At 42.6% G+C, this 288358-nt stretch overlaps 2 protein-coding genes across 3 annotated transcripts; both read right to left on the bottom strand.

Moving 5' to 3' along the window:
* Positions 1 to 22940: 22940 nt before the first annotated feature.
* SCGN (secretagogin, EF-hand calcium binding protein) lies at positions 22941 to 55548 on the bottom strand (the record flags this gene model as incomplete). The annotated part of the gene is made up of 11 exons (XM_082015503.1): positions 54875 to 55548; positions 54104 to 54174; positions 41479 to 41571; positions 41111 to 41200; positions 40344 to 40400; positions 37217 to 37294; positions 27152 to 27207; positions 25600 to 25645; positions 25423 to 25482; positions 24445 to 24513; positions 22941 to 23069 (listed from the first exon to the last, which is right to left on the bottom strand). Exons 1-11 carry the CDS (start codon positions 54945 to 54947, stop codon positions 22941 to 22943), a joined length of 822 nt encoding a protein of 273 aa, XP_081871629.1. The 5' UTR covers positions 54948 to 55548.
* An 11533-nt stretch (positions 55549 to 67081) lies between these two features.
* CARMIL1 (capping protein regulator and myosin 1 linker 1) lies at positions 67082 to 262428 on the bottom strand (the record flags this gene model as incomplete). Of its 2 annotated transcripts, XM_082015322.1 has the most annotated exons (38): positions 67082 to 67538; positions 70712 to 70858; positions 73515 to 73649; positions 76346 to 76579; positions 79346 to 79424; positions 84475 to 84907; positions 87694 to 87800; positions 91794 to 91990; positions 92305 to 92371; positions 111002 to 111151; positions 114102 to 114189; positions 116248 to 116423; positions 121665 to 121796; positions 122061 to 122189; positions 124654 to 124752; positions 126576 to 126669; positions 131060 to 131128; positions 133458 to 133630; positions 139200 to 139254; positions 139342 to 139441; positions 140798 to 140879; positions 145127 to 145196; positions 150383 to 150487; positions 151408 to 151484; positions 151602 to 151679; positions 153530 to 153633; positions 157342 to 157428; positions 161212 to 161306; positions 165945 to 166033; positions 168648 to 168723; positions 173853 to 173926; positions 174049 to 174119; positions 174465 to 174562; positions 176773 to 176894; positions 179176 to 179235; positions 183597 to 183647; positions 258420 to 258517; positions 262389 to 262428. In XM_082015322.1, 38 exons carry the CDS (start codon positions 262426 to 262428, stop codon positions 67402 to 67404), a joined length of 4278 nt encoding a protein of 1425 aa, XP_081871448.1. In that variant the 3' UTR covers positions 67082 to 67401. The 2 variants fall into 2 exon arrangements, with proteins under 2 accessions (XP_081871448.1, XP_081871449.1); XM_082015323.1 differs by lacking the exon at positions 70712 to 70858.
* Positions 262429 to 288358: the final 25930 nt, after the last annotated feature.

Genomic DNA, 288358 nt, shown 5'->3' with positions numbered 1-288358 from the left:
TGGTCGACAGCCTCAGTGTGTTTCTATTTCCCCCCACTTGTATCAACACGGCCTGTAACCGTGTCAGGTGTTTTCTGACTAAATTCCTGTTATATCAGACAAACGATGCCAGAAACAACCATTTCCGTGGCCTTTGCCTCCCTGTTATGCTGCAGGCAATGAGCTCGGGAGCCTTCCCTCCAAGAGCCAAAGGCTTTGACCTTCTCCCATCGGCAGCCGACGTGAAAGGGTTTGTCTCTCAGCAGCGGTTGTGCACCAGAAGGAAAGAAGAAATTAAAACCTCCCATGACCAAGCTGGCTTGTGCCTCTTTGCTGAGTGATTTAATCTTTCTGACACAAATCCGCTGCCTTGCAAAGAAAACTTTTGCTTTTTTAAATAACTCTAGCTACCCTGTTAAAAGTAGCATTTGAAAGCAGAGGCTGTCAATGTACAGTTGGACTTCTCTTTAATTGTTCAGAGCTTATTCCATGGATCATCTATGCTTGGACAGTCTTCTGCCTTCACAGGCACTCTGGAGAGCCAGGACCGATAGAAAAAACAAGGGCAAAAGTTAGTATTGCTACAGTGCACGTGAATTCTTCATTTTCCCTGTCCGAACAGCTCTCCCGACGTCAATGGGATGAGGAACCAGACCACAGTTAAATACAAACTTAAATGTTTGCAGGACTTAGCCCTTAAGCAAGCAATGGGTTGTTCCACCTAGAAGGAATCATTTGTATTAGTCTTTCAGGGAAGGGAGGCAGAATTGAGCAATGGTTCAATAAAAGATAAAGTTTTTGTGCAGTGAGACACAAGCCATTATCAGCACAGAATTAACTGGGAAAGTGATAAAGATCACAGTGTTTTTTTAGAATCAGGATTGACTACATTTCTACTCCCCTTGCACAGCAAGCCTTTTGACAGGTTAGTGTGAAGTTGTCTGCGTGAACACAAGAATATCGATAAAATGAAGACATTCTCCATCCAAGAAGTGGAATGGAATTAATTCTTTCCCTTTTGGATAATTTTCCTCTCTCTCAGGTGCAGAGGCCTCCGTGCATGGGTCTTGTTGGTCCTTTTATTGTAATCTAGGTTTATTTTGCCCTCCAGATTCTCCTCTTCCACTGCCTACTTATCTCCCAGTCTCTGCAGGGGGTACAGCATATGAGGCTAGAAAGAATTCCCACCAGCACTGGTTCATCAAAATGCTTTTCCAATATAAACAACCTAAAAGAAGGACCATGGGGAAACTCATAGGGTGTGTGTGTGGGGAAATACTCACTTTCCACGGGGATACTTCCACTGTTTGGAGTTTGTCAGATTGGCAAAGACTCTGGTGCAAACACAGTTTCTGCAACTAGTGCTATATGCTACAACTATAGCTTCTTCACCCAGGAACTTTTCTGCTCTAGAACTGTGGCCTAATGCTTCCATTAAATTACTTATTACGTGGTGTAGAGGAAGTACAAAAGAGGATAGAAGCATATAATGTGTGATATAAAACTCCTTTCTTTCAATTACCTCTCTATTTACTCAATATATTTACTATTTACTCAATTAGATGGTCCCAGATAGTTTTCTGTAAGAAGGATGGCTTAACAAAGGAGATACAGAGCTAAGGAAAGGGAAAAGGTCCCCCACAAAATTCTTTCTCCCAGCCCTGCAATGAACACATCTAGCACTAAGGAGATAATACCAGATAATAAAGAGTAACTCTGCAAAAAGACACCCCAGGGAAACAGACGACATGACTTCCAGCTATTCAGTGCCATCACCAAACCCTGAGAAAATGGTAAAGACATAATTTTTTTTTTTTTCCACAAAACAGTAGAACAGGGTCACTTTTGCTTTAACCTATGAGAATTGTTGCTCTGCTGATAACAATAAATCAAGAATAAGATAAAGAAAAGAATAATCAGAAGGGGCATTCCTGCAAGCTTTGCCATGTCATCAACACTTCAAGCAAAGATCACCACCATTGCCCCAAATTTTTCATGTGATATAGCTGAGGACACCTGATGGCTTCCTGCTTCTTTGAGGTCATCAGCCTTTAATCATCAGCAGCTGCATCTAGACCAGCTCTGATGGCTAATCTCCTAACGCCTTGAGAGGTCCATGTTGTTCAGTTGACCCATTTTGAACTTCATCCCTTGTAGGCCAGTAGAAGCCCTGCTTTTGTAGAAAAAGCTGTTATCTATAACCATTCTTTCTCTTCATGGACAGTTTTCCTGTCCCTCAGGTGCAGAGGCCCCTGTGCATGCTTCCTGCTAGCCCTTTGTTATAGTCTGGATTTATTCTGCTCTCCAAATGCTCCTGTTGCACGGCATATTTTTCAGCTCTTTTCTGGTAGCAACTGTATTTTCTCATTTACATCAGGTGTGCTTTGCGGTGCGAAATGCCTTGTTTTCAGTGTACACAACATGAGAATCAAATAGTAGAAATACAACTTTGTCAGCAGGTAGACTACAGCAATCAAATGTGATTAAGGGATAGCCCTAGGCTAAGATACTGGTTGGCAAAGGCTGAGTTCAGTCAACCTCAGTCTTATGTACTAAGCAAAACTGCACTGTCTGTGTGCCACTGGAAGCTTAATTATGCGTCTCCTATGCCTTTGTCATGGCAGGAACCTTATCTCTCGGTCACAGGCAAGAAATCAAACAAAGAGGTTTAGTAACGTCTAGGCCAGCAATGTTGAACCGACGTCCCTGCAGGGTGTTCGCAGCCTCCCGAGGGGCTCCTTGGGAAGCGGCCACACTCCAGGCTGCTCCCCTTCCCAGGAGCGCCTCGAGACTGGGCTGCCTTTCCCAGCACTTGTCCTGGCCGTGACTATGACAAGTCGGTTGAGCAAGCCTCGACTGTTACTGCCTCTCCTGCTCATATCTGGTTTAAAATCTTTGTCTTTAAAGGGATACTGGTAGTTTCTTCACCCAGCTGTCACCAGTTAATTACACTTGAGTGAGCTAGTTCAACATTCGCATCGGCGTTATGTTAGCAACAACATTAACATCTCCTTATTTATCGGTGTGCCTCATTAGAAGTAAGCAAATAATTATTTCCCAGAGCGTATTGCAGTCATTTACATACAAGCTGCGTTAACGCTACCAGGAACGCTGATACGGACCAGAGACGGGAGTCGTCTAGAAGCCACACTGAGCGCGAGGAGAGTAACTAGGTTACGTAGCAAGCCCACGCTCATCAACGAGGATGCATTTGCTTCTGCTCAGGTGCCAGGTCGAACGGCCCCGGGAAAGCAAAGGCCTCCCACGCATCTGCCTCATTTGCTGCAATGAGCTTTCTTCCTTTGCTAAGTGGGTTTTGCCATGTGTATGCTGTTCTTGATGGCTGCCCAGCAGAGAAGCATCTAAATAGTTCTGAAGGCAAATTGCGCCCTTTAAATGTCATTCTGATTGCTCTGCCTGGAGAGGACTCAGCTAACTGAACCAGCACGTAAAGTCCGTGACGCTGCCGCTCAGACGTTTGGCCTGAGCAGCTGGTCGCTGTGGTGGAGTTTATAGTTAGAAAAGCAGTGCTGGCTTGGGTAGCCTTTTCCGTGAATTCATCGCTAGGCAAACGTACGGGGCCCAGGGAACAGGTTCTCTGCCCTGCAGGACTCCACATGCAACTATGCACTCTAGGAGCGAAGCTACGGACAAGTACGGAGACCTTCTATTGCAGGTTTCCACCCTATTGGGACATCAACTTCTTGCTACCAACACTGTAGGTATCCTTGGCCTGGCAGTTTGAGAGCAGACGTCGGAGCAGCCAGTCGCTCCCCTGGCTTTAGGTGTCAGAGCCGGGCATCAGGGCGAGGCGCTTCTTGCAGAAGAGCCGGATGCAGTCCTACATGTGAAAGGCAATGGCCAACGACTTTGAAAGAGCCTGGATTTCCTCATATGCCTTCACCCCTACTTTTGTACTTCTAAAGAAGTTACTGATGGCAGGGCAGCTTTACAGCGTAGATTAACCCGGAGAGGCGAGTAGCCGAAACCTGAGATGATCCTGGCTTCTCAGCTAATACCACACAGCACCAAGAGCACCTCAGCTTCCCTGAAAATGTAGAAAAGGTACATTCGTGAATCCCAAAATTAATTAAAAGTAACAGAATGGAAATGAGTAATGAATTATTTTACAGCATGACCACAACCTGGGATTTAAGATAGGATACCAATATTATAAAACATTATAAAAGACTAGCTCACAGTGTCTAAAAGTCTGGCTTGGGACCAGTGAGCACTGTTAACTGGAAAAATTGTAATTGCTGTTAACATCTGACACGTGTTTGAGCTTTCTGCTCAGTGCAGCTTTTTTGAAGGGATAAAACAAATTTTGTTAACTAAACTTTGGCCCTTCAGGACCACTTACTCACCTGCTATGGAGTAGCTTGACCTGGGGCATCCTTTTGGGGGCCATTCTGATTTAGAACGATTTCTTCTGCCCAGCTGCCTCCTTCCCAATGTAGTCCCTGCAGGAGAAGGAGCGTCGTGGCCGCTTCTCCAGGCATCCCTCTGCAGGGATTTAACCTCACAGCTGTGTGTGACCAGTGAGGAGGTCCCCCCACCATTACCCTGTAAAGATTACTAGCAGCCAAAGGATATCCAACGTCAGTGGTGACGGGCTCACAGTGGTGAGTCTGTGGCCGGTGGGAACCTCTTAGCGTAGGGAGGGCGCAGGGGAAGTGAGAGAGATTTCACATGCTGGCTTTTGTATGCTGCAATGAGTATATCTGAGAAAGGTCATCACAGTGCGAGGTGAAGGAAGCAGGTCAACTTGTTTCCACCAGCCCTATCGCCAGTAACAGATAATAAACCAGTCTGTGGATGCTGTCAGAATAATGCCTGCCTACGTCCTCTTGCCAATTCAGGAATAACAGTCTTCCGTAATACTGTGGAAAAGGATCTTGGCGCATTAGCGTGTTTGCTAGCGTGAAGTAGAGCAGTGTAAGAAAAAAGTAAAAAAAGGCGTTTGCTCAGGGGAGGCGAGTGCTCTGTGGTTAGAGGGACAGAGGATGCTTCCACTGGCCGAGTGAATTCCCCCTTTACGTTTTAAGGGAGCAGTTGCATCATAACAGATTGCATTTCAGGCGCTGTGGCGGAAGCCGCCGCACGGCGCTGCCACAGCTCAGGCGTGTCACCCTGGGACCCCCTCCTCACCCCTGCAGGCAGGGCCCTCCGCGGCGCTTCAGACACGCTCTTTAGCTGCGCCCTTGAAATACGCTTACTTGATCCGCCTGGATGCAGCTCTGGTCAGGCTGAGGTTGAATGTTTAAAGCAACGTGCGATGAGCCGTACGTGGCTCCAAGGGAGTTTCTACCTCCTCACAGCTGCATGTGGTTTTTCCCCCACTGTGGTCAGCCAGATGCTGACGGTACCTACCACAGTCATCACCCGTCTTCAACAAGCATCTGGAGGTCTGGTAGGAAGAGGTTAAGAGAAAAAGAGTCCGAGATCCTCCTAGCCAAGCAGCTATCCCTGCACACGTACAGCGCCTGGCACGGCAGTGACCCTGGTCTAATTTGGCATCCCCGGGGCAATACCTTTTAAATGCCATTACTTTGACAATAATGATGTTGATATTTAATGGGCAAACGATCCCAGGCAAAATAACAGTACCTTTAATGAACAAAAACAAAGCTTTAAGGGAACAAGCTGCACATGAGTGTTTCTTCAGAGCAGAGGGTAAGTGGATTTTGCGACCACGCAGGCCTGCAAAATGACCTCACAGTGACATATTTCCAGGATTCACACCGGGATGCCATGTGTCTGGTTTGCTTCTGCTCAGGCGGGTTTTCACAACCTGCCAACAAACACACACCTCAAGAGGATTTGCCTTTTCATGATCTTCACTTGAATGCAGGACTCGGAAGAGAAGGAGATCCTGATCCTGAAAGGAGATCCTGATCCTGGCTCTGCAAAGGGCCAGCAGTGCAGGAACCTAAGTAGCATGTGGACCACTCCAGCCCCCCAGAATGAAACCTAACTGGGGTTACCTCCCTCAGGCTGACCTTCCGAGTCCTTACATGTCCCACGCTAAGCCATCACACGAGACGGTTTAGCCCCTCTCAGCCTGTCAGTAGTCCTTAATGATAGCCTGAGAAAAAGCTGCTGCCCGTCCTGGTGGTGGTTAGGATACTTTTTTGCCTTAAAAATTTTAGTGGTGATTTCTGCGATGAGAACACGTATTCAGGCAGAGGTGGATTGAAATCCTTTTCTTGTTTTACACTGTACGCTGCAATGATTACATGAAGGTAACTTTGAACAAGCAGTGCCCTGGGACCATGGCGCTGTGTAATCCAAACCCTGTCCTTAATCCACCCCGCGACGGCACAGAAACAATTCCAATCAGGCCGAACGCAGTAAAAGGATGCTTTTCATCTATATGTCATCACCTAGCCTCGCTGTATTTTGCAGTTATTCAATGCTTTACACACTTTCTTTCAAAACCTTGGACATGCTTATCCCTCTGCAGGGACGATAATGCAGGCTGGCTCAGCAGTCTGCTGGTTGCAGGAAGAAAGCAGCAGCCCGGAGCTGAGATGAAATTGTTCATGTCAGGTTGCTTTGGGAACCCCTGGGTGATTATAAGTCTGTTATAAGGTGGGATGCTCTCCCAAAATTTGTTTTTCGCAAGGCTTTTTGCAAACTTCCCTCCCACCAGCTCACCTTTGTGAGTCACGGTACCCAGCGTCTGAGGGGCACGTGGGATTTGCAAGTGCTTATTACGGAATTTCCCCTGAAGTACAAAGCTCGAAATGTATTTTGTGTTTTTCTGGCCACACCCTGGGAGCAGTTGCTGGACCAGGCGGTAAGAACACAGGGCAGGGACGTCTTTCCTCCGGTGTACTGATTCAGGAGCTGGGACAACAAGGTTTTCAAGCCTAGTTTAATAATTACTTACTACTATTAATTACCACCTGTGCGCTAATAAGTGCACAGGGTAGCTTTAACGATCAGTCAGTCCGAAAGGTGCTGCTAATGCCAGGCACGCTGTTTACGCAGGGATGCTGCGGGGCTCCCCGGCCACGTGGCCAGTGAGTGCGTGCTGCCTCGTCCTGCAGCTGGGGAGGAGGGATGTCAAAGCCTTCGTCCCCTGCCAACAGCAGAAATTGGCTGCTGGAGCGGGCTGGACCAGACTCGGTGGCAGCCAGCTATTCCCAGCACTGCAGTAGATCTGCAGTTCCAAACCATCGAAATTAAATGTCGGTTGGTCTGAGTTGCTTACACCAGAAATGCTAAATTACAGTGTAAAACAAACCTCCAGGAGACTCAAACTGCTTAGAGGGTAATTTTACTGTGTCTCCGGCATCCTGCACGTGCTTCCATAATGGTTCTCCCAATAAGACATCCCTGTTGTTTTTTGCTTGATTCAAGAGTACACACATCCTCAAAATAAAATGAATATGCACATGCTTAGATACTATACAGAACCTCCGGCATTTAATTTGTGTACGTGTGTTAATATATTTGCATATACACAGCCACTATATGTAGCAACGTGTGACTCATGTAAGTTGCCCCCAGAAATTTGGTTGTCTAGTTCAAGTTGTACCCGGATTTTGAATTCCTGCCCATGTAGCCCTGGTGCACACTCCAGGGGTTACCGGCACTAATGCCTCCTTGGTACCCAGGGCTTCAAAAGTCAGAGCCAGGCACTCTCAGCCCCAAACTGCATCCACTGGAAAGTGTTCCTGAGCCAGGAAAGTCTGGCAAGCCTGCAGGTTGTGGCTGCATCCTCATACAGATGTAAGCAGACATATTAATCTGTTTTAACAAAATGGGCTAAGTAAAATAGATAAGAACCAGCAAAAGTTCTGGAACACATGATTTATTTTGATGTCAGGGTAGGAGTAAAGCATATCTCATTCCTGTTAACCACTAGCCTTTAAGAACCTCTGTCCTGACTTTTCCACATATGCTCCTAGACTACAAATTAGGAGCTCACTTACAGTGATGCTCGAAATTTGTCTGTAAAATACTTACTCTGAGTTTATCAGTTGTGAGCAACTGGAAGGAGGTACTAACATGGTATTTGTACCATTAACCGAACAACTCTAGCCCCAGTCCTTAAAGCTCATGCCACTGAGCTGCGATCTCTGGCCAGCAAGATAAAAAATGGTTTTTACTTCAGTTGTGCCAAACAGCAGCTGAGCAGCCTCTGAGCTGGGGATGCAGCACCAAGGCTGCCGCTGTGCCTGGTTGCTTCCCCGCCGCCTGCGAGCCTCCGCACATCTCCCTTCCCCGCCGGGCAAGGGGAGAGCACCCTGGAGAAGAGCTCTGTGGAGAGCAGGGGCAGCGGGTGAAATGCCTGGATACACCAGGCAGATAATACTAATTCTGCACGAGCTCTTCTGCCGGTTCAGCACCGGCTCCCGGTGTTCCTATAAGGTGGGACAAGAGCAACGAAAGCCTCATGATTCAGAGCCAGTTCCTCACCCGCTCTAATTACGTGAACTACTCTCCTGCCCTTCACGGCTCCGTCTTCTCCAGTTATGAAAAAAGCAGCCCCTCATTATGGCTGCTCAGCAGAGCTGCTGTAAATGCAACTTTATCATCCTTCAGCGTCATTTTACGGATGGGAAACAAAGGAAACAAACTGCCTGTTCCTAAAAGAGGGAACTACACAATAAAACGGAGAGGGATGTGAAGGGACCGGTTGCAGGCTGGGGAGTTAAGCTGAGGATGGTGGGGGCGATTCCTGCACTGGTGGGAGACTGGCATGTTAGACTGACGTGAGGGAAGAGCCTGGCTTGGCACAGGCTGGGCACTGTGAGATGCCACCCTTGCACTACCACCGAGTCCGGCTGGGAGACGTTCAGCCACGTGCCGTGGGGTGGAGGTGCAAAGTGGCAGCTTGTACTGTGGTCAAAATCACACAAACATCACCCCTGGCTCTGCTGTGTCGGGGATGCCTAGGCTGCTATTAGCAAACAAGGGCATAGCTTGTGAAATAAAGGCTAAGACAAGCTTAAGCTGATACTTTAAAAAGTGTTACCGGCCATATCCCCCCGGGGAAAGCTGCACTCCCATCGACGCAGCTCTCGCTGCCCCAGCGCAGCATGATAAGACTGCCTGTCTGTGTTCAAAGAGAAACCCAGAGAAAGTCCTTGCAAAGCTACCAAAAGCTCTATCAATCAGCCCCACAGGCCGGCGCAGAAACCCGACTATGGCACACGGTGATTTAAATATACAGCGTTTAACTGCAATTGCAGATCATAAAGGGATGGCTGTGCAGCCCACTGCAGGTACAGCAATATATTCCATCCGGGAGAAAATGTCCCACAATCTGTCCCCACCAGCCTGGGTACTGCAAGCACACAGCGCGTGTTCTGCAGGTGGCATTTTCAGTACACCTTCCCTCCGTGCTGCTCCGTGTGTTCGCCTTTGCAAAACCTCTAATTTGTGCATGAAATGGCCATTTCCATGAATGCCATGAGACAATCGCATCTAATTTTCTACTCTGTGGTTTCAAATGCTTGTTTGCATGAGGGCTTGTGTCTGTGGGCAAGGGGGCTTGACCATGCAAGCAGAGACCGCTCCGCATCCGGACACTGGGATTTAAGGAGAACTGGCAAAATAACAAACCTCACAAAGAGGCTTAAAAAAATAGCGTGACCTTTAAGTGGCACCATTACCGATAGAAAACATAAAGGGAAGGAAATGGGGAGTCATTTAATTTGAGTTGATTCTCAAATATAATGTAGTTCATTTAAACTTAATTTCATTTAATGTTAATTTTAATTAGCTCACATCTGTTGCAGAGATCCACAGGACCAATTTAACCCGTGAACTTTGGCTGCTTTTCCTGGCAGTCCTTTATATCAGCCTCAAAATCCCACCATATTGAAATGCTACACATCTAATTGCTCTCCTGGGAAAGGAGCAGGGAGACAACGAGCTATGCAGGACAGGCACTCGTTGCATTGCTTAATGTACAGCTGCAAGACGTATAGATTCTGTGCTGACAAGAAGGAAACAGCTCCAACATACACAAGACAGAGCCTACCCAGAGCTATAATTCGTCTTAATATTGGCTCATGTGCAATTTTCTGTAGAAATAAAGATATGAAAATACTTCCATGAGTACTGGCTGAAATTTTAAAGAGCTTTGACCACTGGTCTCAGTTCTTTCTTTTCTTGTATGCTCATGACTGGCTGAAATCTGTTTTTCACACTTGCTTGCGGTAAGTGAATTTTAAGACTGTGAAATAGTCCGCACTGGAAAGTTGCACTGGGGACTCAGATAAGACAGACGAAGATGATTTTTCGAAGCCAGATTAGATTTTTCAAAGCTGATGTTATGCATTGTTATGACTTTAAACGGATGTAGTATTGCAGTTTACGGGAGTGTTAGCAGAGTTGAGATCTGGATGCTCTGAGTACCCTTAACAGAACTCTCAAATGAAATGTACAGCAATTTAAGCTAATCAATCACTAATTTCCTTCTCTTTCAAAGAACTCTCTTTACTGTAATAAGACTTCATAAAAAGGCATGTACACTTGCCTACTTATTTGGTGACTGGGCCTAAAAGTCTCAAACAGGACCATTAAACTATGGTTTAAAGTAAACGAGAACAAATATGTGATGCAGTTGTAGCCATGGTGGACTTTGTTATCTCTGCACCTAAGCACTGTGTTTTATAGCGCACTCATTTTTCGAAGGGAAGTACCTATGGCAGGCTTACATGACCCTTAAAGGGAAGGCTTTGACATTTAAACAAATTTCCATTTCTTCCTAGACTGAAATCTAAGCCTGACAGACTCAAGGGCTAAATTAATTCCTTAAGCCCTTTGCCCAATGATAAACCTTATCTGAAGCAGAAAATGGAAATGTATAGCGTGCTTTATAAAGCCGATCAAAGATTCCCTGGAAAGTGCTGAAGCAATCAGAATGAATGATCTGGATAGGAAAAGTGGATATTTAATTATTCACCACCAATTATTTGTGAGAAGTCTTTTATGTCTGGGAGATTGAGAGGCCTATCCATGTCTCTTAAAATAAGCTGAGTTTCCCAGTATTTTATTATTTTATTATGTCTGTGGACACCAAGTTATCTGTGGTGATGTTTCAAATACAGAGATGGAAGAGCCTTCCGAAGCTTGGAGCTGATAGCTGCTGTGTGGATCCTTCCCTACTAAAACGCGGAAGACATTAACAGTGTGGTAGGAAACTGCTCCTTACTGAGCTGGCCTTTAAAAAAGGGAAAACCAGACAATCTCCTGAAGAAGACAATCATGTACTGCATTTTAACACATTAATATGTTATTATCCAGCAGAAGATATCACACACACAGAGGATGCTAACACAAGCCATTTCTTTTTGTTATTCTTCCAGTAGCGTGTGCAACCTCTTTGTCACCAACTAATCCATCACTCTTCTCGCATCTCTTTCCACCCACATACGATGTGGTTTTGGGGACTTCTGCTTTCCTGTGTTTTTGTCAAACCGTTCATCGCTGCTGAGGAAGAGCAGTGCCCACCTGGTTAATGGGAAGGGGGCTCGTCCCTCCTCAGTGCTTCTCCACCCTGTGGGGATCCCTTGCTCGGCAAAGGCTTTGGGCACCTCAAGGCCAGATGTAGCACTTACTCTGCTGGCTGGCTTTAAAAAGCTCAGCAGGAGAGTTCATAGCCCAGGCTATTGCATTTAGAATCATAGAATCATTTATGTTGGAAAAGACCCTTAAGATCATCAAGTTCAACCAAACTGTGGTGCCCCTTACAGCTATGAGGTTGGATTTCTTCTCAGTTAACATTAATGGGCTTGCAAGAGTTGACACGAGGACAGAATTTGACCAGGGAAACATCCGACTGCATCGCCCGAAAGGGTGAATGTGGGTGTCAATAAATCAGCCTGCTCGCTCACACCGTTGGCCATAGATGCACCTGAGATATTTCTGTGACATCTGGGAATGACGGCTGCTCTTCCCAGCAGGATTGTCCATGGCATTTCCTACGGAGCAGATATGTGCAGTATATCCTGCTTTGTGAAACAGCCTGTACAGACCCAGCATGTCTAGAAACAGCAAGATGTCCTCTTCCCAAGCTGTTTCCTGAACCAGCCTGTATTTTCTACGATGCTGCTGTCGGCCAGCTGTGGTTGGCACGAGCATCAGTTAGCACATGTAACCCATGGCTGAACCCCAAACTCTGGAGACAGTAGTTGCCACGGAGTGATTTAAGACTCCTTAAGCAGAACAGTAAGAGATCAGAAAAGTGGAGGAAAGTCTGTCCTGGTATCAGCTGGATTAGAGTTAATTTTCTTCACAGAAGCTAGTGTGAGGCTGTGTTTTGGATTTGGGATTAGAAAACGTTGATAATGTGCTGATGTTTTGGGTTGTCGCTAAGCAGTCAAGGACTGTCCAGCTTCTTGTGCTGGGCTGCCAGCGAACAGGCTGGGGGTGCACGGGGAGCTGGGAGGGGACACAGGCAGGACAGCTGACCCAGGCTGACCAAAGGGATATTCCATACCATACAATGTCATGCCTAGTATATAAAGCTGGGGGAAGAAGGAGGAAGGGAGGGCATTCAGAGTGATGGCATTTGTCTTCCCCAGTAACCGTTATGCGTGATGGAGCCCTGCTTCCCTGGAGATGGCTGAACACCTGCCTGCCCATGGGGAGTGGTGAATGAATTCCCTGTTTTGCTTTGCTTGCGTGCGCGGCTTTTGCTTTACCTGTTAAACTGTCTTTATCTCAAACCACGAGTTTCCCCACATTTACTCTTCTGATTCTCTCCCCCGTCCCACCGTGGGGGAGTGAGCGAGCGGCTGCGTGGGGCTTAGTTGCCAGCTGGGGCTAAACCACGACAAATCTATTTGCAAAGCTAAGGAAAGGCATCGTATAGGTGGGCCAGGAAGAACAGCAGATGAGAGGTAACTATAGGCATTGCCAGACACATGCACAGAACTAGTACAGTGATAACGTCTCCTGAGAACAGAGGACCTCCAAATCTGCAAACACTCTGGGGCTTGTGACTGCTTAGACACAAAGGTGTCAGCCCTGCCAGGTGGCCTTGACCAAAGGATGTCCCACCAACACAGTGGGATGATCTGGGGAGAGGGACTACATATCACAGCGCTGCCTCGCTGATGGCTGTAGTCACTAAAGCTTCTCTATAAGGTTATTTGATAGGTTCCTATGCTGAAGTGATACACATTTCTGTGTGTTTATTATGGCATTAGAGTTGAATTTTAGTGCCGAGCCATCGGTCAAGCACTGCTGGTGCTCCTCCGTGAAGCACTTGACAGAAAATGTATTAGGGAAAAGCTGTGTGGCAGCCGCTTTTGGGATCCCCAGCTACCTGCTCCCACTGTGGCCGCAGCACCTCTCCGGGCAGTTCTGGGGAGCTCCATGCTTGGGGAAGAGGCATTTCACAGCTTCCTTTCCCAATTCCCTCCAGCTGAGAGACAACGCCCTCGCCGCTCTTGGGGCACTTCCCCTGGGTTGCTTTGAAATGCCAGAGGTACAAGGAATTTCCTCAGCTCCCCGGCTGCAGCCCCTCGCACACAGCTTCTGGGGGTCCTGGGTGGTCAGGAACAGCCTCAGCAATGTGGTTTCCCCTGCTCGAGCCCAAGCAGTGGCTCTCTCTCCCTCCAAAAACCCAGCAGGATCATAAGGACTCTTAAAAACTAGGAGCGTGGCCAACAAAATCTGTGTTCAAGGTTGTGGCAGAGGATACCCCCAGCACCAGAAACCTCAGAGGCAGTGGAGAGCAGAAGTCGAGGGGAAAGCCTCAGACATCCCTCAGGGCCGTGCCCTTGGCCATCCCCCACGGCCGCTCTCCGTGCGGGCTGAGAAGCCGTAAACCTCCCCGCTCCGCTGAGCGCGAGCTCTGGCGGGAGCCTGCTGAGATTTTCACCAGCACCCCAGAGGCACCTCCGAGCGCAGGGGAAGGAGAGCTGCACCTCTGGCAGAGCCGAGAGAGGTGCCTAAAGGCGTGGATTTAGGCAAGGGTGCCTGCTCGGTGGTGGCATGGTGCATGCCGCTGCCGTCTGGCAGCAGGCGGGCGAGTGCGGCCTCCGTCGTCCCTTCTCGCCACTTCCTCGTCAGGCTGACGGTGCGGGGAATCGCCCCGGAGCCTGAAACGGGGGTACTGAAGGGGACTCTCAGCTTTCCAGAAAACCAGCAGCAGTAATAAGCAGAGCTAGTGCTTTGCATTGCAGAGCGAAGCTTGCAGGTGTGGCAGCCTAGAGGCTTCAGGCCCAGAAGGCACAGAAGAAAGAGTCCCATGGGTTCCTTTAAAGAGGAAAAGAGAGGCCAAGATGGTGGGAGGCAGGGAGAGGAGAGGGAAAGAACAGAGATTTCACAGGTTTTAAAGCCAGCTGCTTGATCCTGTGTGGCCTGATTCATTGCGGCTACGTGCCAGGCGTTGGCAGTAGCGCTTTGGGATCCCACCAGCAGGAGAGTGGAAGTGGTGGCCGGGGAAAGCGCATGCTAAATTTCATAGTCAGCAAGCAGGGAGGAGGCAAAACATGTGCTATAATTTCTTGGAACCTAAAAATAACACCTACAAAAGACTTTTAAAATTAGGCAATTTCTAGCTCTTAAAAATTAAAACACAGCTATCTGAATGTCATTAGTGGCAAGCCCATAGGATCTTCCATTCTTTAGATGTAAAAAGAAATCCTTGCTGAAAAGATACCATCTCTGCCTTATACAGAGATTGTTAAAGAAATTCTAGAATGAGTCTCTAAATGCCATCCTGTCACTCTATCAATCACTTAAGGTCCTTGTAATATGCCATGCTTACTAATATTTTATGCCTTGCGATAAAAATAGATATATCTATTGATTTGTTTATGACCTTCTACATAGCCCAAACCCAAGCAGATCACTCTCAGCCTAATGACCAGGAAACGTTCCGGACTCATGCCCATGCTCCTCCCGTGCGCATTTACTCATCAGGAAGGAGGAAATTGTTGCCTTTGATGATCTCATTAATTAGGTCTTAGGCAAACAATCAAGTTATTGTGGCGCCTTGGCAAGCACCGTGTGTCATCTGAGCCGTCGCGTGCATGCTCTCCGCTTGCAGGAAGACATAAAAAAAATGGATTGGCCTGAACTTCATGTGCATCCATGGGTTTTTCCCAATGATCCGGTTAGTGTGTCTGAAGAAGTTACTGCCCTTCCCCTGAGCTGCAACAACCGGCCACCCTCGCTCACCTACACCGCAGGCACTATGTCCCTCCCGGCTCTGCCGCCCAGCTCCTGCCTAGATCCTTGTCTAAAACAAGATTTCTCCAGGCACATCCTCACCCCAGCTGGCATGGAAAGCCCCAGCATTCTGCTGCCTCCTAGTTTTCATCCGCTGGAAACATGAACCAATTTCCTAAGGATTAACAACAGTAAATAAAAACTGTGTTTGGCCGCACCATCAAAGTTAGAGACACGCTAGCCAAAGTGACAGATGACAGCAATCTGTTCAAACAGCCACCCAAACGGGATTTCTGAGTGCATCTCCCTTCTCCATCTCCCTCTCTATGAGGCATTGGGAGTGATGTCTTGCATGAGAATTTGCAGGGAATCAAAAAATCAGAACATGTTCTCCTTAGCTCTGCCAACTTCAAGAAACCCCTTGACAGCTGCATTACAGCCCTTTATCCGTGTAAAGCAGACACAGCCCGACTAACAGCCTCCCTCAGAGCTAGAGGCATTCGGCTGTGGTGTCAACCGGAGCGAGCCTTCATGCTGCCACTTTATAGCACTGGCACTACTTCACTTAGAAACCCACAGCTTTAAAAGCTTTAAAATATGTTTGGTAATGGAGCCACGGACACATGTCCTGCCGTCCTGAGCTGACCCAGCTCCATCGGGGCAAAGGGGGCTCTGCCGACCGGCAGCAGCTTGAGGGCAGAGGACTCAGCCTCGCGGCTGCCTTGTGCAGCTTCTGTCCATGCAGCAGCATTAAAACCCACCTCCTACTGAATGGAGACATGCAGGAAGGGTGTTTTCTTCAGACCCCATCAGCAGTGACCCATTTCTCTCTATGCTCTGGTGTTGATTTCTTTACAAAGCAGAACCCATGGAGAGTTGGTACAAACATTACTGTACAGGGATAGAATCATAAAATCACAGAATCATTAAGGTTGCAAAGGACCTCTAAGATCATCAAGTCCAATTGTCAACCCAACACCACCATGCCCACTAAACCATGTCCTGAAGTGCCACGTCTACATGTTTTTTGAACACCTCCAGTGATGGTGCCTCCACCACCTCCCTGGGCAGCCTGTTCTAATGCCTGACCACTCTTTCAGTAGAGAAATTTTTCATAATATCCAATCCAAACCTCCCCTGGCGCAACTTGAGGCCATTTCTTCTTCTCCTATCACTTGTTACTTGGGAGAAGAGGGCAATAAGCACCTCGCTACAACCTCCTTTCGGGTAGTTGTAGAGAGCGATAAGGTCTCCCCTCAGCCTCCTCTTCTCCAGACTAAACAACCCCAGTTCCCTCAGCTGTTCCCCATAAGACTTGTGCTCTAGACCCTTCACCAGCTTCATTGCCCTTCTCTGGACACGCTCGAGCACCTCAACATCCTTCTTGTAGTGAGGGGCCCAAAACTGAACACAGTATTCGAGGTGCGGCCTCACCAGTGCCAAGTCCAGGGGCACGATCACTTCCCTACTCCTGCTGGCCACACTATTTCTGATACAGGCCACAATGCTGTTGGCCTTCTTGGCCACACTGCTGGCTCATATTCAGACGGCTGTCAACCAACACCTCCAGGTCCTTTTCTTCCAGGCTGCTCTCCAGCCACTCCTCCCCAAGCCTGTAGTGTTGCAGGGGGTTGTTGTGACCAAAGTGCAGGACTTACTAAATCTCATACGGTTGGCCTTGGACCATCGATCCAGCCTGCCAAGATCCCTCTGCAGAGCCTTCCTACCCTCAAGCAGATCAACACTTCTGCCCAATTTGACATCATCTGCATCTGTCATTAGGATGCTGGCTACAGCTGGATTTAAAATTAATTCAGGGCTTAAATTCCCTGTATTCCCCCATAACACCTGGAGTTCCTTGCCTGGGCTTTGTTACCAGGGTCTGGTGCAGGAGGACCTCAAAGGTGTGACCAGGTTCACCTTGAAGTGCAGCCTGTCCAGTCCCTCACACCGCATGCAGGCACTGGCACATTTAGCTCTCCTTTGTTTGGACGCAGGATGGCCGTTATTGTTAATGTATCCCTTGAAAGCACACTTCCAAACCAAGATGGCTAATTTCAACATGTGGTTATGTGCTCTCATCATCCACAACAGAAACCTTCCCCTGGCAAGACTGAGCAAGTTGAAAGCATTTGAGCTTCACAACCACGATGGTGGGACCCAAACCAGGTCGCTCCAAGCCTGGGGCAGATGCCCATTCTCCAGCCACGTTGCTTCATAATAACAGCTCTCGTGGGCTGTGGTGACTTCATCAAATCCAATCAAATTCATTTTTTCCTGAAAAAGATCATCTAAAGAGATGCCAGATGATGCCAGAGATGCAGCCTGAGCATTTGTCAGCACTGTGCGTGCCATCGTGCCAGCCACTTTTCCTGGGCAGAGACATCTGCTCCAGGTCTCCTATCACCCATGTAAAGTTTCCAGCACAGCAGGAGGGTGTTTTTTATGGCGAGCAGCAAATCACAGAATCACAGAATCATTAAGATTGGAAAAGACCTTTAAGATCATCAAGATCAAGACCTTGGACTTAAGCCCAACCATCAGCCCAACACCACCATGCCCACTAAACCATGTCCCGAAGTGCCACGTTCATATGTTTTTTGACTACTTCCAGTGATGGTGCCTCCATCACCTCCCTGGGCAGCCTGTTCCGATGCTTGACCACTCCCTCAGGAAAGAAATTTTTCCTAATATCTATGTGAAGGAACAAATCCAAGAGGAAGGGCAATGCCTGAAGCCAGAATAAAGTCTGAGCATACAGCAGGTGGACAGCAGGACGTGTCAGTGTGGGACAAGCTTGTGAAAATTGGTCGTTCTCACCTAAGCGAGAGAGGGCAGGGAAATGGTTTTACCTCTGGGACACAGTGGGAGCTCCCTGTAGATGTCTCTTGGCATTAGGCAAATGGTTCCCTTATTTTCTCTCATGATGGTCGTAACTGGCGCTCTTTTCTCACCCTTTTCCCATGCGCAAATGTTCCTTAAAATGAGACACAGTTCTTCGTGTAATTACTGAAAATGCAGGTGCCAGAAAATGAGAGCTTTTCATTAGAAGTCAGTGTAGCCCTCATACAAAAGTTACTTTCATAGTTACTTTACCCCATGTAATTACACAGCAAAGCCTCATTTAACATCTCACTACATAACGGCAACTTTCTATTTCACATCAGATTAATGTAAGAGTTACCCAGCCTTTTTAAGAGATAATAGCTGTAATTAAGGTGTTTCTCATGATGGGTTCCTATTATAATGTGGCAGATGATTCTCTGATAGTCTTATTAGCTGCATTAGTCACAACTGTTTTCATTAATATTGTCACTATTCTTTTGCCACACAAACAGAAAAGCAGATTAATCAAAATATTGTGCTGGTTTCCTATGCTCTGAGCCCTTCTTTGGGGCTGATGCTCAATTCTCAGCTTTCAGTAGGAATAAAAAGCAGTTTTCATAAGATGTGCAGGCCGATTCACCCGTGTGGTTTAAAGCAGTTTTGGGAGGATGAATGGAGAGAAGTCTTTTACTGAAAATACAGCACCAGTGAAACTTAAATGTTACTCTTTGTGAACATCTCATCCGGTTCCAGTTTGAGTGTCAGTGGCATGAGACTGCTGGAGTGTATTCAGACTGGGGAATGAGGTGGGCATGTGTATTTGGGTTCATTATTCTGGGGAAAAAGCTGCACAGACCAAGGCACAAGCTGCCCCATGAGCAATTTGGGATTGTGATGCTGGCTCAGGAAATTGGGGGTCTCCAGTGGCAGATCTTCATAGTGATGGCTCAGGATGAGAAAGCAGCTTGTTGGGGTTCAAAATGATGGTAGGAAAGATTGTGTCTCTGTACCATCATTTCCAATGAAGCCAAGTTAAATGAGGGATGAATTTGAGTTAAAAAGCCCTATAAATGTTCATTTTTCATGGTAACCCATTCTACACAGCCAACTGGAGCTGTCAGAGGCAGTTTCTCCTGAACAAAGTTGTCATGGCAAGCCACCAGAAAAAAAACTATGTCAAGTGCTAAAAATGAGACGAGCAGGGAGCATGACAGGGGTGCAGGGCGTGATCTCATATAACTCACAGCAAAAAGGGAGGCAAAGGAAAAGCTTTGCTTTGAGGAAATTCAAACATTGATTGCCAGATCCAGCAGTTTGCTAATTAAACAAGCCAAGGAAGAAAACCAACCATAAAATTACACATTTGGAAACACTGTGCATATTGACCTCTACACTTGGGGTAGCTTCTGGAAAAAACACCTGTTAAATATGATGATAAAGTCAGCTACAATTGATTTCAGTAAATTTGCATACTATGAAGAAATAGAAAACTGTGAATCCCTTATTCCCAGTTTTCTAGAGAAAAACATGAAAAATATCTCGGCAAGCATATTAATTCACTTTCTGCATTTAAATTCTAGTTACCAAGATGCAGGCTCCTAAATAATGTGATATCCACAGAATTTTGTTGGCAGAAGAGGCATTGATCAAACAGATCCAAACCTTCCTTGCATATCTTCAATATATTTACAGCACAGACGGCATCATGGTGTATAAATGTTTTTGGTTTCATAGACAAGATATTTTCATATAGTTAATGCAAACCAGGTATTTTCATGTAAACATTCAAATGTGAAATAGCATCTCATGTTTTGGTACATAAAAGACTCCACACTGAACAGTAAAGTACGCTTCAAATTTGCAAAATGGCCAATAGCTATGTTTCATCAAAATATATTGCCTATCTATATTTCTATAGCAGCTTAAAGGGATGAAATCACCAGAGCCTGAGACCAAAGTGCCTTATGGAACATTCATTATTGAAGTTAAAATAATAATTAAAAAAAAAAAATCTCTGCAAGCAAGGAACACATCTTCTCCACAGGAAGTCTCAAAATGCCTGCCTCCTGCAATAACATTGACTTTTAGAGGCTAGAGGGTTACAAGACCATGGCTCATTAATAATTGCCTTGCTGACCTTTGTAACGGGGGCTCGAATCCCACTGCATCTCCTGACATTTTGTTTTGCTTATAGGGGACCTGAAGCTCACTTGGGCTGGAGTCCCACTGGGATATGGCTCTCCCCTATGATCTCTGCAAACGAGACAGTGCGCATGCCTGTTTTCCTGCTCTCTAGTCTCTGCTCTGGGAATGCAAAACTAAATACAGTTTTAAAAATCATTTAAAAAACCCTTTTCTGAGTTCTGTATATAAACTTTTAATCTATGATCCCCAATTACTTTTTGCTAATGTTTTATAAAATGCTCTTTTAAATTCCCTTACCAAAGGCTATGCACTCATTTTTTTAAAGCAAATAAAACTATTTTTGTGAACTTGCAGAGAGGAAGGCTTCAGCAAATTCAGTATTGAAAAAATGCCAGATGGGTACAAAAGAAGCAAAATACATTGTGACACCAGCATACAAAATTCATTACTGCTCAGTGTCTGTTGACTAAAAACTATTGGCTATAGAGGATATAAAAAGCATAAGGTTTCAATAAAGATGAACTGTTGTATAATTCTTGAAATGAAAGCTGTGGTTGTATACAGTCTTTAAAAGATTATTTTCATTTTAGGTTAAAAGTTGCTGTATTTCTGGTGAGGCAAGGCAGGTTATTCTTGAATTTATACTTTAATAAATGAGGAGAAGTTCTGCTGATATCAATAGAATTAAACAGGTGTAAAACGGAATGGATCTGTTATAACTGAAAAATACAAATAACATAAAGATCATACATCTATGAGTGGAAATATATTGTAGGGGATGGTACAGAAATTGCTCCCATGTCCAAAGTAATAGAAACCATAGTTTAAGAAAATAATAACAACAATGAGAATGATATAAAGACTGAAAGAAGAGAGAGAAGCAGAAGAATATACTTAGAAGCATAATTATTTTGGCTGATAAGTCATGTCCTATTGGAGGTACAATGAACAGATGGTTGGTGATGCACTTAGCACTTGTTCTGTATGTGATCTTAGCATCAATGTAAATAGGAAATGAGCACATCTGTAATGTTGTTTATGTACTTAAGAAGTGCTTTATTGACTCAGCATCTCCATCTCTATTCGTGTTGACTGAAGGCAATTTCAGATTAATTTTTACAAAACTGAGTATGAAGGAGTGTTTCATTGTACTGCCTTGTGCAAAGACCATAACCAGAACGACACCTGGAGTGTCAAATCTGGGTGTCTCATCTGTAGTAGACACATGCTGAAATGTCCGGGAATTTTGCTAACAACTCTTCCTCTGCAGTTTTCTTTTTGGAAATGAAGAAAGGATTATTTGGGCATGATAGTGTAGGTGTGGGTCTTTCTGAGGATACAGTCAAGGCCTTTGGAATAAGGAAATATGTGGCACCAATGATGCTGCTGCCATTAGGCTCCAGGAATACACTCACGGCCCAGGAGCAGTCATAGAATCATAGAATCATTGGGTTGAAGGGGACCGTTAAAGGTCATCTAAGCCAACCCCCCTGCAATGAGCAGAGACATCTTCAACTAGATTAGGTTGCTCAGAGCCCCATCCAACCTGACCTTGAATGTTGCCAGGGATGGGGCATCTACCACCTCTCTGGGCAACCTGCGCCAGTGCTTCACCACCCTCAATGTGAAAATTTCTTCTTTATGTCTAGTCTAAATCTACGGTCTTTTAGTTTAAAACCATTACCCCTTGTCCTATCGCAACAGGCCGGCCCTGCTAAAAATTCTGTCCCCATCTTTCTTAGAAGCACCCTTCAAGTACTGGAAGGCTGCAATCAGGTCTCCCCAGAGCCTTCTCTTCTCCAGGCTGAACAACCCCAGCTCTCTCAACCTGACCTCACAGGAGAGGTGCTCCATCCCGCTGATCATTTTGGTGGCCCTCCTCTGGACCATCTCCAACAGGTCCATGTCTTTCATGTGCTGAGGGCTCCAGAGCTGGATGCAGGACTCCAGGTGGGGTCTCACCAGAGTGGAGTAGAGAGGCAGAATCACCTCCCTCAACCTGTGGGCCATGCTGCTTTGGATGCAGCCCAGGATACAGTGATGGGAAGCTTTAAGATCAATGAAGGTTACAAGTATTTATTAAGTCTTACAGATTTAAAAAATTAAGCATGTGCTTAAGAAAGAGCTTTGCTCTAATTAGGCTTCTGTCCTTCCAGTTTTAACGTTTATGGAGACCTTGTATATTATTTGAGTTTGAGTTGGAAGAAAAGCTGATAGGCATCGCAAAACCTCTTGTCATTTGATGTGTTTTATGTAAGATGGATACAAATGTATGGTCTGCCAGTCTGCGGCAGACAGCTTTCCGTATATAACACATAAACTCCGATCTTACTGAATTTCTGTAACTGCCATTTTTTATTTCTGCACAAATACACCGTCATCCATCCAATACTTTAAAAGCACAAACAAAGCGCGATGCTCACCAAGGTAATGAGTTCACACATAAAGCGACCATCAGAAACACCTAGTAGCTGCACTCTGAGAGCACTGACGGGACTGTTTTTAAGGAGGTGCTTGTCCCTGTCCTAGGGGACGGGGAGGGCAGCATTTCGCAGGAGCAGAAGAACAGCAACCCTTTTTCTGAGTTGCTGGTGTGCTGGTGGGCAGAGACATTGCTGAGGGGACCCGCATGCGGCGGCAGCGAGCGAACACCACAAAAGGGGTGGGGGAGCAGGGAGTCCCTCCATGCGAATCCCACCGTCCCACCTCTTCATGCAGCGGCTCTCCAGCCCGGCAGCATGGTGCCCCTGCTCCCCACCACTCGCCCAGCAGCACGCACACACTTCTACGAGGAGCAGCAGGCAAATCTCACGAGGGAAACACAACCATGAGCACTCTCCCAGCTACGGGTTCATTTTAAGCCCGAGACACAAGGCCAGTTCAGACTTCTGAATTTTCCCATCCTTGTTCACGTCGCAGTGGTTGAGCAGGATCTGGCGGAACTTGTCCAGGTCCACCCCGCTAATGCTGGGCTGCAGGCAGAAGAGGAAAAGAGTGCTGAGAGAGAAAACAGCTCTGGATTTCCCTAGCCCTGCAAAGCAGCAGGTCCTGCAGCGGCAGGGAAATCCACCCAAGGAGGAGCGACCAAAAAGCCTGGCCCCCCGTCAGCCCGTATGAGGTGGGGAAGCAAACAGAGGAATGGGAAGGGGCACCCTGCAAAAACAGAAGGGGTATGGTTAGATGTATGGGACTGCGAGTAAATGTGAGGAAATGTTACATGATTTTTGTGCCTAGTCTAGGCCACCAGTGTCTGATCTGTATCAAACAAAAGTCTGCAGAAGGTTGTGCCGTGTGGATCGCGGCACTATTGGACCTGTGCTTTCATCTGGTTCCCTCTCTCAAACCTACTACACAAGGAGCGATGTGGCATCTCTGTCGGCAGGCTGTTACAGAACCTGTTTTACAGGTTAGCCAGCAACACAAAAATACCTTTAGTGGATCAAATGAGTGCTAAAGGCGTACTTTACAGGTGATGCTGTCTCTGTATGCTTCTAACGCTGTACTGCTTCTGCTTCCCACTTCCTCAGGAGGCGATCAGGTTCACACAAACAGCTTGCGGTGCCCAAGGACGATGCTGATGAAGGCCCTTAGTGAGGGTACAACCTTTGCTCCTTTGGACACACCTGCACAGATCGCAAATCCAGCCTCCTGCCTGTCCTCACACTCTTCCCTACACACCACATGGCTGTCACGTACATACACATGCAGCCTCTGCTCCGCTCTAAACGGCCATGGGAATGCAGGCATCCCCTGCATCGGGTCATGTCGTGTGGAAATCCTACAGTTCAGGCTCGGAGGGAGCCAAAGAAATGACTATATTTGGATCAAAAACTGTATCTTGGACTGCATCTGGAAACTCAAGGTAATCCAATGCAGAAGGACTGCAGAAGAATCTGGTGACATGCTGGGCATGGTATTCTTGATTAGAGGTAGAGTGCAAGTAATTTTCAAGTGTAGTCCTCTGATGAGCTAATGAACCATGAGGTCATGCTAGTGAGGACCATATTCACAGTGAAAACAGAAGAAAGAACTTCTGATGACTGATCCATGTAGACCAGTTTGTGATACTGTAACATCTGCCTAACTCAGAGTATGAGCTAGAATGGACCTTTCTTAAATACAGTTGCTGAGTGAAGGTGTATTAATTTGTCAGGAAGAATTTCTGTGATATGATGAAATGCTCGACAGTGTTTATGCTAAGATCATGACATTCTTTTCTGCTGCTCATGAAAGTGAAGTTTGACTCTACCTTCTCAGTAACCTTTCTATTTACAGGACTTTACCAAAACAATCAGTTTCCTCTTGGAAACATAAGATATTAATAAATAGAAAGAGCCATGAAGCTACCTTGACCAGTTCCATCATGTCTTTGACAAACCCATCCACTTCAGGGCCTTCAAGCGCTCCCGTTTTACTCTGAAAGATGGAGGAAACATCAAAATGCTCCAGTAAGTCAAAACCAAAATAATATTTACGGGTCAGTAGGTCCACCCTATCACTGAGCTTTACAGCATATATATCATAGAATCTAGAGTGGTTTGGGTTGGAAGGAATCTTAAAGATCATCTAGTACCTCCCCCCCCTGCCATGGGCAGGGACACAAGACCTTCCACTAGACCGGGTTGTTCAAAGCCCAATCCAAGCTGGCCTTGAAAACTCCCAGGAAGGGGGCATACACAACTTCTCTGGGCAACCTGTTCCAGTGCCTCCCCACCCTCACAGTGAAGAATTTCTTCCTTATATCTAATATCTAAGATTCCTTCCTTTTCCCAAACCATCTCTTCCCCTAAAACAGGAACAACGTCTCCCACCATTTTGTGAGGCTTGCTGGCCACCACCCTGAGGGAGTTGTGTGACTGTCAGAAGTGGCACTGAATTGCTGATTTCTAACAGGCAGTTAGGTGGTCATGTCTGCCCTGGGCCAGACTCTCTAAATAACCCTTGGTTCAGTACTGGATGGGGTTTTATTTTTCAAGGGGTGGTGATGCAGGTCCCAAACTGCCAGAGATTGCGAGAGCTAAAGCCACCACCTCCTCTACATCCCTTGCGACTACTGCAGGGAGATACTGCTAATGCAGCAGTGCTGGCTATTGCGATGGAGAAAGTCAAAATGGGTCCTTTGCCATGAGGTCTCTGAGCATCACTCCCCCCTATCCCCACCTTACCCCCTAGCCTGGCACCTGGGCCCCTCTGGCCCATGGGTTCAAGCACAGCTGCAGCTCATGGGTGACCCCCACAGCACCCACCAGGAGGAAGAATTCTGAGCAACGTATGTTAAATCTGTGTCATTTAAAAGACCACAAGGGAGCAGCCTCTGGGACTCACAACATCATAGTGTGCAAAGATCTTTTCAAAATCTCTCCTCCTTTCTTCTGTGCTGCAAGCCTATATGTGGAGAAGATAAGCAAATGAAAAAGAAAAAATAAAAAGATTCAAGTTTGGGCCTAGGTTATTTTAGCTGACAGAGATGGGATCAATGCATCAAAAAATAGAGCTACTTACATCCATTTTAAATTGAAGAAGGAAGTTTTCCTGGAGCGCCAGAATCCTGAATGGAGAGATTTAAATTATGATCTTTCCACTTTATCATCTACACACAAACTATTCCAAACTCTTCTGGTTCATAAAGCAGAGAGATTTTAGATTATAGGCCTTTAAAAAACAAAATCGCCTGCAGGGTTATTTGCGGAGGGCTGTTAGATGAACACATGCCTCCCTCCCTGTCTGATGGGGAATGGTAGGTGCCCTTTGGCTCGCTGCGGACATGTTTCTTTGCACCACTGCTTCTCCCAGAGCATTTCTGGTGGTCCAGTGCGACGGAGGTGGTTAGCCTCTGAAGCGAGAGCTACCAGGCAATCATTCCTTGTAACTGGATTGCTGCGCCGCATTTAAGGAAAGAGTAATTTATCGCTCTCTGTTGGAGGGAGAATTGGTGGTTGTAAAAGTAAAGGACAAATACTGGCCTCAGCACCGAAACTGGCCAAATTCCTCTCCTTTCCCCTCCTCCCTCCCAAAGCCCCTCACAGCACTGATAAGAGCTTTGGTGTCTCCAGCTGTTCTGCTAACTTGAGGGTTTTTAGAGCCCGTGACGCCGGGTGTGCTGAGCTATGTCTGTGCACTGAAGGCTTTGGGGTGTGAGAAATATGCTCAGAGCAGCGGGGAGCCTCAGCTGGCATGGCGCAGTAGGGGAACTGCATTTAAGAGGAGAATGCAACAGCAACCCCCTTTAGATATTCTCCATTCTGCCTCTGTTTCTCTTCGTATATTGAGTGGTCAAAGTGAACTGCCACATGCACTGCAGTTATTTGTGCTGGCGTTCGTCATGATCCCAAGCAGAAAGTAACAGTGGCAAACCAGCACCTCTCTCCTCTCATCCCCCAAACCAGTGTTTTAAGACTGTACCTGCATGTTTAAAGTCCCATCCAGTCATTGCACATACGTTTACAGACAGAGGCATACTCTCTATCTGTGAAATATTAGTGAATAGCAGTGAAAATCATATAAAAGTCTCTGAGGTACCAAGGATACAAAAGAGACAGAGGCCAGTGACTGCATCCCCAGCTTCATTCATAAGCATCTTCACCTTGTCCCTCCAAATCCTTTTTTACTGCCATTGGCAAGTTCCTTTGCAGTGGCACCTTTACTACTCAAACAAGCAGCAAAAAATATTTGCAATCCCTGCTGCACATGACGATGTGAAATAAATGCACATCTATGATCCTGCTGAAGGGGATTGCCATCCTTCTTTTGAAGAAATGGTGCCACTGGTTGCTTCATCATCTCCTGAGGAGCTTCACAGAGGTAGCATGGATCATGCCAGAGTGTGTTGGTGATGCACATAGGGGTCCTGGCGTTGCTCAGTGCCACCAGCTCTAGGTTCTTGCACCATTGAGATGGGGATCATGCATTAGAGACCTGGGATACCTACATCAGACTACCTGATATAATTTGAAAGGAGGTAGGATTCAAATGCATGTCCCCAGAGGGAGATCATCACCTTGCCTGGATCTGCCATTGCACGCTGAAAAGCCCCTTCAATATTATTAAAACCTACCTTGCCAGGTCATTCAGGTCCAGCCGTCCATCTTTGTTTTTGTCAAAGATTTTCATCTAAAGATCAAGAAGAGACAGATAAAATAGATAGGCCGTGAGGAGCACACACATACAAAAAAGACAATATACATTTTGCTCTGCTGCATGCCCTCACCTCTGCCTGCTGGGGTCCTTGCCCAAGCCCCGGGCAGCACGGCATCCTCTGCTAGCACCCAGAGCAAGCGTGGCACAAAAGCATAGCAAAACCCTCCTGCTTTCTGACAGCGACAACCCAAGTGATCAAATACCAGCACCGCTCCCTTCCCGCCTTACGCAGGGATAAAGACAGGTATCCAGCAAACACCTTAAAAAACTAAATACTGGCCTTGTGGTGGCCCCTCAAAAAAATGCCAAAAAAGGGGGAACTTCTAAACCCTTCCAGCCAGACTCCATCCTTATTTTTGTCTGTTGCTGTGGCTACGGAGCAGCTGAGGTGCAAATGTCACCTTCTGATAGACACTCAGGTCAGGTTTTTACGCTGCTAAAGCCAGTGGGCTTTGCTTGGCTCAAAGCCGCCATCAGAAACTGTTAAGTCTGGGAAAAAGATTCAGGCTACCAACATCAAGAGGTTAATCTGTGTGAATACAAAACTTATGCTTTCCTTAATATTATCTTTTCCTTAATACGACCTTTTCGATGAGTCACCACCAGAGTTTATTTATTTATTGTATTTGGTACTGTGTTTCTCTGCAAGGCACAAATAAAGGTCTGTAACAGGGAAAGAGGGGAAGATGTTTAATTGGTTGCAAACCTGAATAACTCATGGCTCAAAGTGCTAGAAAAAATGTATTCCCCGTTGTGTGTGTGGGAAGATTAATATTTTACTAAGATGGGTTGCCATTCTTTGTCAGATACTCAGTAGTGGAATATGCTTTAATCTTACATTCATGAATCTCATTTGCTTATTCAATGGTTATGAGTAACCAGGTCACTACAAACCTTTGGTAATTGCACACCTGCTGGAGAAGACCCATACCAGTCCCCATCTCAGGAGGCTTAGAGGGAGAGGACCATCCTCTGTGACACAGCTTGACCCTGCAGGAGCTCTGAGGAGAGCCAGCGGCAGGTCCTGAGCACTTCCCAGCACTGAAACCGGGGCAGAGCCTGACACGTGCATGAGAACAGGTATCGTCTGGAGAGCTGCCTTTCTCAGGGAGCCCTGGCATAAGTACGATGCCTGTTCTGTCAGCACTGCCTCCGCCCTGCCCCTTGCTCGAGGGCAGGCATCTACACTAAGCACGGTGAGCCTATGGTAACCCTTTATCGCACTGGGTTTTGGTAAACAACATATTTTATTCCGTTAATTATTCTGCATGATTTACACCACTGAGGTTTGGACAGGGTTTTTGAAGAGCACTCAATATGGGCTCAATTTTCCTCCCACTGAAAGACAGTATTAAAGCCCCTATGAACGATTGAAGACCGATACTGAGATCTTCAGAAAAACCACATCCTGAGAGCCATATGGGTGTTCAGTGGCACAAGGAAAGCTGCTTTCCTCTTTCACTGGCCTCTTGCAAGCCTGCGCTCTGTGCAGAGCTGCTAAATGACAGAAGACAGACCTCTGAATCTTCCTTTGCCCTAGAGCTGGAGAGATGAATAAAGCTGCCGAGCCATCCTGAGAGCTCTTCTCGTACTGTGTCAGTCCAGGTTGTCCCTCTCCAGCTTATCTAACTTCTTCCATCCTGCCTCCTGCCCCATCAGTTATCCCACCACAATATGGGACTGTTCCCCAGTTTCTGCGAGGGCCAGGCTGGAGGCAGGGGTGGGAGCGGGAGCTGCCTTGATGCCACCCAGAAGAGAAATGTCCTTGCAACAACAGCTTCGCACTGCCATCAGAGAGAAAATCCTGAGCTTCCAGTTCCTGGCTAACAAAGGAGTTATTCTGCAGGCAACAGAAAATGGTCAACGTTCCTTCCAGAAATAAATCATCCCAGATGATAAGATTTTAAAAACCCCTCTCCAAATGGGACATCAGTTTTTGGTTTTGTTTGGTGTGTGAGGAAAGAGAGAGATACCCTTACTGGCTCACTTTTGCAGACTCTCCATCACAGGTGGCTTTGCAACATCCAGCTTATGCTACTACTACTCTGAAAAATACCCTGTAAAGGAAACTTATAGAGACAACCCCTATTTAGCCAGCTAGGGAAAGTACCAATATTTGGGTCATGGGAATACCATAGTCCCTAGGCTTTACAGTAACTTAAGCGCTTTTGAAAATGTCACTCTAAATCCCTCCGTTGAGGCCACCAAGGAGCATTAGTGATCCACACTGTCTGTAAGCAGTCACCATGAAGCGGCACACCTGGCATGGTGGGAGAGGACAGGATTTGGTGGGAAGCACAGGATGAAGGAGGGGCAGGGCAGCTCTGGCTGAAGGCACTGCACTAGTCTTTTTTTCACGCAAAGATACCACATCCTTACCAAAACTCACTAAACCTTACTGTTTTTAGCACTCTTTGAACTTCACTCAGATGCTCCTACACATTCCTGAGTTCCTGAAAGTGTTTTTTATTTTCTCCCATTCTCTGTGCTTCTCAGCATTACTCGCTTGAGACTAAAAGCCAATGTTTCAGCCTAGAGTTTGGATTCAGATACTTTTTTCCCTCTGTGATGCTTCAGGAAAGCAAACACACAGACCTTTTGGGAGAAGTTCAGCTCCATGACCACAAGGTCCTGACCTCTGTACAGGCTCGCTGGTAAACATCTTTAAATGCTGACTGTGGTGGCAGCCTCTGGGACCAGGACAGACCTTGTGGTTCCCAACCCAAGACGCAGACTTTAGGGCCCATTTTTCATTTCACTTAGGCCTGTCTGAGACAAGAGTCTCTTTTTCAGTGAAACATCTCAAGTCTCATTTCCTTTTCCAAACAGAATAAAAAAATAAACAGCATAGCTGTTGTTGTCTTGGGAGTTTGAGTGTCCTGCCTGCCCTGCATCTGCTCTACTTTGTGAGTGCAGCATGTTTTCACAGTTTCAGAAGTCACAAATTAGCCAGGAGGTTGAACGGCTTTGTGCCCCCTTAATGAAACAGGCTAGATTAGAGATGGTGGTTTAGATGTGAAAGTCTCTCTACTTGGTTATCAATTTTCTGAGCTGGTGGTTTGCAAGTCTACCCATTTCTGAACACTTTACAGTATTCCAGCAGTAGCACAGACCCCATTAAAACACATTTAACTGCAGAGATAATACTTTCCTTAGTGTTATGCTTAGCGAAAAGTAACATCCCCGGCCAATTTGCTTCGTTTGCACCCTATCTTTGAGCTTAACATTAAACTTTCAGTGGTTGATTACTTACAGCTAACCAGCTCCCGTCTCTGACCTCCTTCACTCAGCTCTGTTTTTGCAATACCGAGAGAGAATCTTTGTGTTTTCAAACTGTTTTGCCTTTTTCTGCAACAAATATCCTGAGTAAAATTTTCCAATATATGCAATATTTTGATTGCTCCTACCAGTCAAGAGAAGAAAAAGTCTATCTGGAAGAGCTAGGCCAAGCTAATTCATCATAGTGACTTCCACATGAAAGATGGAAAACATGTAGGGAAGATGTTCAGGTACCACAGCTAATAAGATAGACTTAATCCTATTATTTAGACAACTGGAGCTCATGCATACCCACTACATGGCAATCTTGGGCTGCATTACTCAGGAAAAGCCTGAGGAAATGTTTATTAATTAAACTTTCAAATTTCAAGCATTGATCTGATCTGCTAATTGTGTACATAAGTACACAAAGGATGACAGAGGGTACCCACACCATACGACAAAGCATACATCATGGGAGAAGTAGATATTTAGAGTCATTATGAGATTGTTTCTAATTTAAACTTTTGCCTTTGCACACCATCTTGATACGTTAAACTTGATGGATTTTCAGTTTACACTCTTGAAAGGTATATTTATGCTGTCAGGCTGACATGAAACATCTCAATGTGGTTAAGGATAAGGTCTGGCACATTTAAATAGCACTTAGTTTTACTAAAAGCTTTGTTGCATCCAGCATTATGCTTTATAAAATGATGCATTTATTTTACTGTCAAGCTACCCCATGTTTTAAAGTGTTTGCACAAATTAATTCAATGACATTTTAATGGCAGTGCACCAGGGAAATCTTAGTTCTGTTTGTTTGAATGCAGTCCATGCATTCTGAGGCAGACAGAACATAACTAAGAGCTGTGTTTGCAAAATAAGAGTTGTTACCTCTCATATTTTTAAGTGCAGAATCAAAACTGCCATTGGCTTTGAATTCAGCAAAAGAAATATCTTTGCTTTCCCAGTCCAGTGTTGTGAAGAAGGCCACTCAAACACCAGGATATGACAAACAAAAACATGCTTTGAAGAGCAATGTAATATTATAAATCTGAATTATTTTCCATGATAGAGATAAGGAGAGAAGTAAACAACATAAAAAAAAAATAGTTCTATGATCAGTCGAGTCACTAAAGCCTGCTTTTAAACCTTCTCTGGTTCTGGTTCTCTGTGTGTAATAAAGTGTTTTATTCCTCAGGTGGGACACAGAAAGAGTTGGCTCTTGCCTGACCTCCTACCCTCACATATATATATACATCGGGGACATCTATACCTGACAGCTGTAACTAACATTGGCCAGTGAGTACAAAAGTTGTTGAGGGTGTATAAAGACAGGCATGTGCCTGAGCTGCAGGACTGCCTATGACTTCTCTGCTTTGGGAGGGACAGGGACTGAAGGCTTTTGCAGAGCCACAGGAGGGCCCTGTGGCCAGCAAGTTACCCTCGGGACAAAAGCCCAGTGCCCTGCCCAGACCAGAAGGCCTGTGTAATCTAGACAAGACGTTTAGTGCAGGATTTCTAAGAGTGTTTTGCTTCCTAAAAGACTGGGTGTTATCTGCTGGGGTTTTCAAAAGCCTGCACGCTCCTGAGTTCTGTTGATTTTGATCTTCAGAAATTAAGTTTGGGTTTAAATGGGATTTTTCTTCTTCCTGCTACAGCAAGCATGGCGCAAAACTGGAGGTGACAGCATTGCTGGGATTAAGATATGGGAGGCAGATTTCCCTCCATTGTGTTCATCAGCGGTGTGGGTCCTCTCTTTATCACACACAGCAAAGCAACGAGAGGAATTGCACCCACCAAAAGCCCTCTGGGGATGGGGGACCTCCCATAGTGGTGCCTGGGGGTAGGAGATGTGATGGTTGCAGTGTCAGTGCATCACTGAAGATGCAGTCTCTTGAGGGTCACAGCATCCTTTCGGGGCTGCCTGGGAGGGAAGCCAGCATGGACCACTACCAGAAGGGATGTACAAAGACTCCTCCTTTAGGCAACCAGTCCTTTAGGCTATACTCCACTCCTATCATGTTTCTAGGGCTTTGGGAAATTTGCTCAGTGTGTTAACAACAAACATAACGAATTCTGTTCAGGCTTTTGTTAATACAACAAAGATTTGTCTTTCCATTATTACACCATTTCTTTGGTGTTCATAAGAGACTTCATTAACACAGATAGGCTAGTGTGGCCAGTAAGGTAAGGGGCTAAATCACCTGGATTTTCTGTGCTCTGACTTCTATTTCCCAGTGTACTTATTTTTATATAGTGTACACTATATAAATAGTGTACATTATTTTCCAGTGTACTTATAAATGTGAGTACACTGGCATTGTCACTGAGCACAGACAGACAGACAGACAAGCTTTGACAGCTAAAGAAGTGAGAACGCTGAGCTTCTAGCACTGTCCTCGCAGAGGGGACAGGCAGCAGCCACAAAAGCATCAGAAACGCCCCCAACGTACAATAAAGGTAGTCCACAATGCATACTCATGGACACAGACCGTCTTCAGGGAGAAATCCAGCTTTTACCCTCTGCACCGAGAAGATGAGGAGCCCTCAGCTAGTCAGCTGCAGGCTCACATGCTCGGGGTATGTAGCTCCGTCCCCAGGACAGCCTTTGCAGGTAAGCACAGCAAAACCCTGGCATCATTACAGCTGGGAGGATATCTGTACTGACTTATCTGGAGCTAAGAGTTCATCTTCAGCCATCTCCATCTACTAACTTTAAAATGCTGTAGTTCATGACCAACGCTTGTTGAATTGTTAGTCACTACACTTACATTATTGCCGCTCTAGAATTTTAGCTTGTGGTGGGCAAAGATGGTGTGCTGGCTTGTGGGGGAGGGGGTTATCCTTTACATTTTTCTAAAATATAATAATGCTCAAATCAAAGGACATTTTTATGCTTGGTCTGAAATTATCGACATAAGATAACGCAAAAAGTGAATGTCAGCGTTGCGTGTGAAAGATACCTTCTTTTGCTGAAGTTTGCCTCAGTAACGAGCTTGGCTTGCAGACATTGGGATTACAAACTAGAGGTAGCATGCTGCTATCTGGGAAGTTATGAACCATCAGTGTTTCTAGGAACAAGGTAATAACATATGCCAAGATGGAAAAGCTGAGTGAGAATTTTGTTCTTACAGAAGAAAAAAGGACAAAACTATGTCTTAAATCTGATTCATATTCCTTTACAATATTTTGCTTAGGTACCCAGCTATGCGCGTGCACAGGTATGGAAGTTGTCAGTCATGATAAATGTTGTCAAATGCATGCGTGAGTGCGGTGTTCATGGGTTGAAACTTCCCCAGGACCCAGAAGCTTGATAACAGCTGGGCTCTGTGGGCCAAGGGGAGGTGGGGAAGGATTAGGAAAGGTTGTTGGTTCTGCTGTTGTCCTCCACAGTCTCCTTCTCATCATGAAGCAGCAAGGGGGCAAGCTTTCATTTCTCCAGCTTATTATTTCAGGAAGGCAGAATATTCTCACCATGCTCTTGAAAACCTCCATTTTCAGCTATGCCCACCCTGCCTCCTGGAGCACACATTGCAGGATCCCTGGGGCATCTTCTCGTGGCCCAGAGAGGCTCAGAGCAATACAAAGCTTTGCTTCTGCCTCCGAGCACCCACTCCCTGCCAACAGCTCTTGGTCTATGCCCACGGGAAGATGACAAACCCACAGACTGTTTTCAAGGGTTCAGAACTGCACATATATCTTCTCATGCAAGTAGGTGCATGTAAATAAATATAAATACACACTTAATGACCATTAATACAAACATATATATATACCTAGGCACAAAAACTAACAAGAAATCTGCCTGCAAAGGGGCTTCCTCAGCACAGGGCTGCTACTTTAATTCCCTTATGAAGAGTCTTGAGAATTCAAATGTTCTTCTTTCGTGACTTTCCCCAGTGGCGTTAGTGCTCTTTAAGATTTGATTTAGCAGAGTCATGAGGCTTGTGCAATGCCAATGCATTCACTACCTGTTTTCTTTCCAAAGGTTCATCATTTGTTCATCAAATCCCTGATCTATATCAGTTCTCTGAAGAGAGAATGTCAAGATCACAAGGAAACAGAATAGCCTCTTAAGAAATGGCTTCTAAGCAACCTGATAAAGTGATGTTCCTTTCTAGAGACAACAAATCTCTTCCAAAAGAAATACTTTCTCCCTCTTCCCAGGCTTTTTTAATGTGGTGTAAGAACATTCATAGCAGCATAAATAAGTGGCAAGTATTTAGCATGCCCTGGTCAGTATGATATCTGCTCATACCTCTCACAAGCTAAAGCCTCAAATAGCCAGCACAGAATCATAAATTGCTTTTTTTCTTTTTTTTTTTTTCTCATGCCTGGGATAGCTTCTTTAAAATGATAGCTTCTATCTTTGCTCCTTTATCCCTATCTCCAGACGGCTCTAGGATCCACTCAGCATATCAGTAGCTACTTAAGATGTGTGCAGCCAGCTGTGGATGTACAGAAGAGAGGGCAGAGATCTGTGGAGATGGATGGGTTTACAGCTCCTTGGGACACAGCTTATTTCAACTGAATGTTATTACAGTGGCACTTGAAAGCCCTGAGTAGGATAGATGGGCCACCCTGAGAGATGCTGTAGCTGTGTGCAGCAGAAACAGGTCCTTGTCCCAAAGACCTTGTGCTCTAAACAGAGAAAAAGATGGGAACAAAGTAATAGGGGAGAGAAATATAAGTATTCCCACTCTGCAGTAAAGGGATTGGTGCTCCTGGTTGCTAACAATACAACGGAAAGTCTGTGAAAAACTCAGGAATGTAATATAAGGGCTACTGTCCCCCTGTTTTCCCAGACAGTGATGATGGTGGCAGACTCTCATCAGGACTCTGCACTTCAGCATCTCCCCACTCACGTGGAAAGCAGAGAGAGAAAACAGAGAGCTCTCATAGCCCTGGGCCTTGACATCATACCTTTGCTCTTGGCTGCTTGAATCACTTCTCCCTTTTTAATCCAGCACTGCAAATGTAAGACTAAATCTTTCTTCCTTCCTTGTAATTTTGCCCTCCTACTTCAGATAAGTTCTCATGTAATCACATCGTGCAGCGTATCTGCTACTGTAGAGATGCTGTCCATGTAGATGCTTTGCCGTGATGTACAGAATTCATATCCTCTATTTTACTACAGGGTAAGATTACGCGTGCTGTAATTTCACGCCCTGCCTTAGTTCTTGGGATCCAGTGTGTTTGTAAACATCCTTGATATTCAGTTTCTAGCAAAGAATTGCAAGGGGGAAAAAATCATCTGCATATCCTCATTTTCTAATAACCACTAACATCCCTGATTCTTTTGGCATTGAGGATTTGGCAACTTTTGTCCTCACGAGCCAGATTTGCATTTCAGATCATAGATTTCCACAGTTGTACAAAGCATTCATTTTCCCAGATCAAATCTTACCCTCTAGTGTAGAGACTAAATTGCCTCTCCAAAGATACAAAGCCAATCGATAAAAACCCATGAGACTAGAAACCAGAACTGGCTGCCAGCCCCGGGCTACATTGCTATCTAGCTGCATTGGGGCAGCAGAAGTCGCAGATCTTTCTTGGGAAATAATTGCAAGGGGAAAGAAATTGGAGGAAATTAACTGCCCAGTGTCTACAAGCTTCAGATCACCTATTCCCCAGCACCTCATCAGAGATTAGCCACTGGGGATGGAAGCCTTTAATGGAGCAGCATAAAAGCTCTTTGCTACCTACAAGCTCTACCAGGAAGGTTTTTGTTAGAGCTGTAGTTTATGGGGGTTTATTGTATTCAAGCTCTGCCAGCTGGAAAATAATTTCTGTAGCTTGCATTACTCTCCCTTCACTGTCCTATAAATATGAAAAAAAATCTACACTCTTCCGTAATGGTACAGTTTTTGACTTTGCTCTAGAGAGTCACATTTCTAGGCACAGATGCATCATGCATATATAACATGGTATTGCGAAATATGTGGGCAGCGCCTTGTTTGCTTGCATACCAAGCTGTTCTTTAGGTACAAACACAGGCTATGCCAAGAATCAAAGCAGTCTTATCTGAAAATCATTTAGAATATTGCAATGGTAGATGTCTGCTAGTGGAACTCAGATGATGTCCTTGAGAATGACATCAGAAATGAGGTTTTTTTTTTCTTTTCTTGTTTTCAGATAGTTAGATATAACAAGTTGCTCTGAAATCCAGATGACTGATGCTAAACTTACACCAAATATTATGTTGCTGACTGCAGGATAAAAGCTATATTGTGATAAGGCAGGGGAAGAGTTGAAGCTTTCAACCTCCCAGCCTTTCAAGGAAGCAGCAGGGAGCCAGCAAGGCTTGCTGGGCCTTGCAGAGCAGGAGCTGGACACCTGCCTGTCTTGGGAGCAAAAGGATTTGATAGGAGGGAGGGACTGAGCTGGAGATCTGTCTGAGGCTAAACCTACTCTGAAGAAGGATGGACCTCAACTACTTCTCAACTACTTTTTTTAAAATGGGTTTAGGGCTCAGTTTGCTTTGGCATAAAGTCAAACTATTTTCTCGTAATAAACAGTTCAACTCCAAGCAAAAACATATGAAATGCTGTTCGCAGCCAACGTCCAGTGCAGTGCAAAGAAACAGCAGAAGCATGTGCTAACTTTCCACAGGGATCTCTTGGAGAAGATATACCTTTTAAGAGGGCATTTATGGCCCTAGAGACATTGACCCTGACAGTACTATAATCTATACAATATTAACACTATCTTTTCTTACCATGGTATCAGTATATTCTTCCAGTTTTACTTCTGCAACCATCTTGTTATGCTGCAAAAAGAGATCTCGCAGGAAATCCTGTAGTAAGAAAAGAGGCAAAGTTTACTCTTTAGAGTAAATTAAAGAAATAACAGTAAGAAATTTGATCCAAATTCAGCAGGGTTACATGAATCTAATTTCACATTCCTGATTAGTATTAGTGTCTTCAATTTCACATAAAGGTCACATTTTCTTAGTTGAAACATATTATTTCAAATAAATTAGAAAATAACTAAATTTCCCCAGAGCGGGCATACTGGAATAAGTCATAATTAACCCCAAAAATAAGTAAAAGGTAACATCAGTCCTGCAATATTTGGTAACTGATCTCAAATCAAAATATTTGCCATTCAGCAAAACACTTAAGCATCCACTCATGTCTCTGGTAGGGCTCTGGCTGGCTGAGAGGTCAGCACAGGGCCTGCAGCCCAGGGATGGACTTCTGTTCCTGGCCAGTTTCTGAACAGACTTCTGCCTCAATAGCCTGAGCTTTAATAAGAAATCAGTGTTCAGAAAATCTGCAGTCTTGGAAGAGATTAGGAAGAAATCCCATTAATAAAACAAAATGGCTTTACCTGTTTAGCTGGGAGAGGCACAGGTGCAAAGCCAAGGTGAGGCATGCTTGGGGAGTTCCTCAGGTGCTTGGGGGGCACTGAGACAAGTGGGTTCATGCGTCAAGGGAAGGGGGAAGTGGGGCAGCAAGGACAACAGCAGAACATACTGTCTGATTTGAAAAGGAAAAGGGATAAAACCAGTCTTGCTAGAGATGAACCTGGGTGCAGCACGCCAATGTTTGAAGGATAGTGTGCTAGCGAGGTCCTTCAGCCTGCCATCTCTGTGGAGGTAGGGAATGGAGGTCCGGCAGCAAAGACGCAAGGGTTATTGATGTGTTAGAAACCACTGAAGTGCCTGAGGACAGTCATGTAGGAATTAGGGCTTCTCCCCCCAAAAAAGTGGCAGGATCAATAGCCCCAGTGAAGTGCACCTACACCAATGCACGCAGCATGGGCAACAAACAGAAAGAGCTGGAAGCCATTGTGCAGCTGGAAAAGTATGACAGAGTTGCCATCACAGAAACATGGTGGGATGACTTGCACAACGGGAGGGCTGCAGTGGATGGCTACAAGCTCTTCAGAAGGGATAGGCAAGGAAGCGCAGGCGGTGGGTAGCTCTGTACGTTCGGGAGGGTTTTGATTGTCTAGAGCTTAGTGATTGTGACAATGGGGTTGAGTGTTTATGTGTAAGAATCAGGGGGGAAGGTCAACAAGGCAGATATCATGGTGGGAGTCTGTTACGGACCACTGAACCAGGAAAGAGAGACAGATGAAATATTCTATAAGCAACTGGGAGAAGTCTTGCAATCACTAGCCTTTGTTCTCCTGGGGGACTTGAAGTTCCCAGATGCCTACTGGAAATACAGCACAGCAGAGAGGAAACAGTCCAGGACGTTCCTGGGGTGTGTGACAGATAACTTCCTGACACAGATGTTGAGGGAGCCAGCTAGGGAAGGTGCCTCACTGGACCTGTTGTTTGTGAACAGAGAAGGAGTTCTGGGTGATGTGATGGTTGGAGGCCATCTTGGGCGTAGCGATCATGAAATTACAATTTTCAATTCAGCAGAACTGAATCATTCTACCTTGGACTTACTGAGGGCAAACTCGGGCTTGTTTAGAGGCCTGGTTGACATAGTCCCTTGGGAGACAGTCCTGAAGGGTGAAGGAGTCCAGGAAGGTTGGACATTCTTCAAGAAGGAAATCTTAAAGGCACAGGAGCAAGCCATCCCCATATGCCAAAAGACGAGGTGGTGGGGAAGAAGACCGGCCTGGCTGAACAGAGAGCTTTGCCTGGAACTCAGGAAAAAAACTGAGAGTTTATGACCCTTGGCAGAAGGGGTAAGCAACTCAGGAGGACCACAGGGGTGTCAGGAGGTTATGCAGGGAGAAAATTAGAAGGACCAATGCCCAACTAGAACTTTATCTGGCTACTGCCATAAGAGACAATAAAAAATGTTTCTATAAGTACATTAGCAACAAAAGGAGGGCTAAGGAGAATCTCCATCCTTTATTGGATGTGGAGGGAAACATAGTGATAAAGGCTGAGGAAAAGACCGAGGTGCTTAATGCCGCCTTTGCCTCAGTCTTTAATAGTAAGACCAGTTGTTCCTTGGGTACCCAGCCCCCTGAGCTGGAAGACAGGAATGGGCAGCAGAACGAAGCCCTGTAACACTTGGGGAAGAGTGGCTGGAAAACTGCCCAGTGGACAAGGACCTGGATGTGCTGGTCAACAGTAGACTGAGTATGAGCCAGCAGCCTGCCCATGTGGCCAAGAAGGCCAGTAGCATTCTGGCTTGTATCAGCAATAGTGTGGCCAGCAGGAGTAGGGAAGTGATCGTGCCCCTGTACTCAGCACTGGTAAGGTTTTGGGCCCCTCACTACAAGAAGGACATTGAGGTGCTGGAGCAATGAAGGGCAACGAAGCTGTTGAAAGGTTTAGAGCACAAGTCATCTGAGGAGTGGCTGAGGGAACTGGGGTTTGTTTAGTCTGGAGAAGAGGAGGCTGAGGGGAGACCTTATGGCTCTCTCCAACTACCTGGAAGGAGGTTGTAGTGAGGTGGTTGTCAGTCTTTTCTCCCAAGTAGCAAGTGATAGAACAAGAGGAAATGGCCTCAAATTGTGCCAGGGGAGGTTTAGATTGGGTATTATGAAAAATTTCTTCACCAAAAAGGTTGTCAAGCATTGGAACAGGCTGCCCAGGGAGGTGGTTGAGTCACCATCCCTGGAGGTATGTAAAAGACATGTAGATGTGGTGCTTAGGGGCATGGTTTAGTGGTAGACTTAGCAGTGCTAGGTTTATGGTTGGACCTGATGATCTTAAAGGTCTTTTCCAACCTAAATGATTCTATTTTGCTATGATTCTATACCTCCCAGCAGGGTCCCTGCAACTGTGCCAGAACTCTCCGGGAACAACGTAAAAACATCATTGGTAAACCACACAAAAAGGCAGTAAATTGGTAAAGCTGATGGAAAGGCTCCTGTTGACATCAGTGAGATGTAGATCAAGCCCAAACAGACTTGTTAGAATAACTTACTTTGAGCTCGCCAGCTGAAATAAATCCACTGCTATCAGCATCGTAACTGCGCCAGATCTGAATGGAGACAGATTGATATGACCACATAAATATTGCAGTTAATCATCTGCTGGGGTGATAGATCGTAAAGATTCAAATAATGATTTCCATAATGAGCAAGCTGTTGCATTATCCAATATTTAATTAATTGTAGACAAAATAAAATAAACTTTCCACACAATAGCTTTTATTCGCATTTGGATGCTGTACATGTGACATGCTGCTGTCACATATTTAATGCAGACACACTGCCTATAAAAGGAAGCAAAGACTAAGAAACTGCTTCATGTTTCTTACCTAATTTGTACATGCAGCTTCTCTTATTGCCCTGAGTAAAAGTCAAGGCCATACATAACTGGCCATTGATATGCAGAAGTCCCCCAGTTTGGGTGTGAAATAAAACTAACTGTAAGCAGTCTTGCAAAAAATGAAATTCTGTGCTGGGATGCTTAGGGGCAGAGAGTGGAGGGATATTGGGCATGGTTAAGGAAAACTTATGGGTTTGTGTTCCTCAGTTGGCCCAGCTTATGGACATTTCCACCCCGTACCCCACCAGGATAATTCATCAGGGTAAAATGGTATAACCTTCCCTACCTGAACAGGCCTGAACATGTTTTGCTTCCACAATAACCACATATTTCCCATACTATGTTCTATGGAGGGTGGAAGTGTAAGTATTGAAGAAGCTGTTGATGTGCAAGGGGAAGAGACAATGTGGAGCTACAGACCCGCATGAATTCCACACTGTTGTCCAAGGGAGTTTCCCTTCGGAAAAGCAGCAGAAAGTTCTCATCATCTGGCAACATCATATTTGCAAGCTGGAAAAAAAAAAGCATAAAAAATCCCCAAACTAAACCCAAACCATGAAAGTAAAGATACGAAAAAACTTGTACAGCTCCTGACTCAGTATGGGAAATACAAGCTGGTCATGTTGTTGCCTTGGAAATAAACCCCAAACCATGAGATCCAGCTAATATAGTAGTCCATGACTCACCTCCTCCCCACCCAGACTCTATCTATCTCCTACATCTCCCAAGTCTGCTCTAGGTCCCTTCTTCTGTAAAAGAAATCCTGGTCTGGGGCTGGGGAGAGGTACCTCTTGGATTTGCAAGCGTCCATCTGTGGTAACATCATAGGCAGACATGAACTGCTCCTTCATCCTCTGAACTTTTTCTTCTGTGATGGTGTTCTGTCATGGGGAAAACAACATGTGCATGAAATATCTCGTCACTCACAGATAACCACCAGGATCATTGTATCCTTACAGTCTGAGGCCAATACTTATAAAAGCCCACAAGCACACCACCTTGGATGAATTTTTGGAAATCAGTGCGATGCACAGCTTTGTAGCAACTAAGTTTTCAGTTGGAAGACCAGTGTTTGGGGACCTCAAAATATTTCAGTGATACCCGCTTCTTTAGCCAGCTGTTCCCACTATATCACTGGGATTTGGTTTTGCAGTGGTTTCCATGCTGCTCATTTTCATCTTGTTCTGTTCAGAAAGATGTCCTTACCCTTGAACTACATCCCTGTAGTCCATTGTATCATCAGCCTTGAAATGTGTCAGTGGAGCTAGGTTGTTGCTTATTATTGCCTGTCAACTGGTTCAAGATCTGTCAGTGTTTCTGGGTTAATACATGGGATTTCACGCAATTCACATTCCCTTTGCATCTGCTCAATCCCATAATCAATTTATACATAGTGATGAGTTTTGAGGTCTTGTCAGGTTTTATGTTTTGACAGACATTGCTGTGACAGGTGAAATACAATGCTTAGGTTCATCAGGTATGATTTCTTTTTCTTAGCAGTTACATCTAGGGTACCCTGTTACATGTACTACAGGTACAGATACAAGTTTGGTTTTGGGCTACACAAAATAAAATTTCTCCACCCTGGGGACAGGCTCCTGGTCAGATGAGCTTTATGGCTTGGCTGAGAAGCTCACCTAGTTAATCTCTGCCAAGCAATAGTGAAATCCAACGTTACTTTCTGCACCCACACTGAGCAGGTCCTGGCTCCTCTCCCAGTCCCTCTCTGGGAGGGGAGGGAGGAGGATAAATCAGGCTGGCTCTTGGCATATTTTTGTAGCATTTTTTGCAAGAGAATAAATTAAGTTCTTCCCTACTCCTGAAGAAAAATGCTTCAAAGCTTTTATCATCGCTATGTCCAGGTGGAGTTAGGACCATAGCTCTGTCTTCCTGGGTCTTCTAACCCAGTTTCTCACCCTTTCAGCTACTGTTGCAGGCTCATGAGATTGTACAAGCCCTTTCTTAACACTGTGACACAAGACCATGAGTGACTTTCTCCAAGTTACTCAGTGCATACATCAATGCAGCCTGCCTGGCTGTTCAGAAGCTAAGCAAGTATAGATCTCTTAGGAAGGATTTTGGAAAGGAAAGGAGATTGTTGCCCTGTCCTGGCAGAGTGCACAGCGGCTGTGCACGCTCTGATGATGCCCTGGATGTAGCATGTTCAGGCCTCAGATTATTCACTGCCTTTTGTGCTCCTTTAGGCCCCGATTCTGCAAAGCCTGAACTGGAACAGCAATTGTGCCGCTCTGCAAAAAGTTGCATGGGGTGGAAGGAGATCTTTCTGTAACGTTTGTCACCTCTGAGCAAAGTAACATGGCTGGGCTGCACACACAGCAGCTGCAGCTCTTGTTCTCACTTGGGATAGGTGTTTGAAACCACCATGCTGGAAACTGAACATGCCTCACACCCCAAAACTTCCTTGGCCATACCCAGGTTCACCAGTGGCCAGGTGACGACAGCGATTTCCAGCTGCTCTCAAGCGGTACTGCTGCACAGCCTTTGCTCAGCAGCCGCTGCCACAGGCAGTGACAGAGCTGTAGAGACACAGTAGGGTGTCACAGATGAGGTAATCAAAAAGAGGATGAAGTTTCTTCCACTTAGGCTCGTTAAGCTAAGGTCTGTCTTTGCACCCACTTTGGCACCAGCTTTCCCCACATGTTTAGATGTGACTGGCGTTTGCAGCCTTAATTTACTGCTAGTAATAACAGAAAAAAGATATCCATAGGTAGATGGATACGCAGATAGTACGACTGGTCATTTATGACATAATTTAATTTTCCTTCACCTTACTTCAGAGCAGACTTAGAGCTCATGAGCACTTGCCTGCACAAAGCCACTATGGACTTACACAGAAATCTTTAATAGCACTGTCAGTGCAGAGGTTCCTACACTGAAATCAGGGGGGAAAGAGTTAATTTGCTTTGGATCATAAATGTTACATCAAAATAACCAAGAAGAAGCTCTACTTAAGAAGAAGTGAAAATCCTTCACCAAGAGTAATACAGGACCAGGATGTGCCAGCTGAAGGAAAATTTGGGAATCTGGGAGTGGGAATGAGCAGATCAGGGTAGCTGTGTGGCCCATTGCAGGGCAGGTGGGGTGCATCCCCCAGTGGCATCCCTGGGGCACGGCACTGAGGGCTGGCAACTCCTGGCTGAGAGGCAAGATCACTGTCCCAGCAGTGATCTTGCAGGGACATGCGCGATGTGGCGGTCCCCCTCCTGGGACCTGCCTGGTGGTGGCCCTGGGTAGGTCCCAGGGCACGGCTGCAGGATGCTCCAGCCCCATGGTGGTGGCCGACGAGCCCTGTGGGTTGCGTGGCCACGCGCCTGCGCCCCTGCCCCGGGTGGTGCTCGCTGCCGGCCCCCCTGCGTGTGTGCATCAGGGGGACAGCACACCGTTGACAACACACATAGAGTTTTCTTTCCCCTCGCCATTATAACTAGCCCTCACGCTATTTAAATTGCCTTCTGGTGGCACCTTGATGCTTTGAGACACCTCCCCGGCATTAGGCAAGCCTATCCGTTGCCAACTCCAATAGGCTTGCAAAGTACTCTGAAATTATCCTCCCCCATGCCCAGTAGGATGTTATTTCTGAAACGATAATCATAGGTGATATTTGAAAAGCACGCTGTGGAGTTCAGATTAGCTATTTGTTAAGAAAGCTTATTGCTCAACTTTCTGTCAGCTATTAACCAACACTCATTGAGCTTTGTGTGGCAGGGACATTGTTATCTGCATAAAAAGAGGACTGCCTCCTTTTTTTTTTTATCATTAACTGATTTAAACTATGGGATACATCAAGTAAATACCCAAAATACAATATCTACATAGCTCCAACAGCTTTTAGCCCAAGGAGTTACACTACAGGGGATTTTTCAAATTGGACAATCTCTCTTTGTTCATAAATATTCTACTCATGAAACACAAGTGGTAATGGATCTACTGAAACCCAACCTTTACTCCCAAAGAATAAAGTAGAAGATACTGCACAAGCTGGCTTTCCTCAAAGCAAAATTATTTGTATGTTACAAGTTTTTACACTGAGAATGATACATCTTGGTTTATGACCATTAGGTTTCAAAGGCGACCTTTACTTTTACCAAAAAACACCCCAACCCCAGAAGATAAAAAAGGTCAAATAAGCCATGACACTTCCAAACAGAAACCAAGGTTAGGAGACCTGATCTCCAAGATCGACCTACTGCAGACCACTAGCTTGCTCTGATTGCCATTCCATTCCAAGAACATTTAAAAGGTTGGAAAAAACCTTGCATGTAACCTGCACGGTTTGTTCCCCTTGTCCAAGTAAGGCCGTGAACTGCAGGCTCCTGCTGGATTTGCTCCCTCTGTAATCTGATTTTGGAGGTCTGCAGCCTGTGGCGGGGCAGCCTGGAGAGGCTGCAGGGCAGAGCCAGGACAGTGGGGCAGGTGGCTGGAGCTGCCAATCCCTCACTGAAGTTTTAGGGAGCAAGTTTAACCCTCCAGCTTGTTTAGATTTTGTTCGTGTACGGTTTTGCCTCCAAACCAGGGCTGTGGCGTTGCTACCGTGAGGCAGCGACAACTGGGAAACTTGTGAGTGGTTCAGCTGGAGCCTCGCGCCTAGACAAGGGTGTGCTCCAGAAACAGAGGGAGAAAAGTATTTGGTCAAAAGTATTGTCTAGGTAACGTTCCAGGGTTTATGGAGCCGAGGTAGGGTTTTACTAACCAAACATGTTGCCCTTGGTCTTAGTCGTATTGGTGCAAAGTCCTGGGAGCCCTGGAGGGGCTTCAGGAGGAGGCACCCCAGTTGGGACTCCAAGCTCTGCTCAGAAGAAAGGAGATGGACAGAGACAAATAGCCTGTAAAGCCAGTCAGCAGGGAAATAGAGAGAGACAACACGGGGACTATTACTAAAATTTTTTAAAGCCTTGTCAATATAGTGACCAACTGGAGTCATGTAAGCATATTAAGCAGATTTTTTTTTCAGCACTATCAGTGGTTTGCACAGACGAGATTCAGGCATCCCTAAAAGGGACAACATAACTATTCACCGGTAAGAAGCGACGGTCGAGGCAGTTCCTGCGGGCACAGCCTGGGCGGGGATCCAGCCGGCGGCGTGGGAGGCATCTCTCACCCCGCACTGGGGCCGGGGCGGCGAGGGGCTGCACAGGGCCGCCGGCCGGGCCGGGGGGCTACAAGGGCCCCCTCGCTGCCTCGGCCGCCCTGGACGAGGTTGCTGAGGGGAGGCCGAAGGTAAAACCTTGGCAGCTTGCTGGTCAAGAGGCCGGCTTTTTTATTCTCTGCCTTTGGGCTCCTACAAATATTTCCTTGCCTCCCGGGTCGGGGCAAGGCCTATGATGGAGAGAGAAAGATCCGGAGCAGGAGAGCAAGCAGGCACACGTGGGGACATGTGGCATTTACAGAGAAACACGGGTGTTGCGCCGAGTGCTACGGCCACCGGCTTCCCCAGGAAGTTTGTTTTTCCTCCCTTCCCTTTAATTATTAACTGTTCAACTACAGACGGCAACAAGCCGGAAAGCCTAAAAGCCAAACACGCTCTGCTTTCAGATGCCTCAGGCTCACGCTCCATTTATTCGAGCGCTACGAATTACAGGGGAAGTAATACAAAAAAATAAAAAGATTACACCCCCTTTCTGCTCTGGAAAGCAACTGCACAAATAGCACGATGCGAATTCGTGCCTCTTGTCTCTGTGAGCTGGGATGGGGGGAAATGTCTTCGCAGCAAGAAAACAGCTGTAGTTGACCACAGCTTTCTTCACCAGGGCTAGTGCTGCCTGTTGCCCATCTCAACAGGCAGCAGTTTCAAAGGTTTGCAAAGTTTTCTCAGGTGTTCATTGCTTCGCCTCATGTTTTGCAGACTTTTTGGCAGCTAGATAAGAGTTCCCTTTTGTGAAAGTTTAAGCAAACGCTGTTGCACCCTTTCAGATAGCTGTCTGTGTGGGGAGGCCTTTCTCGTCATGCCTTATTTTCCCTGCTGCATGCACTTCCGTGGGCTTCCGGAGGAGAATTTAATCAGGAGGCAATAGCCCTAACTGACAGAGGAGCACAATTTCCCCTGAATTGCTGCCTACTTAAGGCAGAAACAGCAGAGATGCTCACGTTTAGCATTAATCAACACTGTAATGAAGAGGGTTCCCTGCCACAGCCAGGAAGATATACCTGAACCCCGGTTCAGCCTGCCTCCAATTTTGCTCAGAGTTGGGCTGAGGAAGTGCATGGATGCTGGGAGAGCAAGCGCTTGGCAAGAAAAGGTCCTGCAGTGGAAGTCAACCCCAAGCAATGTCTTCCTGATGCTCATTTAAGGGGAAAAAAACCCCGATCCTCTGCTAATTTCCATTAAATATATTCTTCATTGGACTACAATGATGATGGGAGCTAGTCTGGAAGAGGGAAATGCTTTAACCCCTTTTCAGGTTGCTTCACAGCAGTTAAAGCTTCAGCTGCCCTGGTCCTTCACAGATGGGATGCTGCATGGTTTCCAAGAGCCACTGCATGTTCTCACTCTCTAGTCACAAGGAATAAATACTTACCACGTACCATGAGGAGGAGGCCATGCCATTTTTGTCCTCAGAAAAGCACAATTCAAAATATTGTTGTGGCTTTGTTCATATATTTCTCAGGGTTAAGGATTAAATTTCTTACTATGGCTGCTTTTCCACAGTTTTGCAGAGAAAAGCTTCTCTACTTCATGTCACCATAACAAATGAATTTTCTGCTTTCTCCTTTCCATGTCCAGTCTTCGTCTTCCATTTTGTGAAAACCCTTTTCGAGGTATTTAGCAACGCAAAAGTAATCTGGTTTATAATACTGTTTGTAATAATGGAAATAACATGCTCATATTTTTTTTTTTAATCTGCACAGCATTGAATTTCTTTGTTGTGTTGTCGTTACAACTGTTCAGAAACCTGGCTGTAATCTGTCGTCTTTGTTAACCCATTCCTTTTATATTGTCATACTCTTGCCCAGTGCTTTCTATAATTAAATTTTTGCTCCTTAAGGGGTCTGTGTGCTTGGCAGCAGCTTGCCTTGATGAAAACACAACTGTGAGTCATTTGTTTTGGGGGAGAAAAAAGCAAATGTGTGGGCCAGTGTGGAGACTTGATGAAAGGGGAGGCCTCATTTAATTCATGCTGATCAAGACAGTCTTGTCATAAATTGATTTTTTTTTTTCCTTCTTGACATGATTTTTGGAAGCAAGCCACTATATTGATAAGGGTATAAAAAGCAAGAAGAAACTAAATGTAAGTGACTATTAGAGCCTATTTCTTGAAAAAAATTAGGTTTATCTGAAAATGCTGGCTTGAGCACATGTTTCTCCTAACAACATTTCAGCCAAATTTGATAGAAGGGCAAAAGGTCCCAGAGATATCAAGTTCCTACAAGATCTATGAAAATAAATTATGTCTGCCAAGAATGCTAGTTGGAAAACAAACTCAACAACTATTACCATGCCAAAAGCCACACAGTACAGACAGGAGGCCAGCAAAGACCAGATGAGACATCAGTAACATATGCTTTGACCTTAGAAGAGCAACCTTTTTTTGGCCAAACATTTCTTCTTTAAATCCCATAATCTTAAAAAAAGAATCACATGACTTCATTTTGTCCATGCAGTTGTACGTTGGATTGCCTGCATTAGCATGGGATTTCACCCTGCACCTCCTGGGCCAACTTCTGATTTGGGCTAATCTTGCTTACTTAACTGCAGTGCTATCACTTGAGAATTTGGCCATGTATTTTGGTTAGGATTTACTATAATCCTGCATGCTACAATAGATGACCTCTTATCCTGTCATCCTGTGTTGTGTTTCGGTTCTTTTTTTTAGCTCTCATCAGCACATATGTGGGAAATATTTTTTCACGTACAAGGCACCAGCATCCAACAAAGGCTCTTACAGCCTTCCCTGTGCTGTCAGAGTTTTGTGGTTAGGCTTTGGACAGGTTCTTTGTTCTGCCCTTTCTGCTAGGCTGAAAGTTTTTTGACATGCCTTTGGGCAGTGAAAACACATTGTGTCTCTTTTTCCCATAGTCATGTTGAGTTTGCATTTAGAGATACTTCCAAGCGCTTGCAGTGTCCTGACTTAATGTGCAGGGAACTGGAATAGGAATTGGTCAGGCTAATCAAGGCTGACAAAAGCCACACCTAAAGAAATAACTGTATTTGGCAATAATCAGAATCATAGAATGGTCTGGGTTGGAAGGGACCTTAAAGATCACCTAGCTCCAACCGCCCTGCCAGGGGCAGGGACACCTTCCACTAGACCAGGTGTCTCAAAGCCCTATCCAAGCTGGCCTTGAGCACTTCCAGGGATGGGGCATCCAGAGATTCTCTGGGCAACCTGTTCCAGTGTCTCACCACTCACACAGTGAAGAATTTCTTCCTTATATGTAAATAATCACAATCTACTCAGGGTTTAGATTTCTGAATCACTCTCGAGGAGGATGCAAGACAAATGCTTTCTGCTAAGGGTCTTCTTGGTCTTGACCTGCTGGTCATCACAGACCTAGTCTGTGACCCTGGGTCTTTTGGGGTGATAAAACATAAAGGAAATATGCTTTGGATGTCTTTGAGGCTGGCTGATATTTTGGTCATTAAACTTTGTTTGAATGACTAGCTGCTGCATTCCTGACCATACTAAGTTAAACACATAATTTAGATACACAACACATTGTGCAAGGCAAGGATGAAGTGCAAGAGGCTGCTCATCTTCTTTGGAAGTAAAAAGCAAAGACAAATCTTTTATGGCTGTCCAGGGTGAGCTCCTGAAGATTAACTTCAGTCCCTTCTAGTCATAACTATCCATCTAGTTTGGAGGTAGGGGGATTATAACAAGGCTAATACCTGTCTTGCCTGATCAAATTTACACTTCAAAAATTATTATATGTCATCTCCTACACCCTTACAGTTAGGTGAGGGCAAAAAACTTTGATCTGAAATTTTCTGTCTTATTTTAGTATAATTTAAGAAAAGTGAAATACCTTTTTGTGAGCATAATGGTAATGTGCATGTCCTTCTGTATCTGCCCAGGTATCACGGGTTTTATGGAAACTTTCAGTTAAAGACCAACTCAAAATTTATAGTCATTCATCTATAAAACTCTTCTTGTCTAATTATTATGAGAATATACATAGAGCTTCATTAAAACTATAATAAGGAGCAAGCAAGGAAGATCCTAAATGATCTCTATATAGAAAGAAAGATGTACAGCAATATAAGAGAGAAAGGCAGGGGCTCTAGTTCCTGTTCCAATAAAATTACTTCTTCAGTGATGAAAGAAACTGTCCTTTTCACCAAGTTTTCATGTCAGTATAAAAACTTTTAGAAAATCATAGAATCTTTGGGTTGGAAGGGACCTGCATGGAAAATGCATGGAAAGGTGTCCGTAATGTAGAAGAAAGAGGTTTATGAGTGAGCAGAAGAGAGCACAGCAGCAGCAGGTTGGAAGCTGGAGGCTCAAATGGTTAGAGAGACATCACAGGAGTCGTATCGGCAGCAGATGGATAATGCCAGCAGTTCACAAACCTGTATTGGTGTTTGGCTGAATTATCCTCGATTCTGCCTCATATCCCCCAAACCAAAACAAACCACTTCATAGAAGTGCCTGCAGCTGATGGAGAATTTATATAAACTTCAGTCCATCAGTGTCATAAATCCCCCACATTTCACTGAAGCCTTATGTGTATGTAACACACACCTGGAAATCGAAGGCATTTTCTTAGAAATAGAATAGAATAGAATAGAACAGAACAGAACAGAACAGAACAGAACAGAACAGAACAGAATAGAATAGAATAGAATAGAATAGAATAGAATAGAATATTTCAGTTGGAAGGGACCTACAATGATCATCCAGTCCAACTGCCCGACCACTTCAGGGCTGACCAAAAGCTAAATCCTATTATTAAAGGCATTGTCGAAATGCCACCAGCAATCACGCATTGCTGGAGGAGGAGATAGAAAATGGGACCTGCGATTTGGGTTGGCTTATTGTAGGTCCACCTTTGTTGCAAAGTTCCCCCTGCCAAAAAAAAAAAAAAATTACTGATGGTTCAATAAAAGATGATGAATTATCCTCCCTGACTGGATGGTATTTCAAGTTTCTTTCCTCTCTCAGAGCCATCAGGAAGAGCTGTGCCCCTCAGCTTCCCGACAGGCTCCCTTTTGCATTGTTTTCCCAGCTGCTCCCATCCCCTGGCATTTAGCGTCAGCTGGGGATGCTGCAGAGTAGCTGGGAAGAAAAACAGAGCTGAAGCACTACAGTGGTCATTAAGAAAAATAACAGCTTAGAGAGTGCAGGCTGAAAAAATATAATTATGAAGCCATTCGCTATTCAAGCAGAGACAACTTCCAGTGCTGATAACATTATTTATCACTTGTATGGCACTTCAGACACAGTCACTAATTAATCCTTGAGACACATCTGGAAGTTATGCCAGTACGTATTACTGTGTCCCCCTTTCACCGCGCAAGCAAGCAGAGATGTTAAGAGCCTAAAGAAGAAGTAAAGGTCAAAATGAGCACTAAAACATAGAGATGCTCAACCCCAGCTCTCTCCTTGTGCCACAAACACCACTTGCTTTCTGTAGGATGGTGAAAACCCGTGCAAAGGGGATCCTTTACCCCTCTCACTATAACCACAAGCCTGTACAAAATAAAGCATGTGAAAAAGAGAAAAATGGCTCAGCGATGTTACACAAATTGGTTGTAGAAAGGTAGTAGAGACCTTTGTTTAATCCAGTGCTACAGACCATCCCCATACCTAGGGGAGGGGGGCAGGGGGCTGCTCGCGGTCCCCCAGGCCAAAGCTCCCCTTGGGTTTTCTGCCACCGAGGCACACTGCTCTGCCTGCGGGACAGGACACCGTTTCGTCCTGTGAAAATGGAAAGCGGGCTGCTGGCAAAGGGGAACAAGGCAACACGTCATCTTATCACTCAGGGTAATGCTGCTTGAGAGGAAAATACTGCCAAAAATAAGAAAGAAAACCAGGGAAGAAACCCAGAAACACTTAAGAGCCTGTTTGAGCCCCCCAGCAGTTAGTGAGCACTGTCTTACAGAATTAGCCTATTTCTTCTACTTAATAGGGAGAGACGGATTTGGTTCTTTCTTCATTCAGTTTGTGTTAAGATTTTTCTTTTAATGGCAACACCCAGACAGCAGAAACAAAGGAGATGCAAGCTAGATGCGGGTGCTGGTTTAAGCTGGAGTGATCTGAGCAGTGACTTTTGGCAATCAGTGAAACTGGTCTTGATTTCTCGGAGCAGAATAGTTCCTTGCTAGAACACCCTCATTTTGCTTGTTCTGTGTGCTGATACCTAACACTGTATGACAGGGTTCTCATCGACGTCAGCAAGACCATAACTGCTGTAACACCCAGCGTTTGCAACCCAGCCCGTGCGATGCTGTCCCCAAAATCTCATGCAAGGGATGTGCAAGGGCAGCTATGGGCTGGCATGGGGCTGGAACTTTCCTCTCATCCTCTCATCACTAGGAAGCTGCCTGCAGTGTGAGATCCCTGGCTAAACCTCGGTTTTATCACCAGCTACCACTCGCTCTAGAGAGCCCCACTCAGAGGTCTCTTCCTTCAGCGACCCACTGCAGTGTTGAGCTCTGCAGCCTCATTTTAAGCCTCTCCTTCAACATCTCACATTTGCTGCCACAGGGTTGGTTTGAGCATGCTTTGCATTTGTGTTTCAATACCCCAGGATTAGCAGCTCCCAATCTCACCTTTTCTTCCTGGGTAAACGATCATGAGCTTTTCAATTTCTCTTCAAATCAGTTTTTCTGTGTCCCTAGTGATTCGTAGAACTTATTATTTAATCTTTTTTTTATTTGCTTTAAAGTCTTTTTACATGCATATCTGTTCATCTAACCATCCATGCTCTAGAAAAGCATTTCTGCAGATAGGGCCATTCAATCCAAATTTACTTGCAAGTTCAACAAAAACTTGCTTGAAAAATTATTCGCAACATCTTTCTGTTGTTGTTGTTGTTGTTGTTGTTGTTGTTGTTGTTGTTGTTGTTGTTGTTGTTATTGTCACCCCCAAGATCCAAGGATCCTAACTGCCTGATTTTACACTAGATGTTCATGAATTTATGCCTTTTGTTAGCTAGTGCCTTTTCATTAATCACTTTTTGCTTAAAGGAATTGTTTCATCTCTAGTTTTGGCACACCCTCTCCTTCCATTTGGAAGATGATTATTCCTTATCTCTTCCTAGTTGACCATGCGCTGTAGTGAAAAAAAATTAAGCCCATTATCAGAATATATTCTTTATGTACTTTTGAACAGCTGACCCAAGTGGCAGGATTTCTCCTTCACTGACAGCAACAGTCAAAGGTAATGTATGACCTCGAGCTGAGGAAACCAGCCCCTGTAAATTGTCATGCAACTTCTGGGAGAGCTGAGATGCAGAGAGTGAGAGAGGGGAAATGCTGCCAAAAATATGAAAGAAAACTAAGGGGCAAAACCAGAAACACTTGAGAGCCAGGTCTTGAACTCAAGTGCAACAGAATTGACTCTTGTTTAGCTTTTAGCTATCTTCAGCAATATAGAGGTACATCTTCTTCCTAAGCACCCTTTAAAATTAATGACCATATATTTGTTAAAAATTGACCTTGGAAACAAACCTATCATATTAACAAACTAACTGTTAACAAAAAAAATCAGCACTCACTTGAATAAACCATCACCATTGTCCTCCCCCTCGCTCTGCCAGACTGTGTGCCAGTGCTTTTTCATTTGCTTCTATTTAACAGCAGTAAATGACTTTCTCTCCATGCTTCCAACCAGCCCCTTCAGCTGCAATCTCACTGTGACAGCAGCTGCTGGACTCAAAAAACAACTGACCAAACCTCTCAGGTGATCACACCTGTTGTCATAGCTGCTTAAATGCCACCCTGTTGCCAAGAGAAAAGGTCTTTAGCTCAGGGATTGCTAAGGAAGCCAGCAATCAGAGAAAAACAAATAGAAATCATCTCTCAGCATAACAGAAGAGAAGGCTCCAGGGAGACCTTCTTGCGGCCCTTCAGTACTTAACAGGGGCTTATAAGAAAGATGGGGACAGACTTTTTAGCAGAGCCTGTTGCGATAGGACAAGGGGTAATGGTTTTAAACTAAAAGAGGGTGGATTTAGACCAGACATAAGGAAGAAATTTTTCACAATGAGGATGGTGAAACACTGGCACAGGTTGCCCAGAGAGGTGGTCATGCCCCATCCCTGGAAACATTCAAGGTCAGGTTGGACGGGGCTCTGAGCACCCTGGTCTAGTGGAAGATGTCCCTGCTAATTGCAGCGGGATTGGACTAGGTGACCTTTAAAGGTTCCTTCCAGCCAAAACCATTCTATGATTCTATGATAACGACCTTTTTACTTGTACACAATGCACAACTAATGCGGCGCAGTACTTACTTCTGGTCTCAGTTTCTCCAGGAGATGATGAAAAAAATTGTCAAGCTCCTTCCCTTCTATGTAACCATTGTCTAAATAAAAGTCAAATATATTAATCATCAGGTGGCACTGCCTGAGCTCTGGGAACCACACTGTGTGTGGCATGCAGGGGGCTCAAGGCTGCATGGTAGGGGTCTCAGCTGGGGCCCTGCCTGCCCACTCAGGGGGTTTCCTATTCAATTTTAGCAGTTCATGTGGGTGCTGAGCACAGCATTGTGGGGTTCCCTGAGGAGTTTTCCTTACAGAAAAATTTTTGGGGCTCCCCTAGGAGTTTTCAGAAAAAATTTTCATGAGTTTTTCAGAAAATTTTTTGGGAAAAAAAACCCCAAAACACAAACTGGGACCACAAGAGGGAATAGCAGAAGGAATGGGGAGGGGAAAAAAAGACAAAAACTTTGGGGAGAAAAGGGGGATTTTCAGACCTGATATTAGGGCATGAGGAGGAGGAAGAGGGGGGCTCTGAAACACCTGCAGGACCCCTTGGGGATGAGGCTCGGACATGCTGGCAGGCACCCACTTGTGCAGGCACACGTGCAATAGCCCAGGCACCCCACACCGCACCCACCTGCATGCGCACCCAGACGGGCACCCACCCAGATGGTCGCTTCACGTAGGACCCACCCGCGTGGGCACCTTCTCAGCGGCACCCTCCCAGGCTGGCACCCACCCGCCCAGCAGACACCCCCGCGTGGGTGCCCCCCACGCGTGCCCCCCCGCCCCGGCCCCACTTGCCGTCGGCGTCGAAGCGGCGCCAGGCGCCGAGGAAGGCGGTGGCGTCGAGGCGCCCCGCGGCGCCGCTCTCCATGGTGCTGCCGCCGGCGCCCGCCCCGCGCAGCCCCGCGCAATCCCCGCGCAGCCCCGCGCAGACTCTGCCCGCGGCCAGCCGGCGGCCCCGGCTTTGAGGGCGGCGGCCCCGCCCCGGGGGCGGCCCCGCGGGGGGGCACGGGGAGGGGGGGAAGGCGCCCCCACGCGTGAGGCACTGCCCCGCAGGTCCCGTCCCACCAGAGCCGCCTCCTTGCCCGGCTTCCACTCGTTGCGGGTGCCTGGGGCAGCCACGGAGCCAGGCCCGTGCCTAAACCAGGGTGTGCTTGGGCCCAGGCTTTGGCAGGACACGGATCTCGGCCTCCCCAGGGAGGGAGGATGGGAACATCTGTGGGACGGTTTCGAAGCCACCGCTTCGAAAGGGGCGTGAGCCACATTCACAGGCAACATTTACAGTTTCAAAACTCCCCGAAGGAAGGCAGAAGTGCTTGAGAGAAACGTGAGACTGTGGAGAAAAAGTGGTGCTTAGGGGGAAAGAAAAAATAAAAAGAAAGAAGAAGTTGGCTAAAACTTGTAACCCGCCTCCTCGGTTTATAAAAACGAAGCAGCAGCCAGCAGGGATCTCTCACCTTCCCACACCTCGTCAGGAGGGATTCCCTCGTGGGCATGAAGAGCCACAGAATGAAAGTGGATGGAAACCTACGCCTCTTCCTCCTGTAATGCTCATCAAAAAAGAAACCCTGAGGTTAGAGGTCTCAGGCCTTATAGCAAAAGGCTGATATTTATGTTCATGGTGGTCCTGCTTGGGACTACATGAGATTTAAATGTCACCTATATATTTCTCTGCAGTGATTTCAAGTACCTGGGACTGGGCTGTGTCTTCCTGTGTGCTCCCAGAATCATTTCTAGCAACTTTATTATCTCCTTTGATATCTCTTACCAATAGTTTTTTCCAGAGTGCTTTTGATTTGAGTGATATTTATATATATTTCCATTTTATGCAAATACTGATTGCTTTCAAGAGGCTCTCAGAAGCAGAGCAAAAAAGGCTTTTAAAAAGTATTTTAGTTTGCCCTGAGCAGGCTCCTATTTGATTTGAGAAAAAAAAACAAACACCACCACCAACTGAAAAACAAAAAGTTGCATTTTACTCCAAGAATATCAGGTCTGCAAATTACATTCGTTCAGAGAGATCCCAACGGCGATGCCCAGCTTTTCCAGTGTGCAAAGGAAAAGGAGATGCCACGGAGCTGACACCTTTAAGCAGCCGTGTGCCCACAGCCTAGTACCAGGGTTCGCTGGCCAGCAGCACAGGGTCACCTTCAGCCTCCAGAAACATGATCATCAAGATATTAACGCAATGGCAAGGCTAACAACAGCCCCTGGGTTTCACGAGCGCACTCTGACCGGGGACCCCAGTACGGGGGAGAAGTATATGCTCCATAGATAAGGACACATGGAGAAGTCTAAACTTTTAGGGGACACCAGCAAAAGTCCCTTGCTGGCATGACCAGCTGTTCCACAGGTTTCTCTTTGACCTGTCCTTGCCTCACTGTCAAAAGGCATTTCTGGCCCCCAAAAGGCTGACAGCTCCCCCATGGACATTCTCCTAGAGCCTCTTTTCCCCAGTGCTTCCCATCATGGCTCCCTGGTGGCAGTGGCCTCCTGTGTCCCATGGGAACTGCCTGAGCTCCTGTGTGGGATGAGGTCACCTGGTGCTGCTCCATGGCATGGTGGGGCATGAAAAGGGTGGGCCCCTTTTTGGCCCCATCTCTCTTCTCAGGACCCATCTGCCCCAGACAGGGAGTATCCTGATCCAGGATTTTAGCAAAGACCCACCCATCAGTTTCTAGCAAGGTTTGTAGCCTGGTTTTGGAAAGCATCACCATGGCTGATACCAACAAGGGTCCTTGCTAGTATGATCATGGCAACTAGTTTCTTACTAAAAATGTTCTTAACAAAACTGACTTAAGAGGAATTACTACACATGTTTTGAAATACTTGCAAGGGGAAGCACGCTGCCATTCAACTGGGACAGAGACAGCGAGGTTTTACGGGAACTGATGGAAAACTCAGGACATTGAGAAGAGCTTGTCACAGCTGGTTCTCCCCCATGCCCTCACAGGAGGAAGAGCAGGCAAGAAGAATCACCTTATTTAAACTGCCAATATTTATTCAGGATCTCACACAACCCCAGTGAAAACAGGTTCAGGTTGGAGATAAAAAGGACCTTAAATCTTAATGAGCTCTCACAAAAACTCATTGTTACTTGTGCATGAGGGTGTGGATGACACGTGTCCATCCGTCTGAGCATCCCTGTCCTCCCAAGCACCCTCAGTGCCGGCTGTCTGCCCCAGCAGCGAGAGGTTTTGCTTTCACACAGCAGCAGAGCACGCTTGCAAAGGGGAAGAGAAGGGAGCAGAGATGATGGCCTCTTCTTCTCTTTGCACCAGCTAGGCCTTTGCTCTCCCCCAAAACCCTCCACCCACATACCCCATAAATATAGGGGCCACCCCATAGACACACAGCTTAACTGCTCTGTCCCCCATGTATCGCACAGGATGGATTTAGGGGTTTAGGGGTGTAACTGCAGAAATTTAGCTCAAAGTGGCGGGAACCAGGTAAGCTGAAAGAACCCCCAGCCTGCGTTGAGGATCTGGCCGCCCTGCTGCACAGCTAAAATGGGGTTTGGCTTCTTCAGTTGCTTTAGGTGACTCAGTAAAGCGTGAATGATTAAAAAAAACAACAGCTCAAAGCAACTTTCACTGTTTCAGCAGGGCTTTCTGCAGGGTGCCATAAATTTGAAGAGCATATTGAACTGCTGCTCTATTGCCATTAGTATTAAGGCAACAAACTCAAGAGAGCTGCTGGGTGTGCAGCTCACGTACCAAACTCAGCAACCGCTCTGCCTTGGCTTATTTCCTTAAAGGAATAAATAAGAATTAAAGGTAGGCAGTATTTTAGAAAGTAGGGAATCCTTTGATTAAGGTCTTCTCCTTTGGCTCCTGCTTTGCACTGTGCAGGAACGCTCAAGGTAGAAGATCTCAAATCCGTGTTTTGAAAAGCTGAAAAAAAAAAAAAGGCAATTGAATTCTTTTGCTTCAGAGCACTATAGATTTTTAAAGATACATATTTTTAAAAACACATCACTGTCCCATTATTTTTTTCTTAAGTTCAGAAATGGCTTTAATGTAATAATACTTGACAGGATGATTTTTTCCTTTAAGGCTTTGTGATGGCAGATCATTAGTTCAGATGTTTCTTTTATTGGTTTATTTTCAGATTATGACAATTAGACATCAAAGAATAAAAAATGTCCCCCTTTTTTTTTTTAATGTGAATCTGGGTGTGTAAAATAGCTTTGAAAAAGTACAAAAATAGATATTTTTCTAGAAAACTTGTTTTCTCTGTGATCTGCAAAGCTCCTGAAAAATGCAACCAAAAATCTGGGATCTAGTAAGTAAGACTCACTAGGAAGTGGAAAGGAACAACTTCTTCCAGGTAACTCTTCCCTCCTTTCAGCTCAGGGGGTCTCGTGTTGGCCTTTGCTCTCCTGCTCATGGAGCCTCCAACCCAACCTCTGCTCCTTCCCCGGCTCCCCGACAGGTGCTTCTCTTCCACAGCACCCCTCACCCTTCCCAAAATCCTGCCTTGAGGAGTCGAACAAAGACGTTCCCGTCTGCAAAAAGGAGAAAATACCCGGGTTGTGCCCTGACTTCGGAGGTGTTTGGCTCTTAAATGAATGTGCTTCAGCAGGTGCCTTGATGCTGGAAGCACTTGCATGACCGTTAGGCGGCCCCGCCGTGGGTCGGGGAGCCCTCCAGCTGGGGGACACCAGCAACACCTTATTATTTAGCTGATGCTGATAATAAATGAAGAAATGGCAATTTTTCCAAAGTAAGGAACAAAGTAAGGAACATGTGGCCAAACCCCAGGCTGGGCTAGCTTTGTAGGAAGCCCTAATCAAGCAAATGTAAATGGGAAAACATGCAGATTGCTGATTTGGAAACAGAAAAAGGGGCAGCTGAATAATGCCTCGTTCTTTGGGCCAGACTCAAAGTATTGATATCACACATTTGGGTTTCCATGACCAGAACAGGGAACGAGAAAAAATCAGCACCTGGATTTGTGGCGGTCCTTCATCCCTCACCTTTTCAGAAGATAATTCCCAATAGAGGCAGACACGGATTTATAAATGGAAATGAGTTCCCTCATCGGATGCCTTCAGCTCCCCTCACCTTCGCACTGACCGGAGACACCGAGGGAGCCACCGCCGGCACCTACCAGCGTTTCCTCCTGCGCTGAGCTTGTGTTTTGCAGGCAGCTTGGGTCCTGCAGGAAGTCCAAGCCCGGATCCTCGGCACGACCCGTTTCCCCCAGCGCCTGACTTGCCTCAGCGCGGCGGGAGGCGAGCGCGCCAGATGTGCTGCTGTGCGCAGCTGGGGCTAAGGAGGGTGGGGACGCCGACCTGCCACCCAGCAAGGGATCTGGGAGCGTCCCAGCGAAGGAAGATGCTGGAGACGCAGATGAAAGACAAACCAAAAGGGAAATGAAGTAGAACTAACAGAGGCAGTGAGTGCCCCTACCATTTGCATGGAAATCAAGTCAGAGATAAAGCTGCCTACTGCAGAAAAGAAATAGACCCTTCTTTTTTCCAACCCCACCCTCAGATGGGTACAAGCCATTTATTAGCAGCAGACCCCAACCTCCGGCTTCCAAGGCAGATGCCTTCCTCCCTCCCCCTGCCCAGTGAATCCCGCATCCCAGCAAATCCCACATCCCTGTGCCGGGCTGGATGCCGGCTCCATCCTTCCTGGCTCAGCGGCTGCAGAAGGCATGGGGTATGGGGGTACGTGGAGGTGCACAGCCACTTCAGGTCCCTCTGCTGATGGGTGTGGTGTGACATGGGGACAACCATCCCACAGACGTTGCCATCCACAGATTCCCACCAAGACCAGGTTTTTCCAGCCTTCCCCATGTAGCCGCCCAAGCTGAGAGGCATCGGTCCTCTGTCCTCTTCTCCATTTTGGGCCAGCAATGGGGATCCCATGAGTGTTATGGGAGGAGCAGCCACCCCCTTTCCACCTGGATGCTGCTGGTAAGGAGGGGTCAGGACTCAGGCCATCAGATGGGATCTAAGAAGAGATTTCCCGAAGGAAAAGCCAATGTTTCCCCCAGCCACATGCTGCTCAATGCTACCCAGCCAGGGGTTGCAGTCTCACAGTTAATGGCTTTCATTATCTCAGTCTTTTGCCAGAATTTAATGTAATCTGAATAAAGTGGGAGCTGTACACCCTCAACCACGCTCTCCTCTATCCACCACTGGGTCTTACCCCCCTAAGCAAGCGGGAAGGGAAGGAGGCACCCCCGGAGCGATGCTGAGCAGAGATTACAGGGTTAACTTTACTCTTCCATTCAGTTAAACCAAATTGGATTTGCTGATTTGCAGCCCCTCTCCTGCCTTCTCTGGCTGGTATCAATCTAATTAAAATGCTTGTTCTCCCACGCAGCTTTTCTTCTCCTCGATTCAACTTACTGGAAAAGCAGAAAAAAACAGGCTCTGAAGGGCCGGGGCTGGGGTCGGCCGGCAGAGCCCGGCGCAAACCGCCGAAGCAGCAGCAGCAGCGCAGGAGCACCAGAGCGAGGAGCCCGCCGCGGGGCCGGGAGGGACGGCGGCAGCCCCTCCGCTTTCCCACGCAGGCTTCTGGAACGCGGGCGCTTGAAACCCGTGTCTAATAAAGCCGCGGGACTGCTGATGTAGCGGTGCCAAAGGCAGAGCGGCTTTCATGTCTTCTCCGATCGGCAGGCACCTCCTCTTCAGTCAGGATATGGCGTAAGAAATTAAGTTTTGACATAGCACAACCCTTGCAAAGACACCTCTGAAAAAAAATGCATTTCCCCCTTCATCTGCTGCACAGACGCACACTTTATTTTTTGTCTTTTTGAAAACGCAGGGTCTCACTGTTCAGCTCCTCGGTGCCGACGAGCATCGTCGCTCTTACAGAGATTTCTCTGCGGTACTTGGCACCGGGGGAATTTGCAGCCCCAAGGCAGCGGCAGCCCCTGCCCCTGCCCCTGCCCCTGCGGGGTCTCGCTGAAGCAGAACCGTGGGTGGGATGTCCCAGGGAGGGAGTGAGCCGGCAACCCCAGGTACGGCAGGGCAAAGGGACTTGCCACAGGCTGCCCAGGGCAGGCCAAGGACAGTGGTCCTGGTTGCCATCCGGGCAAGGACCTCGTCCCAAGGACCAGCCTGTCCCTGGCTGCCTGCTGATGGTGAGCCCACAGCTCTGTCCCAAACACAGAGGAAAACAGGTTTTTAAGGATTTAATTTAAGCTGGCAGAGAGAGAGAAGCCAACACCCTGCCTCTTTTTTCTTCTTCCAAGCCTCACACAAGGGGCACAACCTCTGCCACTGCTCCGCATCGGCCGGTCAGGGCCACACATGCCTCTTGCCACCAGCTCTAGTTTCCCCTCCCCTCCCTTCCTGTGACACTGGGGCCTCCAGGATGTCTCACGTCCCCCAGGAACACTTGGACATGGCTCCCCATGCCATTTTCTAGGGAATTGCCATCAGCTTTTACACCCCTCAACTTGTTTCATTGCCCTGCAGCTCACCGTGAGACCTCACTTTAGCCTGACTTCACCCGGTTCAGCTGCCTGTTCCTAGCTCCCAGGTTCATCAAGGCCAAGTGCAGGGTCCTGCACCTGGGTTGTGGCAACCCCCGCTATCAGTACAGGCTGGGGGATGAAGGGATCGAGAGCAGCTCAGCTGAGAGGGAATTGCAGGTACTGGTGGATGAAAAGCTGGACATGAGCCGGCAATGTGCACTCACAGCCCAGAAGGCCAACCATCTCCTGGGCTGCATCCAAAGCAGCGTGGCCAGCAGGTCGAGGGAGGGGATTCTGCCCCTCTACTGTGCTCTGGTGAGACCCCACCTGGAGTCCTGCATCCAGCTCTGGAGCTGTCAGCACATGAAAGACATGGACCTGTTGGAGAGGTCCAGAGGAGGCCACCAAAATGATCCGAGGGATGGAACACCTCTCCTATGAGGACAGGCTGAGAGAGTTGGGCTTGTTCAGCCTGAGAAGAGGCTTCCTCTCTCCCTCTGGGGAGTCTCTGGGGAGACTTGATTGCAGCCTTCCAGTACTTAAAGGGGCTTCTGAGAAAGAAAGCAGGGCCTGTTGCGATAGGACAAGGGGTAATAGTTTTAAACTGAAAGAGTTAAACTAGAAGTGTATTTAGACTAGGTATAAGGAAGAAATTTTTTACGATGAAGGTGGTGAAACACCAGCACAGGTTGCCCAGAGAGGTGGTAGATGCCCCATCCCTGGAAACATTCAAGGTCACATTGGATGGGGCTCTGAGCAACCTGGTCTAGTTGAAGATGTCCCTGCTCATTGCAAGAGGGTTGGACTAGATGACCTTTAAAGGTTCCTTCCAGCCCAAACTATTCTATGATTCTATGATTCTACCACTGGGTTTCAGCGCAGAAGTCCCTGCTGAAGCTGGCATCATTTAGCTCCCACTCTCAGAGCCTCAGAAGGACAATCCAGGAGCGTTTAGCCTTTCAGTACTTGTCAAAATAACACTGAATAAATACATAAAGAGCAAAATAAATTACTAAAACAAATCAATGCCACCAAGATTGGTGTCATTGCCTTTGACACCCCATGGCTCTTCTGCTCTTGTTACAGGCTGGCCCCGTGCCCAGATGAGGGGCAAGCCCACAGTCCCAGCACCTTCAGCCAAGGTGCTCCAGACAGTTTTCCACCCACTTCCATGTCTCAAGGGATCAGGATGGGGTCCTGCCGTGCCTGTGGTCACGATGGCATTGGAAACTGGTGGAGGCTCTGGGGAGAGGCACTTGCTGTGGCCTTGGTGAGACACTCATGTTGTGAAGAGGCAAGAGGGACTGCAGGAAGAGGGGTGCAGGGACGAGGAGTGAAAGCCGGGAAGGTGCCTGGCAGACCTTCCTGTGGTCTCTTACACCCAGGACGGGGAGGTGGAAGCCAACCCAAGGCAGCATTCTCCTCTCTTGAGTAGGACACAAGCTAATGTTTATGCGACAGACTGAAAGCATTTTAATTACCCAGTGAGCAGTTTGTAACCTTTGAGAGACTCGCTGGCAAGGCCACTGGAACGGAGTTAGGAGGGTTTCGGCTGGGCGTGGGCAGGGCAGCGAGGCCGTGGGCACCCGGCTCGCCGGCTGCCTGCCCCAAGCTACGGGAGGGGCTCACGGGGAGGGGGCAAGGGCTGACGGCACTCGGAGGGAACGAGTCAGCTGGGTTTTGTCACCTCCTCCGTTTGAAGGAAAGAGAAGGTTGTCAACCTGCGTTTAGGTGGCAATTTTCATCCTCCCCATTTACAGACTTCCTTGGGACGGGGAAAAGACCGTTCTGCTTTCCAGGCCTGATCAGCAGCACTCTGGCACTGAGTGATAACCGCTGGTACTCACCTGCGCTGTGTTTGCTAGCGATCCGCTGGGCCACAGCTCCAGGAGCAGTGAAGGACAGTGTCACCACCTGAAGCCTCCCCCCAGCCTCAGCACAAGCAGAAGATAATCCCGAGAGGTGGGATTCGGGCACAGCCCACCCCAGCAGCAGCATCCCTGGGAGCGGGGACAGCAGCACGGCTACTCTGGTGACCACAAAAAAACAGCGTTTCAAACAGGAGCGGAGCTTTTCTGGTATTTTCCTAGAAAACATTCCTCAGTAGCTTTTTTTTCTATGCAACAGGAGAGAGAAATCATCTCCACATTAATCAATTAACAAGCAGCGACAGCAAGAGCTCGCGCTCTCCGCTAAGTGCGGTGCGTCGCGCAGATTTGTGACTAATGGGCCACATTAATTCCCAGATCATCTCGGCCCGGCTGGATGGCTCTGGTGGAGGGGGCGATTTAAGAGGATTGCTGCTTCCATCTTAGGAAGCAGCTATTAACCGTCGTTACTGCACATCGGGGAACACTTTAAAACGCCCACAATCTACCAGCCAGATTTTAACCTCCTTTAGTAGGGTGTGGGAAATTGGTCCTGAAGGTATGGCGTGGAGCTGTCTGAGCTCAGGCTGGAGCCGGGCCGTCAGCCACCGCCCTTCTCCAGCGTGGCTCAGATGGGGAGGTGCTCCCGCTACCTACATCACGGGTGAAATTCGTCAGCGGCAAAACCTGAAATCCAGATTTAGGTTCAGAAAAGGGCAAGGCAGCTCCCTCCGAGAGGCTTCTCGCCTCTTTCTCCCCAAGGCCGGATGCGGTAGGTGTGGGTCTGACGAGACGCTGGCGCTGGGACCCCTTGCAGGGCAGCACTGCTAACCGCTGACCAGGGCTGCCGGGTCCCTCGCGCCGATTTAGTTGTGCAGCACACGTGCTTGCGTGCATGGAGGAATTCAGAGGCCTTCTCGCTTGCTGTCACCTCAGATGCTACCGCCCGCTCACCGTCACCTCCAAAACCAGGGTATGTAACAAGCAGCCGCTGTCTTGCCCGAGACCAGCCACGGTCCAGGGACCAAACGGTCGCGTCGTACGTAACCCCGGCCGGACGCCCCGAGTCTTTTCTGAGCAGCGTTGCGCAGATGCCCTTGGCTGCGAGGAAGGCCGGCGTTGCTCCTGGGAGCAAGCCACCTCTCCTCCCGCACCCAGCTCTGCGCCCGCTGCCACCGGCAGGGCAGGAGCGGCTCAGGCAGCTGGTACTCGCTCTATGGATGCCCTGGGAGAACAAGTAACAGCACTTACTCTTCTTCAGCGGTACCACAGCCGACCTCTCTGGTCAGCCTCCTAGGAGCTCCAGGGATCTCTGCCATTGGCATCCCACCGCAGCAGCTGAACGTGACATCTGGGCTCTGCCCCTCTCGCCCTCGCAGGGCAGCGCACGGCCTGGGACAGGCAGGGAGCACGGGGGACCGACCGCAGAGCATCCGCAGGGCAGCTCAGGCTGCAGGGGGGCAACAAGAGAAACGAGGAGGGTTCCCCCAGCTGCTTTGGAAGGCCCACAGCTCATGGAAAGGCAGTGCCACCCTTGCCCCACAGAGCTGTGACCCCCCCAAACCTCCCAGCTGGCTTGGCACCAGGGCACGGTGGTTGCTGCCTCCCTGGAACACACTGGCACTACCCTGAGCCCTCCAGGGGCTCAAGACACTGAAAACAAAACTCACTCTATCTTAAATGTAGAAGAGGTACAACGGGGTGCTCCGGATGCAAATTCTTGGCAATCGGGCTGACAGTGCTGGGCTTGCCAGGCAGAAAGATAGCGAAGACATGAAAATTGTCGCTCCTGCCCGCACCCAAAACCACACGCGGAGAGAAAAACAAACCCCAGGTCTCCAAGAGCTCACAGGAGCGCTCCCCTAAAGCCATTTCTCCACCACTCAGCCTGCCCACACCACACCGATGGCTGAATAAGGACTGGAAAGGCTTTCCGTAACTAAGATGGAAAAACATTGCTGTCTAATGAAATCTTTATACTCCAGCAGACAACTATTACAGCACTATAGCTTTTCTTCACGTGTTTATCAGCACAAACACATACTTTCTTCTACAGCGTTTCAGATGTCCCTGTCTTTGGTTTACTGATACCAGGGTGATGGGCACACACAGCATTGCCGTGACTTCTCACAGCGGGAGGAGTACAAAATCTCAGGTGACTGGCGAGGACATCAAGCACAAGTAAGATAAATTCTCAACAGCTGGAAGTTAGGGGCTATTTTTTTTTTTAATTAATATCACAAACATTGCTGTTAATTTTCTTAAATTCACAAAACCCATCAGGCAACCCTTCTTGCATACTTAAGACTTCAAGACAGCTGTCTTTTCCATGTCCTATGGGAATAAAAATTGCAGTTTATTTTTGACTGGATTATTTTTCCTTTCTAATGCAAGCATCTCAAGTTTTCCTTTGCCATTTGTCTTTTGTTCACACTGATGCCCAATAAATCAAGAAGATATGTAGGTGAAAATGAAGAATTTTCTCTTAAATGATTTTAGACGAGTGCAAAATTTCAAGACGGTGCCAGCCCCAGGTATCAACCCCCAGCCTTCAGGAACTCTTTTCCACAGCCTTGTAGCCTACTTTTGAGATGTAAACCTCTGCAAAGTGTTTCTAAGATGCTCTGGTATAAAAGGCTACTGGTTTGACTTAGCAGCCCTTCGTACTGCGATAGAAGTGGCAATAGCGGGTACCTGCACAGGCATCAGACAGAAGGCGATTTGACAGTCAGGGATCTGAGCATTTTTATCCAGGCAAGAAGCCACAGCAGGGCCAGGGCAATTGCCTCTTGGGAGAGAGTTACCAAAACAATTTTATTCTGTCCTATGGAACCAAAATAGAGAATTTCGATAGCAGGTGTTTCTGGCTCATGTGAAGGCTGCTTTGCTGAAGATCCCAAGGGAAGAGATTAGCAAAGAGATCCTCTTTCAGCAGTTTTACAAAGGTGATGTGCATGTGTCCCTTTCAGCAGGAGCAGACATTTTACTAGAAGCAGAAAAAGATTATATGGGTTTTGTCTTAACTGCACACTTTGTCTACTTGACACAATGTCATCATTCAAAGAGCAGAGACTGTCAGACCACAAATAGTGCTGTAACAACGACTAGTATTTCAGCTGTAAAATCATTTTTTATTGTTACAAATATACATATGAATAAAATCCCTTCAACCTGTAATCTAAGCGGGTAGCTGTGAAATTTGCACCCCCCCCTCAAAAGCGGAAATGTTTTTACAGATGTTGAACTATTTTTCCCATAGAATTACACATTGAAAGGAAGCTAATATGCAGACAGAACTGAGGAAGGCCTCTAGAAAACACCAATATTAATAAAATTTCAATTGCCCTCATTCCAATCAACTATTTACATTAACATATGAATGTGGAAGCATACCATGATTATACATCATCCAAATCCTTCTCTGTTGTGCTTTTTGACGGTACACAAATGTAAGCGTTGGAGCCTTATGTACAGTACGAGAACAGGAAGAAAGAAGCTCCCTATGGGGGAATGTAAAAACCATACCCAAGCATTTAATATATATAATCTATACAAATTATTTTATTAGTGTGCTCTTTTAATATAATTACAATGTGCAATTGCATACCGCAAGAATATATTTATAGGTAAGTCACGTGCAGATTTGACACATTTACATTCAGCAGTACAACACATTACCTGCTGTACAGTGTATTAGTGTAAGACAGTGTCCAGTTAATTTGCTTTGCTTTCTAAATGCCCCAATGCAGGGCACTCTCTGTAGCTGCTTCAGAGAAATTCAAGTAGAATACATGAAAGATTGCTGGCTTTACCAAAGGCATGGGAAGGAGTGCCTGCATTGCACAGAAGAGAAATTAAGGACCAAATCAATGCCAAGTGAGTGTACTGGAAATTGGAAGATCGTGTTTTCTGCATCGAAATGTACCTGTGGTGAAAGAGCAGCTGGCTAGAAGGGCTGTTGATTGCTGTACCCTGATTGTTATAAAAAGCTCTTGCGCTACGAAGCACTTGTACTGATTACTAAACAAAAATAAAATCTTTATCTGCTTCTTCGCCAGAGTCACTGGACTTGCTTCCCTGATGGCTGTCTTTATTCAAGGATCTCTGCTTCAGTTCCTGGAACTCATGAGACTGCTGCCCAGGGCTTCTTTTCACAGCTGTATAAAACAGAAATAGGTCTTACTAATTGTAGAAGAGAGAGGAAGAAAAATAATATAAAAAAAAAAATTAATTCATGCACACAGAACCTGCTCCTGCTCCCACTGAATTAACTTGCACCAGTGGGAGTAGCATAGGTCCATTAATTCTTCAACCCAGTAAAAAGTGAGAGAGAAGAGAGTTTGAGCAACTTTATTGCACTGTTGGTTGGCAAGCAGGCAAACTTGAAATATGAAACTCAGTACTTCACCGTGACATGGGTAAACATTACAGTCGGTCTGGAGACTTTCTCCTCATCACACCACTTCACCACCAGAACTGCATTCTTTTTTTCCAGCTGGGCTGGATCTCAGATGATGCACTCCTGACTGCTGAGGTGGATATCCTCACGGGGCGCCCCTCAGACCAGTGGCACATGTCCCAGGCAGGCCTGTCTCCCAAGCACAGCACATCTATATTCTCCCTTTTGACTCAGCAGTCTTAATCAGGACAGACGTTCACCTTGGCATCCAACTTACCCAAACTGCTGCTCCCTGCCCCACCAGCACTGCCACGTCCCGATGCTCTCCCTGTTCCCTGGTGGGGGGACACCCATGGCTCTGAGCCCAACCTGCATCTCTTCCAGCTGGGACCACAGGCCCTGCAACCTCGCTGTGCTCAGCAGTGGAGACAGCAGGAGGGCTTACCCACCTCCCGTGATCTAAATGCAAGCAGTACCCATCTTGTTCGCCAGCACTCTAAAACCTTGCTAAGGCCAGGGTTTTCCCCAAACCTATTAGCTTTGAAATAAATTGGAAAGAAGGTTGGAAAACCTTGTTAAGATTTCTGATCTAATCAGTGGTCTACAATTGCTATGGTAACAAGAGAGTGATTACACACATCGATGGGGGTGACGTTATGCAAGGATTGATAGCTTTAGAAATCTAATACTTCTAATTAAAATGAACCTTTAAATACACAGAGGCCCTTAAACTTGACTTCGTTGCAAGTCATCTCCCTTCACCCCCACCAAATGAAATGTTACGAGACCTTCTTTGCTCCACCATTTCAGAGAAGGGTGTCCAGCTTTGGTTCCCACTGATCCTTCTGCTTGCTCAGATTTGTGCACGTCTCTCTTAACAAGGCACCAGCAGCCGCGGTGGCCATCGAGCACCACCTCTCCTTCCCCATGTACCGCTCACCCATAGCCCCACCGCCGGGAGGGACAGCCTGCCCTGTCAGCGGCGTGCAGCTCCAGCACAAGCAGCAGGCTGTCGCTGACGCCATCTCTGGGGCCGTTCCAAATTGTGCCAAGGCTGCATTAGGGTCTGCCAGGAATGGGGAAGATGCAGAGAAGAACTCCGAGGGATCTGATGCTGCCAGGCTGCTGGGGCAGCCTCAGCAGGGATGCTCCCTGCATCCCTGGGCTGCCAGCAGGACTCCCCAGGCAGCGCTGGTGCGTGCCGACAGCCGTGAAACCCGGGACAGAAAGCTCTGGCCCGTTTTCATTTGGCACAGGCATTGTCCAGTTCTGGGTCTCTGCCGTGCTGAAAGCAGAACGGACACATCCAGCGCATGTCTTGCGGAGACCCACCTCCACGCACAGGGCACCTTTGCTACCCAAATAGTTCTCTTGAGTCCAAAATAGCTGTTTCCTTATTTGTGCTAGCCAAAATACAGGAAGAACCAAGAGCCAGCAGCTACATGCTCGCTGCATTCTTATCCCAGCTTTGCAAGTTGGGAAAGAAGAAGAAAGGATTTTGAGAAGGTTTTTATAAGCTATTTAATGGAATTGGAGAGTATTAAGATACTTACATTCTGTAAAAAAAAAAAAAAAAGATTAGGCATTTCCACCTTCGCAAACACCACTGCTTTTCAAAGAAATAGGTGTCTGGAAATTTTTGAGTCATTCTCAATACTTGTACCTCCTACTAATTACACAGCCTTTGTTTGAGCCTCCACTCACTCCTCAAACAAAACTCAGAACACATCCTGCGGCAGCCATTTTAGTTTATGGTCTCATAACTCAAGACAGGTAGTTTGCACCCAAAATACCTGAAAAATATATCAAGCATTTAAGTCCACATACTGCAAAGCAGGCTTCTGCCACAAGAGCCCTTGCCCCGATGAAACCGTACGCAGGTGAACTATGTAGACCTGCTGTAGCATCTCAGATTTGAAACTTACTTTATCAGAGAGGTATTTTAGAATAAACTAAAATATAGTAATTTAATTACAATGGGGAAGACAGATTCCAAGTTTGGATGGGCTAACTTTGATTCTGCAATATGAAAAGGAAACCAGTTTATCCATTTTGGGCTGAGGATGTTACAAAAGGGATACAGGATGTCTTATAAATAGGAAAACTGTGGGTAAATGTAATTGCATAAGATGTTCAAATATCTCATTAAAATACTCCAGAAAAAAAACCATATTTTTTAATCACTGTTTAAACAAAACAGTTAAGAGGTATAGAGAAGCATGTAAACACGTACCATTTGAGAACAGGCGCTTTTATATTTTACAAACACATAGATCAACCAAACATTTTTATAGCCTACTGAACAAGTTCACTATAAGTCAAAGCTGCTTTTCAGGAAGCACAGCTTAAGCGTGCAGCACAGTGCCGGGTTTGGATTCTTCTGGGCATTTTTTTTGTTCATTTATGCAGTTGAAAAATCAAAGTACTATGTCAAAATAATCTGATTTACCCAGTTCTCAAACGGTTTTATGAGTGATGTACTGAAACTGGCACTAACAATATTCAGACTGAAATGTATTTAGCAATACTTTAGTGCACGCATCTTAAAAAGGAACGGTATGTAAGCACACAAAGCAGCGGACGGCCTACCTGCAGCGTGCTTACACGGCAGCGTGCCAGCGCCACTGCAACGAGCAATCACGGTTTGTAATGAGCCCTCTTCTGCAGAGGGGCTGCAGGTGCTATATGGTACTGGCCACTGGTATTGCCAGGAAGGAAAAATGCACACACATTTCTTATCTGGAAATTTCTTCATGCCATGCAGTTCCCATGGGGACAGAAAGATGATTAGCATCCCATGAGATTTTTGCCTTTCTCATAATCCAGTGACAAACCCACACCCTTTTGTGGCTTCTTAGCTATTACAGTTTCTTAATGGTTGTTAGTGCCAGTTATCAAGAACCGTCTCGATGAAAAATGAAAACTTCTAACCAGAAGTGGGCTCTGCCTTCCTCTGCCCAAGCACATTTGCTTCCTCTTCTGCACTGGTAGAATACTGCCCCAAAGTGGTTTTCACGCTGCCAGATGGCTTGGCACAGTCATGAGCTGTATCTCTTTTTTGACAATCTCCTGTTTGCTCTAGCAGGGAAAAGGATTCAATTTATACCCCTAAGCTGTTCTGTATGCCCACATACGGAAAGTAATAGAAATAATTTCACTTATCCATCCCATTTAATTGTTAAAAGAGTAGTAATCAATATGCCAGATGCTTGCTTAAATTTAGTCCAGATATTTGCGTATGTTGGTAAATGCAGCCCAACCTTGCAGGTACGCTGTGTGAAGAGGTGTATTTTGAGATTGTCCCACAAAGTACAGTTAAACTCATTAGCATAAAACAATTTTATAATCAAGTATCATCTAATTTGCATCTTTCTTTTGCAGGAGATATAATTTTGTTTACTAAGGCAGATTTGCAGTGATTTACCAGTTGTGGAAATAAACTGAGCAGGCTAGCCTGAAAGCAGAGGCAGAAAGCAAGGACAGAGGAATGACTGAATGAGGAAGTAGAACAGTAATAAAGAAAAAGGAAAATCTGAAAAAGAATAAAAAAATAAAAGAAACAGAATTTACTCCTTCCCAAACAAATTCATGCAAAGCATAGCAGCTCTGTGAGGACCTGGAAAGCCAATTTTAGCCATTCTAAACTGCTATTGATAAAATTCGTACAATGCAATGTAGTGACAACTAGAAAACCCTGTGTTCGGCCAAGTTGTCTGTGGAGGTCTAAGGGAGCAAGGAGTGAGGAAAGCACAGTGTCTGACTCCTTTTGTGTAAGGATTTGCAAACAGCAAGCACATTTTAAAAATAAAGCAACTGTCCCTCCACTCATGTCACAACTTCAAACCCTTGTCAAATCTCTGCCGTGTTAGAGACTGCTGTAACACAAAAGGATCGTAGTTACGATCCCATATTCCCTGCTTCTCCAATATGTCCCTTCTCATGACAAGGAGATGGAGAAGGCACATAGCACAGAAATGGTGAAGTTAACCTCAGGTTAAAATATACCTGAAACAAACCCCATTACATTGTCTTTCTCTAGTTATGTAGTAACAGGTTCTCTCTCACAGTCTGGTGAAAAGCTGGTGAGAACACAAGGACTGTAGCATATGCAGTTACCAGACAGCACCTGAGAGATTCTGTTGTGGCAAAAGCCGTTGACTGCAACCATTCTCAACATGATGGCACCAGTGTAGCAAGTCTGACCCCTAAGCTGTAGCCCAGTTCACCTGTCTCAACACAGGCTCTGATGGGAGCAAAGGCAGGGGAAAAAAACCAACCTCTGTTCTGCCTTGCAGCCCTCCTAACGCCATCGGGAGGCATCTCAGACACCCTGGCCTCTTTTCTGGACCCTATGCCACAAACTGCTGCAGCTTTTGGCAACATGGACCATTTGAACCCTCATCCCTTTCCAAGAACAGGAGACGTCCTTGGGTGTGCCATGTCCTACTAGCTTTACGTAACTCAGTGAGACTGTGGTGGTTCTTCTGGGCTACTTTTACAGCACAAGAACAGCCCAAGAGCATCATACAGATGGCTGAAGCAAGAGCCACAATCTGTAGACAGATATCCCACATGTGCTGACACATTGTCACCAAATGGTAGCCGTCACAGCAACCATTTTCCAAGCAGAGCAAAACCCAGACTGCGAGATAAGGTGTTTCATAAAGGAAATGGTAGTTTTAGGAGAGAAAGGGAGAAACTTCTGAAAATACACCTCTGGTCTACCCCGCTTTGGGGATGGCTTTGCCCCTCCTCTCATCTAGAGTGTAATGGTGGGCTTTGTGGGCAGCACAACTGCTCAGTCTTCTCAAGCCAGTGTTATGTACCTGCCTTGACTCATCTGCCCCCATCCCACACTCCGAGTGTATCTCAGCCAGACCCAATACTCTGAAGAACTGGAGTGTGAAAGGGCACCCCTTTGTCTCACAGCTTGGGATGGAATTCCCCCTGGGAATTACCTTGGGGTGGAAGCGGGGCTCACCGTCTTTATTGAGCAGTGTCCCAGGAAGGAAGAGGTCTCACCCTCAGATGTCAAACCTTATCATTTGTGCCAGCTAACACCACGTTGAGCAATATTACTGTGGCTACTTCTCCACATACCCTACGCTATCAGAGGAAGCCTTAGCTCTTCTAAGAGCCAACTGTGGACAAGCAAACATATTGGCAAAAGTAGAGATCCAGAGTGCACACATGAAAAGCAGCAAAGAGAAGGCAGCAGCCTACTGTTGTGCGTAGAATGCACCAAGCCCTGCCGTGGCATACAGAGACATGTTGCCCGAGGAAATAAGCTCAGCCACATGCAGCAACCCCACAGAAAGGAGGAGTACAAACAGAGCAACAGGCTGCCTGCAAGGAACAACGTCATGGCTGCTCCCCTGGAAATGTGCTGAACCACAGAACTGCATTATTGTGTGTGACCAACATCAATCAGCATCTCAATTCAGACCAGACTAAACCATAACATACACAACACAACAGTCCCTTAATTGTTCAGCTACATTATTAATACTGAGGGAGTCATCTTTCACTTGGTTTGATCAAAGGAAGAAAATATAGAGCACCAACTTGTGGAGGAGATGGTGAACAGGTGACCAGATACACTTGCCTTGCTCTTTTTTCCTCCAAATGAATAACCCTCTCCCCTTCCAAGTGAAAACAAATCAGGGGACAATGACACATGGAATTCTAGTAGAAGACAAGCATGCTGAAACAGAAGTTATACCAACACTCCTACCTTCTTGAGAAAATGATCTGACTGTGGGGCTGCTCTGACCATCCTTTTCTTTATCAGAAGGAACTTTCTTCAGCAGAGGTGGAAGCAGGGCAACTTTTGGGGAACTGGGGCCAGAGGGAGACTCCGGAGCATCCTCTGTGGAGTACCATGAACAAAAGTGTGAGAAGTTTTATTTGCACTGTAGCTCACAGAAATGGTGCTGTTATGGTGGGCCAAACCTCAACACAATACATGAACAAGAAACAGCTAGAATTTGTGTCAGAAAAAGGAGGATTCAGGAGTTTACATTACAACAAGAGAACACATGATGGCCCTCAGTCCAGGTGAAAAAATTTTAATAGCCAAAGCAAAGATCTCAATTTCAGCATTTTTAAAATGAACTGCTATTGTAGCACAAACAGAAATCTGATGGGACCAATTGAATTTCCTGCAAGGCATAAGTATGCAATTTGTAAAGAACAGCTGAAAATTATCTTGGGTGGATTTTTGGAAATATTTTGTCTATTTATATTTTTTTTGTCCTGAAACATAATGAAGTGATCAATTTAGATGTCCTGTTTCACAGTTATAAGGCATAAAAGTGAAGCAGTGAAACAAATTTCATAAATAGCTTACAGAACTCTCTACTTCCAGGAATAAATTGCCAGTACATAGCACGACAGCATCTGCAAAGATTTTCTAAATAGAACAAATACTTCGTTCTCTAGACTGTGAGGAAATTGGGAATTTAATTTCAAATCCATAGTTTAAACCATCTGGATATCTTGTTTCTCTGAAAGGCTGGATACGAGTTATGTATGGCAAATGGACTATTATCTTTACAGTCCTCACAGGAAGACCTTTTCAGTCTTACACTAGACAGCCTTTGTTTGGACAGCAGGGAACTACAGCTATAATGGATTAGTTAAAATGCTCGTATGTTTGCTTCCCAAGGAGTAAACAGTGGCATATGTACACAACAGAGGAACTAGGAAGATACATTGGTGTTGATAGAAGGAATGGGAACTCAGTATCAACTAACATGTATTGTGTATTTGTACCACGCATTAATTCAGTTGCATATTGAAAATGAATAGGGATTTATCTCACTGTTGAGAGTCCCCCACAAAGGAGTCAATCTTTTTACTTTCAGCAAAGGGAAGCAATGACCTTCCAAATGCAACTCAGTCTGGATGGATACACCAATTCTCATGACTTCTCCACGCTTTTGATGTGCCTGTGAGGCCAGTTGCTTTGGGAAGCTTGGTATCAACATATGTAAGAGCACAGTGCTTGGCAAACACAGCTATGTATTTCTGAACTAAAGCTGTTATGCGCTTTATTGAGGAACCACTTGCAGTCTTTGACACTCTGTGGACATCTGAGCTGTGCTCCTTTGCCCTCAGATTACTTAGCAAAAATTTGCTACCATTAGTTAGGCCACACTGCTGGAAACCACAGCAGGACCAAGAGCATAAACAGGATTATTGCTTGGTTTCTTCATCAGGTTGCTTGGGCATGCTTAGCCAGCAGGTTGCTTGAAGTACTAGGCTTTTGCTGCCACCCGAGGAGCTGGCCTATTATGAGTAAATATTAATTATTCTGTATTAAACCCACAGTATGCTCTCTCTGCAGGAAATAGGAGCTGGCAGAAACAGATAGCTCAGGTCTTTCTGATACCTAACATTTTGAGATAACACACTGCCTATTTTACAGATTAAGCATCACCAAATAAGCCATGCTTTCCTATTATATTCATCTTTGTGATCATCTTACCCGACACCTCTCACTTTTATGACCATTTCTAAACTGGTCAATAAAATAAATTTAAAGCCATCTGAAACCTGAAGGTCATTCTGTATTTGAACAACATTCTACCATTGGAGTGCAGAGACTAAGTAATGCTCAGGTTACACATCAAGGGGAGGGAGGAGGCTGTAATATCCCTCTGCCCCCTCATCCTCACCAGAAACGACATCTTTAGAAGTCAGCAATGAGTATGGGAAAAGCCAAGAGGTCTGCAAGCTCTTACAGATGGCTATGCTCACATTTTTCAGTCATTAGCAATTAATAAGCTGTATTTGCCATAGCTACTGGGGGAGTCAGTAACTAGCATTTAACTCCTCTCAACTGCAGTGGCTCTACTTTGGGAAGAGAGTGTTGTGACACTGGCCCATTAAATAGCAGACAGACAAACGTATGGCAGATTTGCTGAAAAATTTCATGCTATTGGAAGTCTTGAGATAGTATCCGGGCAGGAGGTTAGGACAGAGCAGAAGTTAATAGTCATTCAACTGGCAGTCTTGAAGGGTTATAAAAGCACAGTTACAATTATTTCCAGTCAAAAGCAATAAGGAAAGAAACAAAGGCAAAACAAGGAAAAAAGAGAGCGAGTCAGTTTGTGCAAGTTATTAAGAATAATTGGCATTTACTCAAAGGGGCCAAGACCAGCCTGACAGAAAAACCCAGGCACTTTAGTATTTACAGTCAGGTGTTTAGAGAAATACAGTTAATTTTGCCAGTGCTCCCACAAGAGAGATTTGGTGCTGAAGTAGCTCTCCATGTTCCCCTCTTCCATGAAAGCAGCCTAACTCTGCCACTGCTGCTATTGCTTCTCCTCAGGCTTTACTATTCCGGATCACAGATTAAACCATTTTAATAAGTTGATGTGAATGAGGGCAGAGGGAGGTGGAAAAGAAGGATGCATCTCAAGAGGAAGTGACTGAAGAACCTGTCCCTCTACATTTAACTTCTGTTCAGGATGTGGCCATGGGTTTCTCCTCCATAGCCCACACAAATGCCACTCAGAAGTACCCAGCTGGGTATAACGAACGCCCAGAAGAGCTCCTCACCAGTACGAGAGGCAGAGCGTGGTTTCTGTGGCACCGTGGGTCGTCCTGCCAGGCTGGGCTTTGTTGACTGAAGTGGGGGTTTTGGGCTTGTCGGTGTATTGGAAGAACTTCTTGCTTTTGCACCAGCTTCTGCCTTTGGTTCAGCTTTTGAATTTTTTTCTGATGATGCTGAGATAGAGTCACCTTTATTTGAGGCAAACCGACTCTCTGGAAGGGTCTGCTGGAGTTTAGGCACTAAAAAAAATAGACACATAAAATAAAATCTCTTGCAATACAGAAGGCTCTGTGCACAGGTACGCTTATGTGGAAAATATCATCACTAGCTCACATATCACGGCTGCACTGCAGTGCAAGAGTGTAAGAGGATCCCTAACATTTCATTCAAAATCACTGCAAGAAAAGCATCTAAAACCACTAATTTGTGCATGTGCTAAGTTCATAACTCAATTGCCTCAGAGGCAATAGCATCTCTCCCTTTTTAATATATTTGGGGTAATGGCTGACTGGACCTCATACTCCCTTCATATTTCTGGGAGCAGATGGTACAGCCTACCCGCTGAGAAAGCAGTGACGGATCAGTGGAAAAGGCAGCCTTTGGCTGTTTTGTGCCTCTACATGCAAAAGGTTGGCTATCCAAGATCAACAGAGAAAACCTGGCCCAGAAAATAAATCCCAAATGTGTGATCAGCAGGCTACATCTTGTTATTTGTTGCTTTTAGCAAGCTCTGGAGGAGATTTGGAAACTTAGACGAGATCAAAGTATTCTTTATTTTGATATATCTAATAACACTGTATACGGTTTATGGTTTCCACACATTAGCAAGTTTATCAACGTATTATTATATACCAAAACAAAGACCAAGATACTTACAGATAAAGCTATGCTGACTTCCAATCTAGCTGTGCAAGTTGTTAGAAAGGCTGCTGGACACTACGTTGCAAACAAGCAAAATGCCTGCCCCAGTTTTCTTCTTTGCAGCTTTGAGAAGGTTGAAGGCTTTTATGAAGCAGATATAATGATAATCTTGGAACCTGTATGCTAGCTTGGGACTTTCAACAACTGCCACATTCTTTATTCTCAGAAGAGAATTACAGACTAACTGAAATGCAGACGAGTGGCCTTGGTACCTGGCAAAGCCAAGTATGTGGCTCACAGATGCTGACTTGACCTACCTACCTGCTATTCCCATTCAGAAACCCTACTCATTACAAAAGTGCAGAACACAGACAGTTTAATGGCAGGGGGGAGGAGGGGAGTGTTGATACAATTTGTTGCAAACCAATCTCCAATATTTTTTTCCAGCTCATGTAGCTGTTTTTCAGCCCAGCTGGAGTTAAACTCTGGTGAAATATAGAGAGTTGTGTGGCGCATATATATTTGTGTGAGTGCGTGACAGGGAGAGTTCATGCCTGCATGCATGCAATAGACCTTCATGCTGCAAGCAAAAACAGGACACCTTCTCACACCTGTGTGTATGCATACAAAAAAGCAGGCAACATCCAGACATGAAGTAAGGAATAAAAAAATCTTATTCTCCTTCAGCGTCTATTTTCCATTAACCCTCTTTCTTGCCTTCCTAACCTCAGGCCTGCTAGTATTATTAGAACCCAGTAAGTTAAAATACATTAACCCAAAACAAAGAAAAACTGTAGTCGCAACAGCAGAGCAGCCTCGCGGAGCTCTCAAGCAGAAGTGGTAAAGAACTGACAGCTGGAGGCCAAAAGGAAGGGACGTGCATAGTGCAGTGAGGTGGGGGTGAAATGTGTCATATACAGAGACAAGGACTAGAGAAAAATTGGGCTCAGACACCCCCAGCTACTCTAATGTGACTGTTCTTGCTCCTCTGACTTCGGTTTGATGATATCAGGAGGCACATATAGTACACAAATTCCTCCTCAAAAGATAAGCAGGCTTTAAAAGCATTGATTTATAGAGTTCAGCATGATCGGGATATGCCGTCTTTTAAAACTAGCTTTAGGAAGGTATAAAACTGCAAAATCGATTGCTGAAGTGCTCAACCAAGATGGCCACATTTGGATTTTTATTTCAGCCTGTTTTTTCAGCCTTGCTTCTGTATGTTTTGGCAACCCTATGTGCTGTGCTTGCAGGATACCTACCACCACTGTTGAGAAATCAGACCTGGATGTCCTAATTCAGGCCACTCCTTTCAGTCCAGTGAATGTGGCACGCACAAACCACCAGGGCTGAATTCCTTTTGAATACTTCACTGGCCAGTCCCAAAAATATGCACAGAGACCAGAATTTCATCTTGTCCTGAGATAGCTGCATTGTAGGCACTGCCACATCGGGGCCCAGGACTGGAGGTTGACAAGGGCACAGCAGGACTAGGTGCAGAGAGAATCGGTGCTGTAAGCACTGCAAGGCTGGACTCCACTTTGTAGATGATGGACAATCATTTTGTGCATGTGTGCAGTGTCCAGGGGCCTCCACAGCTTTGCAGACAGCCCTGGCTTTGGTCAAGCCAGGCAAAGCCTGGGAAGAGCCAGCTGCCATTGCCTATGAAATGTCTACTCTAACGGCTGAAAACCAAGACTATTCAAGCTGGTGGGTGCAGAGACTACTATAAACCCTGCAAATTAGTCATATTTAGTTCACTGAATATATTCATGAGTTTCACTTCTTTGTGTGCAGACATTGTTGCTGGCTCCTGGGTTCAGCTTCAGCTTTGCTGATCCCATTACAAGTCAGCACCCTTTCAAAGGCGACCCAGGCACATGCACCAAGTACTTTCCCTTCTGTGCATTGTGGAACACAAGAGTAAAAGCTGAGCTGCCAACTCGGCCCTAGAGCTGACTTCATGAAAAGTGCAGTCCAACACAGTACAAAAAGTGAGCTGCTTGTAATCCTTTTCATGTAGTGTAAGCTCAGATTTTGCTTAAGTAACTGTAGGCACACAATCTGGAGAGGATAGTGAGATTTTTGAGGTTAGGCATTTTGCATCTTCTAGAATAGTTTACACCAGGAAATTCAAACTGTACCTGTACCACTTCCATCCAGTCGTTCTGAGCTCATCACCGTGTCAAAAGACTCTCTGGGAGTTGTGTCATTCCCAAGTTTCTGAAAGAGTAAGAAAAGCTTTCATATTAATAATATATCTGTAATTAATACAATTTAGTGGTTCTGTTAGGAAATAAAGCTCTAATTTGGAAGCCATAAGACAGAGAAAGCAGTGATAGTAACCAATGGTGGATTCTCTCTCCTTGTTTCTCTTTCAGGTCTTGAAGATCTAAGCAGGAAGAAAACTATGCTGATTTGTAACTAATACTGCCACATGCCTAGCAAAGCTGCAATGCCACCGTGCCTCCTAAGCGACAGGTCTCCCAATGTAGAGGAGTTGAAACTGAAGGTGCCCGTTGGAACCAGTCTTTTCTGCAAAGATAGCTCTGTATTTAAAAATTCCTTGTTTAGGTTTAAAATAAAAAGACTTTTTCTGAAGATTGAGATTTTCAACATGACTGCTGAATAGATCTTATGCTCTTCCACATACAAGAGTAACTCCTTATTTTAGATAAACCTGCAACTGCAGAATAGCAGCACTCACATATTTACAGGATTCCCCTAAAAATATAGGGCGTCACAAGTACTGCTGGATGCTCAGCATCTCTAAAGAAAGGGGGCTTCTTATTTATGTGCTGATATTCTGGCTAAGTCTTCTGTTCTCAAAAATAGCTTCCCTAACATCCTGGCCTCAAAAGAAAAGGTGCGAAGGCTTTTGTCATATCATAGCTCTAGCCTAAGTGAGCTTGAAACCTGTGTATTCACCAGGAGAAGCTTAGGTATGCAGCCAATGTGCCTGTAGAAGAACCAGCCTCTTTTTACTGTCTTACCTGCTACCAAAGCTTAAGCAGAGGGATAAATGGGAGGATACAAAAGGTGCACAGAAATAAGTCCAGGATATACTATGACAGAAAGTCTTATAAAGATAAGGCTAGGCAAAAAAGTGAGATGTTTTGAAACTAAAAAAGTGGGGATAGGCTTTTGCAGACTGCTTTAATCTTGATTTGCTATTTTAAGACAGTTAGTGTGGCAAATGACTTAAAGCAAATGATTTGTGCTGATGACCATTGCATTTGGTGGTACACCCAGGCGTAAGTCATGCTGTCCTGAACACAGGACACTGCTACGACTGCTCCAACACCAACTCTGCATGACTCGCGCTGGGATCTGGCTGTCCCATACTGTTCAGAAACCTCTACCACGTGCCATGCAGCGTACATCAGACATGATCACTGCCCTTTGGAGCTTCCACTCTGAAAGGCTGTTAGGTATAGCATGTAGATAAAAATTGGACAACAGGAAAGGTAGGAAGGAAGAAAATGGTTATAAGTAGCAGGAGCACATACTAATTATAAAAAAATTGATGGATTTAGAGTGAAAATAGTATTTTAAATATAAACATAAAGGAGTGATCTCTAAATATCCATGCTGGCCATGGGTCTTTCCCCTGTGGTGGTAATTCAACACAGGCATTTCAAGAGAAGCAGATTCTGGGGAGCGATGCGGAAAACAGTGTGGATGGCCTTACAGATTTACCAATGCCTCCATTTTGCTCATGTAATCTCACAGCTCCTAAAACAAAGCCTCTCTCCAATACAACAAAGAAAAGGATGGAGATGCTGAGTGCTGCCATTCCTGTATAAGACCTGGCAGGGTAATGCTACCTACCAACCTCTCCACTAAGCACAGGTGTGCACTTAAAATGGCACACTGCATTAAGGAGGATGCTTATTAGGATAGTCATTAAACTTCCTGTACCGTAAAACTACCCCGATACAGATATAACTATCTACTCTAAGGGATTATATTTCTACAGAAATAAAATCATCTGTATGTTAAAAAACACGCTTAAAACAAACAACAAAGTCTTCTGGTCAGAAGCACTCTAGAAATGCCATGACTTGTAGGGCCAGAATAGTAAGCTACGGTGCCCATACAAACAAAACAAAGTCCCCTCCAAAGCTAGCAGGAACATTATGCTTTCTACCACCATGTGAAAACTCAGTTTTTATTCCCATTTCTTGACTGTCATTGATATTTTGGCTAAATTCTCACCAGTTTCCAGTCCACCACCTGTTTCTTTGTAAGACTGTCTTGGCTATATATTTTTGAAGGGAATACCACTCTCCACTTAGTGGATTTTTCTTCCATAACTTGGAAAAATAACTTTTGAGAAATGAATTTACCAACAATTTCTTCATAAAATGTGAACACTCATTAATTTTCACCAAAATACTAATTTTCCTATGTAAATATTGAAGATACATGTATAAAACTTAGCTACAGTAAATTACTCAAGAGCGCTGTATGACAGTATGAAAAGTAATTTCACTATAGCTCCTTCCTCCCTAGTTATAGGACTACTGGAGAAATATGACCATGTACAGAGACAAGTGCAAAAACCAGTGCTGGCATCTATTCATGTAGTACTTAATAATGCAATTAGGATGTTAGCATGTTTGGCTACCTACGGTACACACGTCACAAACTGCTTATGGTCCCGAGACAACACTAAACACTTGCTGCAGAAAGTTTACTCTGAGAAGTTGTCAATTGTGTCAGACAAATGCAGGTGAATTTATCATGTAGATAAATAATGACCAGGCTCTACTTTTAATAGGAATTCATGCAACGTTGGGAAATACTGCAGAGTTGGGTGCCATCAAGAGTGAATAAACTGGTTACAGATGATCTTGAATGCTCATAGGTCCTGCTCAAGGTATTTAAAAATTCAGTCTGTAAACACCAGATGGAGCTAAAAGATCTTTTTATGCATGCTTAGAAGCAACACTAATCTGCAAATACTCAACTCTACCATTAAAGCCAATTCACACACTGTATTCTAAGCAAAAGAAAACAAAAAACATTTACCATCTTTCCATCTACTGTGCACCTGCTCATCACTTGTATCTGTAACAAGACTGCAGTAGGGTATGGATGAAATAGTAAATTCCTTCTGGCTTTGTTTTCAAGTAAAATAGCTCAGAATATAAGCAGCCATCTGTACCTTAAAGGAAAATAGAATTTTCTATCATACTGGAATTCTGATAAATTTGAAGATGTTAGGGAAGTTGATGTCATACCCATCCCAAACAACGTAACAGCAGTGGGATGCTGTCTTCTGTAGCTCAACCATCAGGATACTGTATGATTTTCACCTTCATGAATATCATGAATAAAAATGCAAACCTAAATTATTTGATACTGTGATCTAGGATGAAGTATGTGAAAAATTCTTTTAAACAGCAGTTCGATTTTGTGCGGTCTGGGCAACATTAAGAATGGATAACCCAGTGCCTCGCTGTGTACAGATTCCTGTTTCAATTAAGTTTTCTTGGTCACAATTAAAAAAAAAAAAAAAGAGCCCCTCTTTTGCATTCCATAAGTTTTTTTTTTACAAAATCTAACAAAAAAATAAGATCAATAACATTATTTTCTTGAAAATTAAACCTAAAAGAGCAAAGGGTGGGGACAAAGAAACAGGAAAAGGCAACAACTTTTCTTTTTGATAGATGAAATTCAAGTTTTCAATCAATGCTACGAAAGCTCTTAAAAAAATTACACATGCTGATATTCAACCTCAGTCACATCATTCCAGGTCTGACTAACTTCAGATGACAAGTGTTAAGATCTTGAAGAGCACCAAGCACACACAATTTGTGCAGTTGTAAAAATTCATATAATCTGGAGTAGCTTGGTATAAGTTACAGGCACAGCATAACACTCTTATTTAAAATCATATGGCATTTTACTTGAGAACTTGGTGTTTTAGAAATCAATGAGACTATTCATGGGCACTACTCAGTACCAATAAGAAAGGTGGGAATTAGTCATTTCTTTAGAACAGTTTTTTATGTTGAGGATGCTTTTAATGAACCATAGACTACTATGTCAATTTGAATCTGCTTATTACAAGATTCCAATGTCTGCAAGAATGGTTCAGACATCATGGCAAGCACTATAAGATCATGAAGAAAGGTAAAAAGGAACTTTGGGTGCCTTGCTTGGTCACAGCAAGACAATTCTGCAACGTGTTAAGGGAAGGAAAACACAGCAAAGCTTGCAGATGAGCTTTGTCTTAAGGTAACACCTTCTAAATTACAGGTGATAATGGTGGGGAATAGATATCAACCAGATGCCCTGCATGTTGAAGAGGAAGAGAGGAGTGAAAAAAAGACTGATCCTTTGGTAATTTAGAATATGCCAACTGCAGCTGGGAGGAAGCAGAGGATGATAATGGGGAAGTTCAATGAGAAATGGACATCGTGCAAAATAGGTCAGCACAAAACGCTTTGGAGCAACACAGGGATATTCTACTCTGCACATTTGCAAAGTGAAGCAAACTGGTTCCTGCCCAGCATCAGCACTTCACAGAGCAGAAAACTAGAGCAAAGGGAATCCAGACAGATAATTAGGAATAGATTAATTTTTTTTAAACATATGCTTATTTTCTTTGAGTGTTAGTATTTGAAAAACAGAAATCAAAGACATAAAAATAATTAGGTGTGGCACAAAAGGACATAAAAATAAAGTGCAACAAGGAAAGGATAAGATGAATAACTATTCAGTAAACAGTGTCTGGAAGCCAGATTTACTTCTCGGCATGGAATATATAATTTAAAATACAGTACATCTCTTCATCTTTCTACATCACCTTCCAAAAGAGAAGAACACTGATAGCTACCATTGTAGTTAACTCTGCCAAACACCTGAGGTACCGGTGTGCAGGGGACACACAGTAAGAAGTCTGTCCTAGCTTTACCTTTTGTAAAGCATGATTCCATTACACATGAACAAATCACACATCATATAGAGTGGAGACATCCAAGCTGTGCTTACTAGTCACCCCAAAATTACTCCATAATACATGCAAACAATTATGTGTCCTCTTCTGTGCTTGTGATGGCCTGACATCAAGTGCAAGAGCTGGTGTCACCTCCTCCACAAGAGGAGAGAAAGTGCAGGCTTAAGGGTGCAAAAGGGTGGAAAGCAGGACTGATGTGTCAAGCCCCAGTCACCAACCCTTATAGACCCAACCCACCTCCCCTGAAGACACTTAGCTCTTGCTCATTTTTTTTCAACAACTCAAGAGAAATCAAATTGCCTTCACCTTCTGAGCAGAGGCTGCTCTCTTCTCCTGCTTGGCTTTCATTTCTGCGAGAAGTCCACTGCCCATCACCTGCACGCCATACCTCCGGCCTCCTTGTGGGCTTCCTTTGCTGTCAGCCCTCTCAGCTTTTGCTGCATCGTCTGGCTGTGCCTCCTCCAATGAGTCTGGCGTCTTTAATTCCTCGGATCGCTCTGTACCACCGTTCTGCTCTGCAGGCTTTACCTCCTTCTTGCTTGTGTCCACAGCTGAACTTTTTGCAGCAACCTTGGGCGAGGAGGGCTCCTCTGCCACCAACACAGTCTGGGGTCGTTCAGATTTTGAGCCTCTTGATTTGATTAAGTTAAGGAAGCCACTCTTTCTTGAGTCCCTTTTCTTCTTCTCATCACCTGTTTCACTGGGCTCACTGCTGTCTGAACTTTTAGTTGATGGTCTCCTAATAAAGGACACAGGCATTTTAAACTCTTCTCCACTCCCTTCCTCCCTCTCTTTTAAATAGTACCAAATGAATTCTCCTGGGCAAAGCCAATCTTTTGTATGATGCATATGTTGCCCTAGGCCCAGTCATTAGCTGGTGTCTCTAAATTAAAAACTGGACAATTAACATCAACCATACTGTCATGAGAATTCCTGTGTTGGCCTTGTGTATGGTATAATGAAGAGAGGCAGCCATTTCACCTGTACAGGGCACCCAGCTGTTTCCACCACCACACAGCCTTGCCCAAGCTATTTACGCCTGTATGTACTGAGTTTGCATGACAAGGTTTTGGTAGCAGGGGGGCTACAGGGGTGGCTTCTGTGAGAAGCTGCCAGAAGCTTCCCCTGTGTCCGACAGAGCCAACACCAGCCGGCTCCAAGATGGACCCACCGCTGGCCAAGGCTGAGCCCATCAGCAACGGTGGCAGCGCCTCCGGGGTGACAGGGCTAAGAAGGTGGGTGGGGAAACCACCAAACTGCACAACGGCAACTGCAGCCGGAGAAGAGAGGAGTGAGGATACGGGGGAGGAACAGCCCTGCAGACCCCCCGGCCAGGGCAGCAGGAGGGGCTCCAGGCGCCGGAGCAGAGGTTCCCCGGCAGGCCCTGGAGAAGACCCTGGTGAGGCCGGCTGTGCCCCTGCAGCCATGGAGCTCCATGGGGGAGCAGATCTCCACCTGCACCCGGGGAGGGCCCCACGCCGCAGCAGGGGGATGCCCGAAGGAGGCTGTGACCCTGTGGGAAGCCCACGCTGGAGCAGGCTCCTGGCAGGACCCGTGGACCGAGGAGCCGAGGCTGGAGCAGCCTCTTCCTGAAGGATGGCATCCGTGGGGGGACCCAGGCTGGAGCAGTTCGTGAAGAACTGCAGCCCGTGGATAGGACTCATGCTGGAGCAGTTTGTGGAGGACTGTCTGCCGTGGGAGGGACCCCAGGCTGGAGCAGGGGCAGAGTGTGAGGAGTCCTCCCCTGAGGGGGAAGGAGCAGCAGGGACAGCGTGTGATGAACTGACCACAGCCCCCATTCCCCGTCCCCCTGCGCTGCTCGGGGGGAGGAGGGAGAGAAATCGGGAGTGAAGTTGAGCCCAGGAAGAAGTGAGGGGTGGGGGGAAGGTGTTTTAAGATTTGATTTTAGTTCTCATTCTCCTACTCTGATTTGATTGGTAATAAATTAAATTAATTTTTCCCCAAGTTGAGTCTGTTTTGCCTGTGATGCTAATTGCTGAGTGATCTCTCCCTGTCCTTATCCCGACCCATGAGCCTTTGTTACATCCTCTCTCCCCTGCCCCGCTGAGGAGGGCAGTGATGGAGCGGCTTTGGTGGGCACCCAGCATCCAGCCAGGGTCAACCCACTGCAGCATACAATTTCACTCTGCTCTGTTTCCACAGTGAGCTACCTCCAGTTTGCATCTGCCCATTAGTAAAAGGAGAACAACTGATCCAGGCACATGATTCACACAGCTTTTGGGAGATCTTGTCCTGTAAGGGCCCTGCTTGAAACAGGAACTAGTTGGCGCAGCCACCTTCTCTCAGTGAGGAACACAGAGAGGTCACCTTTATACTGCAGGTGCTCATCCTCAGGAAAAAAAAAAAAACCCCACACAAAACAAACCCCAAACCACCCACCTGTCAGTAAGATTTTCTACAGGCATCTTACAAGCAGAGTATTCACACTTGAGGGGAAAGCTGGGCACATAACACCTCTGCATAAGAGCACCCCAACTGGAGAGAGAGCCACCAGTGCAGCAAATGATTCTTAGCAATGGGCATGGCCAGGGACGGGCACGCAGGGATGGTGCAAGTTCATGGGGACATCTGAAATGAGCGGCTGGCCAAGGAAAGCACAGGAGGATACAGTAGTCTGTGAGCACCCTGAACTTAAGCTGATTAATCCATTTTTCAAAGCTACCATAATTTTACCACTACACATAGCATATCACATATGGCTTCACATGTCACCATAGGTATTTATAACTTACAGTGACTGTAAAATGCTTCCTGCCACAGCTACCTACCAGTAAACACCTAACATTTTCCTTAATGGATGTCACACAGAGCACAGAAGGGGCCATTCCAAGTTGTCCAGAAATTGCCCTTTCTCATTTATTTATGTAAGTATTTGTGCGCGTCTCTGTGTGTGTATGTACACGAACATGCATGAATGCAAGAACATCTAGATGCATGGTTCTGTAAATATACAACCAGCTACAAAGCGATTGTATAAGCTGTATAACCCTTATACAAAGCTGAGGGAGACATATCTTTCAGATCAATGTATTGCATAAATCTGGAATACTACAAATTTGTCAAACATGTCTTTAACATATTTCTAAAACAGCATGAATCTATTATCATCTATCAAAACACTGTGCCCAGAAGCAGTCCCTACTAGAGACACACCCACACCCAGTACTACTAGCACTGGAGAGGAGATCCTCAACCAATACACAACTCTTCTTCAGCTCTAATGAGCTCCACTGAGGGGTAAAATGAAGTCAACTGAATTATAAAAATACATACTAGTCAATAATGCCCCTCATGGTATACTAAGGCAATTTATTTCAAAGTAGTCATTTTCAAGGGACGGTAACTGAATTCACAATGCCTTGACTACTAAGGTATTTTCTGACTTTGACAACAGCAACCTTGGATATTGGGAACAGAAGTAAAACACAACTTAGAAGAGCTACTTGCCCAGCTATCAGGATGGAATTTTTAATTTAATTTTTTTTAAATTAAATTTTAACTTACTTTGAATCCATTTTTGTCACTTTCTTCGTGAAAAATTCATCCACGCCTTCATCCACTCTCCCCATGAGGCCATTCTGATCCCCTTCTGGAGGCACACCAGCAGACACCTGACAGAAGAAAAAAACCTCTCTGGTATATAATAATCTAAGCATATTTGTTTCATTGATAACAATAAAGAGTTAAGACATTATATAAGTTGCATGTGCGAACCAAACCTCAGTGCAGACAATGGAATCTCCACTGGAATTCCCCCTTTAGTCAGGTCACTTGACATGTTACATCAAACGCAAAGTACCCGAAAACACCAGTGACAAACTGGATACTGCAATGCATAAGGCCAGGAATAAATGCCTTGGGCTTGTGAGAATAGAGCACTAGTTCGTTAGAAAAGAAAAAAAAGCAGTTAAGGAAAAATTAAATCCTGATCAGGTGGTGACCTGAAGAGGAAGTATTTTCAACACCTAGTTGTTTCCTTGTTCAGAGAAAAACATATGTTCTGGATTTTGGATTTAGAGATTTAGAAACAGAGCTCCAGCAGGCTAACATAGCCTTTTATAATACATTCAGAGAGACTCTAAATACAGAATCGTGTATTTCACTTTAGGAACTAAACGCAGACTTTTGCTGAGTATCTGAAAATGGAAAACCTGTCTCCTTTCTTTGGTTTCAATGGCCACATTTTGAATGTGGGTGATTGTAGGCATCTAAACCAGGCTGACTTAGTAATACCTGCCAACCACAAAGGCCCTGTGGAGATTAGCTGGTGACTTGGCAGCATCCTGAAGATGAAACACACCGTCTCCTGGGAGGATTTCTCACGTGGTCTAGCTGCTGTACATGGCTTTGATGTGGAAAACCTCTATTACCAGTAGAGACTTCCTTCAATTTAAAAGCCATATGGAAACCTTTTCAGTGACTACAGACGACTCCACAAGACTCAACCCAGTCATATTCTTGGTAGTACTAATAACCAGGAATCAGTCTGCCACAAAATAGCAGGGTTTGTAATTTGAAGCCATTTAAATCAAGGAATCTCCTAGTTGCCACAATAACTCAGAGTAATCCCAGCTTCCTTCTTCAGCTGGAATACACACTCTTTCTACGACTCTAAAAAGAAAAATAAATACTCTTAAAAGCTGCTGTTATCATCAAACCCAGACTCATTAAGCCAGGAAAATGCACTGCATATGAACTAATGCTTTGACACATCATGAAACTTTTTACTTTCCATGGCTGAACTTGTTAGAAGCCTAGCATTTACTTTGTTATCGAAGGTAACAGTATTTTATTGATACCTGCTGCAGCAATGTAATACTGATTTGAAAAGAGCACACCTGGTAATGACTGCTTTGTTGCCAAACTGCATATTTTCTATAAAAAACAGTTTTATTGTAAGAAACACAATCACTTCTCAGACTTCTAGCTCTGCCAATTTGAGGGTTTTCTGTAGAGAACTTGTTTAGCTGGCACATCTGACCCTAGGCAGCAATGCATATGCTAACATCTGTGTTGGTCACACCAGTGCTCGTTGTCTCAATGTAACCATTTACCCTCTCAGTCAAAAAACAGTTGACATTGATGTTTCAACTGAAATACATGAACCAAAAGTGGCTGATGCATTTCAACAGAAATAAGAAACCATTTAATACTGACACTGGAGCCCTCCAGATAGTAGGAACAAACATGCAAGTATCAAAGGCAAGTGCATCTCCTGAAGGGGAAGTAACACAAGAATCCAATCATCTACAGCTAGTGAGAAGATCTACCTCAGAAACGAGAAGAGTTTGCATGTGAAAAAGCAGCAAGTTCCTAAAAATGTACTAAAGATGTCCACAAATGATGAGGGCCTAATAAGGACCTCAAGCCACAGGATTTTCTTATAGATGTTTATTGTAATGCTGTTCAGTGATCAGTGGTTAATGTAAAAGACTGAGCTCTGGTTTATTTTGTGTTTTATGTTCCTAATACTTTAAAAAAAAAGTTAAGTTTTCATTTGTCAATTGTATTTTTTTTCTTAGCCTAAGTTTAAAAGTGAGCCTTCTATGTTTCTTTAATAAGGAAATACTGGCTTGGAAGCAGCAATAAATAAGATGAATCACAATCTCTTTCATACATTAGTGATTCACCTCTTTGCTTTACTAAATCTTTACACATGATGGAAGAACATCACGTAAGATGATAAACAACTGTTTTCACCGTATTCCTTCAAAGCTACTTGGGGGTGGGTAGTGCTGAGGTCTTCTCTCCCCCTTTTTTTTCTCCCCCCTCTGAACACTCATTTCCATAAAAACTCTTGACGATTCTGCCTGCCCACCCCGCCAAGTTCAAAGTTTACATCTTCCTTTTTTCCTTCATTTTTCCCTTCTTTTCTGACATTTTTCAGCTTACAAAGAACAAATCTGTTTTACAGCAAAACCAGAGAAGTACAGCTATGATCATCTGAGACTCCTTAAATTACTAAATGGAAATAATGGGAACAGCAAACAACCTTGCTTTAAGCAGCAGCAAAGGTCAAGATTTTGCCTCTCGCATTTCAAGTGCTTTTCCTAACCACTGTTTTCTGTATTCTCAAAGTGGCAAAACCAGCAGCAAATAAATCTGCAGACAATGCCACAGTCCTCTCATGACTCTGGCCTTCAAAATTTGACCGTTTCATTTCCAGAAGCATGAAAGCAAACATCTTAAGTCTTTCAAAAATTTGTTTGGACTTGTTATGAGGTCAGAACCACTAAGGATTAAACGGTCCATAAAAATAGGACAGGGACAAATGAGTTTAAGCAAAAAAAGTTCCTTTCAATTTCTGCAACTAAATAAACTCCTAATTTCCTGATTAATTCAATGTGGATGAGCATTCCCACAACATGGCACTATCACAGGAAGTAACACTTCTCCTCTACAAGCAGTAAGCTTTTCACTTCTATTGAGCAAGATATCGTATGTCCTAGTTCCATGCCTGGTAGCAAAACACTTGCCCTCCCATGTCCCCACTGTGCGGATGGCATAGTATGCAACAAGTAAGTTTGGAATAGAGGCAACTTTAGCAACTAGGAAAACATGTGCGTTCTGCAGAACTGGAATTGGAATAAGTAAATACAGACGTGTTTTCACTACAATGGGGAGACCAGTCCTCCTGCTACCTCTATCCTTCCCTGTAAAAAGTGCAAGGGAATGGAAAGTTGGCTTGAAGGTTTCTCCATTTCCAAGTGGCACAAAAAGCACTCTACTGCCTGATACGATCTTTCCCAGCATTAGGGAAATTTCCAGGGGTCCTACCCGCCAACAATCCTCAGGGAGCAGAAGAGGCCACAGGCATGCATTACTAGGCAGCGTAACTCAGAGCAGCAATGGCTGCCCCTTGATAAGGGTTACTTACCATATCAGCTGTGCTCTCTTGCCCTGAGATAGCTCTGTAACTCCTCCAGATGTGTCCTTACCTACCCCAAGGACATACCATCACAGAAATAAATCTTTATTGATGTGGTATGCCAAGGAAATGGAACTGTGGGAACTCCACGCACATATACTTGGGTTCACATCAATGCCTTTCGTAGACAGACAGTGCTGTTCTGTTTTGCTTTTCTAAGGCAGGCTCCAGCATGAAAAGCAGATCTGTGACTATGCAGATTTGCTGGCCCAAACACCATCTTTAGTTAAGGAGCTGTGGGAAGCTGGGTGTCACAGAGTAGCTCCTCTGAGAGTTGATAGAAATAAGAATTTGTGCCAAGTTACCACATCTTAATGCAGGCAGAAAAAAGGATTAAGACTTAACAAACCCTTGCAATATAACTGTGAAGTCTCATGATATTTTGTGTGTTCCCTGTGAAAGCTCTAAGTACCTCCAGAAACTGCTCCCATGAAAAAAACAAAAGCAAATGAAAAAAAGGATAAAACACATCCTGGTTTCAGGCTGTATCAAACGAGACAAAAAGCTTGTAATTGGGATTGCACACTGAAAGACATGAATGCCAGAAGAAAAATTAAAGTAGTTGTTTATGGCTTTTAAAACTTTAACAGTTGTCCTCATTACATTGCTTTTTGCCATGAATCAGGTCTTGCAATCAAAAGAAGACATTGCCAGCAATATTTTAATGTAGACTCACTGCTGCTTGGCTGGGCTGCTGCTTTTTATTCCTTTTGGGCCTTAATTTTGTAAAGTGTTCCAGTTTTCTCCCTTCTTCTGATGGCAGCTCTGAAATGAATCCAGAACTTCGTTTGTCCGGCCTGCTGGAAGGAAATGGTGGGTCTTCTATATGGATAGGTACTTCTTCCAGTGCTTTATCTAGATCAAATTCCATTTCTAAGAGAAATCAAAACTTTCTAATTAGACTTAACATGCTATTTAAAACAAAAGACAATGCCATTCCTCTCTTTTGTGGTAAATAATTATAAATACATCTAGAGAATTCAGCCACAGTATGTTTGTGAGCAGACAGAGCACTGTGAGCAAATATTTACTACCAAATACACTAGTAGAGTCACAAAACAAGGCAACCAGTGTGGGCCTCAAACGCAATCCAGAGGGAGGGATAGTCACCTGTGCTTTTTAACCAATACCTAGAAGAATCTCAGACAAGCAAAGCAGCAAAAAGGTTTTAAGAAATTCTCACTTACCAAAAGCTCTGGACACTGGCCGGAGCATTCTACTGTGGATGCTTTTCCTTTTTGATTTAGGAGTCATCTATCAACATAAAACAAAATAAAAATTACTTTAGCGGACAGAAGAAATGACAAAGAACATCTTTTCCTTTCTATCCAACAAATCAGTTCTTCAAGCCTATGTATCATTCCAAGATCTGATTTGGTTTAACACCAGGAGGAGATGGATTTTTTTCCGCCCCTTCTCAAACATTCAGAACTTTTTCTAACTTGACATTTTGTTCAACTGACTTTGAACAGAACCAGGGAGGTAGGTTATTCTTCCATTAAAACTGCAGGTTGTACACAGGATGATTATTTGAACTGACAAAGCATCAACTCATTGATCCCCAACCGTAAAATAAGGGAACTACTAAAACCCCACCTCTGCATTTGCGATCATGAAGCACAGAAAACTTAATTACTGCATCCAGTACTACACAGTTAATGACAATATCAGGGATAGTCTCCCTGCTGTTCTGGCTTTATTTTTGATACAAAATACACCTTCCTCAGTTAGTGTATTTGTTAGCTTACATGCTGCTGGGAATGATTAAAATTCAGGTATCTATGCCTCTGGACACCACCACAGCTCACCAAACTTCCCTAGAAAAATGCAGTCTTGGGGCACACAGCCCTTCTTCAAAAAGCAAAAATACCATGTTAGTGTTAGCAGTATCTCCAGCAAACACATGACTTCCCTGGACTTTAGATACACTGAGAAGAAGTGGAAAGTTACCTTGGCATACATTCAACATAGTTACTGAAAGTTATGTGCTATTATTCTTCTCATCTTCACATTCCCAGAAAAAAGGAGTATGTTGCCTTAAGAGCACAAATACCCAGACTTAAGACCTGAGTTTGTTATTTTTGGAAGAAAATTGCCATTATTTTCTTCCCTGAACTCTCCTGAAAGTTTGCATGGCAAGACAGACAGTTTTGCTACAGGAAATGCATGCGTCACCAATTCCAGACCTCCTAACATCGCTCAGCATTGTAAGACCTTTAAAGAAAAAGTTGACCTGCAGGTTTTCTAAAGAGTTAATTTAAAATGACTCAGCATCTGCAAAGATGGGCTCCTTTTGTGGCAGTCATACATGCTGGCTTTAGTGACATCCATATACTTCCATTTACTTGCTGGTCTTGAAGCCTAATGGCTTCAAACCTGGAGTGTCAGTCAGGAAGCTGTTATGACTCACAACTCATTAACAGAATCATTAATCATGTTTAGTGGTATCAATTTTTGTGAGCCAGAAAAGACAGTTGACATTGACATTTCAAGCAAATCATGAATTAAGGTAAACATTTGCTAGTTTTTATGTATGTAAAGTTCAGTGCACAGACTTAACACGTATTGAATTCATATTGCCATCCAAAGTAGTCAGGAGGATTATTATGTCACTATTCACATGCTCAGGGTTATGACAGACTTTTGTTAACAGGAAAGTTATTATGCATCTTCTCAAGACCAGAAAAGGACTTGCAGAGTAGAGAGTGGGCAGTGATAGCATTATCTGGGCAGCAGAGCTCTCTTTTCCTTGCCATGCACATTGCTGGGAAAAAAGGTACCTTCAGCTGTTGCATGTTTCCACTTCCACATTTGACAAGCTCAGTAAATAATAAAATAATTTCAAGACCAGCCAGGAAATTGCTTGCCACCTGAGCAGACTTACCCTGAAACTAATGAGCAGGCAAAGCGTTACTGCATCAAAGGTCAGACATTACTTTCAGAGACACAAGTAAATTAAATGCAATGGGTTTGACGGCAAGTGGCTGGAGAGGTGCTGAACTTTTTGGAGTGGATTGTGCAATGGGTAGGCAGCTGGGCAGCCTCAGAACTGCGCACCTCGACAGCTGCTGATCCATCACCCAAACCTGAAACAACCAAAGGACTCCGCACCTCAGGTAAGGAAGAGTTGAAGCAGCTCGGCATTTGGGGGACAGCAATTAGGAGTCACTATCAGTAGTCCCCTGGCTTTATTTCCAGCCATAACCCATTTCTCATGTTAATGTATATTATTTGTATATATTAATTGTATATATTAATGCATGCATTTTGGTCTGCTTGCCACTTTTTTTGGTGGTGCGACTGGAAATTACATCTAGTAGGATAATGTAGCAACTAATGCTAAAGACGATCAGAAAGGAGGACAGAAAACAAGGCTGATGGGAGACCTCCGATCGCCGGTAACTTCACAGCCATGGCCAGTGTTCAGAGTGCTCCTGGATAAACATAGACAAGCAGAGAGCCGCGTCGGCCAGGTCACCAATGCAAAACAGCACAGGGCAAGTTTTGACGTTCCTGTGGAGGGACTTAAACATGGGATCCACCCAAGAGTACTGAGAGAGCTGGCAGAGGAGCTTGCCAAGCCACTCTCCATCGTTTATCAGCAGTCCTGGTTAACAGGGGAGGTCCCAGAAGACTGGAGGCTTGCCAATGTGACGCCCGTCTACAAGAAAGGCCGGAAGGAGGATCCTGGGAACTACAGGCCTGTCAGCCTGACCTCCGTTCCAGGGAAGATTATGGAGCGGTTGGTTTTGAGAGTGCTCACAGGGCATCTGCAGAACAGCCAAAGGCTCAGGCCCAGCCAGCATGGGTTCATGAAAGGCAGGTCCTGCTTGACCAACCTGATCTCCTTCTATGACCAGGTGACCCGCCTAGTGGATGAGGGAAAGGCAGTGGATGTTGTCTACCTGGACTTTAGTAAAGCCTTTGACAGCGTCTCCCACAGCATTCTCCTGGAGAAACTGGCGGCTCGTGGCTTAGACGGGTTTACTCTTCGCTGGGTGAGGAACTGGCTAGATGGCCGAGCCCAGAGAGTTGTGGTGAATGGCGTTAAATCCGGCTGGCGGCCGGTCACGAGTGGTGTTCCCCAGGGCTCGGTTCTGGGACCAGTCTTGTTCAATATCTTTATAGATGATCTGGATGAGGGAATTGAGTGCTCCCTCAGTAAGTTTGCAGATGACACCAAGCTGAGTGGGAGTGTTGATCTGCTGGAGGGTAGGAGGGCTCTGCAGAGGGATCTGGACAGGCTGGATAGATGGGCAGAGGCCAACTGTATGAGGTTTAATAAGGCCAAGTGCAGGGTCCTGCACTTTGGCCACAACAACCCCATGCAATGCTACAGGCTTGGGGAGGAGTGGCTGGAGAGCAGCCCGGCGGAAAGGGACCTGGGGGTGCTGGTTGACAGCCGGCTGAATATGAGCCGGCAGTGTGCCCAGGTGGCCAAGAAGGCCAACAGCGTCCTGGCCTGTATCAGGAATAGTGTGGCCAGCAGGAGTAGGGAAGTGATTGTGCCCCTGTACTCGGCACTGGTGAGGCCGCACCTTGAATACTGTGTTCAGTTTTGGGCCCCTCACTACAAGAAGGATGTTGAGGTGCTGGAGCGTGTCCAGAGAAGGGCAACGAAGCTGGTGAGGGGTCTGGAGCACAAGTCTTATGAGGAGCGGCTGAGGGAACTGGGGTTGTTTAGTCTGGAGAAGAGGAGGCTGAGGGGAGACCTTACCGCTCTCTACAACTACCTGAAAGGGGGTTGTGGCGACGAGGGTGTTGGTCTCTTCTCCCAAGTAACTAGTGATAGGACAAGAGGAAATGGCCTCAAGTTGCGCCAGGGGAGGTTTAGATTGGATATTAGGAAAAATTTCTTCACTGAGAGGGTGGTCAGGCATTGGAATAGGCTGCCCAGGGAGGTGGTGGAGTCGCCATCCCTGGAAGTGTTCAAAAAACGTGTGGATGTGGCGCTTCAGGACATGGTTTAGGGGGCATGGTGGTTCTGGATTAATGGTTGGACTTGATGATCTTAAAGGTCCTTTCCAACCTAGTGATTCTGTGATTCTGTGATTCCAAGACATCTCCGACAGCCAGGAACAGAATGATTTAATCTTCCTTCCCAGACAAAAAGATGACCCCAGACGACCCTGCAGAGCTTGTGCTGATGACCATAAGCCAGTCTCTGGATCACTGCTATAACTTGCTGTCAGCTTGGCATGATCCATCAGCAGCTTGGTTAAAGGCAGAGGGATAGAGATGCCTCCCATTTGTTTTAACAGCGTGAGTAACAGCTACACATACACTTTTACTTGAAAACCTTCTGTTTTCTAGCCTGTTTAGGAAGTGCACAGATGAGGGGCTTCTTGCCAAGTGAACTTTCTAGATCACACACAGAGCAAAATGGGTCAAAGCATTAATTTAAATAGGCCAGTGTGCTCTTTTTACAAAACATTTTTAGACTTAATCTCAGCTTAATATCTCAGCCACCATGCAATATGCTACAGCAGCAGAGCACATGTCATTACCAGAGGAGATACCTGAACTCCTAGGGAAAGATGTCCCCAGTCTGAGCCCCATTTCTGAGTTCATGGAAGCAGTTCAGGTTTGGCAGATGTGCACCTTCTGCCTTCCCACCACCTCTGGCCACACAAGTACAACACAGCTTTCCTGCCTTAACGTTTCACTCCTGGCCTTTACAGGGGAATAGTATCAACCTCCCCTCCTTTACTTCTTCCACATCTTCCAGGGACTCCCCATTCCAGCAGACCACCTCCTGAACTTCTTCCTCGTTTTGCCTACTTTTCCATGAGCACACTGTAGGCTGCCTGGCAGAACAAATAAAAAATTAACTGCATCTCTGGGTCTTGGGAAGCCCTGTTGGAAGTGTGCACCTATGCCACCGAGATCTCTGGAGATGGCTCCACAAGAAGATCCACAAGATGGCTCCACATCCTCTGCAGTAGATGGAAGCCAGCAAATCTCCACCATACTCCCAAATAAGGACACACTCTCATGTCACCAAGCTAACTTGAAACTCCCAGGATGTCTTCCCATGATCACCTTTCCAGATTCCTCCCTTCTGACTCCCTTCCTCAAAAAACTATCTGAGCTCTCTTGAGTTTTCCTAAATTGTATTACCAACAGTGGAAGAACACTAGTATCTTGGGAATTAAAAACAACTAAAATCACTTTATTTTGACTGCTAGAAAACAATGTGTTTTTAGCAACAGGGTCTCAGATACTCTACATTCCTTGATTATACAGATAATTGAAATTACTCTCAGTGCTGAGGGATACGCTCATTTCCAAGTTTTTCTCCTCCTCCTAAGTAATTGATATTCAATCCGATTAGATACAGTGATGCTCTGTGACCCTCCTGTCACTTCCCTTTAAGATTTCAAACTAATGAACAACTTCCCCCTCCTTCTTGAAATTCAGCTCCCCAACGCAGTCTCCCTTCAACCCTCCTTCCTGCAAAACAACATAGGGGTTTTCAGCTTCAAGAACATATTAAGGGCAACAGCACAAAAAGGTGAGAACAGCAGTCAAAAGCTCAAGGTGATTCAACCAGACAAAGAAAAATTGAGATAACCCCTGACATGTCTTCCACCCTAGAGGCAAGAAAGCCTGAGTTTATGCACATTTTTAAAACATTCTTTCATTAAGCTGGATGACGCTTAAATATAAAACCAAATCAAGAGGTTTTCTTTCTGAGCAGTAGCATTTGTGCTTATACCTCCTACGTCAACACTCTGCTTTGGTTTGGTCTTAAAGCCAAGGGATGCTTTAAATTCAGATACTGTGCTAGCTGTACCTTTTTGAAAAATCCAATCTCATCCCTGGACCGCTCCCTATTCCATTTGTAGGTGCAGATGGATGGCACTACAGTCTCCCAGGAGACTCACAAGGCAGTACAGAGGCAAATGGAGCACAAAAATGTAAACAAGTAGGCCAGAAACAGCAGAGCTAAAAAAATACTTACACTTGTACAGCAGAGAGTCTCCATGCAGCAAAAAAGAAAGAAAAAAGAATATGAATGGGGAAGACAAAGCAATAGCAGTTCTCAGGAAAGGAGGCAAAACCAGAAGTCACCAAAATAAAGAAAACTAAAGCCAAAACACTTAGAAGTCTTAGCAGGAAAGGTGACATGCAAGAATGAGGTAAAAAACCCTTGCATTTGGAAATGCTATACACTTCGTGTTTCCAGAGGATAACCACAGAAGGATGCGATCCCTCTTCTTTTATCTATACTGGGACAAATTCAGGTTTTCAGACATTTGCTTCCAATATATGGCACTCGCCAATGGTGCCAACCTACCACTTGCTGTCCCAATGTACTGTGTTTACTCATTTTGCTGGCAGCAGTAGTGAGAAAAAACGGTAATTCTATTATTTCCTAGTCTGAAGGAAGCTTCTGAATTAAAAATGGGCAGTTTGTTGTGGAAAGCAGGAGAGCAAGGAAAACAAAACAAAGCTTCTCTTGAAAGAGTGAAAAGGGATGCAAGTCTGTTCTCCTGAGGTTTAAATAAACCTAATGCAAAGCAACAGTATTTCTCTTTCCCATGAGCAGGTTTAGAGGTGCAGGCTTTCAAGCACTTTTGGCACGTTAGAAGAATGCTATTCCATTCATAAAGCACAACCTTTCCTCCCACCTTCAAAAAATTAAAAGAAAAAAAAGGAAGCAGCACAGCCACCATATGAAATGAAGCAATGCCATACCCAGTCTCTTGTGTGGTACATGACCAATCACACTCCTCCTTAGAGTTAGAAAAAACAATTATTAAAAGAGCTGTTTTCTTTTCAAGTTGAATGGGAACTGCTGCTATAACAATACTGTAGATATCAGCAGAGTGTTTATGGCAGAGGCCAATAGTTACGGTCTGGATTAAACTTCTCAGCAAGAAAGTGCTGCATTTTTAAATGGATATTGCACTGGCATTTAATTAACAGCAGTGAAACAATCTGCACATAACATGAAGTTCATCATTTAATTGCTGAAGGGATATTAAGGTCAGTTTTTCAAAGCTTTGACATTTTCAACAATAACGATCCAATTGTCACACTTCATACTTCTAAGCTTAACTGTAGCTAAAAGTTTTAAAGATACAATGGGCTATCTTTCAATAGCAAGAACGGTGTTCTTGCACACAGCTCCACTCCTTTATTTTCCTGCTGTCCTCAGGGTTTTTTTTTAATTTTTATTTTCTTTTACCTTCAGAAACTTTGGCTTTATGCAGGATCACGCAAACCTCATTACTCTCATTTTTGTATGGTATCCACACACATATACAGTCTTACACCATTTCCCTGCCTGAATCCATGTTCTCCCTTCTCTTGCCCATCTTGTATACTACCATTTACTAGGGCTTCTCTGAGATTTGCTGGAGAGACTGCAGAATACATTGAGAAACACCTCAAAAATTAAAACCATCTTAAAAGTAAATCTCCAGCACACTTCAAAAATCAATCTGCAACATGGTTTCTCTTTCCGACAGCATTCGTGGTAGTACTCCAGTGTGTTCTGTGTATTTAATGCATAGGAAAGCTATTTATATTACACAAGCAGCTGGAAATGTGGTTAGGACCAAAGAAGAGGAAGCAATCCCAGGATTTGGGGGAGTTTACAGTCTGAAGTCCTGATCCAGCAGGGGCTCATGGTAACTTGTACCTTCTACACTTCAGTGATCTCACCTAAGTGAGTGTGACTTCCGAGTTGCTTAAAAGTTAAAGGGTGCTAACAGCTTGTGGGTGGGTAGTAAAGAGGGAGAAGGAGGAGAGGGAGGCACACAGCAGGCAACAGGTTAGACAAGGAAGCACCATTAAGCAAAGCAAAGACTAAGGGACTTGCCTGAAGCCACCAAGGAATCTGGCTGCTCTGCAGGGAACCTAATGCCAGTCTTCAGACCCCTGAAGTACTACAGACCACGAGGCTATCCAACCCTTCCCTTCGTTTGCTCTCAGCATAATCACAAAATAAAGTGGTCTGCCTCCCAGCGTACACAGGCCATTGCTAAAGTCAAAATGCCAATCCACAACAAAAAATCCCAACCAAATTCAATCCAAACAAAACCACAAATTGGATCAGGGAATCATAACAATGTGCCAACTGGGAATGAAATGTCAGAAAAAATATTTTCAAGGATTCTTACAGAACATTGTAAACTAGTGCTAAATTGTTTCAGCTATATGTATTTTGTGGGGTATGACTTTTTAAGAAAGAGGCATAAGAAAACAAGGCATTTTATCACAAGTCCTGCTGTTTTGTTTTGCTGTAAGGAATCCTGACCTGTAAAGCTGCCATGACACCATTTCAGTCAATTGACATTTCCCACACCACTTCTAGTCTCCTAACTACCTTTGACAGAGATGTCACACATCTGTTGTCTCATTAAAAAAAAAAAAATCTTCAGGTATTCTTTATAATGTAGAGCAGTAAATTGACCAACTTTGCTTTTTTGCATATGAATCTTTGGACACAACATCTGTATAGAAAGCCTTAGAAACTAGAAAGTTGCTATTGCTTGCTTGAACTACTGAAGATTTTATAACATGATTTCCAGGGTAAAACCCTCAGCGTGGCTGGCGGAAATCTGGCTACGTATTTCCCAGTAGCAGCAATGGTAACCTGAATCACTGTCCTTAGAATCTTCCCCGAGTGCCACTGTCCTTGGAAAATTAAATGCAATGCTAAAATCCATGACATCTAATGGAGTATTTTACAAAAGAGCAAAGCCACCAACACATCATTTAGAAAACAAGGCCAAGTTGTGATAGGCTGCTGTTTGTTGATACAGCTGTCCTGAATGTAGCGGCTATGCATTTTTACACCAGCAGAGAATCTAGTCCTGACCTTGTATTTCAGTGTTCTGTCCTCTATATGGAAATACTGTACATAAATACAGATATTGTAAATAAATACGGCATACAAATAACCCATACTTGCATTTAAGGAGTATGTTTATTTCCTTCCCTTCCTCAAGAGTTCAATTTCTAGAGAATGAGCTGTGGTTCAGAATTAATTCAATTAGTCTCATCTAAACCAGACTGACCTTTAGAATTACTTTGTACAGCAACATTTTCTGAAAGAAAAGCAGTAGCACTGCAGTACGATAAGCTCAATAGACTTACCCTTGAACTTCTTTCATTTCACTAGCCAAGAAACTTTTCCTTTTCTACTTGTGGAGATGTGGCTCTTACTCTGTGATATTTCACCAAGTATTTCAATATATTCTTTTAATCAATATTCTGCACTTGCACCTTTCAAGTCATGTAAAATCCCTGCTAATAAATATTTCTGCATATAAATATCCCAAGCTTTTATTATGAATAGTAAAAAATACAGATGCATGAATTTAACTGAGCAGTTCCTAAAACTATTAAACTGAATCTTATTTTGCATGTTCTTAATGAGTATCCTGCAAGGAACGCTGCCTGTAACTATCACCTGCAAGAGAAAAAGCAATTCTCCGTATCATCTGTTTTCTACTTGCTCGTGAAAAGGCTAGCAGCATCTTCTACAGCAGCTGGGCTTTAAGATGAACAAAGAGGATGGTTCCAACTAATTTATTTTAGTTAAATACTAAGTGCAGAATGGAGAACTGCCGCAGGTCAGATAGCAGAAACTATGTCTTTTAATCCACCACAACCTGCTCGCTTGTGGTTGTTCATTACCTTCAGCTGTCAAACGCTGATGCAAAAATTACCTTGTTCATGACCTAAACTTCCATGTAGTAAGAAGAAAAAGCTCTTAAGCTCAGCTAATATGGAGAGGTGGACAGCCGTTTAAGGTATTCTCAGGCAATTCTTGAAAGACAGCCACCATATGTGTCAGGTGCCTTGGGCAGTAACATCATTAAAGCAATTCTGAGGCAAGGTACTCCTGAATGGATACGTTCAAAGTCTGGTGGGATGGAGCTTTGAGCAACCTGATCTAGCAAAAGATGTCCCTGCCCAGGGGGCATTGGACTAGATGACTTTAAAGGTCCCTTCCAACCCAAACTTTTCTAGAATTTTAGGAACGGAAATGTTGTATCTGCCTGCCCTACAGCTTCCCAGGACTGAGAACCAACACAACTTCTGCATCTCTCCTTCTTTCCGACAACCTGAACAGCTACCAAAAGTAGTCATTCAGGCAAAACCCAGCAGTCATCTTCCCACCATCAATAGACCCTTTGGGGCCAGATGATGCATTGTTTGCACTAAAGCAGTGACACTTTAAAGGAGAAACACTACAGGGAGACTCATCATAGTGAACCAGACACAGTTTACTCTAGATGGAGATATGGACTAGTAGCCTCCCTGCTCTGAATCATGATGGGAAGTTTTACTCTTGAAAACCCAGGCATACTTGAGCTGCTGCTCTTTTCTGACTGAAGTTTGTTTCAGACATCTTTCCAGCATGAACAGTCAATCTTTATGCCCCTCAGACACTTGGTGATATACTTTGTGAAGTTAAACATTAAAAAAAACCCAACCATCCAACCAACAACCTTATGAATTCCTGTCAGGAACTACTATATCAAGATATCTGCCTAATAAAAACAAGAGATATCTTGATAGGCAACTAGCAAATATTTGTGTTTCCCATACAGGGTCTTAATATATTTGAGTTGAGTATTTTGAGTTTCTTCTCTACAACAAACTGATAGAAAGGGTCAATCACAATTACCCAAGAGAGGATGGCAAAACTCAAAGGCTGGTCTATGGAGTGCCAGCACCTAAGTGTGATACGTGATTTAAATAATGCTGCTGGGTCAGACAGTCATGGGGCAGCACATGAGCCTAGGAAGGACAGAAACACCATCAAAGAGGAAGATGCCTACCCTGCAATGTAGGATTGCCCACCCGCAGGTGTGGAAGCAAGCACTGGCAGGCAACAAGGCACTGGAATCTGCAATTTCTCAGAGAATATGGACACAAACTTCCCCTGGAGTATCTAGATACCATGGTATTGGAAATGACCCACAGCTAAAACGTACAAGATAAAAAGGTTCTGATCAGCTTTGAATGAAGCTACCCTAACTTTTCAATCGCTTTGTCTTTCTATCCTTTTAGTATTCTTTAACATCTGCTTACTTGAAGGTTTTTTTCACAAGTTTAAGTGCTTTTGGCTTCAGATCAGTATTCCAATCCTGTCACTACTGACCTCAAAAATTCACACTAATTTGATCTTTACTCAAATGAAGTATGATCTTACTGCAGAGATACACCCACCACTTCGCAATGAGGTTTTAGCTGACCTGAATAACATCAAAAGAAGGAATCTATTTACTTCTAAGTTCTCCTCTAGTCTGAGACAGAGATGTTTTGAGAGGAAGCCTGATAAATTTATGAATAGGATTGTGTGATGCAGTTGTCAGTGACAGCAGGGATGAGATTTGATGACTGGGAAGCTGTTTTCTAGCCTTTTGGCACAATGTACTCTTGATTTTATTTATTTATTTAGAAGTTCGTATTCCAGTAAACCAGCTCATCCTAAACTCCTTTTCCTTGACAAAATATAGTAAAATCTAATGGTACTCCGTAACTGCCTGCCCTAACACAGCCTTCCTCTCCCCTCTTCCTGTGAACAACTATTCTTTATCCCTGCAATGAGGTATCACTTTTGCAGAGCAAAAAACCCACAACTCTCCTATTCTTCTGGGTGGGGCAAGAACCATGAAGCACTCTTACCAAGGCAGGCTCGTGCATGTGCTATTGTCAGTAGGCTCTCCAGATTTCAGAGTAAACAAGACCTCCCCACAAAACACAGATAAGTAACTCATGCTGAGTTATTTATTTGAGATGCTGTAAGAATCAAAAAGCAGTAGAAAGAACCATGTAACCTATACAGAAAACTCCTCAACCACTTGAGAAGGTCAACTTGCCAGATATTAATTGAATTAAGAAGCATTATGGCTGCAGATGTGTGCTACAGAAAGAGCATTATTAGAGATTATTTGCACACTGTTTGCTGTTGTCCCTCTACCAAAGGTTACAGAATCTAGATCTTGGCAAGAACTCCTCCAAAGGAGCTCTTACTAATCTGCCATGGGAAATAACAAGCAGGTTCTTTATGAACAGAGGCTGTGGAAAGATGAATTCTGTTTCTATTTGTGCTGAACATAGACCTAGCCCACAGCTCTGCTGGCAAAAGGGACCACACAAGTGCCCGCTGATCCAGCCTGTGCAAAGGGGCTTTGTCCTCACAACCTGTTAACTTTACCTGAAGTAGGTAAGTGAGCGCTTGGGCGATCCCTGCTGCTGGCTGGCACCTCTCTCACCAAGTGATGGACGGGTGTCCACCAGCAGGCTTCAGCCTGCAACAGCTGGCTGGTGTCTGCTGACATGACTCTGCCCGCAGCCTAGGCATTTAAATTCTTGCTAGCAGAGCAGGGAAGGGTGGGACTGAGCAGCCAGGGCTGGCACTACCTATAGACTGCACAGCTACATGTTCAAGACCTTTTTGTATGCCACAGACTAACTTCTTCATCATAAACTCCTGCTTAAAACCACCGCAGGGTAGTTAAACTCTCAAAACCAGCATTTCAGCGACTGCTTTGTTACTGAACTCTCCTTTCAATGTGGCTTTTTCATGACGGGTGAAATAAAATGATGGAAACTCAGCATCAGTAAGACAACTACTGCCACAAAGGACGTAACTACACACCATCCCCTCCATCCCCAGTACAAATCTGGGTTTCCTAAGGCAAAATAAAGCATCAGCACTATGGGAGAACAAGCTGCTGATACAGAAGTACCACCATGCAAATAGAATACCCAGCAGCTACACTTCACAACTCTCATTTTAACCTAAGCCTAAGTCTCCATTTTTACACTACTTTTTTTCTTAACCAAGCACGTAGTGCTGCTACTAGAAGCAGCTTATCACATTCTTCATTTACTTCATATTGTGCCAACAATGTATCCTAGATTATGAGAAACAGCTTTGAACTCTAAGAAATCTCAGTTGGTTTAAGAAAAACATACTATATATCAAATAACCATCACCTCCTTCCCTGCAGAGACCAAGAAAAATGAGCCCGAAAACCATGTTCCTAGGTTTCAGCTGTGAACATGTAACCTCTCAATGAGCCTGAAAGAGACTGTAGTCTGTAGTCTATATATGTAACAGGCATTGAATAAACATGGATAAGGATCTCTAAGGGCAGTGAGGATGCAGCAAAACTATATATAAAGGAACCCAGGAAAAGATAGGTAACAAATACTCACAGTTAAAATTAATGTAATCATAATACTAATGGTGAGGCTAACATATAAACACACAACTTGCAAATAAACAAGATATTCACAGGTTCTGCAGAATTATCACAGCAGCTCCCTTTGCCTCTTACTTTCTCAGCCATAGCACTGCACGTGTAGCAAAGGGCTTAGGGAGCACGCTGGCACTGTGCCGTGTCGCTCCCGGTGATGTTTTCATACACTGTCCTAGTTTGGGGAGAGTCAGAAATATTACTGGACTCCCACTGAAGTAGATTTGCTCACACGCCTGTGATGGAGCCTTTTCAGAAGCCAAGAATACTCTCGCATACCACAATGCCAATTCCTAGCTTCCCACAGAGTGCTGTATTTACTACACATCAGAGGCCCATTTCTGCTAATGCATACAAGAGAGAAACTCAAGTGTCACAATCAATTTAATCCTGCATTCATGCAGGCTGCTGCCTTTGCCCTCATCCCTGCCTGCTTGTTCCTGCTGCTCAGGATTTGTTTTGTGAACTCAACCAGAGGACTAGTCAGTCTGTAAACTAACCTGGGAAAGAAATCCTCCGTAAAAAGCTTAATTTTCAGCTGAATCAATTCCCCCAGTTTCTAGTGAAGCTGTGTGAACACCAGTACAAGTGTGAGGGTGCGGGCAGAAAAGAGCGAGCTGTGTACAGGGAAAGGTGGAAATGCTCTTTTCAGCAAGAACAGTGATTTTTGCTGGATTAAGACAGTTGCAGAGCTAGAGCTTCATCTATAGTGCAGGAGAATATACTGAGTCCAACAGGAACTGGGGTTTTATTGCAGTAGGTGTTCAGTCTTTCATCCAAAAAGCTGACTATCTATGCCTGAGACAATTCTGCTGCAGGTAAATAGACAGCAACAAGAATCAGATGTGGTAGTATGTCAGGGCATACCAGAGAATCTCCACTTTAATTTTTCTTCCTACAATATCAGTGCGCATGAGTCTGTACCATGATTTTCTCCTTCCTCCAGTGAAAGCAACTAAGGGCTTTCTGTTGTTTTAATTCTAATTTTTTGGATGAGGGAGTGGGGAGAAGATTTCAGGCGGTGCTATGGGTTTTTTTTTTTTTAAATAAATTTAATTTTGATGTGGAGAGTGCAATTTCTCCCTTTTCTCTGAAAACACTGAGGTCCATACACACCTTGTCTTTCAGAACCCATAGATTCATAAGTCTTCACCTGGATACTGGACTAATCTGCTAAATCTTTGACAAGAGCCAGGAAAAAAACCCATACACCACCAATCTACAAGTGTTCTGTTACATCTGCAAATTTTCTTCTCTACTGTACAGGTGAAATCTATTGTTCAATAAAGACTAAAACATTAATATATTGCTCATAGGATTTTGTTGTTGTTGTTGTTGTTAAACCCTTCCTCCATTAAAGTCATAGAACCATCTCTATGGCTAAAACTAGAAATAGATGAGAAATGGCTAAGATTCAATATTCATCACAGGCAGTCCTTTTGTATTAGCTACAGGTATTTTTGCAAACACATAATTTTTAGTGTCTCAACTCTTGTGATCTTAGTATACCTCTTAGTATTCTGGAAGCCAAACTAACATTCAAATAGCTAAAAAAAAAAACCCAAACAAAAACAACAAAAACTTTAGGACATAACTGTTAAACACACTCTAACAAAGATGCTCCATTACCTTTTGGTGGGGAATTGAGCACTATTTAATCTCTCTTCTGCAAAGAACTAATGAATATGAAAGAATAAAGTACAACTAGAAGCATTATGCAAAATTAAATCAGTTAGTATCTGCCTACACGATTACACATACCAAAATACATGATATTCAATCTCAGTAAAAAAGGGTGCTTTATTTAAAGTTAGTTTTAAAATGCATGTGTTTGTTTAAAATGTGTCACTCTCATCATATACGCACAGAAAAATTTAGAGGAACCGTACTGTTTTATGAAGTTAATTCATGATTGAGTCTAAGTTCTGAAAAGCAGGCTATAGTTTTTCCATTAATCTGAGAACCATAAGTAATTTTCTGCACAGAGGTTCTTCTTTCCATCTTACTTGCACACAACTTTTATCTAATTATTTATTACCATCAACGCAGCTCTAATTAAACGTAGACAACTAAGCTGTAGATTAGGGAAGCACCAATTTACTGTACTGCAGCTCAGGGAGATCTGAAACTCTCTGAAACTCTGGGGTCCATAATGTTCCAGCTATGATGTCCTACGCTGGACCACTCAATCACTCCCAGCATTCTTCAGAACTCATTTAACAGGTGAGCAAATTCTGGTATGACTGACAAATCTTTCATATTATGGGCTCTGAGGCTACTGTTAAAGCTGAATGAGAATCATATCCTAAGTTGAAGCTAATAAGCTTTAATGGCACAGTTTGGTATTTAGTAAATCCTAATTTCCACAACAAAAAAATACTAGAAATAACACTTAAATGTCTATTTTTCAGTGGTACATTTCCTGGGCTCATTTGTGATATTTCATTCTGTCTTGTCTGTATTGTTTATACACATCAAACTTCAAAGTGGACAGATGGCTATTCTCTACTCTGGCAAGGAAATCCTCCCAGCCACAGCCACCCTGCACCCTGCCCAAGAATAGGTGGGCAGGCTGTGAAACACACCAGTGCCTGTTTGTTCGCTGGGTCACCAGCACTGGAGGTTTCAGACGCCTATGCTGCCAGTTTAAGTTTTATAAAGCATACCTTACTGTCTTCCAATTTCAATCCATGTATAAGAAACAAATAGCTCATAAGAACTTTATTCCAAAAACTTCTAGCTCATTCATAGTCATTCACCTAGTTTCACTGCTATATAAGCTACCTGCAACCATAAAGTCAAAACTGAACCTGGATCCAGTTCTTCCCCAAATTGTTCAAATATAGCTTCAAGGGAGCTGTTGCATAACAACACGCTATTGTATACATTGCCTCAGCCAGAATACTGATCCTTGATAGGCTTGAAATGTTGAAGAAAACAAAAAAGAAGAGGCTTGCTGAAGATAATGGATTTGCAAAATGAATCCAGTTTTGCAAATGGAAAAAAAAAAAAAACCCAGCTCCCCCAAAATGGTGATCCAACCTCAGGGCCTCTCCTATAAGCCTATAAGTCTCTTCTTCCCCAGACCTCTTGACAACTAGCTGGAGCAAACTGATAGACATTTATGGGAAAGAAATGTTTTTTAATAGGAGAATTTTTTTTGGCATGCCAGCAACATGATCAGCCTCATGCCATGTTCCATATTTTTTTGGCAACAGGAGACTAGGCTCCCAAACATGCACGACACCAAGCTGCAATTCAAGGTTTCAGGTTTGAGTTTTGCAGAATACACAGCCAGGTGCATCATCTACTCAGACAGCTAAGATCTGGTTTAGCATTATACTTTGTAATGCCTAGGGATTTCCAATGGCCAAACAAGGCAGTGTTCTGGACTGATGCCAATTGGGAAGTGGGACCTAAATAGCTATTTCTCATTTAAGATTAAAAATAATCAAAGGAAATTAGGTTCATAATTATAGTTCATAAAACCATATGTTCCTCTTCCTACTAAAATCTTTCAGCAACGTATCTGTTTCCTGCACTGACCAGCTCACAAAGCATTCACTGCTACCCCTTTCAGAAGGTTCCACATTTCCATGCAAACATCTGTATGATTTTTAAAAGCTGCCACAAATCAGATTAATTTTTCCAAGACAATATCTAAAATACGCGTGATTTTCCCATAGCTAAAATATATCACTTGGAAAGCGCTATCTCTGAAGTTACTAACTGCACCCAGAACATGCAAGAAATCCATTCTTAAGATTGTTTTAGTTGCAAAAAACTCAGTAAGAACACTAGCTCAGTAAAAACCCCTGTATTACTCAGCCTCTTGGGGCTATTTATCTATGTATTTTTCCAACAGCAGCCTGTATGACTAGCACCCAGGATGCAAAAACCAGCTCTTAAAAATGGGTTACAGTTTTTAATAAATGGGTTTTTTAGCACTGACTAAGATTACTGCCTCGTGTTTATTTGATGCTTCATTCTCTTCAGAAATCAGATATTGATGAGAATCTGGGTCACAAAGGTATTTGAATCTCCGTGCAAGATTGAGGGTGAATGAGGAGAATGAAGAGAGATACAAACACTTCTGAAGATAAGTACTGTTAGCATCTAATGCATCTTTTAAAGAGTGTAAGCATCATCATATTTCTACTATTTTAATATGGCCAAAGTGAAAGATAACAGTAGCGTGATGTGATGCTTTCATACAACCATGGTGATATGAGATAAAGACAGAAGCTGTTTTTTAAATTTATTATTTTTAACATGCCGCAAGAATAAATTTAAAGGGGAAAGGAGGGATTCAGAACGAGCGCTTAGATTATTTTTCTATATATGAAGCCAGCATGCAAAAAGTAACTTTCAGGTACAGGGTTCAGATTTTACATATTTTACTAGGATGTCTCTCTCCCATAGGATTTAGGGTTTCAAATGATTACAGAATGTTGACTACAAAAAGTGTCTGGAACTTGACAGCACCAGTGATGAGCCATATGATGCAGTCAACACCCCATGCCTCACAGGGATTTGTGACGTTCAGACAAATATTGCATCAAATCAAATCTTGGTGAAAAAGGAGATTTGGAAGGGAGAGAGAACTATTTTAAGCTGGTATTTCCAAAGAAGGTGTGCTTTCATTTTCTTGCTAAGTGAGACCAACAGCTAGCTGCTGAGGGAGAAAAATCAACGAATCTTTTTCTGCAAAAAGACGCAATCAATTCTTCTGCCAGTTTAGCTTCCTGTGAAAGCATACAGGCAAGGAGCCAGGCAGGAGGGCAGAAGAGAAAGCCCATCCCTTGCAGCAGTGACCACCTATTAGACTAAGTTGTAATAGCGAATTGCTCCCTGAAGTTCCTGTCCACAGTAGAGTTCCTCAGCAGACTAAGATGGGTGGAGGGGAATTTGAGGTTGAAAACAGTTAGCAAACCATTTATTTGAAATTCTGCAGATTTACAGCTCAAAGGATCATGATATGGCATAGAGCCATCTTTTATTATGAAGTCACACATGGGATTTTATAAGGCACTTCAGTAATTTTTGTTCAGCATTTTTACCGAATCTCACACTCCTAACTCAATTACTTACAAAAAGCTTGCCGTGCAGGGTCACTTGCAGCCCAGTCTCAAGGTTTTAAGACTTCCTCCATACATTCAAAAGCTAATTTAAAAAAATTAGCTTCTGTCTGTGGCTAAGAATATAACTTCTCGGCAGAAGCATTTTTTGTCATGGCTCAGAGAAATCCACATCAAGTAGAAGCAAGACAAAGGGAGAAAGCAGCATGTTGTCAAAGGATAGCATGGTCCAACTTATTCCTGCAACTGAATCTCTGTGAAACTGTGGCCAGTGAAAGAGATGTTTATTCTATTAGCTTGATTGTACCAATGTATGCAAGGGAAAGGCCCTTGAATAAGTACAAGGAAAGGGGAAGTGAAGAAAAGGGAAAAGCTTTTCCTTTGCTGAACAGCAATATGCAACTGAGACAAAATGTTCACAAGCTAACCTTTTTTTTCTTTTTTTTTTTTTTAAAAGCCAATTCCTAACTTCAGTTTCCTGTTACCACGAAATTGCAAAGCGACATTTTGAAAAACATTTTTCTTCCAGTTATTTGCGTGTTTAACCTAATGGGCTGAGGAATGTGTCTTACCATGCAAGTGTCCAGATCCTCCAAACGTTCTATCTCTGTCAGCTCCTCAACTGTAATGACAGAGCGTTTAGTTGGTTTTTCTTCTGCTGTCTCAATTTCCAGTGATTCCTGCTGTGGTAGTGGTTTGCCACGTCTGGTCAAATGGTCAGCCTGGAGACAAGGATAAAGACAGGAACAGATCAATCAAACTGTTGAAAAAAGGCAAACCAAACCAGAAAGCTTGCAGAATTTAAGTGATCACAGATCCTAGAAGACCAATTACAAAAAGCAAAGCTCTGTTGTGTGTGTGAATCTTCACATAGGGTTTGTTTCGTTTTGGTTTGGTGGTTTTGGGGGTTTTTTTTAACCTTTTGTGGATGGAAAACCCCATCCATCACACATTCTAAGAAGGAAGGGAGAAAGTCTAACACAAAAAAAGGGAAAAGGTAAGAGAAAAAGCCACTCTGCTTTTTACTTACGATAGTCTTATGGGGCTTCCTCAGCATTTGTCCCATCTTTTCTTTATAAAGAAAATAAAGGGGTGGAAGAGAAGCTTTGTTCTGGACCATTTTTTGAATTAAGTAACACAAAGACATGTACAGTTTCAGCTAATACAATTTCAATAATTACTAGACAGCCAAAATGTTATCATCTCCTATTCAGAAACCAGGATAGCTTTGTTAAAAACCTCAATTCTATTTCACTGAAGAAATAGGTAGAAGTTACCATAAAAAAAAAAAAAAAAAAAATCAGGGTAGATCCATGGGATAAGATTTTTTTTTTTAAGTATCAGAGAGAAAAAACCCCAACAATAATAAAATCCCTTAGTAGACCTGCATAGCAAAAACTGTTACTAAGAACACAGAGAATGTTATATAAACCACCCTGGATTGTACTTGGAACGGAGTGGGTTCATGTTGTCAGGAAAATGATGCAATACTTTCTAGTTTTGTTGGTAACTAAAAAGAATATTAAATAACATCTGTTAAGAGTGTTTGAAGATCAGCTGGCCCAAATCAGTTAGTCACAGACGCCTTCAAAGAGGCAGCTAGGGAGAGCTGTAGTCCACTGATTAACATCAGCAGGATTCCAGACCACCAGTGGATTATAGTTTTGTTAACCATCAAAAACGGTAAACAGATAACCTTAGTAAATTATAGCTCACTTTGTCTAGTGTCTACTCAGGAAGAACAACTGGAGAGCTGTTACAGATTTATCTTTAATCACAGTAAAATGGCTATTATAATAATAATCATCTCATTAGGCAAACACAGGTCTTGCTGAGCAAGGTTTATTTCTCAAATTTGCCTCAAATGCTACTGTGTCAATGCAACATTCACAGACATTTGTAGGTGGATGAATTAGTAGTATGTAACACTCCAACTTAAGGAACTGGCACAGAACTGTATCAGTGCATTTAATCTTTGCTGTATTAAGAAATAGCTGTCAGCGCTCAGATTGCAGCTACCAGTTGAAGATTAACACTGACAAATTAGACAGGAGTTGTTCCAGCAGCATTTTTGAGATCCATACTCTTCAGTGTTCTCATCAGTGCTATACTACCTGAAATAATGCGCAGCTACCAGAAACATGGGAGAGTTAAACAGTGACAGGGACATGTTACTAATGCAGGCCAAAATGGATCACAAAGTACATCAAATCAAATCAAATGTACAGACAATCATGCCTTAGGAACTAAGAGCACTAGCAATTAGCTATGAACACAATCCTGAAAAGCAGCAAGCGACAAGCATCCAGAAGCCATTACTGGGAGGGAGATCTACCAAACCCTGTCCTGGAAATGAGCTACCACTGAAACTCTGACAAAAGGAAGGAATTCTTATCCCCTTGGCTATGTAAATATGAAGAGTAAAGAGTAAAGAGTAACAGGAGAAAAACAATTTCACTCTGGTACACAGTGTTGGTTAAAACATTGGAATAGTCTGCCTAGTTCTGGAGACCATAATTTTAAAATAAGCTTTTAAAAGAGCTCGAGAAAGTGCAGAGGACTATAACCGAAGTGACTCAAAGGCTGGAGATAATGACTTACTGTGCAAGAGTCAGGGTATGTCCAAGTTGTGCAATACCATTGGACAGAGACAGCCCACTACTGATGCCAGCTGAGACTGCTCCAGGATCAACTGGAGCTTATTAATGTGGCCACTCACACAGCAGGCTGATGCTGCTACATAGCTCCTGAGACCAGAGGTTGTATCTTTACACAATGCTGCTCTGTATCATAAAGACACACCCTCAAATAACCCAGTCATCTCTTTTTTTTTTAAATAAATTAAAAAAGAAAGAAAAAAAATAGAGAGGAAAAAAAGAGCTATTTGTTTTCTGTTTATTAGGTATATGGTTCCCTTACCTTGTGGGGAAAAGCATCTGAATAAACTCATGACTGCAAGCTGAGGTCACAGAAATTTCAAATAGAAATGAACAGCCATTTCAATCAGGAGAATGACCACCCAAGTGGCTTCTTAAAAAAACACACACAGTACTGGATTCTCCTTACAGAGACCCACTGCATTAGAAATCAAAATGTTTTTCTGTAGCTACACTGTTCTTTATTTCTTCTACTCTTGATGAAGGAAGTACCTTTATAATAAATAACTGTGCTTCCCAACAGCTCAGCACCTTCAGGTAACAAACCGTGTTTCCTTTCCTATGTTTCTACTTCTTTCTCCTCAAACTGGATACCTATATTCTGAAGTAGCCTCAAAATATATCCATTCAGGGAACAAGCAGTCTCTCTCTAAAGAATGAAATGTTACCTCGCATCTCTCGAGCAACCAACCCTTATCTCACCAGGACAATGACTGGCACTGTTCTTAACTAATAACTCAATGTTGCATCCTGATGGCATTTTTAGTTTTAGATCTGATAGTAGTGCAAAAGATAAGATGACAAATATGTAACACAGCCTCTTCCAAGGTTGTATCACCCTTAAAGCAAAGAGGCAAGAGGCCCACGATCATATTTCAAATGATGTCAGCGATGCCAATGAAAATAAGACCAATTTCATAATAGAGTTATGCTAAGGAGAAACCGAACAAGTTATGAACGTAATGGTGTAGTTAAGGTACCCGCGTGTTCAGATATCAACCATGCAAATACTCACCAGTCTGTGATGGCAGTGGGAAAGTGCATCCAGGATTTCATCTACAACTCGATCAGACAGGAAAGAAGCCACTGTCAGCTTTACTTCACTGTGTGAGGATTAAAAATGAGGCAGAGAAAATTTTAACACGCAGGAGAATTTTGTCTTTATTACACGTTCAACAGTGCAACGATTATCCACAGTGCTGTCACTTTATTTGAAAAAAAAAACCACTGGAGAGTGAGGATACATGACTGCAGGTTTCAGAAATAAACTCGTGAATCACACAATAAACACAAGAGCCTCTGTACCATATTTAACCTGCTTCTAACATTTTTCTAAGAGCTGAAATGAAAACATCTGGGTAAGAGAGCTGAATAGAAACCACATGTGAAATTCACTTCGCCACTGAAGTCACAGAAACACGAATCTCAGATGAATGGGATTAGGATAGTGCTGCCTGCTTAACAGTACTATACTGAACAACTACAATCTACTCATTTCCTCAGCTCCTTCTTTGTGTTTGTCTGGCAGCTGAGGGCAACTGTACAATGTTGCTTCTCCAGTCTTTGCCATCGTAACTTTGCTTCCTCTTTTTGCTGTAGATAGCCATCTTCTGTCTCAAGAACTTCATGTCAGCCATTCCCATTACACAGACATACACAGAACACCAATGCACCCCATGCACTGAATTGAGGTTTCACTGGTAACTTCCAATCAAGGAAATGTGTACCTTGAATTGCTCCTTGGCATCCTGTCTTTGGCCACAGTACAAAAGGCTCAGGCTGTGGAGGGCAGTTGATTTGCAGCTGACAAACCACATATGCCTGAGCTGTAGCCCGAAGCTCCATCTCTCCTGTCTCTATGGTTTCAAGGCCAACTGCTTCAACTGACACCTGCCAGCAAGCACCATGATTTCATTTTAAGGTTTTTATGCACGGATTGAGTTGCGTTGGATTAACAAAGCTACTTCTATCTGGGGCTAGTACTACTGCTGCAGAAAGCCTGAGGAAAAAAGGTAAGAAACTCTTTGGAAAGGCAAGGCAATATATAGGGAGGTAGAATAGTGACCAAGCCACAGTAGGATGAGAATGAGAGTGAAGAAGAGATTTCCCTCAGTTACCTACATATTAATTTCAAGTAATATAAAGCAGTAAGGGTGACAGTGTGGCACCCTCAGCCCACTGACAGCTGCAGCTTCTACAGGTGGAAGGGGCACTATTACTGTCTCAGGATCAAGATTTGTTTGATAGGACTAAAGTGAAGAAAATTTACTCCCTGAACCGTTTCAAACACTCTGAAGGCATAGCTAAGGTCTTTAACACCTTTTCCTGCCAATCTCGCTGCACTCTGCAAAACTACGTTTTAAGTTTTACTGTTTTCTTCCTCTTCTGCAAAGACATTAGTATCACAATGCAAAATGACATGCTTTTCCATCAGGCAGAAAGGATTCCTTAGCCAAATAATGGCAACTGCGAAGGCTGAAGTACAGGCCAACCACATATGCAGCATAAATATGTTCTCCGGTCTACATTTAATATGAAAATAAAGATGCAGTAAAAGGTCAGGTAAAGGACTCCTTCCCCCTACCCCTCCCCCCTTTTTTAATTAAAAAAACAGGGAATTAAGAATTGTTTAGGGTAACTGTTCCGGCTCCAAGTTTGTGGTTTGAATATCTAAGTTTATGTTTTATATGTCTGTCTGTTGTGCACAACCTCCATACAAACAAAAAAGGTTTAAAGTGATTGCTACAACTACAGGACAAAACCAAATGCAGCAACAGACAAAACACTGTTAACCCCCAAAGCAAATAAATGCAATTTCCTTCATTCCCATAATTCAGTGTTACCTGAGAACATCAGTATGTTTACAAAAATGTATCAGTCATGAAAATGTTATTTGTGTATCATAAACCAAAAGTCTTACTAAACAAAACAGAAATACGTGCATTAATGATCAAGTTAACGTCCCTGGAGATTCCAAATATTTGAATCTCCTGAACTAAGTTCACCAGATCTGTAGGACAATTTCCTGCTCTTCAAATACCTTAATGTGATTTCTTGTGAGTCACAAAAGCATTCAAAAAAAATCTTCTGCTACACAAACACACATACACGCAACCCAAAATCCAAATTCTATAACCAATTTTGTTAGTCTTTTAAAGTACCTAATTTTATTGAGGATATCTATTCCAGATTGCTCCAAGAGGACATTTTTTACAAAAGTGCGTGGGATGGAAATCTTCTCGGTACTGGCCTCAATCAGGTCTTCACGGATGCGAGTCTTCTTCATTACATTTGGGCAAAGGTTTTCCGCTGCATCCACCATAGACTCAAGGAGTGTCTGCAGCACAGCAAGCAAAAGCTAACATCAGGTATTGAGATTTTAATTAGCTAGAAGATCACAGCATTATTCTGGTGCATAGCACTGTGATGCTTTTAGACTTGAAATTTTTATAATTTTTCTTCCTAATTTCCAACCCATTTTGCAATCCAGCTGCAATATACATGGCATTTTACAAAATAAAGCTAAGGAGGAACAACATACTTGTTTTGAAAACAACCCACAACTGTACTACTTTGCCTTTTCAAATATAAAACCCTCAGAATCTTTGTGTGTTTAACTGTCAGAACAATAAATTAACTTCCCTTGTGCACCTGCCTCTGCATGCTGCAGAAGCAGTGGACGCTCTGCTGCAGCTGCCTTTGCTCTAAACTGTGCGCCGAATCAGCAATTTTCATCAATGGTCCTGATGATTACTGACAATTTGTAAGCAGCATCACTATATGAAGAAAGAAGACTCCTGAGAACTTGGCACGCCGTACAGGGAATACGCTAGCCAAATATTAAGTAGCTGCTACAAGTATGATTTGCAGTGGGCATACAAACCTTTAATATATGGATCTCATTTACATACATGGAAGTCCACCATAAACCTCAGGTGCAGCCAAACCATTTTTATTCCTTTTTAATGACTGATCAAAGCCCCAAACCAGGAGAGAAGAAAACGGTACACACTCCAGAAACAGGACTGTGTAACCCACCCAACACCTTCAACTTTCTTTTTCTTAAAGTAAGGTTTCCCCTCTTAATGGTATAAAGCCAACTTCTTCCCTCTTAGACCTTCTCATAGAAAAATCTTTCATATATACCTCAATGCTATGATGTTACGAATCCCCTTTCAATTGCATAACATTTATCTCCCATCTGTGCCTGTGAGGTAAGATAATTCTGGTTTAAATCTTGTTTTATCACTGTCCTGGTTTCAGCCAGGATAGAGCTGGTTTTCTTCACAGAAGCTAGTGTGAGACTGTGTTTTGGATTTGGGATGAGAAACTGTTGATAACGTGCTGATGTTTTGGGTTGTTGCTGAGCAGTCAAGGACAGTCCAGCTTCTTGTGCTGGCCTGCCAGCGAGCACGCTGGGGGTGCACGGGGAGCTGGGAGGGGACAGAGTCAGAACAGCTGACCCAGACTGGCCAAAGAGATATTCCCTGCCATACGACGTCATGCCCAGTACATAAACTGGAGTTGGCCGGGGGGCAGAAATTGCTGCTCGGGGACAGGCTGTCGATCACGGGGTGGTGAGCAACTGCTGTATTGGGCATCACTTGCTCTTGTACATTCCTTTGTTGGTGTTATCATTGTTGTTCCCTTCTTTCTTTCTGTCCTCTTAAACAGTGTTTATCTCAACCCACGAGTTTTTTTTTTCCAATTCTCTTCCCCGTCCCACTGTGGGAGGGGGAGTGAGTGAGCGGCTGCGTGGTGCTTAGTTGCCGGCTGCGGCTAAACCACGACAATCACCTACTGGTTTTTTTTCCAAACCCCAGCTCTGACTAGAAGGCTGAAGAACCCTCACTACAAGCACTGTTGAGGGCTCACAGTCCCTCACATAATCATCCGTGTATGAAGTTGTGTCACAAAAAGTGCAGGAAAGCTCTGATGTACACACATTACAGGATCAGGATGAGACACAGAAACACTACTTAGTGCCCCACATCACTGAAACACCTTTCCTCTAATTGCTTTCAATTTTCAGATCCAAAAGGGTTAGGTAGGACCACAGAAGGTATAAAACAATCAGCTGGTCATCTGGAAAACTAAATTTTAAATTCATACTGTTTTATCTACATGCTGATATGTACCCTGTGTACAGTAAAACAGATTTATTTATAAACATGAAGGAGTATTTTCTGACAAGACTGGAAATAGTTCTTTGTTCAAATTCTCTCCTATATCCACCTTACTACATCTCCAGTCCCAGCAACTCAGGAAATCTATTTTAGGTATCTTCAGAAGGCTGTTCAACCATCAATTAATTTCCCATCAAAGAACCTGTTTCAGAGATCTCTGAAGAGGTCAAGAGGTCATCAGAGGTCAAGGCTCACCAGTGCGGGATTTGACAACAAACTATGTCCATTCCCAGCATGAAATACTACTTAGAAAAAAACAGTAAGGAGATGGTTCTCTCTGGCAGCTGGTCCCTCTGCATGCTGAAGCTGTCGCGCTGTTGCACTCCAGCGACCGTGGGGTCTCCTCAGGCTACGGTGCTTCTGAAGTGGCAGGGAGAATAGAGACACTGTCCTTGGTTCATGCTGCAGTGTACATGCAAGACCTATTGCCCCCAACTTTGAATCCTCTAAATAAGTGGGACAAGCAGCAACTATTAGAAGATGTCATATTTTTCAACATATGCCATGTTGTGCATAGGTTTTGAGTAGTTTTTTAAAATCCAAAGGAAGTTCGAAAGAAGACAGGAACAGGACAGAGCCCCATTTACTGAAACGGGCCAAGTCATCTCGAGTAAGACTGAAGGTTGATAAACAAACAGAAAAAAGTACTTACAAATAAAAAAAGAAACAAAATCGTAGTTTCACTGAAATGGTATACTAGGTAAGCCTGGCTCTAACATTTTAGGTACTTCTAAATTGTACAAAAATCATGAACTTCACCCTTTGAAAACTCTACCATTCCTTTTTCTACTCAATCTCACTCCACAGGTAAGTGACCTCAAGCTGAACTCCATCTTATCAAAGCTTTTTTCTCTTTGCATAGCCCTACCATAACTGGCAATTTTCATATGTAGATACTGAGTAAGAAACAAAAACATCATTATTACATAATATTTTAAATGATTCAAAGCAGCACCTTTAAGTATGTAGCTCTTAACTGACTGCTTTTTAAGTGCAGATTCATGAGGACAACACAGAAGCATGAAGCAGCCACACAGTACGGGGAAGTCTGATCTTTGTAACATTTGATTTACAGGTGTAAGGGACAACTGCCATTGTAGCTAATATGGAGCTTGTTTCGGGGTTCCCAAGGTCTCTGCACTTTAACGAATCCTCCTGCAAGGACTCCTCCCACACTCCCTCCTTCAGTCCCCAGGCAGATTCTGGCATCATAATGAAGATGGGGGCCTTTCAAGCCCCTGTGGCCATACCCACATGGAAGATGCAGAACTTCAATGGTAGAGTCAGCTGAGCCTGGTAAATTACTAATGAAACTTTCCGATATACCCATTTTTTTCCCCATGGCATTTATTGGCAACTGTGTAGTTTGCCTTGAAAAAGATTAACCTTACTGATGGATCACAAATATAAAAGTTATGAAGACTTGCTATGTTGAATTGTAACTGCAGTCTAAGCATGGTCTTTCAAAATGGATTATGTGAAGAAATGCTGTGTGAAGGTAAAGACCTTACCTGAAAATTTAAAAACTAATTTTTACTCAAAATACTCAGAGAATGTGCAATGTGGAAGTTAAATAGAGTTTGGATCTCTAAGTGCACAAAAAAAAAAAAAAAAAAAAAAAATCTCTTATCTGCCTGAAGAGCATTGACTTTATTCAACTACCAAACACTTCCTTCTAGAATCCAGCTCTTGTTGCTGTGGAAGCTAAAAATCAAAGCTCCACTTACAGCACATAGGATGGTTTTCTTCCAACTATTACAAAAAGAACTGTGCTTATGTGAGCTCCCTTTTGTATCTTCACAAATAATAAACTGCATATGATGTTTTGAATCTACCTAAACAACTGGGGAAAAAAAAAATCCTAATCCATGTTCAACCTTTTCTCCTCCACACAAAGTACACCACCATAGAACTTAAAGGAAAACCTTTCAGCCTTGAGTGTAAGATTAATAAAAACCAGTGTTATAATTTACAAAGAGCATTATGACTTTACAGTTTCTCGTAAGGCACTTGAAGTTTAACACCACACAAATCAAAAGTAAATGTAAAAGTTAGAATGGTTGAGCTAAAGTGCCTTTCGCTGTAAATGTGTAAAAGCATAAATGGAAGACCCATTAATTCACTCTTATGCCAGGAACTATAAATAACATTCCAAATGCTGAAGAGGCTTCTCCCCCCCTCCGCTTCTATAAGACTCTCCAAAACGCACAGGCCTTAAAGTGCATGATCCCTGCAGGAAGGCCTGACCTGACTATTCCCATCCCAATTATAGCCTAGAAGCTCTACTGGGAAGCATCTTGTGGAAAAATCACTTTCATGTCTGCAGAAATTAAAAAAGTGATAAAGAATCTTCCCCTTATTTCACATAATGGGGAAAGGGAAGAAAATACTAAAAATTCAGCACAATTTTCCTCCTCATTAACTTTTTAATTTCAAAAATGTAATTAGTAATGTAGTATTACTACTGTTCTTCATTTATATTTCCACCAACTGAAGCATTTTCATGTTGTCTCAACTGAAAGTTCAACCTTCACTTTCAGATTCTTTGATGAGTTTAAATATAGCAAAACACAGGCATGGTAGCTAAGTCATAAACTTAAGTTGATCTGAATTGCCTCAGAACCACATTCTTAAATTCATCAACTTACAAACAGATCCCAGCAGTTGCTAAAGTTTCCCCACCTTGACTTCTTCCTGGACTGATACCTTTGCACATGCTGTATGGACGACTCTTCCTTGCGTATTATACAGTAAGATCTAACATAATTGAAGGTAGTTTCTGAGCACAACCTGCCTGAACACACAAGTGAGAATATTTACAGATCAATGACATCTATTTCAAGAACTGAGGTTTGGCAGGCAACTTGTAAAAAGATTTCCTGTAAAGCTGCCTGTACTAATTCTTAGGGCACTCTCAATACATCCAAGTTAACCAAACCAAACAGTTAAAGCGGAAATTCTGCACCAGGTTCAAATGTGGTCACTGGGAAAAATATTCTGCAATGGAGTCTACAGAAAAGCAGCTTTCAGTCCAGTGGGATACCTTAGCTAGTGTGTACTTTCCCCAGGACGTGAAACTTATTAGGGTGCTTGAGAGATGCCTTTATTAAGAGCCTAAGAAGCAACTGATGTCTACCTCTTCTAGGAGATAAGATAATCAGCAGTATATGCTCCTTCTGCCCACTGTAAACACTAAAGCAATGTTTTTCATTCCAACCAGGCAAGTATCCAGATAATACGGCACGAAGTTATAAGAAACAAATAATTAAATGATAGCTTACATGCAAATATACTGAGAATTTAAAAAAAAAAAAAAGTGTGGCACATCTGCAGAAGATCTCTGTTTTAGTTATTTCTGCATGTGAGAGATGGTAACACATCTATCCACAGACCTTAAGTTGCTCTTCCACAACCCTTGTGACTTCTCCAGCCATGGATTCAAGTGTCTCTTGGATTGGATTGGATAGTGAACCATTTGCTCCAGCCCAAGAAGCTCCACCAAGGTGATACAGATTTGGTAAGAGCTGTAAGACAGAAAGAGTATCTTTGGAAAGTAGGCTCATCACTACCTGTCTTCAAATCCAGACAAATAGAAGGAAATCTCTCTGCTAAATCAACATCTTTATAAATTAGAATTATTTTGTCACTGTAAATACTACCTACAGATGATCATCTGAAGAAAATACTCTTTTGTGACATATTGTTATTTTAACGCCACGAAGGAAGAAAAGCTGCAAGCACACACTGAACTTGCTCTCAGTATTACCACTACGCTGGGAAAGGCTTACTGTTTTGGAGTTCTTAGCATCCCGCATGAGCCGTTCTGCAGATTTGACATCTTCCTGTACAGCATCCACACCACAGTTTCTTAAAGAGTTGAGATGATCTTGCACTTTTACACATATTCTGTCAATCATCTACTTGAACAAAAGCAATAGAAAAGATAAAGCATCACAATGTTGGTCAACACAAACTGAATTCAGTCCAGGTAGCAATTCAACAGTAGCATGATGAGATCTGTAGTGACAACATAACAATCTGGAAATGCATCATCAGAGCTTGGAGGTACAGCAATGCTACTGAAGGAAAGCATACCTCAAAGACACACCTAAACATTGAAAAAATAAATAAAACTTTACCATTAAAAAAATAAATGCTTTGGATTATTTTCCCCGCAGTTACCTCCAGGATAGCTGCAAATAACCAACAAGTTACCCAGTTCAAGTGTTGTTCTGTTTTTTTGAGCAAGTTTAATACTGAAAATGTTGTCAACAGCTATATATCTATCACTCAGCTCCAAAGGTGTCTGAATTGTTAACAAGTTCAGACAGTAAAAGAAAGCTCTGCCACTACCCATTCAACAAACACCAACAGAGATTTCTCCTGTCTAAGCAAAATGCAATTGCACAGGCTTCTGGGGTATTCCTTCAAAATGTAAATATTCCTAGTTGCAAGGGAACTATAACTACCAAAGGAGAAGTTTTCGTCAGACCTTTCACAGTAGGATAAATTTAACTTAATCTGCATCTGCAACACAATTCATTCAACATGCTGCAAATACAGGGCAGATGGTGTATCTGTATCCTTACAAGACAAACGAATAAGAATGCCTGACATATAGTCAGGTTTAATTAAGATATACGGGGCACGGAGATATAATGGTTAAAAGTCTTTATCAGCCCACACAGCATTCATTAGAACTGGCTATTTGACATTTTGAAGCAACATCTGAGTGCACGTGTCATCATCGTATAAAGTCTAGAGTTCTGGCATCTTACATTATTAGCAACAAGAACTGAAATAATTTCACAGCATGCTTCTTTTCTGCTCCACATGACTCTTCCTCTTCAAAGGGTTTTGGGTGGGTTTTTTTTTTATACAAGTACAAAAGTTAATTAATTATTAGGCAGTGGAAATCTCATTGGGACATCTGGACTAAAAAAAAAATACACTCTGGGAATAATAATGCAATTCCACCATACTAACAACATAATCCTTCCAGCTCTCTCTCAAAACTGTTTTTAAAAATCCATCCTTATTGTACACAATTTAACACAGAAATAAGTAACTGTACTCTACTTTCAAAACAACAATAAATTACATTTACTGAAACCAACAGCCACACACACAACAGGAGAAAAGCGCAACTAAAATCACCAAGCTATAGAAAGATCAAAACTTAAATCAGATGGAAATTATTAACCTGGGAAAAAAAAGTGGCATTGTAACAGATAAATTACTAAAATAAAATAAAGTGATGCTGCTCTTGCAGTTTTTGGTGCCAGCATATCTCCAACATACCATTTTCTCTGCCCAGAGGTTAGAGTATAATTTCAGGTTGTAGTAATAAAACTCTGTCCCATTAAATTTTAATAACCCAGGTAGAAAAAGGCCACAAAAAAAATAAGATTCACAAAAAAAAAAAAAGCAGAGAACAGAGAGAAATTTCATTGACTTAGCTGAAGAGCAAAACAGATATTCCTCTCCTGCTTGCTGAAGTCTCCCATTTGCATGGGAACACAACTGGTGCAAACAAACATGGAAGTATGTTTAAAACAAAGGCTCTGACAAGCTTTATTTTACTTACACCACCTTGCTTCAGTGGGGTACTGGAGCTGAAAACAGCCCTGAGGGGTACTGGCAAGAAATGCACTACAACAGCGAGAATGGTAAGCTACCACAGAAAATGCTTGTAGCCCTCTCAAGAGAAAGGGGAAAAACAAAGTAAACCCAAACCCAAAACCCAACAGAACACCACGTGGCATTTAGGAAACCTGGTAGTGGTTGACTAAACACAAAAGATTCCCAGCTTCAAGCCATATTTTGGGCCTTGTTAGACAGGAAGCCTTTTCAGCTGGCCAGAATATAAAGAGCATGGAAGATTTCTACCTTCTTTTGCTCCCTCCCTCTAAGTAAAGCTTCCCATGATACCCATAGTTCTGAAGGTCTAAGGTAGATGATGACTTACTCTCTAAGACTGTTTGCTCTGGTGGTACCTATGGGCATGTTTACATGGTTCCTCAGGGCTAGGCAGCAACTGGAACTGACTCAGACACCAGCCTTATGATGATGTTTGTCACACTGCCGAAAAGTCAGGCTCCTGAGCATGCATGAATTGAACTGTTCCTGGTTCCAACAGTAGATCACTCAGAAATCGCTTGGGTCTTTCTCTACACAGTACTACTTACTATACATAAGACCTCCCTCTCAGAAAAGCTTTTTTCCCTTTCAAAAATATTATCATTGATAATTATTAGGTTTTGGGAAATGAAGTATCACCCACAAGGCACATCTTGCTTTAAGCTACTCTGACAGAATGAGAGCGAGTTCTGTCCCCAGGTTTTAGACTCTGAGAAGTACCAGTAAGGAACAAGTTCTCACCTGCTGAGTGGTACTAGTGACAATGCCTTGCTGCAGCCGGTACGCTTGTTCCTGTAGGTACTTTCTGGTCTCGTGATTACGAAGCAAGTAGTTTTCTATCTAAAAAACAAAGCTAGATTAAGAAACTGATTCGACTCTCCACATTGTAATTTGCTTTCAATTTTGCTGCCGTATCGGAAATGGGGACTAAAAGGAAAAACTGCCCAAGTGTTTCTTATCTGCAAACCTTATTCTGTGTGTCTCAATGCTTAATAATCACATTGGCAAACATTCATGCAACCCCCTAATATGGCTATATCAAACTTAGTCAAGTCAAAAAACCCTACTAGTAAACTGGTTTAAGGTTCATCAAAAATGATGGATCTGTTCTGAAAGAGAGGGGATAAAGGATGGGTGGAGTGGCCAGCAGGTTGTGTGAAGCAGAGACTAGTAAGGACTGATGGTCACCTCTAAACCTGCATCAGCAGCAAGAACTGGAACAGTCTGACCATGCCCCACAGTAAGGCAGGGTTTATCCAGTTTGCCCACACTGTAAATAAAGCATGCTGCAAAGACACTGGAGCTTGGGAGGTTAGCTACTATGTCCATCTGGTGCTGGACCAGGGCCAGAAGCACTCTCATGGTACTGAAGCTGTGGTGTGCTGAAGCTTATGGACTCTCCTGAGATGTCAGTCAGTTCAGTTGTCCCTGCACGGGGCACAACAGCTCAGTCAGTGCAGGCAGGCATTCCTGTGTGCATGGACTTAGCTGCGTTCACAGCACTGCTCCAGAGACTGTTACCTTTTTATGGAGAGAACTTCTTTGTGTTGTGTAAAGAAAGCCTGAACCACACATATTAAAACAAACTCAGGGCCAAACAGTTTTAGCAACAAATGAATAAAAGAGAATGCTCTTTGCACATAACGCCTAATTAACACATACAATTTAAATCCCCATGGCCAGAAGCTTCAGATTTTTTTCAGAGATGCATCTATCATTCTAGATATGACCCTATCTACAATTCTATTAAACGAGATGTAAGAAATATGTCCATCTCCCATGACTTGGATTTTTTTAAAGCAGAATTTAGATCACTTTCATGCATCAAAGAAAAAGGCACTAACTACCAGCACTTCTCCCTATGAGAATCACTTTACTGAAAATTTCTTCACTAAAAAATTTTAGGATCACAGACATCTACTGTTTAATCACAGTTATCTGTAAGAACTATTTATAAGGTTTTAATGACCTTACCTTGGCTGAAGGAAAGCTACTCATTCAAAAGATGTGAACTGCATGCTTTCTGATTGAGTAGGAGGCTTATTTGGAGCTCGCAAGATTTATTATAATAAAACTCACAGCTGAGTTTTAAAACTCATGCAAGTGGAACAGCTACAGATACTGTCAACACCTCTTCATCCAAAAGAGCATTTGGTGCAGTTGCTTATTTAGGGCAACACAGTGTGTGAATTTTATTGTACAATATAAAACATAGGCAGTAAATGTTTTTATCCTCCTCCACACTAAAGAGCATCCTTTGTCTTGTACAGTGCTGAGCTTTTGATGCCAAAATAAAACACGCGTACCAGTAATTCTATGCAGACAGAAATACGCACAAGCACATACATAGCAAACATGTCAGTTTCTACCTCTCCCTTCCATAGTTACGCATACAGCAATACAAGGTCTAGCTTGCACTTATTTAGTTACGACTTTTTGATACTACACCATTGTATTCCATCACTCCTCACTCTAACCATTCTTTGGAATATAAAGCCTTACATGCTCTTGCAGCACTCTATTACCACATATATGTCCATGGAAATCAAACAAACAATGAATCTAGCCTAGAATTCTCACTCAAGCATGAAATCACAGCCACTTAAAATTATTACTTTATTTTTAGTGGTTTTATTTCTGTATGTTGGTGGTATATGCAATACCTTCTGCAGTGCCTCTTCTGTTTTCTCAGGGTTTGTTTTGAGTGCTTGGGAAGCATCATTCATCGGTATAGGCATGAATCTCAAAGTATAATTCCTAGAGAAAAAGAAAATAAAATATTTTTAAATACTAAAAGTTAACAAAAAAAAGTTACTGTATCTCTTTATGAAGAATAAACTACAAGGGAGAAATAAGAGGCATCTAGCTTGTCCATGGAAGGTACTAAGAATCTATTTTTCACATTTGTAAGTGGACTAACTGGAGGCAGTTAGTTAACTGCTGCTAATTCTTCTTTGACACTAGATAGAGGTGGAGATTTTGAAAAGCAAAAAAATGCAGTTAAGTGGCCAATGCCCACTGGCTGTCAATTAAAGGCCTAGCTGTCTTCTGTACCTTTGCACACAAGGTTGGATTACTTTTTCCTATATCAAAACAGAACAGGGAGTGTCAGTCCCTGCTGGCAATTCTATCAGATCTAAGTCTAAATGGAAATATTCAGTAACAGATAGATAGCAACTAAGAGACTGTGTTTTGAAAATTTACTCTTTAACAACTTTTTGTGTTTACAGTAATTTGAAGACACTTGCTGAATTTTTAATAAAGCTGACAAACAAGTGTAGCAACTCCACATTGCTTTATGTAAACAATTGCTCCCTGAATTTTACCTATTTGTTTGCAAATCATTCTGTAGCTTTGTCCATCTGCTGCGATATGAGAATAAAGATAAGGTTTTGGTCTTGAATCAAAATTGTATTTAAACTCTGAGAAAATAAATTGGCTTAGCATGACACAGTTAAACCTAAAATGATACATGCAGTGCTACATCCACACACCTTCAGTTTTGAATAAATTAAAACAAAAAGAGCAGAAAGTTCTTAAAACTTGGAACAGAAATTATTCTTCCTATTTTCAATTAGCCTTAATTTCCTGCAAATATCTCTTCCTCCTCCTTTGGCTATCTGCAAGCATCCCACTAACCGTCTGTTCCTATTCCGTCCAGAGCTACATAAATATGGTTGGAACTGTTTATTTTTGAGCACTGTAAAGTTGACAATTTCAACTGAGTCAACTCCATTGACTTCACTGGACCCATCCCTCATAAATGCACTAATTCCAACAGCAGACACCTTAACTACTGTGAAACTCTGAGGTTCTTTCACTTCCTCTCCCATCAGTTACTTAGCCACTCTCTGAAGAACAGTGGTCTTCTGAATTGCCAAAGACACTGATTCCCCATTGACACTACCCAACATTTTACCTTAAATGATAATGCAAGACTTCTACGTTTCTTCCCCAACATAAACATGGCAATATATAGCTGTCAGTGGCAGGCAGTTACTCACGTGGAGTCAGCAAGGTCCCTGTCCTTCCACAGTGTCCAACTGCCTACTGTATCACAGCCAGAAATCTAACTTGTCTAAGTTGTCTTATCCTTCAAAGGTACTGTGCCTACCCTACAGGGCTGTTAGATGTCCTCATGTAATACTAAACAGTGAATAACTGGCTGTCCACCAGCATGGGGACAATTTTTAAATGTCAAAGATACCAAGCTCAAAGACAGATAATAATTACAGAACTTGCTGATTGCCTGACTACTGCTTGGCAGGTGGGGTATTTAGTTAGTTAAAAAGAAAGGTAGATTTCCAAGGATCTCTGCAGCTGTTTGACATTTCATACCTCACATTCATTGAAATCTATAATTGCCAGCTCTCATGCTAGTAATGATATGCTAAATTCAATTTAGTCAGTCTTAGTGCACCTTCCCTCACACACACAGACACAGACACACAGAGAAAGGGGGGGAAAAGAAAGGCAAGGAGAGTTCATGGACACACAGTCACAGAAGCAGAACTTTTGAAGACCATTGCCCTAAGGAAGGCTCTGTATTTGGTTTCCTTCCAGACAAACAACAATGTATCGGAATGCTAGTTTATTTTCATTTAAGAATTAACCAGCTCTTAGGGGCAAAAAAATATCAGGAATTTAAAGCTCCCTTTTCCACTTTGATCATCAGAGCAACATTTATCTTCACACTTCATTTTTCTCTGTTTCCTTTGAAGTCTAAAATCCTTCCACTTGTCTCTTGTAACGGAGTACATTTCTCTACCAACTCAATAATCCAGTAATTTCATAACACATTAACACTCTCAGCAAAATACCTATATTTAAAGGATGTTAAATTTCAGAGAGGTGCTCAGAGACTGGAAAGGATGTCTCAAAAACTGCCTGTCTTCTCACTCTACATACAGCACATGTGACAACAGCCCTACATTTCATCACGTTATTTCCCTTGTAACTTCTGCATCACTCATGACATACACTTTCTGCTGCAGAGTGATGATTTTACTGCCTAGTTTTTTAAAAACAGGAGTAAAATAATTTGTTTTGCAGGCTCAGGTATGTGAATTTCATGTCACTGGCAATGGCTCTAACAAATCTCAGTATTTCCCATCAGATTTTAGAACCTGAACTATTTCTTCATCTGCCCATACAGAAAAAAGAAAATCTTCCAGAAATGAATATGGGGCAATACTGTACAGCTCTACAACAGAGTGGGCTCCAGGCTGCAAAGCACACAAGCACATGCTTACTTTCAGATCGAAATTACTGAGATACCATGTAATGGCCAGGCTGAACAGGATGCCCACTGCTCTCAATGCTCTCCTGAACCAACACCTGTACCGGACTCTACAGAAGAGCCTCTCAGCATCTCATGCTGGCTGGCTGGGACACCCTTGGGGCAACAGCCAAGCTCCCGGAATTCCCTTGCAGGAACAACATTTTCACGCAGCTTTAAGCAGATGAAGAAAAGCTGGGAGGAGGGGAAAAAACAATCTTCAGATTACTTCAGGCTTTTCTGAAGTCTGTTACAATCCCTCCCAATTCTCCTCAGCCTCCTCATCACACTACGAAAGCCTAGCTTGCTTCTTTTTTGTGGTTTACTGTATGACTATTTTTCTTACGAAAAAAACAAAACACCACACACAAAACACATACCCCCCAAGCATCTTCAGGATATTTCACTCCATTTTCAGCAACAATTCTTTCCTACAGAATATTGATGGTTTCATGTATTTTTAGGAAACACATGGTGCAGGATGTTCTCTATATTTCTCTGAGATGGATTGTTTAAAGGCTAATTGTTTTCAGCCAATATTGACAGTCCATCTCTTGCAAGTTTAAACCTTTGTTGCTTGTAGCTTAGTTTGTGATATTATCAATGGTTTTAACAATTTTTAAATGTTAGGAGACATAAAATGACTTCAGCTTCCAAGCTAAATAAATGAGATGTCACCTCAACAAAGTGCAATGTCACAGAATTATCTGTAGCATCTCCTTTTTATCTGCTTAGAGGATTTGCTTTTGCCTTAGGATTTCTCCCTCCTTTCTATTGACTTATACAAGCACTTCAGAGCAAAAAAGAAAAGTTGATGCTAACCAGAAAAGCAGCATATTTTCTTCTCTACCAGACTTTCTCGTAAATGCACATGCTATTGCTCTCTGAAAGAGAAATGTCTGCAAGCTGACAAATAACCTTCACAAATTATTATTCACTAGTATCAATGGAATCACTGCAAGATGATTTGCTTAATTATACATCATTTATATAATTTCCCCCATCAGTGCAACTGAATTCATTTTGAAACCAAGTATATAAACTACAACAGTTTCATAAAACAAGTAACTTTATAAACTCTAGCCTCATGACCCCTCTGAGGTTACGATGCTCCCCTAAGTAGTTATACAGTTTTGCAAGACTTCTTGTCTAGAAACTACCAATTGTACATTACCTTCACCTTCTAAAGAGAGCCTTTGTTCCTCTCTGAGGGATTTAATGACGTGAAACAACTGCAACTGCTGCTTAATTTAAACCTGTAATTTCTCCCTCTTAAGAAAAGTAATAATAACATACAAAGAAATGTGATGGAGATGTAAAGAGATGAAAGTCATTTAGCTTCTATCATTGGTAATGGCTGCAACTGTGAGTAAGCTCAGGGAAGCAAAATGACTCAGACCACAGTGATTATGATCAACAACTGCAGTTCCTGAGATCATCACTATTAGTTTCAACTTGCTGGGGGAAAGATAAAAAAGTCAAACCACAAAGGCATGCTTCAGTAATTTTCTGTTATTATATACAGCTTCATTCACTGACTAGAATAGAATTTCTGCATGCTATCAACACAAGAGAATGAGGAAAAGGGAAAATACTCTCAAATTCAGAATTCTAATGCTAACAGCAGAACTCAATGGCCTTAATGCTGATAGCAGAGTATGGATGAAAGAGCCACAGAGCCTTTTCCCATCCTTTTGAAGGATGTGAAGTCATACATTTTCCTTTACATTAAGCACCCTGATGCTTAAAATTGAGAGCCACTCAGCATCTTCAAATCGTATTGACTGCGGTGAGAACTGCAGCTGCTCAATCATTCAGGATCTAAGTCTTTGGCCTCTTCATCAGTCATTCAGTTGCTTGAGAACTTACTTTTCCAGTGCCACAGCTATGTCCTGGAAGCCCTGTGCAGTGATGTTATTCTTGTCCCATATTACAGTTCTGAGAGGTAGTGGGGGAGAAGAAAGAAAGAAAGAAAAAGTTAAAGAAGAACTAACAAATAAATCTATATTGAAACTTTGCATATTGAAATAACACAGTGCTGTGTGTTCAAAACTGTATTGTGGAATGCAACATTTTAAAAACCTGTCTCTAGTTATATAGTTATATGCTAAAACCTTGAAATAATAGAAGTTAGGAACAAAGAAACTACAAAATTCAGTTTCCCTTCCTTTAACAAGGACTCTGTACTATATTCATCATTAACATAAAAATATAACTTTTCTGAAATACAGTTAATAGAAGACTTGGAGATAAAAATCCAGCTTTTTCCAGGAATAGCATCAAAAATAAAGTTCAAATGTCTGCTTTGCAAGCCCACACTGAAAAACAAGAAAATTGCAGTAAGTGATCAATCTCTGCTCTACATAGGCTATATGGCTACAGTTACAGAAAAAGATATTTTAAAAAATCATGCTGATTGGTGGTAAAAATTTGCAGGCTACTGTATGTTCAGTCCTGTACTAGCTCATCACACAGTTCCTATGATTCTAATTCCACAGGCACCATAACTAGCTGCCAGTATAAGCCATTAGGTTAGGTGAATAAATTGCAGCTCTTTTGAATACACAATAATGGTAAGAGTGATCAAGCCTTTCCCCTCCTCCCCCAATTTAGACCACTCAAGCAGACTGCCTGGCAATTTGTGAACACATGTTCAAAGATCTCATTAGTAGTCAGAAGAGACAGTCAAGCGGATAAATCTTGCTTGTGCATGAGCACTGGCTGTAGCTGTTCTTAAAAAAAATAAAAAGGCACAAAAAACCAAACAAAGATTTCTGGTGTTAAAGGGGAAAAAAAGAAAAAAAATATAGATGGCAGGGTTTCACAGGTATTGACACCCTTCTGCTGTTGCAGAATTATCCCTTCGGTTTTTAGACGGAAAGATGGAAGTAACGAAGAGAAGAAGATATTCTACACCCATTTTGCAAAGATCAGATATGCTTAGGGTCAAATTTTGGATATTTTTGTCACTGGAAAGTGTGTTTATATTTCTACCCGGATGTGATTTTATAAACATTTTCAGCAGAGCCAGTTACCATTGCATTATTCAGTTTGTAATGACACCACAGACTGTGGTGACATTCTGTGCACTGTGGAACATTTCAGTTTGTCATCCTGAAAGCAGCCAAGGCTTTATTTCTTCAGGTACTGTGGTCATTTCAGGTTAATGCATTCAATAAACCTAGGTCACCTCTCCAGTGTTTTCTTGACATTTTCAATATTCAGTTTGGGTATAGCAATGCAAAGACCAGGATCCCTGCTTCTGAACAAAATAGCCAGGACTGTTCCAGGAAATTTCTTATCCTCCGGAGAACAAATGCTTGGAGACCAAGCTCAAAGTGGTCTCTTCACACAGACAATACACTGAGGAAGGTTCATTTGCAAAGTCTGACAAAAGGAGGAGTGAAGATCAGCTTTCCGGATGATGGTGACATATTTAGAGGTCCCCATCCAGATTAATGCTGATTGAAGGTTTTACTGTTTACTAATCACATGCTGGAGAGAAAAAAAGTGATACTCTCAAGCCATCAGTGCCAGACATGTGCTAAAAAGCAGTGAAAGTGTTGGGCAGGTGAAGTTGCAGGGAAGAGATGCCAAGGCCCATCAGCACTATAGGCAGGGAAGAGGGGAAGGATGGATGGTCCATGCTGCTACCCATTCTGAATTCCACATGCTGTTAGTTCTCCTACTAACTGATACTCCAGAAGACAAAGAACAATTTACTTTAGTTTCCCACCCAAGTACCACAATCTTCTCTGCTGGAAAGGCCTCCAGTAGAAAAGGGAGAGCAGAACAGAAGAGAGTGGCTAAGCACTGGAACAGGGTTCCCAGAGACACTGTGGAATCCCATACTTGGAGATCTTCAAAACTTGCCATGACAAGGCCCTAAGCAACCTCATGTATCTTTAAAGTCATCCCTGCTTCAAGAAGGACATTGGATTAGATGACATCCAGAGCTCTGTATCAACGTAATTTTTCTTCTATGATTCTAGGAAATTTAGAGCTCCCTTGTTCCAACAAGAGATCTTTCTGTTTAAATTTAGAAAATGTAATTTTCTCCAGTTTTGGAAAAGTTTTTGCAGAGACAATTTGCTTCTCTTGTTTGTTTGGGTTTTTTCAGAGTAAAGGGATGAGAATCTTTCCAAATGGAGACACAAAAAAGTGGCTGTACTTAGAAGGGTTCTGAAGAGAAACAGCTTGAGAATAAACCAACAACTTCAGTATTATTAAGCCATTCTTTCTTCTACTACAAATAAGTTTCTCTTACCTCAGCTTGGTGTTTATCTGTAGCGCTTTTGCCAGCATCTTTGCTCCCATATCTCCCATGGCATTTCCACTAATATCCACTTTTGTAAGAGAAGTATTGCTGCCCAAGGCATTAATAATGATAGTGACCTCAGTCTTCAGCTTGGAATCTGCGAGGGACAATGACTGCAGAGGCTGTGGAGCACAGAAAAGGCACTGATAACAGTAACTGATAATGCACTCCTTCCTCAAACATCAACCAAAAGAAGTTACAAGTTCCTCAAACTCTTGGAGACAGCAGTAAGCATCAAAGAGTTATTTCTGTGTTTGCTGCAGATCCTACAACACATGATAAATTGGGAGTCAACAACTTAGAGCACAGGTGTCAAACACATACACACACAGATTAAGTTGCAACACCCTGGGGAAAAAAAAAAAAACATTTTTAAGTGACAGTGCCTCCAGTTTCCTGTGTCCTATTAAGTACAGAATACAGCGGGAACCTGAAAAGAGGCAAGATGACAACAACCAGCTTCGCAAGACAACCTCTAGTGTCCAGTGGGTTTTGCTTAACCAGCATACTTCCCTGTCAGTGAGAAATAAAAATATCTAGCAGTCCTCTGCCTCAGAATGAGAGCTTTATCCAAGGGCAAATTAGGATCTGAGACATTGTTAAAACAAAAACAATTGATTTAAACTGTTTTATTATTGATCAACTTTAGGAGTGATTTTGCACATCTTCAAGTAAGGGCATGAACACCTGGCAGGAAAGGGACAGAAAACTGTAGCAGGTCTGAAATTTAAAAAGTAAGAAGAGTATCTATTAAAATGAGTAAGTCCATGGATATTATTCACAGTGGTGTTCTAACACCTGTGATTGCAATATCTTTATGTAACTTTTTTTTTTTAATGTGTACTACGTTAAGCTCAAACTACTTTATTTGGCTCCTGCAAGTCACACTCCAAGTCTTAAGAAAACATCTTTTAAAATGCCTGTATTCCCTCTATTGTCAGTGTCCCAACTCTCAATGGCAGGAGCTCAAGAACTAGAGTCTATCCATCACCATGCCTTGCAGAGGTATTACAGCTGCTAAAATTGAAATTTGTCTTTGCTGATGTAAAGATCTCACTTGATCCCTTGCTCAAGTGAGAGTTCGTACAGAAGAGTGTATTGTCATTAAACAGCCACTTTAGGCATGTATTGGAGGATAAATTTTAGGGGCCTAAAATCTCCAAATTGCCAGTATTGGAAAAATCAACATCTTATAAGGATGAATCATAGCACCTACATTAAATGCCTAAAGTTTACATTAATATAAATAAGCCAGCTGAACTGCGCACACCTTCAAGGATCCAAGATGCTTGCATGGTACCTGCTATACATTGGGAGTCTAGCCTCCAGACACCACTGGATTACAGTGATAACCAAAAAGCTTGCAACAATAAGAAATGCACTTATAAATGAGGAAATGCATAAAAATTTGAAGGCACAGCATGTTTATAATTGAAAAGTCTAACAGTAACACAAGCCACATGCTGGTTTTATTTTAAATGGAAGTTATTAAATTACTATGTTAATGCCCTTAATCTGTCTGTGTTTCCCCATTTTCTTATATTATGTACCCTAAAGAATATTAGCATCGCATTAGAATGGCATTTAGAGCTCTTGGCACAAGTTTGAGAAGACCTCCTGCAACAGATTCACAGAAAAGCAGCATCACACGGCACTCTGACAGAAATCACCAATAAGCTTGTGAAAGTGAAGGTTCTTCTGCTTCTCATGTATCACTTGAGAAAGAGTCATTCAAGTAACTTAGCTGGAAGTGCTCCCTCCCACATACCAATTTTTCTAAACCTCAAATATCCTCCCAGGAAAGGATTCCTCACCTCTCGCATTCCAATACTCCGACAAAACAGTGCATGACTGAAAATGCTTCTGCACTGTGTTCTGCAAGGATTGGCACCTATACATCATTACTACTACCACATAAGAAATATGCATATAGCGTATTAAAGCACCTGCTATGTTAGCAGTATCTTTGAAGTGGAGGAACTGCTAGTTTTGTTGCACAGCTATCCTTATCATTTACTCAATGAGCAAGAAGCAAAAACCTCTGGATTCACTTTGTGCCCTGAATGCAAACCATAATCAGAATGTAACTCTGTAGGATTAAATGTACAGGCTGATAAATATTCATTAAGTTATCTGACCACTACATTTTAAAAAAGCAACCAAGCCACAACAAACAAAAAACCCACCAAAACCAAATCCCCCCCAAGCAGGGGCAATACTCTACATTGCATACAAATACTTACTCTTTTTAACAACTTAATAGTTTTAGCTGGAGATTGAGAAAACAGAAGTCTGACAAGCACTTTAGTGTCCCTGCTACAGAAAACAGACACTTTGCCAATACATGAAGATGTCTTAACACCATCTTACCAAGGAAGAAGAATTCTTAAAGTAAAGGATTAGAAATTGTATGATTGCATTCATTGATTTTGTCATACTCCTGCTGGAAAACATTTAAGAATTAAATCCAGCTAAACTTGTTCTCCTACAAACAAAAATGCTGTAAAAAAAACCCAAAAGGCCAATTCTGCAAGAAACACTGAACTAAGAACTACAGATATTCAGCGCTGTAGTCACTCTCTGCACCTATGCAGGACTGACTACCACTCTGAGTAATAGTACACTTGACCTGCTGTGTAACATTTGTTTTTGCAAAAAGAAAAGAAATGGCACAGTGAGCATAAAGGTTCAGACACTTCCTGCAATACTAATAAGAACACATTATTATAGCCTGCACAGTACAGCAAAAGGAGAAAAAAACAAACCAAAACAAAACCAAAAAGCAAGTCTAAATATTACATTCTTGTCTATATTAAACACCTGGGAAATTTTGCTGTTTACATTACTGCTTTTAAATTGCGTAGAATTATATTTGCATCTATCTGTATTTTTACAGTCATAAAAGCAAGCTATTGATTGTTTACATAATTTTACTCATGACTCATATTAACACAGCAACAGATCTATTTAAAGTGTGAATAAATACATGAAGAAGCATTTGGGAGATGACTATTTTAGAATAACGACTCTTGCTTCAGCTTTCCATGCAGATAATGCACAGTACCCAAGCTGTACCAGCCTGCAGGCAATACTGATCAAGCAGTATGCTCTGGGCAACATCATACCCTGGTCTCGCCAATTCTACCCTTACTTTTTCATGTCCCATGGCAGTAAGTGCGCAGTAATGGCAGAACAAGGACCACCCCATTTAGGATTCAAAACCAAACCAAAATAACTGGAAACTTAAAATAATTGTCTAAGCATTGTACTATCTCAAGGTAGAGTGAGGACCACCCAGCTACCTGCAACACATGCTTTTCCCATGGTGCTACAGACTCTACGTCCTCAACTTTTTAGCTGCTAGGAGATACTTCAGACTAATTTTAGCACCTGATGAAACAGAAACAAACAAGATTCTTTCACTGAAGAATGTGGGGAGAGAAGAGACAGGTTAACACCAACAGGGTCATATGCTATATCCCAAAGGTTAATGCATGGCATGAAGGACAGTTATTTTAAGTACCTAAATAAAATAACTTTTTGTTGAATTATTTCATTGTAACACTGAAAACAGGGTGACACTACAGAGTGAGAATGTTCTATAACTTAGCTAAGGAAAGACACAGGGAGTAAGAACTACAGGAGCACATCTGACCATTGGATTGTGGCAAAGACAGAAAGTGGACGATGGCTGACATTGCCAATGGGCTGAAAAGAAAAGGAGCACAAGAAGTTGAAGCTGATGATGCAAGGGAGGGAGAGCTATGAGAATGATACATCCAAAATTTAGCAGCTACATTTTCTCTGTCCTGGAAGCTTCAAAAACAGAAGCCAGGAAAGATAAACAAAGGTTGTAACACTTCATAGAGACAGTAAGGTGAAAGTTGCAATTTTTATCCTTGTGAACAGATAATATGAGCAGGATAGACATATAAATAGAAAAAAACCCACAATGGTATGTTTGAGAAGATGGTTTGGATACTGAAAGGATGCACAGAGTGTGCTGAAGAGGTGTTTTAGGATATGGTCTGAGTGGAAAGAAATGTTCACCTGCAACAGAGCAAAAGGATGAAGGAAATTGAGAAAAAACATACTAAATTACCTTTGCTTGTGATTAATCTGGTTTGACATAACAGTCTTCAGGACAGCTGTGAAAGATTAAGTATGAGATACAGGGCAGGACAGAGACAAGTCCAAAGAGAAGAAGCAGGTGCTGTCTGATGAAATGATACCACCCCTCAGCATGGTATCAACAGGAAAAGGAGAGAAGGGGAAGATAGCCCTGCACTATTCCCTTTAGAGACACAGTAGAAGGAGGTGGTCACACACCACAAAATGAAAAGGCTAGTTAGGTACAAGGAGTCATACAGAAATCTACCAATACAGTTAGCACGATGCTCCATCTGACTTGTGCAAACAAGGACTTACAGCTTTCATTACAGGTGCTCATTCAATTAGAATCAGCTCTGGTATCCATATGCAGCACTTCACTGTGTCACACTGACAGCCCATGTTTTAAAGAATAAGGTGCAGAGGTAGGCAAAGAAGCAAGAAAAAAAAAAACCAGTACCACTAATCCCAATTAAGAGGACACTGGGAGGAGAGAGAACTAGTTTAATAAATCACTTCAAATACAACTAAGCAGTAAGAAAAGATGAACACAGAATATGGGTCTAATAACCTTGTACAGAAGGAGACATTGGAAACCCTGGTAAAAACTGCTGTACTGAATGGCAGGGTACAGACACAGATGGGATGAGAAAATACGAAAGCAGTTAGTGTGGAGACCATGAACTTGGAGGTGAGACAAAGACAACAGGAATAGCAGGTGTTTAGACAACTGAAGTCTACAGTCATCTATTTCTGGAGAATGAGGAAAGCAGAGCTTGCTTGTTACTTCTATGGGGAATGAAGGAGAAAGAAAGGAGTAAGAATAGATGAATAAAGATTGACAAGCATGAGAGTAACAGAGCATCTTAAGATTCCCTTGTAGCCAAAACTAGGATGCCAAGTAAGGCAAGAACACAAACCCAACCACAAAAGTCTTTCAAAATCAGGAGAGAGGGTGGAAATGAAGAAAGTGGGCAAGGATCCCAGCAAGGCACGCTGAAAGGGTTTTATGAAATTGCTTCTGTGATTAATGTACTAGGAGAAGTAAAGAACAGCATAGTAAACAGTTTATTTGCATCTTTTGAAGGAGAAAAGAGTTCTGGGAGATCACTGCAGTGACTTTGCATTTCGTCAAGCAAAAAAAATGCTAATACGCAAGAACAGATATCAGGAAATAGTGCATTTTATTAATTAAAAATAAAAATTCTGTTATTGAAGAAGTATCACCATGCAGAGAACATTACCATTGTAATCTCCTATCAGGACACAAAAGTTCCGAAAACTTGTGCCTACAGGGCTGTACAATTTACACCTAAAGCAACTACATTATGCAGATCCAACTATTTAGAATGAATATTTTTCAACAAGCACAGATACTAAGACTATCCTAAGATACATTTACCTACATGCTAGACATAATCCAAATTACTATTTGAAAAAACAGAAATCAAAATGTTGGATGTGTCTGTGCAGGATCATGATCAAATCTTATGCAGCAAATTAACACAGTGAAGAAAATTATCAGAAATAGGCTGTGAGGGTACAAATACACATGACGATAGCAGGCAGAAAGATACTCACTGAATCCTCGTCTTGAATCATCTGAACTAAATTATCAAGTACTGGAGTGAGATTTCTGAGGGAAGAAAAGTTAGGAAGACGATGAAATCAGCAGCTTCTCCTCATCCATTCTCTTGTTATTTAAAAGAAAGAAAAGCCTTACTTGGATTTCATGTTGTTAAAGTTTTTGCCTAATGCCAAGTGTCTTATCGATCGGTTTTTACTAAGCCAGACTACAAGGGTTGAGAGGTCAGATTCTAGGCCTGTAAAGAATCAGATTACATTATGAATTAAAACATATTCACAAAAGACCCAGACAGGGTCCAATTATTAATGCTATATTCATTCAAGTAACTATATGAACGTACAAATTACCCAGAGCTCTAAAAAAATTTCCATTCTTCTATTTTTAAATCTTTTTCCTCTTTTTTGCCTCTGTTTTTCTACAAGAATAAATGCTTTCTCTAAAGTGAGCCCTTTAAATCTTCATGCTATTCAGCCATTCAAGGCACCTCTCAAACACAGGAGCCTTCGGTCCCTTGCAGTCCTTTATCTGTAGTCCAACCACCTCAGGGCAGTTCCTCCCATTGTCAGGCAGAGTTTAAAGTTCCTTTGAGTACTTTGAGACCAGCTAACTGCTATTTAGTCTTAGTAGAGCTGTGTACCAACAAGGTCTCAAAGCCTTCAAGTGCAAAAATGCTAAGATAACAGGCTATGAATAAAATAACCTGAAAAACAAATCAAATTTTGTTCTACTCCCAAGTAAGAAAAATAACTTGCTGTAGTATTGTATTCACAAAACCAGTGGTGTATTTGAAGAGTCCACTAGTTAGATCACAGTGACTTAGGACCCAGATCGACAGGATAATTTAGATGTCAAATATGTTTATTTATAACAATCAATCTGTTTACAGAATTGGGATGAGTCAGTAGCTCCCAAAGGTTTCCACTTGCCAATCCATCCATTTCTTGGCCATTCAACTGGACTGGGAATCTCTTTTCGAAATATTTCCGCATTTTTGGCTGTCAAAGGGGCAAACACAGCAGGTGAATTCTTCCATTCCATACATCTACAATTTGAGTTTGCACAATGAGAAGTCAGCTGGCATTCCCAGCTAAGATGCACAGAGCCTCCAAAGCAGGAATAATCCAAGACTTCTCCAAAGACTCAAACAGGTCTTCACTGACCTGAAGCTGATTGACCGTTTACTCCAAATTTCTCTCTCTTGCTTCTTCAGTACCACGACCGCAGCTTCATTCTCTATCTGGTCTTTCCCTTTCCTCTTTCACTATACTTTCATTTTTTATTTAGCTTCTCATCCTTTTGTACTTAAACCCACTTTCCTCTAGATCTAATATGACGACTTGCTGCCATCAATTTATTCTGCTGTGTTACATTTATCTCAAACACCAAACTTCTGAGAGTACAGTTAGTCTATAAACATTTCTTACATACTTCATAGCAATAAGAGTTCTCGTTGTGAGACATTTCCATAACCAATATGGCCAATAACCTTAAAGGAAGAGTCAATATCCTTGATTACACTGTGAGCTGAAAGAAAAAGCACTTCTCAGATTTGGGACTCACATGACCCTCCATTCCTGTTCTGTGTACTTACCATTGTCTGAAATATCTAGGCTGGTGATATTGTGTATTTCTGCTATGCATCCTTCCAAGACTTGTGCACCTCCTGATCTTAACTAGAGACAAAACATCAACCATTTTTGCAAACTAGTTATGGTTTCAAGATCACACAGAAAACAGTGGTAGAAGCTTTGTGAATACAGGAGGCACTAACAGCGGTGAAAACAGCAGCAACAGAAGAAGTTAGACATTAACACGACAGCCTATGCACACATTCCTACTACTCTCATCCTTCGCTCTCACTATTTGCATATAAATGAAAAAGGAGACTCTCTCTCCTACTGTTCAGCAGTTAAATCAGGGAAATGGTGCAGACACAACGAATCCTTCAGCACTTGTGTCAGGCAGTGACTACAGGACTTTCGTGTGGGTTCTCTACGTGAATGGGCCAGGACATTTCCAACATCCAGTGAGGAAGAAAAAAAAAAAACAACAAACTTAGTGCAACCTATAAGCGTGCAACACTGTCTCGCTTGAATTCCACTAGAGTCAAGGCTTAAGAGTCAGCTCTTAGCACAATGCTAGGGTGCCCAGATCAAAGGTAAAAAATTTAAAAAAAAAAAAAAAAATTGCATTAGGCTTCCCTGTCACCAAAAATGTAAATAATCCAATTCCAACTGTAAAATGGCCACAAAAGACCATAAACAAAAGAAATGAGTAATTTACCTTATTCTTAATTTTAAAATAGGCATAAAAGAGAAAACCAGCAACAATAACAAAAATGCCTGGTTGGAAAGTATCCATTATGACATTATTAACCTGAAATGTTAAATTAATATAAAAGAAATGTGAGGATTTAATGGAAAAAAAAAAAAACCAACAATGAAAAGGCCTAGGGTGAAACATCAACATTAAGAATCAAAATTACTAAAACTTACACACTTATTTACTAATTCTACTGAAATGAACAATGCAACATATTTTTTTCAAAGCAGAAAAAGCATTTTCTTACTTTTTGCAGCTACACAAACTATAGAAAGTGCATTTCACTTTATGAACATCCCCCAGAAAAAGACTTAAGCAAAAGAGGAGAAAAGCTCTACAAAAATTATATTTTTGCATTTTCCATTTTCACTTTCCTTGCTTCAAAAAACCAGAAAGATTTTTCAAACATGAAATAGCCTTTTCACCTCCTGTGCACAAAAAAATGAGTAATATTTTCCTTAGTCAACTTCCTTGGCTAAATATCCTGCACCAAACTGCTGGTATTTCTGTGAATAGTCTCTTTTATCCATACTATAATTAAGGAATCACAAATGTCTTCAGAAGTATTTTTCAATAAAGACTTGATTTGGCACTTTTAGAAAGCTTGAGATATGTGATTGGTTAACAAGCAGCTCAACAACTCGGTCTGAGCATTTAAAGAATAGTGGTGGTCAAAGACAACATCTAAATTGTAAGTCACACCTGGAATAGATACAGAACGTAAGGCACCTTTCCTCTTCTGCAGAAAACAAAGCTTACCTATCCTTCACCCTATCCTCTCAAGAAGTGGTCACATTAAAGTCTGTATTTGGGCCAGGAGCCGTGCAATTTTAACTCAACTTTATTTTTTAAGGACATTTGTAGCATTTGCTGTATGAATGCCAAAATCATTCAGTTTTGCTCTGTGCTGCTCTCTCAGCGTGACCCACCGCAAGACAACCATTTTACACAGTGTCACATCTATTATTGCAGAATCTATGGAACTGGCAGATTATATGCTGTCTCGGATTGGTTGTTGGTAAAAGTTCTATACACTGAGATGATACAATAGAATCCAAATGCTTAAGCTATATATACTTTGAGGGTTGAAGTGAACAAGTTTTCAGGAGCAGCTTTCAATCTTGTACCGATAACTCTACATTAAAAATCTCAAATACACAAACATTTGATGTGCACAAATGGTGATAGCCATCTAATCTGAGGGTGATGACAACAACTTGACTTTTAGGATCAAAATTTGTTGCAACTGTATTAAATTTATATAGAGAGATATAAAAAGGCAGAGATTAAGTGAAGGGCTATTCATCGAAGTGGACTGTGATACTGAAAAAAAACCCCTCTGCCACATCTCCTTTATGACATACTTCTGAGACTACAAATACAAGTTCTTATTCAGAAAATGAACAACCCTTCAACAATTAAAAATGCCAAGTGTGTTCAAAGCTATGAGGTACCAATATGGGACGGGCAAAGCAAGCTGCTTATTGATTTAACGATTAAGGTAAAGCATGGAGGGTACTTACACAGTGACCAAGCTAAGGGAAGCAGAAGGGAAAAGAATGAAATACATCAGTGCTGAGCAGGTAGAAATAAAAATGTAATTTTCATAGTAAAAATAATAAAAAAACAAACAAACAAGCAATATAAAATGATTAAGCTTGGAGTTAATATACCAGAAAATTATGGGAGCAAATAAAAAGTGGTGGGAGAGGGAAGGAACAGAGAAATTTATCCTCCCATAGTTGAGTACAGCTTGCCTGATGTAGGAAAGAGGAGGGCAAAGCTTAATAGCCTTCTAACAGCATGTGCCTGCAGGACTGGGAGTAGTGCAGGCCACCAGCTCCGAACTTCCCACGGCTCTGTTTCTGGGTGCAGATGACCCTGCCCAGCTCGCAGACGGTCAGGGAGAGGTGGAGCAGGACCCTGCGGTGCTGGGCCCACTGAGAGTACTCCCAGCTCCCGGCACATCAACTCCCCTGCTGGTGGAAGCGTTCTTTCCAAAGCACATGAGAATGAATAAAGCTCAGTGATGTAAAAAATGTTACGGGAAGGATCTAAGGAAATGTTGTCAGTTTGGAGGGACCAGCTACAGGAACGTAACACCACAAGTTGGGCATAATTCCTTCCTTTCTGTCATGAGTCGGCCACGACCACTCGTGCTTTGGTGTCCAATACTGCTAATCGCCCCTTGAAGGGCTCCTCCATACCCCATCCTGGGGGTTATTTAATAAAAGGCTTATGTTTTCACTCCTGTCAGCCCTCGGTGATTTACATGCTAATTTATTCTCTCATTACTTATGTTTGTGTTTTATTGATTTATTCTTTTAAGGTTATGATTACAGGACTTCATTTTTGTTACTTTAATTACTCCTCCTTTTTTCCTCCTTCGTCTGAAAGAAAAATTATCATCCGTCTGATCTCTCTACTCAGAAGTCAGATGCATGTGTACTTGATTTGAAAGCTTTCCTATTTGGAATTTACATGTAATGCTCTTCAAAGTAATACCATTTTTTAAAAAGTATAAAGTATCAAAACAAAACATGAAATGCATTCACAATGATTTGGTTTTTTCTTCATAAATAAATCTGTGCACATTCCAAAAACAATTGAACACAAACCTAAGGCAAGGATTACTGCACCTCAACATCTTCATCCTACTTAAAGGGAAACCATCGCATTTGAAAGGCACTTCTAGAACAGTTAATACTCAGGTGATGGACTTGGAAAGATCTGCCTAACAAATGAGAGGCTTTTTTGCAGCTTAAAAAGGAAGGGGTGGCCACTCAGCTAGAGAAGGCCTGAGACAAAGCTGGTTCGTGTTGTTTCTGGCAAAAGTCCACACAGTTCTCTGTGCAACTTTGCCTCACTGGCTCCCCAGGTCTTGGCTGAGTTTTTGTCATAAGTTGTAGCCACGCAGGTATCATCCAGCAAGAGTATGGAAGGATTGCAATCCTGAGAAACAAAGTGCACAGCAAAGCACAGAGAAGCAAGAGGGAACAAGTTAAAGCAAAGGAAGCTACCACAATTGGTTTTCTTTATTCTTGAGATATTTAAAGCCATTTGCACAGCACCCCTTAAGTTAATGGCATGCTTGAATCAACTTTTACCAAAGTTCCCTATTGGCCCAAATTGATTAATTGATTAGGAAAGCAGCATTTCTCCCAAGGTTAAAAAGCAAACCTGCAGAAGAGGAAGCATGTCTCTGGTTTTGAAGGAAGACAATCAAACCACACATATGCCTTCAGGGCATGCAGCTTCCTGTGACCCACTCAAATTTGGGCACCTTGGAAAGTCCTGCTGCAGGGTCCTGTGTAATCACAGCACCATAGAACAGAAACTGCCAAGCAACAAACAGCTACACTGCAACGAGGGTTTTGCCAACCTGGTGCTGCAGGTGGCTTGAACCTCCATGCTCATTATTATTTAGGATGATGCTGTAACACACAGAAGCTGATTTTTACCATAACTGCTTCTCTGAGTTCTACCTTTCCCACAACTTTTGGCTACAGAGGAAGAATATCTTGCGCAGTGAATTTCACGGGAACTCTAATTCCACATAATTGAATCTTTTGAATACATCCTGATAAGTATTCCTTACCTCACAGCTACTGAGATCTAAAGACACCTCCTTCAGATTGTGATTGCAAGCCAGGCCTAATAAAAGCGCTCTGAAAAAGATCAATTTTAGAACCATTTTAAAAAAAAAAAAAAGGCAGCTTTACATCATCATCTAAGCGATCACAGGTTAATACGCCTATAATGCGCAGAACCATTTCAAAACAAAACCACACCAACTGAGCAGTTATTTCTTTTAAATTACAACGGTAGCACGAACCTGCCACACTTACAACACTCCAGCAGATTCAAAAACTGTAGGTATGCAAGGCTAATGAAAGAAACCGTAAAGCTAATGCTACATCAACATTTAATAATATTCAGAGACGAATTTCTTCATCATTTCCTTTCAAAGAGCATCAAATGATTACAAAGGGAGTGTTCTGTTGTACGACTGTACTAACTCTCTGATTTTCTAAAAATTCAGGAAAAAATGGGGTTTTCAATATATGCAAGATGCAGCGCAGCCAGCCATTTCAGCCTGGCACAGTGCCTGTAACACTCAAATGCTGGATCGTGTTCAAGTATCACACAATTCTCCACTTCTGCAACCCGTTAAATATCTACAGATTTCAAAATGATATTCCAAGACAATGGTATCCTTTGTCTTTAGGCACAATGGCAGAGAAGTGTAGCAACAACTGATTATGATTTTCATAAATCAACCTTTAAAGCCCTACAGAAGTTTGCTTCCACATATAAAAGTTAGTGTTAATATCACATTTGTATTAATACTGTCAAATCAGAAAGCACAACAGTATGTGTCTCAAAGAAGGAGCAAACACAATCTGTGTACACCTTCTAGTATCTTTAGAAATTATGCTGCTTTGAATTAGTAATTGAACAGAGAACCAGAAGGACTTCCTCCCCAAACTTAATTTCAGTCAAAAGCAAGCTAACATAATCCAAACTACTGATGCATGGAGATAAAAAACAATCCATTTTGCTGAGCCATTTGCCTATATACTTGCTATGCAAGTAGTCTATAAAAGCCATATTTAAAATGTGTGTGCCCCAGGAAGGATTTTCATTTAAACCTATTTATATCTGCCGTGCAGATATAACTGCTAAATCAGACCTTTGCTGTTAACAAAGGCAAATATCTTGTGCTTATTTACTTCTTAAGCTATTAATATGCAGACATTGGAAAAACAACGTGAAAGCTCTCCAACAGTTTTTACAAATTTTTAGACAATCCTTGTCTATACTTCCTTCCCAAATGTACTTTTATTCATAGTCTGGCTGATGGTAACTTTGCAAAGAACTTCTTAAACGTTTTGAGACAACCTAAAAAATACAGTGCAGCTATAAAAGGATGCAGATTAAAATAGAGACATAGTGCTGCTTCAAATCTACTCTCCGTACCGGATTAAAAAAGGGTTTTTTCCCCCTAACCTCTTTCCTATGAACTCATCCTAAGAAAATCTCATAATTTCTCAATTCTTTGTCACAAAAAATCACCAGCATTCAAAGGCACTGAAGGCAGACATATTATAATTATACTTAGCCACTATGTTTAAATCACACACATGGCAAAACATGGAAAGGTCTTGTCAACTGTGATACATGCAGAATGCAAGAATTGGCCTTGTAGTTAGCATTTGCATGAGAAGCATATCAGAAACTTGTCTTGTTATAGCACTGACAGATCAAAATACAACTTTTGGCAATGTCTGTAAATGAACAAAAATTCCAACATACACTTAAACAAGGAAAAGAGAGTATAAACTGCTTCACTCATTTAAAAAAAAAAAAAAGAGCAAGCAGTGATGGAACATCAACTATATTAACTATGTACAAGAAATAAAAACACCCTTTCCGCCCCCACTATGTGGCATCCTCACAGTACAGCTTTATTAGCAAACCTCTTTCCTGAAGGGCTTGACTGTTAACAGGTCCATCACTGTACCAAGCATGTTCACCTCCTTCCCCGAGTGCACGGATTAACCACTATCTTTAAACTCACTGAGTAAGCACATGCAATTAAACATACCACAACTGTTGATCTAAAGGAATTTTAGAAGAAAGAAATCAAGTAACAATTAATCAGGGGAATTTGGGACTCAGGCTGTCAGGTATCTGCATTTCACCTGTATCTTTTTCTGTAGGTAGTCTTGATCTTGAATCACACATTCAGCTATGTGATGTCTGGTTCATGGACACAACCAGGAACTCCTCCTTTGTCACAGGATGGTTCCAAGGCTCATGTTGTCAAAAGCTTTTTGACATGCACCAATCAAAGATGCCAGAGAAGTACTATTATCGTACACTATGTTGTTTTTATTTTTCCTTCTAGAAATCATCCCTCGTGCTACTGCAATCTTGGCAATGACAAGTAACTCTGTCTGAAAAAAGGTGTTTCCATCTTCTCATCTTTAACAAATCCTATGAGCTTGACTGTCCTGTAGAAGTTTCATAATTTCTTACAGTTAAGACCAAAAGGCGCAGCAGCTGCCCCAGGATATAGCACATCCTCAGTCCTTTTAATACCCGATTAACTTCCACAGGATGCTTTTCAAGTGTATTAGTCAAGCCATATAGGGATTGAGAGGGAAAGCAAGGTGTACTGCAGATCATAGTTCTCTGTACTGTTGCGAAATACACTCTGCTCAGACTGAAGAAAAAAAAAATCAGGTCAAAGAAAAAGCACATCAAGGAAACTACGAAAAAATTTTTAGTGCTCTGTCCTACCTCCTAGGCAGAGGTGAACACTGCCAACAGAACAAAACAGAAGAAGCCCATGCCAAAATGCCAGCCAGCTGAGAGTGGCATGGACACTCTGAGACCATCTGGGTCCAGATGGACTTTGGACAGATGCTCCTTTCTGGCGTTGTCTGTGCTGGCAAAAGAGGTTACTGCTCTCAGCTCATCCTACTCTACACTCTTTACTTCCACCACCACCAGTCATGTGAGTAACTCCCTCTAACCTAATTCAGTCAAATTGAGCCAGATCAGCTTAAACCTTATCAGCAGAGTAGGTTTTTGCTAATACAGATCACTTTAGCTAAGAAGGACTGGGAAGTCCTTTGTGTCATTTGCTGCACAGCTGACAGATCAAGAGGTCACAAGTATTTGTGATAAATTAATACAGTAGCATCTTACATGAGCATGAACAACTGCAGAGCAATCACCTGCCAAAACCTCCTCACACCCCAGGAGATACTCAACATGCCAAGGAGAAGAGCTAAATATCAACCTTATCGTTTGGGGCTTCTCACCTTTCCTAATCTGTGTACATACATTCGATGTCTCACAACATTCTTTTTTTCCTGTAGCACTGATAAGATTGTCTTGTGTATTAGTCACATACATCCTCCATTCTTCCTGCTTCATTAAACATAACTCCCTGCTTCCCTCCACCAATAGCCCTAAATTAATCAAAATCAACCAATGTGTTTCTCAACACTCATCTTCTGTTTGAAAACACATCAGTACCATACCTTCCTAATCTTAGCAAAGTCTAAGCAAGCAAGATAGCAATCAAGAGCATCACACTGAACAGAGTGAAAGATCAGAGCTAAAATGATAGGCTTCTGCAGTTGAATATTAATTTCAATCCAGTACGTCTTACTTTAGCATCATATTGTATTGTCCTATCCAATGTCAAACTGCATTAAGAAAAAATATCCCAAAACAACGTACACTACTCTTTCCTGTATGGCACTTGCCACTTTTCTCTCTTACCTTAACTTCCCCTGGATTGTATCAAAACCTTTCCCTCCAGTACTCACTATCTTCTCTTTCTATCCTACATCTCTGATTTTGCCATCAACTCCCATTCATTAGCTATTCCCTTGCTGAGCTACTGCCCACTTCTGTCCCTTCAGGAGGCTGGGGGGGGCTCCCAGATGGGCTATGGCTGACTCCCAACCACACAAGTATACATGCATACACCTGTATATCTGTATCTTTGTCCAGATTAGGATTTTGGAGGCGTGTTCCCCAAAATAGTTAGTGAACATGTCTGGGTGTCTACTACAGATAGGGTTATGTATTTTTTAATACTAGCTAGCAAGTTGACACTCTGGAAAGAACGCTTTCTTTAATTTAGCCCAATAATACAAGGATTTTGCCAGAATCACAGAATGACCTCCCTAGATTAGACCTATCTATTTCACAGAATCACAGAATCACTAGGTTGGAAAGGACCTTCAAGATCATCAAGTCCAACCATTAATCCAGCGCCACCATGTTCCCTAAACCATCCTGAAGTGCCACATCCACACGTTGTTTGAACATTTCCAGAAATGGCGACTCCACCACCTCCCTGGGCAGCCTGTTCCAATGCTTGACCACTCTCTCAGTGAAGAAATTTTTCCTAATATCCAATCTAAACCTCCCCTGGCACAACTTGAGGCCATTTCCTCTCGTCCTATCACTAGTTACTTGGGAGAAGAGACCAACACCCTCGTCGTTTCAGGTAGTTGTAGAGCGCGATAAGGTCTCCCCTCAGCCTCCTCTTCTCCAGACTAAACAACCCCAGTTCCCTCAGCTGTTCCTCATAAGACTTGTGCTCCAGACCTATCTTGACTTCAAAACACACCTTTAAATTTTATGTCTGAGAAGTTCAACAGAATTCAAAACTGCATGTCACAAGGAGGGTGACAGTGCTACACAGTTTCCCTCAGCCTGCATTAGGCTACAAGAGGAGCTTCACTTCAGTGTTGGGTGGGCTATGGAAGTGCCCAACACACATCACCAGAACCTGTTAGCCACAGGGTGGGTGACATGCTATATATAGCAAAGATGTGTATTACACTTAGCATTCCAAGAAATTGCTACCACCACCTCTGCCCCTAAAGGGAGGGCATAGCTCTGTGCAATAGGTCTCTCCCAAGCATTGCAACAGGTTCAGTTTCACAAGGGCTGTTGCAATACCGCAGCCTCAAAGGAATGGCACTCACACAAGTACATAAACCCATTTTACTGTGAAGCAAACAGTTTTGTTCACAAGCAACAAAGTAAGAAATATATCACAAAATAATGTTGATGGAAGCTAAAGAGCTATGACATTCCCACAGGACAAAATATGATTAATAGTCTCAACTGTGAGGTGGAAGCAGTTACTTCTTGAATGTGTGACCATTATGAAACTCACTCTTGCAATATCAATAAAGTACAATGGGGAAAAAAAAAAGGCAAAATAATTTCCCCTTAATTTTTCATATGATGCACTCACATAATAATAATGCAAACTAGGATTTAGTCAAAACAGGAGAAAATGAAATGAACTTCTTACTTTAGAGGCTCAGGAGGGAGTTTAGTTCCCGAAAGATTAATCTGCATCAAGGCAAGTGAGCTGCTGAAAAACTGTTTGAAGGAGGGAGGGACTTCTTTTCCTTTTCTGTAAGTAAACAAATTCATTAATAAGTAGCATCTAGACACTCTTCATTCCAATAAATAGTGAATGCAAGTCGTCAGAATTGTAATGATCTTTTACATGTTTCATTTGCTCTACTTTCAACAACTCTGCAATCAGTAGCTCTCAATTAGCTTCGAAATATAATGTCATCAAAATGTTGATTCAACAAACAATCCTCTGCACTGCATTGCTGCACAGAATTCTTTACTATCTAGCTTCTGTTCGGTGAACTACAAAGAATGATCATTTAGGTCTGGTTAATAGTGAATATACTTATATCTTACAAGTAGAAGATCAAACAGGACATTACAAAAACCTTGAAATTGTCTTTTCACCCATAATTATTCAGTGCTGGAGTAGCTTACCCCAAATTAGGTATCATCTGTGATATGGACCCAAGACACTGATTTGAAGAGAAGGGAAGCTAATGTTAATATTTCCTACAATGCAAATATTCTACAAAGTCAATGTTCAGTCTCAAAGACTTTCAAAGGGACCTCCTCCCAGAAAAGGACAAAAAAGGAAAAAAGCATTTGTAACCATCATCAAATCATGAAAAACACAAACTTTAAAACCCAAATTTAAAGATGAGTCAAGTCAGTCAGACTTCAAAGCCTGATATTATGCCCCTTAGAGATAAAAGATATATATAGAATTTCCACTGCATCAGAATTACAAAAATCATATTAAACAAGGTAGCTTATTTTACAGACATCTAGCAAAGAATGGAAAGAAAATATTTTGCTTGGAATAAATAATACCTATTTCATAGAGAACTGAGATTTCTAAGACTTCTGTAGAGTCTTGGATTTCTTCTTAAAAAGAAAGGTGCAACATGAGAGCAAGAAATCATAAAACGAAATACTGCAGGAGTTGAGAGTGTAATCATATTTAAACTGTACCTGTGAGAAAAGAGAGTCCTAGAGAGGCTAAGGACAGCTAGATGCTGAAGACATCCACGAAGGAGGGCTCCACACACCTGGTTTAAAACAAAAAAGATTGATTTTACTTTATATTAACCTAGAAAAGTACCTAGGGATAGAAGGTAGGGAATGTTTCCTTAGTATCTGAATCTCCAGAAAAAAAACATTGTTACCATATCTAGTGCACACTCCGTGTTGGATAAATCCAGATGAACAAGGGCATTTGGCTGGGCCAAAAAATTGTACAGGCTCTATAATTAACAGAGAAAAAAAAGAATTATCCATGTTAATTTTGATCTTATGACACCTATTAATGGATCACTGCTTCTCATTACATTTTAGGCTTTTATTATAAAGTTGCACTACAAGAGTTCTATCTGAAACTACTTCTCACCTAACCAATACAACCTGTTTTACTTTTGAAGGCTATCATTTTTTAAAACAACAGGGGAAGAAATGGTACTCAGACTACATCCACAGACATTACTCTTTGCAATTCACTTTCACAGCAAATGATAATTAGTTTAGTTAGAAATACCTTGTAATGTCACTCAGGTTTCTGTTACATTTCAGAAAGGCTAACTGGTTTGTAAGGTTAAGTCAGCTCCTTTAAGCATGAGGGAAACAACTAATTGGGGTCAGAAGCCCTTGGTTATTTCTCAGTATCAGTAGTGCATTAAAGGTTCAAGGGAGAATACAGAACAGGTAACAAGATTTTAATATCAATGGCTTCAGTAATGCATAGGATATGTCATGCAAATGTTAGCATATGTAAATCTTCTTACTATACGCTGTTTTATTTGGGGCTTTTTTTTAGTCTCAAAGAACAACACAGAAAGATAAAACTATGACCTAATTCACAGAAACGCAGAATGCTCAACTCCACATGAAATCCAGCCAAACAGAGCATATTCAACATTTCTAAAATAGATTCTTCTTTCTAAAAATTAGGTCATTTAGCTCCTATACCTACAGTACAAGAAAGGTCCCTACTTTAAAAATTCCAGTGATCTGCTGGGATTTATTTTAAATGCTAAACCACAGGATTTCCTTACTCCTGTTGAAAAACTGTTCCACAGATTAAGAGACCTCAGAATTAATAATCTTTTTCTTTGAACCATCTCTCTCTCTCTCTCTGACAGGCTAAGAAAAGCCCCTTTTTTGTATTTATTTCCTTTAAAATATTGTAGGCAGGCATTAGATTTAAACATTGCCCAAAGTTGTATATTTTATTTTACTTTTTGTTTTTACATTATTTGCTACGCTATTCTCTCTTTAAGAGTAATTCACCATGTGTCTTTATTCACATTTAACTGTTTTTTTGCTACCTTTTAAATCCTCTTGTCCTACTGAGACTTTCACCTCTTATGCCTGAAAAGACTAGTTCTTTGAACGTGCTGATGAATCTGAAACTAGTAAGATTTGTGAAAAAGAAACACAGTCATATCTGACTGCACTTTAAATGATAAGATTGGGTGACTCCAGTGTTGCGTATTTTAGATGCTCAATATCTAAAGAATTCAAAACCTGACACTTATATGCATACAACTTTTGATGTGAGGGAAAAATACGAATGCAATAGCCAAAAAAGTGAATACATACAAATTGAGAACTAAGTGGATTATGTTACGGAGAAAATAGAGCTGCACCTCTATGGCAATTGATAAACCGAACAAAGGAATTTAAAAAATAATTACATTCTTCAAAGAATCATGAGCTTCAACAGAATGTGTCAAGGAGGTCCACAGATTTATTTATGCAAAAAAAAATACTGAAAACCAGAAATTGAGTCTTTCCAAGTCAAAAGAAATCGAAGGTTTCCAACCTTCCAATGAAAAATTTGCAATACACTTATCATTAAAAAGAAGATGAGGTTTTTTAGTTGGGTTTTGGTCACTTTCAAACAGAACTCAGGGAGCATGGCAAGTCCACTGAAACAAGTAGCACACTTGCAGTTTTTTCATTCATATTTTTCTACTGCTACTAGAACTGTACTGAAATAAAGGCAAAAAAAGGATCTAAACAAAACAGCTTTGCCCTTCTCTTAACAATAACTTAAAACATCCACTCATTAACTCACAAATGGTAAGAAAGTGCTTACTGAGAGATCATCACCGCGGAGCGCGTTCCCTGAGAGGTCAAGATAGACGAGTGTGTTCGCGATCAGAGAGTTGGCACTCAGTGACTGGGAAAGGCTATTCACCCCTGCCAACAACAACAACAGAAAATTAATACTCAACTTAGCCAACTCTAGACAAAACTAGCTCAGACCCTGCAAGTGCACAATTTCAGTGAACACAGACATACATGAATGTTTAATGCCCTCCTGTTACCACCACTGTACTACAGCAGGAAGATAGATCACCAGGTAGATACGAGACTTTTCCCTGCCACAGCATGCCTGATTTTGCCTGGACCATACTCCATCAGCTACCCTGATGGAGCCATAGTGTGTTATAGGTCCTGGATCCAGGAAAGAAATCTTTTTGCTAAGTCTGCAATGGCTTTAACAGTGCAACCACATTTTGAAACAAATTTTTTAAAAAGAGTTTACTCCATAATGTTAAGTCAGTGTCTTCTTGCAAACAGTAATATTTAGATAAAAAGTACACATGGAAGTAGATGAAAGTATCTGTGGAAGATCAAGAACATTAACAATTATAGTTGCCAGATCTTCAAAAGCAACTGACAAGACCTAGAAATTAAAAATGTTTCAATTACGTATTTGCCTGTAATTTTGGAAAAATAGCTAGTTAATTAAAATACAAAGAAATGCATAAAGACTCTCAGTTCTTGATCAGAACAAATACATATTTTTCACATTAAAATTGCAAACCTCACATTGGGAACAAACTGGTCAAAACCTTCCGCCTCTGAAATTCTTCAGCTTTTCCAAATACAAATTAAGATGTGGCTACATCCAGCAAATCTAACTTTCATCTCAGGGTTCTGTAGCTTATCACCAATTTTTTAATTTATTGTAGATAGCTATTGCTGCCTTTCAAGCAGTACATGCATGTATTTCTTACATGCGTATGTTTTGTAAGTGTCTGGCCAAAGCTATAAAGTAGTTGTGTGTTTTGATCTACTACACAATTTTGGGCAACTTCTCAATGTTACCGGTCAGTGGAAATGGACTGGCATTCAATGGACAGAACATGTCCATTCTTCACTTAACAATTATTATGAAATAGATTTATCAGTGAGGATGTTGAGGAAGCAGCTTGCAAGCCACTGGAGACCAAAATACCTCACTTCGGTGCTTTAGTTTTCCCAGCTTCCAAATACTAAGAAAGCCTCCCATGTTAGTAGTAAGTCTCTTGGTTTCAGGAGGAACCTTTTTCAGTTGATACTGAAAAGAACTGAAGCACAGTGACATGTCTGCCAAATCTCAAAACTTTTCTGTTTGGTGTAATTTTTCTTTTATCTTGACATTGCATTGTTGAGTCCACACCCTATGTATAAAGGTAAACTGCAAATAAATACTTTTTGAAACTTTGAAAGATTTAAAAGCTCTATTTCACCACTAGAGCTTATAGCTCTGGATTCACTTTAGTGAGTCTTCTCAACAGCATTTAGAAGCAACAAATAGAAATGAATGTAATGTACTGTCAACAATTCAGCATATGCTATCAAGAATTAATTCTGGGAATTCAGGAGCAGTGTCTGAATCTGGGAGAGAAGACCACCTATCAAACAATCCATAACGGTGCTGCTTCTTTCATGCTTAAAAAGGGCCAACTGCTCAAAATCAGCCACAACACTGAAGGCAAACAATGTGAATGAGGGATTTTTTTAATTAGCCTTTAACTTTGGCTCAGAAAAGCAAGCCCTATCTTTGAATGAGTATACTAGAATTTCCCATTTAACCAGAATCATCAAATCAATAAATTTTTGTTTGAACTTCACCTACCTCAAGCTATACTCTAACAGTAATCTCACTTTCATTTGCAGACAATCTTTCATGCTCTCTTACCACTCTCATGAGGCTCATAGTGTTAATAGCTCTCAGGAACTTTGAGATACAGTATTTGAAGAAAGATCAGCTGGGAAGTTACCAGCTGAACTTCACTTCTGAATCTTAGAAACTTACCTCAAATAGAAAGTACTTTTTAAATAAGGGCAGAACCAGTGAGGGATTGTACAGAATTTCTAAAACTGAAAAGCTCAAAATAAAAAAATTAAAAGAAAGGCTTGGGAAAAAACCCCATGCATGTTGGAGTATACTGAATCCAAGATCTCCTTTACAGATCTTTTAGTCTCCTTTAGACTTTCCCCACAGAAAATATTACAATATCCCCCCTCACCAATATTACAAGTTCAAAAATAACCTCCCAAGTTAAAACCAATTCAGTACTCTCTTAAATTAAAGGAAAATTGGCTCAGACAGACAGCTTTGCAGACAACTGAAGAGGTGAAGCTGAGTTTCTTCAGGTCCTGAGGTTTATAAGAATTCTGATTTTAAGACATAACATATACATTTTTGAGGAATTCTGAGGAGCTGCCATAGAACAATATTCATGGTGACATGTTACTCTCTGGAGAACAGACAGTCATTGCAATGCAGTCTGGACTAGGATTCACGTGAGGTCGCTATTAAACATGCTGGGAATATATTTTCAGCTTTTCTTTAAAGATTATCTCAAAAAAGTGTGTTAAAAAAACCTTCTGAATTCTTTTCATAACCTCAGAATTAATTTTTACTGACAAGAGTTTTGTTGACGAACTTCATCAAGCTGGCATTTATTCTTTACAAAGATGGAAACGTAGCTAGAGTGTTCTCTTGACTCAGCGATCATAAGCACTTGCTGAAATCCTTCGGATCACATGAAGAAAAGCACAGGATGAATGAACACACCAGAACTGCATGGATTTCTGTCAAATTCATGAACATCTGATCTCAAGAGTACACATAAGGTCAGTCAAGATTCTTAATCAATTGCTTGTCACCAAAAATGGAGTTAGCAAACCCCAGAGTTTGATAAAGTATTTTAATGAAAATCATGATTGAATAAATTCAGTTTAGGGTTTACTATTTACTTAAGCATAACAAGAGCTACAGAAAACTCATAGGAAAAAACCAAAAACCCTTTCTCCCCACTCATATTCCCCCAAGTCAACCCTCAGAGCTTAGGAGAACACTGAATCTGCACTTCACAGAGCAATAATTAAAAGGATAAAAGAGCATGGCTCCTGTTATCAAGTAATGTCCTTCATTAACCATAACTCACTCATGTTTTCTAGGTCATCAACATCTACAAAAAAGCTGCAATAATGTCAGTGCATTTCTTCCATTTTTAACACTCATGTTCTATGCAGGAGACCCTGGATTTGTGCAGTCTTTTTAAGAGGTCAATGCATCTATTATTTGTAAAACAGCAATGCAAAAAACCCTGAAACCTTCTGACTTGTGTTTCAGTACTGTTATTGCTTTTAAAATATACATATATTTCAATTACGATATCAAATGGCAAATCTGTAAGTTGTAAAACAAAGAAGCCTTTGCTCAGAGCAAACCACTTAACAGCCATTGTCACAACACTTGGTTTCATAAAATAACTGCGTGCAAAACATTTGGAAAATTCCATACGCATTTTTGCTTCAGACATCTTTTTGAAGCATATATGAAACATAATATTTATGCCAATTCTAAATTAAATCTTTCTTTATAATACAAGTTCAAGTCAAAGCTTGCAGAAGCAAGTAAGAGTTTTTCAAAGTGCTGAAGGAGACACAGAACCCAGCCCACGGTTCAGCAACCCAGGACTGAAAAAAAAGCAGCTGTGCTGTTAGGAATACACATGTAAATCATTTACAGAATTAATTACTTTATAATCTGGCAACAAAAGATATTATTAGGATGGAAGCCTGAAACTTCTAGAACAAAAAAAGAGACATACTTATAAAACATACCTTTAGGTGACAGGGAGGTTTTAGATAAATTTAAATGTTTCAGTCCCTTTGGAAGTTTGGCGAACTGGATGCTCAAAGATGACACACCTATTGGGGGAGCAAAAAGAAAATGGAGGTTTTCAGATTAACTGTGTGATTTTGCCAGCAATCACACCACGAACAAACTGCACTGGTGGAACCACAGGAGGAACTGCACTCACTGCAGGGGTAAGCCCAAAATGACCCTGTCTTTTTATGACCATAAATCTTTGAAATGACTGATGTAGTCAAGATCCCTTCTTTGCTAGCCACTGAACAAGAAGGGAATTTTGCTTTTAACGATCAGTGAGCCACCTTAAATAGTTTAAAAACTATATAATGAACATGTACTTTTGAGAAGAAGTCAAAGGGAAGACATCACACATGTCAAACAGTTAGCACTTGGAAAATCTGGAAGCTTTATGGTTCAGCCGTAAAAAAAAACCAAAAAACAAAAAAAAAACCCCAAAAAACAACCCACACAAAAAAACAACCCACACCACAATCAACCCATTAAAAAAAAAAAAGAACCACAAAATAAAACCCAGCAACAGTACTCATGTGAAACTTCAAACTATTTTTATTTTCTTTTAAAAGGAAGGGCTGTCATGGTAAGAGAAAGCCCCACGTTAGCTAACACTGCTCTCTCCTGCCGAGGTAAACCTGAAGAGCCTGAAACCTCTGGTGAGTCGTAATTGCCACTTAATTCCCTTACAGTAGCCTGCAGGTTACCAGCCAGGACACAGGCTTGGAAATGCTACAACCACTTGCACTCCCAAACACTAAAAACCTATTAAGACGCTGACACAGACTGGACTACCTCAGCACAAATCCAACAACAACACCACCACCACCACGGGCCATTTTCATTAAAGCCCTTTCTCAGTGTATCCAAGTTCCACACTCCATAAATTTAATCCCCCCATTTAAGCAAAAGATTGAAAATTGATTAAGGCGGCACATCCTAAATAACAATGGAACCAATCCATGAAATCTTTATTAGAGGAATAAATCAAGACAGAAACTCCAGGCTTAACCTGAGGTGTGAAATAGTCTTCTACAGCAACTCCCTCAGAGAGAAAAGGGCAAAGAGAAAGGGGGTAAAGACTTTTACTTGTTTCAAAACACAGTAAATAAAAAAGCTGATACCCTTCTGCAGGCATGCAGACACGAAACAGTCCACTAGTATGTCACATACATATGTTTATTCTAGGCAAACTGAACAATTTTAACATCTTACCAGCACTGGGAGTTAAGGATCCACCCAGTTAAAAGACACAAGAATCAGGTGCAGAAAAGAAAAAGTGCTTCTGGTCACTGAGGCCCTTGAAGGCTCTTTAAGCCACCCCTTTTTGTTAATGTCGTAACAGAGGTGAGAGCTCTAATGTCAGAAGTACAGTTAACTGCATCGAGGCACACAGTTTTGAATTTGAGTATTTCTAGGCTTCAGTATGTTTGTTTTGCATTATTTTTAACAAAATATGAGATTAAATTCTGATCCTAGTAGAGCCAAAAGCAAAGCTCCCATCACTTTAGGATGGCTAGATTTTAAAGCCAAGACTGGTAACAAACTTTCCAGGTGTTAGTCTCACAAATATTGACAGTACTATAAAGGGAAGCCAAATCGCAAATTAAGAGACTGGTCTCAGTGTAAATCACTTCATATAAACACTGCTTTGTATTTGAGCTGAAGCCAGGTCCTATGCCTTAGTTAAACTAAACACACTTCCCATGTTATTGAAATACAGACAGTTGCATTAAGGTAGTAATACAATGTCTTTACTTATTGGTACTCAACAAAATGTAATAGCTTAGAGTGTGTTTTTGTTCAAAAGAGGCACAATGATATGTTCTTCCCCATAATTCACACATTCTGTGAATTATTTCACAGAAAAGCTCTGTGTTATTTCCCTTATAACTGCAAAATAATCTGGTTGAACTTCCAGTTCCTGCAGGTGATTTTTCAACAGATATTTTCCAAAATCCATATGCTTACACGAATCTCCGTTATGCCAGCTTTTACTTGTGAAATCCTTGCTGCCCCTTCAGTTTAATAAAGTCAAATCTACCTCGCACCCAGTGAATATCAGATTACAGGACACGTAAATCTTTGCTAAACTGAAAAGCTGCAATATTTGCACATTGCAATTATAGTTAATTTTTCTCTTAAAGTACTCATATAACTTTTCTAATTCTCTAATGAAAGGTCAAATCTTAATTGCATGTGTGATAAGAGAAACTGAGATAATGAAAAAACCCTACTAATTTCTCCAAGTTGTAGTTTCTGCATTTCATTTCTATCTTGTATGTGAATATTGCAGAACGGTTTCAATCTACAGGTTTGTTGCAAAGAAAGTACCCACACTGATATGTTTAAAAATAAAAAATGTAAAAAAAAAATCCTCTGCACTGTAGAATACCTATCAAATGCTTTGGTCATTTGTTTTGCTTTCAAGATAAAAATGAATTCCTTTTAAAAAAACCTTTCATGTAACACAATCTAAATACACTTCTTCAAAAGCAGAATCAACAATGTGAGAGCCTTTTTTCCAACTTACAACAGAAATTTTTGTACAATGCAGTTAGGCCTTCGGCACATTGTAATAATGATGTTCTTCATCAAAACATTGGCTTTCATATGATATACATTCTTAAGGAGGCCAAGTGGTAATCAGCAGGCAAGAGGTAATCAGAACAGTTAAAGCAATTGATGTGAAAAATTTTAAATAAAAAACTACTCTGAATGGGTTAAAAACAAAAATATCTTCATACTTGTTTCTAGTCAAACGGAAGAGGGATACAAAAGAGGAAGGGAAAAAAAACCCTTCCCATCTTTTTTTCCTCAATGAAGCAGCAGAAAAGGAGAGACACCTACAAAAGTTTGTGTTAACAACATTCTGAGTCAGTCAGGTTGTAACCAAAATAAAGTGTTTTTCCATTTTGAATCATGACAGCGAAGAGACTGGAAAATTTCCCCAAAACAAACCAAATAAACCAAGAAAAGGTTCACTGTATAAAATTCTTATTTTTCTTCTGGCCCAACAGGAGCACAAGATAGTCTGATCCCAGAACACTATGTGCCTGGAATGCATTAAGTGAAGCAAATGGAAATCTCACATGGGCAGTGCTGAAGGGTCAACTCCAGACTGAAAGAATGTAACCTTATTTTACAAAATAAATGTCTTTCGGGTGAAAAGAGAGTAGACAAGGGAGGGGCATGACTTGACTTGATATGTACTGAAATCATGCCTAGTGGTGCTTAGTCTGAGAAAAGATGAGCTGTTCAGCTTGATTTTCAATCTTGTGGAGTCAACAGCACTTTGCTCTGTAAGGATGCCAGTTATGCCAATATTACTGGACATCACAAAGTACTGGTGACACGATGGACTAGCACAAAGCTGAAAAAGGGAATAGTTTCAATAATGAAAATAAGTATGGAATTTTGGCTGAAACTAAAGCAGAAAACCATGAGGAAAACATAATCCAAACAACACAGTTGCCTCATGCTTCATCTTTCAACTGATTACAATTCCTTTAAAAACCACACACCACTATTTACTCTCTAGTCCTAAACAGTCCCTGTCTTTTATCTTCCTTTAAAAGAAATCTGTGAAAATGTAAAGAGTCTAATTAAATCCATGGTTGGCTTCAGACATTTAAATATCTCTCAACAAGCTAATGGATATGTATAAGTCAAAAAAGAATAGCGATTCTCAGTCACTTGTGAAGTACAGGTATTTACAATAGCATTGCACACAGAACAATAATCTATTACTCAGGCAAAGCTGAACAGAGCAGCAGTAATCCTCCTATTACATTTGTAGAAAGAGAAAAATATAAATGTTACAATACCTCTATCTTCAAGGGGATTGCTAGCAAGGTTGATCGTATGGAGTCCTGAGTTAGGATTATGGGCTAGGGCACTGGCTAGTTTCTGTGCAAAATCTCTGCAAGAAAAGGAAAGGAAGAAAGACTCCTGTTATCTCCTGTATCAACAGCACATTCAGAAGCTTAAAAATGTCGAGGGATTACCAGACAGAAGTGGCCTACCCTACTGCAGAGGACAGATTGATAGTATAGACTGATTCTTCAGAGTTTTCAAAAATGCTTATCTGGCTAATTTACCATCTTTCAAAGCAGGTTATTTTATTATTTATTTATTCTGTGGCCTAAGAGACTGAAGAGAACTCAATCAAAGCTCAATCTGCTTTTGATAAAGATCTGAAGATATAAAAAAGGAGTTACACAGAACAGCTTAAAACTCGAGCACATCTTCCATCTCCTCCATGCCACACATGGGTGGGGTATGTACATCAACTTGTGTACCACGAACTCCTTCACTCGCATGCCAACCCCCTCACTTGCAGCAGCTCTCTACCAACAGTCACGCAAACAGGAGGGCTTTGCAGCATATCCAGAAGGTCAACAAACAAGGAGTATTTCTGAACTTTTGAAACAGAGGAATAATGCTCTCAAAGAACACGAGCACACTGATGAACTGGTCTTTGCTTACCTTTTTTTTTTTTTTTAACCATGAAAAGCATCAAAGTACGTAACTGGCTGACCACAGTCCTAGCAACGTGTCCCGAGAGAGTGTTATATCAGTTCTATACTGGTCATGACAGCCAGGCCAGGTAGCAGATAGCTTTGAACTAAATTTAACAAACTATGGTAGGCAGCTGTAGTAGCATGACCTACCTCTGCTTCAAATCCACTTGAGAGGCAAGGGAACAGTGTCCCATCGCAGAGCGTTTTGCAGCAGCTGGACTACCACCACCCACAACACTAAGTTCAAAGCTAGCTTGGGTTTTCCTGCACGATCACACTGTCAGACTCGGATGGAGACAATTTCCTTGCATTAAGGCTCAAGGCTGTTGGCTGCTACTAGCTCTAAGACAAATCCTCTATTGTTGTACTTACTAGGAAGCTTTCATGTATTAAGGGACTAGCCCTACTGTGTGCTTTTGTAAAAGTGAGACTATAATTTCAATGTTCTTCCTTAATTTAAGTTAGATACTGAGGTAGAAATCAAAAATATCCCTTGACTGTCCTTCACAGAGCTTCTTTCTCTCTCTGCCTTGAAGTACAGTATCTTACCTCCTGTAGGCCAGTGGTGGAGAAATACCAGCTACATTGCTAGAAGAATGCTAATTAACACCGCCTGTTTTTTCTCGGAACAGATCCTGCCTACCATAAAAGTGATCAGCCTGTGTGCTGAGAATAGCAGTGGAAGTAGCATCCTCTTCCAGTCTCTGGAAAAGAGGGGAAACTGCACGGCAACAGTCTCAATAGCTTCTGGTTATCTGTTGTTCCAGGGAAGTTTAGTTTCCCTTTGAAACCCCATGTCCTTAGATAGACCCCTGGGGTAGACCAGGTTCCAGTGCTGCAAATGCAAATTCTCTTCCTAAGATACAAGCAGCATGTGAATACAAACACTCACCAAAAAGAAATTCTGGGCTTGAATCTACGCCACCTGACAGGCCTCAGGGTAGCTGGCTTTGCTACCGGCTGCTGCTGGTATGCAGACTACGTATCTCCTGTAGGTCCTCGGTTACATTTGCCAACACTCTGTGGATACCCTCTAGCATTACAAAGGGTACTAGATGCCCGTGCTGAGGCAACTGAATCAAGCTCCTTATGTCCAGCCAAGAAAAATGAGGTTTTGAGTTAAAAAACAAACAAAAACCCCTTCCTTCATGGGGAGTTTCCTCCTCTTCCTTTACCCCCAACAGATTCTTGTGATTACAGCGTTCTGCCTACACATCCAGGCCTGTTTACAAACTCTGCTCCAGCTTTTGCTACCAATATAGACAGGATTACCAGAACTTTCTGGACAACGATGTGTGTGTGAACTGCTTCGCAAAGGCACAGTAAATTCACTGCTACCAGAAAGCAATAGCTTACTTATGTAGGGCACATGGGCCTCCAAGGCTCGTTTTGGAAAAAAATAGTACAAGTTCCCCACTCCCTGCACAGCCTCTACCATAAACAGAGGCAACTTGACTCTGCTCACTGGGCAACATCCCTTCCCCTCCTTTGTCCATTCTTTGTTTCATGTCCTAAAATTTATTGCTGTTTTTGGCTGAACACTTTGGGCACACAGCATGCAATGTAAGCCTGACACTTTCTGTTAAGCATCAAACTCGCCCTGTGTGCATTGCACAGACATGCTTGCCTGAACCAAGGACATTGAAGGTAAAGCCCAAAAAAGACTCCTTTTAACAACACATAGGGCAGAATAAGGATATTTCACCATGGGTAAGAATACCACAGATCTGGAAATCTCAAACAAACAAAACAATTTCTCAAGATCTGTCTAGACAACAACCCTGTAACAGAAAAGAGAGGACGTGTGTGGGAGGAACTAACACAGTCAGGTCTAAGGACACTCATAGCCCATCCAGCAGGGGAAGGTGATATGTAACGTCCCTGTCAAAGGCCTTTCAGGTACCAGCAGCAAGCACCTCTGTTGTTCCCCCATCGTAGCTGGACATTCCCTTTGGAACAGGGCTGCAAAAGATGGTGTGGAAGGTAGTAGGGACATTTCTGCCTGCCAGCTTTCAGAAAGTATGTAAGAGTGACAAACAGATCCATTTTCACCAGCTCCTGCAAAGAGGCCTTCGCAGACTGCAAAATCCATCTTGCAGTTTCATGGAAATGAATATTCTGGTTATCATATATTGCCCCATTCCTATAAAACACCTCAGGGATGTTAACTGTTTTTTCAAGCTCATTTTTTCAGGTTGTCCTGAACTATTTTCCCTGAAATCTGGGTATCACCTACCTTAGTTAGCATCCTAACACTTATCAAAACATTAGTGTTTGCTTTATGCATTAAAGCTATCCACAATAAACTAGACTACACCCTTTATGTCTGTTAAATAATTGGCAATGGAGATAAAATTTTAAACAGCATCTAAACTGGCACAAATCTTATCAGACAAGGAGTTTCATCTGACCACCTGTTTTCCCCAACAGCAAGTCCGTACTTCCCTAGTCCTGGGTCCTTACAACTACTTACTGTCCTTAAAACTACTACTGCAGAACAGTCTGCTGTCTCATTAGCTGGGAGGATGACAAGTGTTTATGGGGCCATGTCCCAAACTAAATCACAGAAATGAGTGGCTGGAGGTAGAAAAGAATGGAATCATCTTAAACTGACTCTGCTGCAGGAGGAAACATGCTCCTGCAGCTGCTCAGGTTATTTCCCGAAGCATTGCTCTTGGTAGCTTGCTCTTAACCCTGGTCTGGCAGTCTGTCACAGCTCATTAAAAATGACTGGCCTATAAGCTATGTGAAGATACCCAACAACAACAGGTTTTCCTCTTAGCAAGCAGATATAATAACTGGCAAAACTGATAAATGCGTCCTTAACAAAAACAGACAGACAATGCTGATCGGAGCAGATATACACCAAGGCATGTAGATGGAGACATGAAAACCAAAGTCACAGGTTGATTATCTGTCAAGTCCTGTTAAAACTGAAACCAGTTAATCCAACTGCGATAAGGTAGGCAATATATCTTTTAATATTTGTGATTATCACTGGATTACATGGCACATACCGCAAGAAAAACAAGGTTAAAATCAGATGCTTATGTTTGAAATGACAGCTATTAACATCAATGCCCTAGTGATCAGAAAGTTAAGGTGTAATTCCAAACTCCATCTCAAGTTTCCTGTGTCATTTAGGCAATTTTCTTTTAAAGGTATTTCAATGCAAAACCCATTTTTAAAAGGGGAAAAAGACCCAAACAATAGGAGATAATGTAACGCACACCAAATATTTTCCCTGTCCTTGTTTCCCTTCTTTATTTTTAATTCAGTATAGTGTTCTGCTTTTCCCAACTTTCCACTGTTTTTTTTTTATTAACATAAAGATTCGTTAGCACTACACTTTACTTTGTCTACATGGCCTTGGATGCTACTCTAACACTAAAACAAGCTACAAATACTTCCAACTGGACTAGTTTGTACCTTGAACTTCGCTTTTATTTCCTGTGAAGGGAAAAAAAGCAAGTATCTACTAACTCTAACACTATATTTAAAACATACGCAAGCATTAAATTGTATGGTTTACCTTTGTGTACCTTTCTTTTAAGGCTATGGCAAGGCATTAAACTTAATTATCTACTTTTTTACTTTAAAAAAGTTACTAATTGCAATCATCAATAAGATAAAACCAGTGCTCTTGGGAATGAAACTATAATCTATTAGGTGAGATGGAATAATATGCTTTTTTAACAAAACCTTGAACAGTTTAACTGACAAAAAGGTGTTCATAATTCTATTGTCAACTGTATTTGAAGAGGAACAGTGTGAGTTGATTTAGGGCTTATGTCCTTATCTGATCCATTTTCCTCCACCCAACTCTCCAAGCAGAACCTTAAATATCACCAGTTTAAAGGGATTTCTTGGACATAAGGAACCTCCAAAAAACCTGATGAAGAACTCATGACTACAGGCTCCTCAGAACAAGGCAGACACAGAGCCCAAGTTCTTTTTAATGCTTATTCTAGCTAAGACACATCCTTTTTGCTGGGAGTAAGCAGTAACTAATGCAACATTTCAAAAGAATTACTTACGTTCTAAGCCCGGCATTCTCTAATACCAGTTCTTCCAATCGATTGGACCTACTCACCACTCGCAGTATCTGCTCACAGACATCAGTGGACTGCCACAGAAAAGACAGAACAGTGTTAAAAAACACAAACATGGGACAGTTACCGAGTTATAAGCTGTACAGCATAATGGGATCCAAGCCATGATCAGTTTTTTGTCATACATAAAGAATAAGTAAGAATACCAGGAACATCCCAGAGACAGAGTCAGAGGGCAACAGAGGACTTCTGGAAAAGACTGAGGGAAGCGAGAGGCAGACTAAGAGACATTTATGAAGCAGGCCACCTAATCACAGGGGGCAGAATTTTTATAATGATAGTAAAAAATCCAAAACCTGTAATTCAGAAAAAAATGCTCACTTAATTTTTATAGAAACCTTGTTCATATGCATGCTAATCCGTCTGAAGAAAGTGGCAACTAGTGCAAAGGAGAATAAAGCCTGACCAAGAATGACAACTAAACATACAGAAAGATGTTATAAGGCAGACAAAAAAAAAAAACAACCCACACAAAAAAACCCCACACAACAGAAAACAAAAAACCCTCAAGAAGAAAAGCACTCTAGCTACAGGTCCTCCAAACACTGCTAAGGACTAGTGCTTAAGGGTCAGTGTATTTCAGTATGAATTCTCCTAACCTACATAGAAAAAAATCCCATTTCATGATCTTACTGTTACTGGATTCTAGAATTTGCATGGACATTTGCAAGTACCATGAACAAAACATGACAACAGAAGAGTTTGTTTGCTGTGCTCATTCAGATAAAACCTTAATGATTCAAAAGCCATACAGTGAACTCTGCACCTCATCACCTCTTATTATAATCTTTTATTTTGCTTCTGGATTTGCCTTTTTTTTTTTTTCTTTTCTTTCACAGCATGCACTAACCAAACATTCATGTGAAGTCCAAAGCTGAATTTCAGTTCTGATCATGAAGTGCTAAAACTATTCTGCTATCTACCTTTAAAAACATCACATCCATACCTGGGACATCTCTGTGTCTAATGACAGTCTGACATTTTCTAGGAGTTTTTAAATATTAAACTAATTGAATCTCCTAAAAAGAAAAAAAAAACCCTGATCTACCAGACACATAAAATCTTATTAATCCTTTACACAGTAAAGACGACAACTTTCTTCTAAAGCCTGTCAACTCAGCCATCTTCCCAATTCTATCTTTGCCTTCCATATTTCAATAATTCAGAGTATTATCACAATGCTTCTACAGCAGTGTGATTGCAAGTGGAAAGTTTCATGCATGTACTATAAAAACACTATGGATACCATCTATCAAACACAATGTCAGAGCAGGACTCATGAAGCACAAAGCATTCAATGGCCTCCGGATATGTCTGACCTCATACTGACCCTCAGCAGTGTTCCTATGGCACAGATCTACTGTCCAACAATTTACATTTTCCTGGTGGATTTGACTGAAAATTGAATGTGTGGAAGATAAAGGTTTTTGTTTTGTTTGTTTTAAGGAATTGGTGCATTTTCAAGGTTGACGAAGTTTTTTTTTCCACAGAAAGTTTCTAAGAATACCAAAAAACTTTCATGTGAAAATATCTCAGACAGATAACACAGCCAGTTCTTGTTCTAAGCAAACTACACCAGCCAGTCTTCTAACTAAACAAACTACCTCATTTCAGTGAGGCAGAAACTGATTAATTGCATTGTATCTTTTAACAATGGTGATTTTAACAGCAAACTACAACAGGATTAAAAATACCCTCCGTTTCATTCCATGCATAATTTTGAGTAAGATGTCCCACCTAGAAAGAAAAGTATTTTGTCTACTTTTCTGCCAAGAATCACATAAGCTAGTTTATACTGAGTTTTCATGGAAAATGATAGCTTAGGAATGCAATAAGAGCATTTTCAGATCAATAAAATTGCATCAATTTAAACAAGATGAGACTCAACCTTCATTTTTAAGGACAAAAGCTTCTGCATGTAAGTGTGAAAGCAATTTCTCAGATCACTAACTCCACCTGTGCCTATAAACTTTCAAGTTTAGAGAAACAGTATATTTTGATATATTTAAAAAGTCATCTAATTACTGATTTTTTGGCGCTTTATTCAGTAGTCCAACTTGATTAGATTTTCCCCCTTTGCTTTTCAGAAACAAAAGTGATGTGAAAGAGTATTAATGTCGCACGTCACTAAGTATTTATTACTACACAGGGTTAGCTTCAGACAACTGGGAGAAAAATTCATCAAGTTGCAATAAAAATTAAGAGCAAAAACTTGCTTTTATATGTGAGAAAAAAACCCCAGAATCCTCGTATTTTTGTTCCAGCTCCAAAAAGCAACTGAGATTTCTGGCTGCTTTAGAGTTAGCTTCCCATTTAGTCACACAATATTGTTTGGGGGAGCTAGCAATGCCTAACAAAGTAGTTTTATGGGCTACTGCTATTGCCCAAAGTTTTCAAACTTTAATCACTTAAAATTTTGAGAAGACCTGACTCTCAGCAGCATTTCTATGGCATGAATTAAATATCCAACAGTTTATATTTTCTGGATACGATTAAGGGGAAAAGAATTTCAATACATTGCCCAGTTGCACTTGCCTAAAAAAGTTCACCTTGAAAAATGTATTAGCACGCTCTAAAATACAGCACAGCCTGGTAGGAGCAGGTATACTGTTTCAATTTATTACTTACTAATTTCAGATCCTTGGAGGACAGCTTTGTAAACCACTGATTATACTCGAGAGCAGCAACTATAGGTATTAAGTCTCTAGAAAAAGAAAAACACTTTTACACACATTTCATAAAACTGTCAGCTTTGGTCATTCCAAACAATCTCTTAAGTGTTCTTCCACATCTAACTCCCCATGCTTTTGCAATGCTAATTGCCTACCACCCCCATTACAGAAAGCTCTGCATTCTAAAAAACGAGCATCACCAGCAGCTGTGTGTCTTTCTCGTATTTCAATACAAATTTTTCACTGGCCAAATGACATCCATTCTAGCATGAATTTTTAAACCAGGAATTTGTCTGGGCTGCCATTCCTACTTTTAGCATTACTTTTTCTTCAGCCTGTGACATATTTAAGCTTCATAATCACCTCTAATTATAATTGAGCATGACGCTAAAAAGCTTTTTGGCAGTCTGATAATTTAATATCATTCCATGACTGAATGCTTCTGGAGAACACCTCCTTGTCTCATCTCTATAGTTAAATTCCCTGAGGAAGCAAGAGACCTGCAAAAGGATAATGCGACTTTCAGCACAAACCCTCCTTCATTGTAAAAGGGATTTCACAAATGAAATTCTAAATTATTCCCATTTTCTTCATTCCAAGCCTCTTAATGTGATCTGTTCTCCCTCTGTTAAGTTTCTCCAGTAACAGACGTTGATAAATGTCATGTCTGTACACTACCCCCACCCAGCAGAATCATCCATCAAGCACTAGCATAGTGTTTAGCAGCACAGCACTTGGATCATTTTGACACAACGTATTAAATACATATATACGCCTACACTTGGACTTTACTTAGAAACTCCTTGTCTTTATAGAAGAGCTGTAACATATATGAACTTAGCCGACCAGCAAAATAGTGTCATTTGAGCCTCAGTTTTTGCAGGGAGAAATTTAGAAATATTGGGTTTTATAAGCTAGTCCCACCTGCTGCCCCTCAGCTTTTCATTCAGGACATATGTAGGTACAAATCCGCACTAAACAAGCAGCAACTTTCTCACATCTTCCTTTTCCTTCTTCCTCTCCTTCACTTTTCCTCCACGAACATTTAGACACTTCAGGGTGGTTGTTAAACGTGTAGGAAAGCCAGGAGACAAGGCAAAATCATATGGACAAGCCTTCAGCAGGCTATACTGGGAACAGCAGTTGCTAGATTTGGAAGCACAAGCCCATCACTAAGGTAACAGTAAGAAGCTCCAGCGTTTTGCAGCAAGAGACTGTAGCCCACGAACTGTGAAGCTCATGCAAATAGACTGCTTTCACACTCCTGCAGAAGAACTAGTGTGTGGTGCCCTTCAAGGATTAAGCCTGTTTTCCATCTTGTTCACAGCACACATCAAGTCTCTTGGTGAATTCATTTCCACTGGCACAGTGGAGTCTTATCAGCTTCATGAAGTGTACAGAATTATTTCCATCTACCACGTTGTTTTTGTTTCCACACACACTATCTCCATGTGAAGCATTGACTAGTGAAATGTTAGTGCAGGGGGAACCAACACAGAGGTATTTTCCCCTTAGGCAAGGTAGGCAGGAACCTCGCTATGGACTAACAAGTGTCCACACAGAGCTTTGTTCCTCCTTTCCCTTCCCCTGGAGCGATGAGCAAGAAGGTAGTGAATTAGCAGCTTTGATGTCCCTCTCGCCAGTACCTTTCGCCTTGGAAGTGAAATGAACATAACAGTCATTTTTCAGGTGTATCTTCGGTGTATCTGCCCAGTGGTAGCCAGTCAGCCACAGCTGATGGTGAATGTGGCAGGGCAAACGTTGGACAGGCTGACAGTACCACCGTCACACCGGTGGAGCAGAGCTGTTCATGCTGTGGACCACCATGCCCAAAAGAGGCAGGAGCCACCACCAGCAGATGTATTTCAGCTGTCAGCAGCAGCACCAGTTCCTCCACAGGAACAGAGGGACAACAGTTGGGGATCACTGGCTGCAAGCACTTACACTAACAGGGAGCTGGTAAGCCAGTTTGGAGGGCTGGCAAGAGCTCAGTACCTTCTGGGCAGGAGAGTGGCTGCAGGCAGAACTTGCCTGAGGGCATCCCCTTCTCCCCAGGCCTCGGAGGGAGATGGCTGAAGGACAGGGGGTGCTCAGAGTTAGTGGGAAAACCATTACAATTTCAAGAAGTAAAAGCAACATTGCTGCATCAGGACAGGAGTATTTTAAAACAAATCGACCCAGCTGATTTGAAAATTGTAATCTTTAAATACTTTTGTCTGCCTCAGTATTCAAGGCCTGTTTGCTCAAACCCTAGACAAGCACAGGTATCGGCACGCTTCACTAGCACCAACTGCTAACCCACACACCCCACCGCCCTTCCTCCCCACCTGTCTGAACAGTGGAACCTCTGCCCATTCTGCAGTAGCCTTACTGTCTAGAAACTTTGCTTTATCAGATTCTACAATCTGATTTTGAGGAAAAACTATATAGTTTAGTCTTTTCTCATTTTGTTCAAATGTTTTAAGGTGCTTCTGACCAATGAGGACCCTTTAGGAATTTACCTCTACTCCTTCTCTTGGTTTGAGCTTGCCTAACCTCACTGCACTTGCTACTTGAGTTTTCCTTTTCAAAATTATATACTGCTTTATTCACTTTATTCTATTAAATTTCAGATATGGTACTAACAATAATCTAAATTCTTTTGTAATATGCTATGAAAGAACATTATCGACCATTTCCAAAAGCAGGGCCTTCTCATAACTTTCCCTCATTGAGTTACATTGAGTTGCTTATATTTATTAGTTTGTGTACTAAACTACCATCCAGAATAAAGTAAGATTTACAAAATGAAAGTCTGTGCCATCATAAAATGAAAACAGGTTGTGTTCTTCTGGAATGCAGAAAATCTCTCCAAGCTTTAACAACATTCAAGCTTCGCTAATGCCTTCACATTTTTTCAACATCTCTGTCCCCCAGTGTATTTAAGATGGCAAAAAATCTGAACACTGCAAAGAAAAAAAAAAATCCAACCAATCACACTCTTCTGACAATTTTTTAATGTCCAAATATGCTAAAACATATGCTACACGGATTAAAATTATGCTTCTAAGTTAAATAAACCCTGTTCACTTTGAGTCTTCTTTTTTTTTGTTGTTAAACAATTATATGGTTTGCAGCACAACATAACTTCAGATAAAATCTCAGAAGTCATGTTCCCATGTGGCAAGCCATGCTATGCACTCTAAGTGTCCCACACTCTGGGTACTTAAATTCATCTATAATTGATGTCATCTTATGTTGACCTCTAACAGAAACGCTTTACTAGGAAAAACACAAATTGTTTATTTTTGCAATGCATAGTCCCTGTATCTAAAGAACTGGTGTACTCATTGTACCTCGCTTCAGAGCTACTCCAAAACATGTTGTACATATAGTTTCAGCAATCCCCAAAATTACGTGGACAAGATATACAACAGTCTCTCAAAATCCAAAGCATGATGGCGTATTGTTAATTTACAGCATTCTCACTGTGTTAAGAATATCACAAAACAATAGCATACATTCTTGAATTAACTGGGATCTTGAATCCTAATTTGTATTTTTAATTAATAATATAAGGTTTTGGCTTCCTAAAAAATTCAGTTTTCTTGAAATTTTGATCCAAAACCTTTTTCTCAGTTCAGTCCTCAACACACAGAAACTCCCAGCACAAGGTGGATTCCACAGCATGTACATAGCTCAAAAATTGTTTTGAATCTTTGGACTACACAATCATGAGACATTTAATAAAAACTTTTATTAACAACACAAATGTATTTCCTCAGTGATGTCAATTTTGTAAGGTATACTTCACTGAAAAGCTCCTGTAAAGCAACAAACCCGTTACTCTTTTTTCCAAAAGACAACTCATTTGAACCAGCTGAGATATTCTAAATACTTAAAACATTTCCTCTACCTACCCTTTGCTAGTAAGTAATATTTTTCACTCCCAATAAATTGTTCAAATATTTGTTTCTATTGAACCTGGGTATTTGTAAGTCACTTTCCCAAGAACGGCCCATGGTCTTCTCACCACTTCCACCCTGCAATATGTTTAAAGCATTCTTACGTTCTTGTCCCACATTTGCTTGTGCTGAATAGTATTCCTTTCCTCATCTGCTCTCAGCAAAGCTTAATCAACCAAACAGTCTTTGGCTACATCCATCACCCACTAGTCGCAGCCCTATAGTCTTGTTCAAGTTACTTCTGAATTAGTCAACACAGGCACAGCTTAGTAACTTTGCCATGGGATTCAGTGCAGCCTGTGAAAACCCATCACAGAAGCTAAGTATCTGAGTGAGGGTTTTTGTGAGTTTACACACTAGATAGCTTAAAGCTACGAAGAATGCTGTGGCAAAATACTCTTATTTACCTAACTCCAAGTCCAGACTTCCTGTTGTATTTTAATATTGTACTCTGACAGATTCTTATTTCTTCCACTGGGCTTTCCCAAGAAACAAATGCTTTCTCTATCTTATTTACAGTTTCTTAAATTTGTCATACTCCTTGTATAAGAATGGATTTTAGTTAAGACTTCCTCCCATTTCCTCCTACTTAAATATCTTCAGATTCAACTTTCTCAGAATCCAATTTTCTCAGCCAGCTAAATTCAGTAAACAAAATACAACACTTAGCTAAGTTTTAGCATCTCATAGTAAAATTACACTCAATTAGCTCCTTTCTGGAAGTACACATTTTTGATAGCATCTATTTGCAAGTGGAGAAACTACTGGCTGGGATTCAGCTGAACAACTTAAACCTTCTATTGACTTGCTGACAAAAATGATTTCCTTTACTGTGCATACCATGAGAAAAAGAGTCTGTATAAGTAAAAATAATTTCCTTTTTTGCTTTGCCCACCAGATGTAGTTGCATGTATTCTCTGCTGAATTTCAGCTCTTACATTCGCCACCACAGGAAAAGTATCTGTCTGCTAACTTTTTGGAGTGCTTCCAATAGCAAAATATATTTATCTTCTCAGGCTCCTCAATGAAATGTGCTCTCCTGGGGTTTTCATGCAAAAACAGCAGCTTTGTGCTGAAAACTTGAAATGCTACAGATGGTCATTTCAGAGGTCTACACATTCAAGTAATCCCACTTTAGCAAGGGCAGGCAAACCCTATTGCAAGGGGGAACAAGAAAAGTTTGCAAAATATTAGCATGATTACTGCTTATTGTTTACCTGTGGTCAAGGTGGCTGAAGTCTTGCAAATTCAACTCTCTGGTATCTTGTGTCAGATAAATTGTATCAACATCCTGTTAAAAATACATGACATCTTTACCGAACTGTCACTTTTTTCCAAGTACTATGATTTACTTGCTCTTTCATAATTTGTACAGTTAGCTGAAAAGAGCTCCAGAACAAGACATGTACTTACCCACTGTACTTCTTCTCTATAGGGAAACCCAAGCCAATCACAAACACAGGCATACATCTGTGAAAAACCTCCTAAAAACCCAAGAGAGTATTTAACATAATAGTGAAACAAGCAAACAAACACCTAAAAGAATACTTTAATACTTATACTTAAAGATCCAGTCTTTCAAAACGCACTCTCTTTTTCTCTCAGAAGACCATCCATTGTGCTGCTGAAAGAAACTGAGAGTACCCTATCTTTGCCCGGCAGGTTGCAAGAAAGACTAAAATAGTGCCTTCACCTACCAATCAGAAGTCTGCTCCATACTAATTACACCTTAAAACTAATTACACCTTTACAAGCTTCTGACAGAAATAGAATTAAACTTCCTAACACTGCAATTCTTTTCCTATTTGAGTCTTTAAATTCATTCTCACCACAAGGTCCAAGTTCTGCCACTGTCTGACTGTCCCACAAGGCCTGGAGATTAGCCAGTCTTTCTGAAGGCTCCATAGTTACTTTTTTCAGAATCCTCCTAGATGCAAAAGGGAAAAAAAAAAAAAAAATTCATGACTTTGAAAGTATTTTTGCATTCATAAATCTTCTTTATCTCAAGTACAATTTTAAATGAGTGTATAGGAAGAATTACCATCTTTAATACAACTCACTTCTCTGCCTAAAAGTCACACACATTGTGATGCCACACAGCAGGAATAACGTTTATTTCACAGAATCACTAAGGTTGGAAAGGACCTTCAAGATCATCAAGTCCAACCATTAATCCAGCGCCACCATGTCCCCTAAACCATGTCCTGAAGCACCACATCCACACGTTTTTTGAATACTTCCAGAGATGGCGACTCCACAACCTCCCTGGGCAGCCTGTTCCAATGCCTGACCACCCTCTCAGTGAAGAAATTTTTCCTAATATCCAATCTAAACCTCCCCTGGCACAACTTGAGGCCATTTCCTCTCATCCTATCACTAGTTACTTGGGAGACGAGACCAACATCCGCCTCACCACAACCCCCTTTCAGGTAGTTGTAGAGAGCGATAAGGTCTCCCCTCAGCCTCCTCTTCTCCAGACTGAACAACCCCAGTTCCCTCAGCAGCTCCTCAGAAGACTTGTGCTCCAAGCACAAGTCTTCTGAGGAAGTCTTCTTCCCCTCACCAGCTTTGCTGCCCTTCTCTGGACACGCTCCAGCACCTCAGCATCCTTCTTGTAGTGAGGGGCCCAAAACTGAACACAGGATTCAAGCTGCGGCCTCACTAGTGCAGAGTCCAGGGGCACGATCACTTCCCTGCTCCTGCTGGCCACACTATTCCTGATACAGGTCAGGATGCTGTTGGCCTCCTTGGCCACCTGGGCACACTGCCGGCTCATATTCAGCCGTCTGTCAACCAGCACCCCCAGGTCCCTTTCCATCAGGCAGCTCTCCAGCCACTCCTCCCCAAGCCTGTAGTGTTGCATGGGGTTGCATTTGTCCCTTCCTTCTTTCTAATGATTAACCCTGTGACTACTGGAGCAACTGAGGTCTTTCCTATGATGGGATCACAAAAGCTAAGGAGACTTGTGGCCGTCAACTAACACAAGGATGCCCAAAATGGGGGAAAGACTTGGTATTACTGGTTACCCTGGAACTGCTGCCGTTTATACAGTGCTTTTAGGCAGTAAAAAGACTCTATGGCACAGAGTCACAGAACATGCTGAGTAGCTACACGTGGCCTCTACCCTGCACTCTAGGCACCCAGCACCAATCTTTGTTAATTTGGTAGTGTTCTTCCTCCCCTAAACAAAAACACAATCCCTTCCTACCTTTTAAGAAATGAAACTATCTGTTTTTCTGAATGACAGGATTTCCTCATAAACTACAGAATTCCATAAAACAGAGGGAAAGAATTAATAAAAGATATTAATGGGAGAAACCTCTTTCCCCCTTTTTGCTTGTTCTGGTCTTACATGATCTGCATAACTTCAATGCCTTCATTTTGGAAAGTAATGCCATCTGAGAGGAGAGCAACAAATTTTATTTCTGTTCTGGGAATCAAGCTCCCCATACAGCTACACCAAAAGCTCCAGCAATGTTCTCAAGAAAGTCCAGAGAAAGCATGTATAGGACTCAAGGCCTTCACAGATGCCCAAACACGCACAGCCTTGCACCTCTCTTCACTTTACTCTTTTTGCCTGCATTTCTCACATTGTTGCTGAGGTCTTATGGCAAACCTGCTCACAAATGTGTGTGTGCTTTTTGAAGAAAGAGCTTGATCTCCATTACGGCAGTTAATAATACTGCCACAGAGATAAACAGAACTTTTCCCACCTCTCCAATCTCAGATTTTACTTCTACAGAAAAAAACAAACCAAAACAAAAAACCCTACTGAATAGCATAGCTTTTTATGGGGAAAGGAGTAAATTACAACAAAAAGCCAGAATCTAAGCTACACCTGATGTTGGAGAGGAAGTAAGGTAAAATGAAAACTTACGACTCCAAATAACTGCCTTGCCCCTTCAAAACAAAGGCTCTTTTTACCCTATAGAGCATGCATAGCCTCCCTATGCTCGACACTGCCTCCTGGTTCTGTTATATACCCACATAAAAGCTTAGTGATTGCCTCAACGGTGTTTCTCATAACCTCAGTTCATTTCTGAGGTCAGGGTGGGAAGACCCATGGACAAGAAGTGGTGGCTTGTCACCCTTTCCACAAAATCTGTTGCCACTAGAGATGCCCTAAAAGACACTTACACTGGCGAGAGTCCAGGGAATATCTTCCTGAGGCAGGTCCCAATGTGCGCCAGCACCTCGTTCACGTCCTCCGAGGATGCCATCTTCATGGAGATGCTGCATTTCTCAGTTTCCATAATCAACTGCAATAAGAGGGCATGAGGGGAGGAACTGGGTATCATATCATTCACGTCCATTTAAAAAGGAGATAATTTTGAATGCCAGCTGGATGCTTTGCATGCTGGTAGGAATCTGTTATTCTTTAAGACATGATACAACAATATTCCAGGTAAAGTTTCTGAAAGTTATTCTTGAATGTACAAGACCCCTGTACTCAAAACTTTGCTTTTCCTAACAGTGCCCTGCTTCCCACGGGAATGAAAGTTTCAAAGAATCTTGACCTCAGCTGACATTCTGAAAACCAAGAACTTTTCATAGCATTGTCCTCTTTTGAAACATGTCCCAGAACACCAGGAGAAGTGAGCACAGCCTGACAGGAAACTATTGAAGGAGCAGGGCCTGCTTCCTCCAGCAAAAAGTAAAAGTCTTTAATGGTTCTGATCCTCTTGAAAAGCTCTAATGCTTTGATCTATGCCATTTAAGAAAACATTACAGTAATATACTGTCTCGGCTCAGATGAAGCAGTAACTCAGCTAAGATAACCGTCCTGCTGTATGGGGGATACATGCTGCAGCAAGGGGGAAAATTAAAGCCTTTTGCAACCCATCTCTGTTATATGTTAAGTGTTCAGAATTAAATCAGATTACTGTATAACTGACACATCAGGTCTGCTGCTGCTTTCAGCTGCATCACAGGAAGCAATGTAATGTTTCTGTGTTCTCCAGTGAGAATATTTAGCACAGCCAAAGTCATAAACTCTTAGATGAGGAGCTGTACATACACAGTAAGAAACTAACATTAGGAATAAGTGAGACGTGTAGATAGACAGTACGAGAGGGAACACTCTGTAGTATGCTACAGATGATTGTTTTTTATTGAAACTCATTCCCAGGGCTCTTTTGGTTCCCAGTTCACATCTAAGGTCATCACTAGGATAACCGTCAAAGACGCTGTATTATCCCAAAAGCACACCAAGAATCTTCACACCTTTTCCCACCAATTCAACTCCTTTCTGAACCTGTTGCTGTCACTCCCTGAATATGAATGAGTGGGCAAGTTACTACTGTTTTTCACCATCACCAATATTAACACGACACTCCCCTATATTACTCTGTCCATTTGTTCACTTATCTTACAGTGGGAAATTCTTCATGGCTTTCTGTGAGATGCCTAGCACAAGACTACTTCCTTCAGCTATCACAGATATAACACACTATTCACAGATATAACACACTATTTGCAGGAAAACTGCCACACCACCATTTGCCCTGCAAACAGTGATCTAGGATTCTGCCTGCCTTCAGCTATAAGCCTTACACATTTAAAACACAAATGAATGTAGACATTCAAAACCCCCAAAAAAAATATTTTAGGAAAATGGTATTCTAAGTGAGACTGCTGAAAATCCCTTGTAAATGCTGCTATAACAGTGATTGTCTATGCCTCCCCAGGAATAATAAGCATTAGCTACCATGGCATTTTAGTACCTTAAATAAATAAAACCACAAAAACACACACAGAATTTACTAAATGTCTCCCCATTAAAATAATAAACATCTGGACCTCACTCCCCCTCCCCCCCACTTTAAGGAAAGCTTCAAAAGCCAGGTTAAAAACATGACATGTTAAACAATGCAAGCTTTTCAGAGTTCAAATACTGTGTCAGAGACTCCTATTTTTAAAAAGCTCTTTAAAAGCCAAACACACATGAAACACATGAAGACTGTGATACAATTGAACTGTCAAATGTTGTCAACATGTTCATCTTATGAATGAAAAACGTATTAAAGGCATTTTTCTTTTCAGCACCTTCTCTTTGACATTCACTTTTTTTGGCACATAACTTGCCGTCAAATATATTTTGTGTTGTGTACACTAATGGCACCAAGAATAGTTGGAAGCAAACCATTTCTGCCTGCAGTGTAAGCAGTAGCTTTTGGCTTTACCATAAAGGTATACACCACAGGAGCCATTCAAGCTTGTGTGGTGATGATTAAGCTGCTGGTTTAAGCCACCATTGTTTTATCATCTCTGAGAAAAATATTCACTTACGAGACAAATAAAAACTTCTACCATATCGAAGTAGGGGAAAAAAATCATTTATCATCACCCTACCTGCACAATACGTTCCTAAAATTAACAATAATGGTAAGAATTTAGAGAGTCAAGACTTTAAAGCATGATGAATGTAAGAATGCAAACATACAGTGTGCTCACCAGATGGGGACACCTGCATGTTAAAGCATTACCTCCTTGACTGGAACAGATGCATAAACAAGTCTCTTTTATCTAGAATACACTCACCTGACCTGGTTTACTGGAAGTTACTCCTTGGATTTCCAAGTAGCTGAAAGTTAGTTCTAACTGTAGTTAAAAAAGAAAATGCCACATTAGTGTAAACGTCATCTTATTTTAATGAGCACTTACACTTTTCAATGAGGTTAAGAAAACCTTGAGCAAGGCTACTGTTATTTTACATCCATTTCTGTAATTGACACTAAGTATTTGTTAATATCTTATCCAAGTGCATTTCACACTGAAAGAACACTTACATTGGCTTGTTACAGGTTCAAATACTTATTAGAGGGTATAGGAATACCACATTGGACCTTTTACTGCAAGCTATAATTACATAAGCTTATAATAAAATTTATGACAAAATTTTACTATAAAAAGCATCACTTATGTTGTAAACCCTGTAAACTACTTATGTGTACTCTTGTGACTGAATATTAAATACTTACAGCATCACCTATTGCTCTTTCATTAGTTACATTGATCACAGATGTGAAAAATTTTACTGCACAGAAGCTGAAAGGACATGCACACACAATTTTTTATACATACTTTTATATTTTAGACATAATTTTTAATGTCTAAAAATATGAGAGGAAATAACACACTAGCTTCGCCCGAGTGGGTTATCTGGACAACAGTCAATATAGGCAGGGCAGAAGGATAAACATACTGAATCCAAAAGGAAGCTTAGAAGAAGGCAGGAAAGTCCTCTTCTCAAAGGACAAATCTAGGGCTACAGGGAATGCGCCAAGATCTGAATTCACAACTACGTAGACAATCATCTTGACAGATGAGATATGCAGAAAGAAACAAATCTCTTGGACTGAATCATAACTATGGGGCAAGACATTAGGATGGTCATTTCCTTTTATCATTAAAACCATTGTAACTGAGCAGTTTGTTTGAACTGCACAGAGTTTCCTGGGTTTTATCTTATCCTAGCTTCACAATCAGGGTGCTCCCACGCTAACTGGCAAACACTGCATTATTCTATTTCTGTATTTGTGGCAATCTTTTTAAACGACATCCCTGAACAACTCCTGGGATGCTCAGAACGCAGATGCAGCTCTCAAGACTTGTCTCCGCAAAGGCTGCAACAGCACAGAAGTCAGGAGCATACCAGTTTCCACCCATAAGAATCAAGTAAAAGTTTTCCAGAAAGCAGCAAGATAGTAGGGAGAGCTCCTAGATACCAAGGTCTCACTGACAAATCCATAAGTAGTTATGAACAGTGTTAGTGCAGAATGAAGCTGCCCAAAAAAGTCCAGTTAAAATAGTTGTGATTTAGAATACACTGAAATTTAAGGCATTTAATGAAATAGAGAACCTTTTTTAAGCACTTAGCTACGTTATCCACTCACAGCTGCAGAGACTGGAGATGTTATTACTGTCTATTTGTTCTTGTTTTCTGCATCCTTTTCCCCTCAGTTGCCCTCATGATTTGACAGCATCACATGACAGACGCACCCCTCAGACATTTCTGTCCAACTTCTATCAAAGACCTGACCAAACTTTACTCTGAAATTTTTAAGGAGTGTTCATGTGCTTTGTTTCACTTGTTCTACTGCAAGGGCAACATCCTAGAGCAAACAGGCAGTTTCAGACCACAGGGGTGGCTTATGAAGCGAGTGTGCTCAGGGAACCAAGGCAGGAGAGGCAGAACCAGTGCAAGCATCTTCCCAGCATCCGCACCAGTACCTTGCATTTTTCCAAGGGTTAGACATTCACTTCCCTTCAGACCTCTTCAGTGTCTTATTTCTAAGCTAAGACTGACAGTCTTTCGTGATGAGAGGACATGGCCCCATGCAGTTCACTCAAGCCAGAAAGAAAAAAAGAAAATCCATAGCAGGTCTTGTTGTTGGCCACTGGAGTAAGCCACACTACACATGTAGAAGTGAAAGGCTCCTTTTCTCCAGTGCTAGTCAAATTAAACACACGAGACTATCTAGCATTTGTTTACCCAAATCATAATGAAATTTTAGGGAAAAGTTTCTGACTGAAATCCTTCCTATTTTGCAAATTATTTACCCACCAGATTGAAGGTTCTGCTTTTGCTAACATAGTTGGTATGTGCAAACATATATATGTATGTACACACAATCAAAAATACCTTTCTACTCCTGAAAAAAGTTTACACAGATCCAAATTTACACTTACTGAAGAATTCAATCTGCAAAAGTCTTCGACTAGAATTAACAAATACCAGGAAATGTGGCAACATCTCTATAGTTCACATTTGGTTCATTTTTCTACTTAAAAACAGGGATTTACAGCCCTTTGCAGCAAAAATACAGAATACATTCTAAACATCACCTACCTAAAATTATGATACAATTTTTACAGTGTTTTAAAAAGCATAATCGCATGTATTACCTAAAATTGTATTTTTTAAAAATCCTCTTAAAAGGCTATGAGGGACCCTGTATTTACCAAGACAGCTAATTCGACAGTTTCCAATTTTTTCAATCAAAACTTACTGAAAGTTGGCACTAGAAATATGCCCACAATCCTGAATTACACTCCTACAAATACTTCATATGCTTATCTGTAGGCTTGATGGCACATCTAACATTTACTCATGTTGCAACTATGTTTTATATAGACAGTAGCAAGAATTAGCAGGCTTTAAGTACGGCACATCTTTCCTAGTAATTCATCTAGATTAGTGGAAGTGAACTGATTGGACCTGCGTGTAAAGTTATGAGGTGGCCATTGTAATATCCTTGCTCTAAGAATATTTGTGTGAGTTGATATGATAGTTAATCAACCTTTATTCTTTTTCACTTTGATCCTTGTTTGGTAGATACATCTCAACAGCATTGATTAAGGAAAAGTGAAGCTTGGAATCAGATGTAATAATAACAGTTGCTCGGAACTGGCCATCTCTCAGCCTAGTCCATTTTGTGAGAGTTCCCTAGAGGAATAAAGTGTCTTTGCTGCATGTTGTTAGCTGTCTTGCTAGCAGTTACTGCATGCCTGGAAGTTCTCAGGCTCAGAAAGCTTCTGAGCAGCTGTTGAAAATAGTACAGACTTTAGAAAATTCAGTAAGTTTCACTAATCCTGCTAGAAAAGAAATGCATCCTAATAATTGTTCAGATATACAAAGTTTAATTTTGACATAAACCATGAGCAGACACAGTTTATTCTGATCATCCTTCTTCCATTTGTTATCTCTAAAGTAAGTTTTGTTAGTATAGCATACGTATTCTATATTTTCATGAAAACAGAAACAAGTTTTTGTATTAAATAAATCCATTTAACAAAAGGAGTTTTGAGAAGTGTCTGTAATGCTAAACTAGAAGTATAGTTATTGCTTAGTACATCAAGCCCTAGCCTTCAAGAGCTTCTTGATGAATTACAATGACTTTGCTATTATTTAACAAGATCACCATCACCACCTGCCCATCATGCTGCCATTGCACTGATGTCTGAGCTATTCATCAACTGGCTCTATGTTTCCATGCAACCAGTCATGAAACCCTGTCTTAAAAACAGGTTGCAAACTACAGCGATCCAAAACCCAACAGACAATCAAAGATATCTGTGCTGCAGGGACAGGGTGATCAACTGGAGGAAATAAATTTCAACAGAAATTCAAACTAGTCATCCTACCTGTCAGTCAGCATCTTCAAATTATAGGTAAGGGACAGTCACATTTACCAGTGACCATAACTGAAAACCTGGTATCAATCATTCCATTTATTGATCCTGTTTGGTTTTGGTTTTTTCTATAAAGCATATATACACACACACACTCTTACACACCCACACACATATATGTGTGTAAAACACAGCCAAATAGAACATATGCCGAATTCCCATTCACTGATTCCAAGCCGTACAAGAGATGTTCTTCCACATCAGTCATTTTCATTCATGCGGAAATTATCTTTCTCTGCTACAAAAATCATCACAAATTGTCACAGGAATAGAAAAAAATAATTCACTGCCATTGGCAAGGCAGGTTGGCAAGATGCTTTTCAAAATGAGCCACAGAAATCAACAGGAAACAGCAGAATTTAATAAACCTCAATCAAGTCTCCAAATCAAATATATTCCTATTTGACATTATAAACACTAGAGGCAATAATTCCAGCAGCTTGTTTGGACATAAACTGTCCCACTACAAAGGTCATCAGGGTCATCTCAGTTCTTCAAGTTGGTGTTTCCAATATAATTCTTCACCCACCTGCCTTTCTGGAAGTTAGAATTCCTCTGAAACAGTATATATAAACTGATAAATCCATTCAAGACAGACACCAACGGAGGCACCAGTAACTCAACACCATGCAACATACCATTCCTCAATTACTATTATTTTAACAGATACACAAGTATAAAATATGCTAAGCTTTGCAACTTAGTTTATGCAGCTTACATTTGTACCTAAAACACCCAGAATATTTATAGAAACACAGTGGCTTTACCTTGGTGGGAATCCGAGATGTTAAAAGAAATGCCCGACATGATGCCAACACCTATAGGAAAAAAAAAAGAACAGAATCTGTAAGAAATATTTAATTTATCAGGAATATTATTAAAAGGTTCTTTTCCAGGAAAATCCTGAAACCAGAGGGCAAAAGCCTTTAGTAAGTGACTGTCGATTCCCATTGCTGTCATACACTGAAGGAAGCAAAACTGGGCTCAGATCCAGTAGAGCATAGTGAAAAGACTGCTGCAATCTGAGCTAGTTAGTACAGCATTGAACTGAAGAAATTTATTCAATCAAACTCTCAAGAACATCTAATAGTCTTAGTGACATTTTAAAAAGAAGCAAGGATAATAAGTCCTACCAGGAACATACGATGTACTTAAATATAACACAAATATGCAAGATAAACATGCTGTTATTAGTAATATAAGAGACCACAAGCAAACGTTTCCTTTTGGACACACTTGGTGTATTTCTAGAATAACAATGCAAAGATTCCTCATTGACACCACCTGCATTTCTTCTCCAGCAAGGTCAATGGAAAAACGCGATTAGATTAGCGAGACCAGCGACTCTGGGGAGAAAACAGAGCAAAACAAGTATTTCGGAAGTTACTGTCAATCAAAATATAATGACATATAAAAGTACCTCTCCAATCTCCAGCAGCACATCCCACTCGCTGATTTTACGCTTTGCAAAAGGGATGACTCATTCTGCAAAACTAGAGTACTGCTTTTTGATTTACCTGCCTATGGAATTAGCTACTTGCTGGCTCCATCTTTTTCCAGACAAAAAACTGAAACAAGCTTAATTTGAATGTCTGAAGGAAAATCCCACAGCACGTGCAGAGCTTTTCACACAGCTGGAACCTCCTGAACCCAGTTCTACTCGATAAGTGTCCATCTCCAGGTAAGCAGGTTGACACAAAACATGTTCCTCGCTCAGAGAGGGAGAACCAGCCTGAGAAGGCAACCCAGCACCCAGCTCTGAACGCTGCTCAAAGGCTTCGGAGATTGGATTTCAGCTTCGGTATCTCAGCTGAACCACGTCTTGCTAAAACCTAAGAGCGCGAATGCTGTACTCGTGTTGGATATTAGCAGAGTGTTTCAGGGTTGATGTCATTAGACCTAGTGCGCTGGTTATCACTGATGTAGAGCCAAAGCGTTATGGAATAGTAACCATTGCCTCCTGTAAGGCCCGTTATGCTGGCTGGCACGCCACCGCCGCCGCTCAGCTGGTGCGTCCAGGCCCCGTCAGACCGACCTGCCTCGTCCCCTTGCACTCACGCCCTGGGGAGAAATACGTCTCTCCCGCTCTCCTGTGCCTATCGCAAGTTTGCTTTCTGCAATCCAGCATGCAGAAACTGGGGAAGGGACAACCTGAGGGGTTTTACCACTGCACAACCAGAGTTACCCCAGCCCGACAGCAGCTTGCTCTCTCAGAGTAGTAAAACCTTCTTCCTCTCCCTCACCCACCTCCTCAGGGCAGCCCCCCAGAGTAGGTGCCCATCGCTCTCCAGGGAGCCCCTGGGGAGGGTCACACCCTCAGTCACACCCTGTGTGCTCACAAGAAAAGCTTCGCTATCAGTAGGAGAGTTTCCCTTACCCACCATCGCACCCACAAACCAGCTGCCCAGCTCTGAGGAGGGGTAGGTGATCAGGGACCCTCCCTGTACCTGCACCACCAGGAAAATGCCTACAGAGCAGCTGCATTTTCTGCTTCTCCCAATTTGCTTCTGGTCACCACATCTCAGGTACAGAAGTGAGATAGCCAGGGAAGGGACAGCTTTTGAAGAGCTCCTTTCCGTATTTGCCTTCTAGGTACCAGCCTATAACTTCAGAGAGATCAGTGTTCGTGCATTTGCCACCGCAGTGGGACAGCTGGTTACAAGAAAATCATGCCACAGTCCTGTTACAAAACATTTGCCTGCGTTTATGGGTTCAAACTACTTTACGAGCACTGACAGGGTCCCTTTAACGTGATTACAGTACACACAAGCCGTCTAAATAACGAAAGTTAAATGCAAACCAGGTAACCAGAAGGCTCTAACACAATTATGTTGAAGAAGGATGTTCCAACAGCACGAGTCAGTGTATCTTCGTGTGGTAGGTGTACCAAGGCTCCCAAAGTGATCTTGCTAAAACCAACAACGCTGAAGTACCCACTTACCTTAAGAAGATGCATTTACACACAAAGGAGAGGACTGCTGTTAAGACAATACTCCCCACTCAGCCAGTAATGACTCTTGAGCAATAAGATGGTACAAAAAAGCCTGAGCCCTCTAACCCAGTAACACTGAGGTTTCTACAGTTTTCGTAGTTGAGACTGTAACAAACAAGTAAGAGTCTGACTTTTACATAAAGTTGAAGACAAGGTCAACTATTACTGCAAAATTCATGCCCCATCTTGACAACAGCAGGACTAGTGTTTTTGTTTTGTTTTGTTTTTTTAATTAACAATGGCAGAATTGGCCAAGAGGAGGCTTGGTATTTATCACAATTTTAGTGGCTAGCATCCATGAGTATCCATTGTGACCTTTGACAGGATCAGCTTTAGTTTACTGCTTTCCGATTATTTTTTTTAATCTTTTCAAAATTTTATGTGACATCTGCATTTTAGCATCACCATTTCTGTTCACATTTAGCCACACAGTAGCCTCTACCCCAAAGCAACTTGAGACTTGTTGGATAAACTGCAAAACAGGAACAGTTTTCTGTGACCTCCCCCTCCTCGATAAGGCTGCAGTGCATAAACAAATAATGGCTATTAAGATATCAGCTCACCCACGTCTCTGTCAATAGGGTTCTGCATGGTTGTTAGTACTTGCAAGGGCAAGAGAACAGATATTGCAGACTACTTAAAACAATGTATCACCTTATTCCTTCCCTTGCAAAATACGTTGCTGGCGCCAAATGCAGAGGCACCGGAGGTGTTTTCACGCTGACAGTTCAAGTCCCCCTTTAAGCACGGAGCTATTTGTGTGAAGGAAGTCCCTGGGCATTCCTCTGACATGAATAACGAGTATGTACTTAATTGCACAATTGTCTAGGGCTTTCAGAAGTATCCAGGAGTGCCGAATTTTATGAATAGGCGGATTCTAGATTTCCTGGAGTTTTTAATTTCTTCATACAAAGAAACTAAAAAGCAAAAGTAGCCACCAGTTATTCTCTAGCAGTTCTCAAGCATCTTACAGAGAAGATTATGCCACCGTTATACTTATTTTGCACCCGGGGAACCTTGAGTACAAGAGAAGGATGTGGTCAATGTCAATGTGGTCAACGGTCGAAGTCTCTTTGAAAAGCAGAGACTTGGAGGAGCAGACCCCGTATTCCAGGGACAGCTCTGAACAAAGTGCTCCCTCGCTCACAACCCATCAGGAATGCCAGCTGAGCCCAGTGTATAACCTACCTTATCTTCTGATACGAAAATGATCACCTGTTCAGCTCCATTCCTCCACAACAATCTGGTTTGGTCACAAGTAGTATTCAATCATTAATAAACTTAAATGATCCCATCAAAAGATAAACACATACAGGGTAAAGAAAGAGGCTCAGGAGTGGATTCATGCTTTAACACACCTGTAAGCCAAAAGGTTTGCAAGTGACTGATGTGAAGGCAGCAAGCACATCCAGTTAAATTTTATGCAGGCTACATAACCTGGCTGCTGCTCCATGGAAGGGACAATAAAAGAGAATTATATTTAGTTTACAGTAGCTTCAGTCTATCTTCCTACTCTGCCTTGTTTCAAGCACAAAATAGGATTATCATTTGAATGTTAAATGACTCCTACTCACACACTCGAGTTGATGATTTCTTAAGGTTTTTATCAGTCCAAATTCCGTAACACTCCCTACACTGCTCACAAGGTACATTAAAGAAGTTAAAATTTGGAAATTAATTTGGAAACATTCACCAAAAACATATCCCGCAAATTATTTCTCCAGCGACTCATGGCCTGTAAGGTCATCTTCTATTTACCAGAATAAATAATTTGTTTCACTAAGTAAAATTAACTTGAACACAGATCCTCAGCAAGTATATCAACAAAACATAAGCATACAGATGCATTTCATGATTTATTGCCATATCCTAGCCTTATTACCCATTTTAGCACTGTAAGTTAAATTAACAGGCTTGCTCTGGGTTAACCCAGCCACCCTACCTGGCAATCAGCCTTGGCAAGATCATTAGAGCAACACAGCTCTGTGCTAATTGCATCTATTTAGCCAGACCACAGCAACTCAAGCCTATATTTACCTATATTTAAAGGGGTCTCAAATTCAAAAGCAAATGAAAGAAATTAAAAAAAACCCCACTACTACCCTTTTTTAAAATGCCCAGAAATAAAGAGTTTTGTGGAAAACACAGTCAGTGTACACAGCTTCCTGATTGAATATAAAACTAAGTGAAACCACCTCAGCATTTCATGGGCCCCGGGAAGCTGTGTGATGCTTGCTCCACTAACTAGCACAGATGTTTTGAAACTTCCCTCTGCTGAAGTCTTAAAAAAAAATTGATGGATTAGCCAAATGTTTTTCTCTTGCTGGAAACCCATTGACACAGATATACTAAAAAAAAAGCTTAGTACTTTTCTGATCAACTATTGCTATTTTACTTCTTAAAAGACACTCTGATCCCTTCCTTCCACCATAGTTTCTTTTCCCCCCAGCATCTGCTATTTTATCAGCCTCAAAACCGCTTCAGTCTCTTCCATTTTGATTTACTTGAGGAAAGAAGCATTTGTGACAGGTTTTCTTTTTTAGGTATCCATCATTTTGAGAATTCCATAAAGTCCAGAAGACAGTCGCTTTTCTTTATATACCATCCCTATTTTTGTGATTATTCATTACTATTATCCCAAATATCGTCATTATTTTTTAAGTTTCCACATTTGTTAGTTCCTTTATGCTTTCTATCATAAGCTTTCCATTACTACTACTGATTCAATAGCTAATGTACACATAAGAACGTGATGTAAAGCAGCAGCACTAATACAGTTTTTGGTTTGTTAAAATAAGGATGAATCAATACATGTTAGAGAATCCAGTCTCTCAGTCCCTGTAGGATCGACCGTTCATTTCCTGGGTTGGATGCCTGGTGTTGTAAGTGCTCCATCCTGAAGCAACTTGAGTTCGATTAGATAAAAGGCCCCTTTCAGCACCATGTTAGAGATATTAGAGCTGGTTTCGAGCGAGGCGGTCTCTGTTGAAAGTACTGAGCCTCCTCACACAAAGAGGCTAGCTGACATCCTGGAGGTCTTTTTGGAGGGCTAATTAGCTCAGGCACAACACGAACATGTATGCTGCTTCTGAAATGGTGGTATCACTTGGCCTATGGTGGGTTTCTCTGCAGAGCAACTGTCACCAGCAACGCAGTCCTGTTCCGCCCTGACTTCAGGGCTCACAGCACCATCACCTTCACCCGCAGCCCTCTCAGTTATCCGAGGCTGAATTTGACTCTGATTGTTTGGTCTCAGCTATTTTTAAAGTGATAAATGATAAAACCATTGACAAACCTTATTCACTCCTGGTCCAAATGCCTACTTACTTATCCACCAACACTAAAGCAGTCTTTTGTAACTGGGGAAGATCCTTCAGGAAAGGATTAGTGCAGTTCAGTTCTTGGCATTCACACATAAAAAACAGAATTTCTCCCTCCCTGAGTTGACCTTAGCCAAGTTGAACATGTTCCCGTGCTTGCGTAAGTTGCTAGTGCCTGTGCAGCCAGCCAAAGACCTACACAAAACACATCCCACAGCAGACCCTCAGCAGTAAGGGAAGCTGTTATTTGCATCAGTACGATTCTCTCCTGCCCAAAATGGGGACAAGCTCTACAGCACAAGGAACAACCTCAGCCACCCCAATGAAGGACTGCTCTGCTGCATGTGTCTGATCGTTCCTGAAGTCAGCCACAGCTTTGTCAACAAGGTCCCCTCACTGGAGCCACGGACGGAGAGCCTGCCTGCCTCTGCCCTGCCATGGGCATGCTGCGTGAAACGCACGTTTTCACTGGGCTGTCATACTGCATTAAAAAGTCACGCCTCAGCTGTTATGGGCCATGATCTTCCATATTTTCTGGATAGCAAAAGATGCTAGGGGAAACAGTTTTTAACTGAACTGGGTTTTTACAAAAAAGTGGGGTCAGATATCAGAACTGCTGGCAATAAATCTGCTATGCTTCAAGAGAAAAGAAGCACCTTTCAAATTAATTTACTGAACAAGACAGGGGACACCACAAGATGGCACAATGGAGTGCTTCATGCAAATTTCCCTTTCTAAGTTAGAGAGGACCCTTTAAATAGTTTATTTAGTTATTGAAAAGCTGTTCCAATATTCAGAAAAGTTTCTCCTTCAGAGGCATCAATGAACAAGTTCTTCCTGGAAGACAGTTAAGAAAAAGTATCCTCATTCTAAAACTGACAAAAATGGAGGCATGGACATGCCAAGAGATTTGCCTAAAACAAAACAGCAAAATGAAGTGGCAAGGCTTGAAAGAGAAGTTTGGAGTTAATGGCTCCTAATTCTGGAATAAGAGAGGAAACAACATAGCTTGGAGGTTTATCAGCAAATTAAAAGAAAATCTCTTGCCTAAACCAAATTTTTCATTAGCTCCTCCAACAGCTACTACTATCACCTTTGGGCAGTGTTCTAGTCCTGCGTTTTGTTCATAAAGGAAGCATGAATCAAATTGTGCTGCTTTAATGCCTGGAGCACATATAAATATAAATACTTGCTATAACCCTATCTGTAACATGCAAATGGCCCAGCTACTCCAGTAAAGGTGGGATTTCGGAAAATGCTGAGACAGGGGTTCACCTTTGGCCAGACACTGCCAATGGCAGCAAGAGAAGCCTTGGTCACCCCAACATCCAGCTCATCACTTGAAGTAGCTTGTGATGTGATCACCAGTGGTGCAGACAGGGACTCCCTCAATTCAGAGGCCATACTCACACTCAACAGTTTTGTATGGTAATCTATCATTTCCATTAACCTCAGAGCTGCTTGTGGAGGGGCAGCCATCTATTGCGTATGCACACAGAGCGCCCATGTTCTTCCAACCAGTCAGTCATGGAACAGATTTTCATGGCATTGGGAGATGTCCAACACACAGCACTAAGCCAAGGCAGCCCCCAGCAGATTGCAGAACTTCCTCACCGTTCCTCTCACCACCACAAAATTCCCCAACAAGAAAAAAATCTGGTGCTGTAGAGCACTAAATACCAGAAGACCTAACTACTGTGTTACTTAAGCCTGCTCTGAGCCATAAAAATAGAAAACAGAGAGCAGCAGCATTTCACTGAGACAAAGTCCCCTCCATGGCACTGGACTCAGCCTGGGCTGACCCTAGCCAGGGTAGAGGAGGGGAGCAGGAGGGATGCAAGCTGAACCACATACATTCATTTATAACTCATCAATGAGGCATATAACCCCAAAGGGTTTTTTCCTTCTCTGTATCTACTTTACACATAAACAGGTCACTAGTACATTAGTGCTAATACACCTTTATTTCAGATTTTTTCCCCACTTTCGCTCTCTTCTGTATACAGCCATTACACAGACTCACTGCCCTGATTCAGGTTACAAAATGCCACAACAGGACACCTTTCCCACATATCAGCCTTTTCTAACGTTCTAGCCCCCAATACTCGGCTAAATAATACATTCACTTGACTTGTAATGTGAAAGGCCCTGGGCTCCAGCATCTCCTGTGCAACAATTTTTTATGCTCTCACTTCTCTCCATCATAAAAAGAACGTACAGGCACCCTTCAGGAAAACCCTCCCACCACCTATCCCTAGTGATAATAGTAAGAAACATCCATACACCTTCCCTCTTCCTACATGGAGCCTCTTCCTGGGTTTACAGACAGCAGGTAAGACTGGAAGGATTTTGGTGTGCTGCATATGATGCTGTTTCTATGCAGAAGCAGCTGGAAATAGGTTTTGCTATTGCAGTGCTTTTATTCTTATCTTCTTTAACTTCATCACTTAGAAATGCCAGATTAAACATTGTCGCAGTGTTCCTTGGTGACAGGGTTGCTTTCTTTGTAAGCATGTCACACGCAACCATAATGTAAAATTTTAAAGACCAGGAAACAAAACAGTAACTTCCAGGGGAAGAGGAAACACAATTTGATCCACAATGCAAGCGTTTTATAAGAAACTCTTCTACAACCACTCATATTTGCTTTTAGTTATCAACAATTAAATGAAGATTGAATTAGCAAAGTGCAATGCACTTAGTTTCACTTCATATTAAAATAAAATAAATAAGCACAGTAAAACAAATTTTCTCAATACCCACTGCCATAAACCACAGTCTGAGTAACATTGACCTTGGACAGCCCCAAGAGCTAAGGGCCAGAGAAAGATACCAGCTTGATAAATCTGTAGAATTACGTATTTTTTGTCCTCTCCAAGGCATACACAAATTGAAACACAAAACCAAATCGATGGGAGGAGAGTTATGAAAACGTCTAAGCCAAGGCAGCTCCTTCCCAAAGAAACTACTGTTACAGGTGCAAGACAAACCCCTCTTCCCCATTAGGTTTCGGGAGGATTAATCAAGATCTGCTCCTCTACATCACTTCAGGAGCCCCACTGTAGTCCTCACGTGCACTCTGTATTTTACAGATGATAGAGGTGGAAAAAGGGTTCTGTGGGGAGGCAAAAAGAGGAAATGGAAATCAAAGTATACACTGGAACTAACATGACCGTGACAGCCACTCCATCCTTAATCACCTGAGGTATGCTGCAAGTCTTCATCTTTTTATAGTTTGATATCTTAAGACCATCAATCTTCCAAGAGATGAATGCTGCTTAAGTGCTGGAACCGCTACTTCGTCATTTAAAAATCCTTAAAAGCCACCAGTATACTCCCAACCCCTGAACTTGGATCTTCTGTTATATCGTTTTACATTTTATAAGATGATCTCTTTTACAGCTATTTTATTTTTTAGGGTATCATATTTCCCCCTCAGCTAAAGAAATCTTTTCTTTCAGACCTTTAAAACACCTTCCAGAAACGGGAGGAAGAGAACAAACTACTCTCCTGTCCCTCCAGAAGAAGGCAGGGCTGGAAGGGGCCTCCCTTTCATTGGTTGCCCATTGCTAACCCCGCATTGCAACTCCTTTCCCATAGCTCCCAGACTTTATTATTTAAGCTGTGGGAGCTGAAGATGGCTGAGGCCGACCGCACTGAACCAGTGCCAACCACCCACCCACCAGCTTAGTTGATTAGTAGCTAGCATCTCCTGAGGAAATCACACAAAAGCTTCTCTTGCAAGGCACTTTACTCGTACAGCCAGGGCAGCTAAATAACCGAGGCGTGAACAATGTCCCCACTCCCCCGTCATACAGGCGCATGATGCTGGATGGATTTCTTTCTTACAAAATTCTGCACCAGATGATAAATCCCAGCTCACTGTCTCTCCCCCTGCTCCCACTCTGTATCCAGCACAGGGAGAGCTGAACGCAGGAAACTCGGAGGCAAGGTTAGCTTTGGGCAGTGACACAGCTGATTGCACCTGGCTTCCCCTTAGACGGAAATTCAGGAATTGCCACATTCCAGGAAAGCAATTTTGCCTCCAACATCCTGAAAAAAAAAAACCAAAACTTTGCAGTTTCACCCCACTCCCAACACACATGCTGTCTTGTCTGCCTAGGAAGTACAAGTTGCATGCACTGGGCAAAAACCACTAAGTAACTGTTGATAGAGGGTTATTATTTTTTTTACTGATTTTTATGAGTCATATGATGTCAATCATCTAATTCTGTTCATTATTAAAAATGAATATGCTCCTGTCAAATATAAAAGCTATTTTAATACTTTCTGGTTTTGTGAGGATTCTTATTTAAATGTGTCACTAATATTACCTGTGTTCTACTTGTACAGCTTCTTATACAGTATATTAACCTGACAAAATGCATGTAATAACAAACATTCCTATTTATCTGACAAGAACATCAATTTTTAACAGCCAAAGGAAACTAAACTTCCAAAAAATGGCAGAAACAATGCTAAAAAATGGAAATTACAATCCACGGAATGCAAAAGCAACAAATAATTCTGCCCTTCAAATTTACAAGTACAACTGTTGCAGTTGCTACCCAGTAAAAAGTCAGCTCCTAGCTATGCAGAAGGCCCCCAATAGTTTGTAAACAACCTTTGACTCTGAAAAAACAGAAAAAATTAAGCCTGCTTCCCCAAAAAGCCTTCACGTGATTCTGATGCAAAGGTCTTCTAAGTCAAACTGTTTCTCAGAACAACTTGGTGGGTGAATTTTGGTTTTGTAAGCACTGAGCCACATGTTCAATGCTGCTTAATCATTGTTTATTTCAAAACTGGGGCACAAGAGTCTCAGAGAAGAAGGGAGCTTCTCAGAGAAGGAGAGAGAGTTCTCCGGGAGAACTAACCTATAAGGTTAGTACTGCAAAGCACTGCAAACTTGAACAACTGACTCAGCTTGTCGGTGCAAGCTACAAAAGTGTAAAGCTAGAGCCTTCTGGGCTTTATCGTTTTATCTAGAATCATGATTTACAAGCTCTTCAATTTGCAGATTCTTTTATTTTTTTGCTATAGAGGTACAGTCTACCAAAAAGGAGCATAAACCTGAGAATAGCCTTTGCTCCATTTTAACTGGCAGGCTTGCAGGCAACTCTGCCCCGTTCCCCAGCTAGCCAAGCCTTTCCCCTATCCCTTCTGGAACTGCTTAAGCTCTTCTGCCGACCAAGCAAAGCTGCTCTCCAGAGGTTTTTGCTGGGGTACATGAGGCACTCACAGAGCAGCGGGAGGAGCAGCAGCACTGGCCGGGCTGAGCAGCTGGAGCAGCCCCTGGGAGCTGGCAGCACAATCCCCCCTCGGGAGCTGTCAGATCAGCTTCCTGCGAGCCAGCCTGCAGTTTCAAGAGCTCACTCTCACACACACCCTAAAAATCATCCAGGGCAGACTAGACAAATTCAAAAACTGTAACTGAGACATCAATGTTTTGTTTTTAAAGGAATTTCTAACAGAGGAAAAGCTGGTACAGGGCCACAGGTAAGAAGGGCAGGCAAGCATCCCCCGGCTCAGCACCGCAGTGGCAGAGTTTGCACTGCGGTGAGACCAGCTCCCCCCTTGTCCCAAGCCCCGTGGGCCACCAGCATGGGCTACCAGCACTGAACCACCAGACGGGCCCAGCACAGCCAAAGGCAGCCTCTTATATGCAGGCAAATGTGTGATCGCAACAAACCTACATCACCTTAGCAGCAATATGGCCCAGATAGCAGCAGCAGCAGCGGCACAGGAATATGGTGAGCTAACTTAACACTTCCCCATCCCACGGGCAGGTCTTTCAGGCTAGACCAAGCTCCACACTACTGATGCTTTCCAGGTTTTAAAGAAATTTAAGGCTTCCTTGAATAAGACAAGTCAGAAAGTATCCTGACTGCAGCATGGATGCAGTTTATAGCATGCCCTTTCTAGCCTTCCATTGTCCCAAGCACCACCATGCTCTTGCCATTAACACAGCTCCACCAGTGATGAAAATAGAGAAGAAAATTAATACAGACAAAACTTCAAGAAGCCAGGATGCTTTTAAGCACAAGGTCCCCAGGCCTATAATCTCCACCTATTCAATAACATGGCTGAAAACTCACTCCTCCTCCTATCACTGGAGATGTACTGCTTTTAATAAAGCTGTGAAGCCTTCAGCTGGTCAACACATCATAGACAAATTTTTCATGCTGTATCTTTTCATTGCTTTACCTTTTTGACTCTGACACAGGGTGTTTACACACACAATTTGTGTCTTTATTATGTTAAGGTAGGCAGTTCCTTACAACAACAACAAAAAAAAAAATCCTACCCCAAAGTCCCTCAGCCTACTACAGAGAGACCCTTAAACAAAACTTTAACCCCAACATGTTATCATCACAGCTTCAAAGCCAATGTAAGTGAGACAAAACACATGCTAAAATAATCTTAAACCATTTCAAAGAAGTATTGCTGTTATTTCTTCTTCTTTTTTTAAGCTGTGGTTTCTTTGATTCTTAATGTTGGGTGAATGGTTGGGGTTTTTTTACTGCAAAACCAAAACCAGATGTTGGTAACTGTATTTCACAGTCATGTACAAGTGCTTATCCTTCAAAAAACTACCACAAATGTTCAGTTTCCAGGGTGGACTCCATCCAGTTGCTACTGTTGCCTTTCCTTGTCACCTATTCAACTAATTATTAAAATCCCACCTGAAGTTAGGTATTGCAAGATCTCACAAGTGAAGTTTTGGTTTGGTTAAAGGACAGTCCATCTAAGGTTAGTTTGTAAGAGCAAGGCTTGCAAGTGCACTTTTAAGTTTATGCCAGTTATAAGTATGGTATTAATATACACACACCAGTTTAGCTCAATTTGCTTCTAATATGACTATCATCCTTAGCCTAATCAAGTTCACAATAACGTTGATTAACTATTGCTGGAGTTACACATCATCCATCAGCTACTTAAACTCACCTGGATTCAGTCAATTTTGCTGTCTTGTCTTCTCACACAAGGAAAATATCATTCATTTGTGCTGCCTAAATGGCTGACCAACGTATGTAATCATGACTTTTCAACCCACTTATTGTTTATTATCTCTTCTCAAGATCTTTCATTGCTTGAAGTTCTAAATATGTTTTCTTTTTCTTTTGTTGAGCTTTGATACTTGTATCAACATAGAAGTTTTGTACAAGTAAAATTAGAACTTAAAAAAAAAACAACAAAAAAAATCACTGTAAAGTTTTTGAACTACGTGGATAAGCTCCCAAAAACAACATAAGTGAATGATCACAGTCTTGTTAGCAGGTTTGCAGAAAATTGCACCCAACAGAACATCAGATACACTGAAAATTTTAACTCTGCCCACACACAAACACTCGTATTATTGGACTATTAACTTCATTATTTAGAGGAGAGCATTATTAATGTCAGTAAAGCCCAGTTATCAAAACCTAAAACCTCTCACCACAATTGCAACACTGAAACAACCCCCCCAGCATAGTTTCATCTTCCATTTCTTCTATGTCAGGGTCCTGTGATCACTCAATTTGTCTACACTACCATTTTTTATTTTCTTGCAGACTGGTTACAGATGTCTCCTCTTTCCCTTTCCTAAATCCCAGCATTTCTCACACAGCAAGTGCACCAAGAAATGAAGACAAAGGAGAAGAAAGCATCCATGTCAACATGTCTGTGGTGGAATTTTGACTTTTCAAATTCAGCTGCATTGCAGAGCTCCCACCAATGCTGAAAGGGCCACTACTTCCCTTTCATCATAAATTAGATGAGAAATTAAGAGATCTTCTGTTCTCAGGTATAGGTTTCTCCTAAAGTAGCGGTCAAAGGAGACAGAAACACAGGACGCTCTACTGACATCTATTCCAGGCTGAGTAAAAAAGCTCCAGGAGACATTACTTTGCTCAAGCTAAAAAAGCAAGGACACTCACTACCCAATGCATTTAAATGAAAAAAAAAAAACTGGCTTTTCACCTCAATCACATTATCATGAAGTACATTTTTAATGAGGCCACACCTACCCTAAAAGCTATTACCATACACAGTGGTGTGATGAAGGCTCTAATTTAAAAATGCAGATGACAGAAGCAGGTAGGTATAACCCTTTCAAGAAAAGATGCCAAATACCACGGTTTTAAATTAATATTAATATATCCTTACGCCAACGCTTTACATGACAAAGACCACAGTGCCTGTAACTTCAGCTCTTCAGTCTGACTCCTCAGAGCAGTTTCAGAAGCTGAGTGTCTGTTGTGGTTGCCAATAAAAAGTCTGAAGAATTTTGTTTTAAAATATGCAAGCTGGGGAGTGAGGGGGGAGTTTCACTTTTCCTGGACCCACATGAAAATCCGTAAGAGCTTTCAATGTACATCATTGACCCACTCATGGCACAAATCAATTAATTCTATGAAGTTTCTGAATCCCAGTAAATCAGATAAGGAAACACAACCTTCTCCTCCTCCTCCAGGTTCACAATTTATTATCTGACCCTGGTTGTAACAATCGTGTCACTATAAACACACACTGAATGAATCACAGCTGTCTGGAAACACTGGTACTCAACAATGCTCCTGCCAAAGGGGTCAAAACCTGTGGAGCACAGGCTTCCAGGAGCACTGCACAGGGACAGTGCTGCAGCAGCCTGGTGGGGCCACCATAAACGAACAGGCTTAGCAACCCTGAAAGAGTGAGGTCACCAAATGGAGATGTGATGTAAGACACAACCAGACAGGGCCAAGCCTTGGCTCTTATAATCTACGTATCATTCCTGGTGAGGCGAACATGAAATAGATACTTCCTTGCAATCAAACTGGAAAGATGTTTCAATGCAAAGCAAAAACACTAATGCTACTTGTTGGCAACAAGCACATAATGAAGAGGAACTTAGAAGAAGAAAAAATTAGGCTAAGGACTTCAATTGTGGCTCTGGAAGATTTGTTCTATGTAGAAACAAGGAAGATTGCACTTTATACACAGCAAATCGAATGCTGCTGGAAAGCCTGGCTGCTCTACTGCCTACAAATGATACCTGCTCTGCTCATGCTCAGTAAGCCAACACGCTTAAGGCACGCTAGGCTTCCTGACTGTAAGCATGCAACTCATGCAAGCCATATTTGACTCCAGCTCTCGAGTTCATGTATGCCTAGAGTAGATGTGACCATGATCTTCAGATGGTCAGATCATCCTCTTCAGAGCCATGGTTTCACCTGAACCACCACAGGCCTGGAAATCAAGGAGAAATGCACCATACCTTCAACAATTCACCCAGATTTTTTTTTTTCCAAATGGAAATGGTAACATGACCAGAGAAACCCAAATGTATATGGGTTGCAGAGACTGAGGATAAGGGTTGACAAAAGGGTTAATCTGTGCCAAGTCAAGCCGTCCTGATTTAAAAGCTGTGAACACATGACACTTACTAGGGACTGAACTCTCTCCCAAAGGCAACTTTACCCTGGGCTAAATTTGTCACCTTTCATATGCCTACATTTCAATCCCAGTGCACTCAATTCTTATGTTATCAAATGCACAGCCTGCCCTTTTGTCTGCAGCTGCTTCAGTGTGATTTGCACCAGGTTTCTGCCTGAAGGTTTGCCCCTCTGCTCCTGTGCCCGTAGCTCGAGAAGCTCATAATTGGCAGATCTGGGACACTAAATAATTCTTATGGAAAAGCCAGGAAGCTTCTGAAACCAACAAACAAGACAAAAGAACATCTCAGCCAGGGATGTACATGTGTGTAATGAATGAAAAACAGTGACAGCATAAAACTGTATGAAAATGTTTCTTTCCAGGTCACTTTTACAATGAAACATGTTTTGATTCTCTAAATCCACTCTGTTGACGTTATAAACATACCCCTTTTCAGCAGCAAATATATAGACGGCTGCAGAACCACACTTCCTTTAAACAAGATGGTGCTGCTCCATTCTAGATTATTAGTTCAAAGTACCATCCCTTGTAATGCATATACTCCTGTGATTTATGTCCTTAACTTAGTACTGCTTTTGTAATGGAGCATTAAGGCAAGTATTATTTTCTGTTTCATTGTAACAAATACATGCAAAGAGACTACAAATACAAGGTAACCAACAATTTCAAAGAAACAACAAAACCATACTGTTTTCTTTTGTGTTTAATTTGCTAATTCCTAGAGGAGAGAAAAATCTTTTGGAACTACAAACAAATGAGGTTCTCTGAAAACTATGAAGGAAAAGAGAAGACTTAAAAGCTAATGTCTTTAAAAAACAAAACAAAAAGCTGCAAACCACTAATGCTATCTCACCATCCCGTAGAACTGGTACATTTCCGGTATAGTTTCAGAAGTCAATTTTCTTACCAAAATACAGCCAGCGAATCTATAACACTAATTAAAAAAAAAAAAGTCTGAGTTGAACAGTCATCTCTGCCTTACCTTAGTTATTAAATAAAGGAGACGGGGCTGGGGCGGGGGGGGCGCCGCGGGGCACACAGGCAATAGCTACACACAATTTGGGATATTACACAAAAAAACAGCAAGTGTTACAACTATAACAGTCACATAAATACATGCTCCTTTTTCTTCTAACCACATAGTCATGCAGAAATATCTGAATATGTTCCACCATCACTAGAAGAAGGATACATTTCCTCTTTCTTCCTTGTTTATGTGAATGAACTGATATTTTCTAAGATCCTACTGCATCCACTAAACCATCAATAAGCAACAGGAAATCTAAATCACTCAACCCAAGATGAAAAATCTCCTAATTAAAAAAAGGGAACTAAATTCATACCCTGTAATAATACATAAAACTGCTTGCAGTGCAAAGACATGAAGCAAGAAAGCAACTGAGGTTAATCAATTAGAAGTGCAAAGCCTCTGTGCACGTGCCAAAACGCAGTCTTACGACGCAGCTGCATGCTATGGCTAACCCAGTGCAACCACAGGGCTAGCCCCGAGAGGCTGAGCCTGTGCCCCCTCCAATTCCACCTGCTGCGTGGCACTTTTGCAATGCCACACAGCTGTTTGGGTCACTCATGCACACCGAATCCGTTCTCCAGCACCAGATGCAGGCATGTGTGCCCACATCCAGGCCACCGACCTGCCCAGGGGAGCAGTAACCTCTGCTGAAGGAGCAGGTGGCAAATAGAAATGGGAACTTCCTAAAATTGGCACAGCTGGCTCAGCCAGAGCTTGCTGCTCATCTCATATTGGAAGGAGGGCCTTCCCTCAGAGCTGGACAAATGCCACGATTTTAATTGCCACCTTTTTGCTTTTTGTCAACAGGACAACTCCCCAAAGAGAAAAGAGAATCCTAGCCTAACTTGTCTTTAGAAAGAACCAGACATAATATCATAATACCACGAGTATTATTATTGTAGGAAAGAGCAGAAGAGGTAGGGCAATGGAACCAAGCATCTAAACAAGCCAGTGATGCACCACAGCTGGATGACTTCAAGTCATTCTGTGATTTAGGCATACAGACCAAGCACTGTCAGCCCTTTACTCACTGATTGCCACCTGGCAGTTCACCCCCAAGCATCCTACCAGACAGGGATGCCTCATTTGGAGATGCCTCTGCTGATAAACCTGGCAAAGCTGCTCCACGTTCAACGTGCAGCAGCACAGGCATGGTAGAGGTCCCTGAAGGAGAAACAGATGCTGGAAGCTGGTATGGCAGATCACTGGAGCACCAGCACAGTAACAAGCCCACACACGAGGGTTCCTGTATTTGTTTAACCACTGCCCTAGAACAATCAGTACCATTTGGGCTGATTAACCTTAAATAAATAAATAAGTCACCATTTCCTGTAGTAGATGAAAGATGAAAATGCTACCTGAATCTGCACTCAACGTTTCAGAAGCACCAGACCAAAATCCAGCTCTCATGACACTGTGCTAGCAACACGGCATCCACTCTTTAATAACTAGCAGCCTCTCGTCCTCATTTATCAGGGACCTGTTTGGAGTATCCATAGCCCAACCTCCGAATTTCAGTTCAAGAGTTAACTTGCATGTGGAAGTGAGTACTTGTCCTGTCGGTCCTTGCCCACTCTTGGGAAAAAGGAAGAAACTCAGACATGTTGCATAACCACTCATCAGCACAGTCAAAGAGCTCGAAAAGTAATCGGAATACTAATATCACTGCTTCAAATAGGTGCAAAAATACACAGTGAAAAAGCCCATTAAAGGACAGATGAGGAGACAGACATTCAACTCCTCTTACCGTCACGGCTTCTACACAGTTCAGAATAATTTAGTGTAGGATCCAAAGAAAACGTCCTCCCACATGTATTGATGCCAGTTCACAGACTTAAAAAGCAAACTTAAGAAGACTGAAGCCAAGAAATGAGTTGACTGTAAAATCAGCTGCCGGTTTAGGCAAATTAACCTGGCAGCGTGTTTCATTCATATGCCTCAACATACATAAAGCACATCATTTTGGTCAAGTTGGCTGTAATTCTGGCACTCCTGCTATCAATAGATACGTAAGTGGTTTCCAAGAGCCCTTTCAGTAGTAACAAATCTGCCAAGATAACGTAAGGCAGTTTTCTAAAAGGCTATTGCTGTTTTTCAAAGAAACACAACCATAATCAGAAAAACTTACACTTACTATGCTCATTTGCAAATTACAAGCAGAGGTCACTTACACAGTGTCCTCCACAGCACCATGGAAGAAGACATTGTGTCTACTTAAAGGGAAAAAAAGCTCTAATACAAAAAGAAGTCTAGATCAGCTATTCAGCTGGTGAAATAAAGAGAAAAACATGAAAACGTCAGACCTGATAGTCCTCTTACTTCTAAAGTAATCAGCAATTTAAATAGAGGAAAGCAAAATCAAGGTATTTTTCTCAGCTGGTTTTTTTCCTCTCATAGAGATACATGCTTACATGTACACAGTGGAGGGAGAAAATACACAAAAAGGGTACATGGACATTTTTACACAGGACTTCTTTGGTACTAAAGGAGCAGAAAACATTATTGAGATTCTTCCCAATACTGCAGGTAGCAATCCATTTGTCATGTACGCTTAGCAACCTTCTGCAGATTACTAAAATATAATTGTAACAAATACTCTTTCAGTGGAGGATAACATGCTTGGCTGCATAAAAACTTCAAACAGTATGTAATACAGTATCGTAGGTTAGTCACAGCATTTAACACTGCTGTAGCTTTATTATGTTTGCTTTCCAATGAGAGCAACATGACAACTTACAGCATCTGTCCCAGAACTGCATGCAGTAGTAAGGTTTCATTCTATAAAAGAATTTTCCCTTGCAAGGTCACAAATAAACCAAAGACACCCAAAAAAACCCAGCTGTCACTTCTCTTCAGAAAAATACTCTAATAAATTACAACCTAAAACTAGGTGTTTTAATGCACAACATTCTCCAGGGTTTCTTTTTTTATACATTCACAAAGCACCACTTAACGATTTTAATGAAAATAGCAAAGGTGGCCAGAGTGCCACTGTTCAGAGTCTGCACGTTTGGTTTGCGCTCCAGCCCTTGCCAGCACAGCCCCCTGAGCTCCCAAGCTTATCGATGGGTCCTTGCCTGCTCCCATGCAGACCCGGTCCCAGTCTGTGGTACCCACAGCTCCCCAGCCCCTCTCCCGGGACCCCGTACCCAAGTCTTTTCCCTCCTGGAAGGCTGTGGCCATACTAAATCAAGTGGTTGAGAAGTCTTCTCCAACCAATATTGAATCTTACCAGTAGAAAAAAGCATTAGAGGAACACAGTTTTGAAACAAGTAGTACATACTGCAAACCTTGCTTACCTAAGTGACTATCAAACTCCTGTGCTGGTGACCCAGGAGAAATCCTACCTCCTTCATACTCTCTTAACAGCTTCTCTGAATCAAGGGCCCGAACTCTGTCAGTAAGGATTTTTAACTGTTCATAACCCTTTGACTCACTGATCCATACCACTGCCAGACAAAACACATTTTGCAACCGGGCTGGAGCTCAGAGCAGACTTTTAACAGCTAAAAGCTCAGGAATTGTCTATTAACCACCCTTGAGACACCTCCAGAAAGTATCTTATTTCAGGCTATTGTTTTGCTACCTGCTTGTCCAACAGCCTGTTCTTATTACAGCACATTCACAGGGTAGCACCTCAATAGGTAACTGAATGGCACAATACAAGGTAAGCAAACCTCCCTGCCGAATGAATAGAGCATTTTCTTTCTTAATTACAGAGCAGCTGTACATCAGCACATGCATTAAAAGACCTAACCCCAGAGCGTGCAATCATGAGAGAGTGCCTTGTGTAAATACACCAGAAATACACAAATACCTTAGCCAATATTTCCCTGAACAAACTGTAGATATATAATATGAATGGTAATATACCTGATGAAGAACAAAGATGGAAAAGTACAAGGTTTTCATGGCTGGTTAATGAGATAAGCCATACCCCAAGGCAACAGCCTCTACTAAATACAGTAAAACTGCATTACCAGCTTATTTTAACAATCTAGATTTTTTCCCTGAGATAAATAACAATATACCAGCTGTGTTATCTAGGATGGTAAGCCTACATGAAACAAGCAAGACAGATAATTACATTACTATTCATCCCCGCAAAGGAGTTAGAAATTCAGTAGTAATCATCCACACGGGTAAATGAAATAGTTAAGGAAGAACTTCAGGAATTAATCCTAGTCTGCTCTCTAGGCAGCTGTCAAGACTGCAATGATGAGCAATTTATCTTCCACCTACAACGCTGTCAGCAGACAAGCAGAGTCACTGGGGAAGTCAGCTGCAGTCCACACCCTTCACAACATCAAATCCATGCCTCTGAGGAAGGAGACACCAGGGAACTTAGTCATTTGCCCAACTGTCCCACGAACGGTGAAATACTTGCACTCCAGAGGCCAGGTAACTTCCATCCTTTTGCTTATTTGATGCCTGCTGCCCTGAGCAAAGAACTGCCCCCCCGAGGGAGAAGTTAAAAAGACATGCCAGCTATCAGCTACGCTCTTCCACCCCTGACTTGCAATCAGCTGTGCGAATCCCCACACCTTTCCATCTAGATGGTACCAAAACCAGAGAAACGCCATGTGCAGCAGCTTGGGAAGCTGAAACGCCCTACTCACCCCCGGTCTTGAGGGTAGCACAGAGAGGCAGTCACACATGTGCAGCCAGAATATCTAACCCTGAGCATAAAACTCCCTCCAACACAGGAAGAAACAACTTCAGACCTGCAGACGGGCAAGGTGACTCGAAGCAATGACTGCTGCTGCCAACTACACACAGGCGGAAGTGTTTCACCTGGAACAGCGGGTGAGAACAACGCTTCCCTTCCACAGCTCTGGCTCTGGAGTAAGTGCTTGCCACCCTCTTCCTTATTGCCAGGGAAACAAGTATTTTTAGTTTTAAAAATAGCTGTAATTTCATGAGGCTGAGCTGTTCTCAGGTTAGCTTGCAGTGAAGGCAAGGCATTTTTGTTTTACCTCAAAGGCAATGATTAGTCAGGCACCACACAGACACTAATTGATGGCACAGATGCTGAGCTAGTCTGATGGAGAGGCTGGACACCACACTTACCCCACAAGACTGTACGACAGAAACCTGTTGAGCCAGCTGAGGAGTCAAGTGGAAGCAATAGCAGTCCGCGTGTTGCAAATCCTGGTACGTGCACAACAGGAGAGACTGCTGAGTCAGGCCAGGTCTTATTAGTTCATTGCACAATCCTGTGCCACATCTCTAATTAAATCATAGCCATCAACACTCTTTATCTGTCCTTAACCAGCACCAAACTGGAAGCTCATCATTCTCTGTCACCAATGACTCCAGAAAAGGTCAAAGACACCAGCAGAATAAACCTTATGAACAACCTGGTCATTTATTATGAGTAAATCCACAACAGCTCCAACAGCAAACCAAAGTCCATCCCCTCAAATAACTAACAGTGCATGAACTCCAGATGTTGCCCACAGAATCATTGCATCCAATTTACCTTTAGAGCACTACTAACATGCTTTTCAGCCATGACTCACTGCCCAAAACATAAAAGAAATTGTTTTGTTCCCTTAGGAAAAACAAAATGCTTCTAGTTGGTGGCCATGAGTCATGGGTATTTGAAGTTTTGTCTGAAATGAGGCATCTGCTAAAACCGAAAACTTCAGGAATGGGCTTGTTTCAAAGTTGTTTGCCTTGGGTCATGTAAGTATTCACTTCCCAATTTTCATTAGCAACAATTACATTTGCTAAGAAAGGATATTAAATAAAGTGCCTCTATGAACTATAAAAAAAGTTATCATCAGAATGTTTCAGGTTTTTTCTGTTTGCTGCTGTGCATTACAGAATGCAAAACTTATCTCAAAAGCTTCAAGACTTTTAGAAAACCTCACTCCTCAATAGGGCAGCAATAGAAATCTCCTTCCTACAAAGACAGCACCATGTCTCCATCTGGATGTGTTTCCAATGGTCTTATATTAAATACTCACTTCAATTTTTTCATGCATTCGTTTTTGCTGAACTGTTATGATTTCTCCCTTAGTTCTATAGAAAAACATCTAAAGAGCAATGGAGATGTACAACACTAACAGCCTGATGTGACTCAGAGCACTCTGAGAACAAAGCAGCAACTCACTTCAAGTATACTCCAAATGCAGCTCTCCAACACCTACTCCTTTTTGTCATTTTGATTTGGATTAAAATGTACTTTTACATGTCTTCTGAATACAGTACCCTGAATTATAACAAGCAGGATCAAAGGGATACCCTGTAACATGCCCTTCATGCTATCTTAAAAGTATGAAATAGCAAAACATAAGAATCTTCGTATTTTCATAACCACGTAAAAACAAGCACTGAGCTCCTACTGCAGAACAAACACCAAGTTAGCTCTCGTACAAAGCATCACTGTTTATCATTTGTACTCTATTCTCATCTTCCTAGTCTGGGAGTTTGTCATAAAAAAAGTCAAAAAAAACATTGTGGATCATCTCACTTACTTAAAGCAAGGAAACCTGTGATGACTGCATGTGCTCTAGCACAGCTCTTGCTTTCTAGGAAATAAGGTCTGCTTAGGAAGCTGAATAAAGCCTTTCAAATGAGACACAGCATTTTCCACAGACCACCACCTCTCTCTCAGCGGGACAGGCAGCTCAAGCAGCTGAACGCTTCTTTCTGTACTACACATGCAGGGCCTGACAAGGAGCTACTAACACTGTGTGAAAGCATACGCCAGCTGAACTCTTCTCACACGCTCCTGCAACCCAGTAGATTTACCCAGAAGCTGCTGCCTTACGTCAGCAGCGCCAAAGAGATTTTTAAAAAAAAGAAAACTTGACACCTGGCTCCACAAGACAGTAGTTTTGATAATGCCATCACTAAAAGTAGGACCTACTGTAAATATGCTAATATAGCATATTTAGCATCATGCACAGGGCAGCATGGTACAGAATATCTTAGCCTTTCTGACTCTGAAGCTGTAGTTTGGGCATACTGTCACAAAACGCAGCACCTACTATAAACGTTAACAACCCTATTTTGTAATGAAAACAGCACTATTTTGCAGGGGATCTTAGCTGTCCTCCGTGTGCAATGCCATCCAGGCGCGTCAGTCTTCAGAAGGAGATGAAATCCAGTAGCATTCACCTAACCTGAGTTCTGCCAGAACAGCCTCGGCAGTTATTTCCTCACGCGGATTGACGCTTGCTGAGGAGATACGCTGACAGGTTGGAAAGGGACAGCAGTGAACACTGAGGGGGAAAGAGAGGGAAGGATGAGCCATAGAATTTATGTGCTGGGGTTTGCAGCCAGAACTGCATGCTGGACTATGGCCTCCTGCAGAACATGGGTGGCATCTGCTCTGGAGCGCTTCAGACTGGACGCACAAGTGCGTGGGCTTCTGTCTCCGCAGAAAAATTCCTACAGCAGGAACATATCATGAATAGACATGGTATTTCATTCTGCAATACTTGTGCAGACATGTTTTTAATGAACATATCCATCATTCTAAAAAAGAATGTGGAAATATCAACATCTGAGAGCACAGTGAGGTGGGAGAACAACCCAATACACACAAATATAATGAAAAAGATATTAATTCTACAGCTAGGCTATAGGTCTTAGAGAAAGAAAATGCAAATCACATCTTGCTTTTGTACTCATACAGTAAAAGCACTTGGATAACTACAGTTCCGATTAGCAAGTTTCCCCAATAAATCTAAGGCAGAAAGTATGTGACACCCAAAGCACAGAACATCATGGCCTTTCCTCTATGTCCTCTTTTTGCACTCTCCCCTTTCCATTTAACATCATCTCTGTACTTTGCATAGCTAGGAAAAGAAAAAACCCACAATCTGCTGTCCTTCATCTTTAAGAATACTTTTATGTAAATAAAAATTATTATATCAAGCTCTTTAGTGTAGTAGGCACACAGAATTAAAATATACCCAGAATCAATCATAATTTTTTTAAAGTGTATTTTAAGCTTGTCTAGATCAGAACACACCACCGATAGCTATCTGGGCAGTATATACTTCAAAGGCCAAAGAGAGAAAGATTGTCTTTATGGGTCACAGGATGCACAGATTTGCCACTTGTGATATTTATTAGGGGTGAAGGACAAAGGGGTTTCTGGTGCCCAGGAACCGTCTTTCCAACTTGACATGCTTGGACCTCGACTCTGAAAAACTGGAAAGACCCTGGATACACATCCTCACTTTTTCTAACTGCTCTAAATTTAGGCTCTCAGTGAAGTTGCTATTCCCCCCTTCCCCCTTCCTCAAGATAAAGGTGGCACTGAAAAGGAACACACAGAAATCAACCAATCTGGCCCATGAAACATGAGCTACATTCACAAGACAAAAATAGAAAGCTTTCATCTTTCATTATCAGACACCCTACCGCACAGCACAGGAAGCTAAAGCTTGAGGCAACGGTAGGTTTCAAATACTCCTCAAAATGTGAGCAAGGCTCTCCTTTTCTGCTCTGTGAAAGGCTAAAAGAAGTTGGCTTGGCAATGTCAAAAAACATTAGAGTCAAAACAAGCCTCTCCAACAGCAATCCAAACAGAAGGGTCTTGGGGCAGGCAGTTATTTAAGCAATAGCATCATCCCCACCGCATAAATTCCTCTGTTCAGAATGACAGCTCTTGCCTCCTCACTTCTGCTGATTCTAAAACTCTACATTTTAAAATCTTAAATTCTAAAACTGTAAAGTTTTTAAGATTCAGTCCTAGCCTCCCCCCTCCTTCCTTCCTCCAAAAGGAAGAGGAAAACACCATTGCTAGAGAGTTGATGCTTCACGAGCTTCAAAAATTGTACTTGCTTGAAGCCTTCCAGCCTCCCTCTGTAAACAGCAGCCTGAATTCAATGTGTTTGTATCTGCTCTCTAGGGTTTGGGGAGGGCAGATGGAAGGGAAAGCAGGACTGGACAGAAGGAGAAACATGCTGTACTGCTCCTCTGTCAGGGTGTGTCAAGTTCTTCCAAAAGTCCCCTCAGCCTCCATCTTTACAGTCTCAACAACAGATTATGGGGCCACCTGCTGAGCTTCAATTTTTTAAAAAATTTTTATTTTAAGAGAAATCATCAGTGAAACAATCACCACGCAAAGTCACAACTCTTCCTCAAACACACTTTTTCTGTGATGGCTTTATCTTCTTACCTGTTCTGTAGTTCCCCAGTGAAACCAGAGACAAGCTGGGTTCACTCACGTCACTAGCTGGGGAAATGCTGTTTATGAATCTGAATGAACTTTAAGACACCGTGAACTGCACATACCATTTAAACTTACCAAAGTGAGTCAGTCTGGCTTTTTCCATCATTCACATCTAACTCACTCATAGCTTTACTACACACATTCAGAGAGCATCTTTTGGGGTCTATCTTCTGTTGGGAAATAGCACATTTCATTAACCAGCCATGTGTTTCTGCCTCTTTCATCCTTGAAAAAGTGGAGAAATTGCTTCCTTTTTTATTGATGGAGTTCAGCACAACAGCAGCACAAGCGCAACTCTTCCTCTGGGCAAAAGGACGAGGTGCCTGGAAGGGTTGCCTGTCAGACGGTACATTGCTGAATGATGGGGCGAGCAGTGGGAAGAGGTTCCCAGCCAGCGTGAATGAGCACACAAAGTGGTGTAGAGGAGGAGCAGGAGAAATACTCCACTGGGGTGAAAAAAAGAATCAGAACACAGTTTTAGCTTTTTGTTTAAAAAGTAAGGACAGTGATGCCATCAATGAAATTAAAATTTCACTTAGGCATCCCACAACACTTGTGCAGAGCATCTGACATCAACATGCCTTACAGGCAACTTTCAGTCGCCAAATGGAATTACATTTCTTAGTTTACAGCCTCAGAAATCCAAGATGCCTATGAGACAGACAGCATGAAAACAGAAGCTTAATCCACCGAAAGGTAGAAAAACCTCAATAATCTCCATCTATGGATTCTTAAAGAACTGGCAAATGAAATTGCAGGGCTAAGTGTAAGGACTTTAATAAAACTAAATATAAGGTGTTATATGATCTCAAAACATTCAACAAACACACTAACTGGATTTAAAAAAAAAAAAAAAGACAGAGGAAGTGGCAAACAAAAACAAGTCATCCACGCAACTACTGCTCATAAAAATCACCTCAGTTAGAAACATACGGCATTGGAACACATTGTAAAGGGAGGCATAATTAAAGAAAGAGGCTAAAGGAAAACAGAATAAAAATAACATCAGTTTGCCAGCATCAAAAAGAAAATCACATCAGACCAGTGTGACATTCTTTCTCTACATAGCATCTCATTTTCTAGATGAAGGAAATATGTTATCTCTAACACAGGTGAGTACCCTATAGCATGCAGCAGTGTTGCTCAGGACACTGAAGGAGGGAATTAAAAACTTTAAAGGTGGGTAGAAAGCTTGCTAGATCAGACAACTACACAAGCCAACATTTCACCTAGGACACTGAGACAAAAATCCTCAGTATTAACTCTAAAGGCCTAACCAGCAAATGGTTGAGGGGAGAGACAACCACTCATGTGACAGGACACCAGAAAGAGCTCAGTGTATTTGCATTCTGAGGGGAGTGTAAGTGTCCCTCTTATTTTTTCAGTAAATCTTGAAAAGGAGAAGAGCTACTTAAATTTACAAGGAGTTTAACTGGCACAAGAACAAGTATGGCTAAACCAACTGTGATAGCATCTCTGTCAGAAATTGGAAAGTTCCTCACCATCAGTAAAACAAGACATCCGATGGGAGCAGCAGAGGCAAAAGCCTAAACGTAGAGCTTGGTTAGTATATAAGCACTGTTCTATGATGTGGGGTGCTTGTAACAGCAGGGGTCGGACTCAATGAACCAGTCCTCTCTTCGAAGCCTTTCTTCCATTCATCAATATTTTCACAGATTTTAATACAGGTGTATTTTAATACAGTCCTCTCTCACAAGAGCTTATTCAAAAAGGTAGTCATACAGTAATGTTTGCCAGAAGACTTCAAGATCGCAGTTACACTAGCTTTTCAGTTAAATATCCTACACTGTGACAATACCAGAAAAGCTCCACTTTTTGAAGGGAAAGGAGAGTTGCTTTGTTTGTTTTAGACAGTATTATGCCTCCTTGCCCTGAGCAAGTCTTGAAGGCAGTGACAATCTCTGCAGGAACAAGTTCTGGGACTGGGTTCAGGGCAGCAACATCCAGCATACCTTCTCCTCAAAGTGGCAGAGCAAAAAGAGTATGTAGCACTAGTCCAGTTAATACATTATACAGATGAAATGCAACAATCACAGACTTCACTGAGAAAATTAAGGTTTAATATGCATTAGTAAAAGTTAATTTTAATAATGACATTATAAGGCCTGGATTTTCTTGCAAGACAAAACCTAGACTCAGAGATCCAAACTCTACTTACATGCCTATTGTTATTACTCCTTACAGACTGTCCTCTTCTGTTGCTATCTGGTTGTCTTTCTTAAAACTAGCCAGAGGAAGTCCAGTGGAATTTAGGCTGTTATATTCTTGTGCAACCCTAAAAGACACCTGGGACTCTGCAGTTGGTAGCTAGCTGCAGCTCAAGGCAATGCATTCAGTTCTCACAGACTGCCTCCTGAATCTACAGAATTCATGTAAGATACATATAAAAAGCAAACTGCTCTATCCCAATTCAGTTATACAAGAGTGTTCCCACTAACGCATCTCACTGGGAAGATGGAGAAAGGTAGATGTAGACGGTAGATGCTAGCAAAAAACACCCACCCACAAGCAATGGATCCAGAACAGCATGGTACATAAGGGACACAGAATTAGCTGCCAAGTAAGATGTGAGCAGTAATAGAAGATAATCGTCAAGACACCAAAAAAACACCACCAAAAAAAACCAACACACACACAACAGTTGCTCAACTTGGAAAGAAGAATCACAATATCCTTAAAATGGGTCAGTAAATCTCATCTTATTTCTTCCAGTAAGTTGCAATAACGTGAACAACAACATTCCCAAATTGGAAGTTATTTTTCACTTTATATAAATACTAAGCCCAGAATTCTACATGGAAATAATGTGTACTTAAAAATAAATTAGTAATTTTTATGTATTTAATCATTATTAATATTTAAAACAGAAACCTGCTACACTTCTAGATTCCTCTGCTGCAGAAGAAACTGCTGTCAGGAAACTGTAATATAATAAAATGAACACCTACAAATCCAAAATACTTCACATTCACTAACAGAGGAAATAAAAGGCAAGATGGTGAAGAAAGGGAATATTATGCTTATCTAGGAAGTGCAAGGAGATTTCTGTTTCTTACTAGTCCATCTCTTATTAGCCCTGCTAAAGAAAGATTACTGTGCACTCTCAAACAGCACACAATTGCCAGATGGAAGTGCTTCTGCATACCCAGAAATACTACAGAATTAGCCATAAGGTTAGGCCCTTCCCTCCATTCTGCTGCAATAGGCGTAATCTAGACTTTAAACTATTTTTGGTTGCATTTAGGATCTCAGAGAAAGCTCTCCTTTCCATAGTCTATGATTTACAGCACACCCCAGAAAAGAGGAGGACAAATGAAACTCGCTTTCCATTCCCCAGACTATCCACACCACTCTGTCAAGAGTATTACAGTTTCCTGCACTATTTTGTTTACCCCCCATGTCCTTCATCTACTGAACGATTAAGGAACAGGCTACAAAGGGGCTGTACTACTGTATCTGATGGAGATGTATGAAACCTCAGGCTGTTCAGGACCTTGCCAGTACGTCCCAGCAAGTCCCCTGACTTCAGAGTATCTTCTTCTCATAATCTTTCCTTATTTTGCCTATTTTGAAATAGGTAAACTGATAGCAATACGTAGTTAGGTCTAGATCATAGATTCATTAAGGTTGGAAAAGACCTCTAAGATCATCAAGTCCAACCGTCAACCCAACACCTCCATGCCCACTAAACCATGTCCTGAAGTGCCACGTCTACATGTTTTTTGAACACCTCCAGTGATAGTAACTCCACCACCTCCCTGGGCAGCCTGTTCCAATGATTAACAACTCTTTCGGTGAAGAATTGTTTTATAATATCCAGTCTAAACCACCCCTGGCACTACTTGAGGCCATTTCCTCTCATCCTCTCACTAGTTACTTGGGAGAAGAGACCAACACCCACCTCATCACAAACCCCTTTCAGGTAGTTGTAGAGAGCGATAAGGTCTCCCCTCAGCCTCCTCTTCTCCAGACTAAACAACTCCAGTTCCCTCAGTCGCTCCTCAGAAGACTTGTGCTCCAGACCCCTCACCAGCTTCATTGCCCTTCTCTGGACACGCTCCAGCACCTCAACATCCTTCTTGTAGTGAGGGGCCCAAAACTGAACACAGTATTCGAGGTGCAGCCTCACCAGCACTGAGTCCAGGGACACAATCACTTCCCTACTCCTGCTGGCCACACTATTTCTGATACAGGCCAGGATACTGTTGGCCTTCTTGTCCACCTGGACACACCGCTGGCTCATGTTCAGCTGGCTGTCAACCACATGGCATGAACCGCAACATACAGAAAAACCTGAACTAGCTCAGGAAGCAGCCCAGCTACAGAAACTATGAAGACGCTATTTGCTGCTATCACCTCCTCCTTTCTGTACCGTACAGCTTCAAGTATCCAAGCTAGCGTGGTTTAGGCTTGCCCAAGAATCCCTACCCACTACATTGAATACCACGGATAATTACTTTCAGATTTCTAGACCCCATTATAATTAAAGATAACAGAAGAACAGATCGTACTGAAAACTCTTGATTTTTTCAGACCATGACAGAACAGAGCTCAGTCAAATGCCCTGCTTACTCTTATCTACCCAGGAAATACCCAGGCAGTGTACAAGTGCTCTTCTGATTCCACCCAGCAATTCTGACTGCTGCCCCAGTTTACGACTCCTGCTCACCTGCTTTCAGGGACCCATGGCAGCCACGGGTCCTACTCCACATCAAAACACAGCACCGCGTAAACACATGGGGCAGTCTCCATTAAACCAGACGCTTCCCGCAGACATGGCTCCTTCAACGTGCCAGCGTTAAAACACAACAGAGATATTTAGAGACCATACATAATGGGAGGAACTGCTTTTATTGGTATGGAAGAAAGTTTAAAAAGCAGTTTAGATATATTTATTATATTTCTTTAAGTTTTCTTTTCCTTATTTCAACTTTAGATTTTTAAATGCAGTCCAAAAATATATCTGTCTTGAAATCCTTATTCTGGGGACATACAATTCATAGCAGAACATGAGAATATACCATATATATGAAATCTGATTAAAAAGCAGAAAAACTTGGTTTATATCCATATTAGTTAATATCTCGTAGTTTTGGCCGACACCTTAATTCAGCTGAAGTATCAGGACATTTTGGAGAAATGCTGATTCTGCGGAAAGCTCAAAGGTCAGGTTGGAAGGGACTCTGAGCAACCTGCTCTAGTTGAAGATGTCCCTGCTTATTGCAGGGGCGTTGGACTAGATGACCTTTAAAGGTCCCTTCCAACCCAAACTATCCTGTGATTCCATGATTCGAAAGCACCTCCCATAGTCATAAAGCATCCATTTCACAAATGACATCATATTCCTTAACATCTTTATTCTGAAGAACATTCAAGTCCCAATGAGGATCAGAGCCACATTGTGCTAAAACTGAGAAAAAGTATACTTAGATATCATCTATCCCCAGTGATCTTACAAGAAGACATGCAGCATATGGCAGATGAAAAAACAAAAAAGGAGGAGGGGGCAGGAGAAAGAAAAAGAGCAGCTGTTAGAAATACTTCAAATGAACACTTTACCAAAAAAGGAAAAAAAATTAGGGAAAAAAACAAAACCAAACCCAAAAAACACACTGAAACACTTTGTCATGAGCTCAGCATTTCATGGAAACGTGTAGAGGCATAGAGATATTTTAAACTAAAATGACATTGACATTTCTATGTCAATTGTTTTGCCCTCTATCTCTTTATTCACAAGAGTAGACATGTGTCTTAGTTCTATTTAGTATCTTAAACTATTAATTAAAAAAAAGTTTCATACTGTTATTGAAATTCACTACTTCAGTGCCCCTCCCCCCAAACAGTATTTCAGAATTCTCATTTTAAGAATATGTCCCAAAACACTGGGGTTGTTTTTTTCAATTTCAGATAAGAAAACATTAATTTCCTGTTGCAATGATAGAATTTCCAGAAGAACAAAGTACGAATAAACCACAATATTATCACAAGCCAATGGTTCCTACTGCAACCTAGTGACCTTTTAGAGCTAAATGAGAATTTCCATAAGCTCATTTCAGGCAGAATTGCAAAGGGATGTTAACCTACCTTTCACCATTTTACTGCCAAGTCTCATAACATATAGTGTTTTTTTGTAAATCCCACATCCTGATGTCAGTATCTGAGTAATATCAAGCCCATTTTATTCTCCAAAACCACCTGAGCATGGACCTTGGGCTTGCAAAGAAGAACTTGGGTAAGGTACCAAAGTTCACTCTAAATGCTGCAAAATCAGAACACAAATAAAACCAAGCCACTGCTTTAAGAACAACCACAAACATCACAAACTTTCAATTCAAAACCCAGAAAAAGGTCAAGTGGAAGAGCCGAATTCAGGAGGGCCTCCTGCACAGGTTCGAAATCTTCGCTTTTCTCTGGTGACAGAACGAAGGCTCCTAGCACAGCTCCATCTACTTTGCCAAGGGATGTGCCAAAAGAGCGGGCAAAATGTGCCATTTTTGTAACGTCCTCTACCATCACTTGATTGTAAAAGCCCTTGGCAGGCTGTTTCAGAGCATGGTCCAGTACAGAGACACCCAAGCAGTACTGAACCACCCAAGCAGTGTACAACAGCATTTAGCTCAGGTCATGGGAATTGCCTCCTGGCCTAGCGCAGACCCCATGCCAGGCAACTACACTGGCTTCTCAAAGGAGTAAGTTGATCCAGACAGAATTTTTCCCTGTCACAATTAAGGCTGGAAACAACTTGGCCAAGTCTTGAAACAACCCAGATCTCACTGCATCGTCCCTGCAGCCTTGGTGTATGAGAAGCAGGGGGAAGGCAGATGAGAAGCCCGATCAGCGAAGAAGTGTCAGGGAGGCTCCCTGTAGTGAGAGCAAGGGCAGCGGCAGCCAGCATGGCTGTGGAGAGCCTTCACACCTATCTGAGGCACCGGCTGCGATTCACACCCGGTCTGACCCAAGTTGCTTCTAGCTACAGCTGCATCTATCAATGCTGACAGGTCACACGCTGCCTGTGGGACTAGGAACCCAAACCAGAGCCTTTGGCATCTAGTGCTTACCTGTCATCCGACACCTGTGGGAGGAGAAAGCTGTTAAAATGAACATGGCAGCGGCCTCCAATAAATTACTCCATGTAAACCGCAAACCGTGTGCAGCTACCCAAGGAAGCAAACGCAAAATTCAGGCCAGACATAGACGCCGCGACGGGCAGCCAGGCTGTAGGGGCGTGGGGGCTGCCGCGTAACCGCAGGCCGTGGAAGAAGCGAGGCAGCGAGGGCTGCGGAGGCTCCCGCCCTTCGCTCAGCTGGGCCGGGCCAGGCACCCGGGCAGCCCCCTCCTCCAGTGCAACCACAGCCCTAGCAAGGAGCCGCTGCCACGTCCTGACAGCAGATTACCCTTGGGGCACCTCTGCTTTCTGCTCTGCCCCAGTGGGGCAGGCAGGACTTTATTTACATATTTCTTTCTGATTGAAGCCATCTTAGATTCTCAGAGAGCTGGTGACAACCACCTCTCAGTAAACCAGCCTGCAGCAGCCATGGTGGCAGGTTAGCAGCCAGGTCCTGCTCATGGAGTGAGGCCACTGTCCCTGCTTGCCTCTACCCCAGAAACGACAGGTGGTGGCACATGAGCTCCAGTAATGAGTATTACCCCCATGCACCCCTGCACCCCGCAAGGAGCCGCCAGCAGGAACTGCTGTACCCATGCGGAAACACCAGCAGCTAAGCACACAGCCAGCCACCGCGGGGGCCTCTTCACCTAGCCGAGGTCATTCACGCCCAGAGAAATTGCCATCCTGAGGGAAAATCTGAAGACGGAGGCATCAGCAGGTGTGTCTGCACAAGCAGCATAAGTTAGTCCTGAATTTCCTCTCACTTTTTTGGCCCTCCCAACGCCTGTTTGATAGGTCTTCTCGGATACATGCAATGCCCGCTCAGGAGCCACGTGCCTGCGTGCCCACCCTCCCCTTCTTGTTTATCTATGTCTCACTCCGGCACTCATTCAGCAAGCTGTTACACTAAGCGTGAAAACAAGCAAATTATACAGTAGATAAAATGCCAAGCTTCTCTTGCACTGCCAGCTCCATTAGGAAAAAAGTGAAGTCTGCATGCATATAATGACAATAATTAGACACTTGTAACCAGCTGAATATCAGCATGCGTGCTAAAATTAAAATAGCACAGTTTGAAAAACGTAAGCAGGCAGGATCCGTGCAGTCCTGTGCTGCAGATGAGGGAGGGAATATTTTTTGGCTAATTCAGCTCTATCTCAAAGATAGCCCTATAGCATTGGCTTTACCATCTATCGCTCACTACAGAAGAGCTGCTGAGTTTGTTGCATACCAGCACCCTCATCATAAACATTTCTTAATTTAAGGATTTTAAAACTTGGCTGTTGGTTGTGGGTGCCTAGACCTACATTCAGACAGTTTAATAATGCTCTGTAGTTTGAGTTTTTTAATTTTACTCTTCTGCTTGCATTAAAAATACCTCCGTTCTTAGCACACTGTTTTTCCCCTTTGCATGTTGTATAGCCACTCACTGAGAAAGCCACTTCAAAGTCTTTAGGAACTTAAATAAGTATGAAAAGCCTTTTAGTTGGTTAGTGTTTTTGTTTAGGAGTTGTCAGAATTAATATATCAACAAATGCATAAATCTAACACAGAAACAATCTTCAGTACCAGCACTTGTCATGTAAGCTAATCCTTTTAAAACCAGTCTGCTCATCCTGGAGACACTATGGCTAACTTCAAACATGAAAGTAATCCCCAATCAAAGGAATACACTAAGTTCAAAACTGTCAACCCATCCTTCTTCCTTTTTCAAAAACTCCATCTTCTAATGTATTTTAAAACTGTATGTCTCTCTGAATCTTCCCTTTCACCCCACTAAAGCAACAATTTTACAGTTTTAAGACTATCGCTTGATTTCTGGAAATACAAGATAGTAGAGAAAAACTTCTTCTATTTAGGATGACACAGTCTCTAATTTTCTCTGGACATCCCAGCAAAGTTTTCCTGCAGAGAATAAAGTTAAGAGTATTCTCTATTCATGTTTTTTTAACACAAAGCAACTGCTTTTTTACTTTTTGGTTTTGTACATTATTTTTTCCATCTCACATTATCAGAATGTCTTGAACCTACAAACTTCTAAATGCACAGATAACAGATGCGATTGATTTTTACACAAGCCATAGAAGGCCACTTCTCTCTCTCATCCATTCACTGAGATTTTGCAAGATGGGTACTTGAGACAATTTCTTTCCTATTGCATTCTGTTATAGTGAAACAGGCACAGAATAACCAGAAAGAAGGGGATGGGTGGTAATTTTATTTTGGAACTGTATATTCCAAGTTGTTGTACTTCACTGGGTAAATATATTACAAATTGTTATGTGAATTAAACCTTCAGGAAGCAGACTGAATAAATGCAGGATTTCTGTCATGTGAATACTACTGGGTTTAAAAGTAATAAGATGTGATTAGCATTACTGTAGTTGTTCTTTCTCTACTGTAATCAACTCAAGCACGTAGTTGGTGTTACAAAAACGAAAATCTACCATGAGAATAAGAGAATTATTACTTTTTTAGAACGTATCTCATTAGTGCCTTGTTTGATGAAGCAAAATGAAAATTACTTATGGTAGGTATTATTCATTTTATCCTCTGATGACTTTTCTCCATACTCCTATCAACTTCTGCACTGCTAAGACAGAGATAGAACTCAAAATCTCCTCATCTGTTCTGAGATCACTTAGCAATATGTTTGAGGTATGACAGTGTGGCTTTCTGCAAGCATTTACCATTTAAATTTCTTACAAGAAAGGGGTTTTTTACTAAGGTCTTTAAAAGAAACTTTCCCTAAAGACAAAGTTAACATCCAAAACTTTATCTCGGAAAGTTCTCGATCTCGCTTTCATTTAGTTACTCTTTTACATTCTTCTTGTAACAGTCATTTACTTCATATTGTATCACACTAATTGTTTCAATGAGAAATTTGAACAAGCAGGTGATAAGACAAGATTCTCTCCTATCATGTAGAAATAGTGCTTTCATGTACGGAGATGAGAATTCAATGTGAAATACTCAACAACTGCAGACATTAATCTTTGTTAAGAATTATTTAATAAATACTGCAGGTCTGTTTGCTGAAAAACTAGGAGTACAGAAAAGAATCCCCCAGTTAAGAAACTGGACAATACTGAAATCATACACAGTACCTCACATATTTGCAAACAGAAAGGCCTATGACGTTTCTTGTCAGAACTCAGCATAACACTTCAAAAGGCTTGGCCACCAGAGAAGACACATGCAGGACAGTCATCTGTGCAAAAGATCCTAGCCAAGTTGCTGAGACTTAAAGGCAACTGGTTTTGAATGTGAAGAGGTTAATAAAACAGCTGTTAACAGCCTTCATCCTTTGCTGACTAAACATAGGGTGAACGTGGCCACATACCTCAAGAACGGTTGGTCTGATGAAGGATGCAATATCCAGTGCCACACATCACGTGCCAAGGCCAGGACAAAGGCATTAGGAGCTACCGTTACCTTTCCTGCCCTGCAGCACTTGTCCAGCAATCTGTCATTCCTGCTGCACACGTCTCCATAGGACAGTAGCTCCCATCAAGGTTTCTGACAGCAGAGCACAACTTTCCTTCTTCGTACAGCTTGTTTACACAATGACATATTGACACATCAGGGAAAAATGGTGCAAAGCCAATGACTACACACATGCAGCAAACAAGAAAAACTTCATGCTACTGAAGCAGCTACGTGACACACAGGCATTTAGGGTGCAACACAGCACCAGCAAATGGGATAAGGTTGAATGCCACAGATGCTGTATGTTTGTGAACATCTTCAGTGCTCCTGTGAAACTACTCCAGACACAAATGTTCAAAAGAAACCACTTGACTATAAATCACCCATCAGTATACCCCAGGCTGGGACAGTTCTTCCCTTCCTGAGAGTTTCTTTTCCAGGCTTGCCAGAAGTCACCCAGAGCTGTGTGACCCCTGTCAGACTGTAACACTAACAGGCAAAGCTCTCTGGAATTCATCTCTTTAGAAGTTATCTGGGAAAACCCCAGGATGCCCACTTTTCTCTGGGTTTACTTTGTGCCTCAGAAACAGTTTCGCCGAGACAAAGCAGCTTTGTGCAAATTCACACCACCGATATCTTCTGACAGAGAGCCAGAAAGAAAAACTCTGGTTATATATGGTTTTTCATCACCATCAAAAACTCAGAGTAGATGGAAACATGCTTCAGCAGACTTTAGGCAGTATTTGATGCTTAGTAGCATCAAGCAATCTGTAGAGGAACTCCACTGCAGGATCACCCACCTTTCCTGTCCCGCTGAAAGTAATTAAACAGACAAGTCCAAATGGCTTAAATCACTTCAGAGAACAAATTGTTTCTTTCCATTTGCTCAATGTCGAAATATCCATTATTAATTAAGACATAAGACTGGCAATGTTCAAATAATAACTGCACAGGAAAAAAAAATTACCTCAACCAAACATTACCTACATCAGTAGGTAAGTATAGATACTACTTGAATAGCTGGATTTCAGCACATGCTAACCTACTTTGCTGAAATGGTGCCCAGATAATTCATAAGAATTTCATACTGTATTATATAAACAACTGTCTGGCATAAAAGTCAGGTACTTCATTAGCCACCCAAGCTTCCTATGTTTAGACTTAAATGAGATATCTTCATCTATTTAAGAAACATTAGCATACATTTAACTTGCCACTGATTTACAAGGTTTGCAAGTTATTTGCACCTCATGAGGTCACACACTTTTAGAGGTTTAGAGAAAAGAAACAAGGAGGGATATGTAGCACAATGTAAATCATGTAAAACTTATTCAGGAACTTCCTCTTATATCAGTATAGAAAACAGTCAAAAACAACCTTCAAAGAAACGAAGAAGGTCAACTAAAATTCATTTAACTATTGCTGGCAATAACTGGCACCAGGCATGAAAACCAAAGAAATACCTTAAAGCTTCAGTCCAATTTTCTATTTGGTCAGTTCACCTGGTTTTCAGCTTCCCTAAATCATTCCTCAACATTATCACTTGCTTAAAAACAGAAATGGAAAGATAACCTAGGCCACATGGAAAAACGGACTATAAATCAGTGAAAAAATCCCACTTCAATCCAATTCCACCATTCCCAAGAAAAGGCCACAACCCTCAGCAGAAACACAATGTTTTAGACTTATGCTTTGAATGCTGAGTCTGAAAAAGCAGGACTCCTGCCTCAAAAAAAGACACTTGAAAAACAGCAAAGCAAGTTTAAGAATTGCTAATTCCATGAACAATTTCTATTTAAATAAGCTACCATTTCAATAAACTCCCAATGTATTTAGTAATATATTTCCTGATTATTTTTAACCTGCCATCATGGTTACTTCCTAAGCTCCAACAGCTTGCCACCCAATGTACAAAACTGTAATACAGGAAGACAAAAAAAGGCTATTTCCATCCCAGTCCCACCCAGCCAGGGAGATTATGCACTTCTTGCTACTCACCACCTTCTTCTTTCAGAAGAAACTTCTTACTTGATCATCTTCTCTTTCGCTGTATCCCCAAGAGTTTCCTCCTGGTTTTACTCCTACCTGTAAGACCTCTGTAATAAAGGTCCAATCTAGAAGACTACGCTCTGTCCACAAAATAAATCCATACAAAGTCAGGCAGTTCACCCCAGGCCAGCTACATGGCAGGAAAAAAGATACACTCTCCAAACTTGAACAAATAAACATCAATCATCATTTACTCTTTGGGATTCAACTTGCAGCCTTACTGGAGGTACGGCCATCCCCAGCAAATGCAGCTGCCATCTAGATGCACTTAAAAGGGCTGACCTTACTCTGAGGGATTCTGTTATTCTTACAGTGGGCAACCTGCTAGGAACTGGATCTATGGAAGAAATTTACCGTGAGACGAACTTAACCGAAAGCGTGTTTGGTATGTTTCTTGCAGCACTCTTTCCACTTGGTTGTGAAAACAAAAGATCTAAACAGTATGGCATGTGTAATAGTTAAGAAAAACTTACTTTAAGAGTCTCGGAGAGCTGTACAGGAACATACAAGAGATGCACACCTACCAAAATAAACCGTAACAATTGTACATCAGAGCACTTCACAGGTGCTCCGTATTTTCTTTAGCTTTGTACTACGTGTTCTGTATAGGCATATACATATATACCAAATAGGTCTTCAGGTGTGCAGTAGGGTTTAGTCCTTGTTATCCTATGTCTGCACCCGTTTCTCCCTTCTGAAAACAACATGAAAATGGGGTCCCAGAATAGAACGCCCATGCCCACATCCAGCCTCCCCAGTGCAACACCCATGAGCCACAGCAACGAGAAACCTGCTGTCCCAACAGCCAGTCCTCCCCAGCCACCCTGAAGCCTGCCAGGCTGAAAATGCCCTAAGAACTATTTGGTTTGCTCTGTTCATGCGTCTTTCAAAAAGTAGACACTGGGTGCTACTGTAAAGAGTATAAAAAACAGTAACAGGAAGAGGGACTAAAAAAAAGGCTTTTTCTTAGTATTGAAGTTTTTCCAACTGCATTAAAACATGTAAATCAAATCTCCACTAAAATAGCCACCAAAAACCTCTTTCTAAAATAAATACTACTATAGAAAGGGAAAAGAGTTGGAAGGAAAAATTTAATTCAGAAAATAATCAGTAATAATACAACACTTACCCAACAACAGTGCTTTTATCGCCACCCATTCAGTAACTTAAACTTGCAAGAAATAAGAAATTTAAAAACCAGTTGGACAGCCAACATATCACCTTCCTTCCTCCACAGAAATTACAAAATTATTAATTCATGAATTCAACTAAGCCCACGAGCAGAAAACCTAATTAATTCAAAAATCAAGCACACCACTGCTGACACATCAGCTTTAGGCAGAAGGCGAGACTGCTGGAGGGCAGCACAAGTCTGGGATCTGCTGCAGATTGACACCTATAAACTGTGGGGCTCAGACAACTTTGCATAGAAATCTCTATGGCAGATTAAACATGTTCAGCACTGCTGCATCATAAAGGCTATGTCTAAAAAGAAGAGAGAAGGGGGAACATCCAGAACCACTGTGGATTTTTTTCTTTTTTTTAATTACTGGTGGTAATTACTAAGCATTATAACCATAGAATCATTTAGGTTGGAAAAGACCTTTAAGATCAAGTCCAACCGTTAACCCAGCACTGCCAAGTCCACCACTACACCATGGCCCTCAGCACCACATCTACACATCTTTTAAATACCTCCAGGGATTGTGACTCCACCACTTCCCTGGGCAGCCTATTCCAATGCTTGACAATCCTTTTGGTGAAGAGATTTTTCCTAATATTCAATCTAAACCTCCCCTTGCACAACTTTAGGCCATTTCCTCTCATCCTGTCGCTGGTTACTTGGGAGAAGAGACCAACACCCACCTCACCACAACCCCCTTTCGGGTAGTTGTGGAGAGCGATAAGGTCTCCCCTCAGCCTCCTCTTCTCCAGACTAAACAAACCCCAGTTCTCTCAGCCGCTCCTCATAAGACTTGTGCTCCAGACCCCTCACCAGCTTCGTTGCCCTTCTCTGGACACGCTCCAGCACCTCAATGTCCTTCTTGTAGCAAGGGGCCCAAAACTGAACACAGTATTGGAGGTGCGGCCTCACCAGTGCCAAGTCCAGGGGCACAATCACTTCCCTGCTCCTGATGATGATGATAGACACTGTTTGCTAAGGAAGGCTGGATGGTACCGTGACCAACTCACTGGGTTTAAGAGCAAGCCTTCTACTTTGCTAGGGAAAAAAAATTTACTTGTCCATTTGCAAAACATTCTTTATTTGGAGTGAAGTCCTTTTGATCAAATACTGTTTATGAGGAACTTCCCATACAATGGAAATTAATAGAAAGGTTTATACCTTAATCCCAAAGAACAGGAGAAAAAAATACCAGTATAGTCAAGTGCAAAAGGAAGACAGGACTGCAGGGAAGCCAGGCATGAATGCGGTTCTGCAGCCAAGAGACAGGAGTTACCTAACACAGATGGACCTCAACCACTGCACAAGCCTGATACTTCCTAGAAAACTTCTCTGTCAAAAAAAAGCCTTGGATAGTCTCAGAAAGCTTAAGCAACAAAATCACTTCTTTTCTCAGCAAACGGCACATATTCAATTCATTGGTGGGGGGGGAGGGGGGGGCGGCGGTGTGTTGAGGGGGTGTGTGTGTGCACAGACAGACAACCACAACACAAAACCCCAAAACAAACAAACCACCACCATAAACCCACAGACAAAAAACACCAGCATTTAATGCAGCATTACTTGTTGACCCCCTAATATACCAATCAACATTTTATAGCACAATTTTCAAAGTCGCTGAGTAGCTAATGAATTTGGACAAATCATTTGATCATGGTCTCCTTTTTTTTAATTGCTGACACATCTATTTTATTTGCATTTTATCAGATTTATGTGAACCCTAATTTGAATTCTAAGAAATTCTTTAATTGTGGTTTATAGAAACTAATTCTTTACTGCAATAAAAATTTTAAATCTTTTACGCTACACTAATGCTTCACAAAGTTTGCTAATCTCATTCCATGTCCTCTGTAAGGCATAAATTCATTGAAACCCTTTGAGAAAAGCTTTCTATTATGAAAAAAAATAAATTTTATTAAATTTTGATATTTAAAGTGATATTTAAAAGACTTTCTAGCAATAGCTAATAATAACTATGAAAAGGTCACCAGAGCATATAACTCCAAGCACAAGATTATTTAATTATTTAAAATAGTTTTTAAAAGAAGAGCTATATAGCTGTCTTTCCCGTATAGCTTCACTGAAATATTTAAGTTTGGCTTTTTAAGCAATGCTAAGTATCACTGGATGCATTATGTACAAACTAGAAGAGGCTGGTTCTCAAAACTAACTTGATGTCAGATTTGTGAATGAACTGTTAAAGAAAAGAAAAAGTAGATGATGAATGGCAGTAGCTGTGACTAGTAAACCTCATGAGGAACATTCACAGCAAACCACCAAAGCTCATTTCTCTGCTGTTCCTGGCCTTCAGCATGTACCATCAAATATTACAGACACCAGAGAATTTGCTGGAGAGATAATGGGCAATAAAGGTTTGGGGTTTATTACTTTGCGCATCTTTACAAGGTTTATCTTAGACTTTCATAAAACACACGCAGAGGAGGTACCTAAGTGAATTTCAGCTCGCTTTATTACGGGAATGCTTATCTTGGGTTTGTTCAGAGAGGTATTCAAAGACTTTGCTGAAGCCAGTAAAACGCCTAATCGCCGCCTCAGAGGCCAGACTTTCCCCACTGAGCTGCACGAGGGTGTTTGCTCGGATGATGCACAAGAGCTCAGCTAAAGAGAAAGAGGAATGCATTTAAACCGGGTTACTGGAAATCTCCAGCTTCCAGGCAGCAGGGAAGGGGCAAGGGATGAAGCGGCAGCGAGTCGGGCAGGCCCTGCATGTGCTGCCTGCGAGGCATGGTCCTTGCTGCCCAGTCACCTCTGAGAGCCAGCAGAAGCTGGTGCCTGCGCCCTGCTCCTCAGAGTCAGTCCCAATGCGCTTCTGCAGTTGAGTGGACTTTCACAGACGGCCGCCCAGGTTTACTCAATCAGCGCCACCATATACACAAGACGCGAGCTCAAACAGTAAGCTCAGTAGAAACTCCTGAGCCAATTTCTCCATGTAAGCTGGAGCACGCAGGCTCAGTTTTTCTCTCTTTTGTCCTTTTTAGCCCAGGCTTCTGGAGCTCCTAGGCACTGCTTATTTCTTCCAGCCAATCTTTAGACTCTCAGTGGATAAAGAACAAGCAAAATTGAGGCATCAGGCTCGTTACTGTAAGAATGGAACTGGGAAGACTACCCCAACGTATGTTTTAGCTTGTATTAAGCATGTGCAACTATGCTTAATTTTTCCTATAACCTTCCTGGCTTTTGGGATGCTTCCTCTCAAATCTTTGTCTTCTGTACCAATACTTCACCTCCTTTCCTTGTCTGAGGCACTACCGCTGCAAAAGCGACTTCATTATTATTAAGAAATATGTTCAGTTTTGTCACACAAGTCAAAGATCTATGTAAGGAATAAAACCCATTTCTGTCGTAGCTCATCACAGCACGAATTCTTCCCCGAAATTGTAATATTACAATAGTCTTGTTTCAGCAGCAAGCTTTATTTAACCTTGGTGTATGTATTATTCCACTCAAAAACATCCAAACTGTAGTGCTGCATATAATTTTGCACAGCACCTTCTCAATGCCAAAAGAAGAGAATTAAAAACACATCATTAGTGTAAGCTTTCTGTTCCATTGCTTTATTCTAGCTTCAAAACAGGAGATTAAAGTTCCAGTGAGCAACCCTACCAGTCACGTAATGCACCAAAGCTGCCCCTGCTCCTATAGTATACAGTCTTCTGTGCTCTAGATCAAATCTTCAAACCCATTACTGAATGTGCCTCCAAAGAATGTGTCTCACTATTTAATCCAGAAGAGGTTATGTTCTCAAAAAGGAATGGCAAGGTGACAGATTTCCAGACCCTCCAGAGAGAAGCAGCTGCACCCTATGAAGGCTGAAGCACTTCAAGCAGAAGGTGCTTTGCAAAATCCTCCTGTGAAGCCCTATTCCTGGACAGCACTTGGCTGCCTTAACCTTAAAGCCACTTGCATTTGGCTATGCGTTCATGACATTTATTTTCTTTATAGATGCTTCTGTGTTTTGCACAGTTAAGGAAAATATTTACACATGTAACCCTTTCCTCTAGGAAATACTCTAGGTTAGCTAAACATTTAATGGGATGTTGCGGTTACTAGTACAGTACTAGTCATGTCAGCAAGTATGATGTAACTGCTTAGTTATGCTTTTCAGGCACTAAGGTACAGTATACCATCATTTAAAAAACAACTCGAAAACACTTGTGTATATAGCTGTATCTTGTTGAATGGGGGAAAAAAAAAATAAATCACTGTATTTTCCCCCAAAAACCTCACAACCGCTTGAAGCATGTTCATAAAACAAATTTCTCTTCTGTACAAATTTAAAACTCTCCAGTGTTGTAGCTTCTCAAACCATCTCATAGACCTATGAACAGTTTTCTAAGCTCTCTACCCCAACCAGTTACAAAGCATACAGGCAGGATGCTAAGCACCTTGATTTTCAAAGAATGACCTTGTCATTACCCTGTCTCACAGTAGAGTTATATTGGTGTTCTGCAACGCCTTGGTAAATGTACAAGTGCTTTACAAACTGATTAACTACTTATGGAACAAATCCTAGAAGACATTTAAGCGCAGGCTTTATTTTACATATAGCACATACACATAAGCACCACATGCCCACATAGCTTCCACTGAGCTCATTATATTATTAGTCCAGGCAGTTATCTGTGCACACATTTGGGACCCAAACATGTAAAATTGTGCTTTTTCATAGACATGCAGTTTCCTCTGAAAACACAGCACTTTTCACAGCGGCTCACCACCAGAGTTAAGGACAGGAAGTGAGCGCTGCTGCTCCAGCAAAAACTACCGACCAACCTGCGAAGTCGGGATGGCCACAGCTAGTTTGACAGCAGAAACTCCATGTGTATTAAGAGTGAGCACTCACTCTCATTTTGTTCAAGTGAATCTTGTTTGCGGTGTTCTCCTGCTCCCTGCAAGGCTGAACAAGGCAGCCCCGCTGTAGGACACAACTAACTTCCCATTCTCTTTCAAGAGCTCTGACAATTTAAGCACTCTGTAAATAATTTACTCCATAGATAGTTATTGCCCATAAGCAATTAGCTCTTCCTACTGCTTTTGAGTCGACAGCATTTCTGCTGAAGTCTTGTAAGCATTTATTACAATCCAGCCTCTCAGCTGAATAAATAGGAGTTGATTATGTTAATAATGAGAAAGTGCCGTCCTCCTTGGGAAGCCTTTCCCTTACAGAGCTCCTGCAAGATTACGAGGTGAGCTTTGGCTGCGCACAGAGCGCTGGGGAACGCAGGGCTCGGAGGGGGCCGGAGGCCGGCAGGGCGGCGGCTGCAGCCGGCCGCAGGGCCCAGCGCCTCCGCTGGGCCAGCAGCCCAGCCCGAGCACAAAGACGCCAGCGCCGCCACTTGAGGCAGCCGGGGAGCGGCAGCGCAGACGCCCGTGGCGGAGGCTGGCTGAGCCCCCTCCTCAGCGCGGGCACGGAGCGCGGAGCCGGCTCTCTTCATTAACGCCCAGCTTGCCAAGCTGACAGAGGTAACGCTGGCTGCCTGCGCCCGAGAGTGCCGTGCCCTGCAAGCCACACTCATCAGATCCACGGATTCAGGAGAGCCCGTCTCAGACCTGGTTGCCTCTATATATAGTTTCTTTCCTCCGATAACTACCAGTACCACTCTCTTCCTCCAACAACAGCCAAAATACCCAAAGGAGTTATGACATGGGTTTCTGTGCCTGCAATACTTGCCAGTAAATAAAACTCTGCCAGAGGAAAACAGAGGGGAAGTTTCTTACCAAACAAAACAAAGAGTCAGGTAAAATACTGCTCATTTCATGGATCCAAGTCAGGAGTCCCGGATACCAGGGATTAAGACATTAATTCCAAATATGGAGCTGTCTCAGACTTCCTCGTCTGTCACTCCAGAAAAGTCACTTAAGTCTGTGCCACAAGCGTGACCTCTGGGACAGACACTCATTCTTCCTCATCTCACAACGGTTTATCCTGTCCCAAGGCACAACCGATGACTTTCCAGTCCCATCTTCTACTGTCAACCAGGCCTTGATGCCCCAGTTCTCCCCTGCCAGCACGTTCCTGGGCAAGTCATTCAACCCTTCCATTTTTGTTTACCTCCCAACACCACACTGCACTGACAAATTTGATAACGAAGTAGCAGTAGCCACATCGCTGCGTGGGTGAGAATCCCCCACAAAATGGGGCAGGGAAATGACCTACACGCAAAGCTAAGCAGAGCCCCGGCCATGCTGCTTTAGATAATGCCATTAAATCACAACTTAGAGCTGAAACTACAAAGTTCATAAACACATGACTTTCACTTTAGACATGTACTGTCCAATGACTAGAGCATCTCAGAACTAGAGCAATGCTATCACTTTAGTCCTGCTGTATTAACATTACATAAAAATGATCCTGTTACTGACAAAATGAAGTAAAAGTGAACTGCTCCATGTAAGCCACATTTTAAATTTGTTTCATAATAATCCACAAGTTTCTTTTTCCCTCACTGTTTTTTACACACATTCCAACGGAAATATTTAACAGTGAGGCACCTGCAAAGATACAAAGTGAAAAGCCATACAAACACACATTCTTTTCCAAGAGGAAAGTAGTGCTTACTGATGAACAGGAGTTGCAAATAAATAAGTAGTCATTTTCACTACAAAGTTAATTAAAAGTGGGGGAATCCTTCCTTGAAATGGGCTTCTTGTAAGAGCACTATGAACATCCATATTCCAAAGTGATGGGAAATGGGGAGTTAACTGCCAAACAGAGGGTATACTCACTTGGCTTAATGTGCTGATGAGTTAAAGGTAGAAAATCAGGATCCAATGCAGCAATATGAAAATAAAGCATAAAGAGAGACTTGCTTTCAGCTCAATAACTTGACAAGTGAGTAGATTATTACTGTTCACCTTACTGACACATTTTGCCCCCTTGTTGGGCGGCAACAAAATTCCTCGTCTTAACAAATATGTTTTGATTCCTCATCATTATTAAATTGTTACTTGTTTCTTTGCTGTGATGTTACAATCACAGCATTCACATTCCTCAAGAAAAATGACACCAGCTAAGAAAGCAATAGGTCAGTTTTAAACAATAGCAGATTAAAAAAAAAACAAGAAAAAAAGTAGTAAAGTTCATGTTCCTTCATGATCCGAACGTCCTGTTCTGGCCGCCCGGTGTTAATCACCGGCGTGTGTCACTTCCTGGTCGATCACCCGCTGCAGCGGCGGCGGCGTGGGCAGCGTTTCTGCACCCGGCTGCTGGGAGAGGTGGAACAAAAGTAGAGCAGATATGGCTCAGGGGATTTCTTTCCTCTTACTCTTACATGTTTGCGTACCATTATAGTACCTGATGCCATCTGGTCTCTGGGGCCTAAATTCACAGGTACTAACACAGCCCACACAAACTTTTGAACAAGCATCTTTATCCAGAAGCATCCTGCACTACACCAACATAGTGCAAAAACACCTACACACACATCCCAAATACAAGGCAGTAACCCTACAAAATGCAAGGCACAATCTTCTAAGAGAGAAGTCACGTGAAACACTCCCATTTCGTGGGATGGCAGTCATGGGCAAGCCTCCAGTATTCAGCATCAGTGCTGGCCTTGAAATCATAGAATAGTTTGGGTTGGAAGGGACCTTTAAAGGCCATCTAGTGCAACCCCCCTGCAATGAGCAGGGACATCTTCAACTGGATCAGGTTGCTCAGTGAAATCAAGCGAAGACCCACACAATTCCTGGATAGGATAGCTTAGACTTAAAATTAGCTAATCATCAGGATAAGAAATTGCCCTTGTAGCATAACACTTTTTTGCAAAAATGTGGTAAACAGAGCCTTAAAATCTTTGTTATTTTGCCACAGTAAACTGAGAAATGTGCTATTAACAGCAAGAGATACAGAACTGAAGGTCTGCCAGGAAGCTGGCTGGTTAAACAGACACTCGTGTGAATTAGAAAAGGCAAAGCCTTGGGAACCAGTGGCAGTTGCATCATATTCCTTTTGAAGAACATTATCCAACCTTTCTCTGATCAGATAAATATAGATCTCAATGGTAAAAAAATTTAAACAAGCACTGTGTTTCTTCTCCCTTTGCTGCTACAACAGCTGTGGGTACAGACCGCAGAAGGCACTCTCCTGCAAAACTCTGTTTTGCCTGTTTCTATACATGGCACACCTGGTCCCCTTCCTAGGACACTGCTCCCCCTCTGGGGTCCTCCCTGGGACCCAGAGAGAAGATTCCTGAGCATCTGCCAACACCCCATATTTTTGGATAACCGCAGTCATCTTTCCTACTTTCAACCATGCCTACCAGGCAGTAAGCCAGTGCTATCTCCCAGCCATCACAGAGAACCTGCTCCACCTTCTAAAAGGAATTTTTTTTGTTGTTTTTCCCTTTTATTATGCTTTTCCCCCATCTTTATTAAGATTTCCATTCTAGAAGCGTACACTGTTTCAAGACCTATGTGTAACTAATTAAAAGTGGAAAGAAAAACTAACTAGAAGTATCACCCTCAACAAGCTGCAAACCCTTCCATTCCAGACAGCCTTTATCAGATGTAAATGACAGCTACCAGGCCTGCAGAAAAAACAGCATTTCTGCTGCAAAACAAGATAACGGTTCTCCTCTGCGTCCACTCTAGCAACTCAGTGTGATGCTTTCCTGGGCAAAGCCTGGGAAAGGAGAGGAAGCGCAGCACCTTCCATGAGTCACCCAGTCCAGCTACGAACTTCAGATTTGGGGATACACAATACTGTATCATTATACTGATTGATGGGTCATCATTAGGTCAGTCTCCTTGGCTTACACACGGCAGGGAGCACCACCAGTTTTCTACAGCCAGAGAGAATCTGCCTCTGCCGATTTCATCAGCCATGAAATAGTAACTAATCTTTCATGTGATACAGTTTGAGGCAGGAGATGCATGACATGCTTAGCAGTAAGGATAAAAACACATTATTAAATGTGAGTGCAAGTCCCAAGGAAAAAAAAAGTGCCTCTCTGGATGTTTTAACAGCTTAATCTCATTTCCTAGAAAACACCGTACTATGTGTTTTAGGCCTACCTATTAATTTTTTTTCACTATAAATCCACCGAGCCAATCAATGCAGTTTACTTCTGGTTTTTTTAATTGTTAAAAAATAAAAGAAGAAGAGGAAAGGAGAAGAGGGGATAAACAGTACTTAATATGCCGGGAAGATATTTCATATAGTCTACAGTGTTTGGGGACTGGTACTTTAATTCTTAATATGATAAACATGAAAAGAGGACATTGGACTAGCCTATTTCTCTTCAATTCTGAAATTCCCATACTTCTGTCACTGCTGGTTAGTGAACATCCTTCCCCCACCCCTGCGGTGGCATTCCTCTCTGATGTGGTCATCCAGCAATATACTGACAAGTGACCGTTCCGTCAACTGTGAGTGCAATGAGTGCCAAAACCAAACACGGATGGCCCCTCACAATATTTTCTATAAAGGACCTAAATATATATACACTGTACCTACATATTTATAGGTATATATTTTATATATATAGGTATATAGGACCTATATGTTTATATTGTAGCATAAAATTAGATGAATAGATACCTTCTGGAAGCAACACGGAGTAATATGCAAAAGACATGCTTCTAGAAGGACTTGATGAGCAGGTTAACATAGACCCACCGAACAGTTCCGGAGATGGAGAACCACCCTTACCAATACAGCCCATTTAAATTACACTGATAGCTTTTTATTCTAACAGTTATAAATGGACTCTTCATTATCTACGCAGACATAATACTGCCGTGTCTGGGTTCCTGCCAAAACTGCAGCAATAAAACTAATGAACTGTCAAGGCAAAACATTCCAAGGAAAGTTTAAAGTCCCTGCACTTGACAACATAAGAATTTTATTTTTTTAACACCTATTCCTCACACTTACTGTATACTGAAATTCTAAACCTGTGTAGTGATAGAGTAACACTTCCTTTTTTTATTCCCTTCCAAACAACCTCACCCCTTCCAAATCATGTTCTTCAGGTTCATGGCAGCAGAGGACATTCATATTGCTTAGGTGCAGGAGGCTAACTAAGTGTCTGAACTCAGAGGTAAATCATAATCAACAGAAAGATACATCAGCCTCCACAAAGAGGTTCAGAAGAAGAGCTTGATCTGGATTCTCCCAATCGCTGTCTGGAGAAGCCCCTATATCTACAGACTGGTAACAGAGGGATCCTCACCAGACCGAAGTTGAGCGGCTTCATTTACCCCTCCTGTTCTAGCCTTCGATCACAAACACATTCATTTTCTTTCCTGGTTTTTGATTATCACAATCATATGAGTATTTTCAGAAAGATGTGCAAGATTTCCAAAATATCTCAGAAGAAAAACAATAAACAAGTAACGGGTAATAAAAAAAGTGTCCATTTGCAAGATTTGATTCCACTGTATTGGCTACAAAACTATCACTACAAACATCCTTTCATGATGCTTCCCTATAATACTCCATAGTAAAAATAATTCAGAAAATGTTGTTTCCCAACAAATTTTTTCACTTTGTTAATCCTCACAAAGAATACAAATTAATGGAAATTCTTCTCTAATTTTCCAGTAGTTACCAGCAGGTTTTCAAAGGTATTAAGAGGCTTATGAATGCAGCCATGAAACAAGATGGATTTTCAAAAGGTCTAGACAAATTAGGTCCAGAATGCCCTTTACTTTAAAAATCTGAAAATTCTACCCTTATATTCAAAAATAATTAAAGCAGCAAGAAACATGTGGAATTGCTATCAAAGTCCCACCCACACATGTTGCCACACCTAGTTAATACCACTGCTTAGTTAGTAGCCCTTTGTTTTCTACAGGAAACACTTCTACGGAAAAGAAAGTTATCCTCTTTCTTTGCTCCACTAGGTTATACAGTAAATCTAATATATCTATCTCTTGAAAGTAATATGTCAATAAATTAGAAAAGTAGGATTTAACCAGCACTCAGAGGGGTAATGTGACGAACAAGAAAACACTTTAAGGTCTTCCCGTGGGGTGAATATTGACAAATTAATGGAAGATAGGGCATTCAACGATTTGTCTATTATTCATTCCTAACTATGACTTTTTGAGGACACAGATGCATTCTCTTCCTGACAGTTTTCTTCCTTTGAGATATTTCAGATTTAAAACAAAATGGGAGATGTGTACTACATTTCTAACTCAGGTTTGAAAACAGCACCTTTGTATACAACTTTGAAAGATGAAATTTTCCATCACAGAAACCAATAGGAGGTGGCCACTAATTGTAGTGGGACTATATAGCACCACACACTAGAACAGACATGAGGCCGACTAACACTGCATACATACTCTCTATTTTTATCGATTTTTTTCTTTTTTAAAGTTATCATTGTGTAACAGCCTCAATCTGTGTTCTCAATTCCAATCCTATGCCACGAAATCCCAGCTTGCTTAGGCCATGTTAGCCCAGCTATAACAGAGCCGCTGGACACTCAATGTTTCTGGTGGAATTTTTAACAACCCCCCTGTTGTCATCCCAGTTTGCTACCATGAGCAACACTTCTGTTTCCCACAAGCCTGCCAGGTTGGCCTCTTGCCTCCATATTACTTTGCAGTCCTAGTGTGCAACAGCACAAGGCAGGCTTAGTTAAGCTCACTCCAGTTCTCCTTAAGTGTTGTGACTCACCTGCTAGCTCTTTACCCAAGGACCCTGCCCCAGGCTGCAGTGCTCCCCTCTCCAAAGGGGAGGGTGACTGCAGAGCAGGGGCAGAAGGCAGGACACGCAGGACTCAAGGACAGAAGGAGCAAATGTCCTAATTTCATTTTTATCTTCCATGTCACTCACAGAATCAAAAAGATTAAAATAAAAGTCACTATCTCTCACCCTGCCGTGCCCACACACTTACCCTACACCTGTCCTGTTAGGGTTACGTTAACGTATAGCAGGAGAACAAGCACTGGATTAGAAATCATCACACCCGACATACCCACAAAGAGGCAGGTACACTTGCAGTCACACTGAAGGGACATACCTCAGGGCTCATTCCTGTGGAGTTAATTAGCTCAGGTGTGTTTACACTTCATACTTCAAGGATGAAAAAAGTTCATCATTAGTTCACTTTGGAACTGGCTACAATCAAGCACCACTTGCAGCTTTTATCTGTTCAAGGCAACACAAGACAGACAAGAAATACCGAGAAAGAAGAAAAATGCTTTTTTCTAGCAGTAAGAATGTCATCTAAAGATCAAACTAGGCACCTTCAAGAGAGGCAGTATACAGGCCATTACAAACACACCCTTGGAAAGTCATTCTCCGAAAGAAAGGGAGGCAAACAACAGCTTCTCCATTGGACTGCAGTCCTGTTAGGGCAGAGGCCAGGCAGAAGCAGCCAAGAATCCTTCAGGCAAACTGCTGCGTGCTCTTTTTTCTGCAAGGGTTAGAGGGCTCAGGGGGTTTTGTAGGATTTGGGGTGTTTTTTGATACCTGCTGAATCTAACCTAAATCCTCTGGAAAGTGAGATAAAGTACTGGAACAGCATTTGCTGAGATAACATATTTGAGACAAACTGCTGAGAAAGAAAAAGACTTAAGGCACAGCACTGTCTGCCATTTGGGTGTAAAGAAAAAGCAAACAAAAAAGTCTTAGCAGCCTATTAATACAGTAATAAACTCTTCTGCAACCTGGGCATAAATATGAGAAAACTTTTGCATACTTTTTATTAATACTTCCATAGGAACAGACACATATTTGAAGCACTCAGAAGAGACGATCAACAGCTATATAAATGGCCTATGTATGTAGCACCCTTGCAGATCACATCCATCCACAGAAAGAAACATCTCTGTTCGGGTGCCTCTCACACCCGATAAGCAGAACCTTAGACGCATCAGTTTCTCCATTTCTTCACCTTGATCACCCCCTAAGTATCCTGGCACCATGCACATTCATAACAGCCTGGCTCACTTAGCTTAGCAGAAGCATCCAGTCACCCAGACCACCAGGACTCGCCGATCATCCAACGAACAACCACAGTTGCCCATTTACCAGAAGACTGTGACATTCTGGTTGTTACAATCACATCTGCCAGCCGTCTCAGACAACAGCAAGCCTTAAGGCCTGTTTTTTGGTGTTGATGAAACATAAGCCAGAAACACAAGAAAAAAATGCTATGGATTCCACACACTGAGTTTTTGCAAGACTGAGTTAGGATTTTTTAACAGTTAGTCATTAAACTTCTCCCTTCTTTTATATCCCAAATTAAACATATCACCACAAACACTTCACATTTCATTGTATCTCCACTTAAGCAGCACCTACAAACCCTTTTAGAACCGTGAGTCCACTGTCCTACTTAAATACAGACATAGTCCCCCCAAAACTTTCAACATCTAAGACTGGACATTACAGTGCAACAAACAGCAGGAAGAAAGGAGAGAGAGAAGACAGAAATAAATCCACATGTTTACTGAGAGTAACTGCTTGAAGAGGCCAGAAAAATAATTAAGAGTTCTTGGGGGAAGGGAGTAAGACTAAGAGCTCCATGAAATAAGGCAGTCAGTGGCTATATCATATTTACAATGGATTATTACCCTTCCCAGGATATTGCATTTAAGCAAACATTCTGTGAATACAAAATAGGATCCCATGGTTAATCTAATAAAGTAGACTCACAGCTGGACTTTCAAAAACTGCCAACATAATATTAAACCAGAGTGAAGCCAGTAACCAGTTCAGAGGCTGCATTTTGAAAGGCCTGTTACCAGCTCTGTAACAAGAAACTACTGTGTGAGGAGAGGAAGACAAGCTTACGTTATTCCCTGAACCGACCTCCCTGCTCCTGTCAGATTGTCCCATGAAGACCGTTGCTATCTTTTGGTGATGGATTAGACAACACCTTATTCTGTTCATCTTTGATTTAAGAGGATTTGCCTTAGCACTTCTAAATAATTTGGGTTTATATAAAGTAATCCTGATCTTTGGCTCTTCAGGCAAAAATTTCTTCTCATAAACAAATGGAAAACTTGTGGTATCATGGTTAGAGCAAAGGCATTTGGAGATACCTGATGAGGCGCACTTGTCTCAAAGGGAAAGGTACAGCACCCTCCTCCAGCACCAGGTGGGACACCAGCTATGCACAGACCGCAGAAGAGGCATCCACCCTGGCCACAGGAAGGGGACTGCCAAAGCACTTGCTGCATTTCCCACATATATCAGGGCAGGACAGTATCAAAGGTTTCCATTGAGATGGTGAAGGAGAGTCTCCTCAGCTCAACCCAAGCAAACGGTTCTTGATCAAATCCATGGTCATTCAGGGTTGCTCTGCTCTACAACATCTCTGAACATACTTCCCAACAGCTTCTTTTCCTTACAACCAGTATGTGACACATCATTAGTTTTATCTGGGGCACTGTACAATAGTACTCAAGTAGTATACTACACTCCTGAACATGTTTAATTTCTGTGCCACCAACATGTTCCAGTCCTGTTTGCATCTAAGTGGTGGAGAGAGCAAGGCAGTGCTGGACACACTTTAAAGATCACAAGGAGGTAGAAAGGGTGTCTAGCAAGCCCCACAAAACATCTGCTAAATATATCACCACAACCCACAGAAGGCATCCCCATACACCATTACAGGTTTCAGCAGAAGACCAGAAGCCACAATTACAGTATGCCACAGCAAGACAAATGGAGAGGTCAACAGCATGACCAAGTACCATGCGTTTGTGGAAACCCGTTACAGTAAAGACGCTCTGCGTGCCAGCGGGATACACCAGTCAGGCAAAAGGATGGTTATTCTGCGAGGCACCGCCAAGCCACTCTTCCATTTCATAAACACGAAAGCAAAGTGCAGAGAAAAAGGCAAAAGATCATTTTGTTTTCACTTGAGCCATCTAAAAGACAGGCATTTAGCCTAAGCTGAAGTCTAGGTGCCCCCTTTGGTCCCTCTCTACTCACAGAGGGTGATTCACCCCACCCATTCCAGAGTTGTTCTCTGATGACTTAACTAGCTCAAATAACAAACCCTTTGCTTTTAGCCAGCTAAACATGCAGCAGGTTCTATCTTGCCCAGATGACTAGCACAGAATTGAACTGTAGTCTCAAGTAAGATGGAGATGTAAGGTTAAAACACCATCACAAGAACCTGGATGCAGAGCACGCTGCTTAGGCAGCGGCGCACCTCGGCAGTATGTGTGGAAAGCTGACTGCCACACCAGAGTGGGTAGGTTAGCCAGGACTTCGCACAGAGTAAGAGCAGGCACGCAGGCCAACACCAGCTGTAGCAAATATGCCAGACATCTGAACTCCAGCAATTCAGGGAATTGTTTGTGTAACCCACAGCTGACATTTTTAACCTGTGTAGTTACACCTGCTTCCATATTCCAGATACTTCTAAAAGCTAAAAGATTTTTAAAGCAGCACACCCTGAAGACAGCTGTTCAAGACCTCTATATGGAAGGAAGAAGAAAAACGCAGGTCCATCTTTAAAACCTCATTTATAATTGGAATTTTAGCCAACATCAAGCCGTCACTGGAACTGCTGATGTGATGCAATTACCCAGACAACAGCACTTCTCCCTTTCCATCCCAAATAAAATTTGCATCAGACCAAACTTCTCCTGCTTAAAGTTAACCTGATCAGTGCAGAAATCTGACTTTAGCATAAGGCTGAGCCTTAGAACAGCTACTCCTATGGCTAACCGCCGACATCTATGAATTGAAACAACTCCACAGCTGTGGATGACCTCTAGATTTATGTATCTGTATCCTTTCAAACACTCCTTGAAAGCACACACTTCCTGAGTTGCTACCTACACTCATTTTAACCATGATAATCCTGACTGCTATCGTTGCACAGGCTCTGCAGAACTTTGCCATGCTGCAATTATCCTTTGGGAAAACAAACAAACAAACAATTTCACTCCTGTCGCTCTCAGGTTAGTTCCATATCCCTTTGCTGGGGCCTGTTTCTGGCAGGCATTGGAGTCCTCCCCCAGCGTGGACTCACATTTCCATTCTCTTCATCAGGTAATGCAGACACACAGGTCTTGCTGAGACAGGGGTCTACAAAGTGACACGGAGCAATTTTTTTACTCAGCTCTGCCGCCTCTGATCTCCTAGTTTAAAAACCTCCCATTCCCTACAATCTCATTTTCAATTGCAAATTGAACAACAGTTTATTTGTGTATTCTTCATACACATAGAAAAGTCTCTGCCAAAACAAGTAGTCCTAAAAAAAGCAGCTGGGTTAACTGAGGCAGACTGCAAGATCTTTGAGAAATGAGGCTCATTAAGTACTTAACACTAGCGCAGTGTAAGCCGTTCATTCACAACTCAGAGCACAGATTTCCATTACTGACTGAAATAAAAGATCCAAGAGACAGGGAAGGGGAGGGGGTAAATGCATTTGAATGTTTCCATCTGCTTCTTCCTTCTCGGTACCATGAAGCCCGCTAGCTATGGCGCACAAGAGCTATTCCACTGCACCTTGATTTGACGGCTGGCTTCTGTCTACGCTAGCAGGTAAAACTGCCCTGCCGCAGCCTGAGCCTGCTCAGCTTACCCGCTGTCTGTCACTCTGCTCATCACAGCAGCTCTCTCAGGAATACACGGTGGACCACAGTAATGGGCGGTTGGTCTCTAGCTGGAAAGCCTTTTCCCCTGCTCTTCTCCAGCCTCCAATGAAACGTGGAAACCCACCACAAAGAGCTTGGTGTCTCACCTATGGCCAGCATAAAAAATAACAAAGGAAATGCCAGGGTAGGGAGAGGGTTCAAAGTTATTGCTATGGGTTTTATTCTTTAAAAACATCCATAGGTTGTTGCTGCTCGCTCTCTCATTAGGGGCAGGGGGATTACAAAGAAATCGGCACTTTTTTTGTTTTCTAACACGGGTAAGAGGAAAAGCCACAAAAGCCAAGCGTGGCTTTGACTTTAGGTCGCTCCTTCACAGCCATACAACTATCCACATCACCACCAATTCCATAAGCATCTTTCTCTTAATAAAGCATGCCGTAAATTACAAACCTGAGTGCAATACCTTGGTGAAGGGACAGTGCATTCAGAAAACGAAAAGCAGAAAGGAAATGGTTCTTCACAGAAAGAAATGTAACAACTGGTGTATCACATTTTCAAGGCATCAATGGACTTCTCTACAGAGGAAAACAGACTGAGTGAAGCAGCCTCTTCACTGAGAAGATAAAACTGTCACAGAGCCCAGGGAGTTTGGTTTAATCACTCACGTAGCCCAGCAGAAAAATTCTAACAGCGTATGACTTCTCAAAGTTAGTAGCACACAACTTTCCAAATACATTTTTAAACACTAATGACCTTTTAAATAGAAACTAGTTAACTTCTAGAGCCAGGATTATGCTACATATTCCTCTCTGTAAGGAAAGATTTTCCAGACTGAGTCAAACTTTAACCCTGTCCAGCATTCAACAAGTCCTAACTAAACAATCTTTCCTTACATGATCATGAAGATTCCAGGTCAGTCAGTTTATTCAGTACACAGACAACTGAGAAGTGCAAAGAAATTAAACACTTGAAGACCATTCAACATGGCCCTTTTCCATTCTCACCCCATGGCAAAGGCCATCCTGGCCATGTAAATATTGTCTTTTCTTTCTACTGAATTACACAAATCAAGCTGGTAGTCTCTATTCTAGACTTCTTGCATTTCAGGAGTCAATCCCAAAACCAAACTGGGATTCTAAGAAATTAGAAAACCTCCAGTTTCTCCAGCAATTTAAGTAGCTCATAGTCACTACTTAACTACAAAAGAACAGTAGCTCTTCTTTAAAAGCTGCAGCATTACTTTCAAGCTAGTTTCTTGGCAAAGATGGTCCTTCCCCAGTCTGATCAGTCAAAACCAGATGAATACTGAGGTATAGTTCCCAAATCCTAACACAGCTTCCTAAAGTCTGCCTTAAATCCAGAGATCTTTCCAGCTCCAGTCAAACCAGATGCTAATGTCACCAGCCACCTTCAAGATTTTTACTTGCAAGGATCTGACCCAGCCCCCACCAGACTCATGTTTTTCTTAAAGAAGCATCCTTTCACACTAATTTAACAAGAACAGCTGCACTTGCATATTTTCAAGGTCATCTGAAAAATTAGCAGACCTGTAATCTTCTTTCTTATCCTTGCATACTGCGTATTTACTAAAATCTGTTAAAGGCTGGTGTTGCCTCGCAGTATGTTCTTCCCTACTTACTAACAATAAATCTGCATAGAGTTTCACTTCAGGGAAGAGCTTTACATCTCAGTTACCAGTGATATTCCCTAGCGTCAGAGACTCCGAGACAATTCCCTTCTGGTTGCTTTTCCCTTTAATAACAAATATATTGCAATACACTTAGTTTGCTATAATGTGCAAGCAAAGTATACAGATCTCAAACAAATCAGCATTTTCAAACCAGAGGAATAGTCTACATTAGTGTAAGAAAGAAAATTATTTAATTCTAGATTGTTATTTATTTGTCTAAGTTGGTGGCTCTGTCTGCCCTGAGCTTCCCAGGATATCACAGCTCATCATACAGTTCAAGGACACTTTAACTTGCGAAGAGACAACACTTGTCCAGGAGAGCTTATTGCACGGACTTCACTGGAGAAGCACAAACTGGGAAGCACTGGACTACACTGAAATCACTTCTATTATCAGAGCACAGAGATAATGTTGGAAGAAAAATATTTAATAATAAAAAAAAAAAAGAGTTGTTAAAAAAAAAAAAAGTTTCTCAAACCCAACTGAAACGACACCTTTGCTTGATACATGTTTTCCCAATTACAAAGTGCAGTCTTTCCAAAAGAGTCTGCCTTCTTATGAAAACAGACAGCTACCAAAAGCTCCTGATATCATTTATGACTCCAGGATTCAAGATCTTATCCTCCTGTCATTAAACCATCCCACTCACTCCAAGCAAATAATCACCTTTTGAATCTGGTGGGGGAAGAAAAAAACAACATTGATTTGATCTGTCTTGGTTTGGGGATGTGGGAGAAGACCCAAGGTATATGTGAAGCATAAATGGGTGTAAGATGATTTATGTGATGGCTACAGTGAATTGACAACCCCGCTTGATTATTGGATACTGCTGGCTAGAGGCTTTTATACATCTGCACCTAAGTATTTAATGCTATTAAATAATCACACCTATCATTCACTCAGTTATCAATATACTGCTCAGAGCTCATGTTCAGGCATTTTTTTTACCATTAAATCCAAAGAAATGAGTGTGACAGCAGACACAACTGTCAATATGACCTGAGGTAACAGATTTTCCTTCTGGCTTTCTGTCACTAGAAACTGCCGCTATAAATGCTTGCGTGACAGGTCCCAGGTTTCTAACTCTTCACCTATAAACACAACAGCTAAAATGCAGTGTAATTCAGAGTTAATGCTATCCTCGTGTTCTCTGATATAACGTTATGTGGTCAGACATCAGAAGCACCAAAAACAAAACACAAAACAAAAAAAGCCAAAAGAGGTTTTATTTTCAAGTTTAGATTTGTACACAATCATTCCCAAAAAACAACAAAAGGCAGAAGGAAGAAAAGCAGTAGAAATCTCAGTAAAGCACTGTTTTTAGAGAACAAGGCTAAGCCAACAACCACACACCGTTCTGAGCAAGCACCAACAGCTGTAGGCTAGCGTTCTCACACAAGCACTCACTCCTTCCACAAATATTTGATAAACGAAGGTTACTGAAAGAGCACCCACAGAAACAGCGGGGCTTCACCCCATGAGTCTTCACAGTAGACAAACATTAATATCCACACCAGAAATGCTTCCAGCATCTCCAAGTCTGGCTGTGGAAACAACGTTCAAACAAACACGCAGTAAGCCAGGCTCAAGCCTCTGAATAGTCAGCTCTGCACATCTGTCTGAGATTTCCAAGGAATGGTGTTACACCCACCTAGGCAACAAACACCATGGAATTTTCGTAAACACATAACCCGATGGAGGAGGTAAGGTTACAAATTTATCCAATTATTTATTCATTGTAGCTAACACACTTGGTTCCAATTGGCACTCCCACAACTTCCATGCATTTTGCAGCACCAAAACAAACAGGAAAGTTGAATCCTATGCCTTGGAAATGAAGCATTTGAGCAGATCCAGTGTTACTGAAAAGGAAGAGCTTGCACCTGGTAATGACACAGCACTGAAAGAGCATTCCTTACTAGAAAGAGGTAGTGGTACATTTGGTGCTAAACCAGTACCGACTACACATCTACCAAGGGTCAGAGTCCTCAGCTGCACACTTATCCTGAAATCCAGCATCTCTTCTCTGAGGAGATACTACGACCCAGAAGGAATCATCCCACTATTTCTACACTGTGTGGGAGACCAAAAGCCTCGCAGTCAGAAGAAACTGGTTTCTGGTGCCCAGCTTGGTTTACAGAATTTTGGAGACCTGCACACCACCTGCCATGCTCATGGCCTACCCTATGGCTATTTCACCAGCTACAGGTCCTTGGACACATGTACAACTACCCCTTGGCCAGGTATGGAACAGATAAGATGATCATAATTGAGACCAGATAAAACCCACAAATTGAGGCATGAGAAGGCTCAATTCCTTGGACTTCTTTACTAATAATGGCCGTAAAAACATTTAGCATGTAGACTGATCAAGTTACCCAAAGCCACTTGAGCTCCATCTTTTCAGCTTCTGTTTGCTCACTTAAGAGAAACAGCAGTTGACCCCTACTCTTAGAAAAAATTATGCCTTTCCTTCCAGGCCTTCTGCTGTGTGGAGAAGGACAAGCTTCACAGCTGTAGTCTGTCAAGTACAGACAGCAAGAGGGAGGCTCACTCAGTCCAAGTAATTTCTCTGGCCTTGATCTCACTCTCTCTGGCCTTTCTTTGAAATATTCTTCAGACAGCCTCCCATCTGCTTCTTTGTTCTTTACTAGGGGACGAGTCAGCTCTTTCACTGTTAGCTTGACAGCAAAACTGCTGATGTTACATTCAATTGCATGAGAAGTCCTGAGGCTAACGCTCTTGACCCAAAAGGTGAATCTTACAGAAAAAGAACCTTACGGTCCCAAATGCATTATTTTCAAAGCAAACAAATAAATACACAGACATGAAGATTGAGCTAAAAATCTACCATGGCTATGTTTTCTGAAAAGAATCAGAACCAAAAAGCCTGTATTTGGAAAGATACCTCCTTATCAAACAAAGATCTAGTGGTTAACTCTTTCTCCCTTTAGAGGAAAAGCTGGTGTCCCGCATTAGTTTATAGCTCTCAAATACTGGAATGCTCATCTAAGAAAGGATAAATAAAATATAATGTAATAAAAACAAGTCAGAACATGGTTAATAAGAATTGAAAGACAAGCTAGTGCTTACACAAGATAGAGCTTAGGAAGGAAGCACAAGCCTTGATTTGTTTGTTGTTCTCCAGTGATCATAAAACTTAAAATAAATCAAGAAGCTTTAATACTGGATGTCTAAACTCAGTTACTTTAAAATTAAAACTTCAGAAAGCTTGAACCCTTGTAGCTCATATCAGAAAAGCATGTCTTTCAGTTTTGTGCTCTGTGTGTGTGTTCTTAATGAGGACAGCATACCAGCTACATTAATACAGAAGTACATATATACACAGTATGAACATCAATTTTTATGTAGACCTAATATATTATCAGACCTCTAGAAACATTTTCGAACACATGAGATTTTCTTGTTTCTGTTTTCAGTAGAAATCTAGAAAAATGTAGCACTTCATTTTTACATGACTACATGGCTTAAAGAACAGGATGGAGAGAATCTACCAGCCTGTTAAGTAGTCTGGTCTGAAGAGCACTTCAGTGCAAAGTAGAAATGCATAGTATTTGCCTGAAAAAAATTAATAACCCTTCTAGACTCTCAGTGGAGGTTCTTGGGTTCAGCCACAGTGAAAGGGATTTCACAGCACTTGTCAAGCAGAAAACATGCATTTAATAATGACTAAATGAAGCAGATAAAGCTACAAGAACTCAGCAGCACAGAAGGTGAAGCAGGCTATAGTATTTCACAGCAAGTGTCGACAGAGGAGTGTGCTCAGGCTGAAACAAATGGGCACTGCAGAATCTGCAGATGCACTCACTATCTGGAGAAAAACACATTTAGCAACTGAACATCACCTTGATGCAAGAGGCAGCTTGCTGGGCTCAGAAGATTTGATTTTATTGCCTCTTGTTTCAGTTACTCTACTGACCTTAAAACAAGGTATAACATAATAATCTTTGAAACGTATATAATCTATGTGTATTGGGTATGTGTAATAGGCAACATATAACAAACTGTGACTTTAAGTCACAGACCTATCTAAAGCATCAGTATGTGCAACATTATATGCATGGTATACAATCACGGGAGGGGTAATTATTAAACACACTTAAAAGCTCAACATTAATTTTATGCATGAACTCTGCCTACAGGAGAGGAAAAACATCAATATCCCCATTACAGATGCTTGAAAGCAACCTTACCACACAGTGAGTGGTATACTGGTAACTGCAAACTGCGAGGAATTTTTACCTCTGTGTAATGCTAAAATCAGCTTGGGACAGATTTTCCATTACAAGGGAATGTAAAAAAAAAAAAAAGAGAAAAGGAGTATTTTTCTTACAGTAGCAGCTTAGCACTGCTGCCAGAGGCTACTGTAACCCAGATACTAAATTTCCACATGTCAATGCATCCACAACGCCCTAAGTATCAACTTAAAGCCTAGTCCAACTGGCCTGGCTCCACCACACACCAACAAATCCACTAATCCTCAGGCTGTGCAAGAAACTCTGAACAAGGCAATCCAATCCACCCCTCACCCTGCAAGTGTGAGGTCCAAAAGCCACCCGAGAGTGCTCTATGCTTAGACCACCAGAGATTACACATAAGAAACCAGAATCAGGTTTTGGTGACATCTTAAGTAGCTGCAGTTCAACATAACTGAACAGATGGGTTATAAATGTAACAGATTAGCGTTTAATGCATTTCCACCACCCAAGTTTAAAGGAGGTGGCAAGACAAATTCTACCTGGCCACATATTTTTGTGTTTGTTCTCTTTGACAATGACATCAGATTATCCAATGGTCAATTATGAAAACCTCTCTGCTCCCCAATGGAGGGTCATCCGATATCCACAAAGTCGATCATCTCATTTACTCAGTGTCCTTCAGGATACTAGGTGGTAAGAAACAACTCAGACGGCTTCCCAAAGATGCATCTGGACCCTACATGTTTAACAATTTTCCCAGCAGGTTTTATTATATTAAATCTTGATTCAGAGAACTAGACCTTAAGACCCTAATGCACTGCTTGAAGCAGTTTTGGGGGAGAGGGGAGCAACAGCCACGCACTGTAGCAGTGTCATGTATTTTAAAACACTTCTGCAATCCTCTGTCAATTTGCTACATTTACCACAAGGATATTCCTATAGAAACAAAACCTATGCAATTTGTGATACTACAACAACTTTTCTTTCAGAGGTAACTGCAACTGCATAAATAAATAAATAAATGAAAATAACATCTTTTACCAAAGGATCTGAAATTACTTTACCAAGAACTAAAGCCCAGTGAGATTGGTGCAGTATTTATAAACAGTCCCTTTGCCTGGTCCATGGAAAATACACTTCAAGAGAACACAAAAACACAAGAACAACTAAGGCAGCTTTCTTACTTCCTGCCAGGCTTCTGACAGAGTCTCATGTCTCTGCCAGCTCTTCTTCTTTATGTTCCAGGAAAAGCTGCTATTACCACTTCAGAAACAGTGACATAGGGAGGTGGAGAAAGTTATTCATCTTCTTTTTGCCAGTTCTGTCAGGCTGTACATCCTCTTTTGCACAAACTGAGGGATTTGGTTTTTTTAGAAATACTATCAATAAGACTAGAAAATTAGCAGGTGAAGGTAACTTGGCAAAACATTTCTGATGCTGGCTGCTCAGTGCGTGTGCAATGAAACGGGTGGTGAGAGCAAGCAGTCCCCCCTTCCTCTAATTCTTCAGTGCACTGAAAGACGCAGCACAGCTAGTGAATCCCTTCCTCCCATCACACTGTGAAGCCAAGAAGCACCATTCAGTCTTGCGCATCTGGCAGGAGAGAGGTCTAGCATTACAGAAGGAATTGTGCAAGCGGAGACGCCTCCTCCTTCAGTGCAGCCCAGCCTCTTCCAGCTCCCCAGGGCTCCACCACAGGAACAAGGTTACACAAGGAACCATCAGGCTGTGAACTTGCAGCACACGGGCGACTCCACAGCAAAGCTTTCTTTGCAGCATATCTCAAGGTACAAGCATGATGGCGTTCCTCCTCTCACTAGGATCTAAGCTACCCTGACACTACACTGCATTTACTCAGAGCCGGAGAGCATCAGCAGCAGGCAGCACCTGGGAAGGCAGAGGGAAGGAGGTCCCCAACGCTCCACATCGAGCGCAATTGACTGACCCCTTCCACGCAAGCTTAGTGCTGCTCCTGGCAGAGGGAGAGGCACCGTCAGCACCCCACAAAATCACACCCCAGAGAGCGTGACTGGAGCAGTTGCAGAGGTGAGAGGGGAGGCTGAGAAGCTGACTTGCCCACGTTTCCTTCAATTATCCACATGTCCTTAAGGCCAGTCTTGATTTCACACGATTGTCTGCGATGTTTTCTTTATGAGGAAAGTAAACAGACCCTCCAAAAAGGAAAAATAACATAAGGAATATTCTAAAATAAACAATGGAAGACAAAAATAGAAAAATAAAACATAGAAAAAGTAGAAAAAACAGAAGAATGATCTATTTGGGGCGGACTTAAGCACTCAGGCTGAACAAAGACCTACTAAAATTGCATTAAGGCTACATTGTGATAAATTAATACCACACAAAAACCTGCAGGATTTTAATTTCACACGATTTCACGCACATATAAACCGCATATCCATCTAATAGTGTTACAGGAAATACTTTAAAAGGATAGCATTACACTGGAAATACCACATGAAACTAACCCATCTTTAGGTTTTCTATTTTTTGCTTAATGTTTTCAAAATAATCAACAGGAAAAAATACATTTCTAAGGCTTACAATAAGCATTTACTACGTTTAATAAATCTTCCCCAGCTGACAAAGATCACAGTTTAACAATGAGAGGGCAAAAAGGCAACATGTCAGCATTAATCCTGCAGTGACCTAAAATCTTTCTAAGTTGAATATGCAGCTTTTAAGAGGTGAGACCTGCACTTCTTACCACTTTATTATTATTTTTGCCTGCACTGAATACAACAGCAACAGTTTACAACTGAGACAAAACATCCCTCCCTCCTGAAGACTTTTCTTCGCATTTGGCTAAGGACTGAACAGGCACCCTTCTCCAGATAACCAGCTTTTCCAAGCTTTCGTTGACATACCTACATAGAGGTCTAAGAAGAGTCAGCATTCAGCTTCTCCTGCAGTTTGCCTACATGGTGTAGCTAAGCAAGTAAATGACAGAAAAGTGGATATGAAATCCTTTGTGAGGAAAATAGTACAGATTATGTAAGATATAGTTAAATTCACCTATGGTCAAATCTCTTGGAAGATGTCTTCCTAAAGCAAAGAGAAAACTATAAAAATTGGAGAATTCCGCAATGTATCCACAGACTAAACACTTCTAAAACTACTTTTCAGAACTTTAGACTGCTCTGGCACTATCCACATCATCTAATTGCATTTAAATTGCCACGCTATGCTACAGTTCTTTACTTGTTTTGGTTTTCCTTTTTTAAACCCAACAGCTCATCTACCTAGAGGGATGGAGAGCGCAACACCAGAGACAGTATGATGGACACAACTTACCTTGCTTCCCCTCATGGCAACCATAATTTGTGCAGTACTTTGAGAAGCTAGAAGCATTTTTTTTTTTTAAACCTAAGAAAGCTACCTTGGCAAAGGTGAAAAGAACCTAAAGCCCAATTATACTAACAGCCCGATAATGCCCAGCACAAACCAAACTGCTTCCATGCCACAAATAACGTAGATCTAGCACAAATTTTTATGAAGTCGGACAACAAGCAAGCAGAAAACTTGGCGAGCAGGATCAAGTACAATCATACACAGGACAAAGAAGAAATCTATGGCAGTCACTAATATTTTTTAACATAGCAACATCATGTTCTGTCCACCATCCCCGTATTTGCAGGGATACTAAGGTCTTTAGGGATGTTTGTATTATCTCTGTAAGTAAAGGAAACAGAAGTGGAGGAATACACTGCTAGGAAAATGGGGTAATAGTGTAAGAGAAAGGGTAGACTAAAAAGCAAACCAAAGTCCTGACAGTAATTACACATAGGCAAGTTTCTGAGGACTTGTTGAAGCACAGAAGATGGCAGGAGAGCAAAGAGGCAGATGGAAATGTAGGAAAGGGAGCATAAAGATACCCATATTGTATGCAACAAGTGTACACAGCATACGCTGATATGCTTCACAAAAAATGCAAATATTTCAGCACCTTGAGATGAGAGAACAGAAAGCCCAAACACTAGGCTTTTTTGATACTTGCAAGGTGCAAATGTGAACCATCACACAGCCAAGAAAACTGCTTATTGTATTTTAAATACATCTTCCATGTTACACTTTTTGAAGTAGTAATAATATAAAACACGTATTTTAGATTTGGAATATGAAAAAGCTTACCAAGACAGCAGAAATTATTATTCATCAACACATCAGTACCTAACAAAGCTAGCATTTCTTCAAATATTTACTGGCAACATCATAAACACCAGAAGAGTTAAAATTCGGCTGCACCAAAAATCCAAACATCTGTGTTGACCTACCTTCACTGTCCCACACCTAGGGCTCCTCAAACTCTACATCGGAGTAGAAGCTCACGTGCATGGCTGCAAGACGGTATCATTCTTAAGCACCAGGCTCAAGAGTTTGTTAGGAGATGAGCCTCTGAAAGGCTTCCCCTTCATCAACAGTTTTGTATGAGTAGTTTCGGTCTTGCTAATGGCCTTGAAAGCAAAGAGGGAGAAGCCTTTGCATTCAAAGGTCGACCCTGAACAAACACAGCAGGGCCCTGTCTCCCAATTCAGATCAGGGTCAGCAGTCATTCACTTCCCCTAATCAGATCTGAGCAGAAACTGCTCTGCAGCAGCTATATCACCTTCTTGTTTTCCTCCCAGGCCCCAAGAATAAGTACGTACCTATAAATTAGCTCAAAGTTTCAAGAAGCTCTACAGACAGAGTGGTTTGTTAAAGTTTTAGGTACAAAGGGAGGATTGCTGTTCAATTGGAGAACTGAGGACATGTTCGGAGAAAGAGTCATGTACCTGAAGTGCTTTATTCCATAAAGACATGCCTCTGGCAAGCGTCTTTCAAGCACTCAGGAGCATGAAATGAAAACGGCTTGCTCCGAGTGACCTCAGCCTCGGCTATTAGAGTGCTTCCAACATCCCAACCACACCACTGCCCACCTCGCAGGCAGCATGCTGCTTTAACTGTAGAAAGGGAAAAAAAATAAATCTAGTTATTGACCCATCTAAAAGGCACAGAGACAAACACCACTTGAAAAAGCAATGTGAGACAGAAATCCTAAAGGGGAAAATAGATCCAGCCTCTCCCATTCGGTTTTCCATTCCCACATACACACTTTCTGAAGTCCATGCTGCAGGCATAGGCTTCTACACAGGCCATCTACTACGCACAGGGATACAAATGCCACTTGTCAGCCAAGGGAATAAAGTGCACAATGTCTGGCACTCCCAGGTTTTTGGGGGGGGTTTTGTTGTTTTTTTTTTTTTTTTTAATAAAGGTCACTTTGCAAAGAAAATACAGAAATATAACCTGTCCAAGTAAGAGCTGCTCCTTGCCTGCTCATGGTTTCTATCCTGCAGGCACCTTTGCATTAGCCACACAGGACACGTGGGCCCTTATAATTTGTATTTGTTCAGAGGTGTGACTGCTGTCAGGATTCATTTGCAAAGCCCCCTGAAGAGTGACAGTAATATAATAATGAGCAAATACTGTTCAGCTGAGGGGGGAAGCCTTCCCCTTCGCTAAAACCCCACCTATCCATCGCACTCCCAGAAGCCACTGCCCTGGTTCGTGTGGGGCCAGGCAACCACCACTCCCATACTCACCACCAGCAATGCAACTTCTCCAAACTTTGTACCAAGCAGCAGAAACTTGTTTCAGTTTGATAATGTTAAAATCACAACCCACAGCTATTTGGACCTCATTCTGCAACACTGACTCCCCAAGCCAGGGTTGCTCTTCCCTCATCCAGCAGGCCAATTAAGTTGGTTAGGTCCGTTTCAGGAGTGTTGGGTTATCAGACTCTGGCTCTTACAATGAAATTTGCATCATAATAGTTTGTCACCTTATATGTTCAAATTAGGGAAGCTATCCTCAACAAAAAGGTATCACTTGTGAGTTGCCACAGAGTGGGTGTTCCAGAAACAGATGAGACAGAGATGAGAAAGTTCCAGAAAGAGATGAGACAGAACAAGGGCAGAAATCAGCTTGGGGACTATGGTAGCAGTAAGAAGCACAGTTAGTAGTAGCTATATTTAAAGAATAATTTTACATCCCAGGCCTGTAATTACTTTACGCAGAATTAAATTACCACCACCATGAGAAAAAAATTAAGCAGAATTGTGAGTGATCCAAAGTAAGTATTTCAATAATCAGGCAAATCAGTGATGTTCACCAATCTTTCTACCACAACAATAGTTAAAGAGAGTGCCTCTAAGCAACAAGAAGCATTTTTCACAGAACGCTGCACTAACTTTTCAATTAGCAGCCCTTGCAGCCTCTCAAGCTTATTGCATCTTCCACACCACTTATAGTAAAGTGAACCACATTCCCTGCGTGAGAAGTCTTTTCTTAGAGTAAGTATCTTCAGGCAGACAAAACAAGCTGTGAGAGGAAAAAAAGAAAAGGAAAAAAAAAAAATGGACAAGGATTTTGCATTTATATTGGTATACCAAATAACACATATTCTGTTCCCTTCCAAGCCTTCTCTTTCTTCTTCTCTTTCATAATGGAGAAGAGTGACTGAGACAAGAAGCTGACCCTAATGCTCATTTTCTATTTATTATTTCCTGCTTTTGGGAAATTACATGCAATATTCAGTCTTCTGCCACTTTTATGCACAGATTTCTTTGCAAATCCTCGCTTAGGAAGGCTCTGTTTCACAACTAATGGTGGCAGGGAGTCAGGCCCTCTAGAAACAGAAGTACATTAGCAAACCATTTTGGTACATTACATATTCAGCAAAAGAAATAGAAAGCGTATGACAGTCTAAAAAAAAAAAGTGTTTTAATTGGCTTATGAAAAAGTGACAGAAGGAAAGACTCCATGAACCATTCAGAGCTATAGTGGACTCCTGCCTCCTACCACTCCTTTTTTCCTGATAGCTGTTGGAGCTGTGAACATAAAACCAGAAGCAGCTAAGTGTGAGGTAATGTTTACATTTCCTCCTTCCAGAACACAGATAAGGATACATATGCCTGCAGGTGGGTGTGCACATGCAAAGTACATGAGACAGAACAAAGGCAGGTACTTTAAGGGCACCGAAAGACAAGTTACCTTTTCTTACCTTTCCTTACATGTACCAGTTGCCCAAAACTAAAGGAAGGGAGAGCAAGCAAGCTGCTCTTCTGATGTAGTGGCTATACTATCCTCCCAAAGCGTGCAAAGAATATACTATACTCTCAACGTGCAAGAAATCGTCATGCTTCAACCAAGTGTCAAAGAAAACACAGAACTCTGAGCAGAGCTGCACTCAACGGGACACAAAAGTGCCAGGACTGTAGAAAAATCTACATTTTGCCTGAGTAGCCAGAGAAAGAGGACTGTTTCGGTTTGGTCAAAGGCTAATTTAATTAGGTGAGTAGATTAGATCTTACCCTCAATGCAGACAAACCTGAGGGAAAGGAGCCTCAGAGTTTATTCATATTATTATGCTAAAAAGCATATCAACGCCGATTTAAACACAAAACAAGTTTCTGTCTGCAATGGACACTTTGAGTATGGGAGAAAATACAAATAAGGAATGAGAAGAGGAAAAGGAAAACTGGAAGTAGGAATTGGAAGAGGAAATTGAGGAAAGAAAAGCAATACCCAGCCTCACCAACACAAAGAAGAGGGAAGCATTCCTCTCAGACTGATTACTTCCACTGATGGCCAGTTTCCCCTCCTAAAAGCAGAAACATCTCAACAAAGAGGATTTCAACATTTGCATGCACTATCACAGCATCTGAATCCTAAGTCTGTAAATCTTCCCACCAAAAGTGGGAAAGATCTTCCTACCAAAAGTAACCTTATAGATCAGTGCATAATGTAAACACAGATTTCAGTAAAACTTGCACATAAATAAGTATTTTTTTAAAACAGTTCCTAAATTGGGACTATATATTAATAAATTCTCTTTGCAGTAGTACTCATTATTTCATTTTTTCTGTTGCAATCTTATTGGTTACAGTTCAACTATTTTCTAAGAGGCATCTTGTAAATGCATTAAAATACATTTTCACATAGAAGTAGCTTTGATTACTCTACCTCACTTCATTTAGATTTCCTGACATGAGCGATGTACCAACACCTACTTCCTTTCATCTTCATAAACACACACTTAAGACATATGTCATAACACTCAATGTTCTGGGCAGAGAAGAGGAAACACCATTATTTTAAAAGAATGTCCGTATTTAACACCATTATCACACACCAGCTGTCATGATATAATGTGCGAGATTATAGACATTTTATGTAAAACTAACCTTGGACAACCCTGTGAGCTTCATGCTCTTAATGATTTAATACAAGTGCATATTTTTTAAGGCAAGACATTTGCACCTAGGCAGATAGAGAAATTAATCTCTATTTGAACAGAATAACATGGATGGATCAAGACAAAAGATGAGCAATGGAAAACAAGCACTAGAGCTTCTAATTCCAAAAATAGCTCTGGCAGTGCAAAATATTACTGCCTCTACCCGGAGACTGCCACCCTCCCAGCTGAACAGGCACAGCAGCTCATACAAGCTTTTCTCAGCTGCTTCAGTACAGTCAGCCAGGCTGTTCAAGCTGTATTCAGAAGCCACATGGACAGTGCACAAGATGGCTATAATTGCTCCTTTACTACAGATAGATACTTCTTTAAAATAAAATTTCAGTCTTTATAAGTGAGTCTTTAAAAGCAGAACATAAGATCTCAGACCATGTGCACAGAACAAATATAAACCTATTTGACAGGAGCTGACTAAAAATGTTGTTTTAAAAGCCCATGGAAACGTATTGTCCCAAAGAAAGTGAGAAGGACATACATATTACTCCCAGTGAATCCATGTTGGGCGTACAGTACATTTTAAGGAGAGCCACCTGCCAAAGCAACTGTCCTGCTTCCAGAAGGAGCACTGTGATATTTTAACAAAGAGAACGTAAATGACCTGGGGCAGCGTCTCAGCATCACTGAGATTCCCCAATGGGATTTCCTAATAAAGTGCTTGTTGGTCAGTACTTCACACTATTCTATGGCCTGAAGGTTAGAAAACATTAAAAAAAACACCACCAAAAAAAAAAAAACCCTAACAACAAAGCAAAAAAACCCAGACCAGACATATAGACAGCATGGTCATTTGCAATGTTTCCTCATCTTTAATGTCTAAAATAATATTATTTTGGAAAGGAAAACTAACCTTAAAGGCAACTAGACTAGGAGTATTCTATTTTATTAATAGTAAAGAAATAAGAAGTAAGAGGAATTCTGGCCTGTCATGAACCACTCCTGAAAACATCAGTATTTCATACAGAGTTGGTCAGATGCATCTAACATATTGCCTTTATCTTACCTTTTCAAGTTCTCCACAATTGCTACTAATTACAATAAATCTCATAGGAAGAAACTGCAATGGGAAATATTCAGCAAAATTATGTGCAGATACCTTCGCTATTTTGAGGGGAAAAAAGATGCACCACAAACACCAAAACTAAGAAGCCCGATTTCCTACCGGGGTTTGCCTGTAGATGAGAATCTGATAATCACTGAGGCCTCTGGGTTAAAAAACCAAGACACAACATGGAAATCTTTCTCATGGACAGGGCATTCTGCCTGATCCCTTAGGGTGCCAAAAGGTGGGGAGGGAGTAGGTGTAAAGTTGCTCTTCTTTTTCTAACTGCCTCACCCCCTCTGCACCTCTATTATCATTACAACTGAGACCTCTACATACCCATCAGCTTAAGCTGGAACTAGAGAGAAGGTCAGAAGTCCTCAGTGCGAGGAGGAACAGAGCAGTCACTCAGCATGATGCCTTAAGCCTTGTCCTCGTAAGAAACGAGGTTTAAACAAAACAATCCCACAAAACCAAAGCAATCTTTGGCCAAATACAAAATAGTGACATCTCTATCAATTCTAACCCAGTAAGACTACTGTTGCGAGAACCATATTGAAGGCAAACACAGCGAGGTCTGCTCCCGCAGTAGTGCTCTCAGCCAGCTAGTGCGGCCTGCCCAAGGGCTCTGCCGGAGTTTGACCGCCTGCACCCAACACGGCACAGGTATGTGACCCAAAGAGACGGGAAGAAGCCTTGACCTGGGCTCCCCATATTGCTCCAGAGCTCTGGCACTCAACCGAGCCTGAGCAATGCCGCAGCTACGCCTGCACTCGACCATCTCCCCGGCTGAGCCTGCCCGGCTTGACCTCAGGTTTGCCTCGGCACCACGGCACTGCCGGGATCACCGCAGCACAGCTACCACCCCCCGTCCTGCTGCCTGCCCCAACGGGAAGCCCTGCGACGCCTGCCCCCCTCGCCCCACGGGGCAGCTCCTCCTTGGCCACTTGTTGCCTTTCAACATTTCCTCTACGCCTGGGTGTTTCCTTGTCGGCCCTAATGGCAGCTTTGCTCTGCTAGAGTATTAGGATGACTTGCACAGGGCCGGGGTTTGGCCCGAATCGCTTGAGGGCTGATCTTCTGCCCGTTCAAGCTGGTTATTGCCTTTTCAGGGCTGGATACCAGTTTGCTGCCTGCGCACCTGAGACCCGGTACCAGCAGACCAGAGGCAGTTGAGCAGCTCGCCGTGTTTACCGGTTTACATCATTATGACTAACTGAAAAACTAAATAACTGCAGATTGAGATTACTGACGCAGCAAGCTCATTGTGCAGAGTGAAAAACATCTGTTTTACATCAAAACTCCTAGTCATAATTTCCAAACCCTGGCACCCAAAGCTGAGATCCTAAAGCACCTTAAGGCAAGTATGGACTTTACCCACAAATTTCATCAGTTTCACATTGGGACCTTATTTCAAGCAACACCAGGGGTTTTGCACTGTTTTTTCTTTAGTCGCAGAGTTCAATTTCCGTCTTAATTATCAGAGGAATTTCTTACAGCAGAGTGACTCAAGTAGATGGTTATATCCATATTCTAGTACTCTGCACCTTGAATACACTGTGACCAACAGGGCCAGGGGTAAGTGTTTTTAGGGTTAACTGCCAAGTGCAGTGATTTTTAAATAATCTCCCTTTCTCAAAGTGGTACCAATTTTCCTGGATTTTCCTAGGAAGGAAAGATAAGAGATCATTTAAATAAAGCGCAGATTTGGGTACTAGGGCTCAGTTCCAACCTCTGCGATCAACCTCCTCTAAAACCTTGAGCACATTCCACCACGGCTCTGGGGTTAGCTAGACTGAGAGCAACTGGTATTTTCTCCTTATGAAGTGCTGAACCCAATGCACGTGACCTAATTTGCTTGTAAACACCCAACTACTAATAAAATTTAAACCAAAATCTCAGAACAATTCCTTGCCACACATGCACTCAAGGACCGTGCTCAGTAGACTAACATTTCAAAACTAAGCTCTCAGGAGTTGAGGAACGCTGGCACGAAGGTTGCCCATGCAATCCCATTTCAGCCCTCTGGTGCATGCACTTAAGGATATAGTCTTTAATTACTAAATTGCTTTTGCCAGCAACACTTTATTCAGCATTCAGTTTGACATGCTCACCCAAGGCATAGCAATTCAGCATTCACTTTTAGGCACACTGGTCAGAATGCAGCCATATGCATTATTTACCAAATACTGTTGTTAAGTCCCAGCTTGGAGTACAAAAATTCCTAATTTCATTGGCAGCTTTCCTGTGGTGTTTAGCATTAGGCACCTGCATATTTCTGAAGCAAAGTTATTTATCTTCAGCATGACACTTGAGGAGAAGGTAGTATACTTCCTCTGCTTCACAGGTAAGAAATGAGACCATGTAGACACAGTAAGGCCAAAAAGTCTCCACTAATTTGAGGTACCAAACTTAAGGTGTCGCTGGTGTCATGTTTTTCAGAGCACTGTACATTTCAGAGAACTCTGCATCCTCAAGAAAAACCACAGTCTCCACTGGCCTCTGCCCCAGCAGACAACGCTCAGCACTTCTGCAAAAAACTCACTTAAAATAAAGATACACACATGCAATTAGAGAAACATCGCCAAAAAAAAAAAAAATGCCATTAGTGATTTGTACAGCTTCACATGGGGCAGTTTTCTTCCATGGCAGAAGAAAACACAAAATCCAACCCTGGCAGTCAGCAGTCAATTTCTCTAACCATAAAAACATTCTCTTTTTTTGCAATATAAATCCTCTGCATTTCTGCATCAAAGAACAAACGGTTCTACCAGTCAACATCCCCTTCAGCAATTCATCCCCTTGAAAGACATATCCTGCACAGTGAAGACAACATGCACGCACACAAGAGCTGCTCACTAACTTGTGAACCCCTTAAGCAAGTTTCCTCCCATTTAGTACCTCTTCAGTCATAAAAGGTTGAAGTCCCCCACCTGAGATCTTAGGAGAGAAAAAACATCCAAGTCATCACATTTAGGCATTTTACTGCCAAGCAGTACATCCCTCAGAAATTTCATTGACAATTCAAAGCTTGACATTCTTTTGGTCCCATCAGATCAGAACAGTATTTCAGTATTTCCACAGTATATTTCACTATTGATAACAAACAGTAATGATTCTGTATAAGTCAAAAAGTCAATCAAGTGTTAGTGCTTCAACGAAACTGTCAGCCTTCCCTATAAACACGGCTTATCAAATAAATAGAGACTATCAATCAACATTCACATACCCAACCTATTTTCAGTATGGAAACAGAAACTGTAAACCTAGGAGCTACATACAACATGGATAGATATTATGCGGAAAATATTTCAAATTCCTTAAGTAGCTGCTCTCACTGAAAAGCAAACCATTATCAACAGTCTTACTGCCCTGGGATAAGCAACATGTACTTTATGAAGATAATTCAGAACTGATTAATAACTTGCGGTTTTTAAAGACAAAATAGAGTATCTGAATGGGGAATGTACCTAAACCCATAACAACAGTCTCGGCAATGAAATTTTCAAATATGCGATAGCATTCTTACTGACAGAAAGCACCAAATTTCAAACATCTTGCAAAATATTATAGGAGCACTGTAGTTATTTGTATTTGTTACTCTAGTTCTCCTTATAGAGAGGTATCAAAAGAATAAAGAAATAAAGTTCCATCTCTTTTTGCATATCCAAGTATTCAAGATAGTATGCAAGCACACCAGCTCATTACCACAGCTTTCCTCTTATCAAGAGAGGCCAGCAAAACTATTCTTGAGAAAACAGGAAAGTATACTTAAGTGAGATTAATTTGACACTCTCCTCCACTACAGTTTTAGGAATGGCAATAGAGGATCCCACACAGTAAGCATTTCTTTTAAATTGCAGATGTGTGACTTAATAGAGAATACTATAAAGTAGTCATCTGAGTTTGAAAAGCACAATAGTTTTACTGTTACTCTTTGCTTCAGAAGATTCTCAAAAGATAAGCAATTCTACATGCTTCAAATTTGCATTTCTTGTCCATTCAAAATTCCTATGTATGTAAACAGCAATATTACTTACCAATATTTTGTTATCCACTTTATCTCCCTTGGTTTCCAGCTTTATTTTCTTCTTGACCGAAATTTTGATTTTCCTCCCAATAACATCCCTGACACTTTCTGAAATAAAACAAAATACCTTAATTCAATACCTCCAGTGTCAGCATGAGAACGAAACAGACACCACTGTCAAGTTTCCAGGAAGACTCAGAGCTAGGTTATTCAATTGCTTGCACTCATGGAAGTCTCATGCACACGCACCAGCACTAAACACAACCTAACACAAGCTCAACTCTTGCAAGTATGTCATCTACACAACAATTTATGTCTACTATGACAGCATTATTGATTTCATATGCCAGGATTCTGAACATAATTTGATATTTCTTTCCAGCACTACTTACACACCAAAAACATTCCCAAGAAAGGCCCCAGCACTGCTTACCTCTATTCTGGGAAATACAACAAACTCCTCACCTGCTATTATTTGTACCTGAAAGCTTGCTAAAGCCAATTAGCTTCCTGCATTGCAAAAAAAATTTGCCTGTTGTTGTTAATATGAGGAAAGCTAAATGGGTCAGATAATTGAAAAGCCAGCGTTCGCACATTTTGCACTCTGCACATTTAAGCTGCAAAGCAAACCAAGCAGACTTCCAGGTATTAACACCTGACAGCTCTGCTACGGAACCTCCAGCAGATGCTACGGAAGGCAACACTGGTCTGGGTCCAAGTCTCAACAACAACATAGCCACCTCATGGTGTCAAAACCGAAGTTACATTAGTTGCCGTAATGTTTTAATACTTATATGCATACACGTGTATATGTGGTCTCTGCCAAGTACCAAATGAACCAGCCTCTCCCTAAAGGTTTGCACCATGGCCTGAAAGGAAAGTGTACACAGGGAACCGTGTCAGAAAGCTTATACAGCTACTGACACTGATTTAATTGGGAGATAAACAGGAGTTCATCTAGAAGAGCAAATTTGGCACCTTCCAGAGGTTTTACTCCCCAGCCCCCACAGAAAAGGAAAGAGAAAGAAATCCTTTAAACACATCAACCTATTTCCAACACCACAACTGGCATCTGTAAAAGGCAAGTCTCCACCCTCCCCAGATACACACTTTGCCCTCATGCATACTAAAGTTTAAAGGCTAAAAGATAATGGACTCCTCCTAAGGCTTTTAATTATAGTGCTCTGTATAGCACTTTTCTGCACAATTTTCATCCGGTAGCCAGAATGCATTAGTGCAAACAAGGCACCATTTATTAAGCCTGGATGTTTAGCCCAGGCCACAGCATTCTGCCTGCAGGGCAGGAGGGTGGGCAAGTCAGAAACACGCCTGGTCCGAGCGACTCTCCACCAGAAAGAGCTCTTTCTGCAGAATCGGCATGTTTTCCCCCGGAATTTTAATTTTCCTGTCAGGAAACAAAAGCTCCTCGGTAGCAGCGGCTCGCCCGGCGAGGAGCCTGCCCCAAGCCACGGCAGCCCCGTGGCAGATGGCCAGTGCGGCCGGCTCTCTGGGCAACCGCTTGGTCAGGAGCCAGCCTGCAAGCTCCTCGAGCAGCCAGGTAAGCAAATCCCAGGGAAAGTCCAGCCCCGTCCTGCCGATGTGAACAGTCTTCCCGAGGCTTCCTCTCCCATAAGTAATGCCTAATTCTGGTCTTTCTGCCCCTGCTTGGGAACCCAGAAGCAAGCTGGCCACACAGTCTTTTCCATAAAGCCCTGCCTCCTCAGAAAAGGAAAAGTATTGCTGGTGTCTCAGCTACTTTACATCCACCCCCAGCCTCTGCCTTTTGGTTTCTCCTTTCCCATAAACAGCTCCAAGTGCCTGTCTCTAGCAAGGGACTTCCTCCCGAGCCGCTTCCCTTCGCTGCCCCACAGGTCCCACACAGCAGCAGTGGCAGCAATGGCGAGCCCTCAGCTCCAGCACTCATTCTTCAACAACCGATAGGGAGAGAAAGGGCCTGGCACCTGAGACTCCGCAAAGCATTGGGATGTCGGCTGCCACCACTTTCTCTCTGACAGAAAGACCTAGAAATGCTTCTTTGAAGAGTTAAGATTTTCCCCATGTGACCGAGGACACTACCTTACACGTTGGGTGGCAAGTGGACTTGCAAAGTAGTTTTTCAGACTCAAAAGATGAAAACGTAACATTAAGGTTCATATTTTGAAGTGCTCGTCCATTTCTAATGCTGGAGACTTCAGAAACCTGCACCTTGGAGGAGCAGATCCAGGTAAGCCAACAGCAAGAGAGGGTTTTTTGAAAACTATGACCTACAAGACCTGACAAAGGTCACAGGGAAGTGAGTAACAGAACAAAAACTGCAGCTCAAACAATTCTAACCCCAGTTTAATCTCCATCACTAAGTGTTAAGGCACATCCTTTCATCCTGTTCTCAAAACATAGGGTTACTACAGAAAGTCTATTTAAAAGGTTGAATATTTAATATGCAGACACCAAAATACTGCTAGAAATCAAACCAATCTATATGAACAGATCCACACGCCCGAGAAGAGCCCTTGACAAAGCAAGCTGGGTGGGTGCAGGGCACCAGGACTGGGGGGTAATTCTTAAAATTGTCCAAAGCCACCAGAGGAGGGGATTTGTGAAGATGCCCACTTTGCTCTTCCCTGTAACATGCACTACACCTCACCTAGAACACTAGAATACCACACAGATCCACAGTGAGTAGTACCATTTATCATCATTTCAAACATGCCTGGTCATTTAAAAAAAGTTCATGGTTTTGACCATAGCTACTCCTAGCCCACCTCCCAGCTCATCAATTCTTAGTTAGTAAGCTACAGACTAAAGCAAACCCCCAGGTTTGCACACGAAAAGGACTGAAAATAGAGCTGTTTTGTCTCTACAGAAAGAAATTCTGCAACAGCTGCAACTTTCCATCCGGATTTTTACCAGTATTTTATAAATGTTAAAACCAGTTCCCACCAACAGTGCTGGCTGAAGGAAATGCAAGAATGTAGATGAACTAGGAGAGGTTTGCAAGTACTGTATTCAATGCAACACGTACCTTGTTGCCTGACAAATTTCTGTTTCCATCTGTCATTAAGGCAACATTTTAAAATAAACCACTCTCATGTTGGTGAGATCCTTAGCTCTCTCTTCAACAGGCCAAACTGCAACTACAACCAAACGAAGTTTGCCCTGAGTAAGGCGGCTGAGGACCAGGCCTAAAGCATCAGACCTGTTACCCCCAAAATGACGCTGGCTACTGACCTACCATGTTAACGATCCGTATATATCGAAAGCTCCCCAACACGGGTGACAGCATTTTCGGGGACCTTACCATCACCCACGATTTCCCACACGTTACCATGGAACACGGGGGTTCGTGTGCATGTGGCCGTAAAACTAATTACAAATACCCTCGCTCTCTCGGACAGACATAGGAAAATGAGTCTTAAACTACGCATAGCCCAGGGGGAAAAAAATGAAAAGATAGCGACCCGAGCCGCAAGCTCGGAGCCTCAGCCCCCACCGCCAGGCTGAGGAGCGGGCAGGACCGGCGCCGGCCGACGGGGCGGCTGCCGCAGGCCCCCGGCAGAGCCCTGCGGAGGGCGGGCAACACCGAGCGCCGGGACGGGGCCGCCCGTCGGGGGAGCCCCGCGCTGCCCGGGGACGGATACGCGGCTACAGCCCCAGCCCGCCGCCGCCTCCCCGCCCCAGGCCCGCAGCCCCCGCACGCCGCAGCGGGGCCAAGCGCCGGCGGCACGGCCTCGCCGACCCCCGCCGGCTCCTCAGCGTCCCCCTGACCTCCCGCGGAGCCCCCTCGGCGCCCCCCGCGGAGCCTCCCCGCGGCTCGACAGCACAACCCCCCGCCACCGCCCCCGGCTCGCCCCACAGCCACCCCCCGCCAGGGCTGCAGCCCGGGGCCGCGCACGGCGGCCTCCAAACTTGCCCCCCTCCTCCCTCCCGCAACACCTTCCCCCGGGACTCCCCGTCCCCGCCGCCAGGTCCCGTCCCTTACCGATCAACTCTTTGGGGACGTCGGAGCTCTCCTCGGCCATGGTGGTGGCGCTGCCCGGCGCCCGGGGGTGCCCGGCGGCGGGGCTGCTTCAGCGGCGCGCCGTCCCTCCGCCAGGCGAGGCGGGCATGCGACCAGCGGGGCGGAGGAGGAAGGCCCCTCCGCGGGGCGGGGGGGCGGTGTGCGCCTGTGGTGAGCGCGGACGGAGGGAAGGGGCTTCTCCCGCCCGGCCGAGCCCGCTCCCTCCGCGCTACATGACGTCCCCGGCTGCCGGCGCGGCCGGGAGGGGCATTTCCAGGGGAGGAATGGCCCGCAGGCGGCCCTCAGGCGCGGCGAGCCGGGCTCACGGTAGCCCTCGCGCCGGCTCCCTCCTTCCCCCTCACACGGCCGGCCCCTCCGCGCCGCCCGGCTCCCCCCGCCCGGCACCGGCGGCTGAGGCGCGGGCGGGAGGAGGACGAGGAGGAGGAGGCGGTGGCGGCTGCCCCCGCCCCGGGAGGGCTGGCGCCCTCACCCCGGCCCGGCCTCCTCACCTCGCGAGAGCCGCCGGGAGCCGCCCGCCCGCGCCCACCGAGCGCCCGGCGGCGGCGGCCGGGAGCATCACCCTCAGGGAGCCATCGCGCCCGCCCCGCCGCGGAGAGGGAGAGGGAGAAGGAGGAGGAGGGCAGCGGGCTGGGAAATTCAGCGCGGCGACGCCGGCCCCTCCTTCGCCCGAGCAGCCCCCAGCGCTGCGGCGGGCCCGGGAGGGCGGCGGCGGCGGGGGCCATCTGCCGGCCGCCGCGAGTGGCGCGGCCCGGCCCGCCGGCCCCGGCCGCTACCGAGGTCTCCGGTAGAATCACCGGCCCTCCTGAACCGATACTCGCCCTTTCGCAGATGCACCTTCAGGCTTTGCACGGCGGGAATTCTCCTCAGGGCTCATGTCACTAAAGAAGGGGTATGGTGTGGAGGGGGTGGTTGTCATCGGCAAACCAGTCCTCGCCGCTTGGGCCAGGGGTTGCCCAGGCTGACTCACTGCAAGCCCCGGAAGAGGGCAACCTTTGAGGGCAACCAGAACTCGCCTGCCACTCCCTCACTCCCCCGCCGCATCTCCCCAGGGACGGCAGCCGCGCCGGGCTGCGGCACCTGTGCCGGGATAACGCCCTCGCTAGAGGTTGCTTAGGGGAAGGCACGGCCCTCCTGAGCTGCTGCTGGCTGGAAGGGAACTCAGCGTGCCGCCTCTCCCAGCGCTAAAGAAAAATCCGCAAACGGCAGCCTTTTGCGTGCTGCATTTCACTGCTGAGAATTTTTGTCGTGCCCAACAGCCGCATTATAGAAACGCGGCACGCGAGCTGCCTAATTGCGCTTATAAAAATAAGGACAAAATGCTGCTTATTGGATGAGAGCGAAGGAAGAGGCTCGGCAGCTCTGGAAATCCTTCGGCTTGTTTCTGGTAGCGATGCCTAGTTTCAGTGAAAGGATCATTTTCACTGCAGCAGGGCTGTGATTGGCCGCCCTCCATCCTAAAGGAGTGGATTACCGCATAAACCTCGTATTTCAAGCGTTCTACAAGTGAGTGACGGATCTGGGAGATCAAAGCCATTTTAACGTCTAATTAAGAAACTCTCTTCAGTGGGAGCAACAGTGTAAATCCAAGAAAAGTAATTTGGCTGGTACAATACCCTTCTGCTACGCCGTGTGGCTCGGGTACTTCTGGTCTTCAGAAGAAACATGACTAGCAGTTTGAAATTGGTGTGACTTGTCAAACAATTTTATTATAATTCCCCATGGCACCAACCAGCTCTCTAAATAATGTCAGAGATGATTTTACCAAAACGGACAGGATTACTACAGAAATGGCTACAATTTGCTGTCTTTCCAGTTTGCTGTTTGCATGTAATGAGTAAGGACAACCATTAAAGAAAATAAACAAAAAGTTATTATAGTAGTAAAAGAATATAGTAAAGAAGCTGTGTGCTTTTAATATGTAGCGATGTCAACCAAGTCTTACCCAGATTTGAATGTGTGTGTATATATATATATAATGCACTGTATTCCTTTTCTGTTAATGGTCCTCTGCTCTCTTTTCCTGACTGTATCTGCATCCTTTTCTGATGTAGGCAGAATACCTGCCGACCTCTTCCTGCCAATCTTTCCTCACAGCACAGCAGAAAACTGCATTTCTTGCTTGCTGTGTACACGCAAGCTGACTTCCACAGAGGAACAAGGGCATTTTTTGGCAGGAAATGAAAAAAGAATTGAGAAGTTCACATCTTTTCTAATACCCAGGAGGGAAACATCAGTTCATTATATCTACATAAGAAAGGCCATGTAATTCCATGCAGTTACTTCTGCATTGAGTATAATGCCCTGTGTTCAGCTAAAACTTCCAGAAAGGGATCTTCTCTTCCATCACTATTCACCTGCTTTGCAATAAATATACTTTTTTGGATCTATGACCGCTTATGCATGAAGTGTGACAGTTTCTCAAGCTGCACCAAACCACTGCCCCATTTTTGTCTGAAACAGTATCTGAAGCATGAACCTTGCTTCCTTGGCGGCTGCCAGACAACCGCAGGCCTCTCAGCATGCATGAGCTGCAAAAACGATGTGTTCCTTCCAGGCATGCTTGCCTGCCTGCCTGCAGCGTTTTGCTGGGGTACTGCTAGCACGTCCTCCCTCCCAGCTTCCCACTACACGAGCTGGCCAGCACGACGAGCCCAGGGTATGTAAAGAAAAAAAAAATAAATAATTATATTAGCAGGCAGGGCTTTTGGGGTTTGTTTTGTTTTTTTAATCACCAGCACTACAGGCTAATGGAGTAGCACTGCCAAGTCTGCTGTATAATTCCTGCTTTTGCGCCTAGGAGACTGGACCTGGTTCAAGGTAGGGCAGGTACAGACCAAACTCAGGTGGATTAGTGCTCCCAACGCCAAGTTCAATCAGCAAAATGCATCGTTTCTCATTCTTTATTCCCCAGGCAGGCTGCTGCTTCCTGTTCCTCCAACTACAGCAATGCCTAGATTTTGGCACTATAACAACATCAGTCTGGCCTGTGAAAAGACAGGTCTTTCCAATCCCAAGGGTCTACCTCCCAGCGCAGCGAGGAGAGGACCACCTTCCCAGGGATCCCAAACAATCAACTCCCAGACCCTCCTGAACAGAGACTCTTCTCTGCAGTTTACAGGCAAACTGTAAACTTGCGCCGTGGACAGTTTGGCTTTGTAAGGAAGTGTGATTTTCATCCTTTCCTGGTGACACTTACTCTCCACGAGTCAGTTCAGCAGGGATGCAGCTGTCACAGGCATCTTCCCCAGAGGCAAGGACATTGGAAGAAGTTCATCCCCCTACAGCAAGTCATCCTTACCCACTTGTGGCTGTTTACCACCCTCCATGTTGTGCCAGTGGGAGAAATTGTGATGCCATGTTGTAACCTGAATCAGTGAAGGTGGTCAGAAAGGGGATGGATTTTTGTCATTTCAAGTAATTGAATTTTAATCGTCTTTTATCCTCCTCACCCACTGATAGAGGCACATTGGCACAGCTGAGGAGAATAGAGGCGCCCAAGTTAGACTAGGACAACTGGGGCAGACTCAGCAGGGTTTCCTGCCTGATCTCAGTGGCGTTCCCGTAACTCTCAGGTGCAGCTTATGCCTCGAGCATGTCCTGAGCAGTCCTTGCTATGTAGCAGGGCCTCTTAACCTCACGTTACCTGCATTGGTGCCAAATGATCACAACTTGGGTGTCCTAGCTAGGGTCACACGCCAGACACAGCACAGCATTGCTACCAGAGCAGAAGATCTATGAAGTCATTTTAAAAGCCATTCAAAGGGTAACCGATTTGCCTAGCACAGGAAAGGGATCTGTGTGGTTTTGGCGGAGGTATTTTTTCTCTAAAGATCACCCAAGTAGTTGTATTTTCTGGCACGACAAAAATGCTGATGAGAGGAGCGGGCTGGATCGTGTATGAGTTAGATGGCTGCAGGGAGCGTTGCAGCATCCATGGCTTATGCTCAACTGACAGTAACAGAGCAGGGAGGAACTAGGAGATTCAGAAGACGTTGATCAGGGAGACATTTGACACAGAAAGGCGGGGGGGGGGGGGGAAATGTCCTCAGAATGGCAGCCTTCACACATCAGATTAACCATTAATTACTTTTGAGGAACTTCTGACTCCACCTCTCACAGGTCTATATTATCATGGCACCTCACAACCTGTATTGACATATGGTATTACATATTCCTTTTTTTCCAGCCTGTCTGTTGCCCTTGTCCTCCTTCTCAGCCTAAATCCTGTCTTCTCCTGCAGATAAGGCAGGTGTCAAAATGAGTTGGTGCCAAGCCATACACACAGTCATAGGGAGGCTATTCATAGTCTCAAACGCTGCATGTCCTTCCTGCCAACTTCTCTGTCACTTGGATTATGGCTTTAGCACCAAAGAATCTCAGTCTTTTTTCCTGAGAAGCAACAGTATGATGTCATCAGTGTTAGGATGTGATCAACTGCATGATCCTACTCCTGCTGAAGCCAGTGGAAAGATTTCAGTTGCCAACAGCAAGTCTCAGACCAACATTCAAGTCACACCCTGGAGCAGCATCGTGGTGGGAGGAACCAGATGATCAAATCCCAATTTGCAAAGCTGCCTTGCAGCGTGCAGCAAAAGCTCAGAACATCTCATGAAAGATGGGACGGACAGCAGCTCTAGACATAAATGACCCGGTTTTGCTAGTTGCATTTCTAAGAACAAATTCAAAGGGGTGACTTCTTACCCAGCTACCCCTTTGCAACCCCACAGATACTGTTTACTGCCCTGGTTGAATGCAGACAGAACGTGGCCATGCTGTTTCAGATGCCACAGTACTAGCCAGTCAGGCGTTTCCAAGAGCGATATGGTTTAAGGAAGTGTTACTTTTCAATCACTGCAACTATTAAGGGTATTTTAAAGACCAAGAGGCCGCTAACCTGCCACTCTATGGAAGTATGTGAAGCACAGTTAAGATGCATACTTCCAATTATGCCTGAGCTCAGAAGTTCATGAAGTCTACCCAGCCTTATGTCCATTCAGCCTAAAAATAATTTATAGCACTTCCAATTTTGGGCTCTCTCCAGGGTTTTTTTTGTTTTTTGTTATAATTTTTACCCAATAAATATCTTTGTGTTCATTGCCTATGTGGAGTGATACCGTTAAATGTGATACTTGGGCCCCTCGCATTTCAGACACCTGTAGATGTTCCAGGACTTAGGGATGTTTTGACATGAAACATTAATTAGAAAAAGAGCAGAAAACAAGTAGCTAGCTAATTGCACAATAATAAATATGTCTTATATTGCTGAATGATTGGATGTCTGCTTTGGATTTCACCAGTTGAGATAAAATTGATAGGGAAAAGTTCGCATCCTCTGTCAATTGATAGTTTGGCAAAGGAAATGACACACTTGTAAGTAGTCTCCTGTTCGTAGCTGTGACTGAGTCTTTTCAAACCCTTTACTCTTGCTTGCTGTATGCTCTTATGATTATTTCAGTACCCTGCACAAAAAAAGTCTTAATTTTAAATAGGATGAATATAAATGCAGCGGCAAAGATGTATATTTTGATAAGGCATACTTTGATGGTAGTGTTAAGAAGAGAATTACGAAGAGCAGCTGACGCCTCATGAAAATCTTAATAAGAGAAGTCTATTCGGAACAATTCTAGTTACTCTACTGTATTATTATATCATCTATTTCCTTATTCTTCTTCCCTCATTCATTTTTAGCAGGCATATTTGCAATAAGCCAGGATCATTGTTTCTTAAGAGCTCATCTGCTTCTGCTACTTAGCTCTCACATGAAAGCATAATCCTCTGCATACCCCATCACATTTAGTTTGACACTGTTACAATTTTTATGACTTCAGATGTAGAACTAGAGAGCAAAAGTGGACAATTCCTAAACACGCAGCCTAAACTGGCACCCTAGTTTCCTCTGTTCTGTACCAGGCATTACTAGCGACATGTAGAATACACTTAGCAAGATACTGAATGAAAATGCAACATTATAAAGTGCTTAAAATAGGTATGCGAGTGTTGCAGCTCCTCAGCTCACCTGTCACTAAGTCAAGCTGCACCATTTTTAGGGTCTGTGAAATCCCATTTCTCCTCTAGTAGAGGCTTTCATCGTATCCGATGTCTCGGCAAACCTCTTTTTCTTACCATTGACTCCTACTTAATCAAGCAACACACCTTGATTGGGTTCCCATCAGCCTCATGAGATTAACTATCCCTTGGAATTGAGGTGGTGAAACATGCTCCATAGACATTATTTGTACTGTCTGAAATAACTGAAGAAGAAGACAGGTTTTCTTTGTGGCCAGTGAAGCAGATTAAATGAACCCATACAAAAATAAATCTAGAGCAGTTCTGACCTAAATTTCAAACTGAACATGATTCTCTCTCTCTCCTTTTTAGAAGTTTGAGCTTCTCTCTCAGCCTTGACTATTCTTACTCCTTCTCTCACAGAAACTACTGACAGCCCTTTCCTTGTTACCAATATCATTCATTCAACCTAGCAACATCTTCTGCAAAAAATATGTTCTTTGAATCTCAAAAAGCTTTCTCAGAAGCAGCACATTCTGGAGAGGTCATTGACCATGTGGTTTGTCAACAAGAGCCTTTAAGAGAGCATGCTAAGCCTAAGTAGCGAGACACGTAACCATCCAGTTCACAATATGATAGCCCAAGAGACAACGAAGAGATTGTGAGAAGTGTGGAGGAAAAGTTATCTTGGACTATACTGTGGGAGCAGAAAAAGTTGAGTATATGGTGACTAAAGAGAAGACTGGCAGCAATTATAGGTGAAATTTAAATACTGAAAAGCTTTCTACCTACATTGAGCTACCGACCTTTTGAATTTTGTCCACTTTTAGGAAAAGACTGGGATATGGCTAGAACATGCAGGAGTCTCCTCCTTTCACACAGACGATCTGAACTCTGATATAGGCTGTGGCAGTAATATTTAGTGTGGTACTTCTGCTCTGTCCTCACAAGCTTTTTCCTGTGGAGGGACCTGCATAATACAGTCTGAGAACCTGTGCCCACTTGTGTTGGTAAACTATTTACAGACGTCTGGCTAAATGGTGTTCAGGATCAATAAAGTGTTGGTCTTTTTCACAGATCAGAGTACTGCTAGGCTTGATTCAGTACTGTTTTGGAGAACTCACTTTTTTTCCTCAGGCTTGTATACACCTTGCAAAATCCACGGTTGCTCCTGACTTCAGGAGAGTTCCATGTGAGGATGAGATCCTTCTACAGGATCTTCTTGCCGTTTCCATAGTGTCCAGAGTTGTCCTAGATGTTTTGTAAAAAATAGTAAGGAACATCAGTCATCCCTGGGCAACTTATGAAATTTTACAAACAACATATAGAGGAGTTAGCCAGCCATGTGAGCAAACACCAAGAACATCCTAGCTCCACGTCCCTAATATAAAACAGCATCAGATGTTATATTGCAATGTAGTAGGAGTTTACTGGCAAAATGAGAACGCCATTTCTGGGACTGGCCATAACAAGATGTTGACTAACACAGCAAAGTTGAGGTCACACCTGCATATATGTCACCAATGATTTGAAAATTATTTTTAAAAGTCCTGCTTCTCAGGTTCAAATCATCACTTTTCAGATATGAAAAAAAATCCTGTGCAATAGAATTATCACCAACACACACAACTTCCTTTCACCAGTGTACATTCATATGTTCTTTTGAGTAGATTTGCCTCCACGTTTTACTCAGTCTTACTGAAAGATAGTATCTTTAGGCTATTAATTCCAAGCCCTATTTCTAATTCCTAAAGTGGCTGCTATTTGGGGGCAAATGCCACCACTGAACCAAATGTGGTGAGAGGTTCTGCTTTGCTGAAGGGGCACGAAACAGTTCTTGCCATTCATTGTGGCTCTCAGGGTACTGCTGAGAAGCCCACCAACAACCGACCAGCCTCACTTCACACTCCAGTTAGTTGTTTTGCTCCCCAGCAAAGGAGAAGTAAAATTCACATCAGTAGCTTTAAAAAAGCAGGAGAAACACCACCACACCGTGGTGAAGAGAAAGGCTGTATTTCTATTAGTAAATTAAATGTCTCAGTGATGTTGCTGGGTGCTGAGGATGATGAGCATGGGGTGGCTTGTATCCGTGCTAATGAGCTTCCTTAGCCTTCCAAGGGGTACGTGGAGCACCTTAGTCACTGTGCAGCGACAGAGAGTTGTTTGCTAGGTGGCACTTGGCAGGCTGACACCAGGGAGCGGCTTTTTAGTGCAGATGTTTTCTTTCCAGGGGCTGGGTATGGTTCCTGGCAGAGTTTATTTCTGGAGTATAGACTTACCCTAAGCATGCTCTGTCTCTCCTCCCCTGCATGATGAAGGGTGCTCAGAGGACTTCTCCAGTACAACGAAAAAACTGGATGTTTTGCTGCAGAGGCAATGACCTCAAGCCAGCAGTGCCAAAGGAGAACTTTGAGAACACTAGAAGGAAAAACACTTGTAAAATTGCTGAGATAAGCCACAAATATGAGGCAGCCACAGAAGGAAAGCTTGTCTTGCAGTTCTATGGTACGCCATCAGCAACACCAGCCAAAGATGTTTCTGCTCACCCTATTGTCACATTTCATAGTCACTTGACTGAGTGTACTGATTTTGGCTGGGTCAGAGTTAACTTTCTTCACAGCAGCCTGCATGGGGCTATGTTTTGGGGTTTTGATGAAAACAGTGTTGATAATAACATGGGGATGTGTTAGCCATTGCTGAGCAGGGCTTACACAGAGTCAAGGCCTTCTCTGCTTCTCACGCTGCCCCGCCAGCAAGTGGGCTGGGGTTGGGTGAGAAATTTGGAGGGGACACGGCCGGGACAGCTGACCCCAACTGACCAAAGGGATATTCCATACCACAGGATGTTATGCTTAGCACTTTTCAGTCAGTGGTATAGGTCAAACGGCATTATTTCTGTTCCTCCTCTGGATTATTAACATAATAAACTAGCACAACAAGAACAACGTATTTCACAATCAGTCTGAAGGTTGCTTTTAACATACGAGTGCCAGGTCTCATCAAGTTCAAGTGCTCAAATGATCTCTGAAAGCAATTATGAAATCGTTACTTCCCCAGTGGACTCAAAATCGACTCATGAATTTGATTAGAGATTTTTTGGAAGCATTTTCCCCAGTTGTCAGCCTTGTCAGCCATTTTCTGTAATGCAATTTCTCAAAGCACAAATATATCTGTTTATTATGATTATGTGCAGTAAAACAAAGCTGTGTCAGGGATGAGTTCGTATTTATTTTTTTTATCTTCGTTTCAACAGAAAGGATCCAGTAGCATTTAGTGGTCTTCAGTCTGCCCCTAAGTGGTTAATTTACTGTTCAGAACAGGTTTTTATTACCCTTTCTTCCTTCCCTGCCTCACTGCACACATGCCATCTTTTTTATTTTTCTGCAACTTGATGCTTTTGGTTCCTTTCACTGTGTATTATCTGCTGCTGGCAGTAATCTTAGCTCTTCAACTGACAGCAAAATTATGAGGTACTCAGTACAAGATGACAATTTTCCTTCCCTCATTCTAATTCATTTGCGCCGCCATCAAGGAATCAGCATCATCTTTTCAACGCGTTAACAGCTCTCTGCTGATAGAAAGCATTAGCTCCCCATTCTTCAGCAAGAGGTCAAAAACGATTTTTGTTTTCTAACAACCCATTACATTTTGTGCTTTGGAAATTTCCATTGCTCTCCGATGTCAAATACCTAGGCCATTGCATCAGTTGGTATACAGGGGAAGAGAGGGTTTGCTATGAGATACCAAGTGACACAGGCAGCCAAGGGTCTTCCTTAGAGAGGACCATGGTTGACTACTGGCCTTGCCTGGTTCATTACATGCCCTTTTTTTTTTTGCCTACTCTTAAGAAAGCCTCTTTGTTTCAGTGTGCACACAGAGGCCCCTGGCATCATCTTACTGGCTTTAAAAAAGTGATAGCTGAATGTTGCTGTAGGCTTTTTTAAGCGCAAAAGGATCTGGTTTGACACGTCACCAGCCAAATCTACATAAAATTGTAGCAGAGACAAGACCTGCCTAGCTTGATGCAAATAGTAAAGGTCACCTCTGTAACTTCCACAAGGTGTTCACAATGACTTGATAAACCATCATGGCCAGTAAAAAAATATAACACATTATGTACCTCAACGGGAAAAAATATGTACCTGCACTGTTTCTGTATACACGGCATGGCTTTATTCAGTTTTCTGTACAGATGAGCTTATTTGGGTAGACAAGTGAGTTCCCTTATCCCCAGGTAGCTTCATAACAGAAAACTTTGGTCAGTGTTACACATGCTCATTGATATTCAGTGAAAAGAAGCCTAAAATCTTTGTTAGACAACTTCCATTAAATTCTTTGGTGAGCACAGTTTTCTTTCTGATGGGTGTACAGGCAGATTACAAATATGACCTTAAATATGCCTGGCGGCAGACGGAGGGGTCTGTGAGGAACGAGGGGCTGCACTGGCCCCACCGAGGTCCCCAGGAGCTGGAGCAGAGCCAGGCTGACCAGCTCAATTCAGGGCAGCGTGAAGTTGGCAGTGCTACCCCTTGTGCTGCAAGCAGACAGATGGTCCTGGGCTTTTCCCACCTCTCTTTCAACTGCAGCACATTTAAATATAAAGGGTAAAACTTGCAATACTTCAAAACCAAGATATGGAGAATGAGAGCTGGAAACAACCTTTTTAAAAATATCCCTAACAGTGAGTATGCAGAGCAATATGCATACTGCAATACTTGTAGATAGGGCTGGAAGGAAGCAGAGGTGTCAAACTGTGGTTTTGGGTGAAAATAGAAGTTGAAGAACTAATTCAGCATTCACTTCAGCACAGTCAGGGCCCTGGCAGAGAAACCAGCAGGACTCCTGGGTTCTGCAGCAGCGATAGCAGGACACCTGAAGGACAGGGTTTGGAGAAGAGAAACCTGTTTGTTTGGGGGAGAGGTGGGTGTCAGAAAAAACCCCCAGTATTTTGAAAATGTTGAGGAGTTCCATCTTTCTTCTACCCCAGCTGCAAACAGAGGAGCCACAATTGCCATCGTGGCTTCATCCCTCTCCCCATGGAGTGTTGTGGGGCTCTCCAGGGGCGTATGGGCACCTCCTGCGTTCCTTGGCTGGGTAGGAACAGCCTGACATAAACCGGGCTGGCTGCTGTGCGGCCCTTTCCAAGGGCAGTCTTGTAGGCAGGTTTCCCAGCAAGCCAGGAGCTCTGTGAACCTTTAGTTTATTGCTGCTGCCCTGGGAGTAGCTGTATCTATTTTCAGTTTTGCATCAGATGACATCTGAAATTAACGTTCTTTAATAAGCAGCAAAATATGTATTGTCAGCATCTCAGGGTGAACACAGCTACAATTAGAGCTTTGGCAGAGCTTATTTACACTTTACCTGTGGATTAAGAATGCTCTTCAGATTTTGTCCCATGGCTGTCCTGGATTGATTGTTTTATTTAGCCATGATTCAACAAAAAGGGGGGAAAAACTGCCGCAAACACAAAGACTTCACTCCTCCTCACTCTTCCCAGTTGCACACACCCAATCGACTCATTTCCTTTCTCAGCAAAGGAATTAGGCCCCTGTGATGCCATATTTCCAAAACAAGGTTGTTCAGCCACAAAACCTTAGCCTCTATGTTGGGGAAATTGTGCCAGACGTCCTCGCCGCACACAGAAAGGGGACCAGCCCCGGCACTAGCACACAACGTACACCAGTTAGTTTGGGGAGACGCAATACGTGCCAATGTATTTAATGCAACACGCTCCAGAGCACCGAGTGCCAAAGCTGCTGAGCTGCGAGGCAGCAGGAGCTGCTCACCCCGCCAAGCGCGGACGCTGCGGCCAGAGAGGGGCAGAGGGAAGCAGCGGGGGGTGGAAGCTACCTGGTGAAGTCGTTTTGAATTGCCTATAACATTTACACAAAGCAATCCCTCCTGAAGCAACTCTCTGCTTCACCACACTTAGGAGCCTCCTTGCTTTTTTCCAAGGGCGTTAGATGATCGTTTTCTTCTCATTCCCTTGGAAGACCCACCTAGTTTTTGCTAATTCCCTTGCTGAAGTGCAGATTCACTCTCCTCAGAGACCCTCCACAGATGTAATGTTTACTGTCTAACGATGATTTCCCCGTGAAATAGGCTTGGTTTGAAAGAGCAAGTGTTCTCTCGAGCTGCCAACTCCAGCAGCTGAGCTGGATTTCTTCCATCTTAGGCATCAACACTACTAATCAAAGGTCCTACTGACAAGCTCCTGACCCTGGCTGCGCCTGCGTGACCATGTGGCCATCAGTTGACACTGTCAGTGACAGCTTGCTGGCTCCGGTGGCTCTGGTACTGTCACGGGGCGGGGGGGGGAATGCACTGCAATGAACTGCCAGCAGAGCTGGTGGCTGTGCATGCTGCAGAAGGCAGCTAACAGGCATGAGAAGCGCTGAGGACAAGCTGACTAAGGTCAGGAGATACCTACCTGGGTAAAAATGCACTGTCTTTAGTCAATTTTCAGAGTGTGGATGCACTAGGAAACTATTTTGCTGTGGTCTGGACAGAAAGAGTTTTCTCCTCTTCCCAGTTTTTTCCAACCCTGGAAAGAATCCCTGTAGGGAGACAAAAATGCTTCCCTTTCCCTCCAGAAAGCGATATGACACCATGGAGCATAAATCCATGCATATTCACACAACAATCTTGCTCACAGGGAAAAAAATATAGCAGAACTTAAAGAGACAATTCAGAATATAACTACATTACACGTGCCGCATAACTTGTGTGTTTCCTCTTTGGCAAATCAGTGCTATTCTCTCCCACTAGCACTCGGCGTGAGCTCTTGAATGCAGAACGGCTACTCGGAGCAATTGAAGTTTCAGCCGGGGAGCCCAGAGGGATTTCAGTGTCCATTAGCTGTGGTGAAAGGGAAAAATGTCTTTGTTGTATTTCAACTGGACTATTAGTGCTCTGATAGGATTTCTGAAGGCAAAAATGCTGTTTATACAGCATCAGTTGGAAAGAAGGTGTTTCAATATTAAAGCATTGTTGGAAAATCTGGCTATTTATCAGATTTTTAAATGGTGCCAAGATTTTTGAAATCCTGGCTTTCCCATTTCATTTTTTCTCACTTTTTTTTCTTCTGTCACTTGTTATTCAGAAGTGTTAACTGTTTCTGGATGTGACTCTAGAGCTTTCTCTTTTTTGCTGATCTTTTTCACACCTGTGTTAAACAGACACAACTTTTTAATCTATCTCATAAAAACCGAAATATAGCAGAAAAAAATAATGGAATTGAGTTTTGATTTAATCCATTAGCTATGCAGGTGCAGCTGTGTATCTAATACTACAAAGCATGCATGTGATCTCCTCACAAGATGAAAGGAGAAGACTTTGCAGTTGAGGTTTATGCTCTTCCCTCGCACTTACTGCCTTTTAATTTTCTGTTTCCCTTACTGCCATTGCTCCCGGCAGAGCCGTAAACTTTGCTGCAGCTCTGTTTGAGAATAACACACCAGGCATTAGTTCTTCTTGTGAGTAAGGATTGACACCTTGTGGCCAGAAAGTGCTAAAGAAAAAATAATCCTATGACATTTTGAAACATCTGGCCATTCCCTATGGGGCAAAGTTTTCTTTAACCATCATTTATTTACCTTTTTAAAGAGTCACAGAAATATCAGCCTAGGTATGGTTTTGTGCTCTTTCCTGTATGTTTTCTTATGGTTAAGAATGATTAAACTTCACATCTTCCAGGGAGAGAAAATACCTTTGGAGGCTTTGCTCCTCTAGCAGACAGGCAGGGGTTTCCTGCTCCAGCCAGACTATCCTTTACAGAGAGGGTAGCTCAAGAATCATCACACTGGGAGGCTTCGCTACCAGTCCTTTGCTGGAATTTCAGGAACAGTTTTTCTTCACTGGAAGCATTTGCAAGACCTAGGTGAGCACAAATAGTGTCATCTCACAGTGGAAACTGCTGAGACCCTAGCCATGGGTCCCCATCCCCTCATCAGCCTGTTTCAGGACAGACCTCAGCCTAGGGAGCAGAAGAAATGCGTGAGGCGGCCATCATAATCTGGCCACAAGATGAGTTATGGCTACTTCAGGATGATGTTTCTGCTTCCGCAATAAACTGTCCACATAAACTTTAAGATTCTCTTGCAACCTCTGTTTCTTAATTGTTGTATTTGCAAAAAAACAGGACTATGAAAATCTTTGTATCTCAAGGAAGTGGAAGAAGGTTGAAGCACTCCTCACTCCAACCCAGCATTTCCTTCTATGTGGAGATTTCTTTTTATTGCTGAAATTACATTAACTCCTAGGAATTCAGTGTGCTGGGGTTTTTACTAACAAAATACTCAAAGGGTAATTAGACATCGCCTCATCATCACTGTCTACATAGTGGACAAGAAGTGTCAGCTAGGCAAAACATGTTAAAGGCAGGAATGTGACCTGGGAAAGCAAGACAATAGAGTGAAAAGGGGGGAAAAAAACAGACATTCCTGCTGATCCGCTGCATTTAGGAAATGTCAGATGAGAATTTGTACATCAGCAAGGTTAAGGTGAATTTTGAGCAGAGGTGTCAGAGAGGGTATGTCTAATGTCTTCAGATTTTGACTGAAAGCTTTTCTCAAGAATGGAAGACAGTGAGGAAGAAAATGCGTAACATCTTCCTGCTCTTGAAAAGTTCACTAGGCTAGTTCAGAGGCTGGCAATGAAAGTGTTGCCTAACTCAAGGACAGTCTGTTTTGCTAGTGCAGATTGCACAGCTCCTCCCAAAGTGTAACAGTCACCTCTTGAAGATACCTGAATAAAACATTCACTCAGTTTTTCATTTCACCTTTACAGTGGTGCAAATGGCCATTTGCCCATGGTGACAATGTCAAAGACACTTTAATTGTACAACAAACTGAAGTCAGAGTGATACAGATTCCCATCTCTGTTGCTCTAAGGGCTGTAAGATCATTTGTGTGCAAACCTTTATGAAATTAAGAGCTGACAGACTCATCCAAACTTCTTTTCTAAGTGAAGAGCAATGCCTGTTCTGAACTTCCCGGTTTGGGAGAATTTGCTTCATGTGAACATTTAGCTTGTGCAGGAGCCCTCCTGGACATCACCTGTTCTCCCAGTATACACCAACCACGTTCCAGGTTGGTAGCAATAACAACTCTGCCTGCAGATCTTGTGTGCATTCCTTTGTATGTCATTCTCTTTGTTTTCTCTATTAGGTGATGGTAGCTCTTTCTCCACTCACCTATCGCATCAACCAAGTCATCCCTCCTGGCTGGAGCTACATCTGCTCAGGAGCCATTTAACATTTTGGAGCCTCTGATAAAGGCTGACCCCAGCACTAGGCTATTCAGCTGCAACGGACTGAAGGTTGCCAACGCTGTACGAGAGGGGTCATGCTTTCACATACACCAAATCCCATGTCAATGTAAATTTGTGGGGCTTGCACGCACAACCGTTATTTCTGTCAATCCCTCCAGAAGGTGTCAGATGGATTGACTCAACGCTGAACAGCAGAAGGCACCCGAGGCTGTGCCACCGCGCTCCATAGGAGAGGTGTCACACAGGGTTATGCTCCAAAAGGCGGTTAAAGGATGAAACGCCTCTTGATGACCAGCCCAGGGAAAACATACTGATGTGGAGCTTGGGTATAATTTTGTTTGTGGCCAAACCTGAAGGGGGAGGAACCCTAGCAGTTCAGAAAATGAGTCTAGGACAAGAACCAGGAATTGTTAGTTTTCAGACCGAAAATCTGGGGGCCTGACTTTATTTAACATAGACAGAGGATCTTAGGTACTTCGCACTGCTTTTGTAGCTTAATCCTTGGAAACCTTTCAAAGCTCAGCTGGAGATGGCCCTGAGAAACCCAATTTGATTCTGAAGCTGTCCCCGTTTTAAGCATGGAGGTGGACCAGGTGACCTCCAGAAGCCCCTTCCAACCTCAGTTTTTCTATCATTCTTGAAGTTACAGTTATCCCAGAAGGCTGTGTGACATATCAAACCAAGCCTCAGATTAGAAAGCTTTCAGCAAAGCCATGGTCACGGCCTTCACTTTGAATAGAAGCTCAGGGCTAACTCACAGTTTATTTACATCGTGATGTAAATACTACATCACCACTGGAGATACAGGATGCCTCCTTTTCAGTTTTATTACAAATATCTGGGATATAAATTTCAAGTTTCAGCTTTTGAAGCCTGGAAGTTTCAGAATTTCAGAAGAAAATTAATGTACCTATGGTCTATGGGATTGCGGAAAAGTATTTTTGAAACATGACTGTACAGACTTAATGATTTTTTGTATTTTCTAGAAGATAACTGATGCATCTTCACAGCCATGCACTGACTCGAAGTCTTTGATTCTCTGCAATAGCCCCTGGAATAAGACTAAAAGATTCTTTTTAGAGTCATTTGTTTTGGAGAAGAAGCAATGCCCAGAAATGTTTCATCAGGCGTGCTTTTCTCAGACAGTCAGTAAGTAAAAGCATCTGAGTCATGAACAAGCAGAGGGGAAGTTTTCTATCAGACTACAGAATAATTTGAACTTATTTCTGCCCCGGCAGATCTCTTGTGCAACCTCAGTTTGAAAACACAATAGGTTAGAATACAATTTTACACTTTTCTTTGGCTTTGAATCATGCTGCTAGGGTCCCTATCAGCTTTACAAAGTCAGAAATCACGCAGGCAAATGATTGCCCTGGGTCTCTAAATAATATTAGCCGCAACTGATGTGGATTCTTTGTTTACATGCATTCCAAGAGGTGAACTGCACCTTCTGACAGGCTTATTAAAAGAGACAATTTACCTTAAGGGGTATTGGAAAAAAAATAATAAATCATCTTTAAAAATCTTATTAGTAGTCTATGTGCTACCTCTTTTTCTGGTTTAAGGTAACCAGATATGTTACAGTTATATGAGATATCTAACCATTCCTTATTCTATGGGATATTATTAAAACTTATTGAAGCATAGTAATAATCACTTTTATATAAATATGAAATCAGAGTCCTAAGAAAATAATTTACTTACAGAAAATCAATTATGAAGACTGAAAAACAAACAGAGTTCCTTTGTGATATGGGGCTATATACCAAGGTACTGGCAAAAACATCACTATACAAAAGGACATGAAGTTCCATCCCTGTATAGTCCTTGTGAAGCTCCTGGAGTGCTATGTTTGGTACTGGAGAGACAATTGTCAAGAACTAATTTCAAAGAGAAGGATGCAGAATACTAAAAAAATAGTCAGGGCTATGGAAAATAGCAATGTGTTGACAATCTACACACATTTAAAAAGAATAAGAAGAAAAGACAAAAAAATGTTTAGGAGAATACTGAGTAGAGCTAAAACCAGGAAGCATGAGATGAAACCAAGAAAAGAGGTGATTAAAAGGCATATGAGAAATGACACTTCAAATGAGTAAATAAGGGAGCAGGCTTCAAAGGAAAAGACAGAAAGCAGCTCAGTAAATTTGGGAATGGTTATCACTTAAAAAGCATGCTTATTCTTGATTAAGAGGCTTTTATAGTGAAACCTACTTATCTAATTAAAGCATAGCTGCAATATCATTGTAATAAAGTGTTCAGAAGGTTCTATAATAGTCACAAATCTGCTGTGTACTTTTTGGTGTTTTGCTTGGGTGCAGCAAGCAAGGGTGTCGGGAGGAGGTGGGTAGGTTGACGAGTATCAGGGAGAGCAAGAGAGAGAGAGACTGCTGGAATCGCACCCTGCCTTCCCTGGGACAGGCCCAACAGGCAGACAGGACACATGAAACAGAGGATTCCCTATCCTCTCTCTAATCACAGTGACTTAAGGGATAGGGGACAATGGCTACAAGTTCCTGCCCGGCGCAGCGGGCGCATCTCCTCTGTGACTACCCCACATTCCCAGGTGCCCTGGCATAATAGGTATGAAGTTCTGCAAGAGGAACTGAACAGTAATGAGGACGATGGTTTGTCTAGCTTGGAGGTGTTGCTGAGGTTAATTCAGCTTATGCTCTGCATCAACACTGCTTCCATGAAGAAAAAAAGATGGGTCATTGTCACAGGAGACTCCCTTCTGAAGGGAACAGAAGGCCCAATATGCAGACTGGACCCACTTCTTAGGGCAGTCTGCTGCCTCCCTGAGGCCCAGGTTAAAAGCATGAAGAGGATGCTTCCTAGCCTGGTACGGCCCTCAGATCATCATTCATTATTGATTTTTCAGATAGGCAGCGATGAAATTGCAGCAAGAAGTCCAAGGGCAATCAAGAGAGACTTCAGGGCCTTGGGATGACTGGTTAAGGGATCAGGAACACAAGTAGCCTAGCTACTTCCAGCTGCAGGGAATGATGAGGGAAGAAACAGGAAAAGGCAGCAGATCAATACCTGGCTCCAAGCCTGCTGTCACCAGCAGAATTTTTGGTCTTTTGATCATGGGTTGGTTTACATGACCCCAGGCCTGCTGGCAACAGATGGGGTACACCTGTCTCAAAGGGCTAAAGGATCTTTGCACAGGAGTTAGCAGGGCTTGTTGAAAGACCTTTAAACTAGATTTGAAGAGGGAGAGGGGTAAAACCAGGTTTGTGAGAGATAAGCCTGGGGGCAGCACACCAATGTTTGAAGGACAGTGTGCTAGCAAGATCCTTTTGTCTGCCGTCTCAGTGGAGGTAGGGAATGGAGGTCCATGCGGCAGCAAAGACGCAAGGGTTATTGATGTGTTAGAAACCACTGAAGTGCCTGAGGACAGTCATGTAGGAATTAGGGCTTCTCCCCCCAAAAAAGTGGCAGGATCGATAGCCCAAGTGAAGTGCACCTACACCATGCATGCAGCATGGGCAACAAACAGAAGGAGCTGGAAGCCATTGTGCAGCTGGAAAAGTATGACAGAGTTGCAATCACAGAAATATGGTGGGATGACTCGTACAACTGGAGGGCTGCAGTGGATGGCTATAAGCTCTTCAGAAGGGATAGGCAAGGAAGGGCAGGCGGTGGGTAGCTCTGTACGTTAGGGAGGGTATTGATTGTCTAGAGCTTAGTGATTGTGACAATGGGGTTGAGTGTTTATGGGTAAGAATTGGGAGGAAGGCCAACAAGGCAGATACCATGGTGGGGGTCTGTTACGGATCACTCAACCAGGAAGGAGAGACAGATGAAATATTCTATAAGCAGCTGGGAGAAGTCTCGCAATCACTAGCCCTTGTTCTCCTGGGGGACTTGAAGTTCCCAGATGCCTGCTGAAAATACAGCACAGCAGAGAGGAAACAGTCCAGGACGTTCCCGGGGTGTGTGGCAGATAACTTCCTGACACAGCTGCTGAGGGAGCCAGCTAGGGAAGGCTGGACCTATTGTTTGTGAACAGAGAAGGACTTGTGGGTGATGTGATAGTTGGAGGCTGTCTTGGGCACAGCGATCATGAAATGAGTTTTTGATTCTTGGAGAAGTAAGGAGCAGGGGCAGCAGAACTGCTGCCTTGGACTTCCTGAGGGCAGACTTTGGCCTGTTTAGAGGCCAGGTTGACAGAGTCCCTTGGGACGCAGCCCTGAAGGGTGAAGGAGTCCAGGAAGGCTGGACATTCTTCAAGAAGGAAATCTTAAAGGCGCAGGAACAGGCTGTCCCCATGTGCCAAAAGACGAGCTGGCAGGAAAGAAGACCGGCCTGGCTGAACAGAGAGCTTTGCCTGGAACTCAGGAAAAAAAGGAGAGTTTATGACCTTTGGAAGAAGGGGTAAGCAATTCAGGAGGACCATAGGGGTGTCATGAGGTTATGCAGGGAGAAAATTAGAAGGACCAAAGCCCGACTAGAACTTAATCTGGCTACTGCCATAAAAGACAATTAAAAAATGCTTCTGTAAGTACATTAGCAACAGAAGAAGGGCTAAGGAGAATCTCCATCCTTTATTGGATGTGGAGGGAAACATAGTGACAAAGGCTGAGGAAAAGGCTGAGGTACTTAATGCCTTCCTTGCCTGAGTCTTAAATAGCAAGACCAGTTGTTCTCCGGGTACCCAGCCCCCTGAGCTGGAACAGGGACAGGGAGCAGAATGAAGCCCCCTTAATCCAAGAGGAAATAGTGACCTGCTACACCACTTAGACACATACAAGTCTATGGGGCCAGATGGGATCCACTCAAGGGTACTGAGGCAGCTGGGGAAGTGCTCACCAAGCCACTTTCCATCACTTATCAGCAGTCCTGGCTAACTGTGGAGGTCCCAGTTGGCTGGAAGTTAGCAAATGTGGCACCCATCTACAAGAAGGGCTGGAAGAAGGATCCAGGAAACTACAGGCCTGTCAGTCTGACTTTGGTGCTGGGGAAGGTTATGGAGCATCTCATCTTGACTGCCATCACGCGGCACGTTCAGGACAGCCAGGTAATCAGGCCCAATCAGCCTAAACTTATGAAAGGCAGGTCCTGCTTGACCACCCTGATCTTCTTCTGTAACAAGGTGACCCACTTAGTGGATGAGGGAAAGGCTGTGGATGTTGTCTATCTCAGCTTTACTAAAGCCTTTGACACCATTTTGCACAGGATTCTCATGGAGAAACTGGCTGCTCATGGCTTGGATGGGCATGCTGTTTGCTGGGTAAAAACTGGGTGGATGGCCGGGCCCAAAGAGTTGTGGTGAGTGGAGATAAAGCCAGTTGGCGGCTAATCACAACTGGTATTCCCCAGGGCTCAGTATTGGGGCCAGTCTTGTTCAATATCTTTATTGATGATCTGGATGACGGGATCGAGTATACCTCCAGTAAGTTTGCAAATGACACCGAGTGGGAGTGTTGATCTGCTTGAGGGTAGGAGGGCTCTGCAGAGGGATCTGGACAGGCTGGATTGATGGGCCAAGGTCAATTGTATGAGGTTTAATAAGGTCAAGTGCCAGGTCTTGCACTTCAGTCACAACAACTCCATGCAACGCTACAAGCTTGGGGAGGAGTGACTGGAGAGCTGCCCAGCGGAAAAGGACCTGGGGGTGTTGGTCCACAGTCGGCTGAATATGAGCCAGCAGTGTGCCCAAGAGGTCAAGAAGGCCAACAGCGTCCCGGCCTGTATCAGAAATAGTGTGGCCAGCAGGAGTAGGGAAGTGATCGTGCCCCTGTACTTGGCACTGGTGAGGCCAACACCTCGAATACTGTGTTCAGTTTTGGGCCTGTTTTGACAACTGGTCTTGTAGACCAGTTTTGGTCTACAAGAAAGACATTGAGGTGCTGGAGCATGTCCAGAGAAGGGCAACAAAGCTGGTGAAGGGTCCAGAGCACAAGTCTTATGAGGAGTGGCTGAGGGAACTGGAGTTGTTTAGCCTGGAGAAGAGGAGGCTGAGGGGAGACCTTATCGCTCTCTACAACTACCTGAAAGGGGGTTGTAGCGAGGTAGATGTCGGTTTCTTCTTCCAGGTAACAAGTGATAGGACAAGAGGGAATGGCCTCAAGTTGCATCAGGGGAGGTTTAGATTGGATATTAGGAAAAATTTCTTCACTGATGGGGATATCAAGCATTGGAACAGGCTGCCCAGGGAGGTGGTGGAGTCGCCATCTCTGGAGGTATTTAAAAGAATCGTAGATGTGGTGCTGAGGGACATGGTTAGGTTTACAGTTGGACTTGATGGTCTTTAAGGTCTTTTCCAACTCAAACAATTCTATGATTCTATGATCTTTTCAAGGAGGAAGACTATGGTAAAGTCATGCTGGGAGCTTCCATATGAGCTCCACTCTCCCAGCAGCTCCCATATTAGGCATCCTTTGGAGAAACACAATCCTGTCCACCCTGAGTTATCCATCTGAAAGGATGTACTGTTGGTTTAGCTCTCACACCTGTGAAAGTCTGGATAGCCTGAAAGCCTGGCTTAAACAAGCAAGCTTTACTGCACCAGGTAGCTGTCTGCAAGTGAAAACAAAGACTTTTAAGAAAAGATTAAGGAAACAACAGAACTGTGCCTTGAGTACAATATTTATTTTTTGACCCATAAGTGGTGGCTGTATTTTCAATGTTTGACGGGAATATGCTAAGATAAATATTTCAAGAGGTATAACTGCTATCTCTCCTGTTATTCTGGGCCAGCAATCTATTCTGAAAGCTTTTTTGTCAGTGGTGAGATTCCTGCAGTGTTTCTGACTCAAATCTATGTATGCAAGTGGGAAGCATTGGATTCTTTCTAAATCCTAAATGCTTGATTCTTTGTGGCAGGTCCTGTAGGATAGTTGAGCATAGAACAAGAAAGCTATCATAGTTAACTAAAAAACCTTCCTCCTGTAAAACGGTGTGTCAAGTTTATTGGTAGCATAATCCAAATGCTTGCTAATCTCTGAAATTGTGTCTAAAAATATTTAGTAAATACATGATCATCCAGTTGAGATTTCTAGAATGATTAATCCAATTAATTTTAGAGGAAATTGCCCACAGGCTAATAAGTAAAATGCAAGGAAAAAATTAATTAGATTACATACTGAACTTTAAATAATTAAAAAGAAAATTTTGTGTCCCCAAACACAAAATTTATGCATGATCCCTTTTGTCTTCCTTTTTAAAGAGTATATGAAATTTCCACCATGCTTTAAATTAGGGTGAAGAAGCCTATCATCCCATCTCCCAATTTTTATCATAGAATCATACAATAGTTTGGGCTGGAAGGGATCTTTAAAGGTCATCTAGTCCAACCCCTCTGCAATCAGCAGGGACATCTTCAACTATATCAGGTTGCTCAGAGCCCCATCCAATCTGACCTGGAATGTTTCCAGGGATGGGGCATCTACCACCTCCCTGGGCAACGTGCTCTGGTGTTTCACCACCCTCACTGGGAAAAATTTATTCCTTAGATCTAGTCTAAATCTACGCTCTTTCATTTTAAAACCATTACTCCTTGTCCTATTGCAACAGGCCCTACTAAAAAGTCTGTCTCCATCTTTCTCAGAAGCCCCTTTAAGTACTGGAGGGCTGCAATCAGGTCTCCCCAGAGCCTTCTCTTCTCCAGGCTGAACAAGCCCAACTCTCTCAGCCTGTCCTCACAGGAGAGATGTTCCATCCATCGGATCATTTTGGTGAACCTCCTCTGGACCCTCTCCAATAGGTCCCTGTCTTTCCTGTGCTGAGGGCTCCAGAGCTGGATGCAGTACTGCAGTTGGGGTTTCACCGGAGTGGAGCGGATCAGAGGGGCAGAAGCACCTCCCTTGACCTGCTGGCCACACTTCTTTTGTCCTTCTACTGAATAAAGAGTTGCAAGAGGCAAAGTTGAAAGCTTATTTTCCACATACTTTTTAAAATACACAGTGAGGCTGTGGCCCCACTGAAACGTGCAGCTGGAGAAGAGCACGAGTGGGAGGTAGAAGCTGCAGCTGGAAGCAACTTCTCCAGTGTCATGTGCTGGCCTGGCCAAGGCTCCTTTGGCCCCAGAGCAAAATGATCATTTAAGACTATGTGTAGAAAAGGGTGCCGTTCTGATCACCCTTTGCCTTACGAGAAGCTCTGGAAGGGACTACCTGTTCTAATAGCAGCCTGGATAGTCCACTGACACTGTTATTCTGGAGAAATTATTGATGCCACAGTCATCTAAGACCCTTAATCCCAGGCTTGTCACAGCTGTATACCACTCTTTACAGGTTTCAGTTGGTTCTCGGGTGGGGGCTGGACTAACTCTTTTCAACCTGAACTCTTCAGAAGGTTAACTGCCATAGTGGCTTCCAGAAACAGTTGCAGAGCAATAGCAATCTCCAGCCCACTGACAATTGTTAAAGCCACCATTTCACCAGCTGGCAGATCAACTCACAGTGTTAGGCCAATCTGTGGTTTACCTACCCAAGATAGGTGCAAACACATAGCTCTACAGCTAAAATAGGGTACATATTTTCCACCTTGTAAGCACTTCGGGAATGTCCCAGGTAGGGGACATACACACATGCGATTGCCTTGACTTTTCATAACGAAGTTGAAAGTATTTTCTTAGTTGTGAGAGGTAGTTCCTGATTTCAGGGGTTTGGAAAGCCAAAAGAAAAGCACTTCTCTGTCAGCACACCCAGGGTGAGGACCTGCAGCCTGCATTTCAGTACCTCTCCCTGATACGGTAACAAGAGGTCAACCCCTTGCTGTAGCTCAGCCATGTCGGGAAAAGCACCTATGGACAGAAAGCAAACTCTCCAGGTAGCTTCTGCTTTTGAACATCTGTGCAATCGTAACAGTTTCAGCAGGGAATTACATATTTAAGGACAGAAAGCGCCATCGGATCTGACATGCTGGATAACACATCCCATCCCATCCTGTTCTTCCTGTATTGAGCCAACTAGAGCAGGATAAGGTGGTTCAGCTCTAAATTAGAGCTTATCCATAAGGCATGAAGACTGACTGTATTCACTAGCTATTAATTGTTTGGGTAAAATCCAACATCAAACACTTGCATTTAAAAATAAACTGAAAAATGTTCCATTTAGGGAAACGATGAATTAAAAGTTAGGAGGAACTGATCAGTAGGTGGCACAAGAACAGCACAGGACCACGCTGCAGTACAAGAGCTGAGGGCCAGGGTTGTACCCTGAGCCATCAATGTTGATTTTTTTTCCCTTACAGTATTTATAAACCCGGTTACCCAGTGATTTAACTAACTGAATCATTGCACCAAAGCACACGGAGTGAGTGACTTAAGCAGAAGTTCTGCTTGAAACGCTGTTTACTCCGTCACTGAGCGCACTGTGTACTCTTGACATCCACTAACTTCACTGTACCTTAACAACTGCCTTCAAGCATTAAATAAGATTGAATTACACTGTACATCAAAATGGACATCTGACATGCCAAAGTACAATGCTCTGACGTTCAGCAGGCTTGTATTTGCTAACTTGAAAAATGATTGCTTATACCACAATCAGAGCATCTCAAAAGAGAAGTGGGGGAGCATAGCCCCACAACAGGCCCCCTCTGCTGATGGAAAAGGTTAATTTACTGTGTTTGTTTATCAGCAGCATGTTAGGGAAAAAACTAGTAGAGTCACATGTCAGGGCTTCAGACACCAATTTGTGGCCATCACTTATCTGCAGGAGGTCTCTGTCCTTCTAGAGAAATAGCAGCAGCCACTAGAAAACCACATTGTGCAGGGAGGTCAATGATGAGCATCGGGTTGAACAGTTATATTTAACCTTGGAAACTCTGCGACGACTGAAGGCTGTTGCCCTCGTTGGCTGTTGCGAAGGTTTCTCTTGCTGATTTGAGTTACAGAAGCAACATGACTGGGTGCAAACTGGCTCAGCGGTTCTTATCTCTACTGTTCAACTTCCTCTCCACCAAGATTTTGAAGTAAAATGCAGAAAGACACATGTACTGGGTGCCCTGCCTTGTGACTCTGACATGCCATTATTCATTTACAGAAAGTGAGTTGGAGGAAAACTGAAGGTGGGGGGATAGAAAATGACATGCATAATTAAGCTTTTCTGAACGTCTCCTTTGGGCTTTGGTGTCAGATGACTGCATGCAAATCACCCAGAATGTTATGAAGAAAATAATAATGAATTGGAAGCAATCAAATGTAAAAATGATGACTTCTGCCTACTCTAAGATAAAAATAGATATACAAATACTTTATTCTAAGCTTAGGTGTGTTTGTGTTCAAAAAAAGAACAAAAAAGGAGGAGGACAAACATCAAATACTGACGAAAACAAGCTATCATCAGCACAAATATACCTGTCATTGTAATAGATTTTCCTTAGACAAGCAAAATTGAATGCTACATAGCTAGTCTCTTACATTATTCTTATTTATTTGTATGATTCTAAAAAGACAATTATGAGCGTTATTTAAGCATAAAACACACCAAAGCTGTCATACCTTTCTCATTTCATATCTAATTTCTATTTTCAGCCGACACATACCTGCTGCTATATCTCATTTATTGATATAAATTGTGTGCATCAGAGTCACTGCAAGTAACTAAGTAACTAGTGACACTGAGATCACAGCTGTGCTGAATTCTAATAAAAAAGTGACTCTTCACTACTTGAAGTCCCCTTAACTTGTATTTCGTTATTCC

Source organism: Phaethon aethereus (genome assembly GCF_964289735.1).
Source record: "Phaethon aethereus genome assembly, chromosome: 2".
Lineage (NCBI taxonomy): Eukaryota > Metazoa > Chordata > Aves > Phaethontiformes > Phaethontidae > Phaethon > Phaethon aethereus.
Note: the sequence above shows the minus strand (reverse complement) of the source record. Positions and strands in the feature narration are given on the sequence as shown.